The sequence below is a fragment of the Drosophila grimshawi genome, unplaced genomic scaffold, assembly GCF_018153295.1.
Source record: "Drosophila grimshawi isolate 15287-2541.00 unplaced genomic scaffold, ASM1815329v1 contig_848, whole genome shotgun sequence".
NCBI lineage: Eukaryota > Metazoa > Arthropoda > Insecta > Diptera > Drosophilidae > Drosophila > Drosophila grimshawi.
This window is the reverse complement of record NW_025063692.1, coordinates 17,212,659-17,456,451: the sequence shown is the minus strand read 5'-3', so window position 1 is coordinate 17,456,451 and position 243,793 is coordinate 17,212,659. Positions and strand designations below refer to the sequence as shown.

At 38.6% G+C, this 243,793-nt stretch overlaps 21 protein-coding genes across 34 annotated transcripts; 10 read left to right on the top strand and 11 right to left on the bottom strand.

Moving 5' to 3' along the window:
• Positions 1 to 5,493: 5,493 nt before the first annotated feature.
• LOC116805581 lies at positions 5,494 to 6,864 on the top strand. Of its 2 annotated transcripts, XR_004365262.1 has the most exons (3): positions 5,496 to 5,687; positions 5,749 to 5,990; positions 6,061 to 6,864. XR_004365262.1 is itself a non-coding variant. In XM_032738298.1 (2 exons), the coding sequence occupies exons 1-2, from the start codon at positions 5,602 to 5,604 to the stop codon at positions 5,969 to 5,971; spliced, it is 309 nt and encodes a 102-aa protein (XP_032594189.1). In that variant the 5' UTR covers positions 5,494 to 5,601; the 3' UTR covers positions 5,972 to 6,021. The 2 variants fall into 2 exon arrangements, 1 of the variants encoding a protein (XP_032594189.1); XM_032738298.1 differs by lacking the exon at positions 6,061 to 6,864 and having other exon boundaries at positions 5,494 to 5,687; positions 5,749 to 6,021.
• A 56-nt stretch (positions 6,865 to 6,920) lies between these two features.
• On the bottom strand, positions 6,921 to 8,913 carry LOC6564486 (UDP-galactose translocator). Its single transcript, XM_001991618.3, has 3 exons — positions 8,664 to 8,913; positions 8,472 to 8,591; positions 6,921 to 8,166 (listed from the first exon to the last, which is right to left on the bottom strand). The coding sequence occupies exons 1-3, from the start codon at positions 8,674 to 8,676 to the stop codon at positions 7,232 to 7,234; spliced, it is 1,068 nt and encodes a 355-aa protein (XP_001991654.2). The 5' UTR covers positions 8,677 to 8,913; the 3' UTR covers positions 6,921 to 7,231.
• Positions 8,914 to 9,013: 100 nt separating this feature from the next.
• LOC6565364 (translation initiation factor eIF-2B subunit beta) lies at positions 9,014 to 10,802 on the top strand. The gene is made up of 5 exons (XM_001991619.2): positions 9,014 to 9,179; positions 9,253 to 9,339; positions 9,400 to 9,856; positions 10,178 to 10,563; positions 10,631 to 10,802. The coding sequence occupies exons 1-5, from the start codon at positions 9,124 to 9,126 to the stop codon at positions 10,701 to 10,703; spliced, it is 1,059 nt and encodes a 352-aa protein (XP_001991655.1). The 5' UTR covers positions 9,014 to 9,123; the 3' UTR covers positions 10,704 to 10,802.
• LOC6565365 (phosphoglycolate phosphatase 2) lies at positions 10,715 to 11,946 on the bottom strand. The gene is made up of 2 exons (XM_001991620.3): positions 11,435 to 11,946; positions 10,715 to 11,361 (listed from the first exon to the last, which is right to left on the bottom strand). The coding sequence occupies exons 1-2, from the start codon at positions 11,825 to 11,827 to the stop codon at positions 10,837 to 10,839; spliced, it is 918 nt and encodes a 305-aa protein (XP_001991656.1). The 5' UTR covers positions 11,828 to 11,946; the 3' UTR covers positions 10,715 to 10,836.
• Positions 11,947 to 13,959: 2,013 nt separating this feature from the next.
• Positions 13,960 to 17,357, top strand: LOC6565366. The gene is made up of 3 exons (XM_001991621.3): positions 13,960 to 14,906; positions 15,796 to 16,377; positions 16,442 to 17,357. Exons 1-3 carry the CDS (start codon positions 14,073 to 14,075, stop codon positions 17,024 to 17,026), a joined length of 2,001 nt encoding a protein of 666 aa, XP_001991657.1. The 5' UTR covers positions 13,960 to 14,072; the 3' UTR covers positions 17,027 to 17,357.
• Positions 17,348 to 20,189, bottom strand: LOC6565367 (WW domain-binding protein 11). Its single transcript, XM_001991622.2, has 5 exons — positions 20,056 to 20,189; positions 19,868 to 19,993; positions 19,685 to 19,782; positions 18,375 to 19,615; positions 17,348 to 18,313 (listed from the first exon to the last, which is right to left on the bottom strand). The coding sequence occupies exons 1-5, from the start codon at positions 20,117 to 20,119 to the stop codon at positions 18,100 to 18,102; spliced, it is 1,743 nt and encodes a 580-aa protein (XP_001991658.1). The 5' UTR covers positions 20,120 to 20,189; the 3' UTR covers positions 17,348 to 18,099.
• Positions 20,190 to 20,323: 134 nt separating this feature from the next.
• Positions 20,324 to 23,681, top strand: LOC6565368 (acidic repeat-containing protein). The gene is made up of 6 exons (XM_001991623.2): positions 20,324 to 20,461; positions 20,540 to 20,804; positions 20,924 to 21,013; positions 21,067 to 21,945; positions 22,447 to 22,789; positions 23,243 to 23,681. Exons 1-6 carry the CDS (start codon positions 20,357 to 20,359, stop codon positions 23,586 to 23,588), a joined length of 2,028 nt encoding a protein of 675 aa, XP_001991659.2. The 5' UTR covers positions 20,324 to 20,356; the 3' UTR covers positions 23,589 to 23,681.
• A 439-nt stretch (positions 23,682 to 24,120) lies between these two features.
• Positions 24,121 to 27,980, top strand: LOC6565369 (putative ATP-dependent RNA helicase SoYb). 2 transcript variants are annotated; one of them, XM_043216204.1, is made up of 4 exons: positions 24,121 to 24,213; positions 24,366 to 24,749; positions 25,052 to 26,872; positions 27,159 to 27,980. In XM_043216204.1, exons 2-4 carry the CDS (start codon positions 24,435 to 24,437, stop codon positions 27,840 to 27,842), a joined length of 2,820 nt encoding a protein of 939 aa, XP_043072139.1. In that variant the 5' UTR covers positions 24,121 to 24,213; positions 24,366 to 24,434; the 3' UTR covers positions 27,843 to 27,980. The 2 variants fall into 2 exon arrangements, with proteins under 2 accessions (XP_043072139.1, XP_001991660.1); XM_001991624.3 differs by lacking the exon at positions 24,121 to 24,213 and having other exon boundaries at positions 24,359 to 24,749.
• Positions 27,981 to 28,347: 367 nt separating this feature from the next.
• LOC6565370 (activating signal cointegrator 1 complex subunit 2) lies at positions 28,348 to 31,054 on the bottom strand. The gene is made up of 5 exons (XM_001991625.3): positions 30,909 to 31,054; positions 30,671 to 30,831; positions 29,996 to 30,613; positions 29,640 to 29,918; positions 28,348 to 29,575 (listed from the first exon to the last, which is right to left on the bottom strand). The coding sequence occupies exons 1-5, from the start codon at positions 31,026 to 31,028 to the stop codon at positions 28,513 to 28,515; spliced, it is 2,241 nt and encodes a 746-aa protein (XP_001991661.1). The 5' UTR covers positions 31,029 to 31,054; the 3' UTR covers positions 28,348 to 28,512.
• Positions 31,055 to 32,199: 1,145 nt separating this feature from the next.
• On the top strand, positions 32,200 to 37,184 carry LOC6565371 (von Willebrand factor A domain-containing protein 8). The gene is made up of 7 exons (XM_001991626.3): positions 32,200 to 32,519; positions 32,611 to 33,038; positions 33,119 to 33,439; positions 33,501 to 34,072; positions 34,169 to 36,280; positions 36,346 to 36,780; positions 36,847 to 37,184. Exons 1-7 carry the CDS (start codon positions 32,327 to 32,329, stop codon positions 36,944 to 36,946), a joined length of 4,161 nt encoding a protein of 1,386 aa, XP_001991662.1. The 5' UTR covers positions 32,200 to 32,326; the 3' UTR covers positions 36,947 to 37,184.
• A 322-nt stretch (positions 37,185 to 37,506) lies between these two features.
• Positions 37,507 to 42,380, bottom strand: LOC6565043 (kinesin-associated protein 3). The gene is made up of 9 exons (XM_032738349.1): positions 42,030 to 42,380; positions 41,154 to 41,271; positions 40,903 to 41,068; positions 40,545 to 40,838; positions 40,335 to 40,471; positions 40,085 to 40,270; positions 38,526 to 40,013; positions 38,186 to 38,442; positions 37,507 to 38,113 (listed from the first exon to the last, which is right to left on the bottom strand). Exons 1-9 carry the CDS (start codon positions 42,341 to 42,343, stop codon positions 37,963 to 37,965), a joined length of 3,111 nt encoding a protein of 1,036 aa, XP_032594240.1. The 5' UTR covers positions 42,344 to 42,380; the 3' UTR covers positions 37,507 to 37,962.
• A 90-nt stretch (positions 42,381 to 42,470) lies between these two features.
• On the bottom strand, positions 42,471 to 44,646 carry LOC6565044 (pyrimidine-specific ribonucleoside hydrolase RihA). Its single transcript, XM_001991628.2, has 3 exons — positions 43,966 to 44,646; positions 43,109 to 43,555; positions 42,471 to 43,013 (listed from the first exon to the last, which is right to left on the bottom strand). Exons 1-3 carry the CDS (start codon positions 44,176 to 44,178, stop codon positions 42,642 to 42,644), a joined length of 1,032 nt encoding a protein of 343 aa, XP_001991664.1. The 5' UTR covers positions 44,179 to 44,646; the 3' UTR covers positions 42,471 to 42,641.
• Positions 44,647 to 45,257: 611 nt separating this feature from the next.
• Positions 45,258 to 73,391, bottom strand: LOC6565045 (glutamine-dependent NAD(+) synthetase). Of its 3 annotated transcripts, XM_032738345.2 has the most exons (7): positions 73,252 to 73,339; positions 60,888 to 61,007; positions 57,196 to 57,429; positions 48,092 to 48,336; positions 47,933 to 48,022; positions 46,434 to 47,867; positions 45,258 to 46,371 (listed from the first exon to the last, which is right to left on the bottom strand). In XM_032738345.2, the coding sequence occupies exons 4-7, from the start codon at positions 48,235 to 48,237 to the stop codon at positions 45,684 to 45,686; spliced, it is 2,358 nt and encodes a 785-aa protein (XP_032594236.1). In that variant the 5' UTR covers positions 48,238 to 48,336; positions 57,196 to 57,429; positions 60,888 to 61,007; positions 73,252 to 73,339; the 3' UTR covers positions 45,258 to 45,683. The 3 variants fall into 3 exon arrangements, with proteins under 3 accessions (XP_032594236.1, XP_001991665.1, XP_032594237.1); XM_001991629.3 differs by lacking the exon at positions 60,888 to 61,007 and having other exon boundaries at positions 73,252 to 73,391; XM_032738346.2 differs by lacking the exon at positions 60,888 to 61,007 and having other exon boundaries at positions 57,196 to 57,424; positions 73,252 to 73,391.
• On the top strand, positions 49,803 to 72,927 carry LOC6565046 (cytosolic carboxypeptidase Nna1). Of its 7 annotated transcripts, XM_032738344.2 has the most exons (17): positions 54,152 to 54,584; positions 61,366 to 61,547; positions 62,505 to 62,657; positions 62,834 to 63,638; positions 64,210 to 64,885; positions 64,951 to 65,083; positions 65,147 to 65,284; positions 66,230 to 66,510; positions 66,603 to 66,762; positions 66,847 to 67,005; positions 67,063 to 67,257; positions 68,169 to 68,284; positions 69,038 to 69,173; positions 69,266 to 69,772; positions 70,414 to 70,931; positions 71,000 to 71,404; positions 71,593 to 72,927. In XM_032738344.2, the coding sequence occupies exons 1-17, from the start codon at positions 54,167 to 54,169 to the stop codon at positions 72,431 to 72,433; spliced, it is 5,823 nt and encodes a 1,940-aa protein (XP_032594235.1). In that variant the 5' UTR covers positions 54,152 to 54,166; the 3' UTR covers positions 72,434 to 72,927. The 7 variants fall into 7 exon arrangements, with proteins under 7 accessions (XP_032594234.1, XP_032594233.1, XP_032594235.1 ...); XM_032738343.2 differs by lacking the exons at positions 54,152 to 54,584; positions 68,169 to 68,284; positions 69,038 to 69,173; ... (2 more) ...; positions 71,000 to 71,404; positions 71,593 to 72,927 and adding an exon at positions 49,803 to 49,992 and having other exon boundaries at positions 61,369 to 61,547; positions 67,063 to 67,748; XM_032738342.2 differs by lacking the exons at positions 54,152 to 54,584; positions 68,169 to 68,284; positions 69,038 to 69,173; ... (2 more) ...; positions 71,000 to 71,404; positions 71,593 to 72,927 and adding an exon at positions 49,803 to 49,992 and having other exon boundaries at positions 67,063 to 67,748.
• Positions 73,392 to 74,236: 845 nt separating the features above from the next.
• On the bottom strand, positions 74,237 to 78,201 carry LOC6565048 (E3 ubiquitin ligase Rnf157). Its single transcript, XM_001991632.2, has 3 exons — positions 76,819 to 78,201; positions 74,766 to 75,754; positions 74,237 to 74,687 (listed from the first exon to the last, which is right to left on the bottom strand). The coding sequence occupies exons 1-3, from the start codon at positions 78,066 to 78,068 to the stop codon at positions 74,518 to 74,520; spliced, it is 2,409 nt and encodes an 802-aa protein (XP_001991668.1). The 5' UTR covers positions 78,069 to 78,201; the 3' UTR covers positions 74,237 to 74,517.
• Positions 78,202 to 81,381: 3,180 nt separating this feature from the next.
• On the top strand, positions 81,382 to 100,301 carry LOC6565132 (b(0,+)-type amino acid transporter 1). 3 transcript variants are annotated; one of them, XM_001991633.2, is made up of 9 exons: positions 81,382 to 81,484; positions 93,125 to 93,296; positions 93,522 to 93,568; positions 95,555 to 95,656; positions 96,582 to 96,824; positions 96,993 to 97,491; positions 97,658 to 97,754; positions 98,474 to 98,792; positions 98,896 to 100,301. In XM_001991633.2, exons 1-9 carry the CDS (start codon positions 81,436 to 81,438, stop codon positions 98,964 to 98,966), a joined length of 1,599 nt encoding a protein of 532 aa, XP_001991669.1. In that variant the 5' UTR covers positions 81,382 to 81,435; the 3' UTR covers positions 98,967 to 100,301. The 3 variants fall into 3 exon arrangements, with proteins under 3 accessions (XP_001991669.1, XP_043071863.1, XP_032593765.1); XM_032737874.2 differs by lacking the exon at positions 81,382 to 81,484 and adding an exon at positions 92,078 to 92,614; XM_043215928.1 differs by lacking the exons at positions 81,382 to 81,484; positions 98,474 to 98,792; positions 98,896 to 100,301 and adding an exon at positions 92,072 to 92,614 and having other exon boundaries at positions 97,672 to 97,726.
• Positions 100,302 to 101,231: 930 nt separating this feature from the next.
• LOC6565133 (nucleoside diphosphate kinase 6) lies at positions 101,232 to 102,096 on the bottom strand. Its single transcript, XM_001991634.2, has 2 exons — positions 101,616 to 102,096; positions 101,232 to 101,549 (listed from the first exon to the last, which is right to left on the bottom strand). The coding sequence occupies exons 1-2, from the start codon at positions 101,813 to 101,815 to the stop codon at positions 101,288 to 101,290; spliced, it is 462 nt and encodes a 153-aa protein (XP_001991670.1). The 5' UTR covers positions 101,816 to 102,096; the 3' UTR covers positions 101,232 to 101,287.
• A 105-nt stretch (positions 102,097 to 102,201) lies between these two features.
• On the top strand, positions 102,202 to 102,940 carry LOC6565134 (probable 28S ribosomal protein S25, mitochondrial). Its single transcript, XM_001991635.2, has 3 exons — positions 102,202 to 102,414; positions 102,488 to 102,682; positions 102,745 to 102,940. The coding sequence occupies exons 1-3, from the start codon at positions 102,278 to 102,280 to the stop codon at positions 102,914 to 102,916; spliced, it is 504 nt and encodes a 167-aa protein (XP_001991671.1). The 5' UTR covers positions 102,202 to 102,277; the 3' UTR covers positions 102,917 to 102,940.
• On the bottom strand, positions 102,940 to 103,861 carry LOC6565135 (probable RNA-binding protein 18). Of its 2 annotated transcripts, none has more exons than XM_001991636.2 (3): positions 103,730 to 103,861; positions 103,415 to 103,628; positions 102,940 to 103,342 (listed from the first exon to the last, which is right to left on the bottom strand). In XM_001991636.2, the coding sequence occupies exons 2-3, from the start codon at positions 103,607 to 103,609 to the stop codon at positions 103,037 to 103,039; spliced, it is 501 nt and encodes a 166-aa protein (XP_001991672.1). In that variant the 5' UTR covers positions 103,610 to 103,628; positions 103,730 to 103,861; the 3' UTR covers positions 102,940 to 103,036. The 2 variants fall into 2 exon arrangements, with proteins under 2 accessions (XP_001991672.1, XP_032593839.1); XM_032737948.1 differs by having other exon boundaries at positions 103,415 to 103,582; positions 103,730 to 103,791.
• Positions 103,862 to 160,144: 56,283 nt separating this feature from the next.
• Positions 160,145 to 169,658, top strand: LOC6565138 (trithorax group protein osa). Its single transcript, XM_043216071.1, has 3 exons — positions 160,145 to 160,330; positions 166,497 to 167,765; positions 167,908 to 169,658. The coding sequence occupies exons 1-3, from the start codon at positions 160,145 to 160,147 to the stop codon at positions 169,597 to 169,599; spliced, it is 3,147 nt and encodes a 1,048-aa protein (XP_043072006.1). The 3' UTR covers positions 169,600 to 169,658.
• Positions 169,659 to 180,496: 10,838 nt separating this feature from the next.
• LOC6565139 (zwei Ig domain protein zig-8) lies at positions 180,497 to 222,756 on the bottom strand. Its single transcript, XM_032738220.2, has 6 exons — positions 222,665 to 222,756; positions 213,172 to 213,341; positions 193,619 to 193,829; positions 186,769 to 186,896; positions 185,854 to 186,022; positions 180,497 to 181,528 (listed from the first exon to the last, which is right to left on the bottom strand). Exons 1-6 carry the CDS (start codon positions 222,711 to 222,713, stop codon positions 181,125 to 181,127), a joined length of 1,131 nt encoding a protein of 376 aa, XP_032594111.1. The 5' UTR covers positions 222,714 to 222,756; the 3' UTR covers positions 180,497 to 181,124.
• Positions 222,757 to 243,793: the final 21,037 nt, after the last annotated feature.

Sequence of the window (243,793 nt, the reverse complement as noted above, 5' to 3'; positions counted from 1 at the left end):
ATATTTTGAGTGCTTCTGACTACTCTCTACTCTACTCTCTAGCTAGGCATTTTCATTAGAGTTTAGTTCAAGTGTGCGGAAATGTATCAGGTTGCAATATCTTAACTAAGCAACTGTGTATGAGGGAAACTGATTGAAATGAAAACTGCAAGTAAGGCTGCAGCTCGAAAATGGAAAGGGCAGGACATAATTGGAAGAATATTCATCACAGAGAATATTAAGACACAAACCCAGCATCCATACACTGCAAAAAAAAAACCTTGGAGTAACTATAGCCTTTGACCATATGAGTACAAAAGATGTGATTGTTGAATCGTCTGCAACATTAAACTCTTTACACGCATATTCTGAGAATCCAGTTTGTGGCTTTACATTGCTTAAAAGAAAAATCTTTGCCCTTTTCTTTGGTTTTTGGTTGTTTTTTTTTTGTTGCTTTGGAGCATAAAATGTATTGTATTCTAATACACAGACAAGTTCACGTCGACAGTAGCAGTAGCAATAACAATAAACGCAGCACTCGCTGTGTGCGCTTCTCGTTTAATCCGCATGCTGTTGCCTTGCAATTTCTGCCGACACACAGACACATTCATACATACATACATATATATAAATATTTATTAGTAGTAGTGGCAAAAGCGAAGTCCATTGTTGTCCAACGTCAAAGTGCGCTTGTGGCGCCATCTTGCGTGGAAAACAATTAAAAAGTTTGTGCGCTACACTTGAGGTGCGGCATTTAATTAGGTACATCAGCCGGCGAACTTAAAATGGCTAACAGGATTTTATTATGCACGAGTATTTACTTACTAATAGCTGGCAAAGTGCCCCATTTAATCGAAACAGAAAAACCGACTAAAGAAACAAAAAAAGGGCCAAATCATGGGTATGCGTGTTGACTGATACGCTTTCCATATACCCTTTATATAGTATAAGAGAATATATTATTAATATTTTTCTGTAGAAATACAACAGAAAATGTATATATATTTACCACTCTTAAGGCATCAAGTAGTATAGATATACAAATAACATTACAATGATATAATGCAGTCCAGAATTCTCAGCAGCTTATGTGGAAATACTAAAGAATTTGTCGAATACCTCCCTTAATAGAAACAATTTTCTTGTGTTTTCTTGGATTAGTATAGCTCTATACTTATTTTTTATTTATCTGTAGGGGATACTGAACAATTAATTGAGGAGTAATGTTTGGAATTATTTGACCAGAAACAGCATATGGTTCAGCTTTTTGGTCTGAATGCCAACGTCTGCTATTCGTTAGCCATTTTCCAATTTGGCTTATACAGCGGCGCAGCTGCAGCGATTAAATTGGCCATATTATTCGTATGTTTTACTTGAACTTTACTCTAACAACCCACTCCTCTCCGTTTCTCTCCCTCCCGCCCCCTCTCTCTCTCTCTCTCTCTCTTTTCTCCCCTTCCACTCAGAACAGCAGGAGCAGCGACCACAAACACCGCAACACAGCACAAAGCAGACAATCAGAGTGCAGAAATTATGAATTGCCAGCGGCCGTTGCTGGCCATTTAACTAGGCTATAACAGTGACGTCAACGGTGAAGATAACGGTAACGGTAGCCGCTTACAGTCAGGCTAAAATAAGAAATAAAATTCGTTTCATGTTTGCTTTTGAAGTTGGCAGACAAAAGAGATATACAAATAGCCAGAACAATATCAATGAAAACGAATAAGATATTATGAAAATGGTTGGAAATACGCACTTTATTAAAAACATTTTAACAGTTTTTTTTAAATTTAAAATATACTATAGCCGTAGTTACACTAAAGTCGTAGTAGTTCTAATTTCTTGAGTATTTTTTAATCTTTATTAATTGACAAATATTATTAAATCGACCATGATCCGAAATATAAATGTGCCTCTCTGTAAGTTAGTAAGCTGTTTATTTTTTTATAGGTAAAAATAAATACTTTTCGCACACTTTTCATGGGGTATAGGGTATTCAAGGGGTGTTGTTCTGTTATTCTTGGTTAACGTAAATAGCAATACCCACCTCAGCCCGCCTTATTTGTCGGTTTGTCGCGCCCACTTTCGCTTATAGCTAAAATATATGCAGTGTCACTCGCCCATCATTATTATTGTAGACAAAGCGTAAGCTCGTTAAAAGCTGCTCAAAAGCAAACCGGAAGCTCTCACTCAAATGCTCCTTTTCAGCAGTTACAAGTTGTAAGGCGATTCTGTGCTGAGCATGGAGTAGGGGCTGAACCTGGGAGTTGGGGAAGTTCTGGATTTTTCTGTTCAACCATATTTTTGTCTAAATCATGGTATGAACTCAGCTCGTGTATTTCTGTTTTATTTGTACAAACATTGCTTAAAATAACTTATTCAAATAATGTTTTGTGACCAATTTGACGTGCAACATTATTTTGCCTTTGAATTATACATTTGTACTAACGAATTAGCTATTATGTATCTGGCAACCTATTGAAAGCAGATCAAATGCAAGCAAAGCAATACTAGAATGTTCGCATAAATGCTTTGAAAACACCTGAAAGTGTAAAAGAGCGTTCTAAACCAATATTGGCCAAGTACTAAATACATCGAGTTCTTTAAGAATTTTCTTCTTCAAAATTCCTCCGCATTATGCTGAGGTCGATTTTATCATTACAAAATCGTTGAGCCATGTAAATGAAATTTATGCTTTCTGTTCTCGTCCCATTGTGTTTTAAATTGGACAAGGCGCATCTAGATTGAATACCAGGACCAGGACCATAACCAGGCAAGGGACCACAATGAATCCAGTGTACCACAAATCAAATGGAGTCTCCGACGAAACACAACTGTCCACAGATATGCACATTTGCGGGAAACCCGACATTATCAATCAGTTGTCGATGCAATTACGAATTGTTGTTGCTGTTGTTGCGGTTATTGTGGCTACGTTGCTACTGCTGTTTTTGCTGCTGCTACTGATATTGTTGTTGTCACGCATGTGGACACGCACGTAATACTGTTGCATTGTTGGGGCGTTAGCCAGACTCATGCGACAGAGTTTAATGGTGGCTTAATTAAGCGTTGCATGCTACGTGAGGTTGGGTGCAAAATAGCACAGAACAGCGAAAAACTTTCAACAGAGTTGAGCGACTCGCCAAAAGGGACAGACGAGGGACGCTGTCATGGCGCACGGACGCTGACATAGACACCCAGGTTGTCAATTGGAAGACATGCCAAGCCCTGCCATGCCAACCATTCACCCAGAAAAAAATCTACTTGATTATTAGAACTTCGCCATACTTCTGGCGCCGAAGGCAACTCACCCTATTATTCAGAAAATATATTTCTAAAATCGATGAATATTCTTTTCTCAATTTTAAGGTAAATTTTCCTAAAATGTATGTAAGCAAATGTATCTTATTTTCCGATTGTTTTTTTTTCCCATGTTTACAAGTAACTCTAAAATTATATTATTAATAAGCATTAGTACTTTAAGACTTCACATATACAACGATTTTAGGTAGATACTCAGTTACGGCGATTTCAACCCGATTCGAGTGATATCCAACTAAGCTACGTAGCGTCTAAATCAACAAATTTTATTAATAAGAGTCTGGATATACAATTCTTTTTTTTAGAAATGCATTTTTTGATAATAGAAAATATTTACAAAAGTAAAAAACACCGTCTTTTTTCTATTGTCAACGGATTTCCAAAATTTTATTTTCTTATATTTAGAAACTATTGCAAAAAACAAGAAAAACTTTGTAGTTTTCAGGACGATTTTCTAAAATTCATGGCGAGTTTTTTTCTGAGTGTGCCTACCCGCTGGCCAGTGCCAAAAAGAAAGAGACACACAGAGAAAGATAGAGAGGGATAGGAAGTGGGAATGGGAATGGAAAAGTGGGAGAGTGTGCGTGGGAGACTTTCGCTGATTTTCGCCTTGTGCCTTGGAGGTGTTAACGTGCGTGATTTGTTGGCACCGAGACGTGCGTAGGATACAAATCGTAATCCCTATGCGGCTGTCACTAAGAGAAGGCCAGGAATACGTTCCGGATACGGATACTCTGCGCCAGAGCCAGAGCTTCAGTTTGATTTTGAGTTTGAGTTGATGAGACGAAGATGGAAGATGCTGATGGCATTGGAGATTGAGATTGACATGGGCCATTAAGCAAACTAACAATGATCATAAATTCCACACTGTCTGTGCTCTAAGGACCACAACCCTAACTGGTCACCAAAATCAATTATTTATTAGGCAACATTCAGCCCAACTTCCTTTAATTCGGTTGCATATAACTTTTTTGTGGGTAGCTTGTGCTGTTCAGTGTGATCCCAAACTGGAGCTAAGCAGAATATACAAAAGTCAAGTAGGAACTTTTATGTCGTAAGCATTAGTCCGAATTATTAATACACTAAGCAATTTATAGTAAAAATACTATATATTCATGATATGCCTATTTATGTAATCTAAAAACATGTGCCACAGAACGGGGTAGGTGTAGCTAAGAAATACCGATCTTTGAAAAAGATTTTTAGTAATCTATCCTCCAAGTTTGTGTTTAAAATTGCGGTAGGTATAGGCTTTGTGTGCTGGAATGGACGTGGTCAATCTCTTAGAAAAGTTGTTATTAATATACTTTCTAAATTTTTTGGCATTAGCTTACAAATTGTGGAAGATATGCACATTTCAGATTTCTGGGTCCGAAGTTCCTGGGGGCGGAGGTTTGAAAAGATATGTGTTGATATTTGAAGGAGGTTACCAGCAAGTTACCTTAAAGGCGGCTACCAATAAAATACCTCCTAAATTTGACGACTCTAACTCAAAAAAAACTGCAAAACATAAACCACATTTCAAATTTTTGAGGGCAGGGGACCTGGTGCTGCGGATCTTTGAAGGACATCGCCAATAACCTACCAACCAAATTGAGTTTTCCCCAATCCATGCAATAAATGTTGGACCATTTTGCATTTAAATACGCCCAGAAATCTTTACCAATATATATTTTTATTTTTTTTTTAATTCAAATTTATTCTTACATTTGATTTTTTATTTAGTTTATTCAATTTTTTTCATTGTGTATTTTTTTTTTGTGTCTACTGACTTTAGTTGACAGTAACTAAATAAGTTCTTCGCACTTGGTTTGTTTACATTTTCGCAATGAATGTAAAATATTTGTATCGATTGGTATCGATACTTTTTGCATCTGCGTTACACACTGCCGTGATGAAAATCTGTAGGTTTGGTTTTATATTTTTTATACACATACATGTACATACATATGTTTACATGAGTGCCGATGCGCATTTGGTAGTGATTCAGGTAGAGCAATAATTGAATATTATGTTGCAAAGCAATACATCCAAATGTCTAACGCAATTTTCGCATTCGATGTCAACAATATCGAATATAGAAGTGTGAAGAATACATATTTATATTTATTTTAAATACATATGAATTTTACACTTACATTTTCCCACAAAATGTATGCTACAAGCGATAAGTAATCGATAACTTATCGGCGTCAAGTTTAAGCAATCGCCGAGCGCGCATTGCTGTTGACAACTTTGTTTGGTCTAAATGTAAACAAAAGAAAATAAATAAAACGCTCCACATGAAGTGCATCATGGAAGATGTTTCGAACAATAGAAAAACAAAGAATACAATTTCACCCCAAATCAGCACGCTCGGCAGTGTGCGGACAACGGGACGTGACAAGGTAAGTTTTCCGATTATGAGAACACCATATACACACTAATCTTATCTTCTTCTTGAAACAGAAACCGAAAGAACCTTACGATCCGTCCAACAGTTACATATCTCGAGGACCACGCAGCCACCATAACGTCAGCCTCGCAAAATTCGAATCGCATTGAAGGGATATGGATTGATAATGTTCCAGTACCAAGCGTGAAGCAGCGCCGATTTACCGATACATGCATGGGATGCGGCGGATGTGAGCCAAGGCGTGGCACTGGCTACAGAAGTAACTTTCTAAGCTGAAAGGCGTGCAATTTGAAATGTAAACACATTTTGGTCTTTTATACACGAGGGTTGGCTTAAATTTCAAGTGTACTTTTTGTTTTTTACAGGGCATTTTGAGTGCTTGCCGATGCAGTTTGCAGCTTTAATCAATTCACGCTAAAGATACAAGTGCGATTTATGCCGATATTGCCGCGTGACAAAGAAAATGGCGAGAATCAGCAGCCGATTACAACAGGATTACCCATGAAGGCCGTCTTTGCCTGGAGCACTAAAAAAGTATATGACTTTGTTGAGCAGTATTGTCCTCAGTACGCAGACATCTTTACGGATAACAAAATTGATGGCACTGCATTAATGGTGCTTTCACGCGGCGATATCATTAATCGTTTCGGTCTGGAGCTTGGAAAAGCCCTGGACATCTACGATATAGTCGTTGGCTTGCAGAATTCTACCAATGATTTTACCCTCGCTTGGTATGATTAGTTTCTGGCTTTCTTTTTTATTATGTTATCGTATCTTTATTATCATTCTGAAGAAGAAATGTTAGTTGAAGCTCATTAATTGGGACCAATGAAGATCCACACTATGCTTTCCCCATTCTTATTACACATCAAACATATATTTTAATGTTTATGTTTTACTAGTTGATGTACGTTAAGTAGAATCAATCTCGTTATTATTACAAATTATTCAAACGTTTAAGACCTGAACGGAAAAGAAGAGTGATAAACCTATAAGATAGGGATATGTACATATATAAATATAATTAATAAATAATTATTATGAAATAACGATGCAAGATCCCTTATGTCAATTACTAGGTGTAGTGAGAACCATAAAATACAAAATTTGTAGCTAGTTGATAATTGGTCTAATCATAATAATAAAACACTGCAAGCTGTTTTTAGCCTTATTCTACATTTTTTATATTTTATTCGACATTAGGAATTTCGTTTTTTTTTTTTCATTTGGACTGGCAGTCAACAATTTTATTTCCATGTTGTTGACCAGAGCCGAGGGGACTAAATATAATATATATATATATATATATATATATATATATGTAATATATACACAGTCATACATACTAGCGTATGTAGGAATGCAGACTGCTTCCAGTAGATATCAAAAGCAGTACAAATATCAAATTGAAGTACAGAAACAATCATCACACGGGCATCATCAAAAATAAAATAAAGAAAACACGAGCTATGACAATATAATACGATTGGCAAAATGAGCTTGCAGCGGATAACGAGCATGCAGGATGCGATTGTCTCAGACGCGCGGCAGTAGCTTCTCCTCATCGGTGGGAACAGTGTGTGTTGGCTTGGCGGCGGATCTTGAGGGATCGTAGCCGTAAAGGAATATTGATGCGATAACTAGCATTACGCCGGTACTGAACTGCAGCGTTAGATTAAAATTGAAAATATAGATGGATGCGATGCAGGAAATGATGATCGCCAGCGATGTGGCAAATCCCTTAAGTATATTGTCCGCATACTTGACAACGACGGCAACAATGAGGCCACCACCGGCTTGCAGCAGGACCAGATACCAAACGAACACATCGTAGCCATGGAAGAACCCATGGCTAGCGATGCTACTGGCATCGTTGATGAGGCAAGTCAACAGGCCGAACGGTATACTCAGCAGGCTCAGCTGTACGTTCCGCATCCACACAGAGATCTCGGCGCCCTTCAGTATCTTCTCGAAGTAGATGCCCGCGAAGCCAGATAGAAAACAGGCACCCAATGCCGCCCATAAGCCGAGCATACGATTCTGGGCGGGTGCCTGGCCAGCTATTGGTATTTTTTCTGTTGCCGCCATTGGAGCCGCAGCACTTCCACCACCACCCTCAGTCTGGGCCAGCTGCACCAGCACAATGCCCATGACGAGCAGCAATAGAGCGCCCCACTGTGTGTTGAAGAGCTTCCGCCGAAGAATGACAACGGCGAACATTGCTGTGGTCAGTATTTTGAGCTGATATGTCACCTGATAGGTGGCCGCATCCAAATGCGATGCAGACACGTACAGCAAATTATTTTGCACAATGTAGACCAGCGAGGGCACACACACTTTCAGTGTGTCCAGCGGATTGGCAATGATGGTCTTGTGCAACGAGCGTACAAATATCTGGGCATTCTTGCCCTCCTCATTAAAGACCAGCACCAGACACGTAATTAGCTTGACGAACTCAGCCATTAACACCGCTGAAACAACAACAACAACAAAATGTATGACAAATTGTTTAAACAATAAATCAGTTAACGCAAAATCATATATATACACACACACACACATATGCACGCACAGGAAGTACATCTGTACACACGTTGCTTATCAGCTGCGACTAATTTGTCGCAACTCTAATTGAAGTAAATTTTTTTTAAATTTTTATCAAAGTTATTACTAATTGCCCATTTGGTTGTGCCTCGATATGTGTGTGTGTATGTATTTGTTTACGAACAGCGCTTCTGCTTACGTTGCTGTCGCATCATTTGCGTTTATGCCTCACCTGTGGAGCTGAGAAAGATATCTCCGGGTCGGGTGCGAGCGTAGCGCATGCTGAGTCCCAAGATCGCATTCTGTAGGGTCAACGTTAACAGACTCACGTACTTGAGCGTATTGGCGTTCACTGTTTGTTTGGAAACTGACATTTTAGTAAGGTGGTCGTCAACATTGACTAATTATATTTATATGCACCTACCGTGTATATTCATTTTATGCTTGTTTATCAGAGAACCGGCAAAACGTGATTTAAACCAAATTTGTTTCACAGTTCAGTTCAAATAATAAAAAAACAAGAAGGGAATCGCCTCTTTTTGGCTGAGTAGCAATTGACATTAGCACTGTCCGCTGGCCTTTCGTGTGGCGTCTTCGTGGGCTTGCTGGCTATGAAGACTGCATTGGGACACGTAAACAAGCTTTCTAGCTCATATTGCGCGTACAGCTTTATCGTGCATGGTTATTTGCTGGCGTGACCAATCACTAACCATATGCTTTGAATATCGATAACGATTTCCCGACTGTGAAATCGAGTACAAATTATCTTACAACAAATTAGGCATCGATTGCATCTTGCTTCCGATAAAGCCAACGTTGCCTGTGCAATTTGTTATTTATATCGTTTATCTCGTCAATATTAACAAGAAAAAAACAGTCTTAAAATGAGAGAACAACCGTTAAGAGAAGTTACACAACTGATACATGCCATCGAAATGGGGTAAATATAAATGGACGGGCACATTTGCCCATTAATTTTTGTATTAACTACTAACAGGCAAATGTTATTGCAGCTTGGTGGAAGGCTCCTACAGCATCACAAACAAGACGCTGGACATTTTCAAATACATCATCATGAGCAAAAGCTGGCAAAGTGCCGAGTAAGTCGTGCCCAGTGCCACTAGCTTCAACATAATATCTCCGCATTCTTAATTCCGTAGAGCTCTCATGCAAATTGTGCGCGCCCAATCGCGCATCCTGCAGGCAGCACTGCCACAGGAGACCGTCACCTCCAACATAGCACGTCGCATACTGAAGATGACACGCGAGGAGTTTGATCTGTTGCAGGCAAAGGTACAGCACTTTGCGGACGATTCGCAAGCATCGCTATCGCTGCACAAGCTGGTCACGCAGACCAGCGAGAATTGCGTCAGCGTCGACTATTCATTGCCGCAACAGGGACTCCGGGAAGCACTGCTCGATCATTTACAGGAGGTCGAAACCGAGCTGGAGACCAGCTCTGAGAACATTAGTGTCCAAGCCGAGGAACACATTCACTCGTCCGAGATCATACTTACCCTAGGCCACTCGCGCAGTGTCGAAAACTTTCTGAAACGGGCCATCAAGAAACGACAGTATCTCACCATCATCGTAGCCGAGTGTGCACCATCCTGTCGGGTGAGTACGCAATACCGAATTTATATTAGTTTCAATTCGAATTTTACACATTCTCATTATATTATTATACGACAATTGCATTCATTCAATTAATAATTCATTCATACACATTTGGAGATTACATATCGAAATGATTTGACTTTCATTTTGAATGGCGTCTCTGATTGCTACTAGCTCAACCTTGCGGCCAACCTACAAATAACCTTTTCAACCTTTTCATCAACCCACAAGTTATACGCATGAGCGCAACCGAAATATATACATACATTCATACATATATGTTTATATCCGATGTTAATCAGTCTTTCTCTCTGCTGGCAGGGTCATAATCTGGCTGCCACTTTGGCCCAAGAGAAGAATGTGGAGATAATTGTAATCCCGGATGCGTCCATATTTGCAATGATGTCGCGCGTCAATAAGGTCATCATTGGCACACACAGCGTTCTGGCCAATGGTGGACTGCGTGCTGCATGTGGCGCCTATACAGTTGCCCTGGCTGCCAAGCACTACTCAGTGCCGGTCATTGTGTTGGCGCCCATGTACAAATTGTCGCCATTGCACTTGTGTGAGCAAGATGCATTTAATATGGTTGGCTGTGCAGAGGATGTCATTGCGTATGACTCGCTACCGGCACGGGATGCCAAAGTCTACAGTCCCATTTTTGACTATGTGCCACCAGAACTGGTTACACTCTTTATATCCAATACGTAGGTGCCTCCTAAATTGCTAGCTCTCAATCGTTTTTAATTTCATTTTGATTTTCATTCATTCTAGCGGCGGTCATGCTCCATCTTACGTTTATCGTCTGCTCTCCGAGCTCTATCATCCCGAGGATCTGGAGATCTAAAATAGTAAATGTGATGCAATAGAAAGTAAAATATATTTTGTGAATATTCAAAGGACTAGGCATCGATGACAACAACAATAAATTAGTCAATGTGCGCAATTCGGCCTTTAGTTTTGTTGCTTTCAATCATCGGCTACTGTATGTTTTTAAACAACTGAATGAAATCGGCCAGGCTGTCGGCATAGTAGTCTGGCTGCGCTTCAGGTGAAGCGGCAATCATCTGATCTTTGGTCTGGCTACCAGAGAGGACGAGCAATGACTGAAAGCCGCACATCTTGCCGAACTGTATATCCTGCACGAGCATGTCTCCCACAAAGAGGCATCGCTGAGGCGTATGTATATTGAACATTTCCTTGAGCATATCGCCCAGAATAGGTGCTGGTTTTCCAAGGAAGATTGCCTTGCGATTCGTATAGCGGCTGATGTGCTGCAAAAAGTCATAGAAGCCCGCCACATTGAGGTTCTCGGCCAGTGGCATAATAATATCGCTGCCACCGGCTATCAGCTTGCAGTTCTCATTCAACTGGAGATGACGTATAGCCTTGGCCAGTTCCACGTACGACATATCCAGGTTTATGTCAAAGAGAACAGCATCCACAGGTCTCTCAATGGCCAAATAGTTAACCAGTGTCGCTGTCGTCAAGTGCTCCTTGATTTGCTGCAATCACACATCGTTTCGATACACATTAACATCAAGCCAGGTATGTATTTTGAGTATATATCACACCCACCAGCGACTCATACTCTATGTTGTGCTTACGCAACATTTCATTGGCTTCCAGCGACATTAGCGAATAAACGCGTAATTCTGGCTGGTTCATATAGCTCAGATATCGCACAATACTTTTTGCCGGATGTACGATGTCATCGTCCTGCACATTGACGGCACCGATATGCTCAAATTTTTCCATATATTGTTCGCCCGTACGGAAACTATTGTTGGACACGAATTTGACACATTTGCCGGCGTTCTTAAGTGCATTAATTGCATCGCCGGTACCTGGTATCCAGCCAACAAGTAGCCAAATGACGCCATCACAATCGCTGATTACCGTATCGAAGGAGTCAACAAAGCTACGCTGCTCCGTCACGCTAAGATCGTGAAGTATATGCCGTGGAGCCATAACGTTAAACACCCGCTAGCAATGAAACTAAGACAGCAACTAACCGGCAACTGTTGTCCGTTAGCGTAAGACTGCCTATCGCCATGGACACGGTGGATGCTGCTGCGCGCGCACGCCAACATACGGACCTAACTGAAAGCCAACGCAGCCCTTTAACCTTCAGCGTAACATTGAAGCTCTACTTTTCAAGGGCGTAGCTAGCTTTTCGTTAAGGGGACCTGGCAGAATTACATTTTTTAAACAATTTTAATCTACCAATTGGATGGAAAATTTCGCGTAGGGACATGGCGAGCAGATACCGACCCCGCTTCTCTCTCCGGCTATGCGCCCTTTTCATTTACATAAGCAAACATATAAATAGATAAGATTTTGTGTGCACATTCCATGCATGAATAGGCTGGGGCATATCATGATAATCTCATCTCGACTTTGTTGAGTTGCGATTGTGTTATTGCATCTATAAACATGTTCGCGGAAGCTTTAAAATCTGCGTCAGCGTTATTAGTCTCGCAAAACAGCACATTTAAAGCAAGGTGCGGCCGAAACAAGCATGATTATTTTTATTTTGAATCTTGGTATGGTTCCACTGAAAACACTTGTTAACTCTACAAACTCACATCAGCATTTTTGAACATGTCCTTTGAATTTTCGTTTTCACCTGTTGCATATTCTATTTGTGTGCACGTGTGTGTTATGTGTCCATATTTTACCAGAGATGAGAACCTAAAAAGTCTATGAGGGAGTTGAGGTTGAAAACTTGTATCCTCCAAATTGTATAATCTGCACTATTGCCTTAAAATTGTAATTTCCAAAAAAAAAATGTAAATACCTTGTATGAAAGAAGTAATTTTATACCAAGGTTTCCTGAACAAGGATGATATTTAAGTTGTGGAATCCGGATAGGGTTAGACATACATGGCACCCTTTCTGGTACAATATAAGTGCACAAATTTAGAATATTCGTTTACAGCCAGCCGCCAAACAGAAAACACCTAAATAACATTTGACTAAAATGTGCAAAACTGTAAATTTCCGTCTACAAGCGATAGCCATTCTAACTTACTCTAATTTTAATTATATCATTTAAATAGTCATAGGCCAATGAATGTTCAGATTATAATTTATTCTGTTAGCAACTTCTTGAAGTAATTTATACTTTCAAAAGCTTCGAAAGTGTTCATTGCATTTCCTGAAAACTGTAAAATGTTGTTGGAATATATGTTCATTTGTTTATTTATCCTTCAAATTGTGGTTGCCAATTCAAATTTCTAGTGCCAATCAAACAAGTTGGTGGTGCATTGATTTGAATTATCTTATTATTTTGGTTGTTTGAAAAACTCATCTGAAGTTTTTAGTGTTATACTTCCAATCGAATGGTATGTCAAACCCAATGCCACCACCACCCCTCCCCTGTGTGCACCCTTTCCCACATATACCTACACCAACCTATACACGAATATGTATTCAGTCGTATGTGTTGTGTTAACCACGTAGACGGCAAGTAAGCCGTGCTAGACATCTTGACATTGACAATGATTTCAACGGTTCTTTTCAACTGGCCTTGTTTTGGGTCCGAACAAATGCAGCAATTGTAGGTGGGTGGATGGGTGGTTGGTTGGTTGGTTGGTCGGTTTGGTTGGTTGGTTGTGTTAAAAATGCGAGAGAGAACCGCTTTTGACGAAAGCGAAGGTAAACGTGGCAAATTGACAATGGCAATAATTGGAATTCAGTTTCACTGTAACACACATCTATCTGTACATATGTGGGGCAAATGTGTCGTAGTTGTGTCCGAAAGGTAATTGAAAAGAGAACGTAGTCGGAGCTGTTTGACTACATAGCATGAGCTACTAACTAAGCAAATCGACGTGCATTTCACACTGGACACGCAGAAAACTTATATATATATATATCTATATGTATATATAAATAAATAAATATATGTATATTTATTTATGTATGTACATGCATGTATATAGGTAGATATATATACAGGTATATATATATATATGCAGGTATATATATCAAAAATTCAAATCGATTGGCAGCCTAGTTAGGCGGTTCTGATAAGATAGAAGACGGCGCAACACACACACACACATACAACAAAAACAAGCGATACCTTTGTATATAAATATGTATATAGTAAAAACACACACTTAACCGGGGCTGTGGCATCGAGAGCTTTGCTGTGTCCCAAGAACTAGTCGCGATTACACAATTATTTGGCAGCAAGCAGGCAGGAAACATGAGCAGCGCCGACCAAGACACCACTGTTATCACTGCCAGCAATGGCCATGCGCAGGAGAACGGTAAAAGCAACACCAACAGCAGCAGCAACAGCTCCGCCAGCAACTCCGCCGCCTCCACAACGACGACAACAACAACAGAGACGACGACAACGACATCAAGCGGCATTCGCGACAATACCGAGCAGCTCCAAATTATGGGTCAGCTCAAGACCATTGAGCACATCAATGAGCAGCGACGCATCTTTTTGAAGAGCACCATCAACGAGATCAAAGAGGAGAACAGCAACGAAATGGAAGCGAATGCGGATGCGGATGCGGATGGGGAAACGGTAAAGCCGCTAGGAAAACTTGCGCCGCCCAAGAGTTTGCCGCTGAATGTGAAATATGCAACGTTGCCATCGATAATCACATCGGCAACGGTGACATCACCAACGTCGCCACCACCAAAACCACCAATGCTTAGCCGTACACGTAGCACTGGCTCCGGTGATGGACGTACACCACTAACGAACGGTGATTCAACACTGTTGCTGCGTTCCAACATTGTCACGGATACAAATAAAGCGCCAGCTACAACAACAACAACAACAGCAGCAGCAGCAGCCGACAAAGCAACTACAACAACAACTACAATAACAACAACAGAGTCAACGGATCAAGTACAGCAGCCAGCAGCGACCGTATCGGCCAAACACTATGAGAGCCTGATCGAGGAGCTGCGTTGTCCTGGCTGTGCTGGGCCCATGAAGGCACCAGTGCTGCTCTGCAAGAGCGGACACAGTATTTGTGAGCAGTGCACCCGCATTCTGCTCATGTGTCCGCTGTGTAAGGTATGTCATAAACACACACACACACACACACACAAATGCCGACACACAGAGACACACAAACACACACACATGCATACATTTGTAGATAAAGTTGTACATAGATATAGATCTAGATTCTCTAGACCGACGCCTCTCTCTTAGTTTAGTGTTGACGTCAGTGTTAGGTAAGCAATATCGAGCACGATCTTGCCATCGCTTCCTTATCGTCAGGCAATGACGTGCTGCCAGCAAGTACAGTGGAACCTCACTTACCTTTGACAGTGCTAAATGCTGCATCATTTTTTGTCACTACAAATTCTTTATGCAGTCGCTTTATTTAAAAATTATTTTACTATAATATTGAAATGAATTCTCCTTTGGCCACATTGAAAATGTTAATTTTTTGTATGAAATTAAAAATCTACAAAATTTAAAAAAAAAATAAAAAACATGTTTATGGTATACATTTAAATGTGGCAAAGTATTAACCAAAAATGCTAACCAAACATATAAGAAATAAATACATTACAAAGCCAACATTTTGTTGAAAAATACATGGCAATTTGTCATATATAAATTGTGGCTTCGAGAAGAACTAGAAAGACACTTTTTAATTTATTTGAAAATTCGCGCAAGACGAGTTCATACAAAACTTTTTTCTCTTTGGGACAACAACGAATTTCCCAAAGTTTATAGTTAGCTTTAACATATCAGCATCAAATTCTATATCGTGGTTTATGTTCCATTCATAGCGATTTCAGTAATCGAATTTCACTTGTAAATGTTTCTCCACTTTAAGCTATATTTTGTTGATTGCATTTCATATATATAATTATAATCCTTACATTGATTTCTGTTTTGTTTTTTTTTTTTTTATTGGTAAATAATAATACAATTCTATTAATTGCAGGAGGGATTCACTAATTCGCGTTCGTTGACTATTGAAGCATTGTGCGCCAAGGCGCATTTTGGATGCAGTCATGCGGCAGGCGGGTGTGCGGTGAGGATGCCGGTGGCGTTGTTGCCGTGGCACGAGCAGCAGTGCATCTATAAGCCGATGAAATGCTTCATGGGACGCGTCTGGGGTGATTGCAAATGGCACGGCCGCGAAGTGCAATGGAAGCAACATCTGGAGGAGGAGCACACGGACAAGCTATTTCAATCGAATACGGCGGATCTGGAATGGAATATGGGTGTGCGACGTAAGCCCCTCACTGGCTACTATGTGTTCGAGGCGCACGACGAATTGTTCAACTTTTATGAGATCTACGAAAAGCAACAGGTGCTATTCACCATGACGTGCACATCGAATCGACGCGAGAGCAAGTACAAGTATGCCTACGAGGTGACGCTACTGCAGCCGGACAACGAGGCGCTATTGTTGACCCAAAAGTTTCCCGTACATAGTGAATATGATAGGGATATACTGATGGACGGCACCTGTGTCAACATTAGCCTGTCCGAATTGGCACGATTCGTGACCGACGATAAGGTAAGTGTGAATGATGATGCAGTAATGTCAAGTCGAATCACTCTTGCCATCATTTAATCAACAGATGCTGCATTATCGGGTGACCGTTACGGCGGTTAACTCGCCACGCCGCTTGAAGCCGTCGCGGCAGAGTCTACCAGCACTGCCCCTCGATTATCAGCAGGTGAGGAATGTGCCAATGGGTACCAATGGCAAGAGTGTGCCCGCCAGCATGATTATAACGCGAACGTACAAGGAGGCGATCGGTGAGGTGTCTGCATCATCATCATCAGTGACGGCAACCACACCGGATTCCGAGGAGGGCAATGTCCTGGAGTTGGAACGGAAGTGGGGCACACCCCAGTTACACTTCAATCGCAAGTATTTACGAAATGCGCTTGGTGAGGATGCCAGCAGCAATGCTGAACTGAAGGTGGACGAACTGCGACCGCTGCACGAGACGCGCTCGAGCGCAAGTGCCAATGAGGATAAGCTATCTCTGTGCAGCAACAGCACCAGCTATACCAAAAAGGTATCCGACACGCTGCGTCGAAGTTTCCGCGCGCTCCGATCTGATCTAGTCGAGATGCGCCCATTTGCCAAAAAGAAGTCGACCGCGAAGAAGCCAGTAGCAACAGCAGCAGCAGAAACAACAAATACTGCATGCTAAAATATGTAAAGGATTTTCCACACATATAGGATATTTAACTTTGTCTTGAGGCCAAATTGTAGAATTGTGATCAAATCTTTTGTTTCGGACTAAAACCTACATTTTTTTTTTCTTTTCTAAATTTCACGTTTGCTGAATTTATCCAATCTGTACTTATGTGTATATAAAAAACACAAAACAAAATACTCCAATGAATACATAGAGTTTGTAATAAATTCCAAGTTCAGACTGATCCAAACTATTCGATCTTATGCTTTATAGCTGCATATGTTTGGCAATACTTTCAAGAGGACCACAATAAAATAAAGGGAGAAAAAATGGTACATTTCAATGAAATATATTCTTGTACATGCATTCATAAATATCTTCGGCACTGCAGTCTGAAGAGTTCTTACACACTAGGTTTTTTATACTTTGATACCGACGGTGTTTTTGTTTTGGGAAATGCCCGTCATGCTGACCGTCTGTCTGTCCGTCTCTATGAACGCATCTTTTTTCGACACCCTTAGAGATAGGGACTTGAAACAAAGTGTACAAATTTGACTGCTACGTCCATTAGGGGCTTGAAAATCGATAAAATCGATTTTCGCAAATCTATAAAGCCACATACATATCTCCCAGAACTTTAAGGCTAAAGTTACCAAATTTGGTTGGTAGGTTGTTGGCGATGTCCTTCAAGATCGGCATATGCCATGCCCACCACCGCCGACCCCAGGCCCCAACCCGTAAAAATTTTAAATGACCATATCACTTAAACTTCGGAGAAACATTACGTTATCGCAAACTTGGACAGTATTTATTGGGTACACCCGCCCTGTTCTTTGCCACCGGTTATCAGCTTCAATTACGTATGGTATCAAAGTATTTCGCAGTCGGTTACGCCCGACTGCAGCGTTCTCTCTTGTTTGGTAGTTTTTTATACTTTGAAGCCGACGCAAACTGTATGACTTTTGACCAGATCAATATTGGTTAATTTGCATTGGTGAATTTCTAATTTTAAGCTAACCGAATCTAAGCTATGCGATTAATGTACGATCATCAAATTAGGCCACAATTTGAAAGTAGCTTCTGTGCTACAACAGACCCTGCATTTCGTTCATGAACTGCAGGTAGGCATCGTCTTTAGTGGGTGGCTTGTGCGCTTCCGGCGGCGCATGGACGCCCCGGTCACCCCCATGAGCATCATGCGCGCCTGCCAAATGCTTGGTCCTCGCCGTTCGTCGCTGATCCTCGCGCTTTACCCTCAACGTAGAGGGTACAAATCGCGTAACGTCTGCGCTTAGATTCCTATAGAAAGATAAGACAATAAATGATCAGGTTCGCAAAAATGGATTCGAGTCGAGTGTACCTTATTTGTGGCTTTGCCGTAATTGTGGTGACACCTTTGCCCGGTTCTTTGAGTGGCGGCGCACTCACGTTGCCGTGCTTGACATGATGACCACCCATACGTGGCGGTAATCCAGGTGGCGGCCCAGGAGGCATCCGTATGCCCATACGCGGCATTGGCCCAAGAACATGTGGTGGTCGTGAGCCTGGCGGTGGACCAGGCGGCATACGCAGGCCAAAGCCAGGTAGACCCGGTCCAGGTGGTCGCATGGGTGGCGGTCTAAACATTACACTTGGCGGCGGCGCAATGCCTCGCATATGCGGCAATTGCGGCAGCTGCGGCGGCGCTGGCGCACTTGGCGGTAACGGTATGGCAGGCATTGTTGGCGCCGTCGGCGGTGCGGGCACCGATGTCGTTCCCGGCGGAACTGGCATTGCCTTAGCTGTTGTCTCTTTGGTTGTAATGATTGGTGACGGTTTTTCATCGCCATCGGAGCCCATGTCATCATCCGCATCGTCGTCATCGTCGTTGTCTTCGTCGTCACTGGTAATGCTGCTGCTACTGTGGCTGCTGGCACGACGGCGGCTTGGAGGTGATTTGCTGTCTGAGGCGCTATCATGTCTGTCATCTGGGTCATCCGATTGCTGTTCCTTGTCGTGCTCCGTGTCGCTCTGTAGTTTGCGATGCTTACGCTTGTGCACATGCTCCATTTCCTTCATGAAGTCGTCGATGTTCTGCATGCGCTGCTGCAGCTTGGGACTTGTGACCGTCGACTCATCGCCTTCGTAGTCGCTGTTGCCTTCGGCATCCGAGTTAAGCTCAGACATGGCAAACAGATCTGGTGGTGGACCTGGCGGCACACCCAGCCAATCCTTGTCATCATCATCCTTGGCTTTTTCCGTCTGTACATCACCGTTGCCGCCGCTACCTTCACTATTTTTGGTTACACCTGGCGGTGCACCAGGTGCAAATGGCAGCAAAGCTAGCGTTATGGGCGGCGGTGGCATACGGATGCCGCTAGATGGAAAGACGATGTTGCTGTTGCTGCTGGTACTATTGCTATTATTGGCACTATTGGCTGTATTTCCACCGGTTGAACTGGCATTCGCTGCTGTCACCGGCGCTGGCAGTGGTATCTCATCAATCTGTACGCTCTGGGCATGCTTCACGCTCTCATAATACTGCTGCTTTTTCAGGCGCTTCTTCTCGTAGTCAACCTCCTTGCGCTTCAGTTCTACCCAGTGTTCGGGCTCATCGTTATGCTATCCACAAAAAAATAAAATAAACAAATAAGACTCCGAATTACCCACTAATCTGTTATTCACACTTACATAGAGTCGCATGACGCGATCGAAGGTTTCTTTAAGCTTCTTGCGCTTGTCGCGCAGCACTTTTTCGTTAAGTGGCGATGGCTGCAGCACATTATACTCTGGGGAGGAGACAAAAGTGATGCACATCATCATCATGATTGGGTAGATTGTCAAAAATTAAATTAGAGTGGTGGTGCCACTTACCCATCTCGTCTATCTTCTCCATCTCTTCGAGAATCTGTGAGGGATCTTTGTTCTTCAATACGGCAGCCCGAACCATTTGGCGCTGTCGCTTGTTCTTTTTTAGCTCCTTTTTGCGCGCCTCCTTGCCTGGATGTAGGTGGATATATAGTGTATAGTGAATAGTTTACCTGGCGATAGGTGCTACTTACGGGCTTGGTCTGTTGGATTCATATATTTGCCACTTTTAGTGGTGTTTATGGAGCGTCGTCCCATCCTGATGGTTGTGTGTTGCTTGATTCAACGTTTATCAATGTTTATATGCTTGACTACAAAAATACAAGTACTGCAAGAAACACAACGCACAATGCGAAGCCGATAATATCGATAAGAAAGTCGATAATGAGTACAAAATAATACTCACGAGCGAACCAAAAAAACAAAACAGTCTGGCAGCACTGCAGTTAAATAGTGCCGGCATCTTTGTGAAGAGAGGACATTAAAAGCATAAAAATGTCTCAAGAAATTCCGCTTAACGATAGCTTTGTAGACGCATTTAACACTCTCAATTTAAGCAATCAACCGAAACTGAATTGCAGCAATTATGGCACGAGTACAGTGAGTATTTGAAAAGCAAGACGAAAGCAGTTCGTGTCGGCTCAAAAGCAACAGTTCAAACTATGTGCACACACACAGATCCAAGAGCCAAACGGCACTCACGATCTCACGTGCAGAATGCCCCAAACAGCAGGTGATACGGACAATAGTGACGACACGGATACGGACTCTGACGCGATTGTCGTTGTGGATTCTTCATGCGCCTCGTCAGATTTTAGCTTCGTGCGTGTATCAAGTGCAAGCATAATCTCCTCAACATCACTGATTGGATCGGAGTGTCTGAGTATCTCATATACTGATACTATACCAGAAACAGAAAGCGATATCGACATCAATGAAAATAGTAGGTTGAGTCTTACCAACACATCAATAACAATCTCAGTGTAAACAAAACATAATTAGATCATAAATAATTATTCCCGTAATACAAACTAATATATCCCAATATTCCATTATAAATAGCTGATAGCTCTGATAGCATCATGGATAATCTTGTAAATACTCCAATGAAGCGCAAGCATGACGGCTACCCAATCACCACGAGGAACCAATGTGAGTACCCCCTAATCATAAATTATAAACACCTTCATGACGTTCCTATATAGATTTGCGGACGGATGCGTCGCCGTTGCCAAGCTGTAATGTGATAACCACACGCAGCGGACGCGCTGTGCGCAAGCGAATCGACCATAAGTTTGACTATTCGTCGGAACAGCACGACGATGACACGGATGATTCGAATGATCCTGATTTTGCCGATCATGTGGATGCTAGTAATGATGATGACGATAATGACAATGATGATGATGAGGATTATGTCGAAGAAAATGACGACGACTACAGCCAGCAGGAGCAAAAAGAGTCAGGGCGCAGCCGGCGACGCATTTCCATGCACAGCAGCTGCTGTAGCAGCAGTGACGAAAGCAGCACCATGCTCGAAACAGACACAATCATATATCTGGATTTGATGCAACCAGTGGCCATTGTTAACACTGAGCCAATGGCTGATGCGGACGTCGAGCATGATACTGAGCTGAAGACGCGGCTGCAAAAATTTCTGGGTCTTGTTGCACCGCAACGCCGTCTTTACAATCCAATGGATAACTATGACCTTGATGACAATCAGATGGATGAGAAGGAGCGTTCGCCCGTGCAGCGCAGTCGCCTCTGGTCTTTAACTACCAGCAACGATCAGCTTCCCTCGCCACAGGCAAAATCGTTGGCGAGACCGTTGAGTCGTCATCCCAAATCTCCCAGATCGGAAATAACGAACGATATGAAAATGCTGCTAATTGACCATATGGTTCAGCGTGTCAATGCAAACTATTTCGAAAGTCAAACGCCTCAACATATCAAGGAGCCCATCGATCTGAGTGGTCTGCCCAGCGTGGAACATCGTGAACAAATTTGTCAAAAGCACAAGAAAATCTGTAGTTCAACTTTGCCCCATAGTGGATTATACGGCTTCGTCGATTCGCTGAAATGTGAGTACTTTTTACCAATTCAAATTTTAATCCCTTATTAAACTTGAATGAAGCAATTTAAGAAGCTAAACTTTTTAGCTGCTCGAAATAATGCTCCACGTTTGTTTAACTTGAACAGAATGTATAAAAATATTTAAAAGCTATAGACATGGATTATATTTCGTGGTATAAATAATAAATCAACACCTATAATATCACTATTAAGTAAGATGCAAGTATTCATCACTCAAATCCAAATCACACTCTTAAGTTATGTATGTAGCATATAGTAGGAGTAAAAGAGATAGAGCAATTGCATAAAAAAGAGCGAGAGATTCAAAAATAAATTGTAACGAAAATTGACCAATTGGGAAATGTGTATAAATGAATGAAACTTGTTCAAAATTAATATTAGACTATTAAATAGATATCCACAGATTTCATATCACTTACTTTTTTGTGGTTGCCGTATTCGCATCTTGAAAGTCTATAATGATCACAATTGTTATATTTCTGTTGCAGCAACAACGCCACTGAATATGTGTCATCCACTTGCATTAAACTTCCGGAAAAGTGAGTTCGAGACGTGCAAGGCGCAGCTAGCCAAGACCTTGTTCCACACGCTCAACCACACGATCTTCCATTGTGGCCTGCGTCTGAGGATTGCCTGGGAGTCCAGCATGAGCACGCCCAGCGCCCTTACGCATCGCATTGAAGCTGGTGGACAGCGTGTCTCCAGCATTGTTCTATCGCAGAACATCAAACAGTCAGGATTAATGGTTAAGGCCCTGCTGCACGAAATGTGCCATGCGGCTGCCTTTACCTACCACGGCGAGATAGGACACGGCGACAACTGTCGCAAGTGGTGAGTGTTCGCTGTTTAAACTACAGTTTTGTAATTGCCATAAAACACTATCAAATTCATTAAAGTAGCTATATAACAAACATATAGATATGTAATAAACAAATTGTCTGTGAATGTTGCACATTCTGATTGCGCCAATCAGTATATTATATATATCATGTAAAATGAGACATACAGTTAAATCATTTTGTACATAAATATAAAGATGCACATATAGATCAAAATGTGTACAAATTTCAGATATCTATTACTTTATATTTGTATTTAAATACATTCGTGTGTTATAATAGTTCATTAAACCAACTCTATTCTTTTACACCTTTTACGCAGACGTTTTTTTCCCCGTCAAGTAAATTGTTCTACAGCATTGCTTAAAACTAACTAACTGACTGACTGACGACACACAATATATGTTTATACTATACACTTGTGAACAATCATATTTTATTGCAGGGCTTATCGCGCCAAATCCGTGCTGCCTGAACTGCCTGAAATTGGTGACTGTAATGCTAGCTACAAGTACACTTGTCTTCTCTGCCGTGGACGCTCCTTTGGCAATATCAAGTTTGAACACGAGGCGTCACAGCTTCGCTGTCACTATTGCCAGTTTGAGGTGAATGTGGAACCATGCAGTGACGAAGATATCCATAACCTGTCTCTCACCGACCAGCTGATTACGCCCTATAAGCAGTTCATTCGCACGAACTACGTCAAGTGCGAGCAGGGCAGCCACAGCGCCAAGATGCGAGTCCTTAACGTGTTGTACAAGGAGCAGCAGCATCAGACGTCTACGAGCTAATCCTAAAGGAAGCAGCTTTATTCTATATAATCTATAAATACAATGTAATTTTAAATAAATATGCGTTAATAAGTCCAATTGTCACAAAACAAATCAACGTTTCTGCATAAGATTTTTTTTAAACAGCGGAGGGAGGAATTGAATACTATTACAAAACATCTAGATTGGCAAATTTCGTTGTAAACAAATTACAATAAGTTGAAAATGTGATGGAATGTTTTCTGTTAATCAAGATCGATTGTATAGCAAAAGTACGAATTAAGCACAGACTTTTGCTCCAGCAGAATATCATAATTCCATCACTTAAAGGTCTGTGGTAACATGGACTGAATATAAAATCAACACAAAACTGTAAGTCGAATGACTCTGAGATAAACAAAAAAAAAATAGAATTTGAGTTGAAATATCGAAGCAATTTCGATGAACGATGAACGATGAACGCTTGTTTTGTTTGTTATATGAATATAGACTTGGTTGATCTCGTTTGCAATCATTTGAAGCAATCGAGCATTTCGATTAGTGCTTTCAATGTGCATTCTTTCAATTGTTTATTTGACTTTCGTTTGATTCCAAAAGTAGTTTGTGCGTTTTATGTAGTTTAGTTGTACAATTTCTAGTTGTACAGGTATTTTATTTTCGTGTGCTGCAAATGAGTATTTATATATATAAAAAAAAACGGCAAAAAATCCAATTTTATTAATATTTTGTTTTTTAAATCGGCATACAAATTTTGCTCTGATATATGCTCATCTTTATTGTAATTCTCTTATTGTGCAGTTTTTTTAAACAAATTGTGGGACAAATTGTGCACATGGTAAAGATCTTTATCAGCATTCTGAGCAAGCCATGCATCAACCAGAGCAACAGCTGTTGTCAGAGCAAAAAGATGAGGATGCAAATGTAAAGATCACAACACACCATTTAGATGGTGTCACATATAAATATGTGACACCGACATCTGTAGATGCCGGTCTTGATTTCCTAGCCGCAAGCATTAAAACCAAAGATTTCAACACTGTCCGCATTGCAATCGCCTGCGAACAGTCGGATGAAGCAGCCCATCTAATGCAGCAGTTGGGGAAACGCAGCGTCGCCAGCCTTTTGGTCAACGAGTCCAATATAACAACGATAGGAACATGCGTCGGCCTATGGACAAGCGGCGTAAGTAGTCAAAATCTTGCTTTAATGTTTTTTTTTTTATTTAGTTTTATTTTTTTATAATTAATCACAAAACATAGATAGATTGATTCTCTTCGTTCTTTTTGAAATATTTTGTATTTTGAATGTATAATGATAATTTAATATTTGTACATTTGTATGCATATTTCATTTCATATAATCGCTCAGTGCTGGCTGAGATCACAATATTATATGTTGAATTCAATAACTATTTCTGCAAAAGTATTCATTTGCGTACACCCGGAAGATAACAATTCATACCTGCGTTCTTCTACCCCTGGCAGTTGATCAATCCCGTGCTGATTGTATACGATAATGTGCTGCAGCCACTAGCGGAGTTGGGTAAAATCAACTGTGTGAACTACTTGATACATTCTTCACAGACGTTGCCACACGTGTTCCAAAAGCGCATCCAAGCGCTTACTTCGTTCCCAGGTAACAATACACTGGTGCTGGTCATGATGTGCTCAATAGCGAACCAAACGACAAAAAATCCGACAAGAGCGGTACCATCTGAAGTAGCAACAAAAGCAACATTGTGTCCAATGCCGACTGGAAACCCCTTACCTGACCTGGGGCAAATAGCCAAAATCAAACCTACTGTTGTTAACGACATAAAGGAAACAAGAAAATTGGTCACAAGCGAACAGTTGGAGACGGGCGCTGACAATGTCCACACATATAATAACAACGGACTTCTTGCCTGCAGCCGGAAGGAACAATCACTCTGTCGTAAAATTGATGATGTGGTCGCCATTGAGCCACATATAAGGAATGCGATGAAGAAGTTGTCCATTGAGCACGCGAAAAACATACAGCGCTATGCTTGGTCACATACTGCTGCTGGTCGCTCCCTGTGCGTCATCGGCAATGAGATGATTGGCAAAACCTGGTGCTATTTGCCGTCGTTGTGCCAGCGGGTCTATAAGGAGGCGTTCCGGCTTAACACTGATGACAGCAGCAACTTTGCTCCCAGTAGCATAATCATCTGTGCAAATGCTAAACAAGGCGAGCAGATTCATCAGTGGTGCATGAAACTGTTGGACTGCTGCGTTATAAAGCTCTTCGATCGAAGCAATTTGAGCATGGTCGACGCGCGTCTGAGAAGTCCCAGCGACATCCTCATTACCAATGTTGAGGTGCTGTTGCAACTAATCAATTTGAAATCCATCCTTAACCCACTTGCATTACGATGTGTGGCCTTTGATAATTTTGATTTGATCTGGCGTTCTAGCCGAATGGATTGTGAAAAGGTAATGCTTTGGCTTTTGGATTTACTTCGCTTCGAGGCTGGCCATGCCCAGCTGTTCATCGTTGGGCGCCTATGGAGCGATAAACTGATGCGTCGTCTACTATCAAGATTGCCAGATTTGCTGCTCCTGTTCGAAGATGCATTGGAGGCGACGGCTTACAGTGGCATAAAGCTGGAACTGCTGTTGACCAGCCCGAAACATATTGAGCAGGATATGCTGAAATTGTTGCAGGCAAAGAACCTAAAAGAGGAGCGAGTGGTTCTCGTATGCTCCGGGAAAGCAGATGCACTCACACTACACAAACAACTCCTTGCCTCAAATATCGATACTTTAGCTGTAGCCCAGTTAGGTAGTGGTGCAGAGCTACTACTTAGCAAATGGTCAAAGGAACGCACGGCCAGTGTTCTACTTGTCGTCGATGATGTGCTACGCCTTTTGTGTGATGTGAAAGTTGATTGTTTGCTGCATTTCAAATTTCCAAGCTTTTGGCAACGGTTCAAGGCACGCTACACCATCTTTTATGGCAATAATCATTCGCAACCAAACTCCGGCAATGCCACATCTACAATACCCGTTTGCCTGCAGGATGTTGAACAAATTTGGCTAATCTGTGATTTTATGTTCAAGCACGAACGATTGCCACCCGACTTCTGGCTGTCAATGCTGACATCGTCTCGAAAGCAACTCGAAGATCGGACACCGCGGCTCAAGCAGGCAGCATGCCACCAGCTATTGCGCTACGGTAACTGCTACCGTCACACGTGCCAGTATCGGCATTTCCTCTGGGATAATGAGCCAAGACCGCTGGAAGACTATCCTAAAAAGAGCTTAATAAGTTTCCATTTGCTAATGGTAAGTTAATAATATCCATGCAGTGATCACTGATATTGATATACATATTTGTGATTAAGACATAGCCTAACCCTTCTGGCGCTTCCGGCTTCTGTTTTCCGTTTAATTAAAGAAAAAAGATCGTAAAATCGTTGTCTTTTTACAGCTGTTAGAGTTCTTTAAATAAAATATGTTCACAACTTATTACTGAAACTGAAACAAAGTATTCAAACTTTTAATAGATGCCTACAATTAGTTATAATTTCATCATTATACAAAATTAATGTAAATGTATTTATTTTTACAGAGCTTTTCGCCATCGCAACTTAGTGTACGGTCAACTAAATTCAAGGTCACCAAATATTTTCTTAATATACCTGTTACCGAGCTGGGCGAAAGAATTCAGTTGCACTATGAGCAGTCGAAGAACCAACGGCGGCATCTAGATCCCAAGCCTGGTGACTTGTGCGTGGTGAAACATAACAAGCTGTATCAACGTGTGGTGGTGTTAGAAGTGGGTGATCTAAATCGCGTTACAATCAAACAACTGGATGCGGGCTCTGATCTGGTGTTGATAGGTAAATCGGATTTGCTCGAATGCGAGGAGCAATTTACAAACACTGCCTGGGAGGCCAACGATCTGCGTATCACTGGACTGACACCCTTCAATTTGGAGCGCCTGTGGTCAGAGGAGGCAAAAAGACTGGTACGCAACCAATTCTTCTATCGTCAGTTGGGAAAGCCATGTCGTGTGTTTACTGCCATTGTCGATTTTGGCTTTAACTCGACGATTTTCGTGGATAATGTATACGACGAGAAAGGCAATGACTTAAAAAGTTTTGTACTTCAACACATTCTGTCGTACATGGATGAGCATGTGGAAATGCGCTTGAAAGAATTAATTAACACGTGCAAACCGTTTCCTGAAAGTGCCAAAGAGCCAAGCGATGAGGAAGAGGAGCAGCATTCCACATACTCGACTGCCAACTAATTAAGAAGATGCTCACGCATAGATAACATTTTATATTGTACTCCTCCAAAGATTAAGCCAAATATAATTTTACTTAAGGCGACGAGGAGATTTTTGTGAAATACACACGCATTAATTCGTTCATTGCTTTAATAATAATCATATTTTTTTATTATTTAATGTATTTAATGACTTTAAATCTTGGATGCGCAGGTACCACACTTATAATTATTATTCTGTTATTATTCCTGCAGCTTGTACAGCACAGATCACATACGTATATACATATAAAGAATGTTAGATTTGATATGAATACACATATGATATGCAATTAATTCATTACTGAATTCAGTTCTAATCATCGATTTCATCATTCGGAAAATGGACAATTTCCATTTTGAAGATTTTTTTCGATCACTTGATGTCCAATGAAGAAGCCGAACTAAATTCCACCAAAAAGATATCCATAGGATGTATCTTGCAGACTCGATGAATTAAACGCAAAATGTCACAAAAGAGATTAACATTTTATGTTTCTGCAAATTTTATTTAAATGTTTATAGTCGCGTGTGATTCTTCCAACCGCACATACAGTACATCTAGACAATTTAATTTGGTTTTAAACAAATTACAAAAAGTAGCAAATGTGATGGAACGTACATATGAATGGATTAAGCACAGATTGTTGCAATTACGACATCATGCCCTTGCTGCGCTTGAAGGCGGCACCAGCCTTGCGATTGTGATTGGCGCGCGACGATTTGTGCGCTTCCTTTTGGCTGCGATTGCGTGTGGTTTGCTGGGTCTGACCCTGTCCCTTGGGCGCGCCCTCCACATTGGCCTGGGCCCGCTGGCCGTACTTGGTCATTTGGCGTTGTTGATAGCGTGCGCGTGTTATTTCTGGATTCTCACAGAAGTCGTTGCGTTTGGTGTTTGTGTTTGCATTTTGGCTACCTTTGCGCTCATCATCGCCACCCGCCATCTCGTAATCATCATCCTGATCATCTTCGGATGCATCCTGCGCTTCGTACGCACTGCTAGCAGCCGATGCCTGCTGCAGCTTGGCACGCAGCAAGCTCTGAACCGGCGGCGCTTGTCCGTAATTCAATGCCTCATAGCTATCATCGTAGTCGTCATCGTATTCGGCGCCGGTTTCATGTGGCGTTTCCTCAACTAACGAATATTGCTCATAGCGCTTCTTCAATTGGCCAATATCGCGCTTGTCATCCAGCAACTGCTCGGCATTCCATGGTGCTCCGGGCAGGCCCTTACCCTGCTTGATAATGCACTGCGGATTATCCTGTGTGAGAACATCGTACTTGTCACCGTCATGCACATTGTAATGCCGCACGCCGGTTTCCCGTTGCAATTTGTCCTGCGGATCGGCTGGTATGAACGCCTCCTGGCGAGTCATGTGAACCAGGTCGGGCGGCAAATTGTCATCCAATATAGCAGCAATCGCTTGTTCGCTGTTGTCGTAGCGCGGCAATAGCCGGCGAATGAATCCCATGCCCAAATCGGGCAGTACATCCAGCACAGCAAACACTTCCAGATCAATGTCGCGAGCGCTATTACTATTTCCTGTTGCTGCAGCCGCTGGCAGCGCAGCTTGGACACGCAATGCCTTAGCCTCTCCACATTCATCATCAGATTTAAGACTGCAGGGTATTTGTTTTTCGGCAATGACGCCGCTGGTGCATGAGCCAAGTGTCTTCTGATAGCCAGCTATTATAAAATCCACCTTGTAGTTCTTGCTGTATTGTTTAGGAAGTAGCAAATAAGTATATAACGATTGTGGTATGGAGTTAAGTCGCTCACATGTTCGGACAGCGCTCCACCAGTATAGCAATGTCCTGCTCGACCGGATACTGGCGCTGATAATCGATCACAAAGGTCTGTGCTGAGAGGCATTCCTGTAACAGCTCCACCAGCTGTTTACCGTGTCCAGTCTGTAACTGTGCTTGGGTTATGCGCCGCACAACGTTTAGGAATTGCTGGCGTGCCTCATTTAGCCAGCACAATGAACTCGCCTGTGCATTAATAAGATAAATGTTTCTATACAGCAGTGGAATGGTCAGATCATAGAAGTTGGCAATGCTGAATATAAATGGAGAATGGAATCATGCATGATTAATATTATTGGTGTACAACCAATAACAAACACTCTCTCTTACATCTGTACAAGTTTGAGCTGCTCACAAGCTTCCAGCAGCTCCGGGCACAGCTGGATTAGCATGCGCAGCGTATAGGCGCAGTCCAAGGCAAATAGGACAACATCGTCGTAGGGTGTTTCCGCATCGGGATCCAAAAGTGTGCCGCCACCGGCGCCCTCACAGCCCTCGTTATCCACTTGAATTTGCATGCTTAGGAAGGCATTCTCATAGAATGCCAATCCCTCCTGCAAATCTTTTAAATAGTCTGGCTGAATTCGTATCACTGTCTCAAAGATCTGTTCGAGAATATTTAAATTATTCGCATCGGCATCGCCAACTGCAATAACCAGATCGCAAAGCACCGGCACGGACATTAAATAGTTGTCATACAATAAGGAACTGTGGTGCTCTGGTGTTATCCACTCTGTTGCCGATTCCTGTGCAGTTAGTAGGCGCATAATTATACGCACCGCCCGATTAAGCAATTCGGCGTAAAGTGTCATTGCATTAGTCAGGGCTGCATCATGTTCCCCTATTGTACTGCTTTCGACTTCCTTTCTATAGTAGGGATTGGCGCGCTGCAGAAATGTCACAACGGCAGTCATTGCCGCTTCGTCGTACAGCATATACGACCAAAATCTGCAGCAGGAAGAACACTTAATTTTGGCTGAAGTCTCGTTAGGAACTAGCACTTACTCGTGATGCCTCAGATGCAGTAGAAACTCGAAATCTTCCAGACAACTGGCGGCGATATGATGCCATTCTTCCAATGCGGCGCCAGATTTGGTGCGCCCATACGAACTAAGTATACAGACATATGAGTTAAATGGCTTGTCCCGCGTCAGCCAGTGCAGATCCTGTTTTAGATTTGTATTTCACAATTCGTAATCTTGGCAAAAATGCATGATATGGCTACTCTAAATAATATGCTTACAAGTGCAGGCACTTGCCGTCGGATGCCATCGGTGTCGATTAGCGTGAGCTTCAAGTCGCCCAACGGCAGCTTATCCGGATTGCAGATGCTATTACCGCTGTCCAAGTCCTTGTCTACCATCACAGCTGCGAAGCAATACAGATGTCAAAGAATCGATTAATGCTAATAATATATAAAATTAAGAATTGACATATCGATGCAATTTCGATATTTGTACTTTGTTGATATCGCTTGCAAACATTTTGGGTAATCGATTCATTTCGATAAGCGCTTATTTGTTCGTTCTGGAAACATTTAGTTTTTTGATATCGTTTGCAATAATTTGGGAAATCGAGCTTTTCGATAAATACATTCAATTGCGCGTACTTTCAATTGTTATTTATTTTTTTGACGTTCATTTGCAAAAGTATTTTGTGTATTGTAGGTACAATTTCGCAGCAGTTTTACATTTTTTTCCATTATAGTTTGAGTCTTCGCTCAGTTCCAAATTATTTGTTAAAAAATATATTTTTTATTCAGCATATTAAAAATATATGTTAAATTGTAATTTTAATAGACAGCTAGAACATAACATTTTAAACTTGAATGGCTCCTTCGAAGTTAGTTAGTATACCTTTTTATTATTTTTATTCGACGATTCCTTGTGTGATTCATTTTTGTTTTTCACAATTAAGTACATTTATATTGCAACTTTTATGATTTATAATTATTAAGTTCTATCAGCGACACAGATTATCTAACTATCTGGATATTTGATGTAAAAATATGAAATAGTTGGCATAACAATATATGTATGTTGGTAAGCAATAACAATCATCTTCTTTTTTCTACGTTCTCTGATATATTTCCATATGTAAATAATTTCTAACTTTCAGATGATATCAAGTGTTAACATGAAATCTTATTTAATTGGGTGCAAAGTTAGTGATTAATCTGGGTCGGAACCCATACAATTTTCACAGCATTTCGTTGAAACTGATAATAAAATCACAATCAACTATCAATCGTTTTATAAAGTTCTAGGGCAAAGAAATGAAGAACAGAATAACGAAGTACTCGGTTGTTAGTGGATCTGCATATACAATATATAGTGGACCGATAATGAGAATTTTTCCAATGTCAGCCTGATGGTATATACATATATGTACCTTATGGGATCGCAAATGTTGATTTGATGCCTTACTCTTTTTTCCCTACATCTAACGGAACAAAAATTTGATTTACAACACTGCAAGATACTATTTCTTATAAAGCAAACGCAGTGGCAACGCTGTTGTGGTGTTATCACTTGGTAATCATCTGTTAAGCGTATGTATTTTAAATATATTTAAATAAACAAAGTCAGACGTCTTGACTTATAATCGGCAACGATTGTTCTTCGCTCATTCGACATCTGCAATCCACTGTGAGGCACTGCCATGCTTTCAAATTTGCAATCTCGTAGTGGTAACCTGTTGCGTCACACAGGCTGCTGGAATGGCTGGACACGGGGCTGGGCCATATCAGGCAGCAGGGATGCCAAAGATCTGGATGGTAGTCAGATAACGATTGGTGATGTAACAATGCCCTTGGTAAAGCCCAAGGAGCCACATTTGGTGCCCCATAAATATGGTAAAGCTTAGTTGAGGTTGAGAGATCAAAGTTCGTTTAACTATCCAATATCCAATATGTATATATCTATACAATGAGTTGATATTCATAGTAAATTACGCACCGGATGGAACGCTACAGCTGACCCAGACGGCCCTTCACCATTTGCGATGGATGCTGCAGAAAGACTCACTGAAGCAGGACATGTTTTTGCTGGGCGCGCCAGGACCAATGAGGCGACATCTGGTCATGCAGTTCCTAGAAGTGACTGATCGTGAACTGGAATACGTGGCGCTCAGTCGCGACACCACCGAGAGCGATCTCAAGCAACGACGTGAGATTCACAATAAGACAGCCCTATACCATGATCAGGCCGCAGTTCGGGCAGCTCTACACGGACGAGTTCTGGTACTCGATGGCGTGGAGCATGCTGAACGCAATGTGCTGCCGGTATTGAACAATCTACTGGAGAATCGTGAAATGCATTTGGAAAGTGGTAAATTTCTCATGGCGCCGGAACGTTACGACAAATTGTTAGAGGTGTGTGCGTGTGTGTGTGTGTTTGTGTAAGCCAAGTTAACTGATAAACAATACTTTAATATACTGTTCACAACTGGCAGACGCACAGCCAACAACAGCTGGAAGACTGGGGATTGTTGCGTGTCTCCGAACACTTTCGCATAGTGGCACTTGGACTTCCCATACAGAAGTATAAGGGCACGCCGCTGGATCCACCGCTACGTTCACGTTTCCAATCGCGAAACATTCTGCACTGCAGTTTTCAGGAACTGTTCGAGGAACTGCAGCAGCTAGCGCCCGCTGTACCCGCCCCAAAGTTGAAACAACTGCTGACCTTTGCGTTGACCCTCCAAACAGCTGACGATGCACTCCAGCTCCCTGACTTTCCGTTACATAATCTTCGCCTAGGCGTTGGAATGATGGTAAAATCAGGTCGTCACTGCTAAATACTTCACTTATTTATTTTATACGTCCCTCATTTAGAAAGCAAATCCAACGCTTAGCCTGCAAGATGCCATATCCATTCTGTATCCCTATCAATCCATGCTAACGTCACAACAGCAGCAGCGTATTAATGAATTGTTTACGAGCCTGCACGTTAAGCGCGTACCCAGTCCTAAAGTGGAACGTATTACCAGCAAGCAACTGCCGGATGGCATCGTCCATGTGCAACTCGATGGTGTTCAACTACATTTGCCCAGTGGTTCGGCTGCGCCATCAAAGGGTAACTTTGTGGACTTGCCGCATCAGCGTCAAGTGCTCGCAACGCTGCTCCAATCCTATGCCGTTGGCGATGTCTGTCTACTTGGCGAGAAGGGCGTTGGCAAGATGACAATAATTAATCAGCTGCTGCGCTTATTGCATCAATCTCCTGAACCGATGATGCTATATGAGGACATGACCTCGCGCGATCTGGTGCAGCAGCGCATCACAAATGCCGAGGGCGACACCATCTGGCGGGACTCGCCATTAATACGCGCAGCGAAAACTGGTTCGGTGGCCATACTCAATGGCCTTCACAGACTCCACAAGAGCACGGCGTCAGTGCTGCAACGGTAATTGCCCTCTTGCAAAAATTCAAAAACCCACCAAACAAAAAAGTGTATAATTTCAAAATATATATATTTTTTTTATTCATGTACTACTTGCAGCATAATCCATGATCGCGAGATACAGTTATGTGATGGAACCACTTTACTTCGTGCGGATCGTTATCAGGCACTCTTGGATCAGGGACTTGATCAAAATGAGCTAACTCAACGTGGACTGCTTGCTATACCCGAGTCCTTTCGCATCATTGCATTGGGTGAGCCACCAAAGCGGGGTGCTGGTACGCCCAGCTGGCTGACACCGGAATTGCTGAGCATGTTTCTTTATCAGGAGCTGCGACCACTGCAGCAGAGTGAAGAGCATGAGCTACTTGTGCAACTGTGTGGTCATGTCCAGCCCGAGATGAAACAGCTGCTGGCGCTGGCACAAATATTACGCAGTTCGACCGATCCACTGCTTGAGGGTTTAGCTGGGACGCTATCAACGCGCCAGCTATTGAAAGTGGGTCGACGCCTGGCCGCATATCCCACAAGCAGTCTGAACAACGTCCACGAAATACTGCAGCACACGTTCCTGATGAAGTTTATGCCCTCGTTATCGCGTACAGCCTTGGAGCAGGCAATGCTCCAAGCAGGCATAGCTCCAAGTGTCCATAACGATGGCAAGCGCCGGGAAATCAGCGAGATGGACAACAAACTGCAAATTGGCGAAACCCAAATGCAATTGGTCGAGCTGTCACTAGCGCAGCAATCAAAGGTACCCAGCACACTGTTCTACGAGATGCCGCAGCATGTAATGCTGTTGGAGCGCCTGCTCCAAGACTATCTAATCGGCGAGCATTTACTGTTGGTGGGCAATCAGGGCGTTGGCAAGAACAAGCTCATCGATCGCCTGCTCGAGCTGATGCGCCGGCCGCGCGAATATTTGCAGCTACACAGGGATACCACAGTGCACAGCCTGACGGTGCAATCGTCGCTAAGCGATGGCAAAGTGGTCTACGGTGACAGCGCATTGGTCAAGGCGGTTAAAGCTGGCGATGTGCTCGTCATTGACGAAGCGGACAAGGCGCCCGTCAATGTTACTTGCATTCTGCGCACTCTGGTTGAGAGCGGTGAGATGGTGCTTTCAGATGGGCGACGCATTGTGCCACATGGAGCAGCTGCAACGACACCCAATTGCATTGAGACACACGCCGATTTTCGGCTTATTGTGCTGGCAAATCGGCCAGGCTTTCCATTTTTGGGTAACGATTTCTTTGCGGCGCTCGGCGACGTCTTCAGCTGCCATGCCATCGACAATCCCACTCCCGAATCGGAGATCTATCTCTTGCAACGATATGGACCGAATGTGCCCATCAATACACTTAGAATGCTTGTCAATGCATTTGGCGAGCTTCGCAGCCTGGCTGACGAGGGGCTACTCAACTATCCATACTCGACGCGGGAAGTTGTGAGCATTGTGAAACACTTGGAGCGTTATCCGGAAGAGAGCATGTCCGAGTTGGTGGGCAATGTGCTTGACTTTGATCGCTACCAGCCGGAGGCATTGCTGCAGGTCACTCAGGTGCTGGCCAAGCATGGCCTGCCAATTGAGGCATATGCAAAGAACGAACTGCAGTCACTGCGCCAGCAAAAGCAGCTCCAGTTAACTGTGAAGCGTCACAGCGGTCTGGGCGTCTCTGGACCCAAATTTGGCAAATTGGATCCCAAAAATGAACCTCATGTTGGCGGCAATACGTGGGCGGGCGGCAGCGGTGGTCGGGATACCGCGGGTCTCGGTGGAAAAGGTGGACCATTTCGCCTGGATAAGGGGCACAAGGTACACCAGTTGAGCGATGAGGAGAAAGCTGATATTCCCGAGGAAATCAAACGGGCGGCACGCGAAATGAACCGCAAAGCCTTCGAGCAAAAGCTGCAAGAGATCAAAATGTCTGCTCATGATCATAAATTGTATGCGCAGTTCAGCGAGCCCAACCACAGGCAAGTAAAACAGCTCAAGGCCATTTTGGAGGCGATGCAGACAAAGAGTAAGGAGCGCCAATGGGAAAAGTATCAAACTCATGGCGAACTTGATGATACACGCCTCATTGAGGGTATCACCGGCGAGAAGAACATTTACAGGCGACGCGCCGAGGCAAATCCCTGGGCAGATCACGTCCAGGAAAAGCCCAATCGGCTGAAACTTGTCGTTGATGTCTCGGGATCTATGTATAGGTAAGTACAGTAAACCATTTAGTTACCATTGACCGCTTATAGCTTCTACACCAACTCTTTCCCAGATTCAATGGCTATGATGGAAGACTAGATCGCCAATTGGAGGCTGTGGTGATGGTCATGGAAGCATTCGAGGGCTATGAGAAAAAAATTGTCTATGATATTATCGGCCACAGCGGCGAAGGCTGGGAGCTGCCCTTTGTCAATGTGGGTAGTCCACCCAAAAATGACAAGGAGCGTTTTGAGGTAATACGCATGATGCACGCTCACTCGCAATTTTGCTGGTCCGGTGACAGCACCGTGAAAGCGGCACGAGAGGCTTGCTCCACGCTGGGCGCTGAGCCTGACTGCGATAATGGCATCGTCGTTGTTCTAAGCGATGCTAACTTGGCGCGCTACGGCATTTCACCCAAGGATCTAGCGTCCGCCCTTAAGCGCGGTGAGCCCAAGATCAAGGGCTATGTCATATTCATTGGAAGTCTGGCTGAGGAGGCCGACGAGTAAGTACTAATAGCATATGTATATGTATATGTATATGATTTATCTAACTGAATTATTTCTTCAAGAATCAAAACCGATATGCCGGCTGGACAGAGTTACGTATGCATGGACCTGACCAAATTGCCGCAAATACTGCAGCAGATATTTACCTCGTCGCTTATCTAATTAGTTGAATATTTCATCGAAATGTTTCTTGTATAAACTTAACCCTGTACATATAAAAATGGGTAAACAATTGTAAATTTAAACTGTACAGAGGCTCCCATTTTAATGTGTGAATGTGTAATTTTTAAGGAGATAGATAACTATTAAAAAATTTGGTAAACGGTTCGATTGACCATGAAAAATCAATATTATTTAATTATACTTTAGACAAATTATGGTATGGCATAGCCATTATAATTTTTAAGCAGCGGTGTGTTTAATTAAATATTCAGATTAACTCAATTGCAGCAAACACACATAATAATGTCTTCCGATTTAGAACATATATATTTATATGTATATATATACTTTACGGTGGGTCGGAGATGTCTACTTCAATGACCTGCACATTGAAATCGGAAAGAAAACAATCACTGTCGGTCCGTCTGTAAGACAAATAGAGACAAATGAACAATCTACCTCCATATCAATTTAAATGTCATTAAGGTTATTATAATGATGATAGCTTGAAGCATTCAGGCGCCTTTTGTACTCTCGCAGCATTAGAATAAAAGACCAGATTGAATTTGTTGTATTCATATTTATTTGTTACAAATTAAATAAATAAAATAATAAAAAAATAATTCTAATACTTTTCGTACTATTATTGCACATTCAAACACAATAGAACAAACTAAACAATTAAAACAATAATACAAGGCATCTATAAGTAATACACATGTAGCCTGTGCGCAAATGTTTGCAAGTGACTTGAGTACAAAGCTGTCTCGTCGATATATGTAATTATGTAACATCTTTGACTAATAAGCGTGAAAATATATTATATATATATGTATGGTATGTATGTATGTATTTATGTATGCAAGAGAATAGGTCAGCATACATGTATTATACAACTACTACACATAATCGCCGTGAAACTAGAAGCTTAAATAACGTAACTCTTTCTAATTATCATGCTGTCGAATTTCGCGATGTAATTAAAGTCATTTACGGTGACATTAACATCTATCTGACTATGCCAGCTCATCATGTAAGCCCTCAGCGTCTAGCGACTTGTTGGACTTAAACCTATAACTGCTATCATTGCCGCCTTGGCTGGAGCCTTGTGACTTGGAGCTTGAGGTCATGTTGTATAGTTCATCAAGATCCTGACTGCGCCGGTAGCTGTGTGGAAAGATCAATTTTCGTCAATTTTCCATTTGAACAGACCGACTTTAATCGCACTGCATTACTTACGTGCTAACAGGCCGGCCGTAGGTGGACATGGCAGGACTGCCTGGATTGTTGCTATTGTTGCTGTTCGTGTCGTTGTCGGCCTCGTTGATGTTCGAGCTGTTGTAGAGATCGCAATTGTCTAAGTACTCAGATCGTATATACGTGTCTATATCATTATCGTTTTCACTATTGTCTACGTAGTCTTGTTCATTGTCGCGATCCTGCTGTGACTCAACCATGCACAGCCACTGGGAGTTGTGATTACGGAACTTTTCAAGCTGCATAGTATCAATCAACACAATAAGGAAAGTATTTAGTTACAATGTATTTATCAGAGATCGGAGATAAATGTAGAGCTCACCTTGATACGCTTGGCCCATTCGCTATCGCTAATTGCAATGATGTCGAGACAATAGTCGCATACCTTCCGAATCTCTTCATTCTTGTCATGCATAAGATCAATGAGATAGGCTGGCGATTCGGTTTCCTTGATCATATACTCGCGTGTGCTTTCGTGACGCAGAATTTGCTGGAATACATAAATGATCTGCAGAACAATCTCATCATCCTCCTGCTTGGCCTTTAGCAATTCAATCAGCGATATTACGACCTTGGCACGACAAAAGAGGAGCGCACAAAGCTCATCACAGGCGCAGGTGCCCAGATAGACGATAGTGTCGAGCACCAGATCGTCCATCCTAGCGCAGGGCACCAGCAGTTGTCGTATCCAGGGTATTAATTGAAAATTCTGTAGTATTTGCGAGTAGTCCAAGTCAGTCAACGCTAGATTGCCTAATATACCCAAACACTCCACAATGAATGACTCATCATCGCAGATGGCCAGAATGCGGGCCAGGTCGCCCACGTAGTCGATGAATTGTAGTTGAAGCGACTCGTGCTGTGATAGATTGCGCAGTAGTTTCATCAATAGTGCATCCTGATATTTGAAGGCGCGATCCATGAGACTGTGCAGCCGCTGGCCTTCAACCATAATCTGTGCATTGCGTCGATTCAATGATAAATTGATGCAGAGCGCTATGAGATCCAAATCGACTTTTACATTGAGATTCACTATAATGGCATCCGTGGCCATTTGTACGCACTCCGTGTGCGTGAACATCGACTTGACCTTGTCGTCGAGGCTCATGTGGTACAGTATTTTGACGGCAATGCCGTGATGCTTCTCATCGTTTATAAACATAACCAGCATTGGCAGATAGCCAGCACCAACCATTTTCCGTCGAAGCGTTGCATCGAACGACAAATTGAAGACTAGCTTAAGTGTAACCTGCACCAGATCTGTGTGCGCATTTTGAAAGAGACGCGGTAGCTTCGAGACAATGTTCAAGGCGTACATCTCATCCTTGTTGTCGCCAACAATGGACAGCTTTTTCAGAAACGTGCTGACCAACATAAGCAAATCAATGTTTTGGCGATCCAGCGCTTTAACCAGCATCTTAACAATATTCTTTCGCCGCATTTTCTCTTCTAGTTTGACGTTCTCGGCCATGTTCAACAATAGATAGAAGGCAACGCGAAGTAATTGCTCTTGTTTCTTGGCAAATATCTTAAGCTGTTTGTTCAGTCGATCAATTTCTTCTTTCTTCACTTTAGGATCGTTTTGATCGAGAGACTCGTTGCTTTGCGCTTTCAACTCAACCGGATATACGGGTTCCACAGCATTTGCATTAGAATTTGAATTAGTCCCGGCAGAGAGCGCCTCATGATAGCTGCTGTTGAGTATTTGACTTCTTATTAGCGAAGAGGACATGGTTCCATGAAAACTGCTCCAATTACCCGATTTGGGACGCTGTTTCAGTTCTGGTATACGGCGACGTGGTGGTTCCATCTGAGAGAAAATATCCAAATATTTGAATTATTTTGTGAGCACACTTCACATATACAGTTATCTTCACACACCTCCTTCGGTTTCTCTTCGTTCATAATATCGAGGGCGTCGTCAGTGCTACGATTCAGCTTCTCTTTGCTTGCCTTGGCCGACAATGGCGCCGATCCATTGGGCTGCTTGCGGATATCCAGTTCATTACGCATAGTTTCGTAACGACGTAGCTCATAGTCGATGACATCCATGCAAAGCGATCCTATCTGTTATCGGTGATCAGATGACAATTAGATTTGCGCAAAAACCTAACTTGCACTTCGCACTTACTTTATACTGCACAATAAGAGGATGGAACTTGGTGTATGTAGAGAAACAAAAGAATATATATATTATGTTCGTGGATAGATCCAAGCTTTTACGCCAATCTTCGCGCAGTACCCGGGACAAAGCGCTGAGGCAGGCCTCTACAAAAACACAAGAAGTTGACAGTCGATGAGTTTTCGATAAGTAAAAGAAGACAGAATTAAAAGTGCTTACCATTTTTCTCCAATTCTTCCAGATTATCGGGATTGCGAGCCATCTGCAGTATCATGGCTGAACCGCGTACTCGCTCACTTAGCTCCTCATAGAGCAGCTCCACATACTCGTCAATGTTGTTAATGGACACATCCGCCGTTGGTATGGGTACTGTTGTAGGCCCGTTTGAGCCCGTTCCCATGCCACTGCTTGGTATGGCCGCAACGCTGCTATGAGATCGTGCCGCAGAACGCGTTTGCGATGTGTGCAGCGCCGCCGATCTTCGGCTATTTGTATGTGGATTGTCTGCAATATCTGCATATAACGGATTCCGATTTTTTTTTGTTTTTTTGGTAAAAGCTGTCAATATGGCACTCACCATTGCTTGTATTATCTTTGCGGTTCTTTAGATAGAAAATAATTTGTTCCACGTCGTTTAACTGCGATTTGTGTATAAGTTCACATTTGTCCACCACTTCTCGAGCCAGGGCAGCTGGATCCGTTTTGGCAGTCAGCGAACGCAAGCGTATGATTTTCTGACAGTTCTGTAATTGATTTAAATATGAATATTCATAAAAATCTATTTATTACTATTCGGTTATAAATAGTAAAAAAAAAAACAAAACATGCCTTTTTCTCCTCAATCATGGGATTGTTGGGTTCTCCAAAGACGGTCGCCTCCAGCTGGTAATTGACAATTAGCGCCTTATCCGTGGGATGTGGTTCAATGCAGCCCCCTTTCCAGCGTCTGTAATATAAAGCGGTTTTACAATGACAACATCGTTTAGGCTTAGTGTGGGCAAATCTTTACTAATTTATATATGTAAGGTTTTTTCTTTTAAATTGTTGAAGGCTGCCTGAAAAATTGTTGCTCAATGAATATAGAAGTTTACTATATACATATATATATATTTTTATTTTTGTTCAAACTCTGCCCCAGTTTTCTTAATCAATACGTGAGTCACCGATTGTTGTAAAGTCTATCATTGTCGGAAAATGAGTGGAAAGCTGTTGAATGCAACTTCTTATTTATTTATTTATTTTTTTTCAGTTTGGTAACTGACAATAAGTTTTAATGCGAGAATGCATGATAAGTTTTCATCGTTCCAGCGATTCTAAGAGTTTATTGCGATAGGTATATTAAATATGGATCAAGAATGTTTGCTTATGTTTGAAGACTTTTAGTTGTATCCGCATACATACATACGTACATATGTTTGTATGTATGTACTTACGTAGGGCACCAACCGTTAAGGCAAGCGAAAAAATCGATAATAACAACAGTGGTAGCAAATATTTTAGTCATTCGACAAGGTGAGTGGGTTTCGATTTTGGTCTGCTTCTACTTTACTCTTAAGTTCATACATGCACAAACACACAAACATAATTATATATATATATCTACATATATATGTGTATATATATATATATATATATATAATGTCTATAAATATGTATGTACGCACATTGCGTTTAGTTTTTATTCTGAGTGGCAAGTGGACTCACTTTTTAATAAACTTTGCATCATCGTTTGTTTGCATTGCTTTTCCTGTCGAAAGAGTGTGGCAATATTTCCTTAGGGGATCTGAACCCTCTGTTATTCTGATCGCTTTTGTTGTTTCAATTGGGTCTGGGTCGACAAACGCTGCGCTGGGTCGTCTTATTGTGGGTGTTGTGCTCGTTCGTCTTCGTCGTGACACTGAATAATTTCGAAATTCGCCGGTAATTGCATTTATTATATAATAAATATAATGAATAACAATTATGAGCAGCACCAGGCCCGAAATCACTTGGAAAAATAATATAAAAACAAATTGCATGCGTCTTAACGACACGAAAACGACCACTATGACGGCCAGAATCAGGCATTAGAGATGGACGACATTTACTCACCACCATTACACGACCCACGTATTTACGAGTAACTAGTTACTGTTATCACTAGTGGTTGGAAGTCGATTCATTTATTATCGATATGTTCGATGCCCGCAAAATATCAAGAATTTGAAATAAACTCTATATCTTAATTTGATAAAACTACATAAGAATTAAAAAAACGCATGTGCAACACAAAGCTTAGTAGTAATTACTAATGGGTGCACATTTGCTATATTGAAATTATTTTGAGTCGAATGCGTTGTTCAAGCCAGCTACCCATTCGATAATATGCTTAAAGAATTCGTCATCGGCCAGTTCAATAATGCGCACATTTTCTGGAAACTTTTCACACTCTTTTAAATGATCGAGCACCATTTGGCCACGAGTGTGGGTGCCTGTAAGATCGACGGTGGCATGCCAAGTGCTGGACTTCTTCACAAATTCCTTTTCAAAGAGCCAGACAGCCACCAGCAAAGCATCACATGGATTCCAATTATCGAATCCATACTGCTGTAGGGGCATCCATTGTGCGTATTCTACCCGTGTGAGAATATCGATGGCATTGTGCTTGATAGCAGCCATTTGTTTACCAAATTCTTCCAGCCGCCAATTCTGAAAAATAGGATAGAACACACACACATACCCATATATACATATATCTATCTAAGTATATTAGCCAAAGAGTTCGTTTGAACTCGTTTACTCACAACAGATATGTTGAAACGCTCCTTGGTGCACGGTTCCCATGGAAGTATGGTGATTGGACAGCGACACTTTAACAGCACGGCATGTGCTGCCTCCGGATCGGAGTGAAAATTAAACTCGGCGGAGCGTGATGAATTCCCCACGCCCTGATAATTGCCGCCCATTATGTAAACATCTTTGATGTTCTGCCCAAACTGCTCACCATACATAGCGAAGCCCAATGCCAAATTGGTAAGTGGTCCCACTGCAATAATTGTGATCTGTTGCGGTCGTTTCTCGCACAGTTCCCGTATAGCTGTCACTGCATGCTGTGGCTGCACAAAACTGGACACATTTTCACAGTTATCAGCGTCTAGGCAGTCCCCGAATCCATCGCGCCCATGGAAATACTTCTTGTCCGCGTTGATGTTACCCACAAGCGGATCAACAGCGCCCAGATAAATGGGAATCTAACCGATAAAAGAGATCAAGTGATAGTTGTCACACTTACATATTGATTTTCGAAGGAATGATTGTTCAAAGTGATCAAATAGAGATGGATAGATTTATTACGGGAAAAGTATAGAAAACCATAGAATGTCGCATACCTTTACAGTTTTGGAATATGCACCGATTTTCATGAAATGATTATAAAAATTTAAATACCCTTTGCCAGAGGGCAATAGGCATTTTGTATACAATGAAATGTCTAATATCTGGTCAGCTGTAATTAATTGGAATTAATCGAATTGTAATTTCATTCACATTTTGTAATTAAAACGAACGCGCCTGTGTAAAGTTATGATTAAGGGATGGTGGCGGGTGGGGGGCAGCAGCAGCTGCTTACATCTGCTACCCCTCTATGTATGGATATACTCACATCTTCCCTGGAGCAAGCTGTCAGAATTCGTCTCATGTTGCGAGCGGCGTTATCACAGGTTGTATTGCCACAGCCGGTGGTTGTCACTGCCAGTACCTGAAGATGTCCAAACTTTTCAGCATGGAGGAGCAGGAGTAGTGCCCAAGCATCATCACTACCACCATCGCAGTCCAATATAGCGAATCGTTGACTTTGGTTAGCAGCGGTGCACATGATTATTGTTGCGGTATTCACGGAGTGCTCGCCTCCATATGATGTACGCAACTGACTGCGTTATAACTAACTAGACGACGCGCCGGCTGATAATCGTTTTTGATAAAGACTTGCAAAAGCGATGTAAGCCAACGCTTCTGAAATCGCTCTTGATATGTGGCAAAATGTTCAATGATTATATTAACTCGGGCATGTACATGTATTTGTGTACAAATCTACACACACTATTTGTACAAACATTAATACATAAATACACGTACAGCTGGGGTTATAAAGTGATACAAATTTGTAGCACAATATACACATGACACACATGCATACATACACACATCTGTGTATGTTTGTTTGTATTTATGTATGTGTGTGTGCACTCATGTTATATTATAACTGTAAACACGTATGCATCTACACCAATTGGAGCCCGTCTACTGTTTAGTGTTGCATTAAACTATTTGCTCTTATACGAATAATCGCATTTACACACATGTCTGTATGTATGTATGTATGCGCGATACGTTTGTACGCCCGTATATATTTTAAATTGTACACACATATCGCGACAGTTATCAAACGGCGTATTGCGGAACATGTGTATTTGTATGTACAGTGGCGAGCATAAGTCTACGTCGAGTGCGTGCACACACCTTCGGAGGTCTGGCGAACCGAGATAAGCCTAGAGAACATATTTATGATGTGTACTGAATATTATTTATTCAAACATTTCTTCAATTAAAATATTGATCATAAATAAAATACCTGACACAAGTAAAATAAAGCTGGCTTATTTACTATTGACGTTAGTATATTCTCTTGATAATCGTCGATTTTTTAAATAAAATGATTGGTTTAATAAAAAATTATAAAGAACATAAATAAAACTTATATTTTTAGAACACGTATTGCAGCGAATACGATTTTTCTAAAACGTTTTCGAGATATTTTGAAGATCGTGTATTTTTCGTAAGCTGGCAAAAACAAAAAACATAAAAGTCGAATTATAATCGCTTATCGTGCTTTATATTTGAACAATTCTCTGAAGTCTTATGCAACACCATTCCGCATAATTAAAACAAATAGAATATTCAGATAAAGTTTATTTCAAAATTTGGATTAAGCACATTAGTCATAATTCGTACAGTTTTTTTTATCAATCTTTTTGTATGAAAGCTTTTCTAATTGCTAATGAAATAAGGGCACTAGGTTTGCTTGCTTGTACTATGAATGCATGTAGACATTTCTATTAAAAATTTAATGAAGATGCACTACGACTATGACTAGAAATCTAATCTTATCCAATGGTCTTATATAAGCGGCGTTTACAACAGTATTTTGGTAAATATCCGCTTATATGGCAAATGTATCTAAAGTTTACAATTGTATATCTAATAATAAAAAAAAAACAAATAATATCTAACAGTTTTTAGACAAAAAAAAATGAACGATACGGATATAAGACACTTAATGTGCTAACCGGCACAGGAGTTATGCAACGATCGAAAACAATCTTAGACGGGTATACCAGTGCGATCCTTAATCTTGCCAAGCACATTCACATGCACCTTGGAGTAGCCGCTTGGCTTTTTGCCCAATGCAGGTGGCATATCCATATGGGGCAGTCCAGCCGTGCTAACACCAACATCGAGAGACGCACACGACAGCGGCGACGAGTGCTTGGAGTCATCCATATGCGAGGAACGCTGCGTACTGATGTCATGCGAGAGCAGCAGGTCGTCGCTGTTCGGCCTCAACTGTGTTGAGGAGGGCGTGTAGATGGGCTGCAACTTATCGATCTCATCATCGATGGCCTTGAACTGCCAACTCCAGTTGGCCCGATAGAGGAACGGGCGATGATCGAAACGATTGTCATCGGGACTATAGCTTTCGGCATGGACCGACGGTGTCAGTACGGTCATTTTATGCCGATTAATGGCGTAACAGCGAAAGAAATGCTTCACCTTATCGGCCACCTCCTTGGGCGTCAGATCGCCCTTCCAGGTGGCCATTAGTTTGCAGAACATGCTGTAGGGTCCGCAAAAGAATTGTTTACGCAATCGTCCATATTGACTCAATTCGGCATAGCTCATGCCCATATCTTGTTCATCGGTTTGCACCAGTTCTCCGTTCTCCTGCAACGGTTCCAGTTCGGCGGTGGGCGGTGCCTCGATAATTGACTCCAAAACTGGCAAATTATATCTGCAAAGTATTAATCAATTATAATAATCTCTCTATTGATTAATTTGATTTTGACTACTTACTTGTCCTTGGCATAGGCCAGGAAACGTCGCAGATCCGACTTGGAAATGCCACCAATGGGATTGATATCAGCCGATGAGCAGTCATACTTGGTCATATATCCACGCAGCGATTCATCCACATTTGCGGAACCGAGCACCAGCAGACCACCAGGTCGATTGCGCACCCACAACATCAATTGGGCAAAGATATAAGCGAGCACCATGCGTATGCGTGACTGAATATTTTGCAATGCCAGATTCTGCCTGGCACAGCCACCCTGGGTGCGAAAGACTGGCGTTAGGCCAGTAACTGCATTGAATATGCCCAGCAGTGCATTCACGGCCGAATCAATGCTGATCTCAATGTGATAGCTGCCTAGTTGGCTGGCCAATTGGGATGCACGACGTCTCGTCTCCTTGCTGCTGTTGACGCTGCCCATAAAACAAGTGACCAGCAGGCGATTGCACAAAGCTGCTGGATTATCTGGCGTATAGTCCGTGTCGGCGAGGATTTTACGTATATCATACAGAACCTGCGCATCGCCAAGCTGCACAGCGTGCACAATCTGACGACACATGGAGTGTACAATGGTCGCCGAGCTGCTGGAATCGACACCACCGCTGAGCGGCAGAAAATAGCCACCCTGGCCGGATCGACGCAGATAGTCCCACAACCAGCAGGCGGGTCCCAGTGCGATCTCCTCTTCGGGCGTATGACTCGGGACCTGTATCGGTGCCGTCGATGTCTTAAATATATCATTGTGCGTGGACATCTCAAAGTCGCAACGAATACGGGGATATGCCAGTGCACCAGCGGCTATCGAGCAACGCGAACGTAGACTCACACGATACGACCGAATCTCCTCCAGATCGATGGTGGCCAGCGTGACCTCAACGTCTTGCAATGCAAATTGTTTGCCACGCGCCAATATCTCACCGTTGAGCGCAATTGCTGAGCAACCATTGAAATACACTCGCTGGCCATCGCAGCCACGCAAATTGCTAAAGAGATATGCACCGCCGGCCTTGAAGCTTGCATTCCGGATCAGATCGTTGGTAATGTGGGCTTTGCGCAGTTCCATATAACTACCGGAGCCATTGACAATTATCTCAACGCCCGCTAGGGACATCTCAATGTGTTTGCTGCGCACATTCCACAGCTCCTCGCAGATTTCGTAGCCAATGCAAGTGTCACGTGTCGCGATTACAGCATCGCCAAATGGCACCGTCTCCTGACCCGTATGCTGTGTGACTAACCGCGGCAGATAGTAGTCTTCCACTTGTAGCGCTTTCGTCCAGGCAGTAAACCAGCGCGACTCCCGATAATTGCCATCGTCGCACATAGCCATCTTGGGCCGGATCAACAGCAGCTGCCGGTTGAAGAACACGACACGGCAATTGTAGGCGACATTCTGATGCATCACTGGCATGCCCACGTCGACGAGCATATTCTCGCTGTTCAAATCAATCAAAGATGTTAGCAGAACAACAGATGCATATTTTGTAGAGCTTAAACTAACCAAAATGGTGACATCATGATCTCCAAGAGCGTCTCCCATGAGTGCAGAAACGTATCGGGCTCCAGAAAGTGATCCTCACAGCTGTAGCCACTGTGGAGAGGCAGTCAAATATAAATAATAATGTTACGTAATAAGTATGTACATACAAGTGGCACTTACCACACCTCCAGCTCGGGACCAGTTCGGTAGCTGGCACCCATATCCTTGGCCTCCAATATGGACTGCATTATTCGGGCCATATTTCCCTCAAAGTCCAGAGCCCATTGGTTTAGCGTTGTTACCGCCACGGTTATTTTGCGGCCCATTTTTGCGCCTGTTCAGTTGTTGTATTGTCAGTTGATAATTGGCAGTGTTCTGTTGTCTTTTTTGTTTTGGGTTTTTTTTTATAGGCAGTTAGTTATCAACTGAAACAGGGTCGAAATGAGATTGATATTAATGCGGTATGCTTGAATACGGGAACAATTTAATTGATTGCTGTTCCACAGTTCGAAGACTTGTTTTAGTAACTGTGTCGTCAGCGCTAAGTCCGTAAGTATTTGCTAGTTGCTATTTATTGGACGGACGGTTGCTAATAGAGTAGTGTTATTGTTGCTATTGCTGTTGCTGTTGCTGTTGCTGCTATTGATCAAACATGGGAATCGGTTCAAAAGTTGGCCCGCTGACGTAGCCGACATCTATTAATAGGTTTACGCCTATTTCTGTACCCAATGACAACGAAACCACAAAAAGCCATATTGCCTGCAATATCAAATCTACTATATCGCCATGCGCTAACCCAACACGAGGACACACAAAAGACCAACTCATGCAATGAATCACTAAGTGGCAATTTTGGTCAATCCCATTCACAGTGTTGGGAAATACCTGAAAAACTATTTATCATTAACATATTGTATAATAATGTGTTACGTATTAAAGGATCTGTGCTTATTTCTTCGATGTGCCTTCATATGACAAACTAGTTGCTTTGCTTACAATTATTTTAGTCAACTCTATATAAATACTACTACTATGTGTTCCTCGCACTTCTACTATCTTATATAGACTATAGGAAAATCATTTATTTATTCCATCAAGTCTTATAATATAGCTTTTAAATTTCAAAGCAATTTAAAACCCAAAATCATGTCCAAAAAGTGACGTACTCGTAAACACACATATATATACATATATATATATATTGTTTAACACCAAGAGTTTAGGTGTGTGTGCCGAGTACGGATTTAGTTGGGTGCAGTTGCCTTTCATGCTTGGTGGACGAGTAGATGACAGGACTTCACTCAATAGGCAAAGAAGTTGCGTTTTGCTTTCTGAGTGAAGTGCTGTGCTGTGCGTGTCGTTAGCAAAGCATTGAACTTTGAACTTTAACTGAACAAATTTATTTGCACATACAAATGTATGTAATATATGCATGTACATACATACATATGTATATGAATACCTGATGGAGTTGTATGTAGAATTGGAATAAGATACAAATTACACGATAAGCACAAGCAGACTCTGTCGTCAGCTTTCGATTGGCAAGCAACAGGTTATTTGACAGAAAATCCTCCAGAAAATGAATCTGAGCAGGGTTTCATGGAATCCAAGTAGTCGATATGGTCCTGCTGCCTAACAAAATCATCTCTACATCGGCGAAACACTTAAATCTATACTAATTTAGGATGACATGTTAACATTTGTATTATTATTTCTATCTGTCATGTGTCATAATTGCTAAATAAATCATGAAGTGTGCCATGCATGTTCATTTGGTTGGCTTGTTAATATCGTTTTAGTACATATCAAGACATATAGCATATTTTTTTTGAAAATCGAATTGTTCTAAAGACGCATTTCAATATTGAACAAAATTTGTGCGGAAAGCGTTTCCAAAAACATTTTGCACTCGTCCAGCAACGAAATACAGGAGGTGTATTATCGGTAAGGTTAAGTTAGGTTGACATCGTGGACAACGAGCCGGATCAGCGCAACAATGCAGAAGTCCGTCAGGGACAATTGGGTGGCGAGTTCAGCGCATGCCAACATTGAGACGCAGCATCAGAAGCAGTGCGATGGTAAGTCGAAAGTGCCTAAAACTATCAATTATCTATCTATATATAGATACTCATTGGCCGTTGCTAAATTGAACCAATCTTGACTGTTTACACTGCGCTAATTGGGTTGCAGCCCAATCGCATTTATCTAAATATATCCATCAGGCAATGCCTATTTAATCCAGGCTTATGGTTCGTTTTGATTTGATTTTGACGGTTGACGTCGACTAATGCCAAAAGTTTGCCCAAAAATAACGCCAGCTCCATTATTTAATATTTTGTGTTGTATTTTGGGCACTGGTTCTAAATGCATATCAATAACAAATCACATGTTGTGGGTTGTTGGCCATCGCATGCCCGCCCCCTGTCATTGTCTTGACTTGGCTTGGCCTGGCTTGGCTTGGCTTGGCTTGGCTTGGGCGCGCCTCAATACAGCTGACAGGGTAAAGGAAGCGGGCCGCATCTATAAATACACAAAACCATTCAGCATAACAGCAAATGACAGGCACAAAAAGCACACAGAGAGACGTAGCCAATTTGTAAAGAAATATGACAACCAAACAACAACAAAGAACAGCATGCAAATAATTTTGTAGCCTAGCTAAATGTTGTTATCTGAAACTGAAACTGCAAGAGGATATTCGATATTCGAGAGTGTCTGACTGTGAGATGCCCTGCATCCAAACACACACAATGACAATTGTATTTCTTCCTCCCTTGAAATACAAACAGATTCTCGTAGCCACGCTTCAGATAAAGTGCTGAAATTTGGATCCAACGCCGGAAATCGATAGCATCGATAATTGCCGATCGATAGCACCACATATCGAACACATTTTTAAAGCTATAGTTACGTGCTTTAAAGATCTTAATATACACTTAACGGCAATGTTCAGCTCCGTTGCTTTTAGTCCCAAACCAAAATAAATGAAAGAGTTTATTACACACATTAAAAACCGGAAATTTGCCAGCCCATTAATTTTTTCTGGCTTTTATGATATCTCTAAATATTACAATTTTAAATTAATTTTAATGGATATCTTTTAAGTTGCATATATTTAAGTAATGTGACTGTACTTCATAGATAGATTGGTATTGGACAACTCCAAGTCGATTATGCTTACTGGAACATTTTTAAGTATTTAAAAATTTATATAGTTTAAAATTCGATTAATCTGATAACGTAGGGTCGGGAATGATATACAAATGTACAATGTATTTATCGCATATTGTTAAAAATTTGAAAATTCAACTTGTTACTGAAAGAAAAAGGCATCAACAAACTACGAGTAAAATGTACTTTTATTTCATTTCTTTGTCTTTGGCGCCAGATATATATATATATATATATATATATATACATATAGATATTTATATATATTATTAAGTAAAAATGACAATGTAAGCCAAATTAATTGAAGCGTGTTGGCTTAGTTTTTATTTCTTCGTCGTTTGCATAAATATGAATGTGGGCAACAATAATTTGCTGGTGGCATTTGGCTTGCATATGTTAATGAAATGTATACTGAAGGCGGGCACGCGCCAAAATTACCAAAATTACCTTAAATAATTTTCTGTAGAATTCGTTCTGAGCAACATTTTATTATTACATTTGTCGGTGTTAACTGATTGACTGATGAATGATAGAAATAATTCATGAGCTAAGCTGTTCGCAGAACTTTCGTTTTTATTTTCTGAGAAACTGGTATATAATTATTATTATTTATTGGTATGGGCTTATTGTAGCTACTTTTGATTGCAAATTGATCCAATCCCAAAACAAATTCCAATCACAGCTATAAATTTGTTGATTCTGGAATGTGTTCAGTTTCTTGAGAACGATCGATTTAAAACAATGTTTAGCATGATCTCTAGAAGCGGACATCGTACAATGGAAAACAAATACTAAATATTGCACTGACTTAGTCCTATCCGATATATATATATATATATATATATGTATATGCTTTATTAACGAATCTGCTGTGAACAATTCTGTTCGTTAGCTTTTACGGTTTTGGCTTTGCGTTTATCGCCAATCAGTCAGACAGTCAGTCAGTCGGCAAAACAAACGGTTATATGTAGAGATCATTTCATAATTGCAGAAAGTCATTTGTTAAATTGTATATGTATATATATATATATATTTTTTGGCTTAGCATATGATTTTCGTTCGAAATAAGCTGTTTAATTGGTCGACTGAATAATTAAAAGAACATTTTAGCATCGAAACGATATATATATATATGTATGTAAGCAATTTTGTTGAACGACGCCAAAGCAATTTGAACTATTTTTGTCTATAGCTTGTATTTCAATATTTCGCAAAACAAAGCGCGTATATGCCACTTGGACAGCAAAACAAATTACATACATAGTCCCTCGAAATAGTCTCAACCAGAAGAGAGATACGCTTTTAATCGATTCAACAGCTCGCCGTCTCGATCACATCTGCATATATTTATGGATACCTGATGGGGTCATAGATCATCCATCTGCATGTAATATTCCCGTATTTACCGCGTACAGGGTATTAAAATGTCATTTTTAAAATTGTTTCACTTAGAGCATTGACAAAGGGATGGCAAATGAAAGCAAAAACACGAAAATTTGAGGAATTTCGTAGCTTCAACATAAATGAAATAGCAAAAATATAATAACAAAACAGTAGAGATTTCATGCGTACTTTCACTTGCATTTCGAACCGAGTTTTTCTCTGTGTGCACCCATGGGCCAAACCCACCCAAGATGCCAAGCGGCTTCTGCAATTATTGAACCAGCGACTTAAACGGTAATTGCAGAGCGAGCAGTCGAGCTTACTGACGAGTACCACGAATTACGACGAATACAACTTTTCAAATTTCAAAAACAAAATGCTCAAAGTTCACAGAGAGTGTGGAGTAATGCTCTCTTTGCTCTATTCGCTCTTTTCATATTACACATACATGTTCACGCTGTGTTTGACTCATGTCGTGCGCAATTTATGTTAATCACAATAGCGACCAGGCGTCCTTCAATTTAGTTGAGGCTCCCTTTTGGGGGTGGTCTCCTTCGCATCTATGCGAAATGAAGAATGATCAAGTCAAAAGCTATTGAGCTGCTTGTTACCCTGGAACCTGAGCTCAAATATACTGAATACAGAATATAGACAAAAGAAATACTTGCAAATAAGTATCGCATATGGATGGAAAAATTAAATATCTTTCCGCACACCAAAAAAATTCTTCTTTTTTTTTTTCATTAATATTCTTGAAGTCGTTCCAAAGTGTCAAATACTCTGTGCATCTTATATTCAAAATTACCTTGTCAAGCTTTTAAATGTTTTCGGGTTTTAAAAAACGTTGGATACTGAGAATATCGATTTGGGGGTTATAATTCGGTTACAATAAGCAGATCGACTCAGTTTAGCTTCCTTTTGGGTTCGCAGATGTCTACTTCTGTCTGTTCCCTTTGTTGGGAACACGATGCACCAAAGTTATTTGTACGATTCATTTAAAACAGATTTGCTGGTAAGCAGAGCTTATAGTAATACTTTGAGCCAGCTTATACTTTTAATATACTTTTGCGTTCATCCCGTAAAGACTATAGGTTGTTAGGATACACATTTGTATATACATATCTAACGTATACATATAAATATATATATATTTTTTTTTGTGGCAAATTTTAGCTTCTGCCTGTTACATGCCAACATGTAACTCTACCCCATTTACCTGTTTTTTTGTTTTGGATATGTATAAATAGAGGGTATACAAATAAAGAAAAACAACCATTTTTTTTGCGGTGCCTTGCACAGAATCGGCAAAAGTTTGGGAGTAGGCAGGGCAGAGCAGGCAATAATTTTAATACCGTGGTTTTTACTTTGTAACTCTGCAACAGAAAGCCATCGCCACTAGGCCAAATTCAAGCAGTCTGTCAGTTGCTTCAGACACGAGTCTGTCGCTGGCAGCCAAGTGCTCCCTGACTGTCGGCGTTGGTGTTTCATAAAGCGACGCATGTGGCAGCCACAACCAACAATTTAGTTCGTCGTTTTTTTTTTTCCGTTTTTGTTTGTCGGTTTCTTCTTTCGATTGAAGCAAGTGCTAAATATCAGAAATATAAAACGCCAATAAATATTTGATATAAACACGAAATCAACAATATCAACAACGACGCGTTATAGTTTCTGTTTTCTGTATGCCCCAGCCTGTTGAGCATGCAGGTAACATCAGTATCCGTAACGCCAACGTCCACGACTCAGCCGCTGGCCCAGAGTCGAGCAGCAGCAGCAGCAGCAGGGTTTAGCTGCTTGTCGATGGCACAGATTGGACATGGAAACCGTCAGATTTGTCTCACAACAGTGGAAATTGCATCCATAGAAGCCACTAGACGCCGCCTGCTCTTGCACAATGCCCGAAATCCCAGATTGATGGCATTACCATCGTCCCCGTTACTTACTGACAACGTATCGCTCGGCTCAAGCTCTGCGTTTAGTGATTATGATGCTACGAGTAACAGTCCGAAAATCGTTGTTGCTGCCCCAGATGTCGACACCAGTTCCAACAATGCACTCAGCGCCAATTTCCAATGCAACGACTTGGAATGCTCGCTGAGGTTGGCTGACTACGCGAAGGGTGAGTCGAATTCTAGCATTTCTGTCTGGTATTTTTGTGATTTCTTGCGTAAGTCATTAACTTTTACAAAATGGTTGGACCTCTTACTAAAGATGGGGTTTTCATTCACGATTCACGTTTGCCAAGGCGCACAAAATATTAAAGACATTGTTCGAATAACAAAATCTATGTATGTATGTATACATTGTGGTTTTTGTTGTTCTTCTAATCTTTGGCATCGTGGCAAGTTTTGTGAATATAAATTGTAAATTGGTAAAATTTGACCAATTTGCATGGGGTAGCGAGTAGAAAATTCAGCCGCATTGTATAAAATATCGTGAACAAATGTTTTAATTGCAATTTACATTTATAAGTATTTTGTGTTAAAAATACGGTTGTATAGTCTGAATAAATGCATGGGGCAACATCTAATCAGTGTCGGGCCGGTTAGTGAATGAGTGAGGGAGGATAGTGGACGGGATTTTCGTGTTACCTTGAGAGTCACGGCGACTTGCCAAAATAGAAAACACATAAATATTGTGATCAAGATCATTGCCGCCTGCTCTTGGTGACATAATGCGATGCTGGGACGCTTGCCTGACGCTGACAAATTTCATGACACCTGTTTGGTATGTGTCCAACAAGAGCAACAGCAGCAACAACAAAAGAATCAACTGCGATAGCAGAAACAAGATAGATCTTGCTCGTTGTGGATAGATCGCGTCAGTGATTTACCCTTTATAACCCATGGGTTTGCAACATTTGCTGTCTTCATTCAAGTTCTGTTCATAATCAACATAATGCTAAGGTATATTTTCCCGTATAACAATACATATATCTTTTTGAAATTGTGGATATTTCATATGAAAATCGATTTTTTAGAAAGTAATCGCTGCTATCGATAAACATAATATGCGTTTGGCATTCAAGAACTGTTTTTAAACTGCACCCATTTAGAATATACAAATACATTTATTAATTGATAATTGGCTCCAGTTCGTTATACCCATTGTTGTACGGCGTACAGGGTATAACAAGCACCGCACAGTCGCACGTTCCATCATAAAAAATACAAAAACATTTGTGACTAATTAATTGATAGTATCAATTGACGCTGCTTTTTCTTTTGGCCTACTGATCGGGTCAGACAAATGTGAATTTTATTTGTTGATTTTTTTTTTATGTAGTTTTGTAGTCTTTGACACAACCCGTTGCCGTATCCAAGGGTGGTTGCATTTTATTTGGCATTGTTTGAATTTGAGCGTGAGTTGAATTCATGGCAGGACTACCTTGCAGCGTTCCTCTTGGCATTACGGACAGCGATAGCGACTAGCGACTAGTTTTGTTTATTTGTTTATAACAGTTTGGGCTCGAGTGCGACGTCAACGGCTCAGAGCGGCTCAGTTGATTTTGTACAACGCGACGAAACGCCGCATAAAATGTTGCTAATAAGCGCGCTGTGAAAATGAGTTAGAGGCTATTGCATAAGCCAAGCGGAGCCAAAACGGAGTTTAAACGGAGCTGCCTTTGCCACACTCAACTGCTCAAAATAATAATAATCATAATAATACAAATAATATTAATAATAATGATAATAATAATAATAATAATATGAATGAAGTGGCAACCGTGCAGCAGCATTCGACGTTTTATTTATTTATTTATTTTTTGTTGTACAGTGACTCACATTTAATATGATCTGACCAACAAAGTCAAAGAGAAGCACCACAAGTCGGAACAGGGTGTTTCAGGCGCAGCTAGTGTATGATGGACTTCAATGGATTCGGCGGTGGTCGCGTGCAGTTTCTGCAGGCCCAGCTGTTTCCCGTCTGCACACTAACAACTTCCAGTGGAGGTAAAATGTATCTAATAAACACATATTTACATACATGCACACATGCATATAAGTACTACATACGAGTAGCTTCGATGCTAATTAAGTGTGTGAACTTCAATAATTGTGTATGAATTACGTTTAATGACCAGGTTTTACTTTATTATTAGTTTAGTTTCCCCATCCATCGTTGAACCATGGTGATTTATTTTAAAAAATAAGTGAAGCACGTTTTTATTTATTCAACTCTATAATCAATTATTAATAGCTTTGAGAATAATCTTGTTGTGTTTTATCATTTTTATGGAAGATTTTTTAACACAAGTCATAGTTTGTCGCAAACAGTTTTAGGACCAAAGATATTGCTCATTTAAGGATTGTTTTCATATATCGTATCTGTAATGGTCTCTACTTTTATCGCATTTGTCGAGCGCAACAAGTGCAGTTGGGCTTTCTTTCCATTAATTAAACAGCATTTGTTTTGGCTGTGCGGGTTCTTTTGTGTGAAACCTTGATTAATGGTTGGATCTATAAGTGTCCAAGTAGATCGGAGCAAATTTCATTTCTCCAGATTTTTTTGCTTTGGGTAACATAATTAATCTTATTATTAAAAGTTTTTGAAAACTGTTAATTTTAAAAAATGGAATTTTAAAAATCATTTTTAGCAAATGAAAATTGTTGAGCAAAATTGCTGTTTTCATATTAACAGTTTACATTTTTTATTTTAGCCTTACAAAATATAATTCATAGACTAATAGAAAGAGAGAAATCTTAATATATATATATATATATACTCACATTTAATTATCTAATGGTTCTTTTGATTTTGGCTCTAGGAATTGATTGTCTAAGGGTACCACGATATAATTGCTGCTTTTGTTGGAAACTGTACCGGATAATAATCAATGTATTCCCAGTGTAGCAGTTTACAAAGTCGTTGTTCTAGGAAAACTGATTAGGCACCGTGCTCGATGTGGTTGGTTGATGATTCACATTTAGTCGTTGATTATGTCCTAGACGGCAAAAACTGCGCTAAAATAAAAAGATCAAGATAAAGATGCAGGGAATTAGGGTTAAGTCAAGTTGAGATATGTTTTCGACATTGCACCATTCTGTTCTCGCTGTTATGACAACGGCAAACAATGCTATTAACACAATTACTAAATTGATGTCGATTGTTATTTCGCTTAACTAAATGTCTGTCTGTATATTAAATATTCATTAGCCGACAAATGCTAAGCAGAATTGAGACCCATCTAGCTTGCTAGCAAGATAGGATAACCCAACTGACCCAAATTGTTTCATGTTCTTGAACTCTGTACCAATATTATTATATTAAAGCACTGCGGACGGCAAAGCCTTTTATTTGCCATTGTTGGGTTAGTCATTGAACATACAATGTATATGTGAATGGCATACAATATTCGATAAAGTTGATAGCCATTTAGAAATGGCTTGAAAATGCTTGAACAAACAAAGAACTTAAATGCGCCGTATTTCGAATCTATATATTTATTTGGAATTTGAACACCTTGCAAGGCATTGACCGAATGTTTCGCCAATTTTGTAAACAAAATGCTTTAAGTAATACGGATTGTTCAAGTATTTGATAGACACACCGACAAAAAAGATCATGTCATTGATTCTTGCATATGCCATTGCAATTAGTCGCCTGCGCATTTAAACATACAACAATTTAATTCATGAATTCAATGCATCCAAGATATATAGAGAGTGAGAGAGAGAGAGAGAGAGACAGAGTGAGTGAGATAGAGGGAGACAGACTGTGATTAAAAGATTTTCTCAATTAAAGCGTTGTCTCTTTGGTTTTACTTATTTCTTGGCGCTGTAACCAATCATATTTTATGGGAGCGTTTCAAAACCGTATACTTAATATTCGGATAGATATTTACAACTCCCAAAATAAAACACACAATTTTAAATGGGCTAATGCGGCACTGTGAGCAGCTCTATCTTTTGAAATGTAACTCATCCGAAATGCAATGTCTTTTCCCAAAATGATATAAATAAAATTGCCTATGTCGACTCTGCTCTTATGAATATGCAACTTTGTGAAAACGTTTTTATTTTTACAATTTTGAAATTTCCAAACACAGTGGCGGACAGAAGTCTACGCTCGACCTAGTTTCTGCATACCCTGTACCAATTTCCGTCGGTGTGTCTGTCTGTCTGTCTACCTCAGAGACTTCTTAATGGGGAGCACCAATATCCGAATAAATCTAAATTTTCAACATATATATTGACAGCGTTTTTCTTTTTTTACAATAGCGTCTCCAGAATACTAGATAAATATCGATATTTTATCGAAAGATTTTAAATAGTGAAAAAACTAGTAGAAAATTTGTATTTGAGTGGTGCTTAAAAGAGCAGGAGCGCAGCTGTTGCCTACAGGGTATCTCCCTGTCGGGGGACTCATTCGTTTGAATATGCTGTATTTATCTTTTGCTTGAGATCGACGCGGTCGTTCAGACGTCTGACTGACGGACAAACTGACATCTTTAGATCGACACAGTTTATTGTCCATGTGTTGTATTATTTTATATTCCGAACAGATGATTGCAGTTTAATGAATCTTTATACATATTTTTATGTTTTTGGCCAACATATATAAACATGCTATTTAACAAAGGCGAATAAATTCGTGTCAGTTGCAGTTGAATGTAATTATAATTTAAGTCAACGTGGTTTGTGTGTGAATTAAACAATTTGAATATTTTTCAGTCATATCCAAGCACAAAATGCGTATATAGTATTTACCAATATTTACGCGATATTTTTTTTGTTTTGCTTCTTTTATTTATTTTATTTTTTTTTTTAATATGATGATCAACCTGATGTTGTCTGCATTTTAGCTCCTCTTGAAATTGAAGCACACTTTCTCTGCATTCAGCTGAGATCTGTGCATCGCATTCTAGTTTCAATGCCTCTTTTTAAGTTCAAGTGCGAGCCAAAAGCTTCGCAATGTTTGCCGCGTTAGTGTCAAAGCTCGCCCACAACTAGCCAAATGTGCAAGTTTGGCAAGAGCAAGTGCGAAGTGAAAGCTTTGCAGTTGCGGTATTTCTATCTCTGTCATCGCCATAAATAATATTTGCTGCCACTGTCGTCGCCGACGCCTCTCGTTTTCTTAGCCCATGGCTGCGGCACGAACGAAGTGGTCAGGAAGGGGGAAGGCCGGGGCAGGAGCTGAGACGCCAAGTGGCAAGCGGTGAGCTGCATGTATTGACGTCGACGTCGACGTTGTGGCGTGAAAAGATTCAACATATTCATACATTCACATTCATTCACTCGATTTTCGGTTTTAGTCAACAACAAAACGCGCAACCAGCAACGTCGCCCGACGACAATAATAACAAATCAAATCAGCCGATATATAGCAACTCGATTTACGAAGTGCCACCTACGAAGTGTCTCTTTTTGTTCTGTTTCTTTTTAGTTGATTTTTGTTTTGAACAAAATTTAAAAACAACAAAAATCCGTTTCGCGTCTTTAACGTGGGCATAAAGACTTTCGGCCATACATATCGTTTCAAAATTGTAGCGGTTCTCGTCTCTTTTGTGTTTATCAGAATTTTGGGCAACAAACAGTTGCATTTGTTTTGCCGTTTGCCGTTTGCCGTTTGCCATTTGTTACATTTTTCAACTGCAAACGTTTTTTGTTTTTTGTGCTAGAATTCAGCTGGTAAGCCACTTGGGGATAACGAGAAAGAAAAATGAAAATTATTGTCGGGATGCCAAAGTAGAAATGCCCACGCAGATATATGCTGGCTAATGCTAATGATTTAGTAGATTTTGATCCAGTGTTTGTCAACATGTTAAGACCATAAACACACTCGCACTCGCACTCGCACTTGCCGCAATGGGATAATCAATCTTTTTATTTTTCGAAAACAACTAGTCTCTCATGTGTATGTACATTAGCCCAAATTTCGATAGATATTCCAATGACATACAGATATTTGTGTATATTATATAAATTTATATATGCATCCGTTTCGACCGGCTCCGCAATGTATACCAAAATTCGATAACTTCTAATCGAAAATCCAAAAAAATTTGGACCATTAACATGAATTTATCAATTTGTTTATTTATTTGCTAGAGCTCTTCGTGGCGACAGTCAAACTGCTTAATCCAATTAACCCATTAATCGAAGTATTTTTTTATTGCTTTCTAGCGCACAGCGCAACGTCAACATTCTGAAAAATACTTGGAATAGTACTATAAAGCTGAATATTGCAACTACATAAATTCTACTTTGTCTCAAGCTAGAAATATTTAATTAATTATTAAGAAAGACATGGCTAAATGTATTACACAGCTTCAAACCTTTAACTTTCGAAATGATCGCATCATTTTTCAGTCATAAGAAAGACCGTAGAATTTGAAAAATTTCCTATCCTCTGCCTTGGTTGTTAGCTCAGATAAATTATGTATTTCAGAAGGTTCAAATTTTGTATGTTGCATTCTTACTTGTTGATTATCTTTAGGCATTGGTTGTGCGGCGTCATTCGCATGAATTGTTTGAATAAATACGAAGTTACGTGAGTTTTGGGCGGTTATTCTTCCGTTTCAAATAGCACACATCTGGCTCTATATGAAATAGACAAAAATTCGTCGAAATACGCTACGTAAATAATTACGATATATATAAAAAATAAAAACTAACTTCAGTGAGTCAAGCTCAAGCGCAAAAATCGATGTCTCCTTCTGTTCCTTACCAGATATTTGCGCAATATTTTTTTAATACCCTTTTTATGATTTTTGTTGTTCAAAGGTACCAAGTCAGAGTACACTGAAAGAAATCAACCTAAACGAAGTTGAAAGTTGCAGATAAAATGCTTTGATGCATTTGGGCAATTTATGAGTTCGAGTGTACATTATTTATTCCTACGAGAATGCTTATTGTATATTTAAATACATGTAAGTTTAATTTTAATCTCTATTTTAGCAGGCTTCCTTGGCAGTTTCCTATCGAAGGGTCTGAAAACAAATCAATTGGTTGTTAACACGGATGAAAAAACATTAAGACCAATTGCACGATTAAAGGAACCACGCGATCTATTCGCACTGCCTAAGGACAAGGACAATGACTGCTCACAGCAGGCCCCCAGATGGCCGGTAGAATGCCAGGTGAGTTGCTCACAGTGTATGCCCATATGTTTGTGTACATTTGCATATTCGAAACGCTCTGAGTAGGTGGGAAGAGATAACTTTTCGATAAAGCAGCATTGTCCTCCCATTCGTTGTCTCTTGTCTCGGGGTAGGCATATCAAATTGCCCCAACGTGTCGGGTGTCGTTATTGGAAACTTTTGTTTCCTCTGATATGTATTTTTTTTTTGTTTTTTTTTTTTTTTTGGCTCTTAGCTTACAGGTTTTCTTAGAAAGTTTTTGCTTGGCGACTAAGTAAATAAATATTTAATATATATAGGTCACATGCAATATTCTATGCCGTTATATCAATTATAAGCATGAACGCTTCAGTCTCTTTAACCAGGATTGAAAAAGTCATTGACATATTGGTGATCACATTTATCCGCATACGTATATGCAAATATGTACCTAAATTGTACAGTTCTTTTAAATTTTAAAATAAAATAATAAATTTAAATTTGACGAAAGAAGTATTTTTAGTTGTAGTAGCAAGATGGTCGTCACCCTTTCTAAAACAATATATGTACACTATTGTGGAACATTCAGTTTAAAACTGAATTTGAATTCAATTTGAACTATAAACAATTTTGAGTGTAACGTAGAAAAGCGTAAGATAACAAACTTCGAATAAAATTCTTGATGTTAGCAGATAAAATCGATAAATGCTTATATATATCCGTTATAATCGTTCTTTCGTGATTTAAATCTCAGGAGATTATTAGGCATCTAATCTTCAAATGTGTGTTGGTAACTGGGTACAGGGTATCATCTACTAGTCAGTCCCTCCTCTCGTCATTCGATAAATATCGATTTCGAATCTCTTTTGGACATATGTAAATACATATGAAGATGAATGTTCTCTTAGTTCTTTATAACTGACATATGTACATACGTTCTGAGTGAACTGAATTCAAATTGTGTATTTCACTTTTTAGGTGATTGGGGATCGTATTATACACATTCCCTATGTGCCGGCGCAGCCTGAACCGCTAAATGTGCCAACGGGCAATGAGCTGAAGCCGCGTCCAGTTGGTGAGGAGAATGGCATCGTTGTCTTTACCTATTGTCCCATAAGTGCTGTTAACTATGTGAGTACTCATCATCATCATCGCAATCATCATCAATATTTCTTGTGATACTTTAAAGCATGCACTGTCGGCACAGTCACACACACACACACACAACAGAGTTGGGAGGGCAGCGATAAGGTTTTTGGGGCATTTGGGCGGCAAGCTAATTAAATTGACTTTCAACAACCTAACAGGAAAAGACAAATACCAAAGCCAAGACAGAGGACAAGTCCAGCGAGGATTCGGATGACTCTTCGGACTCTAGAAATGATATTGTACCCATCAATCGCAGGGTGAATCAACATGCTGGTGGAAAAGGCCAGATGAATAGAATTTCTAAGATCATAAATAGTCTGGATGATCGCTCCACGAGCAACTCTCAGGACGATGACGATGATGATGATGATGATGACGACGACGACGATGACTGCGATACGAGTGGGGAAGGAAAAGAGGCGATTGAGAGATTAGCCATCCAAAGTCTTATCGATGCCAAGAAGAAACGATTTGCAATTCCCATCAATGATTCGGACGGCAGCAAAGGAGACAGCAAGTCAACCAGTAAGGATGCCAGCGAAATTGATGATATTTGGAAGAACAATAGCACCGAGTACAAGCCGGCCTCGCCCCACTACGTGCTCAGTCAGTTTGGCAAGAAGGTATCGAAAGCAATAATTGAGAAGATTATCGAGCACGACGAGAAACCCTCAACATTCGCCGGCAGCTCCACCTCAAGCAAGGTACAAAATATAAAATATGCCGTTTCCCCAATCAAACTACCCAAAACGAACATAACGCGTTTGGAGGTGGCTCTAGAAAGTGGTCCACACCAATCCTACCATAAAAAGAGCAGTGTGGATGGTGACACGGCAACAAAGGGTGAACTACCAATTGATCGTCTGACCGGTGGCGCTGACAAGCGTCCAGCTACCAGCTCTGGGTCCGTATCAGATACGGATACGCTAGTGGGAGATGAGAGCCTGTTGAGGCTTGCCACATGTAATGAACAATGAAAGTGTTAATTAGAGATCAGCACGAGTCGAAATCACTGTGTGCATTTGCCATATTTTAGTTTCGGCCAATTACAATAGTGTGTATGTGTGCTGAGCAATAAAAAGCTCTCCATTCTAAATGCAAGCGTAGCGCATGAAAGCACAAAAAAGCTTTCTCGTGTACATGTGAAAGCTCGATCAAAAGCTTGGCTTGGCCGGCACTAATCTAGCTAGATGGTCAGACAAGTTAATAACATAACAAGAAGTCTACGCGACAAGCAATTTATGCTTATGTATACCCAATAAGGGCGTTTCCACATCAATATCTGCATTTCCGTTTTAATATTACACAAATGAAGTATGTTTCAGAAATGGAAACTCGAACTTACATTTTTTTATTATTTTTTTTTTTTTTTGTATTTGTAATCATTATTTTTTGCACACTCCTTACTTGTGACCAGTGATCAAGCTACAGATTCAGAAGATTTCGCTCGTGCAGACATCTAATTCCACATTGAGAAAGAGAATTTGTTTTACTTTTGTTTTTATATAAGTAGAATTAAATACAACCGTCACAGCAGCAACAAACGATGATAAAAAAACATTGGCATTGCCTTGTGTGAGCATGGCGGCAGCGGTGGCAGCTGTTGCAAGGAATCGCCGTCGAGGCACTGAAGCGTTGTTGCAAGCGTCAAGCTTTGAAGTTGGGGTTACTCATTCGGGTACCAGTAGCACCAATACGAGCACCAATACGGGCACCAATACGAGCACCTATGAAATGCCCAATGCGAGGCCCTGTCCAGAGATAATTATTAATGAGAAGACATCTTTTCAATCTCCATCTCTTCCCAATGATCCATCACAAATGCAGTTTAGTCGCTCGGCGGTGGGCGGTGCCAAATTTGTGACCAACTGCCATCCCATGAACGCCGAGGAGTACGATAGCCTGGAGTTTGAGTCGCGCTTTGAGTCCGGCAATCTGGCGAAGGCTGTGCAGATCACACCCACCTACTATGAGCTCTATTTGCGACCCGACCTCTACACCAGCCGTTCCAAGCAGTGGTTCTATTTTCGCGTTCGTCGCACTCGCCGCAACATGCTCTATCGTTTCTCCATTGTCAATCTGGTTAAGTCGGATAGTCTTTATAACGATGGCATGCGACCGGTCATGTACTCCACACTGGGTGCCAAAGAGAAGAACGAGGGCTGGCGGAGATGTGGCAATAACATATCATACTACCGCAACGATGACGAGTAAGTGTACACATTTATCAGCATGCGCTCAACATCATATATATCCCACATATACCATTTGAAAGCAGCAGCAACAATGCCAATGAAGAGGACGAGGATAACTCAAGCTACACACTGACTTTCACCATTGAGTTCGACCATGACGATGATACAGTGTATTTTGCCCATAGCTATCCGTACACCTACAGCGATTTGCAGGTAAAGATCAAAATTCGCTCATTCCATTGTCAACCATTATAATTATGATCCGTTTGATTGCAGGATTATCTCATGGAGATACAGCGTCATCCCGTCAAATCAAAATTTTGCAAACTTCGCCTTCTCTGCCGCACACTAGCTGGCAATAATGTCTATTATCTGACAGTCACGGCGCCATCCAGCAACGAGGACAACATGCGTGTAAGTTAAAGTCGTTTCACTCATAAAACAAGTAAATCTCAATCGGTTGAAACTCTAAACGAATTCTATATTCGCTTACAGAGTTCAAGTTTCAGTTAACGTTCTCGTTTTATAGCATTCTTGCAATTGAATTTAATTTATTAGCTTACCTTATATTTTTTGTTTTTAGTTTAACAATTTTAGCAGCGCGAGTTCTTTAAAAACTGCAAAAATTGCACAACAATTCTAAGTAACTTAAAAAAATAATATGATGATTAGATAAGATAAAAATCGTCTCACTTACACGTGTAAATACTTAAACACTGTCTGTGTTCAAGCTGGTATACGATAACCTATATTCCACATTTGATGTATTTAGTTCTCAGACATCAGATAAGATATTCATACAGACTGACATGGCTAGTTCAACTCATGTGTTAAAGCTAGTCAAGAATATATGCAGATTATGGGATCGAAGATGCGTCCTTCTGCCTGTTATATACTTTTGAACAACTTCATTGTTCGCCTTTTGCCAGTTTTTAGTTTGTTCAGGTTCAACGTAACATCATGGAAAGGCTTGTAGTCGACCCATTTGTATCTCTATATCTATCATTATAATTGCCAAGTTTTTATATATCTCTTTTGCTCAAATGCAAGATGTTTCTGGCCACCTGTAATTAGCTGATATTGCATTGATATCAGAGTATTTCGCATTGAGTTACGTCCGACTTGAATGTTCTCACATATTGTTTCAAACTTTTGTATTGTACCACTGTTCAAGGTAAATCAATACCTAACCGTACACAGTTAAAAAGTTTGACAAAACACTGGTAACATCGCTATAACCTTGCTTCTAATATATATCAGAATTTTTCTTTTAAAAATCGATCTAAGAGAATTTTTAAATATTACCAAACTTAAATCGATCTAATTTTATAATTGCATTTGTGCTCCATGAACTGACAGCGTAAGAAATCAATTGTGGTATCGGCACGCGTGCATCCCAGCGAAACGCCATCGTCGTGGATGATGAAGGGTCTGATGGACTTTATAACGGGCGATACGACAGTTGCGAAGCGACTGCGTCACAAATTTATCTTTAAACTGGTGCCGATGCTAAATCCGGATGGAGTCATTGTCGGCAACACACGCAACTCGCTAACTGGCAAGGACCTGAATCGTCAATATCGAACTGTCATACGAGAGACATATCCATCAATTTGGTATACAAAAGCCATGATTAGAAGGTAGGCCGCTCGATAAATATAGTCGTAGTCGTAGTCGTAGTCGTAGTCGTAGTCCCAATCAAGAGATCTACAAATTCAACTCAAAATTCCAGACTGATTGAAGAATGTGGTGTGGCCATGTATTGTGATATGCACGCACATTCACGCAAGCATAACATATTCATATATGGTTGTGAGAACAAGCGTAATCCGGAGAAGAGGCTCACGGAGCAGGTCTTCCCATTGATGCTGCACAAGAACAGTGCCGATCGGGTGTGTTTTGTCTATGTCCCACCACTATGCACTCATCTGTTTAATTGATTTTTATGCATATTTTTTTGTGACATTTTGTGATAGTTCTCCTTCGAAAGCTGTAAGTTTAAGATACAGAGGAGCAAGGAAGGCACTGGACGCATTGTTGTTTGGATGCTGGGCATCACGAATAGCTACACGATTGAGGCATCCTTTGGCGGATCTGTGCTCGGCTCGCGCAAAGGCACCCACTTCAACACACAGGTAATATTTTCAACATTTAGATGGCACGAGAGCAGTGTTTTAACTGGGATTTTGCAGGATTATGAGCACATGGGACGCGCATTTTGTGAGACGTTATTGGACTATTGTGATGAAAACCCGAACAAAGTAAAGCGACATGCTAAACTATTTAAGCAAATTAAAAAGATAAGAAAACGCGAGAAACGCGAACAGAAAGCATTAAAATTACAAAAAATGGCCGATCAGGGATGTATACTAAGCGATAAATTGAAAGTGAAACGTTCTGTGGAGAAAAGTGTATCCTAAGAATTGTGTTCCTTCACTCACATAACACACATAAACACACATTTGCAAATACACGCTCGCATACAAACGGACAGACAGACAGACAGACAGACAGACAGACAGACAGACAGGCAACCATCCCTACACAAAAACCGCCAGCAAATCGCTTTTTACTGAATGTTTGGGTATATTTGTAAATTGTTGTTGTGTGCTGCTGTTGTGCCGATTACTCCCCATATAAAATACATAATACAAAATTAAGAATGGTGAATGGAGACTACGCTAAGCAGAGATTTCAAATATACATCTATATATCATATGTGTATTGTTGCCAAAGTTCTGAATTTAAATGCTCTCTATCGCTAATCGCTGGTTTTCTCATTTTTTTTCTTCTTTCTAAAACGTCCTAGTTTAATAGTCATCAGCACTAAATGTATTAAATCGATATATCTAAATTCTAACAAATTTGTTTCACTACAAAAATACATGTGTATATTTGTATATACATACATACATGCGATATATGTATGTATATATGTTTAATATATAATGTATGTTTAGCAATAAGCACAGGCAACAGAGCACCGTAAGGCACATGAGTAATTGTCGTTAATATTCTTTTTATTATTTTATTATTATTATTATTATTATTATTACTTAAGTAGTACGTTTTGTAGCTCGCCTTTGACAACATGCAGTACACTGTATAATATTTGACTGAATAAAAACAATTGTCGTAGTTAGTGGCTATTATTGTTTACATGATTTTTATATGTTTTCAACCAGCTTTGCCAACTTTTATATATTAACACACTTAATTCATTTCAATAATAATATTCTTTTTGTTCGGCATAATTTGTTAAAGTTCACTAATCCTAATGCATTAACATTAAAAATAGATTTTAAATTTACTCAAACAACAGGAAAGACTACGCTCCAAAATAATCGAAAGACTGATGCGCGAAGGATCTAGCGCTGATGAACCATTAAACATACCGCTTTCGGATTACTCCAGGTAGGATTTATCCAACTAACCCGACAACCATCCATTCCATTACAGTACATAACATAAATTAAGACATATGACATATGTATGTATGTATGTATGTATGTGTGTGTGTGTGTGTATGTATTTGTCTGTGTGTGCCTGTATTTTCAAATATATATAGATTTTATTTTTAGTTGTTTAGTTTTAATGCATATACAATTATTAATTTGTTGTGAGCATCTGTTCGACAAATAAGATGTTTGTCATAAATTCTGCCGTATGTATAAACTGGACGTTGTTATTTTTATATATATTATATAAGCCAAGAACATTATTATAATGATTAATATGTCAATAACATTTAATTGGTATATAACATAGCATTTAATGGGAATGGATCGACGTTGTTTAGAAATTTCTTGGTGCATACTTTAAAGCTTAAAGATATTTGTTCTTTTAAGTTAGATATAAAAAGGAATGCTAAAAACTTTGCACGTTTCGAGTGTTTTTTCTTCAAATTGCACACATTTCTTTTTATTTTCTTGCTTGATCGAAAAACATCTTACAGATAAATTAATACACATTTTTAGGTTGGCTGAAATGTTGAACAATTGGATTAACTCACTTTCACTTAGACCATAAATGGAAAGTACAGTGAGCAATGTTTTGAAGCTTTCGACTTTCTGACTGTTACTACCCACTACTACATTAACACCACTTCTCTCCAAATTGTTCACCCAAAATAACTCATAATATGCTTGTAATACTTTTGCAACGTAGCGACGAAGGCAACTGCAGTTCCAGTTCCGATAACGAGGGCAAACATTCGATTACTGCCTCAGATCTGGAAGGTCCTTGCTGTGCGCCAATACGTGCACCGCCCAGTTCGCCCGAGGTCATGCACGAGATTCGGAAGGTAAGTGGTCAAGTGGTCAATGTAGATATTATTTGTAGTCCGTCCAGCAAAAGCGCACCCCAAACCACCCACCTCATACACTTCACCTGTAGTTTCGAGTGCGTCGCATGCACAAGGTGATGCATGTCTTGGACCAAATCTACTTTTCACCGGTGCTCCAGCGTAAGTTCAAGGCACTGGCGCGCCTGAAGCGTCGTCGTCATGATTTGGATGGCAAGGTGACCGGTACAAAGCGTACGACTGCCGGTGCCACTGGACCCCGTTCACCCAGCGACAGTCTCAATGCGAAGCTAGCAAGTAGCGAGACACGCCAATACACACAGATCACAACAAAGTTGCCGGCCTCAGATTGTTCCAATGGCAGCAATGGATCCCAGTCTTCGGATGTATTGACAGATGCCAGCACGACGGAGACCAATCAGTCCACCAAACCAAAGAAGCAGCATGCAACCCAAACCCGCAAGCGTCAAAGGCCAAAAAAGAAGCACATGCCCACAGAAAATAGCAAAACGCGTGCATTCAACCGCAAGACGCGCATCAATCGCAATTTGCGACTTTGGCTGGCCAATCGACGCATTTTTATTTTTCGCAGCAAGAAGGTAGCTAGACACAAGATGCACAGTGCACCACACACACACACAAAACACAATCGAAGAGTGCTCTTCGGCTTGCATGGATTAGACACTTAGAATACAGTTCCAATCCACAACTTTTAAGCAACAGCAACCTGCTCTTGCAAACAAGTGAGTGGGTTGGAGTCGGGCATTATTGACTACGGAATACTCTGATTATTACAGGTAGCAAGTAACTTTCTTGTGGCTGTGTCTCGGCCATTGAATAGTCTTAAATATGTTTTTCAAATTGGATAGCCCAATTTCTAAAATTGCGGCAGACTTTGGCCTTTGGCGACCAAGAAATTTTCCTACCACTCCCAGGGGAAGTAGCGTGGTCGATGCCGATAGTCGAATGACGTCGTAAATCAGAAATAATAACCAAATTCGCTGATTCTAGCTTTAAGATTTTATAGTTTATCGTTGTGCGATTATCGCAATAAGCCAAAATGCTTTCATACCTTCCATAAAAGAGTATAAAAATAGTACAGAAATTCGTAATTAGTTTAACCTGCCAATAAATGGGTAAGGTTCTGGTCTGATAGCAAAGTCTGAAGAGTTATATATATATATTTATATATATATTTAAAATATTTGTAAAATATTTTGAAATCCTTTCTCTTGTTTAGAATCGGCGTCAACGGGTTCGCAGTAAGCCACTGAAGAAGCGTGGCGAAGTGGTGCGCACCGCACTTGATTTGCCCACGACAGATCCGGGCTCTGATTTGCATTTCTCCACAGACGACGAGGAGCTGCTGCCCACAGGCAACGTGGCGTTTGGAGCGGTGGCTCCACTGCGTCACACCTTGCTCCAGAGTGAGCTGCAGCGGCGATATATCGAGGAAATTGGCGATATGGTGGTGCAGAAGCCCAAGCAGGCACATATGCCGCCCGAATTGATTGTGACCACGCCCTCGAAGAGTAGCGCTGGCGGCGGTGTTAAAAAGCTGGAAGTTTACAAGCTGACGCCACGGACAGCGCCCGAGCAGCAGGGAGGCCTTCAGCTGCATAGCCAGAGCAATGCCACTGGCGCCCGACGTACTTACTCCTGGCATAATCTCAACCAGGATAGCGGACATGCCAGGCCCAATTTCTATATTAACGATGCCAAGCCGTCCGTGAAGATCCAGAAGGCGCCACCACGACGGTAAGTCATGCCCACAACTATAGACTATAGATTAGTTTGACTAATTTTGGCTAATGACTACCCTGCAGCAGTGTGCCGAGCAACTTTATACCACTTGGCCAGCAGCGATATGCCAATGCCGATGATCTGCATCTGAAATTGTCGCTGAAGAAAAAGATTTGGACGGGTGCCAACGGTGACAATGATGGCAGACCGCTTGCTTGGTACAAGGGTCATCAATCCCAGACCCATGCCCATGTGGCAAGCGTAATGGCAACTGCAGCGGCGGCAGCAGCGCTTCGCAACGCTGGCGGTGCACAAACTCGCAACATGTTTGCCGGCAGCAACAAGGATCCGTTAGCAACAACGGCAGCAGGTGTTGGTATCGGTGCAGGTGCAGGAGCAACAACGTCGACAGTTTCAGCCACATTGCCACCCGCCTATATGGGTGCGCCACGCAGGTCACGCAAATTGGAGCAGGTGGATTTGTTCAAGTAGGTCAACGTCAACGTCAAACTTCTCCAACTCAAACACGGCCAAAAGTCGAAATTATCAAATATAAAACTGCTGACAAGTCAGCTCAGAACGATTGTTCATATGGGAACATATATATATATATATGTGCTTCGATCGAATTGGATTAGCTCGACTTTAATTCTTTTCTTCATTTCTCTTTCTTTAGTGCCTGCTCGCAAAAGCTGCTAATGTGGCAGCAGGAGCACAAGAGCAAAATGCAGACATCGAATGCACGACTGATGGGCGGCAACAGCGGTAAGCTGGATGCACAGGAGCCGCCGCAGATTCTGATGCGTGGCTGTAAGCCAAAAAAAAATGTGAAAACCGTTGGCGGCGGCGGCGGCAACGATGTCGTCCACGTGAATATATCTAGTGTGAGCGGCAAGGGTAAGCGCAAGTCGAGCATGATTAAGATTGCCGAGACGACTCAGCTGGTGACGCGATTCTCTCGGACGCATGCCAGCGCTGGTGGTGGTGCCACACTAGCCAATGCCAATACAAATACAACAAATGCCAATGCCAATGCCAATCATCAGATGACACAGATGCAGCGCTTGATCTACAAGAGCAGCGACCATCATCAGCAGCATCATCATGCTGGCTCCGTCTCTGCCACGGCAAGTGGCATGCAACGCACAACTAGCAAGTTTAAGACTGGTGGCATTGTCGTCACAGCCGTACAGCAATCAACGGTTAATCATGCGGCACCCGTTGGCGCTGCTGGCGTCTCCAGGCGAATACGACATGCCCACGCCCACACCCACAGCCACACCCATGGTCATATGGGGCACACACACACGCACAATGCCGGACTGATTATCAAGGGCAGCTGCAACGGTGCCGCCGACAACATTCTGCAATATCGCAATGCGAACGCGCTGCAGGCGAACAAATCAACGACAGGCTTCTCCCTGGACACGGTCAGCCTGGTGCGCAAGGTGAAGACCAAGTTGAAAAAGCGCAAATCTCGAACGCTGGCAAATGCTGCTGCTGCGAAGGCCAAGTGAATTCACTTCTTGGAGTGTCCTCCATAGACAGCGTAGAGATTTAGGATTAGTATACCCGGACATTCCCCCGACTTCCTTGACCGACCGTTTTGCTCCCTGATATTGGAAAATAAGTTCATGTACTTTCGTTTGGATATACATATATACATATATATAATTTTTTTTTTTTTTTTGCCTTTAAGCCAAATTTTAGTCAAATATAAATTTGTTATACAGTCGAACGTTGCTATAGAATTGTGTTCAATCAAGTACAAAGAAAGTTGCAAATGATTTGCATGTTCTGTGCGACTTCACTGTAGCGAGGTTCGACTGTACTGCGCCAAAATAGCGTTAGCGTTAGCGAATAATGAGCGCGATTAGCAAAATGTGCTTAGCTAAATTTCCATTACGTGTAATGTACAGTAATAATATGTTTGAATGTATTGAATATTTCATAATTTAGCGCAATCATTTGGCCCACAATTTTTCTATACAAATTCGCAATAAAAAATTAATTTGTTTTGAGTTAGTTCTTGGCTTATCGGGACCCGGGATTTCATTTGAAGCAAGACGGTGCGATTTATGTATTTATGGAATATCAAAGAAATTATTCATTACCCTCACAAAAATCAATGGCACAATAAGTGGCGCAGTCAACAAACAAACAACGCTACAGTTATATGAATTTATGACAATGCCCTCAGGAAACTGAACTTCAACCCACGGGACTCAGAACACTCTCGTAAGTTGGAGCGGGAACGGGAACGAGAACGAGAACGGAAATGGCAACGGGTACAAAGTTGAGTTTAAGGAAATATGGGTTTGGTCGTTTTACATACCCCTTTTCGTTGCGGGTGTCCTTAACACTCGATTGTGGTTGAAATGTCACTTAAACATATATGTTTCAATCTAGGTGAATATTATTATTGCGAAAGTAAACAAAACGTTGTCTAAATGTGACCTCTAAAGATGGCAGTGTGCGGAAATAAGTCGATATAATTGCAATGTTTCTAACTTATCGATATATTTCGATATTCGCAGGCACAGAGCAATTCTACGCATATGCTTTTAAACGGTCAAAAACTCGACCGATTACATTAACGTAATATATGCTTGATCTATTTATTAACTTAAAAAAGTACATGAAACGAATAATATATTAATTAAGCAATTGCGATAAAGGAATATTTTTCCAAATTTATAAATTAGACCACGGCAACCATGCAATGGCAATGAAACTTTGGAGCTTTCGATAAATAGAACGTCGCGCGGTCGATGATTTTTGTCAGTGTGACCAGACTTTTTCAATATTGTGCGGCAAGCTTAAAGGTCAAATGGCGAACGGATAAAAATAAAATCACGAGAATGATAATAAAATCATTTGATAAAAATAATGAAAAGAAATTAGTAGAGATAGATAACGTATACTAAAGTAGACTCGATATAAATGTATCTCCTGTATTACAAAAATGACCAATAAATATTTGTCCGTGATTTGCATGTGGATAAATTGAATATGTTGTGCAGTTGTTTTAAATGTTTTCTTTCTTTCAAGTTTACTTTATTTTACCAGACTTATATATAGTATATATATATGCGACAATATCGTAGCCAATGTGGTTCCACTGAGCTGTGATTATTGCTGTTTGAATACTTTATTAATGTGTAGAAGCCCTTGAAAATCTCATTGTTTCTTACTTTGTTTTTTGTTTATATTTTGTTTATTTAATTATATGCATATAATAGCTGAAGTCATGTGTAAGCCGCATGCATTTGGAATGTTGTATACCATTCGCATTGTTTATATTATACTTAAACCGTTGCTTATGCTTACCGAAAATAAAATGCGTATTTATTTTATAATAATTAAGATTGTATACTTGAAATTGGGTAAATATGCGTACGTATTTGCTCCTCCCTAGTTTATAGCACAATAGGAGGAGGCGTTCATTCATTTAACTAATATTAGGCGCGTCCACACACACTGATAACCCATTATATATATATATATGCATTTTAAATACATACATATATATTTACATGTACGTAGATGTAAATATATACATACGCACACCGCTTAGAGTATTCACGGTTTTTGTTTTGATTTAAACATTAACTGCATTCTGAAGTGCAGTCTTGTCATCTACAATAATGTTGGCAGCGGCTGTGGTTGTATTGGAGCTGAGCAACTGTTTGGTCGATGAACTGGATGAGTAGCTGTCACTGGAGCTGCGTGTGGACGCCGAATTGCCGCTAACGGGACTGTCCAGCATATCTGCGAAATCAAAGAGATGCACAACTATGTACTCTATTTAATGGAAATGAGCGAGATGTGTGCGAGTGTGTGGCTTACCCGGCAGTGAGCTGACATTGTTGCTCTTTAGTTCGACAACGCCGCTGCAAACAGGCGCTGCTCCACTTGGTCCAACAATATTGCCCACTGATGTGGATTTCTTTTGCAGATTCTGATTCTTTTTCATGGCTGTGCTATAACTCACACCAGCAGCGCTGAGCATGCTCATCTCGCTGTTGGCGTGGCTAGCGACTCCGCAAGTGCCACATAAGGGATCGCCGCTCTTTGCCCGCTCAGCGGGGCACAATGGACTAAGTATGGTGTTTTGTGTGTCTTCGGGTGTATAGTAGTCCGAGTCTTCGGCACTTAAGTTGGCCGCCAATAAACCGGGCTCGTTGGCCGGTGAACCGGCATCCGATAGCTCCGGCCGATGTGATGATCGCTTTAATGAGCTACTCTTTCTGGAGCTTTTGTCTTCCTGTTGGTTAACATCGCCGCTGCCAATGCTGCCGCTGACAGCGGCATCGATGTCATCTCTGTTGGTTACCATATTGTCCTCGTCACCGCTACCGCTAAGGCTCTCCACAACTTGCTTAAGTGATTTGGTGGATGTATGCTTGACACGGCTACCCGGCGATAGCAGCGGTGACAATTTCTCATTCTCGCTATCCTCATCGTCGTCATGATTGCCAGTGCTACGTTTCTGGTACTTGAGCCCATTGTGGCGTTCATTAACAATGTGCATCTCCTGCTTCTCCGGCGAACAGCTGAGTGTTGGCGTTGGCGTTGACGGTGATTTGGGTGAGGTGCAGGTGCTTGGGGTCTTCTTGGGATCATTTTCAATTTCAACAACGGACTGTGTGGAACCAGCGCCAGTTTGGTTGGTCAAAGTGCCCACCTCATTGGTGGTGGTGCAAGTCGAGGCGTTCTTCTTGATCTTGGGCCGGCGTTGGCTACTCGATTTGATTGGTGACGTTGTCTTAATGTCTTCAGTGGTCATCGTTGAGGCGGCTACCGTAGCGCTCTCCGGCGCATCATTCTCACTGGACCTAAGGGATACAAATTTAACATTTGGCTTAGACAAATAACTAACAATTCTTCAATTTGTAACTTAATTGTTATTGTAATTTAATATAAATCAGTGAGCAAAGACAGGTGTTTCCCCTAACTTCAGCATAGCCATAAACTAGCCATAACTTCAAATAGCCATAAATTGATAACAAACCCAATAAGCTATAAGTGGATTTTGGATTACATTAGAAGTGAATCATAAAGTTGCACAAACAAGTGCATCATTATAACAAGTGCACATAATTTATTGGCCAATCTGACGACATTAAGAACACCAGTGATTCCCTAGTGCTGAATTGGATATTCACCATTAAGTCTTAAGTCTACTATTGATTGACTTGGATTAGATCATAAGAGCTTTGTGGTCTAAGGCTTCCGAGATGGGATCAAAAAATGGATCCAGGTTGAAAGGATGAAACAATAATTTATGTTTTTATGTTACCTAAATTGTTATATGTTTAGCTGATTAAAGAAAATTATGATTTCAGTAAGTAAGTTAATCAATTCTATAATAGACAAGATAGAAGATACCCTGAGAGCAGTACTCCTGCTGAAATTAGTTTGTTCAGTATGAAAATACGTACTGGCTAATCAATTCAGCGTTTTTTTTTTCCGATCTTAATGAAATTTTATCAATCGTATATCGGGATATATGGTATATGAGTGTTTGCTTTATCTCCACTATTGCGTCATTTACTGCTTTCCGCAATCATCAAATAAACTTGATTTGCGTATTGCCATTAAGCAGACATTACTATATATAGCCTATTATGGCTTACGAGAACTTATATTCCACATTTTGGATTTCTAGCTAGTTCATACAGACAGACAGATCAAGAATATATATAAATGTGTATATAACTGTTGAAAATGGAGTTCTTGAGCGAAAACCGTGTTTGCTTTCCACATATTTTGACTGCCTTCCAATGAACCTTTTCTTTATAATAAATTAATAAGGGGATAAAATGATTGGCATGGTTGAATATGAATCTTTGGCAATCCGCAGATGGCCGCACATTTTTGTTGGTTTTTCGAATCATACCTGGCACGAGCCACATACTGTGGCGGTCCGTTGAGTGCCTCAATGAGCGAGACGGGTATATAGCCGGGTGGGACATCGAGGGGAGTGTGCTCGCCAGCGGCCGAGGTTGGCGTATTCTGGTGGAGCACATGGGTGCTGATGCCCTTTTGAACGGCACGTATTTGCAAGAGGGCACGGAACGGAGCACGGCAGATGGGGCAGTTGTTGGCCTGGTAGCGTAGAGAGTCGGCACACGAGTTGCAGAGACAGAGATGGCGGCATGGCAGTATGAGTGTGTCCCTTGTCTCGCTCATGCAGATGACACACTCACTGCCATGATCGTCGATATCCTCGTCCAGCGAGGTCTTGTTTACCGCCTTGTTCTCAATGCCATAGATCTCCTGCAGCAGATAGCATAGGCCGTCGACATATATCTTCTGCTTGAGCGCACGCAGCACATAGCTGTTTGTCTCCGGATGATGATCGATAACGCAAATGGTTGTATGCGACTGGCGACACTCGTCGTTGCCCTCATCGACGACACAGTGTATGGCGACCGGGAATTGCTCGCGGCCGGAACTGTAGAGGAGATCATCCTCGGGTATCATCATCGGATTGAATACGTGGCTGGGCTGCGAGAAGAACTGATTGATCCCCTTCTCGTAGTGGTACGTGTCCGATGTGATCGAGTAGCCTTCGCGTGGCGTCATCGTAACACCGCTGGGACTCACATCTTCCGCACAAAAATAGTAAATGGTTATCGAACACTTGGCATCCGAATCGAATATGAATTCAACATTGTAGCAATAATTTGGTAGCGCCGACTCTGAATCATCATCGAGGCTGACCATATTGCAGAGTACATTGCCATCGACCTGCTCGATGGATGCACTGCTGATTTCCTTAGCCTTCTTCTTACGGTTTTCCTTTAACAATTCAACATCTGCGTAGGCTGCCATCTTTTCAAATGGAATGCGGACAAAGCGCACGGATTCCTTACGTATGTTGACCAGACTCTTGAGCGTTTTGGTTGGCTCATTCGCCTGCGGCGGTGGGTAGGGAAAGGCCGTCGGTCGCGTGCCCAGAAAATTGAGATCGACATTTTCGCCAAACAAATAGGATTCGGGCTGGGGCGTGTCAAAGCGCTCACCGCCCATTATAAAATGGGTGCCAAAGAAGCTGCCCATGCGAGGCGGATATTTGTAGGCATTGTTGATGATGTGGTCGGCTTCCTCGACGTCTGCGTTTTGTCTGCTCACAAAGTTACCCATTTATGCACCGTTGGTTGCTGCTGGTTTTTGTTTGCTTTCACCTTGCACTGGCTCCTGTTTTGTTCTATTCTTTTTCTTGCTATTACAACATTCACATATATGTATTTACATTTACATAGGCAGCGACATCGATAACAAATTGCGAAAGCGATGGCGATAACGATTACTAATACTGATACTACTCTTTGCAAGCAAATGCAACCATCACCAACAGTGTGGCAGTCATCTTTAGTAGTACTTGGTATTTTTCTTAATCTTTCATATATTGGTTAATTACTATTCCGCATAATTTGAAGTTGAGCAGAAATAATTGTTTTGCTTTATAATTTCTTTTATTGAGAAATAAAATGCATTTGTAAGGCCTTATTAAGTTGACTGTGATTTATGTCTAGTAATTCCGATGAAGTTTGCAGGCAGAGCTGAAAATAATTTACGGTCACACTTTACAACCGATATGATGAATTCAAAAAACACCTTAGAATTTAAATGTATCATGGAAAATATTACACGATTCATTTGATTTCAACATTTCATTCAAGTTATTAGTTTCTTCAATTTTTTATTTATACTGTCACCAAAATTTTGTTGGTAGGTTGTCGCCCACCTCCGCCGCCCTGCCCTTAAACATTTTTAATGGCTATTTCTTCTTCCCTTTTGAAATTAGAGCCATCAAATTTGGAATGGGCATATTACCACCTCCCCAAATCGATACACTTGTTAGTGTAAATCGATAAGACCACACATCTCATACAATTTGAAAGCTAGAGTCATAAAATTGAGAGGTATATTGGTACACCCTTAAGAAATCCGGAAAAGACGTTGGGACCACGCCCACTGAATGCACTAGCAGTTAGTGCGCTTAAAATTAAGCAGTAGGTTACGGTTTAATTTATTAACATTCTCGTTACTAAATTCAATTAAATATTTGGAAAACTAAACATTAAAATTTATATTACAAATTTAAGTATATCGAATTAAGAAAAATAAAAAAATAAGAATTTATCATGCAAAATATGACTACCCCTTTACAGGTTTTCATTGGGTGAAGAGCTGAATACAGATTTGTGTGAAAATTAATGTCTAAGTTTGAAAAATATCGTCAGCTTTATCCCTCTCAGTAAACACTTTTATATACATACAATACATTTTCATAAAATCAGAAAGTCCTAAATCGACAATCCCATTTCTAAAAAGTATAAATTCGTGCCGAAATCTGAAAATACAAAGGTATTATTAAAATAATAGAAGCAAAAAAAATATAATGTTATATTTTCTGTGTGTAACACATGTAAAAAAAACATTTTGGAAGTTAGATATTTTTTTCTACATTTTAGAAAAATATACACTGAAAAGAAAAACGCTGATTTTTTAGTATATACGCAGGCACCAAAAAGTTAGCGAATTTACACTTGTATTCAGGGCAATTTAATTTCTGAGCTTATATATGAATATTTCGTTTTATTTTTACACAAAATTCCAGTTGAATTCAATGACTTTTTGAGTAAGCCAATAATGCAACCAAAGACTTCTCACATTCGCGGTTGCCAAGCACCGCGTTTGATTGACACTGCAAATATTCCGCGCCATTGTACATTCACACATTCATACATTCATACATTCAAACATACAAATATACATGTTCACTCTGCACAGATATATTCTTATATCAAACGGCTGCCCACTCAAATATGATACGAGGTATTTAATGGCTTTTCACGAGCTCAATTTTGAATTCTTGTCAATCGAATGGGGGCTTCACAAAAAAAAAAATGCTGTACAGTCTTCAATGAATTTTCATTTGCAAAACTCTAGAATGAATCGGCTGAACAACAAAATAGTTGGGTGCAATCATTTGTCGGACATTTTTTGACCTTTGCCACGAAAATGTCAAATTTACTGCACTACACTATTGGTAAGTATTTTTTTGGAAAACGAAAAAAACTTGTTCACACAAAAACTCATAGTTTGCCTCATTGCTTCTCTGAAAGCTAAAGGATATTTTGAGTTCAATCAGGCTGACTTTGTCACTGTGCGGGCCTTTTACTATTTCCAAAGTCGTCCATAATTCATCTGTTTCATTAATATAAATTTGAAGTTGAGTTATTATACAAATAACGTTACAACTTGTTGTCCTACTGTGGAGAGAGAACGACTCCTGCTAGGCCTGATTTAAGTCCAAGCATCGTTTGTGAAAAGTATTTATGAGTTGCATCCATGCATATTGTTCAGATACATATATACATTCGTATTGAGTTATGTATGTAAAAGTGTTCTGTCGATCAGCTAGCAAAAGCTAAAATGGTGTTCAGAACCGAGATGCAACACGCCTCCAGCTACTTGAATGTGCATATTATCAACCCCATTGTAGCTGGCTTACGATACGACTCCTCTCTCTCTCTCTCACACTCACACTCTCTCTCTCTCTCTCCCTCTCCATATCTCTCTCTATCTCTCTCTCTCTCTGACTATGTGTGTGTGTCTTTTTTACGCACCTTTTTCGCTCGCTATTTGCCTCTCTCAGTTTGGCAGTTCGATTTGAAGGGCAGGCGAAAGCTCGCCGAGGAAAAGAGCAATAAGTAACTGGGAAAAGCTGCTCAGAAGCAAGTGCCCAACACTGTGCAGCAAAATCGATACTGATAATAGCATAAAACAATATATGCACTTAATTCAATATATATGTTCAAGTAGAAGTATATAAAATTTAGCATACTTATAAGCATAAAATGCAGACACCAATCAATTTAAAAATATATATTTATTTATACATGAGATTTATAAGACGTTTATAAACTGTACAGTTTGATTTGTTTGTGCCGAAATTGGTATCTGGAATATGTGAAAAGAGTCTTTTTTTAGTTACATTCATATTTAACTTTAATGTTAACACATTTCATTTAATCTATTTATAAAATTTACAATGAAAGCTTTTTCATGAATGCTTTGAGTCAATTATAGTTAAGCAAATGGATTTTACGGTTCTAATGGTGATTGTATTATTGATTAATAGATACGGTCTAAGTGCACAAACTGAACAACTACAATTAAAGTAGATGACTTCAGAATTCGATGTGCATTCATAAATGTGATGCAACTTGAACGTTTCAAAACGTAATTTGCGCAGTTACATTACAGTGTAGGCGTTAATTTTGTCGTTGAGTGTAAACATCGTTTATTCGTAGTACGACGTGGCGACACAACAGTGTGGCAACAGAGGCAGCAGAGGCAGCAGAGGCAACGGAGGCAACAGAGGCAGAAGAGGCAACCGACGCAGCGACGCCTAATGTATAAATACTGAGAGCCAGACGCGTCCGCTTTCATTCTCTTGTAGTGTTTAAAGTGACATGAAAGTGGTGCACTGCAACAAGTCATGTATCAGCATGTCCAACCAAGCAACACAAATCATATTTATGCCGACGGTGAGTGTGGGTGGAACTCTTACTACTACAACTACTGCTTCTGCTACAACTACTTCGACTACTTCAACTACCACTACTGATATGATGTCACTGTAGTCAAGTTCGGCTTTGGCTCTCAATTATCTTCTTTTTTTTTGTTTGCTTGCTTGCAAATTAGTGTGCATATTTTTTTTAGTCGCGTGCTAAGTGCAGTTACAGTTACAGTTACAGTTTACAGTTTACAGTGCAGTTGCAAAAGAGAGTAGAAAATAAATGAGTAAAAATAAATGAAGTCAAACAGTGCGTATGAGCTATATTTGTTTGAGTTGATCCATTGTTAAGCTGTTAAGCTGTTGTCTGGGCAAAGGCGTGCACAAACAAATTATAATATAAATATAACGAAAATACAAGTAAATAAGTAAGTAAAGTAAAAACCCTAAATGGGCTGAGATAATCACAAAACGCCCGAGTCAAAGTGCTAATCGAGCGCATGCGCGAAATACGCCACAAAAAATACCGGGTAAATATTTGGCGGACGAATGTTCGTGCATTGACTGTCTGACAATGTATGTGTGTGAACTCTGTGTGTGTGTGTGTGTGTACTACATAAAATAATGCACATGTACATAAGCCGAATGGTGTGTGTGTGTGTGTGTGTGCCTGTGGAACAGCTGTTTGGTTAAGCCTAATGCAATTGCAAGCGACACGCGATGCGTGCAACAGTGGCAACAACACCCAAAAAACGGGGTCACTGTTTCCGTGCCCTTGCCACAATATATATATTACCACACACACACACACACACACACATACACACATACACACATACACAGAAACTGCTATAAGTACCAGCATCAAAGGCGACAACATGAATTTAAAATTGCACATAAGCTAATGTGTACTTATGTACGTATATATGTATGTATGTATGTGTATGTATGTATGTATGTATGTTATGTACAAATGTGCACATTTATATATGTACAACAAATATGTATGTGTGTGTATGTCTTTCGCAATGTTAATTGTAATGCATTGTGCTTATACATTGCTTTAGCTTCTACGCCGGAATGTTTGTGTGTTCATATGCACAAACATACATACAGACATACGTACAGAGGTGCACAGATGCATGTACATTTAGCCGTGATTTCAGAGCCAACCACTTGCTGTGCAACGTGTTACGCAACAGTTCACAGCAACATTGTTGGCGGCATCAGTCTCAGTGTTTGGCTTCAACTGTACCCCAAAAAGGCAACGAAGGAATTTGTCAACTGCGCAGCGAATATCAAATTGTTCTCGCTCGACTGATTGGCTGACTGACTGACTGATTGACTGACTGATTGACTGGTTGGTTGACTGGTTGACTGATTGATTGGTGTTCGTTGTTAAGTCTGCGCAACTAAATATTTAAACAGTATTTTTATGGCATTTAAATGTTTGCCACGTGCCTGCCACAAGATCGAAAAGTCGATCGTTTTAAAATTTATTTTCAAAAATCTCTGAAAATGCGCCGCCCTGTTTGGCAAATGGCTGTTCAAGATCATCTTCTATTCCAGACAATCTTCAAAGGCGTAATTTGTCCAAATGTGTGCAATTTTAAGATAACGTTGATAGCTGTTTTCATTGCTCCTTAACTATTTTTATATAAATAAATTGTGAAAGGGGCTAAAAAATATTGATTGGCTTTACTTTTTACTTGTGACTTTTTTTATATTATAAGTACGATTTTTTTTTAAAATTATTTATGTATTAATTTTTGACAGCAGCGTAGAGATAAAATAACTTGACTTATCTCTATTAGAGATATGTGTTTGATGAACAGCTTTAACAGTTCAACTCAAAATTGATAAACTTCACGTTGTATATATATGCATGTCTCCATACATACACACACATACATATATATATATATAGAATATTTGGATGGTTGTCACTTGTTATTGCGTTTTGCGCTTGTTTTGAAAAACTTTTGCAATTAGTGGCTTGTGGCTTGCGGTCTGTTTACTGTCGCCTGCTTTTAATCACAGGCATCGTATTACCAGAGTAGAGTAAGCCAATATGCGCATTATATAAGCCACAACTATTTGCCGTTCATTGTTTTCAACTAAGCCAACCAACTGAATGAAAATAAGCAGGTGCCACAGCAGCCAACAACAAGCCAAGGTCGATGTCAGAAAACCACAAAGAGAAATATAATCAAATGGATAGCTCTGAGTATCCTTCAGCCAACCCTTCCATAAAAATATGGAAATTAATGCAAAGGTTTAAAGGAAGCTCCTCCGATTTCATAGAGTGGATTGAAATATAATACATTTAAATGTGGGTTGTTGGTTGCATTTTTGAATCGAAGTTTCGGCTTGAACCAACCCTTAAGTTGGGAACAGAAGAGAAAGGAACCAATATTTTAAATTAGGAACGTAGGTTCAAAGTTTAAACACAAAAATGATCAAATGCGCATCTAATAAATAGATAAATAGTTAGGGTATAGAATATTGAATGCCAAGCACTTTATCATTTTGTGTTTGTTTGTCAAACAAATAATAATAGTTAGTTTATTTTAGTTTATGTATTTGAACGCTCCTCAAATCAGTTTGATTTATGAGCATATTTATCGTAATATTATTTCTTAAATGACTTGCAATAATTTGAAACAACAAGCGAGAAAAAAAAACAACAACCATTCAGCTAATTGTTTTTCCAAATAATACTTTCCTCTTTAATGAGTTGTTTGCATGTTCATATAAGGCAAGCTTAAGTTTTGAAGTCTGTCTGTTTTGAAGTACTCTGCTCATCAGTGGAGCACTCAGGCAGCTCGAGGACCTTGGAGCGACCCTTTATTTTTTGTTGTCTAGGGTTAACTGGTAGCAGCAACAACGCAGTGCAAAACAAAAGCCGGAGATAGAGGAGGAGAGGAGAGGAGGAGGAGGCAATAGGGCAGCAGCCGGCAAGTATATTGTTTAGGCAATGTGGCATCCTTTCGGGCTGGCATCGCATTGCTCTGCTCTGCTCTGCTCTGCTCTGCTCTGCTCTGCTCGGCTGATAGCAGCTCGGCTACACTTTGGGGTGGCTTCTGCTCCTGGTCGTCGGCGGCAATGTGACAGTGAAAGTGCGCAGCACTAAAGCAGCCTGCGACGTGCTATTAGCCATGCTTACGACTACTCAACTCAGACTCAGTCTCAGTTTCAGTCAGGATGTCATGGCAAGGACATCCAATTAGGCGCATGCGCCAAGCGAAAGCTTTTTAGCTTAATCTCTGCCCATGCTGTCACTCTGTACGTGTGTGTGTGTGTGTCTGAGTGTGTGTATGTGTGGAATATATTTTTATTCATTATTTGTGTGTGTGTGTGTGTGTGTATTGCTGGTAGCCGGTTTTAATGCCTTTTTGTGTGTGCAGAGAACAGGTGGCCAGGAGTCCTTACCCTGATTAAAAGTGTCTATATATATATATATATATATATATATATGTATATAGGCTTTTGTGTGTGTGCCACGTGTAGCAACTGTAGCCAGAAAATTAAATGTTTATTATCAAGTGAAAAGAAGACCTTAAACAACTTTGTTCTCAATGAATGAAAAGTCACAACAAAAGACACAAATTACAACTAAAGCATTGATGTACTTAGCCATGGAACAAAATAGAAATAAATATAATATATATAAATATAATATATAAAAATATAATATGTACACACAAATTTAAATTGCCTAAGATAAATATTGAAAGTGTCATTTTTCACTAACTATTTTGTGGTCTGATTAGGTTTTTAATTTTTATTAATTTGTTTTTTAATTTTTAAGAATTCCTACATAATTTAATCAACTTGTTTTTTAACTTGTTGTATTTTTTTTTGTGTCCACTGACGTTAGTTGACATTAAATAAATATGTATATAAATAAATGCATTCGTATATATTTGTATGGATTTATATATGTATGCATCAACATGTTGTTCGTGTGCTCGATGCTGTCAGCAGTGCGATAGGACCACAAATCGTAGGGTGTTCGCCTTGCCATGTCTGACCTAAGCCAAAAGTGTGCATGCTGCGGCAATATGTCCCTCGGACAAGGGCACAAAGTCGAGGCTGTTGCGACGAGCCCCTAAAATTTATGCCCCCAACAACCTCGACGCTTTTATACACGCACACACACACACACACACACACACACGCACACACACACACACACACACACACACACACACACACACACACACACATACACTGCCTATTTAAGTATCTGCTGTGCTGTTGCTGTACCGCAACCAAGAATTGAGTTGAACATCCTGCCGACAGATGGCTCAACCCCAATTCTGTTAACCCTCCACCCAGCACCCCATCTCTCAATCTCGTTCTCTCTCGTTCTCTCTCTGACTCTCTCGCTGTCTTATTTTTTCGGTTGATTCGTGTCAGACTTGTGTATTCTATTCATAGCTGGGCAGCACAGAAACAACAGCAACAACGAAGAAACAATTTCACAAAAATATTCGCGTGCGTCCCGAAATACGAAATATAAAATACAAATTTGTTTAATTCACTCGAGTTAGGCAAACGATAACTTTTCTTAGCTGCTGTTGGACAAAAAAAAAAAAAAAAACATTACCAGTTCTCTTTTTCTTCTTTTTTTTTTTTGCTGAGGGATAACAGGTTATGTGTTGCTTTTCAAATGTAAATTTCTTAATAAATTAAGCGACGAAATTGGCTTTTCTATTTTTTTTTTCTTTTCTCTGTTTTCTGTATTTTGCAGTCACACAGCTAGAATTTTCAATTTACGAGTGTCTTTGGATCTCAGCAGCTGGACTGTGAATTGCTCAGCAAATGAATTTATCGCTTTGTAATTATTATGGCTGATCATTAGCGTCAACGTCATCATCATCATCATCAGCATCATTATCATCATCATCAATTAGTGGAGGGGGGGGGGGGGGGGGACAGTGTGGGCACCGGCGAGCTTGCTATGAAGTTGGTGCGTCACGAGCCAAATAAAAATCAATTGAGTTAAATTGAAAGGCGCACCGACACGTCGGCAAAAACATTAAAAAAAAAAAGAATATAAAACAAAGAAAAGTGTATATATATAAATAATGACGACCAGACCGATAGCGATGGCGATAACGATAACGATAACGATATGAAATGTGTCAAACAGACAAAATGCAAGATTTGCAGAACAGGATGCAAAAGAAGACGAAAAGTGCCCAAAGCTGACAATCCGACAAGATTACGGTAAACGAAATAAGCTTTGAATCGAGCAAATCCGTCCGTCTATCGACAGCACTACAAATACCAATACACAAATAAATATTCGAGCCTGGGTATGCAAATACAGCTGCACAGACAGACATATGTATGTATATGTAAAATGTCGAGTCTTTGTTATGACTATATATGTATATAACTGTAAGTGGATGTACAGTTAATTATTGATGATTGTTAAAATTAAATGGGACGAAAAAAAAAACTAGCGACCTTTAAAAGTTCTCTATAGAAATTGTGCACCTGGAATTTAACACGTGTTCTTTGGTGAGTTGGTGAACAAGTGAAAAATAAATCCTGTTTATAAATCGCATATTAATATTTAATTGACACAGACTTGTAGATATTCATTGAATATTGATATTTATCGATTTTCTCGTGGAACTGTGGAAAAAATGCCATTTATCTGAGAATGCCAAATCTATAAATTTGAATCTCAAAAATCGATGCAAAATCAAATCGGGTTCAACTAGAAGAGCTCCAATCAAAATAAAAGCAGGGTGACATACGAAGAAAGGCAATAAGACAATAAGACAATAAAAAATAACAAAAGAAACACGCAACTGCAGTTTATTGCCAGTAAGCAATTTGCATTTCTCATATAACAGCCACACCAATAAGCCACCCCCCGCCCCCACCTCCCCCCCCACTCGACATCCTGCTGAGCAAACTTGACATTGACTTTGCAATTGCTGCACTAGCGGTACACACACACACACACACATGCATGTACAGTTGCGGTCAAAATAATTGAAATGCTGCTATATTATATGGCTCATATAAAAATATGGCTTCTTTTTTTGCAATATAAAGAAAAATTCAATTCAAGCTGTAAGGCAACAACTGATTGGTTTCTCATCTGGCAATGATTTCAAATACTATTATTTTTTCACATACGAAACGTAGTTTTGCTGAGAATGCGTCACTATTATTCCACTACTGTAATTTTGATTGGCTCATTTGTGATACATTTAAAGTCTTTAATATTTTTGTTCTTTTCACCTTTTAATGCTTACGTATGTATTCAGTATTTATTGCTTGTGTTCAAACACAGTTTTCAACATTTTTTAACTACATTCTTTTTAACTACGTTTTTGTTTTTTATTTAGCAATTTCCAAGACATACTAATATTTTGAGCGCAGCTGTGTGTGCAAGTTTGTTACAATGCCGAGTTCTCGTTAATTGCGAGAGGCAAATGCAAAATAAACAGAAAACGATACATTTCAATTAAGGAACAAATTATTTCGACAGTATCCAATATCAAAAAGCGGAGCCAAGGGCTATTCGAGACGAAGGCATAGAAACCGACCGAGTAACAAATACAAATTTATACTTGTACTCAAATATCGTTTATCTGTATGTGGTATAGGATTTCTGTAATAATACAACAGCCCGATAATATCCTAATAAATACTTACGCTCAGTCTGAGTGAGGCTCCAAGGATCGACTAGAAAGCAATAATATTTCATATCATATTCCCTACAGGCCACTCAGAACTCTATAGGCTATTCAAATCAATAGTTTTCATCGTTTCCTTTGCGATATCAATTTAAATGTGATAAAGAGGCGTGCTTAAAACCAGCTTAAAACTTTTCCGTTTCCCGTTTCCGTTTCCGTTTCCGTTTTTACATGCATAAATTAGTGATGCCAATTTAGCTTTTTCTAGCGAATGATCAAATGTTTTAATGCGTAATGCGACAAACAGAAAATAAACAATCAAGCAAAGCGTGGCATAAACCTTGTTTTTAGTCAATATTAAAATCAGTTGAGATTGTTTTTGTTATTGTTTTCTTTATTATGCTATTTGTTTTGATACAAATATCAATTAACAGCTATTTTCGCTCATTAAAGTTTGTCAACACTGATGTACAAACAAGCACACGTGCACATACATCATGACTGACACATTTGCACATACATTGTATATTAAATTGACACGCTTGTGCATGCAACCATGATGTACACATACATACTCAAATGTACATACATACATGCATACGGTTTGTCTTCTTCTTTTTGTTTTTGTTTTTAAGTACATACTTTGTGCCACAGATAAAGGTAATTTTCACCCTCTCTGCGCTCTCGACTTGAAGTTTAATGGGCCACCAACACATAGTAAATCTAAAAAATGTAGAAACAATTACACAAAAAAAAAAAAGCATTTATTTTAATTTGGACACATGCCAATAATAGTGCCCCGCGTCCGCTTAGCAGTCCTAACCCATCTCACAATGCCTTTCATATTTGAAATTTTCATTTGCATTAGAAAAACACAAATAAAAACCAAAAAAAAAAAAAAAGAAGAAGATAAAAGCAGCGGTCAGCGCGTGATTATTAGTCATTTGATGAAGACGCCGTTCCGTTCGTTTTTGTCGCTGTCGCTGTCACTGCCGACGTCGCGACGTTGGCGTTGACGCTAACGCTCGCAGTCGACGCCAAGTGCGATTTTTTGCGTCACAGCATGGAAAGTGGAGGGGAACTGGAGGTAGGCAGAGAGAAAGAGAGAGGGAAAGCGAGAGGGAGAGAGAGAGAGAGAGGAGCTCAGTTTCGCATAAATATTAGGTTTGTTAATACCAGTACTTAATGACAAGCACCAAACACCAAAACAAAGTCAGCCGCTGTCCAATGTCCAGTAAAAACTGTTATGTATGTATGTGTGTCTGTGTGTGTGTACATCTGCATAACTCCAGCAGTTTACTTGCCAAATGTGAATAAAGGGTATATGCACTCACCTGTAAATTCGAACAAAAAACAAAAATCTTTGCTAAAAAAGGATATGTGTGTAAATATATATTTATATATATATATATATTTCAGTTTAAGGATCACGCAAACATCTCAACGTTTTCAGACTCAGTACAGAGCATTGCGCAGTCGGAAAATTACTTATTTCGCTAGTTGAGTTGCTTAAATAATTAACGAAAGAACAAAAAACAACCGATCGTGTGACCGACTAACCAGCGTCACACATACACACACTCGTAGCTATACATCTATGCATGCACATATATACACACATACACACACACACACACACATACCTCTCCCACTGTCTATTTGTCTTTATGTCTACGTGCGAATCAGATCGTCTGCCACTGTGCCGCTCGTTGATGAAGTTGTGCTGATTTTAGATAGGATCACCTATCTGGCAATGCCATTGGAAAAAAACGTCAATTTTTATGAAAGAAAAAGACGAAAGCCAATTTGAAATCAACTCTTTTCACATAAAAAAATTGCTTTATTTCGAGAATTAAAAAAAAAATCTGACTTAGGTGCTAAAAGAAAATTTCCTTTTAAAATTAGTTTAAAAAAAGATCGGCTTTCTTCTCTTCATTCGTGACAGTTTTTGTCTTAGGGATCATTCGCTAAATTCTAGCATGTTTAGGTGCTAAAAGAACATTTCTTATAAAAATGAAAAAAAAAGTCGTCGTTTTTCTTCCCAGTTTTTTATTATTTTGTTTTTGTTTTCAATCCCGTAGATAAAACTGCGTGAATTTAGTATTTCTATTAATATTCATATTTGTTTACTGTTTATCTCATCGAGATTGTCTCCATCAATGCAGCCGACTTAAATAAATATATATTTTTTTAATTTCGACGTAGTCTTCGGCTTTTCCCATCCTTTTCGCGTTGAAGCCAATATCTAACACTGTATAAGTAACACTTGGGAAAAGTATTAGTGTTGTTCATACGTCAAAAGAGTGTTGTATAAATTCCGCGTGACTTTTATGACAGAAACATTGACAATGAATATCGACAGAGAAATAAGACGAGAGGACGCGACTATGAGCTACCCTGTACTGTATTGAGGTCAGCGGCTATGCTGATTCATCTCTAAGCTGATCAGTTTGAAAAAAAACTGAAAAAAAACCTGAAAAAAGTGCAACTTAAACATGAAGAAAAAGTCATTAATATATTTCCATTTAAGTTAATCAAAGATTCACCAAAGATATATATTAATAATCGATTCTCTCAGGATTGGGTGGGAGCTTATATAACGGAGCGAAAGTAAATATATAAAAATTCCGCCATTTTGTACACGCAGGATAAGGGATCCATAAAAAGAAAAAAAAATGAATCTTTATTGACAGTTTATATGTAATATCTCGTAGATAGATGGCTAAGTTGATTATCCGTAGATATTTAATTGCTCGTTGACAGTTTATATGTACTATGGCTAAGTTGATTATCCGTAGATATTTAATTGCTCGTTAAGTACACTTGCAGAATTGAATTGTTTGCCTTGCTTATATTCAGCTTGTATAGAAGGTATATAATAATATTTACAATAATACACAAAAATTCGCTTTCCTATGCTTATATTTGAATTAGTTGCTGCGCATATATTATGTATGTCTGTGTACATAAATACATATATATATATGTTTGTAAACTTTTGTTATTTATTATATATATATATATATATATACATGTGAGGGAGTATAGATATACTCTCGTCCGTAGCTACACAGAGGAGTGAGACAGATTCAGTAATTTTCTGTTCTGTTGTTGAGCAAAATACGGTCCAAAGCTACAATTGGGTCATCATCAATAGAAGAACATTGATCTGTGAAGCACATCTCTCAGTAGAACATGCCACATTGTTGGCAACTAGCAAGCGAGGTGCAAAGTTCAAGATACTTTATCGAGTGCTCAAATTCTGTGACGTATCAACGATAATCGATGGACTAAGTAACGGCAACACATGACCATTAACTGGGGGAATGTCTCTATTAATATGCAGACAATTGGGATACACATAAGATGAAAATCATTTAAGGTACTTGATGCCCCATTCATTGGACAGAGTGAGAGAGAGAGAGAGAGAGAGAGAGATAGTGGGAGAGAGAGTGGGAAATTTGCTAATTGGAAAACTCAGAGTTCGGGTCCATGCTTTACATGCCACTGCCTGCTGCCTGCTGCTGCAGTTTTGATTGAGCGACGAACTAGGCGAGGCGACTATAGAAACTCTAACATCGTAGACAGACAAAGGAAACAACAATAAAATGGACACATGACGATAAGGCCACCAACTAAAAAAAATACATTTAATTCCGATGGTGTTCAACATATTTACATAGATACTCATACATGTACATATTGCCAAAAAACAACTGTTATAAATAGAGGCGGCATACAGAGGCAGAGACAGAGAATTAAATAAATATATTGTGAGAAATATGTTCACCTTCGCTTCACTAAATTTCATTAAATTTGTGTCTGCATAATATTCTACAGTAGCGGCAGCCAAGCAGCAGCAGCGCTATAAAAATCTATAACAAGTTGCAAAGGCGAACGGCAAAGTCAAGAAAAGCCGAAAATCTCAAAACATTTTCTGATTTTAGCCGAAAAATGAAATAAATTAACGAACGAGGACTCGGAATTCACGAGTCGTAAATATAGCGCGACGAAAACTACACACACACACACACACATACATATACCAAATTTTAGCCGGCATTCGTATCACGTACACAGGGCCCGACGGCGCACAGCACCAGCTCGGCGAGCCCGACCGACAAAGAGAGAGCGAGAGAGAGAGAGAGAGCCTAGATCTTTGCTCAGCAGCATCTTGCCATTCGGCATTCGGACTTTTTGCCTTCGGCTCGCATCGTTAGCTTATCAACGGTATTTGATGGGGCGCCAGCAAGCTGTTCCAACAGTTGCCATCGATTAATCGCCCATTGAGCACGCGCTTTTGCCGCTTCAGCAGCATTCAACTTCTGATACAGATTCGCTTTTCGTTCCGTTGTATTCGTTCTTCGCTGGGAGTTGAAATTCGCGGCGAAATAATTTTGGCTATTTTTTATCCGTCCATGCCATGCGCGATAAAATATCACAACTATTTTGCTTGCAAAAAAACGCATGCAAAAATAATACAGCAGATAATAGAGGTGGGTTAATGTATCTCTCTCTCTCTCTCTCTCTGTGTGTGTGGGTATCTTCTGTGTGTGTGTGTGTGTGTGCGTTTGTGTCTATGCCTGCGTGTGTGTGTGTGTGTGTGTATATATATGTTAGTGGGTGCCGCTATTGATGATGATACCGCCCAATGCGTAAGGCATTCGTTAGCCAAGGCTAAAAACCAAAAATGTGCCTAATACATGTCTATGTACATATGTATGTATGTACGTGTGTGTGTACATATGTATGTACGTATGTGTATCGAAAATAGCCACACTGTGCAGAAATTTTGTTTATCTGTTTGAAAAAGACACTAATTTAGCTAGTCGCCGATGATATCCCTATCTTTAAACAGTGTGTGTGCTTTTTTTTTTTTTTTTTTTTTTTTTTGATAATTTTTGTTGTAACGAGAATTTTTTTGATTTTGTTATTGTTTGAACTAATCTGTGATTGCATTTTGTTCTGTGATTTGCCACGTGCGACTCTTAAATGATACCGTGTAGGACATAATGTGCCAACAAAAGCAACGAGCAATGGGACAATGTGTGCCAATGGGTCTCTTGGGACAGAAGGGCCCGAAGCGACAGAGACCGACTCATCAGGGACCGGGCGGATGCGGAAGCCGTTGGAGAGGAATGGCTCAACGCAGAACGACACTGTTCACCTCGAGAGAAGGTAAGAATCGGAGTTATATATACATTTACCACAATCCTGCTAAAAATCCTTATAAAAATGTTTTGATTATTGATATTTATCAATATGGTCCTTATCGAAAATAACTGTCATATAACCGAAACGCTCTAATCGATCTATAAATATTGCTTTTAATAGACCTTAGCAAATTACCCTTTCTTTATCAAACTATTAAATCTTTTCTTTCTCTTTGTTTTTGTTCTTTAGGTTGGGCCTCTTCAGTGGGGTGGCTTTAATTGTCGGAACTATGATAGGTAAGTACAATTTTTTTTATAGGTATATCAATTTAATATATCAACGACTAAGCACTGAATACTCCTTGCAAAGTACCACAAATTTTACAGGGTATGTTGGGTGTGCATATGCGAAAAAGCAACGAGCGACGAGTGTGACACACAAATCGCATTTCGGCCATCTAGAATTGCGTCAAGAAATTGTTTTTGTAATTCCCGATTGCGCTGAGCAAAATCATCGTCACATTTTCTTTCTTGAGCTTTCTGGAGGCACGTTTGCCCCAAAAAAAGGAAAAAATACATATATCAGTGCATAAATTTAGAAACATTTGTACCGTATATTTCTCTATATATTTCTGTATATGTCGGCAGTTGTCGCATATATCCGAACATGCGAAATTTCTGAACGTTGCTTCAACTTCTATAATCCAATATAATCTTACAAATATTGATGTGAAAGCCAACAAAATTAGGTCCATGTTTATGTCAAAAATAGTCTGCAGTCGGCTGATAGTATTTACGACCAGTAAATACCCTAAGCTAAGCTTTTTTGGCAATGCTTGTGCTTCATCTTAACTGCGTCCCACTTTCTATGGACAAAAGCGGATATAAAAATATGTTTTGAATGATCTTTAGAAAAGCATTTAGCACAGTGTACGTGACGTATACTTAATATATGTATGTAGCCTATCTGAGAGCCTAACAAGATCTCACACATCGACTAACTTAAACAAGTTTTTAAGTACTCAAAAGATTGAATATACATATATATATATATATATATATATATATATATATATTTGTTTCGTCTCGTTGATCTCATGGAATAAATGATCCACAGTTAAATTCACAGAAAGGAAAATGTTAACTAAGGCCAACTGTAAATATTTGTAATTTGTTAACAATATTTATCACACAAATATATATCTCACAGCACAAAAGAGATAAGTTAATGTATACATATAGATAATATTTCACGAAAAATTGTGTTAATTTATCACCCAAAATAGTGACAACTTAAATTATTTTGTTTTCGATGGAACACAAAAATTTCTTTATGGGTTGGCTTAGGCCTTGTTAGCACCTTCCAATAATTGAATAATCCACACATTATTTTCGAAGAAAAACCAGTTTTTAGTTTATCTGCAAAATTGCAAAGCTTCGACTTTAGAAAGTACCTAAATGGTATATGTATGTGTGTTAGATCTATTCAGAAGTTGGACAGAGTATCTTTAAGTCGAATATCTTTCTGCTAGAGTATTCTTACGTGTTTTTTTTTTTTTTTATATCAATAAACTTATTTCTGATGAACACTTGCCGCAATCTTTATTTGTTTGGATAGCAATCAAACTCAAATATTATATGACCCGTGCATACACGTCACATGTATATAAGTATGTATGTATGTATATATACAGCATGAGTTTTAAACTAAATATGAATCCATCTGCACATTTGACCTTAGACGTTGTCGTTGTTTGGCTCACGCAATCTTGAAGTTCAGCACGCAATCCTTAAACTTAACCAGACGCACCCAGCTCTCCCCCGCTCAGACCACGCAACTGAATGTATGTATGTATATATATATATACATATATATTTATGTACGCAAGTACGTATCTTATTGGTACTATTATTCAGCTTTTAAGTGAAAGCGGCTGTGAAGCTTTTAATGGACACACTCGTGTGGCCTGTGCAAAAAAGCTTTCAGCTGATGACGTTTCACGCTGATGCGTGGGTTCAAAGCTTCCGGACAGCCGGAAGTCTGCGACGAATCAATACATATACATATGTATATATATATACACACACACACACACATATATATGTATAAATACATATTGCTGACGCAAAAGGGCAACCACAGCAGCGCAAAGCGATGAAAAGCAAAGCAGCTGCTGTCTTTTAAAAATGCCTATGCCACTTACTCATCTCATCTCATTCACATTCATATTGGTAATGGTTTTCAATGGATTTGATCAAGTGTGGATCTTGCACTATTTTCAGGGTCTGGAATATTTGTGTCACCCTCTGGTTTACTGGTTCGCACCGGTTCCGTTGGAGTTAGCTTCGTAATTTGGCTTGCCTGTGGCGTCCTCTCATTGTTGGGTAAGTACATCATCACTCATTGTCATCATTAACATATTACAGTTATCAAGAACTAAATGCATTCCGATCAAGTTTATCAGGCGCACGAATAAATCAAGTCAGAGGGTTCTAGACGAGACAAAGACAGTCATTATTTCCACCTTCATAGTTTATATCTCTGTATAATCCGGTAAACAAAACAATAAACAAGATATTTATGACGCGTATTTCGAATTGCTGATTATATCATAAAAAAATGAATCAAGTTCAAGGGCTTTAGTCGGGAGTGCTCGACTTGGCCACAGCCTATTTACGCATTTTAACGAGCTTCTCGAATAATTTTCATATTTTTTTAGCAGATCAAGAAAATTATTATTATTATTATTGCTATTGTGTCTACCTCTGAGCTAACAGCTCTTCAAGCACGAATTCAAGAACTTTTCTCGGATTGATTAAGACATGTTTCCCTAGGATAATACATCTTATTTTTCGCAAGTTAGCATTTAGAATTCGGGCAGATTCCGTCACTGATGAGTCTTCTAAGTCTGTTATTATTATTTGCCCAAATCATTGTCCAAAACCTGGTGCCTCTATCCAGCTATCATCCTAAATATGTTCGGGGAATATGAAATAAAATAACGACATTTCCAGTGCATTGACTATGACTCACTTCAAAGCATATGAAGTTATGGTATTTATTATATATGTAGGTCAGCAAACACAAAACAAAACAAACATTAAAAATGTAAATTAATACGATTACGAGTGAATGGGGTAAATCTTATAATCTCAAAGTGTTTAGTTCTAGAAAAGTCGGATATGTTCACTTCGGACTATTGCTCATCTTTGTGATACCCATTAAGAATCCCATTAAAACAAAATATATTCATTTTTTTATTTTTATTAATTTTGTATAAATAATTTAAAATGTTGTGTTCAATTGTAGGCGCTCTGGCATACGCTGAACTTGGCACAATGAACACCTCGTCTGGTGCGGAATGGGCGTACTTTATGGACGCTTATGGACCGGCGCCGGCGTTTCTATTCTCATGGGTATCGACATTGGTGTTGAAGCCATCTCAAATGGCTATAATATGCTTATCATTTGCACAGTATGCGGTTGAGGCCTTTGTGACGGAATGCGATCCACCCAGGGGTGTTGTCAAAATGGTTGCACTGGTCGCAATTGGTAAGCGATACCCATTCAATTCTTGCCCAGCACGAAAACAAAACTAATTTTGGTTCATTTTTTTCTATCCTTTCTATCCTTTTGTTTTTTCGTTTTTCGTTTTTTCTTTTTTCTTTTTTTTCTTTTTATTTTTTTTCTTTTTTACTGTTTTTGTTTCTGTTTTCACAGTAATGATATTGTTTGTGAATTGCTACAGCGTCAATTTGGGCATGGCCGTGCAGAATATATTCACGGCGGCCAAATTGGTTGCCGTCGTCATTGTTATATGCGGCGGCATTTGGAAGCTCTGCCAGGGAAGTACGCAGCATCTGTCGAATGCATTTACTGGGCCGATGCCAAGCATTGGCGCGATTGCGACAGCATTTTACACTGGCCTCTGGGCATACGATGGCTGGAACAATCTCAACTATGTCACCGAGGAGATTAAGAATCCCAGCAAGAATTTGCCGCGCTCAATTATGATTGGCATACCGCTGGTGACGCTGTGCTATGCACTCATCAATATATCGTATCTGGCGGCAATGTCCGCGCAGGAGATGATTGAGTCTGAGGCGGTCGCTGTCACCTTTGGCAATCGCATCCTGGGCGTCCTCGCCTGGCTAATGCCACTGAGCGTCACTATCAGTACATTTGGTAGTGCTAACGGTACGCTCTTTGCCGCAGGACGGTACGTTACATATTCCAGCCTTCTATATCTCTTTCCTTTCTCCCTCTCCCTTTCTCTCTCTCTCTCTCACACACTTTCTCCCTCTCTCTTTCTCCCCAACTTTACCTTCTTCCCTCTTCGTCATTTTTATGTGTGTATTATTTCTAAACCTTTCTGTCTACTGTAGTCTTTGCTTTGCAGCTAGTCGAGAGGGACATCTGCTCGACATTTTGTCCTATGTACATGTGCGTCGCCTGACTCCGGCTCCTGGCCTCATATTCCACGTAAGTGCTCAGAATACAATAGACACACACACACACCTACAGTCATGGCCATATAAATAGTGCAAGTACACATAATATAAGTTCAAGTTGGTGCTAACTGAAAATGCTGTATAAGTCCATATCCATGATCAAAAAAGTTATTTAAAGCAGGCAACAGCTAAAGTCAAACATAGCAGCCGAGAAAGCCAATTTCATTATTATTTTCTGCATTTTGCATTTCTATTTTTATGAAATATTGTCAGTTTCTGCTATAAAAAAAAACAATGAATTTACACTCAGAAAAAAATCGCCTTGCTATTTAGAAAATCATCTTAAAGTGAAAATCGCCTTAAAAATTAGAATTATGTTCATTATAGAAAGAATTTCGAAATATTCAAAATAAATGTCTTAAAAATGCAGAAGTGTTTGTTTTTCTATTTTTTAGAAATGTTTTCAATATTAAGAAATATGTTTTTAAAAAGACGAAACTAATAAGAAAAAAACTAATGTGGAACTTCTGTAAAAAAGAATTCAGTGAGAATTATACCTATTTTACAGGGTATCTGCTTGACTAGATGATTCATATTTTGTTCACTATAACCTATTTGAAAGGATCATTTTGAAAACGCATAGTCGCTGTTGACGAGCAACGAGCAGCTTCAAAATGTTGAAGAATTTTGATTTGAAACCTTACTAACTAATTGTATCCAATTAATTATGCCCCATTTGTCTTTCAACAGTCGCTAATTGCCTCAGCAATGGTGCTGCATGGCACAATTGATTCGCTGATTGATTTCTTCAGCTTCACCGCGTGGATATTCTATGGTGGCGCGATGCTGGCACTTATCGTGATGCGCTACACCAAACCCAACCATCCACGGCCATACAAAGTGCCAATTATCATTCCCGTTGTGGTCTTGGTCATATCCGTGTATCTCGTTGCAGCGCCCATCATTGAGACGCCTCGCATTGAATACTTGTATGCATTGCTCTTCATCTTTGCGGGCCTCATATTTTATGTGCCCTTCGTCAAACTGGGGATGACGCCTCGCTTTATGAGTGAGTAGACTGAATTGCAACAGATACTTCATATACATATATATATATATATATATATATAGATACTATATTTTTCTTTTTTCCTTCTTTTGTGTTTTTGCAGATAAGGTGACACTGTTCTTTCAGCTGCTGCTGGAAGTGGTGCCAACTTCATCGATGAGCATGTTTGAGTAAAATTACTTTCTCTATGCTCAACAATGTATGTTAGACACCAAATCAATCTTATTCGGATGCAGAGAGATAGCTAGAGAGAGAGAGAGAGAGAGAGAGAGAGAGAGAGAGAGAGAGAGAGAGAGAGAGAGAGAATATGTACTTAGTTCTGCGGAATCTAAATAGCAAAACAAATCCAGAATACTGAAAACAAAAAGCAAAGCAAACATTCACAGATATTTAAAGTTACAAAAAAAAAGAAGAAAATTATATGTATGTCGTTGATTGACAACTATTCCAAATAGTTGGCGCCCACAATTATACAGATGGAGTTTTTGTGCCACGTGCAGGTTACATTCAAAATATAACCTAAATGTACATTTATATGTACAAATATGCTTATCTTCATTAACAAGGCAATGACAAAGTGTTAACTCTTGCAAACTACTAGTGAATTATGTTGACTAGACAGAGTGCAGTCAGTTAAGTGACAATGCAATACAAAAAAAAAAACAAAAAAAAAAATCCAAAGAATAAATAAAATAATACACAAAAACATCAGCAACAAAAAAATTGTGCATTCAAGCAAAGACACTAGAAGTTAAACAATTTGCATTTTATTTATACTTTATAAGAACTAAACGAGCAAATGTTTGACTGGTTAAAAAATACTATTTGAACTATAAGGTCTTCTTCTTCTTCTTCTTCATCTGTTTTTTCAGTTTTTTTTTTAAGCTTATTGCTATTGATTATTGTGAAAATTCCTTATATACGGTACGATTGTTAAAATACTTACTTATAGTGTAATATAAATGAATATTTTGGCTAACGATGCAGAATTCATCTAGTGTCTTTGATTGAGCTCATGAATTAAGCTGCTGCAAATATGGCAAACAGTTCCCATTGTGTGTGTACTTAAGTGCATAGATAAGGTGAAGTCAGCTCAGATCCCAACCACAGGATTAACTTATTTTCGACAAGAAGACGACCCCACCAAAAAACACAAAAACAAAAGACCAAAACAAGTATTTTAAAGTCTCGCTGGAAACCATTGTTGCATTGTTGCACACTGCTGTCATGTCTTCAATTGCATTGTTCTGTATTTAATTGAATTAAGTGAATACGAATCCATGGAGATCAGCTTAAATAGCAATATAAATGTTGACATTGAACGATGAAAACATTGACTAGGTATAGCATAACTACAGTTAAAATGTTTCTAACTTTGGCGCTCGGTTCAAATGTTTGTTGCGCGCGACTTTGTGAAAATCGTAGGACTGCAAATAGGCATAATGCTTTTAATTGATACCAAAGGTTACAAATCGAACAAAAACAAAAAAAAAACAAAAAACAAACAAAAAAAAAAAAAAAACAATAACAGTTAGATTTATACATGCAAATGTGTATGTATTTATTACGTTTGGTAGTGCTTATCGAAATGTTGTAAACTATTCTACAACAAATACACATAGCGTAAGATTTGCGATCATTGAGATGCATACACATTATAATTTCAAATCAGTGCGAATCGCCTTTAAATGCTTAAGTTTGAAAAAGACAGCGTATATCGTGTCGTCTCGCTCGAGTTGTGCTCCATCACATTCTACCTAACATCCATGTGCCAGGCGTCCATGGGTGCACCAAGATTTTGGTTTTCTTTTTTTTTTTTTTTTTCTTTTACTGATGATATGGTCAACCAAAAGAAAGGACATACGTATTGGTGTTGTTCGACGCTAAATAGAACATAAATATAGCATATATTATTACAATTATGCCTTGAGGGGAGGACGTACATACATATACACATAAATACGATACGCATACATATAATTTGTTAAGTTTATAAATTTTATAATTTTATTACAAACTATATATTTACAAGAACTTAAAAGAAATACACGAAAAACAAACAAATCTCTTTCTCTATTTACATACGCATACATACATATGTATGTATTTATGTATTTATATGTACACACGTATGTACTTGCAACGGAGTATAAGTTGTATTATATAACAAACATTTATGAAATAAAGTTTTTAAAACAAATGCCCGTCCACTTTATTGTAATCTGAATGAATGATCACTAGGACAATAAATATATATATATATGTTTATATTACATTATATAGAATGTGACTAGCACGATACTTGCTGTGATTGTGAAAAGCTTTCCAATATAATTGAGGTACAAAAGATTATTTGTGCACATGTGAAAGCTTGCACAGAGTGCATCTGGTTTAAAGTCTAGTTCCTAATGGTAACACAATTTACAAGTTGCAATGTACTTTCGACTCACAAACAATTCATATATTGTTTCTCTGAGAATATTGATTGGCTTGGATCACGCACTTTTACTGTTATTGGCTTGACTGCTGCGGATGCGAGTCACATCGAATTCCGGAAAGAGTATGCCAATCTCCCGCATTGCGGAGGCTTCACTGTCCGAGCCGTGACAGGCATTCCGCGTGTCGGAGAGTCCATAGAGAGCACGAATGGAATCCGGTTCGGTGTAGACCGCCCTAAACACCTTGGTGGGCCCCATGAGTTGGCGCCACTTTTGGATGCATGACTCCGACTGCAGTATGAGGGCGTAACAGGGTCCGCTGCAAGCAAATCAAAATGCATTAGATGAATACAAATTTGCATTTCAATTCTTCATTGTCACGTACCTCTGCATAAAGCTTGTTAGACGCTGGTAGAAGAATTTACCCTTGTGTTCCGCGTAAAAGCACTCGGATATTTCTTTTGTTATGCGCACCTCCTTGGCTTGCAGGACATCAAAGTTGCTGGCAATCAGCGCCTTCAATTGCCGCAGTGCATAAGTGTTACGCAGCACGTGCGGCTTCAGCAGTGCTAGCGTTATTTCCATAACCAAATTGCGATGTTTGCCTGTTTGTCGTTGTGTCCTTCACGCGACTAGCTCAAGGTTGTTATTTACTAAACAGCAGCTGCTGCAACTAATAATAACTAAAATTCCATAATGGATAAATATCACTAGATCGACAAGAACATGGTATTGAAAATACATTCATTTTTTCATATCGATATTTTCGTGCATATATTTTGAACTATTGTTATTTAATATAGCTGAGCATACAATTTGTCAAAGCATTATAACAAAAATAATACAATTTTAATAACTTATTGTCGATTCTTGTGCCTTGCGCTTATAATTTAAATAACTATAGCAGTGAGTTAAAGTGCAACTATCGATACGCATCAGCTGTTTCTTCGGTTATCGATATCCGCCTTTTTGCCGGAATTACACAAGCGGCCAAAGTTGCCTTAAAATTATTTGTTTTAACTTAAGCTGAATTAATCAATCTTCAAAATGCCGTTCATGAAGGGGCGAGAGCCAATACGGCGCACACTTAAATATCTGAACGCTGGAAAACTGGTGTTAAAGGATAAGGTGCGGATATTCAGCGTCAACTACAACACATACGGCAATCATCATGCTGGCGCCAGGTGATTTGATGAGAAAACATCTATTAGCGTTATTGCTTAACTAACAAATCCAATTCGTATGTGCCCCATTCAGGGACTTTGTCTTTTGGAATATACCACAGATACAATTTCGGAATCCTGATGTTCAGGTTATCACACTGAAAAACATGACACCGTCGCCGTTTGTGCGCTGCTATTTTGACGATGGTCGGGATATACTCATTGACATTGATACTCGGAATCGGGATGAGATCATTGAGCACTTGGTCAAGGTGGTTGGCAAGACACGGTAAGCAGAGAAAATAGCAACCATCTGCGACTCGATTCTGATTTCTTTTTTTTCGGTTCCAGAGAGCAACTGGTCGCGGAGGCACGTTTGGCGGAGAGTAAAGATAATCCGGCCAATTTTGGGTATGGCTGTGAACGGCACTGCATCTGCGAAATACCCGGGCAAGTGTCCTGCCCGGGCACCGTGCCGCTGCCGGAGCAAATGCGTGGCAAATTCAAGTTTGCTCCCAAATAAAACCATTACTTTATTTTTTTTTTATTTGCTGTTTTAATTTTATGTTAATAAATTAAATGAATAGAGTGATTTTTTGCAAGTGCTCGAGAGAATGTTGAGTTTCTTCAGATGAGTTTCAGTTCAGCGTCGCTTGGGCTGCTGCTGTCGATGGTATGGTGCCGATGACTTATTTTTCATGTATTTGCCATGTGGGCCAGTCCGTTGCTGAGTATCACGATCTTTGTTAAATTGGTAGCGCTGAATAAATGGCACGTTTGGCTCACGTCCGATGGGATTCAGTTCCAAATTGTCATCGGTCTGTCGCTCCAGAGTCTTAAGTTTCGCCTCAATGGCACGAATCGCCTCCGCTTTGCTGATCTTCTCCTCCCGCTTGCCGCTGCCTAGCGCTGGAATCTCAATGCGAGGCTTCGGCCTTTGCAGATCATCCTAAACGTTTGATTCATAATAACATAATTATTTTGATTTGATTTTGTGTCGATTTTCATTTTGTTCACTTACGTATTTAATGTTCTTTGCCAAGCGCACAGCTATTGAACGGCTTCCCACATGGGTGCCATCCAGTTTCATCAGCGCATTTGTGGCGCCCTCGTTCTGGGCGAATGTGACGAAGGCGTAACCCCGCGACTGACCGACCATGGGACCGCCCTTGTGGAATAGCATGTCAAACTTGTCGATGGCACCGCATTTTTGCATTAGTTTGAGAAGTTGAAACCGATAGTTGTCAAATGGCAATGTATATATATATATATTAGCACGATTCGGGAACAATTCAAATATCAAACATGTGTGAGCCAATCATAGTTCACAACTCACTCGGTGATGCGCGAGTCCAAATTTCCCACCCAAATGCGTCTGTGCTCCTCGGATATGGCATTGGCCTGTGCGGATGCATTAATGCTGTTGCTGCTACTGCTACTGCTACTGCTGGGCGCAGCGTTTGTTGTGTTTTCCTATAATTAAGTAAAAACATTAGGTTTTTTGTATATTAAACAATATTCTAGTCCACTTTTTACATACAGCATTTGACATTTTTGTTGCAAACTGCATATCGATGTATCTATTTTGCGAGCAAGCGATTTGTCATCGATGATTTTTTCTTTCGATACCTCGTGCTTCTTTCACAATAATCGGCTGTGCGATAATTTGGTATATTTGAATATTTGTTTAATAAAAGTGCTGACATTTCTTGTCAGCATATTACTGGCATGCATCATTTGATTAGATTGGTATACAATTCTAATTAGTTAGCTAATACAATGTGTTGTGCAGCAGACTTTTTACTTGAGTTTATGCATTTTAATTTACTTGAGAAAATGATTTTAAACGACCATCTCTTCAGTTTTTAAAAAAACTTAATTGAAAATCAAAAATCAAAAAACTATGTTTTTCTGAGGCGATGCTTCGATACCTAGAGATTTCCCCTGTATAACCACCCCAATGGGTGGTCGGGCCTGCGTATACAGAGATATTTAAATTCCATGAGCATGCCCAGTATCCGCTTTGGTGTTCACTTAATCCGTGACCTGAAGCACATGTATGTATGTTGTGAGCATTCCCAATGGTTTCACAATGTGAAAACATAAACAATCTTCGATGGGACAATGCAACTGAAGGCAGCCAGACGCTTGTGGCCCTGGGTGGGTGATGCCACAGTCCGCAGCCCGCAACACACAAGTCCCTTTGATGTTGCCTTCGCTGCTGTCGTTGTGGCCTGATGCTGAAATTTAATACTTTGCACATTTTCTAAACTGTCGTTGGCTATGCGTCCGTTGGCACTGCCGTTGCCTTCGCCACAGTCCCAGGGCGAGCAGGATGCAGAATATGTGCAACCGCAGCAGCCTCACTGCATTTTTCTATTCCCGTTTTCATTTATGCAACAGCAGTCGGAAGAGAACAAAATGACTGCGCTATTAAAATTAAAATATAAAAAAAACGACTAGAAATAAAATTATCGTCGGTATGCCAAAGATGAAATACCCTTGCTGATGTATCTTCTATGTTATAAATTTATCGGCAATAATCATATTCTTTATAGCGTTCGACTTGACAGATAGCTAAACTTTAACACAACAAATTACATTTTCAGAAGGGATTTGTTTTTTGTAAAAATAGCTGTTTGCATTTATACTGTTTAGAAATGTATTTATTTGTTAAGAAATATATTGAAAAATAATTAAAAAAAAACATTTCTAATTAAAAGACTTTTGTTTTATATTTAGTAATTAATTAAAAAATATCAGCATTTTTCTTGTTTCTTATATTTCTAGCCCGATTTTCTAAAATGCAAGACAAAAACATGAATTTATCTAAAGTTATATGAAACTTAGTTAACTAGACTTTTGATGTGGATCAAAAATATATTTTCTTAACTTGAGAGCTTTGCATCAATCAAGACGTTACATATTTGATGAGTAAATTATAATACCGCCTGTTAAATATGCGCTTGCAGCGTTAGTTATAGTTTTGGTTGTAGTTGTTTCTGTAGATGTAGTTGCAGTTGCATCTGTAGTTGTAGTTTTAGTTGTAGCTGCAACATTGATGTTGCCATCAGCGACGGTACTTCGTGGCGCGTTGCAATTTTTATGACATTTCATTTGCATGCGGTGCAAGGCAGCAAAAATAAATTAAACGGAACAACGACGAGTAGCAAGCGGCAAGTGGCAAGTGGCAAGTGGCAAATGGCGAGTGGCGAGCAGAGAGCAGCGATGTCGGGTTGCAGTTGAGGATGAGGCATGGAATGCCCATCTGGCTTGCAAAATGTTAACAATATGGCGTCCACAGCTGATATTGCTGCTTTGAAAGCGCCTTGTCTGCATTTGGAAGAAGACGAGGCGTCTGTGCCATTTGGGCGTCATTTTAATTAATTCAGCTTGCGCTATTGCTACGATGTTTTGCATTTAAATTAGTTGCATTTGCATTAATTGGCTGAAAAATCTGTTTGCAATATATATATATATATATATATATATATAAAGAATGAAAAATAACCAAACAATGGCATTTCTACAAACATTTCAAAAATCACATGTCTGTATTATATCGCTTCAAAACTAATATGATTACTGAGATGAAAGCTTTGCTGCGAATACAAATTCGGAATGGAAAATTTCTATTTACGTATATGTCTTTGTTATGTTAATAACGAAAACATTCTTAGTTTACATTGAAATTCAAATAAAATATAATGTTTTCAATCAAATCAAGTAATGTAATGTAAATTCGTTGTACTCTTGCTTAGAGTAGGCAAAATTAACTAAATATTTTAAATTAAATTCCATAAATTTGATGAATAATAATAACTTTATTTTTAAATATTTGTAAACCTAACTTAGGAACAGTTGGTCGAAAGTTTTAAGTTGTAAGATTAAGATATCCATAGATATCCATGTCAGCATTTCTGGTACGTAAGAAACACAATACTATCTAGAACTTCGGACTAAAATTAGGATGTCGGCCAGTTAACTTTGGTCTACAATTCGCGTCGTGCTTTCTTTTCTTTCTTATTATTTTTAGCTTCGATATTTTGGGACTTGTTGAAAAAAGTAGCACAGAAAGAATGGGTTAGGTAATATTTGTTTATTTGTTAATTAAAATATTAGAACGTCTTACAAAATGAAAGAACCAACTATTAAATATTATATATTAAGTAGTAAAAATGTGCGGATTCTGACACAGTAAATGGTGAACTGTGTATTCTAACACAGGAACTGGTGCAGCGGCCATGACAGTTTTTGGCTTTTCCGGTTGATCGTGGTTGCGGCAACTGCCGGGTTGCCGGGGATGTAAAGCCTGTTTTCAGAGTGGCATTGTGGACTGCGGTGACTGAGTTGCATTGTGAGGCTGTGCTGGCGATAGATACTACAGGGCGACTTTGTGACGCTGGACGTGGCGCGTTGTTCGACCGGCTTATGAAGCAGTGCTTCTGCCACAGATCCAAAAAACAGTCAAAGGAGGGTTGAATAAATTACTAAAAGGTATAGAAAAAGTAAATACTTCCCTAGCTTAATAACAAGAAATATGAAAATCGTCTTCTTCTGTGTCATTTACATTCCTATGCATATGAGGCTTAACTAATTGTCGGGCAGCAATAGAAAATCGCTTACAACTTGGCTGAAATGTTTTGTGCAATTTTATATTTTTGGCACAAAATATTGTATTGCACAAATCGGCAATTGAAGAGTTCGCACATTTTTACTACTAAAAAATATATATTTAAGTAAAAGAAATGCAAGAGTAAAAAACAAAATGACTGCTGTGAATGTGTGTTCTTTTGGTGTATATGTATATAATCCAAAAGGTTTCGGATTATTTTTAAGCACTCGATTATATTAAGTGCATCCTCATTGATTCAACTTATTTACATTAAATATAAATACATTTGAAGAATAAGCTTGTTGATTTTTTGTTTCGCAATCCGCAAAACATTAACCAGCCAGGGGATGTGGTGATGGCGATGGGATATGAGTATGGGCAAGGGGGAGGTAAAAAAGATTTCTTTCATCAGCCAGTTGCTTGGATATTTGCGTGTATTTTTCCGAGTCACTTATTTGCGTTAGTCATTTGTATAGGCCTTTTGCAGCTGCGACGCATCGTCAGGGCCTTGATTGATAGGTGGCCTCAGTTGCCACCCACTGTCAGTTGCCTCGTTGGGACCTTGCCAGCAATTGTAAGCTGCATTTGTTTGCTGCCACAAATGGTAAGTGGTGGGGCACGTAAGGCTGTGGCAAAACATATGAGCTTTATTTTGCCAGCTACTCATGGCATAATCATCAGGATGAAGTGGCCGATTGCGATTCGCTTAATTAGCTCATTTCAAGTTGCTGGCATTAAAATAACATTCTGTGTATGTTGCTTTTGCATTGATTCGAATTAATTCACAGCCAGCAGACATCAGTAACTGGATACTGAGATGCATGCAAAAGTCGTGCCAATTCTAAAAATACCTTCCTAGTTGAAGTTTGACAATTTTTGACGAAGATATGGCCATTTATTTAGAGGTTGACCCTATTTAAATGTTTTAATTTATTTTCGATTTTTTAAAGGATATCCCCTAATATCTTTCTTAGATGAGTCTGAAGTCAATTTTTTTAAATGCAGTTTTGTTTCAAAAGTCGTGCCAATTCTAAAAATACATTAATATTTGAAATTTGACAATAAGGTATTTTCGATTAAAAATAAATTAATATAAATAATTAGTCTAAGCATAATACAACACATTGAGGGCATTGTGTCCACCCAGAAGACAGACTTTCGTCGCTTTGAATATACAAATATTAATATGCATATGCATAAGTATGTGTGCACATTTTCATTGTTTCTGTGTGTGTGTTTGTGTGTGTGTGTGTGTGTGTGTGTGTGTTAGCATACAAGTGGTTTGTTTGTTAAACTTGTTATTTGATTGCGTGCATGACCGCTGAGTTGGCTTTAAACGAAGGGAATGGTAGTGGTACTGTCTCATTATGTACGTAAGTACTTTATCATTATGGATACGTGTAAGCCAGTTGTGTGAATCATTCGTTGTCATGGATATAAATTCGCCGACCAAAAGTCAATGATTTACCCAAAAAGTAAATATTGCCTTTTGTTAATGGGTAAATTCGATTATCTGTTAACGTATAAATGTATTTTCAGGCGGATGATAGCTTGTGTGACTCGTTTCCTTCACGTAAATGATTACAAAAATTTGCCAATGCAAAAACTATATTTGTTGCAGATTTCTTATATGTGATGATGATTTTAATCAATCAGAATTAGGTAAAACATATTTAGAACAAATCAAGATTAAATATGTATACAATAATTATCATAAATTACATAACTAAACTTATAAAATTTTCGATTATATTTTATTATTATTATTTTTCTTATTTATGAAAGCTTTGTTGTGATAAAAATGCTATGTTTTTCATTAAAATTATTGATAACCGAAAATCTTTTTAGAATATTAAATATATGAAATATTCGGTTACACAATTTGTTTATTTTTAAAATTAAACGAGAGTTATTAATAGCTAACATTATTAAATATTCGATGGTATTTAATTTATCTATTTTTCAAATGAATTTCTTTCATTTATGCAAGGTTGTCTGATACATAAAAAACTCGAATAAATGATGGGGTCTTAACAGCCTCGTGTACCTTTAAAGCGACTGCAATATGCTTGTTAAGCATTTTTATCGGTTAGAAGGTATTGAAAAAAAAATGTACATAAGAAAAAGCGTTACGGATACGTTGTTTGTTGGCAGTATTATGAAAATATATGTGCGATCAGTGTAATTTCAGGTGAATTTGGACCCTTGACAAACAAGAAGCACCAAGAGATTTAATGCCAATCATAAAAGCATAGCTCCTATTGATTTACGGCAATGCATTTTTTAGTGTAACCCCAGGCAGCTTGGCACGCAAACACTAAGACTGAGAGCATGTGGGGGGGGGAGGGAGGTACGGGCGCTGGGAACTTCTCGAGGAGCAGTCCTAACAAGGTATGCATAAGAGTTATGAGCTGTTAAGCGCACGCAAACATAGAGACAGCGATGCCAACACTGAAACACAAGCCCAACTGCCAGACAGGATGCTTTAAGCCACCTAAGTGCGTATAAATCAGTAAATTGCTACGCCAGCCGATGTTCCCAGCGGTAAACGAATGGCGGCGGGCGAGGAAAACACATTATAAGCTAAAATTATTATAATCGTTGCATACTTGCAGGCGCTCGAAGTTCATAAATAACAGCCATCCGCATAGTTAACCCGTAGAACTCACTCCCCCAGAGGCCCCGCGACTTCTGCATCGTTGCCACCAAGAGTGAAATCAAATGAGAAATGCACTAAGCCCGAATGCGAAAGAATATATATATATATTTATACATTCATATATACGAGTATATAGGAAAGATAGTGGAATCGGTCTACCTAAAGTTTAATGCACTTTCATATTATGGAAACTTTTATCGCATTACGATTTAGTGCCGATTTTTAATTTATATACAGTTAGTTGTCAACAGTTAGGTTTTTGTTTAAAACTTTTATTGCGGACAATAGAAATGTAGAGCAGCATTTAGAGCAAAATTTGTATTTTTCATTAAATTCAGTTTGTTTTTTTTGTTGCACATTTTGTTAATTATGCAAATTAGATTAAATGTACAATAGTAACCGCCTGCTAAATACCCTAATACAAGTACAACAGTTTCAAATGAGTAAAGTCAATCACACAAAACCAATATACTCGTATGTGTTCAGCAAGAACAGGGTATGCAAATTACGTATAGGTCAAAATATAAATAACAATTGGAGCGTAAACATGAATTGATAAAAATCAAAAAATCTTCAAGGGCATCGATAAAATGAAAATATTTTGAGTTAGTAAGAATTGAAGCGGCCAGAAGCATTTTTATTTTATTTTTTCTTATTTTTTTTTTGTTTTGCATCAATTTCGAAACCGAAATGTTGCTATTTTTGTTTTCCGTCACTAATTCCCACAAAATGTATTTTCTTTTTTCATGCTCGTCAGAATCAGTCAGCTGAATGGGCTAGGATTATATTCGCTGGACCACAAACCTGCACTTTGAAAAGCTGGCAGCAAAACTGTGAATTCTAAATAATACAAAAGTACTATAAAAAGGTTTTAATACGTCAAAATGCAAAGTGCAATACGTTCAGTCTAAATAAAACACATTTATACACACATTCATATTTCTAATATTTGCCGCGCTGCATATGCCAGTTATATCTGCCTTTTTACTTTTGTGTGCAGAACGTTATTAGTTACATTCATTTAAAGGACTAAAATTACAAAATTTAAAATAAAATTAACCAAAATTAAAAAAAAAATTGGCTTAAACTTTATTGGAATAGTTAAACTAATGGGACAAATTTTCAAAATAAATGGAAATCTAAAATAAAAATATAAATATAAAATAGAGAAGAAATTCAAAATTATTCCAATTGAAAATTGAATTAAAGAAAGAACTAGTTATCCATTATAAGATTTACACAGCGTATTCAGTCGAGTTTGAAGGTTATTAATAAGGATTCAAGTTCCTAGTAGGTTTACTAGGGACAGGCAAATTAAGACATTTATCAACCTATGTAGGAAATCAACACCGAGAAGTCTTCTTCGGATTGGTCTTGAAAGGGTTCTTAAGCCAATGCTTTATGAAGCCTAGTGCACCCTTGAACTCATCAACAATTGTGGCAATATGAAGATTAAAGTTTGATTTGGTATCAAAGATACCTTTAAGATCCTTAACTGTAAGTATACGTTGCAATGGAACATTGTTGATCGTACAAGGTATTGGGTCTTGGCATATATTTTCAATGGTAAAAATGCAACTAGTTCCCTGAGATTGATGTTAGATCATTAATGAAAAGGGCGAAAATAAGGTTCCAAGCTGACTATCTCGAGATACCCTCGAAATAACGTGCACTTTTTTGAGGTAGTCGACCTTAGTAATAATCGTTGAGTTCGCCCTTTTAAATAATAAGATATCCCGGACAAAAATTGGGGAGAATCGCTAAGAAATCCAGCTTATGCCTTACGGCAGTTAATGTAAATAACATCAGTTTTACGAGCTAATTAGTAAAGGTAGATCGATAATGGTGCAAAGTTGAAGTAAGAAATATTCCAAATGACCCTTCTGGCAATTCGAAGGCAGTACGGGGTATGCGATGCGGTCGTTGAATGACGCTCCAATCAGAGGAGTGGCACTCTTTGGGCAGGCCAAATCATTTCCTTGGTCTAATGTGGCAGTCCCTCCATGATGCCATTTCGCACAACAGCCACAGACAGCAAATGGACAGGCCAGTATCTCGCTTCTACCTGTCAGTCAGCACTCTAGTCTACCCCACACAACCCATTCCACACGGCATGCCCGATTTGTAAGCGTTGTTGGAGCATTATACCACCAACCATTCGGTTCTTCTCACACGTACGCATACCTCAACACGTACGCATTGCGATATTTACAATTTGTCCATGGTTTTACTGTGTTTTGCTTTCAACTCTCTTTGTAGCCGAAGTTGCACAATTCCCGTTTGCTACTACAGATATATATTTATATATAAACATATATATATATGTATATATATACTTATATACATCTATGTATATGGAGGTACATATATGGCACTTGCTCAGCATGGACGGACCACATGCGAAGGACTACGTGCGAAAAGTGTTGCATATGGCATCGCCGGTTGAGGCATGAGGGATGAGGTTGTAATTTTAATTAAATTGGTTTTGCTTTGCATTAGTCGGAGTCAGCGTCGCTCACGACTTTTACGACAGACACGGTTATCAGAGATAATGGCTGTAAAGAAAGAAAACAGCGCACAAGAGTCAAGAGCAACCCACTTACTATCCTATCATATAAAATCCTGTCCTTCAGCTCAAATCCCGAGCTTCTGCTCACTCATGCGTGACTATGTATGTCGAGGGAATCTCTCGGACTGTGTATTTAAAAGTACATAAATATTTCATGACACCCGCGTGCCAGCATCCAAATCACACGTCCAGCTAGCCGCCCGCTGCCCTGTGAAACTAGGAAACTAGGTTCCTTCAGTTCAACTGCCCATGCCCAAAACTACTCTACATATATAGTATATCTATCGTATATTTATAGTATGTGTATATAGTATATATATATATATATATATATTTGGCGTTACGCACTTTATGCAGCCACCCGCCCAATTCTGTTGCTGACCAACAGTTAAAAAATAAAAAAAAACACAAAACACAAAACAAAAAAATGCTTTTGTTTTTTTTTTATGGTGGGGATTTTCTTGACTATTGAATTGAAAAGTTTATTTACTTTTTGCCCAGCTCACCTTTATCCAGCTTACCCTATTCATGGCAACAGACAGCAACAACGCACACAAGTTGAGTCTCCAATCCACCTTTACCCCGGCCAGTTTGACTCCGTGAAGCGACATTGTAAAATTTTTTGGCATAAAGTTAATAGCATTTTTGATTACTATCTAAATAGGTTTTTGTGCCATTGAGCACAAAAATGTTTTGCTCTGCCTATTGTTGTCGTTCTTGTCGTAGTTACAGTCAATGCATGTCCCATGTCTCCTATGGCCTATGTCCTATGTCCTATGTCCTATGTCCTATGTGCTGCTATTCTTATTTCTGCCAACTCAGTGAGCCGATCCGAATTGTCATTCATCTTGTTACAAAACAAAATAAAAACTAGCAAATCAAATATTTATGCTACGAATGCACACTAATTAATCCCGAATAAAAAATACTCGAATGTATATAGGATGTAAGTCTCTGCAGTTGACTCAATTTGCATTTACATTGTATTGTTTTTTTTGTTTTTTTGTTGCGTCAATCAACGAGGGTATAATACAAGACCAGTTTATTGACTTACAAGGATAAGACACACTATCAAGCGACTTCCAGCAGGTTATTCAAAAGGAAAAGTGGAAACAACTTAATGCAAAATCTCAGCCTGAGCCTAGATTTGCCTTCGTTATTTTCTCCCCCTTTTTAACTGTTTTGCTTTCCTTATTACTAATAGCCTTATTGCACAATCCACATTTCGTACATTCTTGAATGTCTACAGTATGGAATGTTATAAATTCGTCCTGAGTATTATGTGGATTTTGCGATGACTTATCGAAGTTCGAATCGGTGTTTTGAAAAGTTTGAAATTATCAATGTCACAAACAGCTTATATATCAATAAAGAAGAATTAAAATATAATTATACTTTAATTTGTTTTTATAACATTTTTTGAATGAATAAATAAATAAAATAAATAATAAAAAAGTAAAATTGAAAGTCTTTTTTTTTTTTTAATTTTAAATTGGTTTCCTATTGCGCCCTGAAGTATACTTTAATTATTTGTTTTATTGTTAATTGCACAAAGACAAATAAAATTAAGCTTATCAGCTATTTTATTTAAATCAAGCGGTAATTTTGGCACTCTTTTGTTAATGACAAATGAGACTTACATAAGAATTTGAGCTGAAGAAGTGTTGAGCAAAATTTAATCGGATTATATGATAATATACATATATATCTGGGGGTATTCAAACTATGTACAGTGGTCCAACATTTATTATATTACTAAAAGTCTGATTCAATGTTTTGACTGTTTTTAGTCTAAGCTAAATAAATAAATCTATTTTATTTTATTTCTTTTTTATTCAATTACTTTCTTAAATTTGGCATACATCACCTTCTTATATTCAAAAATATCTCGATGTGTTTTAAAATAATGCAATACAAGAGTATTAATACAAGGGTATTCAGCATACTTCATTCAGTAGCTGCTTTATTATGTTGTTATGTTCTGAATGAGTACGGTTTGTTCACATAGGTTCAAAAGAGTTTAATTTAAATGTGAGCTATAGCACTTTTAAATGTTAATAATATTGCTATTTAATATGCATTTGTTTTATTCTAATCAATTATGAAACAAATTATTCTAAAATGCATGAACTTTTAATGAAGCATCAACAAAATGCAAATGAATTATAAATATAAAATATTATCAACTTCATTTCCTCATTCCTCAACATTTTAATTTGATTATTGTGGATTTTCCATATGCCAGACTGCACACATTTTGTCTTTGTTTTTTTTTTTTTGTTGGCCAATTTGTTGCCATGGCCACTGGGGAGGCGAATAATTAACGGAAATGCGTGACCATCTCTCCAATTTGAATGTCATCGGAAATTTGAGTACTGACGAATTTTAAAATATCTGTTTAAAAAAAATGGAGAAAATCGTTTAAGAGTAGAATGCTCAACCGAAATAAACTTAAGTTCCAATTCTGGTACTAAAAGTATAATAATTTCGGGAGAGAACGCCGTATTAGTTCAAACTCGTTTGCGATATCCTTTTGCGTATTGGTAACTTGAGGTGGTAAGGATCTTTGATATGTCTGCAGGTGCACTCCACGTGATGACTCCAAGGTTGTGTTATCTTCGGCGTGTTTTCTTGTTATGCCCTGAACCCATTATAAATGGGTAAAAAGGGTATAATGAAAATTGTGCAAATTTATATAAAAGACAGAAGAAAGCATCTCCAATCCTATAGGGTATATATTATCACTGGCCATCACTATCCATATATGTCTGTCTGTCTGTAAGTTTGACACCCGATATGAAAGACATAATTTTCATTATGAAGAGGTTTCATAATGTCATAATGTTTTCCAACTATTATTACCAGAGTATTGTGTAGTCGCTTCAATTGGCTATTCAAGCTCAAAATGTTTGTTGCCCATTATTATTGTGATATTAGAGGAATGTGAGTGCTCGTATGTTTTGCAATGTTAAAATAATTATACCATTTATCCATGCAAGGAGTGAATGGTAATATTTTTCATAGCCCCAAAAACAATAATGTGGGCAAATGTTGAAAGTTGTATAAAATATAGTGAGGCATTCAAATTCCGAATAGCTCGGTTTTTGCAGTTAAAGAATTCCGACGCATTTACATACACGCGCACACACACACTCACACACTCACACACACACACTCACACACCCACACATACGTTTGTTTATACTTTTACTCCTATGTGGCAAAATTGTCAATGTCGACCCTGTGGAAGGAAAACAATTCCATTAAAATGCAAAGAAATTCTACCGCATATAAAATTTTGGAATGAATGCATATAAACTTGCAATGCTTGATAGGCACAGGCCATAGACATAGGACACACAGGACACACAGGACACAGAGGACATAGAGGACAACCCATGCTGCCGGGGCAACCACAAATGAACAATTGCCGCAAAAAACATGGAAAATTAATAAAATTCTTGAAACGTGGCAAATGTCCAGTAAGGCAATGAAGACGTTTTCCTGAGCTCCGAGACCGCAGTCCTTTGTTTTTTGGCCTCTGTCTTAAGCGTAAGCAAGGCATACCGACCAAACCCTCTGGCCAAATTACTGAGCTCTAAATTTGCCGAAAAGTTCATTAGAGTAAGACGTAAATGGTTGGATGGCTGTTTTCCTTTATCTCTGTGGTCTTTAACAGTTTTTCTTTATTCTGTGACCAACGACGCCACCATCAAATTGTTCTTCTCTTATGTTGGTTGTTTTAATTAAAAGCCCATAGACGAGCCGGGTAAGGTCCGTCCAGGTCAAGTCAGGTCAGGTCAGGTCAGTTTTTGGGCCGGACCGAGCTGGCCTATTCGATGCGGTCATCAGATAATTACATATTTCCGGAAATGTTCTACGAATGTCGCCTCATTTTACAGATGTTTGTTTTTAAATTTAAAACTTTCTTAACAAGTACGAAAGCAACTTGAGACTTGGCAAGTTATCCAAGACTAAAACACTACTTTTTATCTTATCTGTGCTTCCATTGGAATATCTCATCAGCTCACTGTTCATAAATTTGTAATTAAAGTTTAATGTAAGTATAGTTTTTTCTTTTATGATTTTTCTGCTGTGCATAAACTAATTTTTAGCACGGAGAGCTACTTAAGACCGTGTTATATTTTTTTTTTGCAATCTGCCCTGCGCTGGCTGTGTGAGGAAAGGGAAGCCGTTTTGTTTGTGCTCTTAGAAAGACTAGAGTAGTTGTAGTTATTAATTTTATGACTTTCAGATGCACTCAATACCTACTGAAGTGCAAGTCGACTAACACGCTTTTAGTGAATGCTATGCGTTAATTGACCTTTTGTTACAAAATGTTGCTGACTGCAGTTCGAGGAGATCTTTAAGCTTAAGTCTTTTAAATAATTATTCACACCATAATCAACAGAATGTCAGGTCTGTGACCAGTTAGGACATTTGCCTTCTCTGAATTGGATTCTGTTTTGGATTCGCTTTTGGGTTTTCTCATTCTGCGTATGAGCTTGCAACTTAATTGAGTAATTGTGGCATTGAAGGCAACAGTCGCACCCCGTAATGGCCCAAGGTTGCTCTCTGGGTGAATAACGGAAATGACAACGACCAGTTGCCGCTAAGCTGCTTAGCCAAAACAGCAGCAGACCCACCGGAAAACCCACTGCCCTCGACAAAGGCATTTGCAAGTTTGCGGAGCCGCTTAAGTCCGAACTTTGTGGCCTGACCAGGCTCATTTTGTCCTGGCTCTGGCTCTGGCTCTTTTCGCATCAACTCGGACACCTCCTTGTGGTTGGTCCGTTGCAGTAAGGCAAATGTCCGAGTATGTTGCAAGTAGCATATATCGTGTAGCATGTTGCGTGTAGAAAGTGGCTGGTGAATGGGGCTTAGTTGTTTCGGGTCATGGTCGCTACAGCGGCATCAGCACAAATTTCACCATTGCTATTTTCAATGTGTCAGTTGAACATTAAAGCTCATCAAGGTCCAAGCCCAGCTTTTCTACAGAAACAAAACTTTATCATTTTGGTTTCGGGCTGGCAAATATTGTTAAGGTTTACTGTTTGAGTAGTTGGGTTCGGTTTTGCTAATTTTTGTTGCACACTCGACCGATTTGAGCTTCTCTGTTCTTACTTAAAAATGTATATAAATTATATTATTCTAAATATTCTAATTATAATCTTTATCGGACTGCCCATTATCAATGCAGGCAATTCTTATTTCAATTATTTGTTAATCACCAAAAGTATGTAATTTTGAGTTTGTGAAATTTTTCCCAGAGGGCATCAGAGACGACTGGCAGTTCATTTTTTACAGCTTTCAATACCAATTGGCTTATTTCACAAACTTCTGCGTGGCACCAGGTATTTGAAATTTGTTTGCAGTCGAAATTACGTCGAGAGGCAATGCCATCATTAGTCACAAAGTCACTCACTACGTGTGAGTTTAATGCTATCTGATATGAATAGCATTGTAAGACTGGAGTATTGTAGCATTGTAGGATTGATATTTGTATGTTGGTTGCTTTCGGTACAAGAAACGTATGTGTCGAGGCAGATGGCAGCAGCCCACAAGCTCTCAGTCTTTTTGGTTGTCAAATGCGCTCTTGGGGTATCTTTGTGCTTTTATCTTCTATCTTTTACCCTTTTGCTATCAAGTACATCTGGGCTTCAAAGTACGCTACGCAAAGTTCTTGGGAGTTGAGGTGCTATTTGGCGTCTTCTCCAAGTCGTGACAGCCACTTGACTGAACGCTATCAACCACATGAGTAGCTCTTGCCAGCTGACTGCAAGCTCCAGGCTCAAGGCTCCTGTTATTCTGGAGCTTGCCCTTTGTTGGCTGATTGATTGATTGCCGTCGCATGAAAAACAAACGGTGGCCTCTGGGCAGCAACTGTTGGTGAGTGAGTAAACACAATGCTGCCATCGGGCAAGCACCTCATCTGCCATCCGACCTCATCTCATCTTGAACCCACACGTCCGCAGCCACTTGAAGTAACAGTCTATGAGTACAAGCATGCATTCACACCATGTACATATATATATATATCTATATATATATATATATACGTAATACGTATATTTTATATGTATATGTGTATGGCTTTTCTAAATACGTGCTTGTTAACTTGGGCTAACCATTCAATTATTATACTTTGTTCCCAAGGGGACAAGCGTATATTAAACAAGCAAGACAGCAAGCTATCGTTGGCATACCGAAGATTGCATACCCTTATAGACCGAACATTATACCTTAATCAATTAATATTTACCAAACTTAATGAACAACCTATATTAGATTAAATATAAAATGCCGATTTTAATCATTTTTAGCCAAAATACTATGAACTGTGAAAAGAAAACTGTTTTTTTTTTTTTGTTGAACTTGATAAAAATGTCGTTGAACACCAAATGTTTTCCATGTTCGCAAGATGTGTAGAGTATGTAATGCATGAAGTAGAAATACAAATGCCGTCAAGGAGTCATCAAGATTGGCTTAAGCCTGAGAGAGCAAATCCTGAAGAAACGGGCAGACAACTTTGGTTGATGGTTGATGACCTTGAATATGAATACTCAGGGACCGCAATAAGTATGAGATATATTATAAAAATTACATGAAACATTAAATTATTATTTATTCAATTTTATCTAATTGCTCCTACAATATTGATTCGTTTTTCCGTTTTACTAAACTGTTCAATCCAATTTGAATATGTAAATAAATATTTGTGTTTTATTTTTATTTTGCTTATATTATTATTTTTATATTTTTTTGCCCTTTGCCTAAGTCTTAAGCTGCTAGTTAGCTTCACGGATTTGACTTCTTAAATATCCCGTCCAGTCTATCCATTATATCGCCAAGCACAAATTCAGGTTCGAAGCTTTACTCCAGTACATGTATAGAGGAATTGTAAGGCTGGATTGCAATCCTTGATGTTGCAATCAAAAAGGATTACATTCCTGTTGTTCTTTTGTTGAATTTGCTGCTGTGCGCTTTGTGTAGTATTGCAAAGGCAGTGGGCAAAGACCTGCCACAGAATGAATACAACCCGCTTCTGGTTGGCTCGGATCGGTTTACTTGCCGATGGCCGCTGGCACATTTTGTTTTAATTGAAAGCAATTAATAATATTGATGCTGAATGCATGGCAACACCTCCATGCATCCCACATACTCTGCATAAATATACTTACATACACATACACATACATGTATATGAATGCATTCGCGACTCTGTGTGTGTGTGTGTGTATGTAAACAGGTGTATTTGCATATTTGCAGTTTGTATGTATGTAAAATAGCACATACGTTGCATTTGTGCCTTGCGCATTGACAAATGGTGTTTTTAATTAAAGGTAATATATTTGTGCTGCTGCGAGAGAGAAATAAAGAAAATCTCTGCTCTACACGCATAAATCAAAACTGTAGTTGGGTCAGACATATTATAGTATAAATCGATTAAAAAAACAATTGAGCACGACTTGCTGATACCCTGAAGCCCCTGGTCCTCACCTACACTAATTTGTACACGTTTAATATCCAATACTTTGAAAAATGCATTTACACTCATTCTGTGTGCACGTATTCTTAAGTTCTCGGATCAAGACATTGACACCCTTTCTTATTCTAAACAAATACACAAATGTGGAATATTTATTTTATTTCACTGTCAGTTTGCTTGATTCGTATTTTGTACAACTGTATTATACCCTATTAACCATTTTTAACGAGCTCAGGATATTTTTCGCGAGAAAATAATACAAATGAAAAACAGTAAATGCAATCATTGCTTCAATAACAAATAATAATAAAAATTATAACGTGTTTTATAACGAAAAATCAAATTTAATTTAGCTAAATTCAGTTGATTGGGAAAACGCTTCAACTAATAATTGGAGGGTACTTTAGCAGGCAACTTGAATAAAAATTGATGTGCTTAACAATTGGCCGCATTATCCACAAATTCAAGAATATTTCTCGATTTTTTTTTTAGAAATCAATGTTATCAAACACCTGAAGTGAAACGTGAAACTTAAGTCAGATGTGTTATCGTCGTTCGATCTTTTTGATTCTTTATTGGATGCATCTTTTTGATGCAGCCACTAGTCGAAAGTTTTGACATGAGTACGTTTCTTGCCAACCAAATTATCCGGGCTAAACTTAATAGTTAGCAGCAGGTGGAAACATTGGTAATCTTTGGCGGATCCCAGATAGGTCGCCTCTTTGATAGCAGTTGTAAGGTTGTGCAGCATGGGGCTACTTGGCCCCTAAAATCATTAGGCAAATACATGGGTTGTGGTTGCTTTCTAATGGCAGTCAGCTAAATCGTTAGTGGTGCACCGGTGGAGCCTAGCCAGAGGGTATGTACATACAAATGTTAGTACCTTTTGTGCACACACACAATGCCAATAGAACTGTTGCCAAAATGCAATGCACGTTTTCTGAGATGACGCTTTCACTGGCAGCACTGCCAGCAGCAAATGCGGCCAAGACCACGGGCAACGCAAAACGTGGCTAAAGAAAAAATAAATATATATATATATATATATATATACACATACCTAAATGTTTTTACAAACGTAATTGTGCCGTCAAAACAATTTCCGAGATTTGGCGTCCAATGGCTACTGGTGCTGCTTTTGTAAGTGCTGTGAATGTGGTCGAAACATCGTCTGTATCAAAAGTTCTCCTGACTTACTCTCCAATATTTGTGTTAGTCTCCCATAGAGTTTTGGTTTGAAAATACCTTACACTTATCTTGCAGTCACCAGCTATGGCCAATATCCGCAAATACCACGCGTTGGCTGTTGATTTGCTTATAAATATATTTGTGTGTTTGCTTTAACTAAATAAATAAAAATAGTTTCAATATCTAAAATTACAATAGAAATAATCAGTGTTTTTGTCTTTTTAATTCTCTGTGACCATTGGTAGTAATTTACTAAAACCGATTATAATTTTGAAATAGCAGTTTGAAAAAGTTATTTAATCGACAAATTAGTCACTTTCGAGTTGCATTTCTCGATTGGCGTGTTGTCCAGAATGAATGGAGATTTTCCTTATTATATTTATTACTGTGCGACATCTAGCTTTCAGATTCCCGGACTCTGGAAGTCGAATAGTTTGACTTAAGCTTCAAACCACTACCCAATTGTGTTTTCGTGATAGCTATTATTAATCCAACTTCGCCTTGGGTCGTCAGTTTTATGTTAATGATTTTTTTGTTTGTAGTTTTCCCTTTCTTCAATTCGTGTTTCCGTAAGTTTTCATAGAATTTAGTCTTTGTTTCTGATGAGTCTAGTTGTCCATTTCAAATCGCGATTAGTCTTTGTTCCCATTTTGAATATTGTTTCGGAAAACAATGTTCCAATTTGCCGAATGATGAACTCACAATCAGTAACGAATTAATTACATATCAGATGTATATTCATATAATATCATAAATCATATCATATACATTTCAATTGGTTAATTGCGCAGTTCTGTTAGGCTCAACGGGAGAGAAAATAATTGTAGTGATGTCAATTCGGCAGCCAAGAATGAATTAAATAATGCATACTCTCTGTGGATTCAGATAAATGTATAATCAGTGGTGTAAAGTGCTGCTGCATGAATAATATTAAAACAATAAATATAAATGTAAATTGAATGTTTCAATATCGGTCAACTTTGCTAAAAATCTAGAAGCTACTCATTTTTTCAGTTTGTATTTGTGAAGGAAAACAAAAACCAAAATTAATTCTTAAAGAAATCGCCGGTATATTAATATAACATGACATCTGTATCTAACATGCAACTTTGTACTTAACTTATGATATCGATATCGATCGGTCGACGCCAGGTCGCCAGGTCTCCCGCAAGTGACCATGACAGCTCGCCAGGGTTGGATGCATCCGAGAGCGAGGGGCGATCGAGCGCCGGTTAGACATCTCAGCGCAACATTTTGTAAATTCAACATAATGAAATTTTCAGCGGACAACGACGACAGTGGAGTCGACAGCTGCCGGCATTTTGTCGCCAGCAAAAACGGCCGGTGTGAAATTCAACAGGCAGAGTCAGGATTTCTGCGTGAGTTATAATTAAATATTCACGGTATCCCATAAAATGGTAAGCTATGAGCTATGCTATGAGCCCATTAAAAATGGGTCAACAATTTTAAATGAAGTTTTGTAAAAATATCCAACAGACATAAGGAAGCATCGGCTGAGCCAATCTAGCCAAATCCATGCATCCGTGTTCGGAGACTAGTAGAGCTAGATACATAAAAAAAAATGGATATATTTTTTAAAAATGTTTTAAAAATTTCGGGAATTTTGTCTTGAATTATGGTATATGTAAATTAAAATAAGTGATCCCATTGCTTTATATTAACGCAGGTATAACAAAATCGTGTGGGATTTGGATTGACTGCCAATGTGTATGCTAGCTACGATTTAGCAATGACGTGCCAAAGTTATTATACTCTGCAGGAGCATGCACATATTCGTACATACACAAATACACATGTCGACGCATTCACATTGTGTATAGAAAACAGCAGCGGCAAAATTGTTGTTCGGAACTGCCATTAGCTTCCGTTGCCGTTGTCGCTGGGTTGCTTTGTGTGAAAATGCAATCGGAAGTTTGTGGTTAACACTGTTGCAATCTGAATGACTTACAGCTCACATATGCACACACCCACACACACACACACACACACAGAGAAACACACACACAGCGACAGCATAGACGAATGCGAATGAACGCGCACATGAAAGTTTGTTGTTAAACTATTGCAACATACATTTTTCTGTTGCTGCTCTTACAGTCTGTCGTTGTCAGGCAGTGTCAGCAGCAGATTTTGGCTTTGAATTATTCGCGTGGCACGCACAACAAACCGCAGGCACGCACCGTACCCTAAGCCCAACACCAACCCGAATCCCATCCACACACCACATATCAACGCACTCACCCTCCACCCCCACATCACTTGTATTCCCATCTGAATTTGCACCCCCACAAATTCAATTAAATAAAGCATTTTTTCCATCCACCAAATCGAAAAAAAAAATAAATAAAATAAATCCTTAACAATTTTAGTAACATCAAAAGTGAGAGGGTATTTCATTCAACTCATAAACAAATATGTTAAAAGTGAGCTCAGATAGGATTATTGAGTAAATGTGCTCTACACAAATCGCGCGTCTTTTAATGTTAACAAACACCATCCACAAAACAAAAAGCAAAAAAAACGACAAACATCCAAATTTTGGCAATTTAAAGTTTGTAACGCTGATAATCTCTGGCATCGTCGCACTTAAGAAAGTAGTATTTTAATTACATTCACAAGCCATATGATCCACTAGGGGTTTTTAAAATGACTTCTAGAAGTATTGTTTGCAACTTTTCCAGGTTGCTTTACTTAATTAACACAAGCATTGAATTTTTACATAAAAAGGTGATAATGAGCTTATTGCCTCAGATTTCACTCATTTTCAATTATTCACATTTGTGAAAGTATTGCGGTGGAAAAACGGAGAGAATAGTTTTTATTTGTATGAGTGATGTTAGTTAAATATTTCACATGTAAAGTATTATAAGTCTAAGCTTCTTATATTACCTACCGACGACATACACAGTTACCATTTGTGATGTATGCCAAATTTGCCAGAACTACAGAAAATGAATTACACAAGCAACTTTGCAAAAAGCATGCGACTTGTAAACGTGTTTTCCTATTCACAAAGGGGCAATCACAACTACATAAATATGTACATATATGTATGTGTTGCATGTATTTACATACATATAGCAAGTTGCACTTTGCGCTGCGAAAGGCACCGAAGTGGAAAATTGAGATCCTAGGCTGGTATGGGCAAAAGTTTAATGTTCGTTTGCAAAACATTATTGCCCCTCTTGGCGCAATTGAAAGAATGCGAGAAAAACGCGTTGAGAGTTTATTTCATATTTTCTGTTTAAAGCTAAATAGAACAGATTCACTCTTTACAATTGGTAACGTTCGCCTATAAGCAAACTGTTCAATATTGATTAATTGCGGATTCTTATTAATTATATTTGTTGACTTGGATGTGCGGTAAGTACTACACTCAGAAAAATTTAGCTTGAAATTTATTTTTTCAAATTTCTTAAAACCAGAGTTTTTCTTCTCTTCATTCCTGGGACCATTTTATAGGAATATATGACAACATATGTTTACGCAGAACTCTTAAATTCGATTTTTGGTTGCTTATATTACTATTAATCATTATATTTTTGTTTTTAAGATTTCACATACATAACCATTTTAAATAGTTTATAAATTCGTGTGCGAGTTGAGTGACTTCCCCCACTGAGTTACGCTGCCTCAAAGGCAGACAACAGCTAAGCTCGAATCTTGCAGTGGAAAGTGCTTATTTCACTGCTATTTTCTGAATTTACATTTCCACTTTTTATATACATATATTTGCTGTTATTTAGGAATGTATTTCTGGAAAATAGAGAACAAGTCTTTCTGGTTAGAAATTATTTCTAAAAATCATTTTTCTTCGGCACTCCATTGTGGTCCATCTTCGACATTCATTAAGATAGCCTCCAAGCTCTGTGAGCTCTGAGCATATAATACTACAAAATGTTGACAGATGGACACGGCTATATCGACTCGGCTGGTGATGCTTGTGAAGAATATTTAGTCAATTGGTTGAATACAAAATCAAGAAAATTATTATAGTTTTTAGTACAATTTTCATTGTATGGCGACGGCTATAAATTTACAAATTTCATAACCTTTTTTTTTGCTGGGTGTACTGAGGTAAGTTGTAGTCGAGTACTCTCACCATCGTTTCCATCTCACTAACTAGCTGACTGTAGTGCTCCATGTTTTTGTTTCGGCATTTGTGAATTGCGTTCTGCGTACGTCAGCAAGACGTAAACTAAACAATAAATTCAAGTTGGCGTGTCTAATTCAGTTGTGAACGTTGGCAACTGAATTAAAAGAGGGAGCGCGAGAATAGGATGCTGTCGTTGCCGTTAGTCTTGAATGCTGGCTGCCAACGACTCTTAATTCCCGTCGCTGGTCTCAACTCTCTCTCTCTCTCTCTCTCTCTCTCTCTCTCTCTCTCTCTCTCTATCTGTCTCTATCTCTGTCTCTCGTCCAACTTTCTTAGATGATGCACTTAATTAGTTTGCTGTTGCCAGCGAAGCGTCGTTGGGATGCCGACCGCATGCTGCGTGCTGCATGTTACATGTTGCAACATGTAGCATGTTGCTGCCTTGCTGCTTTGCTGCAAGTCTAGTTCGCTTGCTGGTAAGTCCTTGCATAAGCAAAGGCGCGCCGCTGCTCAGATCACTTGCGGTCGGCTATCCAATATGCCGACCTTGGAGGAAGAGGACGAAGCAGTAGGACCAGCATGCTGTGAAACAAGGGCTAATTTGTGATTCAGTTTGTTTTTAGCGACTTGTCAGCGAAATGTGAATGAAAAGGATAACAATGCTGGATATTCATCCTTCACCGTTTCAATGTCGTTGAATGGCTCTTTTTTTGTTTCTGTTTCTGTTTTTGTTTTGGTTTTGGTTTTGGTTTTTTCTCTTTTTGACGTCCATTCTTATTGAAATTTGACTGCCAGACAAATGCACATTAATTGCTGGCGCTGCCTGGGATAAAGTTTGTTAAGAGATAGCAATGAAAGCAATTATAGAAAATTCTGTTTTCTCTGTATTATTTATAACGCAATCCCCGCAGCTTCAGGCCGTGAATGCGGCAAACCGCAAAATAACTTTGTCTTTGGCTTTTGCTGCTTTGGAATTAATAATAAAATGATGTGGCCACTTTTCCTCTATCGCAGCGTGACTGCGTTGCCAATTATATTCGAGAGATTGCAGCACGAATCAGAAGTCCTGCAGGAGATTGTGTAGTCGCCGAACTTAAATCGAACTATTTACTTTTCGCTTAAACACTTCTTATTTTACAATTGATGTTGCTACAATTACGGCTTATACTCTAATTCCGAAAGTATCAAGAGCATATTGGTTTTATGCAATGTCCGCCATTCTATCTCTTCGTCAATGGTCTGTGCCCGCATCAAAATTGGAGTGCTATGTCTAGGAAATCGATAAAAATCGACAAGGTCACCTATCTCCAATAATTTTAAAGTTAAAATCACAAAATTAGGTTGGTAGTTTGCTAGCAATATGGCACTCTTGACGCGGGTGCCAGTAAGCCAGTAAGCCAGTAAACAGAGTAAGTTTCAAGGCTCTTGATTTAAGGGTGTCGACAAAACGTGCGTTCATAGCGACGGACAGACACCATGATGGACATTGCACAAAACCAATATACTCGAAGTATAAAAATTACAATCCACTCAGTATGTTGTGTACAAGTTTTTGCCAGGCTGTTCCAAATGCTGCCTACTTGGCTCAGCTTTATAGGCAACACAAAGTGTAGCCAAATAGAAGATGCGACCTCATTGGACAATTTGACGGCTTTTGGCGACGTGAGCTGAAAGCCAACCAGAAATTAACATAATAAGAACGCGGTCATCGCGCTGATGCAGCGTTCAGGTGGAGATGCGCCTGGATGTTGATATGGATGTGGAATGGGCATGTGAACGTGGTCAGTGGTAAATTTGCAAATTTGTCACACTTCAAGCATCAATCAATTTGTGGACTAGAAATATTTACGATGTACTTGAATTTCCCTTAACTTGACGAAAATCACAATTGCTTGGAAACAGAACTAAAGCATGTCGGACTTTAGTTAAGAACTTGATTTTATTATTTTTAGCGGTAAGTAGTTCTTCATCCACTACCGATAAAATTAACCTAATAAAACCTAAAAATAATAAAATAAATAAAACAGAAAACGACTATTTATTCGTTGTGCGTAATGCTAAATAGGTATTTTTTGAGAAAATATTTCTTATAGTTGGAGATTTTGCCGAATGAAATGTATCTTGTTCTTGTAAAATGAAAGTGTAAAATCCATGAAAGAGAAAACTAAGTGCATATCGAAGCACTTAATTTATTTGCAAAGTACATCGGCCTCACACGACTATTTATAAATCGGCAGCTGCTAAAATGCACCACAAATGATCCACGAGCTGACACCTGAATATTGTGCTTCGATTTGGCTTAGATGGATGTTCTACAATGACTAAAAAAGTTCAGGCTGGCACAATATTTCCATTGCTTTAGCCACAACCCAAATATAAAATATGAATGACTTTAACTCGATGCCAGGAATTAGAGATACTAGCTGGATTAGATGTAATCAACTCTTTCGTGAGTTTCGTGCGCGTTCAGTTGAACTATTACGTCAATTTTTGATAAAACTGTATAAGAATTGGTTTTCGTCTTGGTTCCATGAATCCAGTTGTATCCCAAGCTCATATATTTCTACCCTTTTTCAACTTGTTTGAATCTGTCTCAGTCATTTAACGGTTTGTTATGGCAAACATTTGCTTGCCAACGCTTGCCAAAATATCATCCATATTTCTTATTTTACACATTTTGAATGAATTTCTGACCCTCTCAGTTCAGATCCCGGGTGTCCATTTCGGTCATTTAGCGTGGCAATATTGACTCGGCTGTTGATGATATATATATATATGTATGTACGAAGTGATTTTCTTCAATTTGAAATACATATATACAATTTGAAATGAACATCATGAACTGCAGTTGTCCAGCGCCAGGGGATTCCCAAAATAGACCTGCAAGCTGCTTACACAAACTGCTGCATGGCATTGGCGCTAGCAGTGGCAAAGTTTGCGGGTTATTAAATGCATGCAACGCGCAATTAGCGTTAGTGCAAGGGGATGCAATTTGTGAAATCGTGCATACTCATTGACCGCTATAATTATTGCTATTGTTGTCCGGATTGTTCAATTGGTGGTCTGGTCTGTTCAGGTTGGGTATTATTAGTGCCGCCGCTAGCGGGGTAAGGCTTGTGGCAGGACGGCAGCCGTGCCTGTCCCGGCCGTGGTAAATGTGGTGCTTTATTCACGGTGTACGTGGCATTAATGCCTATACATGTTCGATATGTAGCTTATCGAATCAAATCATAACACATCGGTTCATGAAAGCGTAATTCATTCATTTACGATTTTAATTAAATTTTCAATTTTTTGTACAATTTGCTATGATTTGTTAATAAATTATTAAACTGGCATTTTGTAAATCGGATTAGAACATTTACGATCAAATTATCCAAACCACTATTTATTATTAATATTGTTGAGTTGAGTTATACATATACATATACATATTGCCATATATATCTATCTTTCATTCAAGAATTAAGTATCCTCAATAATCCAAAAAAAAAATAGTGCAAATAATAATACAAATAAATAATAATAGTATGCATTAATGCAATTTTAGAATTTTCAAATTGTGGTTTTATACTTAATATTCCTTATTTGTTTAGATTAAATTTGCTTTTCTCGATTGAAAATTTAATGGTACAGCAAAATATTATCGATTTGCCAGCCCTCCAATGGGCATGTCACAAAAATCGTTTACCATTAGTTTCATTGGATTCAGCATTGAAAAAGTTTTGGCAGACCCAGCATTTGTACAATTCACATATGTGTATGTTTATGGGAATAAATATGAGAGACATTGGGAAGTTAATCGTATATCTTAATTGTCTCATTTTTATACTTTATCAGAGACTGCCAAGAGTTTCAAGGTCTCCGAAAACTCACAAACACTCTGAATGGCCTGCAAAACACACAGTGAACACCGACATACACTGTGCGGAAATAGGAACGATTTCGTTCGTTTAACTTTGCCACTTTATTTATTTTCTTTTTATTTTGCCGCTCTCTTTGTAGTCGATTCTACACTGAAACCGTTCAAAATGGCTAAATATATAATAAAGTTGTGCAAAGTACTCGTTTACCATAAGTTTTTCATTATTTACATATATCATTTCATCGATAACACAATTTTAAAAGTGTATCCTTTTAGTGCGACTTGTACAAATTTCGGTCGAACGATGAGTTTTAAGTGACATGTTGACAATTTTGAGTGCTTTCCAAATGAACTTTGACCCATATTTTACCATTCACCACTTGCTTACTTGGGAGCCACCTGTAATTGGAAGCTTCATTTCACCAATCACTTGGTTACTCAAGTCAAAAGGTTTATTTACATAGATTGATATCAAAACAAATTAGCTAACATTGTGATCAAGGGTTTATTTGGTATGGACACTCGTGATTATTATTTGACAAACCTGCCACAATCTGTGCCCCACAATATGATGGAATTAAACAATTACAGCCGCACAGAGTGTTTTACAAACAATAAAAGCACAATTGATTAATAAACGAGAAACAGAATTCATAAATTTACCCAACATTTGTTGGAGGGGGAAGGCAGATTATGGCAGCAGGGGATCAGAATCACACCATGCTTATCGATTTAATTTGGCAGGAATTTGAATACTTACAACGATGACGGCAGCTGCTCGCATATTTGCGGCAAAATGCCCCAATGGCACAGGTCCGTGTCGGGCCCTCGACGGTCCCTGGTACCGCCCAGTGGCCACTTGACGGGCACCGCATGTTTGAAATTTTCAAATACACAAATTGTTGGTAAATTAAACGCAAATATTTTAGCGCCTCGCTTTTGATTGAAGCAAGGGGGTAGTAGTAAGGGAAACCAATGTGCTGCAGAGTGAATGCCGATTAAAGTATTTTAAGGACAAAATTGCTGCTTGGTCGCAGCTTGACGCCCAATTTTCAGTAGCCAATTATTTCCAGGATTTCCCATAAAAGAAAACCACCTTAATTCCACCTCAAAGAAATGCAATTTGATTGTTCCAGTGCTGTTCACATTTTCTGTGCGTATTTCGCTAGTGTTGATCGATTAAGTGCCGAAAAATGAATCCATATATAATTGAAATTGGATTGAATAGAGATTGCTACATTCCCTGCGTTCCGTTCAGTCACTTTTGCCGAGAATTTAATGAAGAAAAGAAAAAGGAAGTGTTTTATATATTCCATTACTCGATGGACTATAAGTGCAATTTCATATATACCAGCTTATGAGGCATTATTCCACTTGAAATCGCAACAATATAAGCCAAATGGATAAAAAGGTATAGCCGAGAAAATGAACATATTTTTTGTTTCGCAATTTTTGGCAACGCTTGTCAAAAGTGGGCGTTGTGGATGTAAGCGAGTTGCTGCCAAAAATACGCCCATTTCCACATATATATATATATATGTATGTATGTATGTGTGTGGCTATATATATATATACATACATATTGGCGGAATCAATACACTTGTCTGGTTTGTGGCCAAGAAAACCGCGCGTCAGCACTGACTGCAACGGGCATAGATATCTCTGAATGTTATTTAAATGGTATTATCTAAATATAAAAATTGCATTTAGTGCAATTTGTCTGAGGCAAAGCACTAAGAGGAGAAATGGCTTCGTCAGCGAAAAAAATAAATCTATCAATTATTCAACACAACCCAAATGGCGACCAAAAGTGGCGCCTTGTTGACTTGTTGAGTCACAATTCAATTCACAACTCCGAGCTCCGAGCGATGGCCTACAAAAACTTTACCGAATTAAGTTGCGTGTTAAGCCAGCATAGTTAAATCTTAGAACTGAATACACAAAACTACAGAAAGGAAAGAAATCTTTTTTTGAGCACATGGCATTAAATACACAAAATCCATTTGCAGTTTTAATCGGCTTTACTTCAATTTGCATTCTTCTGATTGTTTTCAGCCAAAGAAGTCACGGGCCAATGTGACTTAAACTATGCCTGTGTGTGTTGGTTGGGTGTATTTTAAAGGGGAAAGGACGGTGGGTGGTGTGTGGAGGTGTGTGGTGGTGTGTGGAGGTGTATGGAGGCGTTGGGTTAGCTGGTTGTACGAAATCTGCGAACTTTCAATCGTTTTCGTAGCGAATTGATGAATTCGCAATTGTTAAAAGAAAATACGTAAGTGCAAAGTGCAGACGCCAACACTTAATCTACCTTTATACACACACACACATTCAAAATGCACACATCGATTTTGTTGTTGGCAACAACAGCAAGGATAACGGAACGATGGCAGGTTTGTTCATTCTGAAGCACTAGGATGTGATAGCTTCATTAGCAGTTCAAATGTCAATCACAAAGCCTTTTGCACATTTGCATTTTGTTCTTTGGGTGGCTGCCGTTGCTTATTCTGCTGCTGTTGCTGTTGCTGTTGTAGTTGCTGCTTACACGTTGCTTGTTTTTCATGCCAATGCAACTCTTTGAATCTGTTGTGCATCCAATAAGTACTATTGTACTACAGGTCTGTGTGTCTGTATGTGGCTGGGGCGCTGACTTGAAGTTCAAGTTGGGCGTTCTGGAATTGCATAACATTGCAAGTTTGACAGCCATGGGAATTGCAAGTGCCGTTACATTCACATTTACAGCTGCATTTATCTGTTGCGTTTATCGGGCCAGATGCAACAACAGAAATTCTTCGTGCAATCGGTGCTTGTGTCGCTTAAGCGTCTGCCACATTGCACACACAATATGTACATCTATGTATCTATGTATGTATGTATCTATGTATGTATGTATGTATGTATGTATGTATATCAGATCTAGGTTCCCAATTGGAGCGTGCTTCAACCATCAGACAAGCAATTTACCTGCAATATTCAGTCAAATTGCAATACAGATAACTTCAACAAAATTGCATTAAGTAATAGTTGCAAATATGAGCTGCGTACTATTTTCTGATTTGATTTCTTCTCTTCTTATAAGAACGGAGTATTTGATTGGGCAAGTAAAAAGTCGACTCTATAGAAGTTGATTGATCACCATATCAATATTCTTGATCTGCATCCACTCTGATGTTTAATCTTGAATTGAAAGTGACAAAGACAAGCTTACGCATCAAACAAACCCTTTTCACTGAACCCATTAAAAATGGGTAAGCTACGTATGATTGTTTTGTAACAAGTAGAAAGAAGCATATCCGATTCCATAAAGGAATAAAGGAAATTAGAAAAAGAGTATTAGAATTAGCTAAACAGTTGGGCTCTGTATTTTTTTCATAGTCGACTTTGACTTGTTATACACAGTACTAAATAAGAGAAGGTAGTACAGCTGTCTCCGGCACACGAAAGCTCACACAAAGTATAGAAATTTATTTTATTTTTTTTTTTATAAGAAGGTTCCTTTGGGAGCTACATAATTTATATATATTAACATTTCGTGTCAATATTTTAGCCTGCTTATTTGCATAGCAAAAATTGAGATTTTCCTAACTAACAAAATAAAAGTAAACACCTAATCAGATGTGAGAATTACTTATTGTTCATCTAAGTAGTCAATATGGTAAAGAGAACTTTTTCACAACAAGCGATGTACATTTTTGTGTACTATGAACAGACAAATTGTACATAAAATTTTAGTTAAAAACCTCCGAAACTGAAACGGGTCCCCACGGGAAACATCGCAAAATTGCTCAATCAATGCAAACCGCTGACATGTACAACCAGGTAGTTTAAACAACAGGCATATCTGTGCACAAACATACATACATGCATACATACATATATACATGCATTCGAGTTTGTATTTACGAGTATGTATGTGTGCAAGCGACGCTGACAACAATGCTTTACAAATGGTAATTCATTATCTTGATGACACTGTGGCAGAAGCGCTCGGCAAGCAAGCAGTCAGGCAGGTGTGTTTTTTTACTAACAAACTAAACAGTTCTAAAAAATTTGCATACGAGCATAGCGCACGCTTTGCGTCTCCGCTTGAGGTTAAGGCTGAAGTTGAGGTTGAGGTTGACGTTGGATGATTGTCATAGCTTCGGCGAAATTCAACAGAATTTTACGCATGCTAAATACTTGTCGCATAGCGCCATTCAAATACACACAGATACCAGTGTTGGCAAAAGTATTTTGACAAACAGAATTTGCGACATTTTGGTTAATAACATTTAATGAATCTAAATAAAAAGTTTTAATTAATTTTTCCAAATAGTTATACGTAGTAATTTGCGATAATTAGCGTTAGCGGTTATAAATGCATCGTTGATCAAACGAAAATTTTGTTTTTACAAATTAGCATTTTGACAATTCAAAAAAACTTGCATAACTTTTTACAAATAAAAATTGATGTGTCAACTAGCAGCTCATGACGAGCCAATAAAAACTATATTCTAATTTAGCTTCTATTTTTTTTTTTCAGTCGCATAGACTGTTCCCAGTTATGGATATAGTCCCAGCAAATATATTTCCAGTGTGCTTGCACCTCTGATATCGTGATTTCGCGGCTTCAAATCAAGTTTGCACACCTTTTTGGTTTTAATATATAAAACGAGAGATTTCCGTTTGTATTATAAGTCTGGGTTAAATCCCTAAGTCCTGTAGAAATTGTTTTTAAAAGATTGTCCATATTGCACGGGGTATTGTTCCATTAGAAAATAAATGCCTCTCATTTGGGATATTTCAATTAAATTCAAAACTTTATGTACGCTTTTATTTTGGACTATTTGCCGAACTATTTACCGATATTCGGAAATACGTGTTGTCCAAATACTTTTGCAGCCTAGTGTGCATGCATTAATGCAAAGACTCGCGCTTGCAGGCAAAGATGGGGCAAACAGGCAAAGCAAAGCAAAGCTTAGCATTATAATAACCTGGACCGAGTGCGTCGTCTCCACATTCTCCTTCCCGTTCTCCTTCTGCTTCTCGTTCGCGTTCTCATTCTCACTCTCATTCTCATTCTCATTCTTATGCGCATTCTCACACCAATATTAAAATCCCCCCCACCCCCATACACATGCCCACACTCATAGTGATTCTCATTTATATTCTTATTCACCGGGTTGTCGTTGTCAACGACGCGCGTCGTTGACTGTTCCTGTTTAAATAATAAACTAAGAAAGCTTATCGAACAAATGCAAAGTTAAATATGCAAATACACACGTTCGGATAAACAGCGGTGGTGCAGGAGCTTTTGCTTAAATGAGCGCATAACCACCATCCAACCAAAGCAGGATCATAAGCCGCTCAGCACATTTTTTGAATGTATTTAACCATATACACACACACACACACACACACCTATACATACATACGAACACACATGTATTTCAATTATGCACATTATACTGACAAAGACAGGACGAAAACGAGAGAAAGAGAGAAAATTGTATGTATTCATTTAGATACAGTTTTATGAATTTTCGCTGCTTTAAGCTCATGTGATAAAAGCCAGTAAGTAACAGAATGAGGCTTAAAAGAAATTTCATATTCTTTTTTTTTTTTTTTTTTTTTTTTTTTTTGCTGCAGTGCTTTACTTATTTTTTTTTTTAAGCCTGCAAATGGAAATGTGTGTGGCATCCAAAAGCAGCGAATACGCGAAATAGGATAGACGACAGCGGCTATGATGTTCATTGGGAGAGGGGGGTTTGGGAAGGAGGTGTCCTTGACATTTAACCATTTGCTTGGATTTAATGCGTAGATTTTTACTTCAAGTGAGTGTGACTTTGCATATTCTCCCCCTTCCATGACTTTGAGCAATTCTCATACTGAAACTAAGTATGCAAACACAATTTTGTGTACAAATTCAGATTGGAATTGCAGGTATTTGCTAAGGTTCTAATTTTGAAATTTTGAAAATGCTTTAAAACATTTTATACTTGATTGTAGAAAAGCTAGCATGAAATTCGACTTAAAATTGTAAAAAACAAAAAAAAAAATCTTCATTGAAGATAAGTTGAAAAACATAATTTTTCCCAGACATTTATTTCCTTGTGTAGTGATAGCATTTACGGAAGCAAGTGGAACTCTAGCGTTATCATTTGCGTGATTGCCGTTGTCGTTGTCGACCGTTGTTGACAACGGTGGTAATGCAATAAAGTTGGTAATTTTATTATAGTCTCCAGTTACACGGACTGACATACACAGGCGTATACTTACAAACGAAAGTGTTAATGATGCTTTACATTTTGCGCTTCAAGTTTTTTTTTTTTTTATATATAAGCTTAATTGAATTTTGGTAGAGAACCGAGGACAGCCGCCCAAAGATGCTGGCTTCAAAGCTTCCGTTAAATTAATTGAAATCGTGCACGAATAAGCTCGATATATTTACTTTAAGTATAAATTTGTGAAATTATGTAACCACATACATACATACATACAGATATGGTCATACGTATAGCACAAATTTAATTAATTCAAACCACATTGATCCTTGTAATTCAAATAGGAAGTTAGAACAAATTTGATTTGAATTTTGGCAAGCACGTTGATTAAGCCAGCAAACGAATTTGATGGAAAATTTTGTCAGCCAGAGAGCAAAGTTCGCTTAATCTTTTCGTGATTTGTCGTTTCGACACATTGAGACAATGGCTGTTAAATATATCCAGCCAAAGTTTTATCAGCATATTTGGCTTCATGTGCGCTGTTCGTATGACTATAGCTGTACTTATATATGTATATATGTATACATAGATGTACATATGTATATGTATATGTATATGTATAGTACGTATGTACAGTTGTGCGCGTGAATGGAAATGCTTCTCCAGCACGTAACACAAAATGCAATTGAAAAAGTTTTTAATTTATTTCCCGAATATGAAGAACAGACAGAGCACATGCAAGCTAGCAAGCAAGCACCAATATAGAAACATTCTCTGTTCTGGTGTGACTCCATTTTACTAGGCCTATTGGCGCATCGATTATTTATTACTCATTCGCCTCGTGCTACGCATTTTGTTTCATAGCCAGCACTCAACAGGGCCATATAACATGGTCGATACGAAAGCGCGACTACTTCCACCATCGACACCATCGACACCATCCCACCTGCCCCTCGCTACCCCTCCTCCTCATCCATCCTCACCGTGTCCGCCATTCCGACCAATTCTCTTATCATGCTGTTTACTACTGTGACCTGCAGAGCATTGGCTTATTATGCATTCAAGCCGAGTTTGGCAACTGATAAACAAAAACAAAACTAAAGTGATTTCAATAATACGTATATATTAAGTTCCTAAACACGCGGACAAGAAATACTGTTTCAGATTCTCATATTAGTGTTAATCATCATTTGCAGTCTTTTGGGAAATAAAGCATAAAAGGAAACATTTTCTTTAAATAAAATAAATCTTTAGCACTTCACCGCCACAGTTTGGCAGGATGGATCCTTTTCATGACCGACGTTTTCATGGTCGTATTGTCCAATGCCTTTAGGGCTGAAATATCAGGCTGACTTTTATCCGAGTCGATCTCTATGCATATTTATTTATTGTGAAATAACCGTTTGAGACCCATCGGTCTGTGATTGTTGAATTACATCCTAATTACAAACAGCAATTACCTGGGTGTGTTAGAGCGCCCATAGCGGAAGCAGCCTCAGCAGAAATAGGATATTCAAGAATCACAAAAGTTTTTAGTGCATCAGCAATGAAGTGATGAACTGAAGTGATTTCTTAGCAAATACCTTAACCTATTCGATGACATCACTATTCCTATTTTTACTAATTATTATCAATAATTTCAACATTTTCAATTGAATTTATAACTATTTAACCAACAAAAGTAATTGAAATTGTTAGACATATATGCCAATATTTCCAGAACATTACCGTAAATTTCACAGCAGAATAATGCCCCAATTTGCACATGTAAAAAACTGAATTCAGTATAGCAATCGAAATTTAATGGAGGTATCCTCCTATTATCCTCATCTTAATACAATCGAGAGTGTAAGGAGATTAAATAACATGAAAGGATATGAGTCAGGGAGGCAATTTCAAAGCATGCAGTCATTAACAGGTGCCTTCAATGCGGCCTGGAGCAAGATATCAATAAATTATTTGATATAATTATCGAGTATATATTGAATACAGGCGGTTTCACAAGTTATTAAATGATATTAAATATTCGAAAAATTAATGAAAATTTAAATAAAACCAAAGCTATGAAAGTGCACCCCAGTTATATTAGTTTTCAGTTGCTGTTCGAATTTATTTATTTATTTTATATATAAAAAACACTGAATACGGAAAAAAATATGTATCTTCTGATATCGATTGACTTTTTTAAAAATCAAATTACAAATGGAAATCTTCAGAAATCGTCCTGATATCTGAGTTGTCTTAGTGACCCAGTAATTTGGGCAACTGAGCAAATAGGATTCGTATTCGAATTCCAGGCCATAGGATGGATGTTCTTACATTTTAGACGAAGTCGTCAGTGCTATTTGAAAGAAACCTTTGTAAATACTATGAAGATTAAGTCATTTTTATTAGCAATTAAATTAAACACGGAAAGCTAGTTTGACTTAGTAGTTTCCCAAATATCCCGATTATGCGATTCAAGCATATAAAACAACAGCTAATTACTCTGTGTACCTGTTGTGAGTTTGCGTCTGTTTGTTTGTGTGTGTGTGTGTGTGTTTGTCTGTGTGTGTGTGTGTGTCTGTGTTCAAATGTGTGTGACATTTATTAAAATGATGGAACAGCTGCCAGGTACAGCGGTGCCATCAATTTCCGCCTATATGTTGTCTGCATTTATTGCCAACTATTACAAGGACATTTATGGATATTGCTGTGTGTATGTATGCATGTGTGCTATGTGTGTGTGTGTGTGTGTGTGCTTCATGTGTCATGCTTGTTGATATTACATTTGCCGCTGTTCGTGCCTCGTGTGTTATTGTATTCGCTACGTGCTGCAAACTGCAATTGCATATTTGTCAATAGACGAGTCGAGTTTCGAGTCGAAAGCTCGCCTTAAGGATAACAAGTAGCCATACAGACAGGCATGTACACAATACAGCTGTCACTGTATTAGTGTTGTAGTTTGTGTTGTTGCTGTTTCCTGTGCTGCCCTCTATGCCTTTGTCTCCCGCTAGTTAACAACTTTCACGGATACAGACACAGACAGACATACATCGACAAGCGTAAATATGACAAGCAGATTAGCATGAATATGATTTGCCAACAACAATCGCCGCACTCCGCACATTGTGTCGCATACTAATGAATTGCTTGAAACAAATATGGTTGTAAATGACAAACAAAAAACAAATATCATCAAAATGAACATTGTTGTAAGCTAAAAAGAAAACAATTTTAATTGAAACGATGGTCAAACCAATGTACAAGAATAATATTTCATAAAACAATAAATACTCGTATATTTAATATGTCGCTGAGATCTGAAATGCTCAAAACAAAAATATTTAGGGCATATCTTTAGAGTAAAGACATACACATTAAATTGAAATGAATCGCTTTAAGTGAATTATTAGCATTTCTTATGCTTATAAATTGATAAACATTCCGTTATTTTTCATCAACATAAGCAAACATTAAAGGTGAAATGACTGCAAACGACTTTGACTATTTCTGTTAAAGTGCACAACAATTGATTCAATGCAATTGTTTTTGTGTCACAAACTTTCACAGTTCTACACAAACTTTACACCTTTAAATTCCCGTAGGACTCAATGTGCTCTTCTCTCTTCTCTTCCTGTTCGCTTGAGTCGCTCAGGCAACAGTGCTCTGAGGGCTTAAGGGGCAAAGCGGAAATGGCAATGGCAGACTGGCAGGTGGATATACATATACATACAGACAAACATACAAACACAGAAACATACAAACAGACATGCATATGTAAATGGCTTCCAGACCCCCTTTCTAAGCAGCACATTCTCTTCTAGAGTTGAATCGCACTCTCTCTCTCTCTCTCTCTCTCGCTCTTTCGCTCTCTTTTCTGTGTCTGTCTGTTCCTCTTGGGAAAGGCAATTTCCCAATCGTTTTCCCGCTTTCGCTGCCTATCTTTTGTGCTTTGGCATGTCTTTTGTTTTAAACATGGCCAGCCAAACACTTGTGCGGGAGGAGCTGTAATCCTTCTCGCGTCCTCAATCTTGCCAACTTGCTAACTCTCTCTCTCTCTCTCTCTCTCTCTCTCTCTCTCTCTGGATATAACTATATCTATCTTTATCTCTTTCTCGTTCTCTTTTTCTGTGTCGCAGAACTCTCCCATTCAAGAATAATGGCTCTTGATATTGTTGCTCTAAGTGGTGGTGTCAATTTCGAGTGAAATGAATAATATGTCATGCAAGTCGCCAGTGTTGTCGGCTTTTATCTTCCTTATTTACACTCGCTCTGTGTCTATCCAAGTGTGGCCAAGTGTCTATACACAATACATTCTTGCATACCTCCACAGTTCATTGTACATACCAATGTACATATGTGGATGTGGATGTGTGCTGTCTGTATATATATGCAAACATATAGACAAACATAGGTACATATGTGCATATGTGTATGTATATATGTATGTATGTATGTATGAGCTTGAGAGTGTGTTATATATCATAAGACAACACTTGGATAAATTGCAGATACTACAGTATGCACTCGCTTAAGACTACCCGACCACAATCTCAACAGCCGAAACTCATAGAAACGCAGAGTGAAAGACGACAGAGGGGATGAGTGAACCAGCACTCTCGACACTAGCATAATTTAATTAATTGGCATTCTGCTTCACTTGTTTTCTCTTCAATAAAGTCTTATACGCGTTGCCGGATGATTAATTGCTGCCTCTGACCCGTTCATCCTTGCACATCCTTTGCTTGTCTAGGCCTTTCTGTCGTCAACCTGGTACCATTTTGATAAAGAATGCCTCGTTAACGCTAGGCGTCCATTGTCCAGCCATGTTATCCTGCCTGGGTTGCAGAGCTCGTGTAACATCCCCTTCCAACATCTGTATGTTTTAAATTCCTTTAAAATGTGCCTTGGCATTTAAAGCACTTCAGGCCTTATCCCAATTAAGTCAATTAAGTCAATCGCATCCAAATGCATCATGTATTTACTTCTGCATCATGTATTTACTACTCGCACTTATAGCTAAGCAACATGAAAGTTGCCAAGTTGCCAAGTTTCAAGTTTCGGATACGTCCCCGCTTGATATAGGAGTCTCTTCCTCTTGCCTTGCAGCCAATACGACGTTGAGGTTAAACATAGTATTTTGTACACTCGCACATTTGTTTTGGCATAGGGCAACTTTTTGATTCGCCTGTGTCACCTCCACTTGTAGGGTGGCCACTTTGTGCTCAAGTTCTTTTTTTGTCTGCGCATGCATGCGTCTTGCTTGTACCAAATCTTTGATATGTTTTGTAATTTTCCGTCTCTGCATAAAGCGATCCCTTTTTAAATAAGTGTTTATTCTTGTCGCATTTCCCAAGGATTTCTTTAGCCTTGCGATTTTTTGGTTTTGTTTTTCAATTGTCCTATTTGCAATTTGTTCATTTTCTACAAATTCGTTGACCATCTGTTCTATTGCAGCATTGACGGACAGTTGACGAAAGTTAATGCGGCTGACCGCAGCTACGGAATTTGTTGTTGTGGTATTCTCCATTTTGCAGACGATTTACGTGCATGTCTCTATTTCACAATATTTCCGAATGAAATATAAATGTTCGTTGTTGACAGAGATGAAGTGTCAGATTTTTATGGTTGCCAGATTTGTCTTCGATGCGTTGATCTGGCAAGGTTTGCGTTTCGGCCGTTTGTTTTAAATATACAATATAGATCAAATAATTGGCAGCCTGTCAAACAATAATATCAATCAACGCTGTATGTAAATATATATTTATTAGGATGTCAAAAATGAACCACATGCTACCGATAAAAATTCGAATTCGAAATCGAAATCGGATCGAATCGGACCAAAGTAATGATGTATCAATCACAATTGTATTTGACTTCTTGATTAAAGTTTGCATTCTCTGATCTTAGCGCAATTAAATTTAATCACTAAAGAATTATTAGCTACTCTAAACTCAAATAAAGCTAATATAAATTTGATTATGCTATCAATCAATAAATTAAATTTGAAATCAATAATCAATTGATCCTGTCAATAAGCCTGTCTAAACTTAAATAAAGCTGGGTAGAAAGTATTACTCAGTCGGTTATGTTTGGGTGCAGTGTTCTTTCGTACCTGGTTTTTAATTGGGGATTTTGTTCGGTCGTCAAGTAGCCGTTGCGAGGCTTCGCCGCGATAAACTTGCAATCGCTGCTTGATTGGAATCGCCACGCAGCCATAATTTCTGAAACAAGCTACCATCCCACCATCAACACTTAACCGATTCCTGCATGTCTATGCATAAATGTATAACGAACAATAAAAAACATCTCTGCAATTTTGTTGCAGTAGAAGTGTTATCACAATTGTTGAATTGTTATTCAACAATCCGTTAACTTATTAAATACAGATTTTAAGGCAAACATTCTAGCTGCATGTTATGAAGGCATAAGGATACGTATTCGAGCTTAGTTATAATTAACAATAAATTGATTATGCGTCGACAGTAAAGTCCACTTAAGGCATTCGGGCAAGAATCAGTTACCGGATCCAGCCAGATAGCTTCTTGCTGTTACTGAGCTGAACTACTTGTAAAGGAATAGAGGCAATATTTTTTTCGGTTTCGATTTCGGTTTCGTGCTGCAAACGATGTGTTAACAACCATAAAATCTAAATCAAACCGCAAACATTCAACACACTCGCTCAACGAAATATGTCAGCTTCTTCTATCGCACCTTAGTCGGGTCGGGCAGGGATCGGGACAGAGTGGGGCAGGCAATGCAAAATGCTACAATTCATGATTGAAATTTAAATTGAATCTGTAATCTGAAACAAAATCTAATCGAATTATAGCAACAACCAGTGCCGGCAGCAGCCAGCTAAAGGGGAGAGGTAGAGGTAGAGAGAGAGAGAGAGAGAGAGAGAGAGAGAGAGAGAGAGAGTTGGGTTGTGGCAACAAATTTACCACATGCAGCAGAGCCAATTTGGAAGGACTCACGCTTCGGTACATTGAAAGTGAGAGCAGCGCAAAAATCAGCAACTTTCAAATCAATGCTAACAAGAGCATTGCTAGTGACATATCAAAATTCAAATACCTTTTCTAAAACATTTAATCGATGGAAGACAAAGTATAAAAATAAATATGAAGAAAATTGAATAATAGCTTTCATCGGCTTAGCATACTCGTACACAAACAAAATGATGCTGGCGAAATAACTAGTTTAGTAGCAGCATGTTGACCAATAATAAATTTGAGATCTAACCAAAAATGATCAACTAACGGCCCCACACACATAAGCGAACAAAGATACCAGCAACTCTATGTTCGGGTAGAGTAAACAGTGCCAGTAATACTCGAAATTTAAAACCTATTTCTGGGGGTAGGGTAAAAGAGCGCAAATGCTTATGGACTGACTGCGACAGGAAGAGTTTCACTCTAAACTGAGGCTAGATGCGTACGTTTGTGTCTCAAATAAGTATGACAACAACAACAACAATAAGAATAACACTAGAATACGTACACACACACACACACACACTTACATACATACATATACACAAATAACAACAACGACAATGTCTGTGACCCGTTTTTCCAACAAACAAGCCCCAAAAATGGCAACATCATCAGTGCCATCTACGAGCAGATAAAAACTCTTGTCCATGTGAACTACTATGAATGTGTGTGTATGTGTGTGTACGTGTGTTTGTGTGTTTGCGTATTTGCATGTGTGTGTGTGTGTGCGGGTGCGTGAGTGTGGCCCTAGCCATATTTAAGTCAATTTACATGCAACAATCAATATTTTTTGTGCAAATAGTCAACGTTTGGCCCTAGTCAAAAGCCTCGAAATTTGTACAAAATTTTCAATCTCAGCAGAGAAAACACATTAGGGCAACAAGGGAGGACTGGTCAGGAGGGGAGAAAAGGACTGAGGAAGGGCAAAGCGAACACTTTTGATGGCCTAGGCACATGCTGCCTGCCTGCCTGCCTGCCTGTGTTTAGCCCCAAAAACTTAACTAATAACTTCTCGGTGTATTGGCTGGTATTTTAGAGTGGAGGGGTGTCAGCCGTACCAGACTCGGATATATGCTCGGATATGGATGGCAAGTTTTTTGGGTATTTCAGCTTATGACCATGGCTGGTTGAGGTTGCCTGCCATGAGAAATTTGAGGTGTTTGCCTTGCCCAAAGCCGAAAGCCGGTGGCGCAATGAAAACCTGTTAATACTATTTTTGGGAAATGGTAAGTGTTTGGAACAAAGCTGTAAACTTGGAACAAAATTAAAAACAAGTTTATCGCATGGTTTAACAATATTCTCGTCGGGAGTGCCCAAGCTAGCAAACATTACGTACGATCAGTCGATAAACATTTTTTTTATCAGGGACCGTAATCTTTAAATCTGATATGATAAAAATCACAGTTTAATGTGAATTTATTAATTGTATTTTGATGTGAGACTCAGAAATACTTGCAACTCACTTTGAATATTTAATGCTTAATTTATTTTTAATTAAGTACAGGCTTAAAAAGTCCGGAAAAAATTGTGGATCACGCCCACTCCCGCCCCAAAAAAACGATAAAAGCCTATATCTCCCGCAATTGAAGAGCAACAGTTACCAAACTTGGAAGGACGATTACTAAGATCGTACTCCAAAATTATTTTTTGGCCTCGCTCACTCTCGCCTCCCAGAAGCCTGTATCTCCCTCAATTTCAGAGCCACAGTTACCAAGCTGATTAGTATGAACCTTTTCTATAATTTTTTTCTGTCACGCCCACTCCCACCCGCCAAAATTTCCAATCCAATCCTATATCTCCCATAATTTAAGAGCTACAGTTTGCAAACTTCGATAGAACCTTATTAGCTTATATCTACCGCAATTTGAAATGCAAACTTGAACATTTCTTGGCTTGCCTTTCTGTTATCAGCTTTTAATACGAATGGTATCAAAGTATTTCGCAGTCGGTTACGACTACAACGTTCTCTCTTGTTGATGCTTTATTTTTGTTAATCGTGAAGCAATTACAATTGCTTGGTTGAGCAAATTTACTAATTCTTCAAAGGGAGTTTGAAGTATTTTTTTCCTAAAAGAATAATTAAATCTTAGTTTCATTTTCTGGCAAAAAAATAAAGTTTACAGAATAGTAAGCTTTTTTGATATTTAAAAGTTGCAATACCTTTTAAAGGGCCAGTGAATTGTCGTCCAAAATGAGATACGCACGTAATTTATGAACTATTCGCAATTAGGAAAGAGTTGGCGAAGACACATTGGTCGAAGGATGCTAAAGTGGGCTAAATGCCACCCCACTGCATGCTGTGCGGACCACATTCAGCAATTAAGTGCAACAACGTGACCAGCAAGCACAAAATTGACACAAAGAGACTAAATGCCATTCGGCTACAATGCACTCCTACATCATGGTCTTGTTGATGTTTTTGTTACTGTTGTTGTTGTTGGTTTTGGTGTTGGTGTTGGTGTTTTTGTAAGTGCCAGCAATTTTATGCCTATGGTTGAGGCTGAGATGGGGCGGGAGCCCGCAGGAGAGTAGCCACGTCATAAATACATACATTCCAAACAAATAGTGTAGAAATCAGTATTTAAATTAATATTTATTTATAATTTGATACTACTTTCCAGCTATTCTAACCCTACTTTTAAAACTAAATTTATTTTGGAAGCCATACATTTTTTAAAATTGATTCTTGTTCGCCACACATTTAATTTGTTTGATATTTGTCTTATTTATATCTTTAAATTTATTAAAAAAAAAATGGCATGAATAATTAAATCTCATTTTACTTTGCACGTTTTTTTCCCTGTGTATATATGGAATGCCAATAAAAGCCAGTCAGCAATTTTGGACGCTCTAAGGTTGGTTCGCCACCGTATTTGCAGCTCGCATAACTTTCTGGTCTAATTAGTTTCGCAACAACAAAGAACATTTATTGCCAAACAGTAACTACAATATATACACATATACTAAAGTGTATAGTATGTGTGCTGACAGACTTAAGTGACTGGTGACGTACATTAAATACAATAGATACACTCATTGCATGATTTAATAATATAGTCAATATTTTAGATACTTTAAAGAAGTGGCTTCACTTCACGTTAGAAAAGTGTCGTTTTTCCCAATGATCTGTTAAGTATTTAAGGCAAATCTTTTATCCCTTCGATGACAAAAGTATTTTCCACACGGAAACGCTCTTTTTATCCCCTTTTTTTTTTCTCGCATTCCTTAAGCTAGCCACCTTTCGACCCACCTAGAAAATACAGCTTAGCTCCAATCCGTTTGTCATTTTCGGTGAGTTTTTCACATTCGTGTTGTTATTTTAATGCCAGGCCAAGAGAATATCCCAGTGACCGTCCTAACCCAACCACATACATATTTTATTTGGTTCTGCTTTTGGCATACCCTGTTTCCACAGAAATGTATTAAGGGGTGTTACAAATCCTGTCGAATATGTGTGCATGTGTAACCGGCCAGAGGATAATCATAAACAGTTAAGGAAAACATAAGAAATTCATCCTATCCGCATATCGAACAAACGTAGTTGCATATGATATATTTATTCTGGGGCAAAACATGGGGCACAACGTGAAGCGACTGTATCATTTTTGGAAAAAAAAAAGATTTAGCATTAGACTCGTTTGTTGCGTTCACGGGATTTGTTTTTCACATAGCTCCATCGTCACATTCTCGACAGCCAAATTCCGATGCTAATTCTAATTAAGCGTATTTTATGAAGTAAACGTGCTCCGAGTTTTTACTTCATAAAGAAAAGCGAAGGGGTGGGTCGGGTGTTTGGGGGAGGGGAACTGTCGACGAGCGTCGACATGGCTCAACGCTCAGATAAAATTTCAACGCGGGCCCATTAAAAACTTTTGCAGCAGCAATAAAGCTACAAAAAAGACGAAATATAATAGTTAACTTCTGGTTACCGAAGATTGAAATACCCTTGTAGATGTGTAAATATGTATATGGCAGAAGTATATTAAGTTTAAGAGTGTAAGAGGTCGTTCTATTTAACTATTTTGAGGAACACAGGAACTGACTGCACCAATAGGATAGATTTCAGATACAGTTCTCGAAAGCTCAGTTTGGCCAAAACAAAAACAGATAAAAAACAGTTCTTCAAATTAGATTATTGACTAATTTTATCAACGACAGTCATAAAATAAATGCTTATATACAATGCGGAAATACTTTGCTATATCAACTTAATTCGGGGTTTGCGTTGACTCCTTTATTGATGAAATTGAAATACCCCCGGCAAGGGTATGAGAATAAATATACGCATAAACAACACTAATACAGGCAGGAGAGATGAATAAATAAAATAAAATGTGTTAGCGTCGAGGGCTACGCGGGAGGGCAAAAAAATTCATTGTCATTGTCAAAATAAATATTCCTTTTGAAATCCATTAAAGATTTCATTTGAAGCGAAGTTGTTAGAAAAGTGCAAACGGCGACCAAAAAAAAAAAAAAAAAAAACAAGAAAAAATAATACAACAACAACAACAAAAATGAAATAAAGACACGAAAAGGAAAGTATGAGAATAGCTGAACAGAAGCAGAACAGGAAAAAAGAAATGAAAATATTACAAAACTTTTGCGATTATCCCGTTTTCCTTCATTGTTGCCGCTTCTGGTCGGCACTCATCTGTTCCCAAAATGCTATGTGCCTCTTTTCCCTGACCCACCACAGTTGCTAACTCTCCAATCGGCAATTATTACAAGGCAGCAAAAAAGTTGAATCTTCTCTCATCCAACATCTATCGATACGACAAGCGCTTGGTCGTCAACATACAAGTAAATACTTGACAACTTGGACAATTGTTGCGCCAACAAAAACCACTTAAGTATGGACGGAAACCATGTGTAAGCCATCAAAGATGTCTTATACATCAATGTATGTACCTCAAAATATATCAATGAATCGTGCATTTGTAGTTAGGACTTTCCCATAAGTAGTTTGTACTCTCAAGTCGACTTATAATTTGTTTATCGCATTTGAATACGCAGAAAAAACTTTTTTATGAAGTAAAATCATTAGTGAAACGGGTTTGTTATTCGCAACTAACTAAGATTGTATACATCTTATAACATTTTATTTCTCGCTTATCTGCTTCAAAATTTCCGTTTTATTGAGTCTTTTTTCTTTTTATCTAACTTGGATAATACTAAAAATTGATTTTATGGCGCTACATTCATGTGACGTTCATAATTGGTGAAATGAGCAAAAAAAAAAAAAAAAATTGTTTTTCTTATATCCAAATTTTAAAATAATAAAAAACATATAGAAATGGTTTGCAGGAAATAAGTATTATTGTCTTGAAAACACAAACAAAATTGTTTACGACATTTTGTAGAACTCTCAATCGCGAAAATAAACTTAGGGCGCCTTAAGCCGGGCTTGGCCCTTGAGGGTTAAAAAGTATTTCATACTCCAAGGCAGCAGAAATGAATGTGAACTTTGACGTGAAACGTTATCGAATTGGTCATACTCGGATACCAGTTCAATACCAGCTGAAAGCAGGTGGCAAATAACATACTTTTGGGGGTAGGGCTCGAATAACAGTGGTTGGGTGTGAACATTCATAAATTCATCTTTTAAATTTAGTCATTCTACAATGGTGGGAGTAAGCTTCAAGGGTGACAAGATCGAAATTTGTACTTTCTTGCTTGCTCAAATACTTAAGTTCAACAATTCACATGATTTGCACTGTGGGCCAGATCGATAATTTTATTTTTGAAATAACCAAAAAATGTAGTTGCACAATTGTTACTTATCGCATATGAAAGACGCCAAATGTATGATAATTAACCACTCTTTCCGATAATGCGACCACTCCCACGATTACCACATATATCAAATTAAATGAAGATTACAAAAATATTTGTTTGATAAAGATATTCTCACCAAACGTTTTACATTTATACAAAAAATCTTCGTACCTGGTCATTGTATTCATTCATCAGCAGACTTTGACCTCGACAATAATCGGTTCTCCAGAGTGAAAATACTCCGATTGGGCTCTCCACGGAGAGCTTCGCTCCTCTCTACTTAGCAGCGACATGGCTAATTTATTTTTTCTTTGTATGCAGATGTATTTTCGAATATCTTATAAAACAGTAATAATTTAAATCTGCGTTAATAATACAAAAGTTAATAATAATTAATTGTTTGCAGGAATAACTTAAATGTTATTTACAAGATTTGTGAGACGCTGTTGCATGGATGAATTTGAAAACTGGTCATGTTCGCCAGTGACTGAAGCCACTTAATATTGTAATTTACATATGCTAATCAAACCAAAAGTATTTGGCAGCGTTAAAGGGGTTTTACGGCCTCAAAGTGGCTGCCAAATTTGCAGTATTAAATGAAAGTAAAAATTCGTATATAATATGCTGATATTTTGTGCCGCGCCTTGAAATTTGAATTTATGTCTGTTTGGATTATGAAAGACCTTTTGTGTATGATTTTCAAATGTGAAAGCTAAGAAGGAGACGGAGAAGCTGTTACGCCACTCTAACTACTGTTGTTGTTTGTGACTCAGAAATTGCAATGATTATGCGTCAATTCGTTTGCATTTCTGCGCAGACACAAAGTATTACGTATTGTTTACAAAATGGAACCCGAAACCTTATGGGCTTATCCAATTCGGATTAATAATTTATAAGCCCAGCTCGAATACATGGCTAAAAAATACACCAAAGTAACAAATTTCTTATGTACTTATCTATATAAAGTTTTTACTTTGTGTTGATCTTTAAGACTATTACAGCTGAAGATATTCAATTTCAAACATTATGCAAACATTCAAATTCTAGTTATAATATATAAATTGTAATATTATTACTGAAATTGTATTTTTTAAATAATTAAGCTATAAAAATAAATAAATATTAGAGGAAAACAGCTTGACCTTGCTGGCTAGTAGGGATTGTTGCAGCAGCAGTTCTTAATCAGGGCGTGTTCGTAGCAAGATTTGGCATACAGCAGCGAGCAGTCGAAGTAAACGCATTGCGACGGACGGGGCTGATGCACTGCAGCGGCAAGTTGCAAGTTGCAAGAACCAAGTGTAAATCAGTTGTACGTGCCGTGTAAAATATTAAAATGTTCAGTCATTAGAAATTAGGCATACATGTGGAATCGTAGTAATTACCTGGAAAATCACAGCAGCAAGCGTCGTGCACCATTTTATGGGAGCAGTAGGTATACACGGAAGAATCGCACAGTGGGCAGACCTGCCCTGCTCCTGATGAGGGGTAACCAAGGCCTAATCCCGGATTCGATGAGATGCCCAGACCATTACCAAAGCTCGGGCTCCCAAATTGACGACCTTGAAAATAATTGCGAGTAATTCGTTTTTTCATTTCATATTTAATTAGAATGTCGTGCATTTCTGCGATTGTTAATATGATTAAAACGACTACAGGCTTAAATTCATTGCAGAAGAGTTCTCTCTCTTAAATATTTACTTCGTAATAAAGTTGTAAAATCATCCATCATTGATTTTAAATTGAAGCGAACACTCAACCAGCTGAGTGCCCTTAGATGTTATTGCTCTTTAATATAAGTTTGCTTAAAATGTTTAACTAAAACTTAAGATTAATCGATCGATTAACTATCATTTTCATGGTTCATTATTGGCAAATGGTAGCAAAATGATCTAAGCTTTTTCTTTTCCCATTAAGTATCAGTTAAAAAATTAGGCAGCTGTGCACTAAATAGAGATTATATGTGAATTTGAAATCGAATAAACGCATAATGCTGCCGCTTATCAACTTTCGACTTACCCGGGTTTGATTGCTGCTTGGCTGAAACCGAGTAGCTCAGCCAAAGTATTAAAAAGATGCCCACTGTGCGGTTGCGCAATAGTTCTGGTCCTGGTAGGCGTGGCATGACTTAAGAGGCTTGCTGTTTGCTGAATGCCGCTGCTCTTGCTGCTGTTATTGCCGGCTGCTGTGCGTCGACTGCAGTAGTTACAATTTAAACACAGAGCAACGGTGACAGTGACGGTGACGATGGCAACGATGGCAACGATGGCGATGTCGATGTCGATGTCGAAATCGTTAACGATTTTGGTATTAATCTCGAGACGTTAGCTTTCGCTCTCAAGTGACTGGAGATTGGGACCAATTTGAATCGACGCGTCGGAAGGTGCCATAAATAATGTGCTGGCTCTCGAAACCATGGCAAACAAATGCTTTTGAAATCTACAAGTGTGTGCCGCAAAAGTAACAGACAATCAATTGGCGAAATTTATCATGTATGTATTTGGGTCTCCCACACTTTATTGGAATAGAAATTGAGTGTTAGTTGTACGTTAAAATGTTGCACCTGTTAATGGAGCCCTGGTATTTATTGATGACAGCGCAGCGGGCCAAGTAATGCAGATGACTACCATTCAGTGGAGATGCGAGGAAACCTCTTTAACTTTTACTTTCGTTATTTATTGTTTCATCTTTCAACATTTCGGAATTCGGAATTTAACCCAGTGCTGCGTCATAAAGATCGGACATCCATTCGACACAAATATACATATACAAATTTGTTTCCCACACTCGCGGAAACACGAGCTTAAGCAGCTGTAACAGAAACAACAATAGCAACAGTAACAACAACAACAACAACAACAACAATACTCGACGCTTATGTAAAATTAATAAGACATAAAATAAATTTCTGGCGATGCGCATTAGACAAGCGAAGAAGAAATGATTTTTGTTTATTATTAAAGCGAAACTCGAAATTCTCCATGACCAAATACCCAAATACAAAGTAAAAGTATTTTAATTTCATCTCGGCTGGCTTCGCTGCCAACCAACTCAGATTTACATTGATACATTGATGAATGCCTCAAGTGCGCTATGGGCTGGGCTTGGGACAGTTAATTGTCTTTGAACGCTGATCTGAGGTATAGTATCTTAATAAAGCAATCTCAGAGATACATCAACATAAAGAGAGAGGGAGAGAGATAGATACATAGAGAGATTGAGAGATTGAGAGAGAGGTGAATAGAGTAATGGATAAATGGTTACTTGATTTCATTTCTATTGTTACTTGTCGCCAGCAGCCACTGACCAGTCTTAATCTGTGTGTGTGTGTGTGTGTGTGTTTGGTGTGTGTGTGTGTGTGTGTGTGTGCGTGTGCGTGCGTGTGTGTGTAACTGAATGTATATTCATAGTTTGTATGTTATGTGTTCTGATTTGTTTTGAGCGCTGTGCTCATTGTGTCTGTTATCTTGACAAATCGGCCCACGTCCAACGAAATTATGTGATGTACATACATAGGTACATATGTAGATGCTCGTACATTATAAGTATGTTTGCACATGCATACATAATGTGACCCTGTCGTTGTGATGCATCTGCCTATACAACTCTCTCTCTCGCTCTAGTACTATAGTATCCATTCACCTTACAAATATCTACCTTGTCACGCACAATGTCATAATTTCAGATACATAAGAGTGATCCCAGCTTGAAATTACCCTGTATTCAGCTGTTGAGATTGAGATAGAAGTTGCTAGCTGTTGTGCTTATCTAACTGACTCCGCTTTGTCAAGCAACATCATGCAAAATAATAGCAGTGCAGCTATTATGTTTCGATACATTTAAATAAGAAATGCAGAAATACACTTCAAATCAAATTTCACCTTTTTTGTATTTTTCGTCTCACAAATCTGTTACAGAAAATATTTAACAATTAATAAGTGAGATAATCATAGAAATATTACCAAAAATCGAAAGTCGCAAAATGTATGAAAAATGAGCCGGTTAAAATAATAATAGTCGTAAAGTTTTCTTAGCTCTCTTTGGGATTAGATAATTATATTGTAAAAAATATCAACTAAATATTATGTGCTGTTTGGATCATAAATAACCGTACATAGATAGACTTCTGCTCGCCCTGACCAAGAATAATTGATAACTTCTGCTGATTTCATACCGTTTGATAACATTATGATACAATTTTACTGGGTATTTAAAGTGAATCTAGGACGCCTAAGTTGAGCCGCGTCGATCGCTACGTGGTCGGGTATTTTGAAGAAACAAGTGATGCAACAACCGCTGCCGCAACCACACGTTGCACTCATTTCAACTATGCGCTGTCGTCTCTTTAACTTTTTCTGCTCCTTTCGCTTTTTTTGCCGATGCTGCCGATGCTGCCGATGCTTAAGCTCCTCTGCTTTTACATAGGGAGCTAATAACCATGTCGCAGAACCTGTGCCACATTAAATGAGGCAAATCCAACTTTTCCCATTGAGCTTAAGCACAAATATTCTTGATCAGAACGAAAAGCTGACTTTCAAAGGTAATCTAGAATATTGTGTACACAAATTTTGTTTTGGTAAGTGCAAGGCATCTGATAGTCTATCACACTCGACTCGAAAGCACTTTTACTTGATTTCCATGCATTGCCTCGTTAATCTCTCCGCACTTCGCTCTCCAATATTGTTTACGACTCTGACACTCATGTAAATAGGTCACTCGTATCATCCGCTGGCGCAGCCACATTCAACACAGAAGGAAGCAACATTATGTATTCCACGGAGCATCATCGTTGTCACCGACTGAGCCCACACACACACACACACACACACACGTATTCACACACATACGTCACACAAGCACACTCACAGGTGGTGTCAGTCTGAGTGTCTGTCGCATCCCATCGCATTCCTTTCTTTCACATTTCAAAAGATAAGAAAGAGGCGAGATCAGTCAAGTGGTTTTTATACCCTTGCAAAGGGTTTCATAATTTTGTCACGAAATGAGTAATGCACTTGAGCAAGTTATTGGACTTACTGCCTACTTTAATGCAAATTTGTCGCTTAGTTAGACACAATTTTGGTACCAGTTTTTAGTCTAACAATACAACATTCTTGGTCTTTTCAGACATCTCGTCCATAAGGAGCCTCCGCAGGATCCTACAACGTGATAAATAAATAAATTGATCAACATAGGATTGATATAAAAATATATATATCTATAAACCTTATACAGTTGGATATGTCTCCTGCTGTCCGAATTTATTATGTGCTCTTTAATGGGTACACAATATGCAAATGGGCTTTGTTATTTTTAATGTTTCTATAAAATACTAAAAAGTCACAAGCCAAAAAACAACAGAAGCTCGGCAAAAAACTTCATCAATGTCGAACAAAACTTGTCGTCCATGTCGCTAAGATTTTGTGGTTGTTCTTGTTGTTGTTGCTGTTGTTGTTGTTGTTGTTGGTGTTGTTGTTGTTGCTGTTGGTGTTGGTCTTGTGATGAGGCGTCTGAGGGATGTCATGGATTATGAACTTCTGTGGGACCGTAAACTTGTCCATTTCGTAAGTTTATAACGATGTAGCACAAACAATGTATGTGTGTGCAAGCGTTTGTATGTTTGTCAAGCTAAGGTGCAATAAACAAGTTGGCAACGTTGACAATTTTGATAAGAGAAACATGTTAAATGCGCAAAATTATATGACGAGTGACAACGAGCCGAAAAGAAGAGACGCTCAGGATTATGAAGGGCCAACAAAAATGAGAAAATACAAGAAAAAATAGAACGGTACAGAGAATAAAGAATAAGCATGCAAATGTCTCAGAGATGGCTGAACTACTTGCAATCTCTTGGATAGCAAAATGATTTAGCTGGACGCACTCGGCTTAATTGCTTATAGGACACGGAATGACGAAAAAGATGGGAAAAGCGAAGGGTGTTGTCCAAGCTAAAGAAGGGTGAAAGATCCAGCAAAATCACAAAATGACAAAATAGCAAATGTCAAATGGAAACTGGATAACTCTAAATGGAAGGTCTTTCAGTGCCATATATCGTATGTGTGTAGATGCTGTGGTGCGAAACTATGAAAAAGTATGCAGAAACTCGAGAAAAGCATTCAACAAGTTTTTTTTTTTCTTTCCGCAAATGTACAACTCGTTTGATTGCAGTGATGGCTATCTAACCTTCAACAAGAATATTGCAATGTGAGCAACTTTAGACATGCGATTGCAGAATTTTGATATATGTTATAGTAATTGTGAAGCACCCGGCAATAAAACGAGAACTTGAGCAAATTGCGACCACACACCCAGATGAGGATTGCCACTTATTTGAAAATGATGAAGTTATTTATTTTCATACTGGCATTCGGTCGATGAAAAGTTGAACGCACAGCAATTTTAAAGAGTATCTGAGATGTGTGTGTGTTTGGCAACCGTCTTTCATCTCCTGCATTTGAATTACCATACAGATTTACATATTCAAATATATATACACATGTAGTTGCCTGTCTGCTGATTACGTTCAACTTGTGCCCCACAACAGCAGCTACAATCTATGATGTATAGGTGTGTGTGTATGTACGAGTATATATGTATGTACATATATATGTACATATGTATGCAGTATGCTGTATGAGCACGCGCTAGGTTCTCTTTGAGCATTTGCACATCACTTGGGTGTTTTTACTGTCACCGATAACAAAGAAGTTTTGGATTTGTTACAGCTTTGTGTGGGTGTTGCTTATGCAGCACCAGGAACAGGACCAGGAGCAGCAGTGTCAGCCTTTGGTTTTTATGGGCCTTCCACATACATAGGTTGCCTCTGGCACTATGCCAAAATATTTATTTGCAACTTGGGTAAAATTGATTTGCAAATTTACGAGCTATGTCGCTCATTCTGGCAGATAGCTGCTTTAATGAGCAACAGCATCCATTGTTCCTACCTACACACACACACACACACACACACACACACACACACACACACACACACACACACATACACTATATTCAAACGTATTCTCAAAAAATTATTAATCTGCCTTCCAGAATGACAGAAAAATACAAAACCAACTCAAACATTTTGTGGCTTGATAACGCCTGCTGCGTACTTCCTGATTCTATCCTCAGAGGCACGGCTGGATTACAAGTTTATCATTGTTACTTGATTACCTCTCTTCGAATGAGAGTTGCATGAGGATGTCCTGTGCGGCCAACAAAATTGCATGAAAGAATATTGCACATAAACCTGTAAATTAATTACGAAGAACAAAAACGGAAGCCAAAATATAACTTGGCACGGACAGCCCAAAAGCCCAAAAACAATTTACACGAAAAACTACGAAGCCACTTAAATGTATTTTTCAGCATGACATTTGCTTGTGGTAAATGTTTTTGTGTGTGGCACTCAACAAATAAGATCGACGCACACAAGCAACTTTTGCACATTTTTGAAGCCATCAATTTAATTGGAGCTTTGAGAAATACCGGAACGGCCAATGTCGGATAACAGCACCTAATTTGACCAACAACTCACATATATATGTATATGTACAGTGAAACTTTTATAAGGGCAAACAAGATAACTTTTAGCATTCGAATTTCGAATTATTGAGTGTTGAACAAAGCTTATAAGTACTAATTGAATCCGCACGCATGGTATGGCCAGATGAGGGAAGGTGGATTTATAGGGGATATGGGCAGGTCGATCGGATTGATTGGTATTAACCCAATTCGACAATGCTATACACATACGAGTACATGCAGATTTCAATACGATTTGTATATCGGAGTAGGTATTTGGGCATCGTGCGTACGTACTAGCATCCAATTAAAATAGTTTTGAATCGAGACAAAGTCAGCTAGAGGCGTTGGCTGGATTAGAGAAAGTTAATTAAACACAATAAACACAAAGCGAAACTCCAAGACAGATAGAAAGAGAGATAATTTCGACCTGACTCTGGGAAGCCCTCGATTAGTAAGGTCGAGCATTTTAACTGATTAACGATTGTGATTTACTTAAATGCTGCTGCGGGTTTTGGGACGATGACGATGACGATGACGATGACATAAGGCGGATCGTGCAACAAGTGCGCGTCGAAACAGCATTTTCGCCATTCCTTTTTGTGTGTGTAATTTTTGTTTTGTTTAGTTTTTTGTATTTTGTTTTTTTTTTGTGTATGTACCCGCCTTTATTTAGTTTTGTTCGATTTGAAGCGTCACTTCTAAGCTCATTTTGCGCAATGAGTGAAAGTTGAGGTGCTTCGCGACTGGGACCTAACAAACTTGTTGCTGCCTGCTGAACAAATCGTTTATCTTGCTACACAGTCAAACAGGCGCGAAAAATTATGAAGATGGTCGTTGCTAGATGAAATGCGGAAGATGCCAAATGGATGGCTGGATGGGGTAAGGGGACGGTCGACGGTGGAAGATGGCGGTGGTGGAGAGAGAGAGAGAGAGAGAGAGAGAGAGAGAGAGAGAGAGAGAGAGAGAGAGAGAGAGAGAGCAGGCAGTGCCCAGAGGCAGTGTATAATTCAAGGCATCGTTGTTCGACTCGCTTCCGACTCGCACTGAGAAGCAGAGTTTAACACCTTTTAACGATTAATATGATAATTTATGGCCGCCCGCAACGCATCATAAATTTGCTGCAGCTCCATTGCTGTTGTCTTCTTCTTTCGCTGCCAAAATTGTTCACGCAACGTAAGCATGAACAATTTTTGGCAGACTTGCGGTGAGGCTGGAATGGTGGTCGCCTCGCATTCTAAGTGCCATTGGGGGCGGTGTTGGATACGACGCGTAAGCCAAAAACAGATCCTCACGCATTTGACAATGCAAATGAGATGCTGGCACCCAAATTGAAATGGCAAATGTTGGTTGACTTTCAGGCAGTAAGTCGTGGAAATTCAGAGTTAATCAGCATAATATTTATGTGGGAATCCTTGCAAAATACCTATATATATTTATATGCGGATATTTCGAGTATTAACTTTGACTGCCTCACCTCAGAGCACTAGGTGTGCTACTGGCTGAAGGTGCCTGCCTCGTTCAGTGTCTCGTGTTTAACCTATTTAATTCGTACATATGTATGTAGGATTGTATGTTGATAGATGCAACATTTCCACTTGTTATTGCCATTGAATTGATCAAGTCGATTAGAAAATGGGATATTTGTGAATATATGATTTATTTACCAACTTGTGTGTCTTATAACCAATCTTGATAAGATTATTTCAGTTGATTAAGATTTTGACAATATATATTCAAATTGAGAGGGCATTTTTGAAATTGTGATTATATTTCATTTGGTTGTCGATGAATACCGATTTCTAAGCTTTTCAGGCCGAATTGATTTTGGGTGACTTAAATAATATATTAGGTCATAATAAGACTAAAAATTACATATCATATTCATTAGAATTATTATTATTATTTTTTTTTTAATTTAAAGATTTAAATTAGAATTGCAAGCGTAATATATAAGATAACTGGAATTATTTAAATTAATAAAAGTCGAACACACATTTTGCATAATTGTTTAGTTTTTACATTTTTCTATTCTTTATTCCTTATGTATTTTCTCTGAGATGCGAGGGAGATGATAAGGTTCACTGATTAGTTGAAAGAAAGACGTTTAATAGGAATGCAGGGCAAGTCTGCATTTAATTAACATTAATTAAAACGACTTGGCAATAACAACAATACACAAAGGTCTCCACTCGACGCAGACTGCCAGTTCGGCATTGTGAAAGTGAGGTAATGCGTATTGGAGCAATTGTGCTCGAAATCAATGCTTTCTGGAGCATTCGGCATGACAAATTGCAAATCGCTTTTGGGCTGGCCAAAAGACGGACCCAGAAGCGGATGCAAAGCCACCATCGAAACCGAAACCGAAACCGAAACCATTGCCTAAAGCACCAACAACAGCAGCAGCACCAACAACATCAACACCAACAACAGCAACAGCAGCAGCAGCAGCAGCAGCAGCGGCAGCAGCAGCAACAACGTCAAGTGTCATAGAAACGATGGCCAGAGAATGAAAGACGGCAAGAAGAAAGCGGATTGCGCAATATTTGCGTCATCGCATTAAGCGAGACGCAGGCAGCAGAGTGGGCAACAGTGGAACGCGGCAACTGGGTGGGGCGAGTGGGAGAGGGGGAGACTGTGTGCTGCCACAGCATATGAGACGGCGGCTGGACCCGCATAATTGTGGCTACACCTGAAATTTGGGGCCCTGCAACCGAAATCAACTGAAATGTGGGCGAGGCCTACGCGCAGCAGCCAGCGACGAAAGCGAACACAACAACAACCACAACAATGACAACAACAACGGCAACGGCAGCAACAATAGCAACAGCAACACCTTCGACAACAATGTCTCACAGCATTGGAATGCAATTTCACTTCTTTAAATATTTTCTCAATAATTGTGCGTTTCGCGTTGACATTGGATAGAGTATTATCTCTATTTGGCATGCATATGCACACACACACACACACACACACACACACATATATATAGATACAGATGTGGCACAAATTCGAATGCTACGGCTTTAAGGTTGCTTAAAGTTGACTTGGGAAATACAAATTGTTTCATTAATGAGTTTACGTTCGCTAATCAAAAAACAACAAACAAAAAAACAAAATTTAAAATCACTTAAATATTCAATATTTGTGTTCATAGTTTGCTGTGACCTAGAGATACCCTGCACTACATATTATGTATCCCAAATGTTATGCAACTGGTTCACAGAAAATGCTATTATCCCCAGTATCCCGAACGCTGCTTTTCATAAGACTTAGAAACGTTTCGATTCAGTTACAAGTATTAGGTAATCGAACTTGATTAAAAATGTAAGTGAAACATAAGTATCAAATAGATTTGGGGATAAATAATCTTATTATTTGAAGAGTTTAGCTTTTGGAATATTTATTTTTTAATTATGGCTTTACCATATTATGTTAACTTATAATATTATTGCAATGGTTTGCTTATGTTTACATTTGAAAATAATATTTTTCATAAATTCCGAGTATTCCTATATGGACCTATGGATATGGTATGGAATATTATATAAGTGCCATTCAAATCTCGGCAATTCCATATCAGTTAAGGAATGCATACTTTTTAATTATCGGCTCGTATATACCTGTTCGTGAATAATATATATGCATATAATTAAAAAACCTTTTTTCCTGTTAACATATACATATATATGTAATAAAAGAAAGTTTCCTCAACTTTAAACTCGACAAAGTAAAAGCGCAAAAAATTGCAAAGCAATCCTACAGCAAGCATGACAACCCAAAGGGAACAGATGGGGACAAAATGTTTGCAGATACTTAAGTTGATGCTGTTGTTAAGTTGTTGTTGTTGCTGTTGTTGCTGTTGTTGCTGTTGTTGTCGCTGCATTTGCTGTTATTGTTGTTATTGGTTAGGTGGCTGATGCTGGTAAACCAGTGGCCCCGACCCGATCCGATCCGACCTGACACCGACCGCAGCCCCAGGCCGAGTCCCAGTCTCAGTCCCAGTCCCAGTCCCAGTCCCAGCCCCAATTCCGACCCCGAAAACGAAACCAAACCGTAAATGTTATAACTTCAGTAGTAGCAGGAAGTCTAAAAGTCTGCCTGAGGCAGCAGTAGCGGTGTTGATGCAAGCACAACGACAGTCCACATACATATTTATGTAATATGTCTACGTGCATGTGTGTGTGTGTGTGTGTGTGTGTGTGTGTGTGTGTGTGTGTGTGGAGAGTCAGCTGCTTACAAAACTGGATAAATATCAGCGCTAAAGTCCGAGTCATCACCTGAAAACTAAGACTGCAATGTTAAATGTAGGTTTATTTTATTTATTTACTTTTTTTTTTTTTGTGTATTTATTTTTCTTATTTTTTATTTTTATTTTTTTGTTGTTGATTGTGTGTGAGGAAATTGCTTATGAGATGAAAACAAATTTGACCATTCATAACATGCAATATTTACTCGCATTAAAAGCTAATTTTGAAATCTTATTGGGATTACACTCTAACCAAGTTTTGCATGTAAGGGTGAAAGCCAAAGTAAACGAGTTTCAAGGGGTATCATTTAAAAAATGCAGAAAACAAAATCTTTAAAGCCAGCAAAGGTTGAGGCTTATGCCAAAACTCTGTCTTCTATATGCATGAGTTGTTGTATGTGTGTATGTGTGTATGTGTGTACGTGTGTATGTGTAAGTGTTTAAGTGTGTATGTGTATAGGCAGCAAAAGATAACGAAGATGATGACAACCATAAATCTGTTGCCAGAGGCAAAAGGCAAAGCCAAAATCATGCTCGCCTTCGATGTTACCGTCGGCAACGGTGATAGCAAGAGTGGCGACCTCCAACCACCCACCGCCCAATATGGAAATGAAAGCGAAATCGAATCGAAGCACGCAAATTGTGCCTACGCCTGCCACACCTCCAACCCAAACAAAACAGAAGGCAAAACTTGCTCTGCGCTACTTGTTGGCTCGGTGCGCCAAGATGATGAAGTCATATGACTTAACCAGCAGATGCCTCGGGCAACTTAAGTGGATGACATTAATTCAAAGAATTTAACACGACACCAGTATTTACATACATACATACATACACATACATTCATAAAGTTTCAATTGCAACTGGTTAAAGTGTGTGCGGCTCCGGAAAGGTTTTCTCACTTAGCCACAAAGCTGACCATCGCGTAAGGGCGCATTGCTATTATGTCACTCTATATAGGTGTTTGCAATTTGATGCTTGCCACATACACTTGATACTCTGCTCGTAGGTCTTAGATATAAATGCATTAATAATCGGAATCTAGTTATTGATACTGGTATCGATGCGAAAATGTACTAAATATGGAATGCAAATGTATAACTTGAAGTATGACTTAATACAAGCTTTTATGCTTTTAGAGGTTAATGTTAAAAGAAATGGAAAGTGGACAATGAAAGACAAATTAATCGCTTTTGTATACTGAGCCCTTTTTTTCTATTTACTAAACAACACACATAATTCCTTGTAATCCCAAAAGTGGACAATCACACGCTTTAACACTCTTTACAATGCATAAGCGGATATGCAACGAGGCTTTTCTCCATCCATACAAATCATAAAAATAGAGCAGTGTGGCACATGCAACACCTTTTCAGACACTATTATACATTAAGCTTATGGTAAGCCCTCAAAGTGAGTGCAAGGTGAGTGCATATAAATAAAAAATCACTTTTTTTTCTAATCATTTTTCACTATGTGAGATATGTTTTTGGGTAATGCAGTTCAAAATGGATAGGAAAATACAAGAAGCTAATTCCAAATGGGTATGTATAAGAGTTGGACTTAATCCAATTAGCTTTAATATACTGTGTTGCCAATTTAACTACAGAGTCTTCAAATCACAAAAGGAAAATGTCTTAGTGCATTTGCTGAATGAGTCTTTAGAATCTTTTACTTGGTTACTATGTGACACAAACATCTTTATGGGTGCCGTGGCACAGTCTCTTGACTGGTAAAGCTGCAGTTGTGGCTGCAGCCAATTTGCATTCAGCATGTGGCAAAAGCCACAAAGTCTGTGTGAAATTGTTGCAAAACTGGTCGCGTACAAAAGACTCTTTCCCTTTCGCTCACTCCCTCAAACTCTCTTTCTCTCTCTCTCTCTCTCTCTCTCTCCCTCTCTCTCTCTCTCTTTCTCTCTATCCTCCTCTATCTCTCACTATCTCTCTTTTCTCGCTCGCTGCGACTGTCACTCTGTGCCTGCCCCTGGCCCAGAGTCGGATGCCGGTCCCTTCAGCGTGCACCTTGTGCCGACTCCAAAGTCGTCAGTTTGTCTTCTTTTTTTTTATTTTTATTTATTTTAGTGTCTTGTGTGTGTGTGTGTGTGTCTGTGTGCGTGTTTTTTTGTTGTTGTTGTTTTTTTTTTTACGCTTACAAAATTTCTTCACTTTCGGTTTCGAGTTTTCGACTCTACGGCCGTGGCTGCGGTGGCTGCGGCGCCGGCGCCGACGACGCCGACGTTCGCTATTACCTATATGAGCTGGCGTTATCATCTGTGCGGCAGCATTTTCAATTCGAGAGTGACAAGTAACGGACGATCCGTTGCCGAAACCTTGTCGATTCGCGTTCCGTGCAGTATTGTGTGTCTCGAGGCGGCGCCAAACACATTTATTTTCTTCCTACACAAATATATATATATATATATATATATATATATGTATACACAAATATATATATAATAATATATATACTCGAACATACGTCGCGTCCTCGTGCAGTGAACAGCCAGCAAAGTATCTGCTAATTGTTTGTTTCTGGCTTTGGCTTTTGTTTTTGTTATTTTTTTTCTGTTGCTGTTTGAAAAGTGGCAAGACGAAACTCACGAAAAGCGGAATAAGTAACGCATAAGGTTGGCGGATCGGCTGCGAAGCATAATAAGTTTTGCTAACGGCTTTGGGAAGCATCTTTGGCGCTGCCGCAATGGTAAAGAATTTATTCTAAGTTCCTAAGTGGCAATAAAAATATCTTGCTTAATTTTAATTAATTACCAAGATTGCCGAACGGCTGCTAATACAAAAGTTAAACACAGCTTTTCGATGAGCAAGCCAGCTGGTACAACATTTTAAGAATCATCACTAATTAGGATCAGACAAAATATGCAAAGGGGTCGGGTCGTCGGTTGGTTGTCGGTTGGTTGGATATGCTCACAACTAAGCCAAAATAAAGAAAGTGGCTAATTGAAGCTGTCACTGTCACTGTCACAGTCTCACCATCACTAATTGTCATGGTGATGACGAACCGCTTAGGAGTGAAAAAAACCAAAAACAAAAACAAAAACAAAAATCAAATAAGGAGAAAAAAAAAAAAATCCAAACAGATTGAATGTAGAAATTAAAAAGTTTCTATCACTTGGTAAATGATTGCGATATGATTTCGCTATGACTGACCTATGCAATCAATTAATAAGGGGTTTTCGGTTTTCGTGTACACAAATGAAAATTGATGCGGAATTGTGAACCATCCTTGCCAGTGGCAGATTACTCATTTCGACAACACGATGCCTGAAGGCTTCTGCCTTTTATGGGTCCACATAATTAATTTATGATCGAAATTGATTCATAAATATTTCGTATTTGCTATTCAATGAGTTTGCTATCGTTGTTGTTGTTGTTGTTGTTGCCACTTCTGGTGCTGCTGCTGCGGCTGCTGCTGCTAGCAAGGAATTAACACAGATTACGAGCCTTACTTTTGAGCAAATGCCTGAAAGACAGAAAGACAGACAGACGGCAGCAGCTGTGCCCAGGCAATCCAAACGAAAATATGAATTGTAATTGGAAATGAGAATGAGAATGAAAATGGTAGGGAGATTGGGGTGGGGTTGCTGGAGAAAGGGGTTGGATGTGGGTGGACCAATGCGAGTGTTTCGGGGTATGATTATAGAATGAGATAAGCAATCCTTTCGGGATTCTGTTGCTGCTTCCTTTTCGAATTTAGTGGGCATCCGTCTTCATTTACATTTAATATATGTAAATGTTGTTGTATGTTAAGTTTTGTTGTTGTTGTTATTATTCGTTTGGTTTGTTTGTTCATCTTCGAACTAAATTATCGTTTTCTCAACGAGAGTGAAAGTTCGCAGCTTGCTTTTTTTTTCTACATATTTTTGCTTATTTTGTTTTTGAGTGTTTTGTTGTTACTGCTGCGACTGCTCGTTTGTTTGTGTCTGTTGTTGCTGTTGTTTTGTCAATTGTTTAGCATCAATAACAAATATTTGTGGGCTATGCTAATGAACAGAAATCGAACGAAAGCTGCTCAAAGTAATGGCCAAGTAAACAGTCGACAGCCGTATTAGAAGTGGTAGAAATAGTAGTAAGTGAAGTCAAGTTTGTGCTCATTTTCTCATTTGCTGATTCTATCACTTAATCAATATGACAAACAACCGACAGACCGACTGACTGACTGACTGACTGACTGACTGACTGACTGACTGACTGGCTGCCTGACTGACTGACTGACTGGCTGGCTGCCTGACTGACTGACTCTCTCGCAATAGATTACTACAAAAACAATTGGGTTAGTTACTTTTCGTTATTATTAACTATCTGCTGGCAGCATGCGGGTCACTTCACACGCTTCACAGACAATGGGCGGCTCTACAGGTTAACTCCCCACCCTGCCACCCTGCCACCCTGCCAGCCAGCCACCTGCCATCTGCCATCTGCCACCTGCCCCTTTCAGCCAGCACTCTTTGCTAACCGCATCTCACATGATTTTATGCTTGCTGGCACTCTTAATTGTTTGCTATTTCTTGTATAATGTATTTTCATTATGAGCAGCGTAATTTCACTGCCTGCATTTGTGACACCTACTCATCCTCCTCACAACAGATGGATTGAGGCGCAGAGGGTGGGATGGTTGGATGGATGGACGACAGACAGAAAGAGAGAGAGAGAGACAGAGACAGAGACAAAGACAGAGAGAGGGAGAGAGAGAGAGAGAGAGAGAGAGCCATTGATGTACATACATATATTTGCGGCAGTCTTCAGTTTTTTGTTATTGTGGCTAACGGGAAGTGAAAGTTTTTACCTCGGACGAGGCATTTCTTTTTGGCTTCTTCGCTTTTGGCCACTTGGGGCGCTTATAACATTTAAATGCTGGCCAAATTGTTGTTCGCTTTGCTTATTGTTATTGCTTTTGCCTCTGGCTTCATCTTTTGATATTCAATGCACAGTGGCTGAGGCCATCGAGCTGCACTCTAAGTAGATGATTGCCCATAGTGCGTCTTACGTAATTGTTGCCGTAATTGGAGAAAGGGGCATCATCACTCAAGCAAGTTTATCAATACGTGTATGTGTGTGTTTATCTTTTAGTTACACAATAGTGCAGACGACCTCATATCTGACATACTGACTGATTTGACCATTGGAATTGGCTTTGAAGTCGGAACTATCGAATCGCTCAGCATCCTCAGCAACCTGTTAACGCTACCAATTTTACTTGTCACCTGCCTGCTCTCTTTTGTGATTGTTGTTGTTACTTACTCAACTCATTTGCATTCGATCGTTATTTGTTATTTGTAGCCTAAAACCCACTCATGGATGGCCCATCAGAAACAGCCGAAATGCTTTATTGACCTCATGTAATCACATCCAATTAGTATTATATGCCATATATATATATATATATATATACATATATACAAACATGTATTTGCACTTGTACGTGCAGCTGTAATCGTGCTTTTTGAGCCCGGTCACTCGCTTTCAACGGTTAATTCACACGCTGTGTTTCGAATGTGGAATGAGTAATCATATAATGCTTGTTGCCTGCCGCATTTTTTATTGAATTAACACAATAAAAGCTTGGAGTGCCGGCGATGATATACCCTAGTCTTCATACACCCATTAGATAACAAATTATCAGCAGTAACACGTTCTTTGTTCATTTGATTCGGTTTCCAAACAAAAGTTACAATGACAGCTGCATATAAATGTATTTTAAGTTTGGCATGTTTGTTTCATTAAAAGCTGATAGTGACAGATTGAAGTGAATGGAATAGATTATTTTCAATTAGAGTTATGATAAACAATACAGAAAATTATATGTTATCTCATTTACTAGAAACATTTCAATATTCCTGTTAGCTTTGATAAATGGGAATTATACTAATCGAAAATAATATTTATTGTTATTCAAATTTTATATATATTTACACCGATTTTACAAATTAAGTGCATCAAACTTGTCGCATGCAACAAATGCAATCAACAATTAATTTTCAAGATAATACCGAAGACAATCTGTAGCTTTAAGATGTAAAATTCATGTTTACTTTGAATTTAATTTGTACCCAAGTCGTTTGGTCAATTATTTTTCAAACTGTATGCGGACTTTCAGTGTATAAGCCTAGTCGGGCATTCGGCTTATTATATATAATTTGTTTGTTGGTCTTCTTGTTTTGTTTGTGGCACGCTCTGCTGTTGTTCAGTTATTGACGATGATGCGTAAGGGGCATGGGAATCATGACGATTACGATATGATTGCCATGGGGTCTTTGACGATGAAGACAGTACCTCAATTAAGTTTTAATTAGAGCGCCAGACTCAGCTAGCAGTAGTGTGATTGGCCAACCGCTGACTAATTACTGCTAAGAGAGAAGGGAGAGAGAAATGACGGCTGCAATTAGAGCAAGTTATGGTCACACGTAAGCCATGTTTGCAACCGTGGACACAGCGAGAGTGTGCGAATGGTGTGAAACCCAGAACTGCGTTATTGCAAATGGGATTCGGATTGTTTGACAATCGAAATAGCAAAATGTACGTTTTGCCTAAAAATGTAAATCTTATTTAAGTCATGGTTAATATCGCAGTAAGCTGCTATCGTAGACGAATTAAATATCGCTAGCAAAAAGGCATCAAAATATAATTATTACCACTCAGGAAAATCAATTAACAGCAAATCATTGCGTATACTTATTTATTTTAACGTATATTCCAAGTGAATGATTTACTTGATTACACAATTAAAAAAATAATCATTATTTACACTCGCTGATTTATACACGGTATATAAAATGATTTAAATTGTGATTTATAAATAGAAATTGAATCAATCTCCTTCATTTCTCTCATTCGTTGCATCTCTTTCTTTTTGTTCGTTCTCCTTCAGATGCTGCTCCGGCTCGCATTGCTGATGGCATTAAGCTTTGGCCTTGGCCAAGCTGTGCTCAGTGGCAAAGATTTGAAGCGACGAGAGGCCGGCTTTGACAGTTACGGACCGCCACCAAGGCCAGCACCACAGTATGGCCCACCGCCACCACACCATATACCACACCGGGAGTATGGCGTACCACAGCAGATTCCATTCCGCGAGTACGGCCCACCAGCCTTAAAGTATGGCCCACCTAAACTTAACTTTTTGGGCGGTGGAGGTGGTGGTGGTGGTGGTGGTGGTGGTGGTGGGGGTGGCTCATCGTTCTCGGGTGGCTTGTATGAGCAGATCAAGACACACTTTGGAGTTCCTAAGCCATTTTATGGACCACCTCATATACACCATAAGCCAGCACCGGAATATGGGCCACCACCACCGAAGCCAGTGTATGGCCCACCTGCACCACAGTATGGACCACCGCCACAGCCTGCACCGCAGTACGGTCCACCACCTGAAAAGTATGGACCGCCGCCACCACTGAAGCTACAGCATCGTCCGTCACCACAGTACGGACCGCCACCACATTACGGACCGCCACCACAGAAACCACATTTTCCTCAGCCACTGCCTGCACCACATCCTGCCCAACTATTCAAGCCAGCCCATCAGCCAGCCACTTCCTACGGCCCACCCGCCTCGGGACCCTTGAACCTGCCACCTAAGCCTGTCTACGATACCCCACCCAACTATGGCCCACCACCTCTGCCCATTAATCTGCCCGGCCCGCATCCGGCGAACTTCAACCGGGCGCCCGAGACTACCATCATATTGTCTGGTCCCGGTGGTCAGCAGCTACCCAGTGGTCCGGGTGGACCGCCGCCCTTCAAGCAAGTGCAGATCCAGATCGATGCCTCTGGACACACACACAGCGTGAGTGGCTCCCAGGCACCATTCCACACAGCCTGCGATGGCTGGAAACCGATTCCAGCTCCGATCGGTGCCTACATTGAACAGAACCACATCGAGACCCAGGGCGGCTACAGCAACGTCAATCAGGGTCAGGGCCACAGTCACAGTCAGGCACACAGTCAGAGTCATGGTCAGATCCTCGGCACCCAGTACAATGTGGGTGGAGGCGGCACGGGCGGTGGCAGCATTGTTGATGGACTCACCGACGAACAGCTGGTTGCCGTTGCTCTGCAGAGTGATGGTGGAAACTTGATCACTGGTCCCGGCGGCGATGCTCATTTCAACAACAACAACCACATTGACTCCGACGCTTTACAGGTACGTAATCAATGCCACACTCAAAAATAAAGTTTGGAGAATCGCATTTGTTTTAAATTCAAAAAGCAAGAGAGTCAAACTATAAGAAATGCATTTTCTCAGTTGAACTTATGACAAGTATAACATTCTTTTCGACGAACAGATCTCCGTCGGTGCCATTGAAGACAGCTATTCCAAGCCGCCAGCTGATTCGTTTGCGCCTGGTTCCGTGCATGCTCACAAATACCAGACTATTGGTGGTGGTGGTCAGCCACCACTGCAGGCACCACCCGGACCCAACTATGGTCCACCACCGCCACCGCAGCCACATTTTGCCGCTTTGACAAGTAGCCATGCCCAGTCGCAGGCGCATTCGCAGTCGCATTCCAACGTTAACATCCAATATGGACCACCCTCTGGAAATCCACCGCCATTCGCACGTCCTGGTGCTGGACATCCCAGCAAGCCCGTCGCTTATCGTCCGCCCGTGCCAAACGGTCTGTTGGAGTCGATTGGCGCCACCGTTCAGCATCTGGATCAATTTGGCGTTAAGCCAGCGCAACAACCACCCACTTACATTCCACCAGCCGCCCATGAAATTGCCTTGAGTGGTCCACCCACTGCTCCGCAAGCTATCTACGGAACGCCTCTAAATCGTCCAGGTCCGCCGCCGCCACAGATCATTGTCCAGCAGCAACTGCCGCAGCCGCAGCACGGACCAGCGTTCATTCATCAGAAGCCTGGACAAGGGCAGCAGTTCGGTCCTCCAGGTCCTGGTCCACAGCCTAACTACTTACCACCACCACCACCATCACCACAGCAGCAATATCTCCTACCTCGACCACCACCACACATTCAACTGCAGCAGCAACAGCACCAGCAACATCATCAACAACACTTGGAGAACAGTTTCAGTTCGTCGCAGTACACGCAACAGTTTGTCCACTCGCAGGGACTTCCTTTGGCACACCAGGCACCGAGATTTAATCAACAACCAGGCCTGGCACCACCACCGCAACCCCACCAGCAGCAACAGACGATTGTTGTGCACGATTGCGGCCATGGTCCCAATTTGGTAAGCAGCACTGGCTACCAAGTGCAACATCAACAACACCAGCAGCAGCAGCAACAACAATTTGGCAGCATCTCGGCGTCATCTCCGGGCGCATACAATGCCATCGCACAGAGCATTCCAGTCGCTGAGCAGCATACACAGTTTGTGACCAGGCCCAGTGACAGTTATGGTCCACCACCCTCGGGCAACGAAATTGATTTCGATCACTCCGGCTACGCCTCACAGAAGTCGTCAGTGTCTGCACTACCCGACGGAACCGATCCGCATGAGCTGCCGGGACTGGATGGTTTGAATGTGATCTCGGCACAAAAATCTCAGAGCATTCAGTTGGGAGCAACCGATGGCCAGCCGATGCAGAACTTTCAGGTACAGTTTGGTAGCTCGCTAAACAATGCGGGTGTTGGCGGTGCTGGCAGCAATCTACACAGTGGTGCAGCCAGCGGTGAGCCAGTTGCCAATCACGAGGAGATCTTGTCACAGGGTCTATTGCAATCCATACTAACGGCCATTGAGCAGCCACAGTCATCGTCGTCATCTCTGCCACAGAATCATAAGGCGCAGAGTCGTTCCGATGACACGCAACATGACGATCAGAAGGTGGACCCGCAGCAAGTGGACGATGAAGACGTGCATGAAGAGCATGAACAGGAACATGGCGCCTCCAATCGTGTGGAGGTGCGCGTCTTACCCGATGCGGAAGGCAAGGGGGAGGAGCAGTCCGGCAAGCAGCTGGAGCCCATTGTCGCTGCCGAGGTGGAGGAGGAGGAGGCCAAGCATTAAGTTCAGTCACTACTCATATAAGTAGCCATCGCTTGCAATTTAAAACTAAACAGTCCATTTAACCCTCATTCGCGAATGCGTTGCTTCTCCTTATTTATTGCTACTTCATTTTCATCGTAGACTCTTCCTATTTCGTATTCTGTATTTAACTTTATTATTTCGTGAGCTCTGGTCGCTTTAATTGCCATTAAAAACAAAAAAAAAAAATACAAAAATTAATAAAAGATGATCAAGACACGAGGTGAAATCAGAAGAAACGACAACGACAACAATAGAAGCTAATTACAAGAGTCGTGGTTGGAGTCAGTTACTCGCCAAGTCATCAAATGTGACGCGAGATACATATTAAAACAAAAAACTGCATTTTCATGTATAAGCTTATGTGTAAAATATATTATAAATAAATAATTTATTTATTATTATAATTATTTGTATTTTATATTTTAAACAATAAATATGTATGTATGTACTTATGAATATTTGTTTGGATTTTTATCGCGATTCATTTGCATTTGTTTTCAGAAGAGTTGATTCAATACTTCACTGAATCAAAAATAAACGCTAAGTTTTAAATAATAGAAAATTTCAAAATCAACAGTTAATAATGGATCACTTCTCAGGCCAGCGCCAAAACATTATTTTTTTTTCTGCATTTAACACTTAATGAATTTTTTTTCTTCACATTATATTCTAAAACTTCGTAATAAATTGCGGAGTTTGTTAAGTTACTTAACTTGATTAGTAATAATCACAACACAACGAAATTAGAAAATTGCAGTCAGGCGTAAGCGACTGCAAAATACTCTGATGCCAACAAGCATCTGACAACAAATGAAACGGAACAGGATGATTGTAGCCAAGAATTACCAATCTTTGAGGAAGGTTCCTGGTAATCTGCATTCCAAGTTTGACTTTAAAATTGCGGAAGAGATAAATGCAAAATATATTTTGATTTAGATGTCGAGTAATCTACGTAATTTATCTCTTAAATAAACCTTTCTCTTATTGATTCTCAAATGGAGTTATCAGGAACATACTAAACATTTGTTGACTTCAACATACAAATTGTGAACGGACATTGAAATATATAGTATAAAAATCAAGCGATTTAAAAATATACTTTGCGGTCAAAGTATGCGGAAAATGGATACTGTAACTGCAATGGTTAATTGAGGACTTACTTACATATTCATATATTTTTCTACACAACTATTCAAAATTAAGAGATTAGTTTACAAGAAAGAAGCAATTTGCAAACCCTCCAATCAAATAATATATATATATATATATATATATAAGTGATGGTTACGTTTTACATTTTGTATGCATGAATGATTGCTTGGTGGCCGTTTTCCACTTGGATTTGCTGTGTTGTGTAAAGTGGAAATGGTTTGTTGCATACGGCTACTTGAAAAGCATAATGAAGGATAATGAGTTCTTGATTAGTACAAAGTGGAAAATTGTGTATGTTTTCGGTGTCGCGCTTTGTGTGTGCTTGACCATGTTTTCTCACTGGCCCGTCTTATATTGTATTCTCCCTTCATTCCACTTATTCTGTGGCATCAATTAACTGTAATTAGGGGCGCCGCATTCTGCGTAACCAGTGCAAACAACGATGTGCTTTGGCGACAGGACGCCTGTTGGCCACCCCTGCTGTTGCTGGAAAACATAAATGCATGTAAACTAAGCAAGCGCCATCTAATGCACCCTGAATGCGGCAGAAATGCCGACTGCGCACAACAGATGAAATGGGAAAACTACGTTGAGTGAATAACTAATGGCAAATCGCGAGTAACATCAACAGCAATAAGCCAACTAAGTAGACATGGCTACAAGTGATCATCATCTTAAGCGCTATCGTCTAGTGTACTTTAGTATTATTTGTTCACTCACGAAGTAATCAGTATGGCATGGGTTGATTGGTAAAACCAAACAATAGTTACTATTATCTTAGCAGATGAGTAATTTAAGAAATAATCATTAAATTGTGATTTTTATAATATAATTTATACACTGATTGCGGTCCAAAGTACTTCTAGAGAAGCTAATTGTTTTTTTAGAAATGATTTAACTAGTTTTAATAAAGTTTAAGTTTCAAACTTTGAACTTTGCACTTCACATGCAATAGTAACAATCTTTGTGGGTGGTTTGGCTAACAACCCCACATTTTTACCCGTAATAAGCATGTTTCATTGCCCATGTCAATGCCGTTGGCTCTCCTCATTTCGACTGTTTTTATAAAATTAATTAAAAGCGTGCTCACGAAATGAAATGCCAATGCCAGAGCTGGACCCGGCGCCGGAGCCGGAGCCGGAGCTCGAGTCAAAACCAGTTGCCAGTGCCGGGCGTCATGGGCAGAGAATCGCGGCAATGTCCACCGCGCCTCAACAAACAATAGTCGCAATGGACAAGTAACCAAATCAAAAGCACCAAGTACCAGTTAGGAGGACGACTAAGCAACGAAATAATAATGAATGGGCAAATAAGGCGCAAAATGTAGCCTCATTGGCGGAAACTCTTACACACATACACACAGGCAACGCTGCCCCATCGCACAGAGAATTCGCAACCCATTTATGGCCAAACTGGCGTAATGCCATTCCGCACTGCTCCGCATGGCTCCGCACACTTGGCACTCGGCACTCGGCAGTCGACAGTCGACAGTTGGGAGTCAATGGGAGTTGGCACCCCTTCCCTTTAGCGTCATCCGTCCACCTTTTAGTTGAACACCCGGACGCGGCTCCTCGGGGCCAAGCACGTCTTTTATGCCAGTTGCTGGTGAATGTAACGGTATAAATTTCTAGTTAATTAATCACCTTTTGCTTTGTTTATGCCTAATTTAATTAATTTTATGTCTTTTATTGTTTCGCCTGCCCGCCACTGCACCAGGGATCGGGACAAAATGTGGCCTGGCCCCAACATTGAGTTGAATTGATGGCGCTGCTAAATTTGATGCAGACACTTAAACCGGAATTCTAACTTGGGCCAAAGTATAAAAATTATTCATAAGCCACATTGATGGAGAAAATAGGCAAAAGAAAACAAATGAGACCCAGTCAGGAGTCTGCATTACATCTGCACATGTGTAATACATACTATATATGTATGTATGTATGTATTTGTATATATATGTATGTATGTATGTTTGCATCTACATTCAGACAATTTATAGCTAAGCGCTTGCTGACGTCTATGAATATGGATGTTAATCGAGACTTATCGATTGTTTAAGACTGACGCAAGTTACCGGGAAGCTCAAATGAGTTTTATTAATGAGTGTTCTTATATAGGAACAACAGAGACAAGAACAAAGTCAAAGACATTGTATACTGCATTACTTTACATAACATGCGTCATATTAATTGGCTAAGCATTTCTTTTTGAATATCCACTAATAGAAGTCGACACGAGAAATACAGAAATAAATTGAACTTAAATGTAATATTTCAATAAAACATATAAGAAAAGTTAATAAAATAATAAATTCTTAATTATATTTATATACTTTATACTTTATTATATACTATAATTAGTTGTACTACATTTAAGAGCAAGTGAGGAGAACGAAGAAGTACCGAAATGGTGTAGAAGATACATGAAAATATAATGGCTGATCAACGCAATATCAATTTCAACATTTTGTAATTTAGCAACAAATATGACACTCAACGACTAGCTAGGGAGGAAAGGTCAATAAGAATAACTCTATCGATGTATGGAGGTTATTCATGTTTAGTATTTTTAAACATTTTCTTCTTGTTCAAAACAGGAAAAATGTTAGTTTTTCTTCATTTGAATTGGGAACAAAACTAAAAATGAAAATATAAATATTTTATATATAATTATTATAATTGACTACATCTGTGCAGTGGATGAAAATCATTAAATTGTTTGCCATTCCCATACATGTTCAATTATATTAAGATCGAATGAATACGTGCGTTTTTTGATTCCATAATCAGGTAAAAAGCGAATGATTTCTTGAGGATGCACTTCGATGGCACAATCTGAAGCTCGAAAAATTAGTTTATTATTAATCAACTTTTTAGCTTTAGTCGCTTTAACATCAGAACATCACAAATGTAAGATATGTTTATATTGCAATTGACAAATTGTGGGATTCTCTTTAGTTCAAAAATGTATCTGTGAAATCTATATGATAACAGCTTGATGTTGATATATGTTTGTTCCAAATGATAGTAGCATAAAAACACTTTATATACATATTCTGTAATATAGTTGTATATATATATATATATGGTCGGTTGCTGATGCTGATCGATAATATACATATGTAGTTAATATTTATTTAATTAATATGGGGAATGAAATCATTGTACATTTTTGTCACTGTGTTTGTATGCGTGAAATTGCAGTTCGTCGCTCACTGTGCACCATGTCAATGTGCTTTTAATGATCGCGTTTATGCCAAAAGGCGAACACGCGGCACCGGCTCGAGAAGGAGGCCGGCCACACAGTGAGTCCATATCCTCGTACTCGTCCTCGGCCAAGGCTGCGGCAAATGAGAAAGCGCTAATAAAGTGCACTTGTCGCTTCGGCAACAACAGCAGCAGCAGGAAGTAATGTTCTACGGCCAACAACAACAACAGCAACAACAGCAACAACAACAGCAGCAACTACGACGGCGATGGTTGTTCCTTCTCATCCTTAGTGGGCCATGTTTATTGCGTTCATAACATGGATATAGTGTTGAAAAAAGCGCAACAAGAAAAACGTTTCTAATTTAAGTCTGTCGCGCATAAATTATTGGCCAGCACCGTGGGACTTGAAAGTGGCACAGTGGGTGGTACAAGACTCCCCATCAAATTCTGCCCAAACATACATACAGACATACATATGTTTGTATATGTATGCAATTACTTCTTATGCAGCTGTGCCCCCTTGTGTCTCTTTGTGTAAACTGATAAAATTATTGTTATTGCTCCGAGTGTTTGTTAAAATTTCGCAATTAAGTTTCAATCCTGGCGGCCAGAGCGTCCATTATAAAGCGTTTAGTTGGCCATTCGGTTGGCATTAGTGCCCAACCCCATCCCCATCCACATCCCCACAAAGTGCTGCTTCCCCACCACTCCCCATCCCTGTACAGATGCCTATGCAAAGCTCTCATACATTTATTCATTTCATTTTGCTTGAGTGACCTTTTTGGTTGAAGCCAGCGCGTGACCTTAGCGCACAGGTTATCAGGTTGCTGCCTCAACCGTGGTGAGGGCGTGGTCCTTCCTGTTTAATGACTGCACGTAGTCACATGTGTGAAGTATCTGCCTGTGTGTGTGTGTGTGTGTATATATGCTTTGTATGCGTGGCACAGTTCATTAAATGCTCGTATAATTTGTGAGCCGAACTGAACTTTGAACCCGCTTTTAATTGCCTCACAACGTGCCTACAGTGGTTCCACAGTCTGCAAATATGATATCAAATGCGGAAAAAAACTTTCTTGACCGCGAATACAATTATTGAATTGCCGCGGAATTCGATTGTCAAGATAAAATAGTATTTTCATGTAGATTTTTCTGATGAACACACATACATAGAATTCTGATTGCTAATGATAATAACAAAACTTTTATATTGAGCGCACATTTCATAAGAAGCTTGATGACTTTTATTATTTTGTTATTAAACCTACCTGATGAAGTTGCAACATAAATGTAAATTAATTCTTGACTAAATAAAAGATATTTGAGAAAGTAGCCGACTTACTAGTAACACAGCCATATACATATAAAAAGTAAAGTTTTAATAGCTATTAGACTTTACTCTTCGATTTTATTTGTATAACTATGAATCTGTACGGACTGTAAAACTCGATTTGGATCTCAGTAATAAACATTTAGCGACAGCTCACCAATTGATGTAATAATGTGTGTACAGACAATCTTGTGTGATCTTGTCATTCGTCAGTTCATCTTAGATATTGATTTATTTCTGCGAGCCCCGATCGATTGCAGATGAACAATAGCAATAAGTTATGTTGAGGCGGCGGTCAGAGGGGGTGTAAGCCCGCATCGACCCATGTACAGGCTCATTGTGCCACCGCAATGGACATAATCCTTTTTAATTTTCTTACACCTGCACTATAATCCATCCCGCACACCAAGCGTTAAGTTAATTGTCTGTGAGATGTATATGAACTCTTGAAATACTTAAAAGAATATGTCCAACACAATGCAGCAGTGTATTTAATCTTTTATAGAAATGTGTCCTTTTATAGTCTTTGAGCAAAATAAATGTGTGCTTATACAATATATAGATGAATACACATACATTTATTTGTGTTTGCATTCAACTATCGAGTCACCTGACAAACTTTCCTTTGTTGTATTGGGTTCCTTTATAATTCGTTTCAGTTTATTTGGGAGTGCAGCTTCTCTTTCTCTATCCCCCTCTCTCTCTCTCTCTCTCTCTCTCTCTCTCTCTCTCTCTCTCTCTCTCTCGGTGTGTATCCCCAGCTATTGTTGTTGGTTTGCTTGAATGTGGCCAGCCACCCCTAGCCGGTCCTTTGCGCCCGGAATTCTTGTCGACCCATTTGTCGGTGCTTCTTTTATTATTTACGCTTGTTTAATTTTTTGCATGCTTACTAATTTTTAGCACCGTCCAAGTATTTTAACATATTTTACAACTTTTTAAGCGAGCCTAAGCGCATACAGCCTCACCGCCCCATCGTGCCATGACCGCTGCCACCCAACCACCTCCAACCGCCACCTCATCTTCGAGCACTAGGCCTTGGCAGCTTGTGACCCTTGTAGGCAGCGTTCTTTGGTCGCCTCCACTTTACGTTTGCCAAACATATTTGTTGGCCATAAATTAACACGCCCCTTGCTTACTTAATATTTTTATGGCCTAGTCGCACGCCTTTTCTCCCCCGCTGCGTGCGCTCTGCAATTTAATAATTTGCTCAACATTAACCACTTGGCGGCCTGTCTGTTATCCTTGGTCGCTTGCCCGCACACCCTTTGCTGCTACAGTTGTTGCTGTTGTTGCTGCTGCTGCTGCCGCTGCTGTTGTTGTTGTAGTTGTCAACTTGGAACGTTTTCTCTTTACATTTCTCCCTCTTTTTTTACTGCTAATTATAAGTGGATTATTTGCTTATCCGTAAAGGATTGCCGCTTGGGCGTTGCCACAAAAGGTCCACTGTAACTAAAAACTAAAAGAAAAACTCTTTTATTTGCTGTCACTTCGGCATACCCATTTAAATGTATTTAATTTAACGCATTGACAGATAGCATCCATGCTCGTTTCCCGGTACAATAATAGTTGGTTGGGTTTTAAGGTTTTGAGGTCTTGAAGTCTTTGAGATATAGATTTTTTCATTTTATTTATTCTCGCTTTATTTGTTTAGGAAACGAATAAAAAACGTCGTATATTAATGTATGCATATATAAGTATATGTTATTTTCAGATAATAAGAATGCAAATTTGGTTTCGGCACATTAAAAAAGCACACTTTCCCTCTGCACTGCCATGAATATGAACACATTCATGTATTTAATTGCTTGTCTTTAAATTTGGGCTTCTCACTAATTGACAGCTAATGTCCTCCTCGTCAGCACATTATTAATTCTGCTTCCTTCTATGTGCGTAACGTATATGTATGTGTATTTGATGGTATTCAACACCTAAGCCAAAAATGTTAATGCCCAGTTGACAGTCTCATTATTTGCAGGCGAAACGTGTATACATTAAATACATGCACACATATACACATATACATACACATTAGTGTACTTACATGTACTTAAATATAAGTCCCGTCGTCTAAATAATGGGATGTGCGGTAGAATTTGCAGTTGATTTGATACCCGAAGTTGATAAGCCATCGTAGAGACCATCTGGAACATATTTTCAAACATATTCGACGTATCATTCACACCTACTCGATTATAAACATATAATTTCCATTTCCATTTATTAAAACAAGACGCACATTTTTTTACATTTATCTGTAATTTTACACTTTTATTGAAATTGTATTTTAAATCTTCTTTGTTTTGTTCTCATTCATTTTCATGTTATATTTTTGCCCGAACCTAAGTACTAATAATATTCTCCGAATACTTCACTTAATTTAAATTGAAAAAAAAAACATAAGTTTCTTTCAAATTTTACTTTTTTCTTAAATTTCTTTCAAATTTAACTTTTTTGTTTTATGAATCGGCAAGCCATCTGAATATGTGTATGTATTTATGAATTATTATTATTATTTTTTTTTTTTTTGTATTTTAAATTTTTTCTGTTTTGCAAACATTTATGAATTCTGTATTTATTCTTATTTAACCACATTTAAATTGTTTATCATTTATGCAATTTTTATGCTTATTTTAAACATACATATTTATTTTTTAAACTTTTTTTCTGCATTTTCTAGCAATTTTATACTTTTTGAGTTTAATTCTACCAAAAAAAATATGGTGTTCAACATATATGAAATTATGGCTTATAGATTATATATTAATGCCAGTATTATTTAATTGTGTTTTAGTTTATACTTAAAGTTTTTAGCTTTCTCAACATGGACTTTATTTTCACCTTATTTATACATACAATAAAAAGTTGTGTCATTTATTTCATTCTATATATACTCTATTCCCAATGGGAAAAAATAGCAAATTGGTTTTATCTCACTGTCTGTCCTTCTGTCCGTATGAAAGCGGGTTTTTCAGTATTCTAGTAGCTAGAGACCTTAAGATTGGTTTAAATAGAATTATGCTCTTTTTTATCCGCTTCTGAGAAAATGCACAGATATTTCCCTGACTGTTCCGCTCCTCTTCACAGATAGTGAGAATCTAAGTCGCCCAAATTTTTTGGAAGAAGAGTCACCAATATTCTTGGTCACATATGCAGCAGAAAATTTGGGCAAAAATATTGATTCCCACTTATAGATGAAAATTTTTCAACTGTGCTTAGCTGTTTTATCACTGGGAACAGAGTATTGCGGAGTCGTGAGAATCAATTTGTCTGCACTTTTTTTGGTCATATTTTTGAAAACAACTTATTCAAAGATACTCAATGCTAAGCATATAGTAATTTAGATTTTGAATATTGTCCAAAACGCTGCTTTGAACTGAAAACATTGGATGCAAATAATTCGAAATGCGTTTGGTAAGTCAAGGTTATCTTTGGGGTTGACCGTATTTACTACCCAGTAATTTTTGACTAGAATTCTTAAATCTTTTTACTTATGGAGAGAGCATTTAAGGATATTCCTTATTCAACACTGAAATGCATCGAAACTTATACATACATATACATAAATGGTATTTGTGTCTGTGTGTGCTATAATTTATCGCCGTGCTTATCTCGCGCGCGCTTATCATTGATGTTTTGGTCATCGGTTTTTTGTTTAGTGTTTTATTGAATAAGCTTGAAATTTGCTAGACGTTCATCACATTTATTAAATATACTTTCGAGCTTTGAATATTTTTTATTTGATTTGGTTTTGCTTATATATGTTGTATTTATGTACTAAATTTATGCATTATTTTATTATAGTATGTAGTACTTTCTGTAGAGTGAACATTTTTTTTTGCGATTGGGCGAATTTTTTAAAATATTATAAATTGGGCTTGTTGGCTATTGTGGCTAGGACTTGGTTTGGGTTAAACCCAAATTTGGGGTGGGACTATCCATCGTTTCTTTTTTTTTGTTTTTTAGCTTGGCCAAATTCCCATAAGTTAACACTTAATAAACGAGCAAGTGTGTTTTTACGTGACATAGATTGAAAGTGATATAAAACACGTTGCTCCTTTGCAAAGTGCTCCGAATGACATAGAGAAGTAGAAAGCCACAAAAGGGAGAGAGAGTGGAAGAGAGGTTTGAGAGGGAGAGTTAGAGAGAAAGAGTGAGAGATAAATGCTTACATAAGTACTTATAAATTGCTGTATTTAGTATGGGTAGTTGCTTATCCTGACAATAATCATGTTTCTCATGTGTGTGTGTGTGTGTGTTGAATTCTCTTTGCTTACAAGCGAACATTAATACATTAATACATTTACACACTCAAATACATATGTAAACGTCCTACATATGAAAACGCGCGCCAAACTTACGGTATTTAAATTACCTACGATAAGTGCATAAAAAAAAGTAAATGATAAAATTAATCACTTACATTTTATACATACTTGGCCATTCAGGAGTGCACTATATTCATACCCTTGCAGTGGTTATTATAACTAATAGCAGCCATTGATTGCATTTCGAAAATCCAAATCCATAAAGTATATACAAATATAAATATAAATAGTGCCTCAGCCAAAATAAACAATCTAGAAAAAAGTTACATGTACATACATATATACATATATATGTGTTGAAACCGGCCGGGTCTGATCACAAAGTTGTCATTGCCGTAGTAGGAACAATCGGTCGGATACAAAGCTTTTTATCTCGTACGAGTTTGGTCGATTTCATTAAAATATACCAATAGCGGACAACTTTCCTTTTTTCTTTAGCTGCAACAAGAACGATGGGTTGAAAACTGAATTACTCGCAAGGTTTTGTTGTATAAGAAAAAACCTGTTTGGTAATTTTGTCTGCAAGGGTATTTAATCTTTGGCAAGCCGAAGAGCAATTTTAAGATTCTACAGCATGCAATTTCAAACATTTTCAATGTATGTACATATACACATATGCCTATACATATGTATGAGCTATATGTATGTATGTTGCTTGCATATTATGTATGTATGTGATGTAAGCTGCATAGTTATTGCAGCAACTCTTTTCTTAAATATTACTATAGTCTTGGGCTTAGCCTAGATAAAACAACGACAAAAAAAAAGTCGATTCCCTTTGGGGTCTTTATATTACATACATATACTATGTCTGTATGTATTTATATTTAGACATCTATAGCTTAACTTGTATGTGTGTGCGTGTGTGTAAGTGTGTGTGTGTGTGTGTGTGAGAGTGTGTGTAGGTGTGTGTTGCTAGTTGCTTGCTTATCGTACGTTACCTGTTGAGAGTTCAAAGTAGACAAGACGAATAAACAAACACTAACTAACACAAATTACTTTAGACAATTATTTAAAGTTATGGCAAATAGTAAAATTACATTTAGTAGCCCTTATGTAAGCTGACAATTTGTGTGTATTCATGTGTGGGTGTGCCTGTGTGTGTGTGTGTGATTGGGTATGTTTTGGGTGTGGGTCTGTGTGGATTTCAGTGTAGTTGGCTTTACTTGCGTCATTGCCACAAAGCAACATTTTCACTACTTTTTATTTTTATTTTTTTAATTCCTGTTATTTGATAATAGTATTTTTAGAAAATTGATAAAAGTGTCTGCGTTTCAGTGTTTTTCGCCTGATGCAAACCGGCCTCTTAATTTAGTGATAACGAGATTAACCAACGATACACTAGTATAGTATTAGGTTCGAATCATAAACATATCTTAAAGTCGAAATAACAAAATACAAACTTAGGTCCTTAGCTTCTTAGAAAGTCCTTCCCATGGGGTCTCTGCATTTTTAGACTGCAACTGTGGCAGCTGTGCCAGCGCCTGTCAGCTATGTCGCCGACGGCAACATGCCGTACTCCAACTGATTTCCAGATAGCTGCAACTCAGCGCAGCTAACCGGAGCGATAACGTTGGCAATGGCGATGACGGCGAAGATGTCGTTGGCATTGGCATTAGTTTTGTTGCTGGTGCTGGTCTTGTTTCGTTGCTCGAGTTCAGTTGTTATTGTTGCTGTTGTTGTTGTTGTCATATTAGCTGTGGTGGTGGTAGTAGTGGGTGAGGAATGGTCGGTGGACGGGAGACGAGAGATGTACGACTCGGTCCCGGACCCGGACCCATTCCCGTTCAACTCCAGAAAGAGCAGTAATCCGCACGAGAGCAGCAGCAATAGCAGCAGTTCCGGTGGCTCCAGAGAACCGGAGCTGCCATGATGCATAGCTGCTGGATGCTCGCCTGCAAAATTGGTATAGTTAGTGAGGGCAAAGATACGGTGCAGGAATAATAATAACGTTGAGTGGACAAAAGATAGAATGAAAATGAAAACATAAGCCAGCAACGTTGGCGAGCGCGTGCTGGCGGCAAATGCAAAAGCTTTATTGTCTATTAATTTAATTGCCGGCAATAAAAGAAAACCTAAATACCCAGTGCCCTCCAAAACCGAGCTCATATACATATTTCTTACTTCCTATTCACACAGAGACAACAAAACACATACCGATGCGCACTTCACGCGAATTCACTTTGAAAAATTAATTCTAAAATAACTTCTGCGCTCGCTATAAAATTTGGCGGGCAACAAAATGCCACATTGTGCCAACAGTAAGCGCTTTGGCTTTAAGTTCAAACAGCTTGGCTATATTTGCGTCCTTACTCTGTAAATACTGATGCACCACTTGGCTACTTGCTATTTACCATTTACTATTTTTAAATTTTTCTTTTTATGTCTAGATCCCGAAGGTAGATTACTGGTTTATTTTTACCAAGATTGATAAAAATTGTCGAAGAAGTGGATAAGCCCATAAACTCCATAGTGTTGAAGCTAGTTTGGATGATAAAAGGTCTCGACTGTAAAAATAAGGAGAACTACCGGGAAAATATGTACATTTATTGCAAAGCATGTTAGAATGCTGTAGTCAAACGAGAACTCGAGTACGAGATTCCCTGAAGCCAGCTATTAAATACGTTGAGCGCCGTTTGTTATCGGAATTAAAGTTATGTCGATATTCACGAGTCAGACGAATTATCGATTAAAATGAAAGAAACTTGATCTGTGCGTTGTATACGTGAATTTCTATGCTAAATCTGAAGTCTCTAGCTCTTATAGTCCCTGAAATCGGATATTGCCAAAGTTAAATAAATTAATTAAAAAATTAGTAATGAATGGAAAAATGTTATTGTTAACAATGGATCCTATATAAAAAGTTATAATATTGAGAGTTATTTTAGATGAAACATACTTTTAACAGCTAAAACAAATATAAAGGTATCTAATTGATTAACATTTAAAGTATGAACGTCTTCATGATAATCCACAATTTAAATCCCTGTTTCTCAGAGATTGTTCCTCCAGTAGGAAAAAAACTAAAACTTTATCGATTAGGTTGTTGAATGACAAAAGATACTTTAGCAGAGTTGGATTCACTTGAAGAATATGATATCCCAGATTCACATAATTCCTATAGTGAAATTGAAGACATAGAAGCACATAAATTATTAATAATCAGGCTCCTGTTGGTATGTATGGATGATAAAGCACAAACATAATTGTCCAATTGGTTAATACAATGATATGAAAACATTACAAAAACATTCTTCGTCGGGTTTATAATCAAAAGTATATACTTTCTTAGAATTATTGCTGTATTGTCTTATTGCTGAAATTCCAGTGGTACTCTTATTATTATCCCAATTACTCGTATGTTATAATTTCGATAGTTGAGATCCATCGACGTATTTAAATATTGTTTTATACAATGCATATGTGCAAAGTGGCAACACTTCTATTTTAACTTAAAGTATATTTATATTGAGCTATTAATTGTATTTATATAAATATTTATTGTCGTTTAGCTTGCTTTACTTTTTTTTAAAACAACTTAAGGACGCTTGTCAAATTTATTTCTGTCTTACACAATATAAAAAAGTTAATAACATATATAAAAAAAATTTTAAAAAAGACTGGTCGAATGAAATCAATAGAAACACATATTTCCGGCTCTGCCTGCTTTCTAAGGGTGCAGTTGGGTATGTCAATAGATTTTGAGCTTAACCCGCTGTGGGAATTGCAAATAACAAAATAGTAGAGATTACATTTGCCTGTCATCTTTTTTTATGTGTGTGTTTGTAGCAGTTCAGCTGCGAATACATGAGAAATTAAAAAGAAAAAAGCGAAAAGTTGGATTGTAAAAATATTTAATGAAAAGCCATTTAAATATTTAAATTGCATTTGGGGTGAAACTCTAATTGGAAGTGTGGTGTTTGTTTAATAGTAAGCAGCTTTCAATTGAAAACATATCAATGTTTAACAATTATCAGTCAGATTAGACTGAAAACCTCATAAATTGTAAATGTTAAGCCAATTAACAGAAATTCAAGCCATACCTTAGCATTAGCTGATTTATATTGACCGATTAGGATAGATTTTCGGAGGGAGCAAACGCTATTTCGGCTAATTCAAGTGAAAGGAGAAATCTGTACGGAAAAATGCTAAAATGACAGCACTGCCGCCGACAATTTAATCTGAGTAAAAATATCAGACTATTTAATTAAATAAATAAAACACCATTCAATTTCGAAAAAAGTAATTCTAAATTCTACGAAAACCCTTGTAAAAATACCAAATTATTCAGTTAAAAATCAACAATATTAAATAATATATATATTATTCAAGTATGTAAGTATGACAATAAAAATAAAGACGAGATAATGGCATGGGGATTTATTAGACAATAAAGTGCAAAGATCACAACCAAATAAGCATATTGTATGCTTATTAATGAAATCCGCACGAAGCACGCTTGTAGGAAACTTAATTATGTTTTTATTGACATCAGGTCATTTAATAATTGGGCAATGGGCATGTGTATGCTAGAACTAGGTATTGGTATCAAGCACTGGCGATTGAAGTATTCTTTTTATGATATGAACTGCTGAGAAATGTAGTAAAATGCGTCCTGCAGACACGTCCCTGGATTTGCCTCCCTGCTTAGTCAGTTACATTGAGTGCAAACAACTTGTGTTAATTACTTAAGTTTCAGCAGTTGCTCCACTTAAGAAGTTGATATTGTTGTCTTTCATACCCTGTATCCCGGAGTGCGTACAGAGACTTCAAATTTGACATGCTAAATGCTCAGATCGAACTGAGTACAAATTTATTCATTTTTTCTTCATTAAATCGATACATATCAGAATTAAGGGCAGCACATATTCATGAGAACATTTGCAGAAATGAATGATTCAGATCTGTGTACAGGGTATGTGCTGGATGACACTTTAGTTGCTGCTGAGGGTTGCTGAGGTTCTTTTCTGCTTGTTGTTGCTATTATTATTTTAGTCTAATTCCGTGGTGTATTTGTTGTAGCGAGCCGCTTACAAGCCAAAGTCATTTGCGCTCAAGTTGTTAAACTTTTTGCTTTGTAAGCTCTTTTTTCCGGCCACGGCGGAAGTGGGGAAGAACAGATGAGAGGACGATGGGGGCTTGGAGAGTATAATGTGGAGAGCGTAACGCAAAGCGACGAACTGTTGGAGAGATGTGACGTAAGTGAGTCAAAACTTACGAAAATGTTGATGCCCAAAGTTGCTAAAAACTAATTTTTTACGACTTTGGCAAATGTGTGAATATCTCTGCCACTAATCAACACAGTGTCACAAAGTTGGGCATCAGAATGACTGCTTTAATTGAAACTATTGAAATGCCAGTGGCGGAATTTCCGTGAATTAACCGCTTTTATGCCCTAATATTAAGTACACAGGGTATATTACGTTTGCACAAAGCAACTAGCATTAACAAACAACTCTACTTATGGCTATATGTATTTATGAATCTTGCTTTGCATGAGTTGGTCGAATAAAATCACTAATCGTCGTAATTCAAATTAATTAATGGGTCAAAAAAGTCTTCTTTGAAATTGTGAAGTGAAAACAAATATTGTTAGATATACATGTATATAAATTCATTATCTACTATGTCCAAGCTCAGATCAATATTTTTCTGATATATGTTTACAAATAAGTATTGTGCTGCCATAGAAATAACGATCAATTAAAGTATATATTTAAATAGCAAGTTCGATTGCACTAGATTTCTTTTGATTTGTCAAAAATCAATGTGAAGTACAAAAATAAATATATCTATATATAGACGTATATGTATATTTATATATATGGATGTATATATATGCCACGCAAGTCCTAGGAAATGCCACACAAGTGATAGGGATATTGCGCATACGCCCAGCTGTCCGTCCGTTAATTTTTGGTCAAGCTTGAATTAAATGGGTAGCATTTGGATTTGAGAGCAGAGCACCGCAGTAAGCAAGTTGTCGTCAATCACAGCCGCGGTCGTCTGTCAAAGTAAGTCAAATAAGCTTAGTTGGCTTTTGGGCGTCGCACATTTGTCTTGCCACTGACCACGCCGATGACGACTTCTCAGCCAGCCAGCCAGCTATCCCACACCACCCACGATTAAAGCGCTCTCTGCTCGCACAACGTTCCAAGCTCCGGCAATATGAAGGAAGGTTGAATATGGAAACGAGGGTTTTGCATACCGGGCTACTCACCATCGACGATGTGCACGCGCACCGACGTCGGGTTGGCATTGGATGGTGAACATGTATAGAGTCCGGAGTCCTGTTGGATGGCCTTTTGTACCAGGAGCCGACTGCTGGTCAGCACACCTTTCTCAGTGACTAATGATATGCCGCCGCGAGGTGAATCGAAATTTATGAGCTGAAATGAATAACAGAACCAGCGTTAGACAAAAGTAAACAAACAGCTAACAGCTTAGTGCCAGAGCCAATGCCAAAGCAGATTCTCTGCTATTTCCCAGCGAACTGTTTTCGTCCATACATAAAAAAAAATATACATATACTTATATATATCTAGTGTCTCTATCCCTGCGGCGGCAGCTTACGGCCCCATGAGTTTGTTAGTTAAATTTTTATTAATGATACTATTTGAGTCCAGCTAGTCTAGCTAGCTGTTTTTTTCTTCTTTTTTTTGTTGTTTTTTTCATCAGTACCAATAAACATTGGCCAGACCCAACATGTTATTTACGTACACTATTTAAGAGCGCACATATTATGAGCAGGATTTACTAATTTTGACATGTAGGGATACCCTTATTGAAACGACCATATCAAAATTAATTCCCAAGTGTCGTAACTTTCGCATAATGTTACAATTTACTGAAGTGGTTGCCCATTACGAGAGCAAAAATAAATACTTATACTGTAGGTCGTATTATGTTTTAAATAATTCTAAGCTTGAAATTCGGTTCAGCTATGACAAAGTTATTTAAACTTCAACCTTCCCTTGATCTAAAAAGAAACTGGCGGACAAACTATGCCCTATAAATACCTAAGCATGATAAGCGGGTTGGCCTTAATAAAGTTATGCAATCTAGAAACCTTCATTGATTTCTCAGGATAAAACAGAAGAATGCTTTGGTTGTGTGTAGATAACAAAGTACTCACCTCTCGATTGTGCGACCAGACGACGGCTGGTGGTGGTTCCGGTGCAAATTTAACAGTACAAGTCAAATTGATGGTGGATCCCATATTGATGTGCAGCTCAGGACCGCCAATGATGTCAGTGATGGGCTCTGCATTGGGAGAGAGGTGATAGGTGACAGATAAGTATAAAAACGTTAGTCTGTGTAAAATATTGAGAGATGCAAGGTGTCCTTTGCCCACGACAAACCCCTACTTTCGTCGTATTTGAGGAATACTCCTAGCCACGAAAGAAAATGAGGATTTTCAAGCGTTTCGTTAAGGGATTTAAACGGAAAAAAAGAATCTAACAAAGTATCATCAATGAAACACTACACTTTAAATAATGTCAACAGCATGATTTGTTATAAGCGTGTTCAAAATATGTATCGCTTTCCCATTCTATGTGTCTGTAATTATGTATTCCGAGTACTGCTTTCGTTTTCATCTTAGGCAAATTGAAAGTTTACCACAATTTAATTTATTGATTTCAATGTTCGGTCTTTGTAAGCTTCCGCTACATTTGCCAGCAAAAGAGCAAGGAGGCGTGGTGATGTGTGGGGGAGGGGCTTGAAAGAGAAGTCTCGTTTGCCCAGGCAAAATATAAAACAAAAGGCAAAGGCAGCAAACGGTGGGATGGTGGCTGAAACGCACACGGCCTAAGCGAAAAACCAATGGGAAAACAAACCCAAAGTCTAAGCCAAAGTCAAATAGGAATGGTTTATCCTGCGGGCTCTCGAGTGATAGTACACACACAAACACTCGCAGGCGCACACACACACACTCAAAGCAACGCCCGAAATGTCAGGGAGTTAATATCAAACAAGCATTGCGCATACCACACGTGGGACCAGTTGCCAACCATCAAACGCGCTTCGATTATGTCTGTGTGTGTGTGTGCGTATCTCTCCTGATGGAGTAGCATGCATCAGGTTTATTATTTATGCCATTCATGCGGCGCCGCACCAAAAATTCACAATTCTACATACGCACATTCATAGAGGAAATACCCGCATTCATCTTTGGGCCCAGCAACTGTTTGTATCCCATGAATAGCTGAATTGATGACCCCTTTTCTCTTAATTTGGTTGCGTCAGCGTGGGGCTTATTGTCATTACCCGAAAATAAGCTGATTGCTTATGCATTTGTTGCTTAGATCATCCTTTTGTTCCAGTAAAAATATTTCCGATAATCATCAATATCAATCTGGCTTTCGATTTCAGAGCTAAATACATTAAATATGATATCAAATGTATGTTTATATTGCATAAATCCCAGATCTATCAATAAATTTCTGGATGACACATTAAGACCAGCTAGAAGGCGAAGGAACTGTTAAGGAAGAGTATATACTTTGGCTTTTGCTTGTTTGCCTCTTAAATTAATTAACTTTGATGGTATTTGGCTTACCGTCACATATGTAAAATATTTGGACGACATGCATATGAGAAAACTGCATAATTATCCAAGACTTGGCACCGGACAATTAATTAGAGTAGTTTCTTTGATGGCGTGCAGAAATATGCTTTCAAATTAAAAAATGCTTGACAAAGAATGGGGGTTCGTCAATCCACTGATGAAATCTTTTGACTGCAAGACAAGATTAATGCTAAAAATACACATTTTTCATTCAGCTGAAAAGTAAACCGGAGTAAAAACCATCAAAATTTTAATTTAATTAATAAACTATAAAAAGTCATGAGTACGTCAACCGAGGTACGATTTAGTTGTGAAATAAATTAAGGCTGACCAATGAGCTGTCAAATTTCTTATTCCAATTATAGCTAGAAATTCAGGATTTCTAAAGCGCAATCTTGTGGAAGCAGGAGCGCGGGTGTTTCGCGTGCTTTAATTCAAATGTTGCAAACAGACAACCGGACGGATATTGTAAATATTACATACTCTCTTACTCGACTGCCTTTGGCAACCTTTGCAATTGACAAGGCAAACGATGTGTAATGTGTCTTTGTGGAGGGAAAATTGTCTCCTAAAGAGATTATTGGTCGCTGTCAGACTTTGAACCATCGATTCATTTGTGCCACAAATTTCTGCATGTCAACTGTAAAATGGTCCTGATTATCTGATGGAGCAAAGAGCAGTACAACAACCGAACAACTCGCATTTCAGCAGTCGCATATATTGATGAACTTTAGCTTTGATATTGACTGAGAGCAAAAAATACCACTTCAGCTGCTCCCGACTATGAAATACTCTACTTCGTTACCTTAGCTCTAAAATCGAGAGCGATTCAATTGAAAACACTTTTTTTTCGTTTCAAACTAGAGCGTAAAAGCCCATCGACTATGTGGAATCTGTAATTGACAACGATTCGAAAAGCATTAAAAATGCATTAATTTTTTTTATTGGCAAACACAATGCATTCACATACAAATGCTTGCGTACATTAATAAATATTTGTATATATGCACGCATAAATTAAATAAATAGTAATTGAATTAAAAGTTCACTCTAGCATTCAAATATGAATATGAGGTGAAGAACAAATTTCCATTATCATGTTTAAATTGATTATGTAAATTGCATTGCCAATTGAGCTTTGTGTGGCAGCTTGCAAATATGTACTCTGATGCATTTTTGTCTCAAAGCCCCAACAAGTAGAAAAACTGGTGGTGGCAATGGACAGTGTGAAGTGGGCAGTTCATGTGGCAATCATAATTTGCTTTTATTATTCGTGTGACATTATCTACTATCAAAAGAAAGAAAATTTGTTATGTTCGGGTGCACTTAAAAAATAATAAACAAGTTATTTACAAATTAAATTGCAATATTGACAAACAACTAAGAGTGCTGAAGTAAAGAGTGCTTGACTACGCGACACCCTAAGCCTATCTATTAAATATATTAAGTTATTAACTATTAACACGTTATAGTTTTACTGCCAAATTTCAACTGGAAGACCTTAAGAGTGGGGTTTATATCGATCTGCATACGCGAAACTGGACAAGCGTAGTTTATACCGGAGATGCTTCCTTCTGCCTGTTACATACTTTTTGCAGAAAACCATTATACCTCTGATACCCATTTTTAATGGGTATAAAACTTTTTATTATATTAATTTGTTAATTTATTGCTGAAAAATAATATTAAAAAAAAAAATAGTTTGTAAAATGATTTAAATGAAGTTGTTAAAGACTTGTTATTAAGTCCAAATTATGTTATTCCTGTGAAATGTGTTACAGCCTTTATAAATAGAAAATGATGAAAAAAAAAAAAAATGATGTAGGCAACATTTTGTCGACATTGACGTGCCCTTTCATCAAGCTCCGGTGGTTTTAATTTTGGCTGTGCCCTGAGAGTTGAGAAGCACCCTTGGCTTAGATTTGGTATGAGCACTTTAGATGTCTGCGATGTCTGCGATGTCTGCAGCAGAAATGTGATATATGTGCATATGTATATGAGTATGTTGTTTCTCGTTAGAGTAATCAACGCACTCTGCTCTTTTTTTTTTTTTTGGACTCAAGCCACAGAGATGTGTTTCGTTTATATTTTGTTTTTGTGCTTTTTTGTTTGTTCTTTGCGCCTAAGCGCCTTTCACGCACAACTACATAAAGTAATATGTTTATGTGTGTTGTATGTTGTTGTGCGGTAATGTGTGTAGTGTGCGAGTATAACTCCCGCACTAGCCTTCATCTGCATATTCGTTATGTAACTGGGTAACTGTCCTAACTAGTTTCTAGCATCTCTTTCATGTGCCACGTCACTTGTCCCATTTCGCTTAAGACCTTTGGGAATCTTCGCTTATTTTGGTATCTGTTTCGCCTTTGGTTTCAGTTTCAGTTTCAGTTTCGATTTCTGTTTCTTTTTTCTCTGTTTCGGTGGAGTGGCCATGAAATTGTCTAGATTTGCACAGCGTCGGCATATCCCTTTTGCTACTCCCCAAACCCCCCGATACCCTCCCCCCCCCCACCGCACACCAAGTGGTTCTGTGAGCCTGCTCCTTGCCGCTTGCCCCCATCGTCCGTAATGTTTCTTATCAATGTCGCGACGAGCCTGACAAAAGCTGAAAACACCCATGTCCCTACTGGGACATTCCACTCCACTCCACGCCGCTGCCCGATAAGTCAACGAACATCGCATTTGTTGTTGCTATTGTGCGCGACAAAGTCGGGCAGACGAGCGGACGAGCGGACGAACAGACGAACAGACGAGTTCACAGACAGCGTGAACCATGCAGTTACTAATACAAACAAAGACACACAATCCCACCGACCATATGTACAGTATTCATATACATACACATATGCATGCTTAAGCTGCAATGTACTCCTCTTGCTTGTTGAACAGTTATGCCACACACACACACACACACACACACACACATACACACACACAAACTAGCAGTACACTAAGAAAGTAGCCCTAAAATGCCGTATTTTTGGCAGCAATTTCTACAATTTACGTTTGTGGTCTTCTAAAAACTACGGTTTGCATTTCTAAATTTCGGTGTGGATTTTTCTGAAATGTGGAAAAATGATGTATAATTTCCAGGATGTTGTTTACAATTTATTCTATTATACATGTATATATTATTAATAATAAGCACTTGTATGTTCATAATAATTTGAAAAAAAAACGGGAAAAATTTCACGGGTATTTGGACCCGTTACACGCCTGGATCGCGAGTTGAGATAATTCACACTGAGCTATTCTGGAATGCAGACGACTGCTAAATACTAATATAAAACCCTAGCCAGTAAATATCATTGCTTGTTTCTGTATTTTAGAAAGGATTTTTCTAAAAACTAGGTTGCATTGCTATTATTTAAAAATGTTTTCCTTAATAATAGAAAATATATCTAAGAAATAGAAAAATACGTTATAATTTTGATATTGTCGATTTGGGGCAAGCCCTTCTAAATTTTTAAAATATTTTTCCAAATATTTTAAAATTATTTCTAAAAACATATGTTTTATATTTTATGGCGATTGTCATTGTCATTTTTTTTTTTTTTTTTTTTTTGAGTGTATGGATATGCACACACACAACACATGACAGCAGCAGCTTCCATTTTGCAGACGGGGAACCAACATGCAAACAACCGCAAATGTGTTTGTACGTGATTTGAGGCAAGACCACGCCCCTTCTAGTTTCATGTCAGCCTGCCAAACGCCTCAGCGAAGTGTTAAAAGTTGAATTATGTGTGTGTTTGTGTTGACATTATAATAATGGTTTGGTTTATGTTTATAGTCTGTTTCACTCTCGACAGCTGGCTCGACTTTCCTCGCCTCGTCCTTGTTAACTTACAATTCTGTACTTCTCTAGATGTACATACATACATACATGCAAGCATACAAATGTATTTGCCAAGTGCATATAAATTTGAGCATAACATCCATGTATGTGTGTATGTTAGTATGTTAGTATGTTAGTATTTCTGTGTTGATTACTACTCAAATATTGGTACAGTGGAAAATACAAATAAACATCTTTGCATTATTTGTGTTGCCAATTCTTCTCAATTGCTCTTTCTTTATCTCGCTCTCGCTCTCTCTCTCTCTCTCTCTCTCTCTCTCTCTCTCTCTATAAATATATATACATTTCTCTCTGTCTCTCTCCCACTCCCTCTTAAAAAAAAAACTGTTGAAAAATGCATTTAATTGACTTTACCTCTCTGAATATACAAAAAAAAAAATGAGTGAATAACTATTGTGAAAACTTTTTGTTATTCATCAACTATGTAAAAATGTTATGGTTACCAAGAATTAAGACTGAGTCGGACAATGAACAGAGAGAAAGACAATGCATTGGAGGCTCTAGAGAGAAAGGGCATTTAAATAAATGTTTTGCTGTTCATTAAAAAGATGAAAAGACGAAAAGAAATAAACGCACTTTTAAAACTGTGAGTGAAAATATTTAAACAGCAATTTGGGCATCAACCACAAAATAAAATGTAAAATAAAATGAAATAAAATTATACGCAGCACCATGAAGCATTAAAATGATACTATTTTCGAATTAAGTAGAATTCATTTAAGACGGACATGCCACAGTGTGTAGCAACACTCTTGACTTGACTTGACTCGACTCGAATCGACTTGAGTTGACTTGAGTAGAGCATAAGTACGTGTTGTTTTGGTTTTTATAGCCACAAAATGCACAACTTGTAATTTATGATACGGGGCATCTACCGCTAGCAGCCGCCGACCCGGCAGCGACACCTCAAGCTTAAAAGGCACAGCATCCAAGAGCGCCCCAAGTTGAAAACGCTAAAAAAAAATCCCAAGACTCACGCTCCTTCGTGGGTGTCGTCAAAAGGAGGAGGCGACGGCGACGACGGCATCGTTGTCGGTCTGTGAAAAGCCATAAAGTGCAAATGGTGCCCAGGGGAATCATCAAACAGCAAAAAGCTGCCATAAAACGACACAAACATTGCAACAACAACAACAGCAACAACACTTTAGAGGTAGGTTGAGGTCCACGCACACACACACACACACACCCAGATACCCAGAGACACCCAGAGACACCCAGAGATACTCACTGGCACACACAGTGAGCTAGATCCAAGATATAGATACGGTCAAGTGGTCAGCTTTTTTTTGCGGATGCTCCTTTCGAGCAACACTTCCTGCTTTCGACTTCTGCCAGATTGGATGTCAGACAGAGTCCACACACAGAAAAGTGCCTGGCAAATCAGTCACACGTAGCCGTAGCCAAATAGTAAAAGCGTCCAGATGGGAAATGACAGCAACCCCCAGCTAAGAGGCTTTACCCGACCTATATATATACATATATATATATATATATATATATATATATATAAATATATATATGTGTGTGTGTTGCCACACCCGCAGGTTAATTGATACTCACCCACAATATTCAAGTAGACAGGGTGACCAATTGGCGGAGTCGTAGAGATCTGACACTCATAAATACCCGAATCCTTGCGCTGAGCATAACGGATGCGCAGTGTCCAATCCTCGGCATGAGGCGAGTGCATTGCCTCAAAACGCTGATCTGATGTATACGTATAGCGACCCACAGTCAGAAGATGTATATCTCGATGGCGCACCCAAGAGACCTGAAACAAAGCAAAGTCAGCAAATCAATGTTAAATTAATAAAGGTCCTTTATACAATAAATATATATCCAAACAAATAGGCGGAAATCTGCGAAAAAACATTCATGTTCTTTCTGCAAATTGAACTTGAGTCGTCTATAATATGTATTTATTCCAAGCCTCGTTTAAGAACTCGGCGGAAAAGTGTTGAAAACAGATTTATTGATTTCGAAAATTCCATTGAGGAATTAACTTATCTGTTTCGAGGTTCGTTCGATCGGTTCAATGCATATTCATTTCTTAAGAACTGTTGATAGATTGAAAAATTCGACATAAGCAACATTAATTAACTCTTAATATATGAGTTTTTTTTTTACTCTTTCAAATTCTCTTACCAAACATTAATAGCCGCAACTGCAAAAAGGTTAGCTGTACTCGAACAATTTATCATTTTGGCTTGCTGCCGAGTCGCAGACTCCGCTGCCAATTTCTTAGTGCTTGTATCTGTGTGTGTGTGTGTGTCCGTTTGTGTGTGTGTGTGTGTCGGCTTTGTGGGCGCCAATTAAACGATGATGAGTGACTTAAGCGCGCGTAAAAGCGTTAATAATACATCAGCAGCAGTTTGGCAGCAGTTGCCGCAAAAGCTAATAACAACTTAAGGAGTCAATTTTACTTAAAACGCTTACATCGATATTATAGCAAACAGCAACCTGCGTTCATAAAATCGTAATCATTATCTTCTTTAGAGACTTTAGAGACGAGGGGTGCCGGGAATCTGCTCTGATCAAGTTTGATTACAAATTGTGATATGAACACGCACAATCTTCTTCAAGCTTAATATCTTGGCATGCTTCACAAAGGGGAAGTTTAACTTACTCCTTTTGAGAAAAAGTTACGTACTAAGAATAATTACAATCCACGTAGCTAGCAAGATTGATTTGGCCACATTGTGCGGCATGACGGCGCCAAAGGAGCACTGGCAGTGTGCCACAGTAGCGCCATTCTTGGCGTAGGCAATCGCCCAGCTAGCGGCAAGTTTTGCCAGACTTTACAGCTATCGGACAATCAGAGCAGAGTGCCACCGAACATTTATCCGCAAACTCGTCTCCGAAAGCATTACTCAGCCGATGGCTCAAGGCCAATGCAGTGTAGATAGTGAATGTGCTGCATTCCATTGAGCACTTGGCATTTGAGTGGGATATGCTCGCAAATGACTTGATCCTGAAATGTTTTGGTAAATCTGCTATAGTTTATGTACTTGTCGAGGGGATTATGATTTGTTTTCAAATTTGCAACGCCTTCGAGTAGACGTCATCGACATATGTCAGCCAAAGTGTAAAAATTGGAATGCTACGTCCACGAAGGGGCTAGAATCGATAATCCCGTTAATCGTTAAGGTCTCATATCTCTCACAAAAAATAGAAAAGCCGCAAAAAATGTTGGACCACGCTGGCTACCGCTTCCAAAAACGATAAAAGCCTACATCTCCGACAATTTAAGAACTATGGTTAGCAAACTTAGAAAGTAGATTACTAAGATCGTTCCCCAAGGCGGTATGAAACTCTTTCCACATTTTTTTAAAGTCACGCTTACTCACGCCCCCAAAATTCACAGTCACAGTTACCAAACTAGGAAGGAGGGAGGAAACTTCCAACTCTTGGCAACACTCAACTTGTTCTGTGCCACCTGTTACCAGGTGATATTACTTATGGTATCAACGTTCTCACTTGTTTTTCACTATTTCATAAAATGTTTTCTGTTTTTAAGATATTTAACAGAAATGCAAACCCATTTTTTTGTTTGTAACACACTTTCTAATATTTTCCCTTTCGACTTTCGTCTCAAATGTTTTATTTTTATTTTTTTAAAGGACTTAATTAAGACAAAAGTTAACACCCTAGAACTTATAATAATAAAAGCAAATGCTGTGTAATTTAAGAAAAAAGTAAAAATATTTTAATTTATTGAAGAATTTTATCTTGGAATTAAGAAGGGATAAGCAAAACCTTTCGCTTTAATAATTCGCCAAAAGAAAGCGGAATTAATTTCGTATAGAGTCAGCTCTTTTATTTGTCATCAGCTGTGACCACTCCTCCGCTGATATTATGACCTCGTTGTGCTGACCAGGCACGCCTTACAAGCTTAGCTCTGTATCCACCATTGTGAACCAGAATCTCAAGGATAACCCAGATCTAAAGTACATTCATAGATTGTTTGAGATAAGTTGAATCTTTTATTGATTTTAATTTCATTGCCTGAAGCTGGCTCTGAAAGTTGTTTAATATATTACCGTTAGCAGAAATGCTAAGTGTTTCGAACTATTTGCTAAAATGTACATCTAGTTTTAAATAAAATCTTATTTAATTCGAATTGACGTGCTCGAACCTGGATACTCAGCATTCATTAAAAATACTCAAGTAGAGGAAAGAGCAATTGCCAAAAATATAATACCCCTGCAGATAAAGGTGTATGCACAGTATATGTATGTGTGTGACAGTGTAAGGGGGCTGGGGGATGGGGTATGGTGGATGGGTACAGGGTGTCTGATAGTTGAGCAGCCACTTCCCGGGCACACTTGCTTGTTAAGTTCACCTTACTACTTTTTAGATAAATAAAGGCGCGTTCAGCTGGAATAAATTGCTGGTCGCTTTATATTACTTTTTAAGGTGTTCTTTTCTTTTCTTTTCTTTTCTTTTATATTTTTATGTGTTTTTGGCCAACCAGGCCTTTTGTGTCTTGCTTTTGGCTCAATTGGCAACAACTTTTTTCACCCGAGGTCTTCACACACGCCACCCACAACCTCAGCCGGAGCAGCAGCAGCAGTAGCAGCAGCAGCAGCAGCAGCAACAGCAGCAGAAGCAAAGTGTTTATTTATTTTTATTCAGTCGCCCTGTTTTATCCTTGTCGTGCATCGTCACGACTCGCCCCGCCCTGCCCTGCCCTGCCACGCCCCGCCCCTACCATTCCGCCCAACAGACAAATGCTTATATTTTGCTTAAGTTCCTTTTTTTTGTTTCTTTCTTCATTTACTCGATGCGGCTGCGGCTGCGGCTGCGGTTGGAACTGCGGCTGCTACTGCGACTAATGTTGTTGCTGGGTTTTTGTCACCGCAGGAAAAACTACGTAGCCAAGTTAAAAGTTGCTGGCATGCCTTTAGTGTCAGTCAGGCTGCTTGCTGCTTATATTGGGTAGTCATTTAAGCCAAAAAGTAAACCAATTGTTAGTTTTAATGGAATTTATTGGGTAAATATTTGCTTAGCACAAGAAATTGCTTGTGAACATTTGCTGTCGTCTGGTTGATTTAAGATTAAAACTTTTTACACTTAATCCCCACGTATATTTCTGCGGCTTAGAATCGCTGACTGGAATGCCAATCAAGGGGCTCTCACTGAGACCGGCAGTGTTACTTGCCAATTATTTTGCATACATCAGCCTCTCTCTCTCTCTCTCTCTCTCTCTCTTTGTGTATCTATCTAGGGTCTTCATTAGCAAAGTGCTCCCCGTTAGGCTGACGAGGATATCGCTTATATTGTAGTTTGCCTGTCAATGTCTGGATGCGTATATTTTGCTTTGTATTTTGTGTTGTTGGCAGGCTTAAGGAGATGATGTGGCCTTTTATGATTTATACACGTCCAAGTTAAACGCCAACGCCAGCAGCTATCGCAAAGCCATTGTTATGCATCTTATATATGTCGGTCAATAAATGTCCTGCAAGTGGTATGTATGGCGAAGTAAGGGATAGATGGGACAGGGGGCTTCTTATCTGCTGCGGGCATCATCAATTTGTTCAGAGTATGTCCCTCATTAGCTTATATCAGGAAGTTTAAGTTTTTTAGTTGGTCAGTTCGACTAGCAGATACCCTGCACCTGTATACCCTAAATAAACCGAACATATAACGTATATCGTATCTTAACTATCAGTTATACTCGGTGGATCAAAGTCGTTGTCTAAATATGGTGGGATATTTTCTCCAACAAGAAATGTTGCATAGAATCGGCATCGAATTTACTCAACTATTTATGCTCAACATAAGTTCATAAATAAGTTCATCTTTTAAAGCTCTTTGTACCATTAACCCATTAAAAATGGGTGAGGTTGTAGAAGCTGATTTGCAATTGTGCCAAATTATGTACAGGCCCTTCTCGTATAACACATTAATTATTATATCATTTTGTCGATAATTTCACCCGTTTCGCTATTATCGATATAGATTGATTTCCGAAAGCAATAAGCAAAAATAATAATAATAATAATAACAATAAAATGAGCTCTTAAATTGTAATTAAGATAAATAAATAACCCAAATTTAGTCAACAAAAACGTAGTTGCATATTAAACAAACTAATTTTAACAATACTGTGTTTTAAAAACTGGCTTCAGGGTATCTACTATTCGAGTTTTGTTTGATCTTTTTACTTTTATCAATTTTGTATAAAATGTGTCATTTAACGTATTTTGTTGTCATCACGGACTTGGCAGCCTCTGTCTACATTTACATTTCACTTTGGGCATGTCAGGTTAATAGTGCATATAAACATCTGTAGTTCAATTTGAATAATATAGAGTATTAAGCAATTACATTCCATCAGTGCAAAGATTACTATATACCCGAGGCCTGTTAGCACTTTCTGCTTGGTTACTCCAAGTGGACTACTTTGCCTACTCTTTCACTAATGCAAATATATGATTAGTTGGAAGTGTTTGTTGCCTGCAGCTGAATTACAGTTGCTGATTAAATAATGAAATATATTAATAAATTTAGCGTCTGATAGATAATGCAAATTGTCTTTCAAATTAATTTTATGATACGTTTTTGATTAAGGGATGATCTTTAGTTAGTTTAAGCCAAGTCTGATTGTATCAAGGCATTGAAAATTGGTCTGTAACAAATTTATTAAATAACAAGTAAAATTGCAATATATTGCTTAACTCTTTGGAGTAATATCAATTCTATCATATTTCTCTATATCTATAAAACAGATTGTGAAGGTAAATAAAAGTAAATAAATACATTAAAACGTATAATTGAGATGCAAAGCACGTCAGAATAAAAAAAGTGCAGAAAAAAGACCTCATCAGACAAAGACAATGATAAAATAACATAATGTGAGTTGCGGCTCCAAACCCCAAACATAATTCAAAGAAAACACAATATTATTTGTTTGTAAATTGTCTTAAGACTGAATGTGAAACTCTCCGAATGTTACCGACCCAGTTTGCCATAACGATTGTCTGTAGTGCAAATATTATACATGTTGCTCATATTTTATTTAATGTTGTTACACAAAGTGCGATATTGACTCTTACGTTGCACCAGGCGTTAACAATTGGTCTGTAATTGGCCACTTTCTGCGCTTATTTGTTAGCCTGCCAACATCGATGCAGTCACGTGACAGCCAGTTGGCTACCATTTGCAACTAGCAAATAGATATTTAATTGCATGCGAAGAAGTGCAGGACGGTGCTGAAGTATACTTATGTGCACGCATACACACATACACACACCTGCACACACACACACCTGCACACACACACACACACACACAGAGAGAGAGACATATATACCGTAAATTGCTCACTTTCGGGTTTTCCTCATGCTTTACACCTTGGAAAATTGACTCTTGCGAGTTTATTATCCAATTGTAATAAAATTTGCAGGTCATAAAAACAAGCATTCCAATTCGTAATAACAAAATGTTGTCTGACTCCAGGAAAAAGGGAAAAAAAAGTGTTTTAAAATTTAGACGACAGACGACAGGCAAGCGCACAAACAATCAGGTCAATTTTTGTCCTGTTCTGCTATATTTTCACAAACTAAGAATTGGCTCATAAAAGATTAGGTTATGGTGTAAGATCCGGGATACTTTGAAAATTATCCAAAAACATTTGTCCAATTCCTATTCGTTCTAGGCAGATTAGCTCAGTTCATTTACAAATCATAACGTCCCTTGAAACTCATAAGAAAAAGAAACCAGCAAACTGATTAACTTTAAAATTAGTTATTCAAAAACAATACACTCCGAAAAAACTGCCTGTATTTTTTTTCGGACTGTATACTCCTTAATATATTGCCTTTTTCCAACCGCATAATATGGCAATAACTATTCAAGTGCTTAAGGAAACTTTATCTTGAAAGCACCTGATAACATCACCGATACATGTACTTAATTGTTTGCGTTCTTTTTATTTTCAACCGGCTCAGTTACCTTCAGTTGTCCTTATCTACAAATAACTTAAATTTCTTTAAATATCAGAATGCTCTTTAGAGCAGCAAACGGCAAAGGAATTCCCACCGCTTGGCAATTTCATTGTAGTTTCATTGTACTGCTATTTTTCCCGTCTCCCCTTGCCGCCCCACAGCGCCCATTAATACTCTGTACGCAAAATGCATGGTTAGAGAGGGTATAGTAAGGTAGTTCCAAAGTATGTAACACACAGAACTAAACATCAATGAAACATCATCCAGACGCACTAAGTCCGATTTATAGCCGGGTTCCGTTGATGCAATGACTAATAAAACAATTAATTCAAATGTAATCACTTTTCTCCAAGCAACACATAAAGTGAGAAACAAATTCAAAAGGATTTTATTTATATTTGAAAATAAATACAAAAATAAAAAGAAAAGTCTGCAGGACATCTTCTCGTCGTGCAACATTGACTTGAGCATTCTTACCCGTGGCAATTTGATTTTTTGCCCACCTCAGTGACAGTTGTTATTGTCGTGCCAAAGAAGCTATCCGTTTTTTTCGCGTTTGACGACGCGATGACTATATTGAGGATGCGAATGGTTATGGAGTGGAGTTGGGAGGTGGGGCTGGAGGTTTATTGACGTTGATTTTATCGAGCCGCTTGCTCTGGGTGGGCTTAACTTCGCATTTGCTCCACTTATTCCACTTGAACGCTTCGCTAAGAGCAAACTTTGGCTCTAATGCTCTTCAGCAGGTTTCTTTTCGTCAGCATCAGCTCCTGGTGCAGCTTCAGCTACAGCTACAGCTTCAGCTTCAGCTTCAGCTTGAGCTTGAGTGTCAGCTATTGTGGCTGCTGCTACTGCTTCTGCTGCTGCGCTTGTCTAGCAAGTGTGGCACAGCTTAACAAGGTTGATCCAACTACGACTTCGTCTTAGTGCTGCCACGTTGCTAAAAGTTCGTCTTGGCAATTTTTGAGTGTGCGCCAAACGAACAAAAGAGACGGAGATGGAGATGGAGATGGAGATGGTTTGCAACTGAACACTCGTCCACGTCAAGCCTATCGAGTCTGGGCAAGGACACAACTACAGCGGAACGGGACGCAACGAGCCAGACTTCACACACCGGCCTTGGGTGTCTCCGTTTGTGTCTATGACTCTCTCTCTCTCTGTGTCTTTCTCTCTCTCTCTCTCTCTCTATCTCTCTCTGTGTCTGTGAGTGTGTATGGGCCGCGTACATGTTTCGTTGAATATTTGCAAAAGGGCCACGTGCACTGGTCCAGGCCTTAACTGTTGTTGTTCAAGCTCAACCAAGCACCGAGAACCGAACTGAGCACTGTTCAGATTAGCCAATATGACATTAAAGAGGAGCCACATTCAAAGCGACATCGCACAAAGTTTTTACATTGGCAAAGTTGCGTCTGGCAGCGTCAAGCGGAAAACATCAGCATAGAATGGTCGCATCCCTAACTTCAGGTGCTTGGATCACCAACTGCTCCAACTGTTTCAGCTGCTCATCTAACTCTGACAATGAGCCCCAAAGTATCATGTCAATGGAACGGACCCCACAAACTGGAATGCAACAAATGCCCATTGTGTGCTTAACTTTTATGGAAGTTCTTTTTTTTTTGCCTTTTTTTTTTTGTATGTTTTTCATTTTTGAAATGTGCGCTTACTTGGGAGAGAAATGTGAATGGATGCTCTGGGCTCTGGGCTTGAGCTTAGTTTGTTGTTGGCTGGGTTTTAGTTTCAACACGGCAGCAATTTGTGTTTATACAATTTTTGTAAATGTTTTATGACGGCCGCATTAAAACGAGCAGCAGCAGCAGCAACAGCAGCAGCAACAGCAGCAGCAGCAGCAGCAGCAGCAAAAGAAAGAGATGGACAATGGGCAAACAGCAACTGTCGCTGACAAGCTCGTGTAATATATGATTTATGCCATAAGAATGACAGTTGCCAGCCCCAGTTGGCAATATACAATGTAATTGGCGGACACGCCCACACACACACACACACACACACACACACACATACGCACTGTCGTCCCATGACATCGTCCCCATGCAAGCAGTTAATGCTGCTTTGACAGTTTCTTGCTTTCTGTTCGCTGCTGGCTTGCTGGATTTGTCTGCTTTATTTATTCATAATTAAAATGACTGCAATTTTGGTGACATGTTGCGGCATGTGATGACTTGTGGTTGCGTCTCACTTACAGCTCATGCACTTCAAATGTCATCAGAATGACGAGTGGCAACTGATATGAATGACTGACATAGTATATTTATAATAAATTTCGTTGATTCACAATCGATTCCCTAGAAATTTGTCCGGTTCAATATGTGCATTATTTATGTGTTGATACAATGACCACTTTCAACTGATTCGCCCATTCAATTTATCTATTATAAAGTCCCATATATATTTATGTCATAAATTGGCGCAATTAAGGTATAATGACTTCTGGTTCAATTTTATAAATCGGATGCATTTGAAATTCTATGAAATTGGCATGTGGCATCGAGTTTAATGACTGTTGTGTTGTGTGGAAGTAGCACATATAAATTAATGACGCACGATCGATTGGAGCTTAATTTGTTAGCTAGACGAAAGACTCGATTTGTGATTTGACTTGTTATGCTCGGTTAAGAAACTCTACCATTATATACACTTTAGGATGTAAACATTTAACTTTGTTTCACATTAATTTCAAATTTGAACTAACTACGAAAAAAAGTAAGTAATATAACGAAAAATAAAAATATGTCAACGACTACTCTTATTGTCGGATTATTTAAACCTTTAAACATAAGAAACTTTTTTGCACATCAACTGATATACTATTAATAAGTTTATTGACTTGACTGGTTGATTTAGTTTTAGTTTTCGAGCTTAAGCAAAAAAAGAAATAAAAATTAATTAATTAATAAAAGTCAAAGATTACCATTTCTGTCTGGTTAGTAATTGATATTAAGAATGAACACTATTTTAAGACCCTTAAGTGGCAATAAATTAACACATTTTATATTACATATAATCACATTATTAGAAAAGGCAATACATAAATTGTAATCATATCTATAATAGTTGATCAGTAGCTAGTATCGATTCGGCTGTTCAGCCAGACCAAGAATATTAGGTGTTCTATTCACTATAAGGCAAGTGAAGCAAGTAGGAGCTCTCTGGGCGCGAGATACCCCTTCTTAGCTATTTTTAATGGGTACAGGGTATGAGAAGAGGACTCTTGCAGATGCACGGTCCCCAATTGTTTCGCATGGTTGCTTAGCGTCTTTTGTTTGCATGTATTCTCTTAAGTGCCAGCCACTTGAAAAGGTAGTACAATGACGGCGACCATTATTCAACACTTTTAAGAATTCGGGTAATACGTATCTCTTCAGGTGGAAACAATCTGCGCAGCTTGCAGTGTGTTTCATTGTTAATATATGCATATGAATATATGTATGTAGAGGATGTTATTAACTTAAGCGAGTATGTTAAAGAAGTTTAAGTCATAGATGTATTGATGCAAGTCGATCCGCGCTTTTAATGTGCAATTTATATAAATAACTAAGATATTTAATGCGATTAGCTTTCTTATGTAACAGATTTCTTATCATGTAACAGTCCACGTAAATAGACTAAGGATTGTTTGTCTAGTCATAGGACACATATGATAAGGCAAAATAAAGAACCAACCAAAGGCAGGGATCTGAATCGCCTTAAAAAAGTCGTATTTTGTATTTTAGTTTCCGAACCAACGGTGACAAAAACAAAATAATTGGTACTTTTTTGCATTGCGGTGAGTGCATAATTTCTTGTGTTTTGTCAAAATACAGATTGTCAAGTCAAAAAACACAATATGCACTTCAGTGTGCAATTACTTTTTTGCTTGTTTGTTCTCAAACAGTGGGCCAAAGCTCGACGGCGGGCAACGCACATGAACAATAACAATAACAATAACAATAACAGCATCATAATTAACACATATTTTTTAGCACCGTGCATCCCTAATTAAAATGGCAGCATTAAAGGGAGCGGAGATCCATACATCATTAGAGGACAACACACACACACATGTGTTTGTGCGTGTATATATATATATATATATATATATATATATATATATATATGTATATATACATTAAAAAGCAACCTCATTACTGTTTGCGCATAAAAAAATGCTGTTTGCCGGAAATAAACTGAATGTGTGTATTAAAAATGAATACAATGCAATTGGCAGCTTATCGGCTTTTGTCATTGATAATGTGTTTTTGCTACCGCAAGTTTATTATTATAGTGAACAGCAGGCAAAAAAATATGTAAAAGACGGAAGACCTTGTTTAATTGTGTTATGCCTTGCCTGTCGAAAGCACCAATATATCGCTCAGCCGGCTAGCTATCGGCTCAGGGATAATTCGACCGCGATATATTGGGCGGCAAGTTAACAAACAATTTTTATTCTTCTGTAAACAAAAAAAAAAAACTAATATTTCCATCAAACCAGTCCGCTCGCTGCTGTGTTGGCTGTGTGGATGTTGTACAGCCTGCGTGTCCCTCCCTTCCTTGTGATTCCTCCTCTAAATTTCCTGGAGAAATTCCCTTTCACAATTATTCCTTTCTCGTTTGTTTCTTATGCCCTCATCTCACCCAATCACATTAATTTACCACCTCATGTTCATTTTTAAGGACTATTTAATTTACAACTCATGAGATACATGCGACATCGTGATCCCTAACATTTTGTTTGTGCGCGGATTTCAGAGACTAGAAGATCTAGATTCTTCAAATTTCGATTATATATGAGATAGAGGCTTCACATTTGGAATATAACTTCTCGTATACCGCAGGCAGATCAGTTTTTTTAACTTCATCAATAACTGTCCTCGATTCACGGATACCGATACATCGATTTCCGATTCCGATTTCCGATAGCCATAAATGTTAATATTATAAAATCTTATTGATCAATTACAAAAATTGCATTAAATTGCGGTCAGGAAACTATCACAACGTCTTCTCATATGGATCTCATTACTTTAATTAATGAGGCTTTCAGTATCTGAGATCGTCCTTGCTGATCAAGAATATAGAGGGTATTGTCTACCAATGCCTGTTGCATACATCTGCATTGTTTAATTACATTCTTTTGGCCCTTCAGTGTATACATGATTATTTGATCAGGCTTTATGTTATATCATTATTTATACGGCCTCTCAAAATGAAGAACAATTTGTTGTCTTCATAAAATATGCACAAATATTATATTGTATGCGAACTCTTTCGGGCTGATTTGAATAAGACACTGGGGCCTGCAAATGGGAGTTTTTATGTTTATTGCCGGTGCAGCAGTGTCATAAAACAATTTTGCAATATCGTGCGGATTAGCATAAGAGGCACATCAGGCAAAGATGTTACCCACATCGAACATATCCAAATTTATGGCTGGCTAATAAGCTGTCGAAATGGCCAAGTGTTTGTTCGATTCGAAACGCTCGCTAATGACACACACAGGGAATGGCAATGGGAATGGGAATGGCAATGGGAATGGGTAGCGGAAAAGGGCCAGTGGCGAATGCTAAATGGTAGCAGATGGGGGATGGGATGTATATCGCCTTTTGACTTACCGTTAACCCAAATAGCTATGCTAACGAGGCCAGACGGTGGAGTTTCTTCCCGCAAGGTGCGGGAGGGGGGGAGTGAGGCGCCTTTTGCGTCGGCGTTTCCTGCAGCGCGAAATATTCATAACGAAATTGAATGAAATTGCCTACCAAACAACAACAACGGCAACAACAAAAACAACAAAAACAACGACAACAACAGCGAGGACAACAACAACAGCTACAGCAACAATAACAACAGCAAGGAGAAAGGGCAGCAAGATGAAATAATAATAAGCACGGCCGTAAAACTCCCGCCAACACACCCCCCAACGGCCCCGCCCCTATGCTCGCTCAAGTCACCGCCCACCCCGCTTGTCGCCACCAGGAGCACCCACAGACTCCATCACACGCTTAACACGAAGCACGTAACGCAATTTTTGTTTAAAAACAAGCCGAAGCACAGGAGCTGGAAGGAAGAGTACACGTCAGGGAAATTGTATTTAAATGGCTGGGTGGTCTCGCCCGCAGCCTTTGACCTGGCACATTAGTTTCTGGGTCTGGCTTACACAGTGGAAGGAAAGAAGCAATGGAAACGGCCATGGAAATGGGATTTGCCGCCAAGAAGGTGACGGAGACGGAGACGGAGGAGCGGGCGGAGCAATCACTGAGCACGTAAATCAAAAAAATGTTGACGAAAATAAACGATGCCACGGCACAAAGCATAGCATATAGTATACGTACAAATATATGTACATATTCATACACAAATTCATTTATATACCTACACAAACATGATGGTAGAGTATAGATATATATATATATATATATATATATATATATGTATGTCCTTTATTTGTATACACTGCACCCATCAAAAATGAATAAAAAGCAAATAATAAGGCCGGGCAGATTTATGTAACAGGCAGCATCAAACAGACAACTCCACACCCATCAAGTATATTCATTTCTGTTTAGGACAATATCCAGTCGATCCAATATCCATATCTATCCCTCTCTCTCTCTATCTCTTTCTCTCTGAATTACGTTTCAATTTAGATTTGAAATGTAGAAATTTATTTACCATCGTATGGTGTGGTATGATGGTGCTTTAATTCACTGTTTAACTTCCACCTCATAAGTTAAGACTAGATTTGGCTAAAGGTTAATTTGGCGCATTAATTCAACACACTACGATATAAATCATTTAAAATTAAAATTAAAAGCACTGGGCTTAAAAAAAGATTCCACAAAATTAAATTCTGAAAAACTGTAGATCTGAGAATTATCTTTGGTTAATTTGTATTCAATTATTTCAAGACTTTTTTATAACAGTTAGTTATTAAAGGCAGCTCAGTAAAATAATCTATTATCCCAGTTTTTTGGTAGGCAGCTGTTTTTGGCGCCCCAACGCTCGTTAGTTATGACAATGATTTAGGGAGCTGCACCGAGCCAGTGGGGTTATGCACCCGTTGATCCGGATCCTAGCAAGAAACAGCCGTTTCAGAAGTATCTCATATGTTAGCCAGCAGCCAATAGAAGACACTCGTCCTACAAGTATGTTTCACTTGTTTATGTGACTACATCTATCAGTGTTTATCTGCCAGGCTTAAGCACAGCCTCCCAGCCTTTCAGACGTTCTGCAATCTGACACACTCACAACACACACACACACACAAAGGTTTATGGCAATGAACTAACTAGTGTAGACAGCCGTTTGGGGTCTATGTGTGTGTGTGTGTGTGTTTGTGTGTGTTTGTGTGTGTTTGTGTGTGTTTGTCTGTGTTTGTTTGCATTCAAGTCAATAAGAGACGCACTGCCATTTAGCACTTACTGGCAAATGTTGGCAGCAAAACCAATCTGTAAGTTATACCCGAAAGCGCGACTGGCTTGTAAGCAGACAAATAACCCAAGAGATAACAATAATGAAAGAGGGTGCAAAGGAAATAGGAAAATGGGAACGATGTTCCGCAAAGTACTACTTCGCTGAGCGTGTAATGGCCAAGGTTGAGGAGTGCCACAAATTGTCCTTTGCTTCCCTTGTTATTTTTGACCCATCGATTGGATAACTATGTTATCCGGAGTCATGAGGCTCACGACGACAACACAGTTTCTTCTTTCTTTTTTTTTTTAAATATATATAAAAATTAATTGATTAATTAACAATTTTCAACGCACTCCTATTTTCCCATTCAACTAAATTATTTATTTTTTGTTTGAAAATATAATAGTACAATATATACAAAATTAAGAAATAATTTAAATAAATAAAAGAAGATAAATTTAAAGATTTCAAATTAGCAACGAGTAATTCGATTTGTATTTAAAATATAAAATATCAAAACCAAATAAAAATGTTCTAAATATCTCTGTATATTAATTCCATAAGGGTATGCAACCAGATTTGATTTGACATTTCCATTATAAAGTTGAACATTTCTGTCACAAACGTAAGCAGCACGTTTTGATGGACGAGTTCTATTTGTCAACTACTTGGACTACCTCGACAACTACTTCAACACTTGAGCTTGGAAGTTCATAATATTATAGCCACGCCCGGCTTCGGGCTCGTAATCAAGAAGGGTCATTGCTAACAGCTTTGAGCAGTCATTTGACTGGGAACAGAGAATTGCGCAGCCGCCAGATTGGCGGCCAACTTAATGAAAAATCACCTGGCTTGTGGGCATGGCAGTGGGAATTGGCAGGAAACAAACCAAATAAAAGTAATTGCCGATTATTTTAACAGCGTTTTTTAAATGAGCCACTCAACATGAGCCGAAAAGGCGGAAAATCAGAGGGAAAATGGGCGTGTCAGCGTATTAAAAGTTATTTAACGAATGCACTAAGTATTCCATTTAGTGCACTAAGTGAGCCAGCACTCATTGAGCAATATTTAAACTTGTGAGAAATGGTTTCTGCTTTTGCTATTGATTTAGCTTTTCTGCTGCTCTTAGCTCCCTTTTGGGTAGGCAACCAAATCTAGTGGAAGTGGCAGCTGTTGCGCTGTGCGCCGCATTCACAGTGCAAATGCAAAGCTCACAAATTTAAATAAATGTTTGAAATTGGGGACAAAGGGGCAAAAAACACAAAATTGCCCGAAAAGTTGAGTGACTGCAAGCGGCCAGGGGTCAGGGGAGAGGGGCAGAGGGGCAGAGGGGCAGAAGTGGGGCAGGGACCAGGGAATTCTGCACAAAAAACATCGAAAAACGCACACAAAAAACACATACTCTGGGATTAGTAAGAGTCAAAGCGGAAATCGACTCGACAGTCCTCGTGTGTGTGTGTGTGTGTGTGTGTGTGTCTATGTAAGTGTGGTGAACGTGCCCTGCGGCAGCCACGAATTGTGACAAAACAAAAGGGCAATCCAGAGCTAGAGGGGGAGAGGCAGAGGTTGCGAAAAGAAACGTTTACAGGACCATGCGGCTCACACGCCAAATTGCACTTTCAATTGGTGTTGGCCAATAGGATATGTGTGTGTGTACATATGTATGTATGATTGACCCACACATATCAATTTACTTGCAGCATCAACCACAACAATTTCAATTCCAATCGACAGTCGACATCACATCACATCGCATCGCATCCCATCGGATGCCTCATCGCCCCATCGCCTAGTGGAGGTAGCTTCTGTGACGTACATGGCACTGGGGGCATTGGCAATCCAATTGACGACACCACTTCAATTACACACTAATGAAGTGCATGCAATGAGATTAGACGTCTCGCTCCCCACCTGACCAAACCTTTGCGGCGTGAAAGCCTTCGAATGTGCGGTCGCCTGGTAAAGCGGCCAGTTGCATACATAACCACAATTGACAGGCAAGAAGCGGCTAAAGCCCAAAACCTCTAGCAGCTTGTCTTTCTTATTTCATTTTCATCACCGCAACTACACTCAAAGAAAAGAAAAATCGTACTAAAATTGTAAAATCACAGTTTAGCTGTTCCGTTGACAAGGGAGACATTTTTATGCAAAAACCAGTAGTCGAGTGAGCTGGACTACCCTAAACCCATTATTTTAATATATTATTATAATTTTATTGCCAAGTATCACTTTTAAAAGCTTTGCACTCTCAAACGTAAGTAGGCGTGGAAGTGCTCAAATGTAAGTAGGCGTGGCCTATACATACTTTCGCATTAAACCAAGTGGATACTTTTTTACACAGTTTTAATGGGCTCTAGGTGAAAAGAAAAACTCTTGAATCTTATAAGGAATCATAAAAAGATATTAAAATATTAAAAAATAATATATTGAATCTTAAAATAAAATATTAGAGAAAATTTAGATTTTTTTTCTAAAAGAAATTAAATTTCCATTTTATGAAAGAGCCAACCATCGTCTGAGAAATTAACTTTTTGAGCACTCACACTCCAAATCATTATGATTTTTATACTTTTTTATAGCGAAGGTATCTCAAAAGCCCATATCTCCCGCAATTTAAGAGCTACAGTTTCCAAACTAGGAATATATTAATATGCGATGGATTACTAAAACTCTCCTTAAAAGATCGATATTTCTTGGCTAAACCCACGCTGTTTTGTAGCACCTGTTATCAGATGGTATTACTTATGGTATCAGAGTCTTTCGCAGTTGGGTTCGCCCGACTGCAACGTTCTCGCTTGTTTTTTTTTTTTTTTTTCTAATGTATGTAATTTTTTTTTTATTGCCAACAACAAAGCAAAAGGACACTAACATGACTTTAGCGTATCGCAACCATTGATGGCGGCTGCTACGAATGTGATTTTAATAAGCTTTCCTGACGACGCGTCGATTTGATTGTATTGAAATCAATTTAGCCTTAGCAACAGCATCTGCAACAACAACAACAAAAGTCGTAACTATGTATATGAGTATCGGAGAGTGCAACAAATGTTGCTATCATAATGGTCAGATGTCATTTCCCATTTTCCATTCTCAATTTGCTTTATTGTGCCAGATGAATATTGACATCTGCTGTTCTTCTTTTTCGGCTTCAGAAAAAGCGACATCAAAAATGATTTTATCAGAATTGACATTGACGTCCTCCTCCACAAATATACAAACATACAAATATATTTTGAATTGTCTGCTTTAAATGGCAGCCCACTAATTGTGCCATTTATTGCTTCGCATTCAAAAATATGTTAAAATATGGCAAGGCAATTGGAACATGACACTCGAGACATGAGCAAAGTGCAAATTGCTGTCTTAGCATAAACCAAGCCACTTAATTCCACACACTTCACTCCCCTGTCGACCACCATGTTAATTGTTATTTATGAGCTTGCATCTTGCGAATAGTTCGACATCTGGAGCATTATAATTGACAAACTGTTGGCCATGTGATTAATTACTCTTCTCTAGGCAGCTAATTAACATCAATGGATGCCGCTTAACACCAATAAATATACTGTACTGAATTGGGGAAGCCAATGTACTAGTTAACATCAGACATCACGAAGCTAAATATGCAAAAGGTATAATTTAGCCACCTGGGATCAATGTTGTTTATTAGTCGAATGGAAAAATATGTTTGTTTTTTTGTACAGCTCAACTTAAATAACGAATGCTCTTTGTGAGCTTTTACATAAATGATAGATTAGTCCGATGTTAATAATATTTTGTAAAACAAAAAAAGATTGTCATTTAAAAAATAATTTTGTGAAGAATAGCTTCTAAGGCAGTCTAAACATAAACTAGCCCTTTTTGATAGTATTTTACCCAAGTTGTGTTCTTCAATTCTACAATTCATTTCTCATAGAAAGAGACAAGCGTTTGCTTTTATTTTATTATTTATTATTTATATATACAGTCAGAACAATATTTATTCGTACACTTTGCTTAAATATTATTTAAAAAAAATACATATTTACAAAATACTAACGAAAAAATCGTGGAATGGTTGCTTTTAATTCAACTTACATTCTTATTTGGCCTTTAATTTGTCTTTACACCCAGATATTGGTGTCAATACCACTTATTTCATTCCATACAACTAACTGTGTCTTTTTAAGAATTCCGTTGAAATACTAATGAAAAACAGCCTCGAGTATAGTTCATAACATTTAGTAGGGCCTTCTTTTGCCCTTAATTACGTCCTTGCACCAAGTTATTGGTGCTATTAACACCTATTTTATTCCATTCAACTAACTATGCCGTTTTTGAGGACTCCTTTCATGGAACCATGTGTTTCCTTATTATCTTCTGTAATCCGATTTTTGGAATAGCATTCTTAGATGTTTGCAGTGTCGAGTGAGGAGTCCCTTCGGTCATTTTCGGGCTCAAAGACGAGTGTCTTTCGATCAAGCCCAAGCTTCAGGTCATTTCGGCCTGATGATCAAATAGCTGTGCTTGTCCACTTTCTCATCCATAAGCACAGCTCGAACAGCTCCAGCTGCAACTTTGCAACTACCACATATTCGCCGTTATGCTTGATTCGCCTAGGCCTAACTTTGGGAGGGCCATCGAGTCCATATATAGCCAGATTCCTTTTTAATTTTTAATTCTTTTCATTATTAGTGACTACTCAAAATGTAAAATATTTAAATTTGCTGGAATTGCAGATGGGAGAAACTTAAAAAGTGCAATGTTAACTGTTTGACTTGGCCTGAATGTTATTTGGTACAGTGACTTCTGAGTAAAAATTAAATTTCTAATTGTTTAACAGCTGGCGCTATAGCAAACTCAACAACTTCAACTGGTCGCATTTCGAATGAATTTTCAAGTAGACAAAGCCATAGTGAGATGCACAGAGAAATGTTGAAGCCGGCTCACAACTTTTGCCCGAGTGAACGTCAGTGGAAAGTCGACAGTCGACTGTCGACCGTCGACCGTCGACAGACGACAGCTGCCATCAGTTAAAGCCCTGCCCTTACTATACTCTTCCTCTTCTAATAACAAGCAACTCTTTGCAGTCGCCTTCCGTGAAGCGTAAAGCCTTTCGACAACTTTTCGCTGTACAACTTTTATATTTAAATACCCACATTCCAAAAAGAAAAATGAGCATATTGGTTTTGCTAATGCAACACCCATTTGGCCGTCTGACTTCTGTGTATATATTTTTCGCCCACTCCCAGCAAGGAACACGAAATTCGTGAATAACTTCATCGAAGGCAGCTTAGAATCTTAGACTTTTTACATTTTTTCAGCTCTTTCCCAGAGTTCAATCTAAAAAATGCATTTTATGAATACATTTATGCTTTGGTACAGTGATATATATACTATACTTGCATTGAGAACAGAACATGGCTCTGGCGGTTAAAATACTTATGTCATCTTGCGTTACGGCGTAAGCGGAAACAAATTCGACCAGTAAAGCATATATCGATAGCAAATCCAAAAAATATTGTCTAAAAATATCATAATAAGACTTTTGCCTATCTATATCATATATATCTTTCACAGTTACATAGTTGAATTTCCATATTATAGAGCTATTATATAAAAATCTTAATTCAAAAATTTCTTAAAGGTATTTGTTATTCGGCACCATCAAAACTTGTATACCTCGTCACGCTTTGAGTTGGCGCTTCGTACATATGCACGAATACTTCAGATTAAATTAACTGCATTTCGAACAGCTAGCTGCTTTTTAGTACTTACCGTGCGATTTCCGAGATTTTTGACGCGACAGGTCAACTTGATTGTTTTTCCCACGAGACCGGTTACGTTGGTGGCAATGTTTGTATCAAATGTGGGTCCCCCTGTGCCGGGTGTGGGTAGGTCCTGCAGGAAGTCGGTAAAGAATCGCTTCGAGGCACCCTGCGAACCCCCTGCAAAATATGATAACAGTTGCGAAGATTTTGTTATTTACGAATATGGTTAATTTATGCAGAAAAAAAATGTAGAAAAAAACCCCGTAAAAAGACAATCGAATCTAACCTGGAAAGTTTTTATTTTGTTTTTAGAAAAATATTTTTAAATAATCTAAAATATCTGTAAAATGTAAAAATGCAAAACCCAAATTTTTAGAAAATGTCTCTTCTGATAAATTGTAAATTAAATTAAATGAGTTTGTGAAATCGTCACGTTCACAGATAAACAAGAACACCCTGAAAGTTAGATATATTTTTTAAACTGTACAGCGATTTTCTAAAATTCAGCGAGATTTTCTATCAGAGTTTATTTATATATATTTCTTAATAAAAGGCAAGTACCGTTCAATTATTTTAACGATATAACTTAAAATTAACATTAAATATTAAATATTTCGTGTTTTTTGTAAGTATTTTCAGAAAATTATTCTCAGCTAGCTGGAAAGAAACAAAATAACAACAAACAAAAACTAACTGTTATTATTGTACGGTTTTTCTATGTATTCCCAGAAAAATCTCCTTTAGGTAGAAGTTCAATGTGGAATTTTGATTTATTGGTAAAAACAAAAATACATTAAGCCAACACAGAAGATTGATAATTTCTCATAATGCAATTACTGAATTGTTTTCATCAAATAAGAATATGTAACCAAGATTAAATTGAATTATAAAATAAGCTCTTACATTTTTGTCAATTGTGTGCAAACTGAGCAGTGCAAAAATCTGTTTAAAAAAACACATTCCTTCCCCATGGAACACACCATTTAAATTGAAAAAAAAAAAAAAAAACAATACGAAACTTGGGGGATGGTACAACTTGGGTGGTATAGATAACAGATGCACGCTGCACGATGCCATGATAGCGAATGCTGTCTGGCTGCATCTGCCTTCCACTCGCCCTCTTCTGGTGTCACAGTTTAAATACCGCTTAACACCTTGCGATTCCATCGCCTGTTGCCCGTTGTCGTTGTCGTTGCAAACGCTTTCATTTCGCTTTCCCTCTTTTGAATTGTTTGCGCTGCAGCTGGTCGAACACGTGAGATTCCCTCTTTTTTTCCAACAACTTGCTTCGTGGCAGCTTGCCACGTTGCAGCTGTAATGTTTTAACGTTTTCCCCCAAGCTACAACAATTTCCCTTGCCAACAGCCGTAATCGGCCTTGACACATTTGCTTGCGCCCACAGTATCAAGCGTATGCGCGTGATCTTATATATGTATGTATGTGCAGAATGTACTGGGGGGCAATTCAGAGATGTGTAAGACTTTAGACTAAGCTTTCGATTGTCCTGGTGGCTCAGGCCAATATATGGAAGTGCTTTCCATATTGGGAGAATGGGCGTCTCTTCTGCTCGGCTGCTCAGCTGCTCGGCTGCTAGGATGGCGAATCACATCCAGCGGATTTCAAGCGCCACTTTAAGTATATGTGTGACTTTACTTATCAGCCAGTAAGCATATAAAATAGACTCGCCTATATGTGAGTCGCATTGCGGTGGGCTTTCCCTTAGTTGAACACGAAATGTAGCAAATAAAATTGTCATCGATATTACACTGCTTACCATAGTCATGGCCAATTTCTGACTGAGCTGGCTGGTTTGCAGAGATGAAAGTTTGACGCTATATGGCAGGATGCCACCCACATCTCCCACCTGAATAAGTTTTACGTGACCACAGATACGAACCAGATACATACATATACTCATGGTTACGTATTTTCTCTTTACACATACACCCTTAAGGAGAGGGTTTTTTTTGTATTGTTTTTTTATAAAAGTTGTAATGCAGGCCATGTTTTATCTTTTTTTGTTGATAGTTCATAGCCCAAAAAATATATATATATATTTATCGATTTTGTGTCGAAGATTGCTTCTTATTCTTGCTTTAAACATGGTTTTGCTTTGACTTTAACTCTCCTTTGGCTTGCATTCAAACTGTGAAAGTCAAACTTAATTATAAAGAATATTTGTGCTAGCCATCAAAGAAATTATGCCAAATTATATCGATGGCTGACTTTTGGTAGATGAATTATATTATACTTTAAATTTTATATACGAGTATATGTATGTACATGAAACTTAAATTAAAGGCCAAACAAAATATGCACTCTCAACTTATGTTGCGAACAGCTCTCCTTATTTTATTTTTTTTTTTTGTCATCCATTTCAAATGCCAGCATTTAATGGCAATGTGGTAAGCCAAAAACTCACTTATTCACTCACAGACAGGCATGAGTTTTTGGTCAATAATTTACGCACAGGCAGCAAATTCCGTATTTAACACTGTCCCCGCATAGATTTTCAATTTATGCGACGTTCACTATTATTATTCACTGAGTTGCCAATTTTTAGCATGCTGTAGCATGCTGTAATGGCCTCAGAGTTGGTCAGGAATTAAGCTTATTTGCATACATGTATATGTATGTGAATGTATTATGTTGAGCTCCCACAGTTGGTCGAGAAGAGCTGCCTAATGGCCATGGCAGCCAATCAAGTCGGCAGACATTTGTAAATGACAAACACTCACCGTCGCACTCGTAATGATGGCGAGAAGAAAGAGAAGAAAACGATGATGGAGTAGAAGCAGTAGAAGCAGTGGAAGCAATAGAAGAAGCAGAGGAAGGATAAGGCACTCTCAACGAATTCGATGCGCTTGTGCCATTTAAATTTCAAATGAGTTTTGTGTCAAGTTCAGCAATTTTTTATATTCAATTGGCCTTTTTTTCACCATTTCTGTTAAAGTTGTTTTTTGCTCCTATTTTGCTTTTACCCACGCTGTTATAAATCTGTGTTAGTCATCGTTGACCCCGCAAAGTACATACGCATATTCCTAATCAGATCAGTGAGATGTGTCGAAATTGTCAAAGCTATTAATATATTCGTATTTCGTCACCAAACAGTATCTACCACAGATTATTAACAAAGTCTGGCAAGGGTATCAAAGTTTTCTCTCATGATTGAGTTATTTTTTTGGCATAAGTGGGAATCTTTGCAATTCATGGGTATACGATTTAGACTTTTGAGTAGCGAATTCTTTGACTATGAATATTATGATTCTATGTCATGGACTTTCTCGAAATTTGTCCAAATCGAATCAACTTACAAATGCATATAATTTCTCTTTTCGAACTTAGTTGTTATTCAAGCCGTAGTTTTGCTGCACTTGCTGGCTCGTGAGTGCTCCAAGTTCCACTCCGAAAAGTCTTCAGCGAATGCCGAATGAGGCCAATATTTAAGTTTTCTTTAACTTGAGAAATGCTGCACAAGTTAAAGTATGCCACAAAGACTGTCTAGTGTGCAAGTCAAGACTGAAGGACGAAGCGAAAATGTTTCACGACAGTCAATTGATGACAGCAGCTCAACGTAGTAATTGTCTGTTTTGAACATATCAAGTACTTTGTCAGTGGCTGCCATAAATAGACCAAAAAAAAAAAAAAAAAATAACAAGCTGTCGGCTCGGGCGGGCAAGTTTCAGTTATAACTCACTCACACTCCACAGCTGTTGTAAGTTACGTAAGCTATGGCAGCAATTTGCTTCGCACATGTTTTGACAATAAACAACAAAAACAACACGACCACCAACAACAATGCTAGATTTCTGTTGGCCGCCTAATGAAAGCCGGCAACTGCAACGGGTTATCTTTTCGGCACCACCCCCTCACTGTTCCACTACCTATTTCCTGTTGGACGTTTTCCCTTTGATATTAACAAAACAGCTTAGCGCCGGCCTGGAGGCGTGTCAACAGAACAGAATACAACTTGACACTGCTGTCGCTGTCAGTGACAGATAATCGGCCATCGTCCAGCCACGCCCACAACGCATGCGCAAGAGACTAATTGGAGTCTGCAGCGCAAGCTGCACAAATGGGCAATCAAATGCAGTTGCAGCTGCAGTTGAACTTGCAGTTGCAGCTGCAGTTCAAGCTTCAGTCCTTGCCAGCATCAATTCATTGTCACAATACTCTGAGAGTGCCCAAGTACTCGACGCGATTTGTTGTCCTGTTTTCAATTTCAATTTAAACGACAAATGGGCAGGCATTTCACCCTTTGCCTACTCTGTCGTTGCCGTTGCCCTTTGCAGTTGCAGTTGCAGTTTTGATAACAAGTCGCTTATCATGATTCTGTGTGTGCCCAGTGTATCCACTGAAAGTGGATCAAAAGGGTATAATAGGGCAGAGGTAGAGGTAGAGACAAGGATTATGGTTGGATATCTATGTATATGTATCAAATCTCAATGAAAACATTTATCAAATTGTGTTCTTTATGATACTGAGGATTATCAGCTTATTGCCATCGGAATGAAAGCAAATTTTCGGAAGCCATTGAGTGAAAAAAATGTGCACAATTTTCTTTGTTACACTTGTGCCATTTGTATAAACATTTTTGCGTATACGAACGAATCTTTCGTTCAGATTTTCATCAAAAAATCGGTAAACATTGAGGTGAGATATTAGCTAGGGACACCAATATTGGTATGTTGACTGCCCTTTGTCGTAACCATTATAAATAATAACATTTGAATCCAGGAGAACAGTTGTGCTGCCTCTGCTCAAGGCGCAATAGGAATTTGCTTAAATTCGACAAACTACAACGTCAACATCAAGTCAAGTCAAGTCAAGTCAAGTGTTTAACTGTTCTGAAACTCTGACAAAAGAAAGGGCAGACAACATGAATAGCAAGATCTGATTACAAAAGGTTAGATGTCTTGCGGCTGTTTGGCATTCCGTCAAATAGTCAAAACAAATGTGGGTACATTTTTATGTAAATAAATACAATTTAATCATAGGGAAAATGTGTTTAAATAATATGTTCATAATGTTGACAGTGGGTTGACGCTGTTGTTGTTCATATATCCGATACTTATGCAGGTCTGGTCATATGCCACTGGGTAACTTATAGTCGAGTACACTCGAGTGGAGACCTACTGCTGGCTTTTGATAGGCGCTTCGCATATTGCTGACCGCAGCATGCTCCAGCATTTATGCTTAGTTATCCTTAGTGAAGTCCCCGAGTGTCACTCCACTTTTCCGGATGCTTGTCCTTTGCGGTTCTGCGGCTCTGGACACCGGAGCTTGCGTCAAATTTTGATTTCAAAAATGAGTTTTTTTTTTTTTTTATATTTTTGCCTTCTTTGCCTTTTTTGTCTGTGCATGTCAGCGTTGTCATTGTTGTCAGTGGCATCCAACCATCTCTCGGCCGTGCTGCCTCTGGAGCTGCCGCTGCTTGCCAACCGAAGGCATTGAGGCCGCCATCCTCATCATCATCCTCATCATCATCATCATCATCGTCGTCGTCGTCGTCGTCGTCGTCGTCGTCGTCGTTCTCCTCATCGTCATCGTCATCTGGTTGTCATTAGGTTTATGTCATTGTTCAGCCAAGTGCGCCGCCACGACGCAGTTGCAACTATTGTACCATTTTTACACAGCCAGCCTGGCTGCAACATGTTGAGCTGCTGCTGCTGCTGCTGCTCCCGCTGCTACATCAACGCCCACACCCACACCCACATTTACACACAGAGTGTCTGCTGCTGCTGCTGCTGCTGCTGCTGCGGGTTGACTCTAGCTGTGTCGCTTTGTGTTCACTTTCACGTGCGCGCATCTAAACTGACATTCCAATTATTCTTATCGCAACCCCAACCCCGCAACAAGCCCGAACCTTGAAATCCCATGCCCCATTGTTAATGGCGCGGCGTCTTTTCATTTCAACTAAGTTACTCAGTCAGTCAGCCAGTTTGTCAGTGAGTCAGTCAAACAGGCAGTCACTCAGTCAGTAAGTTGTCCCTGACTCAAGTCCACTTGGCGGTTTTGGTGGCATCTTTCATTTTTTAAATAAAAAAAATAAAAAAAACAATTTAACTCATTGGCTGGATGTTGAGCTGAAACTGAACGGCATGAAATATGGCGTTTTCCTTTCTAACTCTTGACTCCCAGGACATTTGAGGCATTACTAGACGGCTGATTTATGTTGTGGCAGTCAAATTAAATGAACCAAACATGCTGCAGGCTACTGCCACTGCCGGAACTACTGTGCGCTTTTGATATTGGCAAATTGGTAAAACATGTATTCAATTAACTTATTATTTTTCATAGCTGATATAAATCCCAACAGCAAAGCAATAGAAGTGCATACAACCGTTATTTACCCATTATCTGGTCGTCAAATGGACTCTGCATAATCGATGCCTTTTCTGCTAATTTAAATTTAAAATAGAACGACATTTGCCAAAATGTGATAATAATATTAATGTGCTAATCCCTATCCTACAATAATAGCAAATTAATTGCGCATGAAGAGAAAAAATACATATCTGCTATAAAATGGATCTTCCATATTTCATTGGGTTTGGGCTTCGACTGGGCCTCTTAGCCAACATATGTATACTACGAAGTTTGACTACGAAGGCCGTTGATTTCAGTTAGGATTCACATACTAGCATAGTTACATATTTATATTAAAAAATAGAAAAGAATAAGCTCATTAGCTATATTGATGATTTTATAAACTTTACCTAATGGCAAAATGGGTAAATTCTTATTGTTCAATGTTCGTCTATGTGTATGAACACCTGATTTAAATATTGTTTCAAATTGAAGTTCTTCAAGTTCTGCAGCTAAAACCATCCTATTAATGCTGCAGATGTTATTGCACTTGCCGTCTGCGGCTTGCATGTTAATTTATTGATTTTCTAGTTTTGCATATACAATTAAGGACTGGATTATGCAGGAATTATAAAATGACTGCTTGAATTGATTTTAAAGTAATCTGGGTAGGCTATTTGTAACTGGTTAATGGCTTTAAAACACATTTCGCTGCTCTGGAGTGTCAATTTAAAGTTAGTAGCAATTGGTGCTTGTATTCTCTCGACCAACTTTTTAATATAATGCTGCAAACTGGGTAAAGCATACGCGTATATGGTATATGTTAAACTGAAAACTGAACTTTGCCATAAAATAAGAAAATTCATATTGTTCCAAGTCAAGTTTATCTGTATAGAAAATGTACTCCGGCACAAACAAAACTCCGCGACGTTTTTATCAATATGTTTTGGTTTCGGTTTTTGTTTGACTTTGTCACGAACTTTTCTGCCTTATTTTCGACACTGAAGGCACTTTGCAACATTCGCTATATGCTCAGTCTGCTCCAGAAATTGTGCTCCGGCAACAAAATTTAAAGCAATTTCTCACTCAACCAAATCAGATATTGTAAAAATCAAATAAAACACTTTGTTGTTGTCTAAAACAATACGCGTACACTTGCTACATACATACATTTACACACACACATTTTGCACAGATAGCAGAGAAGGCTGTAAAAAATTGTATATTTACTTAAATTAAATTCACAAGTGAGCGACAAATTTTGCACTTTCATGCAACAGTGACTATGTAGAATCTGCGCATTGCTGCATTTTAATTAAAAATTATAAAAAAAAAAAATAAAAAAAACAAAATATGTTGCTCTGAATTGAAATTCTAAGGACAACCATGTCAAATTGATAGCATTGATTTCAGTGCACAATTTGCAGCCAAGCGACACGCAAATGATTCAATGCCTAAATAGCAATTATATTGGTATTTCCATAAAGGGCTGTCGTTTTATCTTTTGCTCCATCAGGCACATTAAATTAAAGTCAAATGTCGCCCTGGCAACCTTAACTGAGTTTAATCAGGAAGCGAATTTTTTTCTCTTTTGTTTTTTGTTCCTTGACATTTTATTGATTGCCAGCAGTTAAGTTGTACATTAACTTGGCCAAAGTGCGCAGCCACAACACAGCTCACACACACACACACACACACACACCCAAACAGCGAAGGAACTAGATTGTGGTTCAGCCAGAAGCCATTAGGACTACCAGACACACTCACACTCACACTCACACACACACACACACACACACGCGCGCGCGCCGTGCTTTGGCGTTGGTTGGTAAAGAGCTATTAATGAGCGCTTGTAGATGCCAAATGAGCACAGCGACTGTAACGGTAATTTGCCATTTGGCGCATAGATGCAAATGGAAGACAAAGTCAGTCTACGAGTTGTTGTAAGCCCAAACTTATTAAAATTTGCATTATATTCCAGTTAATTGCATTCTTTATTATTGTTTAATATTGTGCAACTTTTTAGAACTTTATTATTTTTTTAACATTTGTATACTTTTCAATGTTGAGGAACTTGCTATATATCCGCCTTTTTGATAAAGAGAGTACATAGGTCGGAGAATACCGGATGGGACCACTATTATATATAGTTGCCATGGGATCAATTAGTCGCTTGTTAACGTCGAATGCGATCAAGAAACAGCGGTTATCTTAAGCTCATTATAGATTTTATACCCTTGTAGAGCGGAGCTTATCTGCTGACATCGGATCTAAAAATTGTTTGCAAAATAATCTGTTCAAAGTCTGACATCAAACTAGAAGCACAAGAAATATATTTGTATAAAACAAAAAAGGTATTTGAAAAATATTTGTGTAAAACGACCATTTTTTTTTTTTGTCTTATTTTATTTTATTTTTTTTTGTCTTATTTATTACCAACAAAAATTGTATTCATAAAACGAATAAAAAGGAAACAGAAAAAAGCTCCACAAGTTTCGGCATAGAGCAGTAGATTAACTACCGTCTACAAGGGTATGTAATCATCGACATGCATATCCTGCTCGTTTCTTTTTTATTTTATTTTTAAATTTATATTGCAATATTATCAATTACTCTCAATAATATTTTAAATAAATAAATAATTATACATGTGTTTATATTTGTTTATAAGTAGCGGCATATGGGACTTTAAAGTATGCCATCATTTCTAAACAGCACAATCAGGACCCAATAATCAATGCACGCTCTCAGCTTGTTATTTTAAATGTCAGCGGAAGTGTAGATGATATAAAACAATTTCAGCATGGCCAGGCGACAGTTGCGGGGAAATAGGTTAAATAACAACCGTTAGGTTAAAGGCCAGTCACAGCCTTAAACCCAGATTTAGCTCCAGCTTCATTCTACTTTAGCCGCGAGAACAAACGAAATTGTTTTTACGTGACGCGCATGCAAAGGCTGAGTGGCAAGAGTACGAGTAACTCTGCTGACTTTGGGCACAGCGGCTCCAGTGCCAGGTTTCGGGCTGCTGCTGCAATTTCAAATCCCCCCATGAAGCGTGTCTGCAGCATTATTGACTTGTACTATCGTATGCCCCTAACACCCCTTGCCCCACATTGGCAGTATCAGCCAATGATTACGGCAAGCGACGTTTTCCCATTTCGACTCCTGCAGATTGTAAAAAAAAAACTTACCTGTCAATAGAATTAGCATGCCTAGCAGCAGAATCCAATTTGACGACATTGTTGCTGCGAATCTGTTCAAAGGAACTCTTCAGCTGTTGTTTGTAGATCCGAAGCTGCAAAAAAAAGTAGCGAAATCGAAATTCATTAGAAAGTCTCGCTGAAAACCCTTTCGAAGAAGCGTTAATTGGCTTTTCGGCCATTGCATAATTGCAGTCGAATACGCATACATAGACTACATGCATATAAGAATGTTGCAGTACTCATCATCATATAAACGAAATAATTTTTAAGAATAACAGAAAAAGAGGAAACAACTTCGTGACTGGTTAGACATATTCTAGTCTCCAAAGATTTAAATCAAACTGTTTCATACATTTTTGCCAAAAAGCACAGTTGTCAAATTCTCAACCAACGCCATTTAGTTGTCTGTTTTCTTCCTATCGCTACACATTCAATAAAGTTATAAATATGTATTTATATATAGAAACAAAAAAATAAAAATAAATAAATAAATGAACATTGACATTGCTTTAAAAATGTGAAATTTATCGATTTGTGCTACCGATTTAAAACGCAAACTTTATTTTACTGGTCAACTATTGTACATAGTAGTGTAAGCCACAGGACCTGTTCTGCAAATTGCATAACGACCGGATGCTTAGCCCAAAAACCGTGTACCCATTAAAAATGTACAAAAAAGGGTATGCACATAACTTTCAGCCATTTCTGACCCTAAAAAGATTATACATTTTTTATCACCCTGCCTCATGCTGGCCGGTTAGTAATGTGTGTAGGTGTTGTATACTAAAAATGCTCTTATGTGATATACGAATGTGAGTTTGGGTCGCACTAGACTTGGATACGAGACATCTTCCAGCTAAGCTGTCTATACTCCCCATATTCTTATTTGTTTAACTAAACGGTTTTCACTGAGAAAGCCAAGGAATAGCAAAACTTCTTAAATGTATTAAGCTTCTTTGTGCAAATGCCATTTGTGTTTTTTCGACATACGAGATGAACCAACAAAGCACAAGCGCTTTAAGGACCTGTTTCATAGGCATCTGGGGCCCAGCGTATTACAGAATTCCTTCAGTTTTAACGACCTGAGCAAATTGGCATCTTTTATAGATTCAATGATCAATATACTTATGTATTTTCACTACTGACAAGTGCACTTCTTGTTAGAAAGTGTAATTCACCGTATCCATTGCAAACTGATACAAAAAGTATTCATCAAATTCACATTTAAAAGCTCTACGTAACAAATCAATGATAAAGTGCTTTACCGATGTGGGGAAAAATTCCCAACCGCCTACCCCACGTTCGAAAGATGGTTGGGCAACTGTTGTATAAACTTTTTCGTTTTCAACCGATTGACTCCAAACTCATTTTTAATGACCTGCTCGAAAATTTATTTGAGCCGTGTTTAACAGTTTTTGCCAAATCGAACTGATATGGTAAAAAAGAGTTCTGCAATTGATAACGAGTCGAAATGAATGCGTCGCGTTTTAAGTAATATCAAATTATGATAACTCTCACCAGATACTCATTTAATTGTAGATTTATTTGATTGGTTTACAACCAGCTAACACATAATTAAATTTAAAGGCAATGGCTATAAGTCCCTTAGGCTCATGATGAAATAAATGTACTCATTTTATTTATTCGCCACGTGCTATTATTTGTTTATTCTGTGTACATGTATATCTGAAATTAAAGCCAACCCATTCGCCTATTTTTCGTCTATTTTTGAACAATACCTGGTTATTGCCAAATATGTGCGTTCTAAAAGCAAAATAAAATAAAAAAAAAAAAAAAGTTTTCTCTCGAAGCCCCCAACAGATTGCAATTAAAAACAGGCATGACCTCAACAAACAGGCAAACTTTATAACCATTACACAAAACTACTATCAGCACTGCAGTCGGATGTAGCCAACTGCGCAATACCCTTCATGATTGATAAGCTCAGCGCAAATAGTAAGCTTTAAGGCCTAAGGTCCGCAATATCTATCGTTGTATATGTGTTAAGGCATTGCAAGGTATGGGGTACAATTGCTGATGGTATTTTGGAGTCGGTTGCTTATGCCAACAGAATGTCTGAAGGATGTTGCAAAACGCCTATGAGTATATACACAATTACCTTTTGGAAAGAGGGTATGACATGGAGCTGGACCGAAATAGCTCCGAAAGCAAGCGGAAAAACAAACAAATCAACTGACAAAGATACGCGGGCGGTAGACCGCAAAATGTAACTAAAACCAAAATCTGACATAAAAATTCACTAAGGAAAATTTGTTTGTTAAGAGGACAATGGAAATATTAACAGCAGCCGCAGCCGCAGCCGCAGCCGCAGCTGCAGCAACAGTTAAAGGATATTTGCACATCCATATCCTGCAGGCATTGTCCAAGCCATAAAATGAACAAGGATATTGTGCTTGCAGCGACATATGGCAATTGCCAGGGAGCATCACAATTACATATTTAATTAAAATTAATATATTGCCACATGCAAGTAACGAAAATTAATGAGCTCAAATCGCAGAACTCGCTACTTTGCAACTTGGCAACTCCCAACATGAACTCTCTTTGTGGACAGTCAAAAGCAGCAGTTTTGAATAGCTTTTGCTCATTACACGGCTTGATTTCATTCAGTTTGGTTGCCGTCCAGTGTCGAGCCATGGGAAGACCATAAAATAAATGAGATAATAAGCTGCAAGCCACTGGGAATCACTGGGCAAATAGAGCAGCCTCTGCATCACCACCCTGATCCTGGCTTTCTGCACTCTGCTTTCTGCTTTGTTTTCATCATCATAGTTGGTAATTGGACGCCAAAAAGCAGCTGCCGCATGCAAATTGGGGTTAACCTAAAGGCAGCTGATAAATCAAATTCTAATTAAATATAAGTATGAGAACTACAATTGGAAAATTTGCAAAATAAAAAACAACTTTTGAATGAGTCCTACTTTATTGGCCTATACAACTTTCACTTGGCGTCCATAAGAACAAAAAATATAAATAAAATAAAACAATAATACAGTATTTCTTCTTTTTTTTTGGAAATGAAATGGAAAAAAACGAACACTTTCTTGGCATAGTGGATGTGTGTATAAGTTAAATGTGCCCTAGTCTGACCCACTGTAGTCGTCAATGGACCATGTTACTGATTGTCCCACTGTCAATCAAATAATGTTCACCTCCGATCTAACCGGTTTTCAATAGACGTGTGTAAGCAGCTTATACATTTAAGGACTCGAGCAGACTTCTAATAAATCCAGAGGCGGCCCACTTGTCTAAGATGAGAGTTGGGCGTTTGTCGGTCTGTGTCTGTTAGAAGCGCACACAAACATATTTATTGTGTTACATTTTTGTGAGTTCGTAATGCTCAAAGTTCTATTTTTTATTTCACTTTATCATTTGTTGTCTGGCCATCTGTTGTGTGTGCATGTGTATGTGCATGTGTACATGTGATGATATTAAAAAAACATTAAAATCACATTTTGAAATCAAGAACACAGAATCAATGATAAACTCCAGCTAGTTCGTGTGTCAAGGTGTAGCCCCAGTTGCCGTGTTCAAGCTTAAAATTTAAACTCGAGACGAACTTTTCGACCTGCTATTCAATTGCCGTGTGCATGTAGCAAAGACAAACAATTAGACAATCAATCAATGGCTGAGCAACTGACAGCCAATTGAAGCGCAACGAGGCGTATACGCAACATGGCTTCTACAACATCACTACAAAATACTACATATAAGCGCACTGAACCTAATTGAAATCAATACAAAATGCAATTTAAATTGTTTGCAGCCAACTAAGCAAGCAAGTATATATTTAGTATATATACGATATATGTACATACATTGGCAGGTTGTGATTGTAAGACCGATATCAGAGGAGGCACTTGAGCAAGATCTGAAATGGGCTGCAGGCACTGCAACTGCAACTGCAATAACTGTTGTACCACTTCGATTAAATATCTTCATTTTTTTTATACATATATAAGCGTAATCTGTATATTAAGGTGAAGCATATTTAGCCAAGTCATATTCAATGCGCATAGTTATATAAACAATTTTAGTTTTGCTTGCAAAACGAACTATCAATTAGTTGTTCATACACTTTTCGCGAGTTTTGCCAAGTCCGGCAAAGCTTTGACTATAAGTTTGAAGGACAAAAATTAAACTTGTGCCAAACAACTTCGTATCTTTAGGGTGGACTTTCCCTAAAAAACGGTGAAACAATTTGCATTTAACTGTTCTACGTCCATTTTCGAACTACTTAAGTCTGCGAAACTTGTCTTGTATTATATGCAATTTAAAAAATAAAATTCAATCGGAAGAAACTTGAACTTGAGTGGACTTTACTAGTTGTTTACTTAACTCTGGTCCCCTGATTATCAATAATTAAACTTATAAGTCCGCCTGCCCTAAACCTATTATATATTCTTTGAATGCACGTATTTGTCAATTAAAATTATTATACACAAATTGTTTTATTCTCTTTTTAATTTGCCCACAAATATTGTCATAGTCTGGAAATTACTTATACGTCCGCTTGTTCAAATAGAATAACATTGCTTTTGTGTTTTTTTTGTTATTGTTAACATACGAACAAAAGTTTGCTGGCTATTTTAGCCAGAGATTTGTATATATGCCGAGACCTTTGTTGCATGTGCTTATTATGTGTTGTCAACCACACAACAAGGTGTTTACGTCTGTGCCAGCAAGTAGATACATACAAACATATGTGTACATATGTACTGTCGGGCAGCCGGGTTACTTGCTGTTTCTATTTGCAGTTTGCAGTTTGCAGTTCGCTTGTTCCCGCCAGCATCCGTTCGGTTTACTCAAAGCCTGGATGTGCAGCTCTTTGCGTTTATGTGTTTCCATGTGTGCGTGTGTGTGTGTGCGAGTGTGTGTGTATGTGGCATACTCACTTATTTAAGTCAAGTGCTCGGAGCAGGTGAATTTGTATTCTTTCAATTGCTTGGGGACATCATGTTTTCCACTGAGATAACATGAAACATCCCCAAAATGCAGATTTATCCATATAGTATATGGGGTATATATGGAAAAATCGTGAAGCTTCTTATATATAGTGGAAAGTTGGAGCATAAATCTGACTGTCTGTGACTGTTTTCTGTTACTGCATAACTAAAGAGATGCATAAGCTTTAAAAGCCAATGTGCAATGTGCACTGCAGCACAAGAACGCATATTCTGACCCCAAACAAGGAAGCTTTATTACAAGCGCATATTATGGCATTCAAATCATTATGACTTTAGCATTTGCTCATTTTCTCGTAACAATTTCCACAAATGTGCCACGAAACGGGCCAGAAAATTGCACTCGCTGCGATTCGAGAAAGCACTGCAAATGGGTCTCTGTGTGTGTGTGTGTGTGTGTGTGTGTATGTGTCTATATGAATGTGTGTGTATGCGTGATTGCAGCACTGGGTGGTTATTTGTCGATAACGGTGGTGGCAGCCTAGATAAGTGCCCATCAAGCAGTTCTAAAGCGAACCATCTGCTGACTAAACGGCTGACTGAGTAACTGATTGACTGACAAAAAGCTCAGAATGATTCACTGATTGATTTACACTGACCATGCCCAAGTATTTAAGTTGTGGCCCAAGCTTTAGAGCTATATACAATAACAAAATGTTTCCAGTGTGGACACCGTGAAATTCCTAAAATATCAATGCAAATGGATACGGTGAAAATTTACAATAGAGAAAACCCATTGACTGACAAAATTGTGTGTCTGTGTGTTGGTTTTGGTAACGTTTTGTGTGTGGACGTTGAAAGAAAGATGGAGGCGAAAGAAATAGGGAAAATCAATGGAATTCAACTACCCAAAAATGTGCAACTTAATCTGAACATGTCACAATGGAATTGATTGCAAACCTTTTCATTGACTTAAACTTAACGTGTTTTTATTTTTTCAAAATATTGTTGTATTTATAGTTTTATTTTCAGTTGTACAGCAAGAAAAGTGCACTTAATACTGTTAATGTTTTCAACTAAACAAACCACAAAAACGAATGCATTGGTCTAAGCACACTCATGTAATACGAAAGTTACAAGTCGTGGTAAACAAAAATTTCAGCTTGTCCGACAGATGGAGTGTTGAAAAACAATAGAAAAAAAGTTATCCCGTTAAACCGTCACTTTCCAGCACTTGTATGCGTTGCATTTCACAGTTTCATTTCGATTGTTTTATGTTCTGCGCAAGGCTGTGATAAGTGTTAGAATATACCTTCTTTTTTTTTTTATTACAAACGCGTATTGTAATGAAATTGAATATCCACAAAACACAATATCAATAGAGTTTTAACAATGCAATATAAATTGAATTTTGAAAATAGAACCCATGTACACATACATATGTACATATGTATATACTTGTACATGTTTGTTCTGGTGCATTCGACTCACTCAAAATGATTGGGATTGTTTCGTGCCTTTGCTCAATATGAATTTACTCTGAATGTATACAAAATCCGCGAAGTTCGATTGAAGGCACTCGTCTTTATGGTACTAAAAACTGTACCAAGCCTAACGGGCTTACACTATTATCAAGCATTAAAATGCAATTTCCTCTAGTTTTTTCGAAGATTTTTTAGTTTTTCCCTTTTTATGGATAGTTTGCGTGCGAAATTCGAATAAAGCAAAAGTAAATAGGGAATGCGATAATTAAATATACATATTTATTTAATATGTTATGGGCAAAAACAGATTAGTTGCTTACAAAAATATAGAATGAGGATGGAAAAGACACTCTATCATGGAGAGATAGCCAAGATCCTTGCTTACAAGGATACTGGAATGCACAACAGGCAAATATCAATTAAATTAAGTCGATCTGCATCAGCAGTTGTTAGCATAAATCGCTTTATTTGAAGTCAAATAAATACAGTCAAATTGTACAGAAGTTGAAGGAAGCTTCAATTAAATACATTAGAAAAAAGATATATATAAAAACTCATATGAAACTTAAATTTGTATTATAGTTACCTCAATATAAATGTAAAATTCATCATATTAGTCAGTCAATCAAGTTTGTAGCAAATCATAAATATTGTAATGAAAGTGCAAGAAGAACATATAAATAATATAAATTATTTGATGGACACGAATAAAAGGGTAAATGGGGTAAAGGGTAATAAGATTAATCACATATATTTCAAATTTGAACACAACATTTGTTGAAATAAAAGGCGCATTAAAATGTGAACTTTTTAAAGGAATCCGATTACTAATTTAATTTTCAGTCAAGACTATCAATCTCTCGCAGAGTCTACTTTCTATCGTTGTACCCCGGGACCTCTGCTCTGCTTATATACAGACAAACATATGCTCAAGATACAGTATAAATAACACAAAATACTGTTTACAAAGGATTCTTGTGGAAATATTGTATTTATTTTGTTTAAAGCGTCGCTGAATGTTTTCCTCTGCAAATAAAATAAACAGAAAATATTAGTTGATGGCTTCTCGCAGCCGGAGTTGTGGGCATCAACCGCAGTAAAATGTAAATAAATTCGAAACCAACTCAAACGACAAATCACTTATAAAACACAAGTATTATATGCAAAATATTACGTATACGTAACACAACAATTTGTTGCTAGACTCACAGTCTAACTAGAAACAATCAATCAATCAGGTATTGACAGAAGTGGAAAATTAAACAAGCAATTTCAAGTTCGATTAAACATAGGCTGTATTTAACACAAATATGCTTATTTCGATCCACTCAATGTGTGAACGAAGTCAACATTCTGCAAAGTACTCCAAAAAGATTTAATAAAAAAAATACCATTAGCAATGATGGTGACTTTGGTCCACTCTACTCCAGGCAGTGCATCCTTTTAAGAGTCTAAGTGTGTGCGTGTGGTGCTTATGCAAATTGCTTTTGCTATGCTGCTTCACATCGCTCTGCATTCATAAAATGTCATTTTTGCAAATGATGAAACCGGGCTTAATGTGAAAATCAAAGCAGCAGCAACAGAATTGCTAACACCGCGCGTCGAGCAAATGGCGACTTGGCCCGGCAAGGACAGTGATTCTCAGAAACACCAGATGGTTCTGTGTATACGTTTGGAATGTGAATGATGAGTGTGTGAGTGTGTAAGTGTGCGAGTGTGTAAGTGTGTGTGTGTGTGTGGGGGCATGAGGTATGCGGAAATTAGAGAGGTTTGGTTGTGGTGTCGATGGTGGCGTAAAAGGTGCTACCAAGTCGTTGTTCGCTGCGTTGTCGACCGCATAAAAGTTTTTCAATTAAGTGCCATGCCCTACTTTGGACTTTGTGCGAATACACACAGATACCCACATATACACTTGCACAGTCGCACACACACACACATAGACACACAATCGCACTGAGTATCGCCGATTACATAGTGCGACAGCGTCACTGCGTATGTGGAGCGTTCCGTTCGTCTGCTCCCCACACTTCTGCCCTTCGCACTGATGCAGTTTGCTCTTTTTATGCATACCACACATACATATATATATATATACATATGTATGTATGTGTGTGTGTGTCTATATGTCTGTATGTCTCTGTGTATGTGAAGCTGTTTATATTGAAATTTGTCGCAGTAATGCGAAAAATTTGCAACTTCAGTTCAAAATGGGGCACGTGAATAAGACAAAAGTGGTCTGAACTCTGCTTTTTTCCTTTTTTTCTTTTTTTTTTTTGCTAGACCACAATCGGCAGTCTGCAATCCACAATTTTCATTTAACTTTCAAATTGCAGAGCATGGGTTTTAACAATTAGCATCGTCAACGACACAAATCACAAAATATATTTATATATCCGAGTAAAAATGTTCTTCATTGTTTGCATAGCCCTTAGCAATTGGCTTTCGTGCCCTTTTTGGCGATACATATATGTGGCAGCTATTATTCATATTATATAGCTTTCGTATATATGTTACCTTGACAATATTTCCATTATTATTTTAAAGAATTACTGAAAATAAAAAGTGAGCTTTACAATTTTGCTCTAAATAAATATATTCATTTTTTAGTACTTTTTTTGACGAAAATATTTGCCTGAATGCCTGATTAAATAAATGAATAGTAATAGAAGTGAATATGTAACGTATTTTTAATGGAAGTTAGCAGCCATTTGTTAAATTTACCTAATTTAATTTATTTGCTGGATCTCAACAAGTCATCAAAAAAACCCCATTCAAAACATTAATAAAAAAAATAACAATGATGAAGCAAAGAGAGCAAAATTGTTCATTATCATATCCACATGTCCAACTCGTGCGGTTCCAAGAATGTGGTCTCTTCTTGTTTCTAATACGCCCCACAGGGCAGTCAAAATTGTAGCTGGGCAGCTGCCCCTTCAACGTGTGGCAGCAGAAATGATGAGCGATACTGTCGTACACCGAGTGCAGGATGCAAACATGCACACCAAAGCCAAAGCCAAAGGGGAGTGAAGTGTCGTCGTTAGTGCTGCATTTAGCGTAACAACAAAAAATATGTCGAGGCCAATAGTACACATAATAAAATGAGGGAAAAAAGCCACACACTCTAAAAAGCTGCTTTGAAATCGGAGATGCTTTTTTCGGAGCGTACACAAACTTTCGACAATTTCATGATACGCTTTTTGTAAACCATTTTCTGGTAGAAACATGAACACTTCACTGTTTTAATGAGGTTGAGTCACCTTCTTGGATATCCTCTGTCACATCTATTCTTTCCGCTGTATGAGTAAGTAGTAATGTATGTATCTAGATCAGTGCGGTAGTTGTTAAATTTGCTTTAATTGGTTGCTGTATCTTGGTCTCGCTGTTATCTTGTTCCCATTCTGCGAGCCGTTCAGCTCAGTCATTTACATATTTGCTGTACATACATACATACGCACACATTTGTGTAAGAGTGTCTTTGTGTGCGTATTTTAGTTCACTGGGAAACTTCAATCAACACGCATAACGTGCACGTAGCTTGTGGTTTTGCCTCCAGTGTCCTGACGAGCAACATCAACTTTAACAACTTCAACTACAACTACAAATACAACAGCAACAGCAACAGCCACAATCAACTTCAATAACTTAGAAATACACACACACACTCGCTCACACACACTCGCTCACACACACTCGCTCACACACACTCGCTCACACACACTTCTTATCAGAACAAGAAGGAGTACTTTGAGGAGCCCGCCGGCTTGCATGTGTTTATATACGTATTTTACACATAGATAGAGCAAATTTCTCCCAGCTGAAAACATGGCTTAAATTCTTGGCTGCAGTTCATTTGATCGCTCGCCATATACCATAAAATTCAAAATAAGAAGACTTAACTATAATCCATATAAAGCAGTTATGCAATTCACGTATTTAAATCAAACAACAACAAAAAAAAAAAAAACATTTATCTTTTTTGACAGATGGTTCCTGTTGAAGCAACTTATATCATAAAGTGGTTTGGTGTCAAGGGAATATTATGCCAAAGTGTCAAAAAAGTACGTGTTTTTCAGTCGCTTCAATACATTCAAAGTTATTCACAGATGTGCGTGAGAATTAACTAGCGAAAACCAGGTGTAAATGAATTAAATGATGATGAAAATGAAACTAAAGAGGCAATCAATTTAAATTCATTAAAACAAGTCGGCTTATCTGAAAGGGTATATCTTTTGGGCTTAGTTAGGCATAAAGCCATGAATAATATGCATGTTACTCATTGAAATATGGTTAATTATAAAAATTAAAAATAATTTGATAAAAAATGTGCAGGGCTATTTTGAATAAGCTTCCGGTAAAAATAGCTTACGTATGTTGTGACAGCAATTTTGACAGCAAAAGGCTCTAGTAACGCCAAAATCAACATCGTCCATTAATTAAAAAAATGTGTGCAGAGCGTGTTTTTGTTTTCGTGGCCCAAATGTTTGCACCGTAATTAACTTGTATGCCTGCGGCATGCAACTGTCCCTTTCTTGGTTTTGGTTATTTTTCCATATGTGGACCGACGTCCACTAAATTCCCAAAAATCTACAATTTTGCATTTCACAGGTCCAGTTTTTATTGCCACCTGTTCTTAGCTACTGATAGAACAGTCAATAGAGAGTATTTCAATGCAGATACCCTGAAAACAATTGGCGTTTTTTGCAGTAAGTGCAAGTGACGCGTGCCAATCGAAATTACAATTAAAAATGCAAAAGCATATCGAAGCGCAAAAACTATGCTAAATCACAAAAAAAAAAAAAAAGAAAGAAAAAAAAGGAATTCATTTGGTTTTCTATACTCACAAATGTGAATGTGGCTTTTGGCTGGTTCTAGGCATAAGTACAGCTGACAAATGCTGATGATAAGTTATCCGACTGTGAAATCTTGTGCCACAAAGTAACGCCACAAGTGCCATTTCAATAATTTGTCTATCAGTCAATGGGACTAGGACTGGCAGTGGAATAGATGCGAATTATTTGGGGTTGAATTGGAAAAATCGCTGAGCTAAACAGAAGATATTTAAGCCCTTAGCAGGATGGCATGAGCGACCATTGTTTTTATTATTTAAGCGATGACAATAAAACTAGCCTCAATAATTTTTATGTGTCAGCAAAAAAGTTGTTTTTCGCCACAAATTTAATATATAACAGCAAAGAGTGCTCTACTCAAGAGTTCACAACTGGGAACTACTCTGCACTCAGTATCGGTATAAATAAATAAATAGCTCTACAAAATTCATAATATGTATGTCTCTGGCTCATATAATTATTATTCTCCAAAAAGTACATCAACTTGTACGATAACATAATTCATTGTTTTAATCAGAAATAATAGACTATATTTATAACACACTTTTCATTGAGAGAGTGTGCGGAGAACATTGCCTAAGATCGGCAATCCGCAGCATTAATAGCAGATCGATGACGAAGACCCTAATGAAGAGGGGTGGAGGTGTATGTATCTTTTTGACATTATGGCTGCCTGCCACATGCTAATTAGCATTTGAGTGGGTTTGCTTTTACATAAGCTGCCTCCAATCTATCACATGTGTGTGTGTGAGTATGTGTGTGTGTGTGTGTGTGTGTGTGTGTGTGTGTATATGTGTGTGTGTATTTGTCTGTTTGCTTATGTATGCAGTCAGCACACATACTTATATTGAAAACTAATTAGAAACAGCAATCACGCGCGATGAGGCTCAAAAGTGTCTCTGCAGCATCAACTCATACACACTCATACACAATCACACACACACACACATACACACACACACACATACACACACATACACAAGCACATTCGTACAAGGTAAGGGGGCTCATTAGACAGGCAGACGGGCCAATGTAGAGTGAGGCAAACAATTTAATAACTTAAATGACCCACTTATACATATATATATATATATACTCGTATATATATTACAAAAGAATTTTTCCTGGCTACGATTAAATTATGGCAATGTAAAATACATTTTGAATTGAAATTAAATTAATTGATTCAACTTATATCCTTTTTGCCATTTTGCCGCAATCGCAGTGACCCATAAAAAACGACTTCGTGTGTCGAAATCCAAATTTACGGAAAGTGAAGGAATTAAGATATCCTTTTGCAAGAGTTTTTTGACAGGACTGTCTACTGTCGGCTCACTTGTGTTGTGATATTCCTATCAGGTTTTTAGCAATGTTGTCGCTGAATTCTCATGTGACCAGCCTTAAAAGTTAAGTACTTAATCTTTCTGGCATTTTGAACTGCAGTGGCTCTGGGATGTTAGTATTTCTAGTCCAGTTATCTTATATGCATGTCAAAGTCAACTCTCGTAAACCATACATTTAAATTTAATACTATTGGAAACATGAAAAGGGTAAACAAAAAAAAAATTAATTCTTTATCGCATTTTTAAAGTGTTTTATTTTTCAACGAAGTGCATTCGACTTGGGAATCTCTTTGCAACAAACTTAGACTAGTTTAAATTCAATAAAAATAATCAAGTATTCTAGAAATGGCCACCTACAATAATAGTAGTGTATTTCTCATTTGCCTATCAAAATGAACGAGAATGCTTTGAAAATATAAAAATTTGGTAAATAAACTACACCAAATCACAATCAAATATTCTTAAATCAATTTTAATTGTATTTTTTGTGTGTCCACGTATCAGAATCGAAAATCTGCAAGGGTATTTAATGTTCGGTATTGCAATGATAAGTTTTTTGTTGTATTCTTGGCGCCATCTCCATCCTTTTGGCCATATTTTAACTTAATTAACTTAAAACTATTTAATTGGACAGCACAAATTGCTCGTTTTTTGTTGTTGTTTTCGTTAGCCCGTCGAATCTGTTTTCGGCTGGAGGCCTTAACGGGCAGCCTTGGAACACTCAATGACTGCAAATAGTGGTCATCAAGGGTGGCATTCGTTTGTCACGTCCGTATGTTCAAGGAAGTGGAACCAGCAACCGAAAACGAAAACGAAGGCGATGCAGAAGTAGAAGCACCAGCAAGAACAGAAGGCGTGGCACGAGTCGAATTGGAACGTAAGGAGAAAACTACAAAAATCAAGCACGTAGTTTTGCATCAGAGACTGCTTCACCGGCTCACCTTCAGTTTCTTTTTAGTTCTGTAAAGCTTTTGGTGGCTGTGGAGAATTTGTATAAAATGAAGGGTACATTGACCGCCGAATTAGTAACGAATTGAGGTCGAGAGGTTTACCTGTAGTTGCAGTTGCAGCTGCAACTGGAAAGTGGAAGTGGAAGTGGAAAGTGGAGCCGTGCTGGCAACTAATGCACAGACCCATTTTCAGAGCACATTTTGATATTAACGTTGCCTCAGCTGTCGATGGCAACACTCTTAATTAGTTTCTGATGTTTTTTGTGAGTTGTTCCAACTGTTGTTGTTGGTGGTGGTGTTGTTGTTGTTGTTGTTGTTGTTCTTGCCCTACAATCACTGATGTAATTTTCTGCTTGTTATTCTCTCTGTGCCATTTCGTCCTTCTGCGACTTTCTCCTAATTGGAATTTAATTGAAATGTTTGTCATTCGAAGACAACCAGACGACATCTTGACATGTTCACTCCATTCCTTGTATTGCAAAAAAATGCTACCATCCTTGGCATTCATTTAATTTGTTTCGATTCGGTGCGGATCAGGGTGTCAAACCAAAATGAATATATATATGTATATATATATATATAATAAAGTCGAAAAATTCGGTTAAATATTCCGAAATTTGGCCAACCTACTTTACGCATGGAAACCAGTTGACTTTATCTATCAGGTATATTTTTAACTATATATATATATATATATATTTATAGTTATTAAGTAAATCTACCTGTATATTTATGTCGTGGATTTTACTCTGTAAGAAGAGATACCAAAGAACCGTCTTGCATTTGAGCAACAAAATTTTCAACATTTGGAAATTTCTGATGAAATTGATTTAAAATAATTGATCTTTTGTTTGCTGTGTTTATTTTCCTTGCCTCTGGCATTTTCAACGCATTCGACTATTACGAAAGTCTAAAAAGCCATTTTCTACGTAATTGCTTTTCTGTTTACATTTCGCACTGGGCACAGATTTGTGCGGGAGTGATTTTAAACAATATAAATTCAACCCCTTTGTGACATAGTTTTATGTCTCTTTGCATTTTGTACAAAGTATTCATTATTTTTTATTAGACTCACATTCAAATATTAAACTTAGAAACTCACTGTCACCACTTCTTTAGTTCTCCCATAAATCAACGCAAATTGCGCTTTAGGGAACATAAATGTAAGACTCTCACCTAGAGCACTCTTATTTTCTACTTAAATCAAACATGTATGCATTTATTAACAACTTAACAACTTAAAAAAGGAAAAAACTTATCCTGAGCTTGCTGGTATTCTCAGATACAATGCACGAAAACATATACATAAGTAGTTCTGTGGTAAATAAGTTGTGGCAGCCAAATAAGTTGACCGCAGGATTGGGCCAGGGTAACAGCTAGCCAATCTTAGAAGCTAGGCACGTTCCCAGAGTCATGAGTCATTGGCACGGCTCGTTTACCTACCACAGTGGGCCAATCCAAGTTCGTGCAACACGTTTACTATTCTTTCAAATTCGCAGTTGGCATCGACCCTTCATCGCTGGCTCTGTCCAGAAATCATGCTCCTCCTCGTACTATGATATTGTCATTTGTGTCACACACACACACACACACACACACACACACACACACACACAGAACTACAATTACAATAAAACGTACGCCCAAAATCTAATTTCATCTGTGTATGCTCAAGCAGAGTATAATAAATAAATCTAATCAAGTTATGTAGGAACTGTTGTCAAAAATAAAACGCTCTTGTGTAAATTACACAACACGTCCGCTTAATTCATAGTCCTACCTCAAAATTCAATTTAACATTTTTCTATTCTGATAAATGTGAACACTCACAAAATTCTTATCTGTATTTTACGCTCCGCTATCGATAATATTCAACTTAAATTCTTTGCAATTCCACATTGTAAGAAATTCAATTAAATTTAATTTTTCTTCTGAATTGTTTTATTATTTTTAAATTTGATTTAATTTCAGTTAAGAACTACTTACTTACTATGGCTAATATAATATAGTTTAACTAATTATGACAAAAAAAATGTTTCAATTAGAAATTGTATATCATTATTATTATTTTTGTATTCCCACTTTTGCCTCTCATATATTTTATTTGTCAACCTGACATGTTTGAGTTACACTGCTGCAAGGCACACAAAACCGTAGCAAAAAAAAAGGAAGCAACCGCAATTTCTACGATTTTGTGGCTTACAATTCATAAACGGCTTTAGCTCAAAATCTATTGACATCTCCGATTTCAGCCTTGTTGAGCAACTCAGCAAAACTGGGCGGTGTTGAAGAAGAAGTGGCATCTTTTTCTACACTCAATTTGACAAGTGGATTTTTTTCTTAATCCACTGCACAATATGTTCCTGGCTGGAAAACTATCGGTCACACTAGATATATCTTGAGTAAGGTGTTATGAAATATCAAACAGTGCTTCTGGTTAGATATTTCATAACACCTTGTTCAAGATGATGCTAGCTGTAGGAACTAAAGTTTTTGATATACGAACTATATTTGAAGTCTGGTTCTTTATGCTTTCGGTTTCATAGCAAACTATAGTCAGTCGATTCCTTGCCACCTCGACCACTTAAATATGGAAGATATTGGCTTTATTTGCTTTTGCGCGGATTGTGGGGGTGGCATATAAATTTTCTTAGCAATTTTATGAAGAGATTCATTATAATCTAATAACTAATATATTTTTTCCCTTTTCCGGGTGTTACAGCCTTCTCAAATTCGGGCATTGTGGTCTTTAGTGAGCAGTCCTTCCCTCGCATCTTTTTCCAGATTATCGTTCTGTAAATTAAATTATCTTCACCAGTCATGTAGCCATACATGCAGATTAAACCTATTTTAAGATGATCGCTTCACTTTTTTTTTCCATAACAAAAATAAATATAAGCCCTATGCATGTGAACGTATAAAGTACTTACATATCATACATATATACATATATATATATGTGTGTGTGTGTGTGTGTCCAGGTGAGCAAGCAGTGCGCTGAAGGTGGTTTTGCATCCGCTACAGTGAACATTTTAAATGAAATTATCATAGACCATGGCCCCTGACCCCATCCGCTTGTCCTTGTCCAGCCCCCGCCACTCCACCCCACCCCCACTCTACCTCTCCCTCCCCCTCCCTGACCCCTGTCTGCTTGTATGCGCGCATCAATTTCCACAGCATTAAGTTTCTATTTCCTTAAAAAAATAAAAAATGAGAAAAAAAAATATATATGGAGTAAAATGGGAGAGCTGCTTATGGTGAATCTTTAGTGACTTGACTGACTAAGTTCCACTCTCAGTCAATATTCAATTTATAAGAAAGAAAAAAAACCAAAAATTAAAAACAAAATGAAACTCGCCGCAAAAAGAATCGTTTTGCGGCGGAAAGAAGTTTTCCTTGCGTGCTGAGCACCTAGCAAATCAGTCATTTGTGAAAGGGTATTTGGAAATCAACTAGCCAGAGTCCACTGGGTCTGCTTGGGTTGTCTCTTTTTGCTTAACTAAACTAAACTAAGTGGTTTAACTGAAGCGATTCTGAAGTGTGCAGCAGTTTGTAAGGCTGAGCGCTTGAGGCTTAGAGGGCAGACTCTGCCACGCCCAGGCACGCAACCACATCCACACCCACTTACACACACACAGACACATCTAAGCCAAGCTCTACCTGTGAGTGTCCTTATACCACGCACTATATATATACATATATTGAAGGGACATTTTTCTTTCGAGTTAATATATGTAGTTTTATGTACTGCCAACTTGCCCCGAGTTATTTTGCTACTTACAAAAGACGGGGCTTGCCAATTAAGTACAAACTTTATTTAGAGACAGCGCCAACTGACACACAAGCAAAAATATTGAAGTAAATTAGCATAATAACAAAAAATAATTTTAAAAATAATTAATATCCCAGAAACGAATTCCAAAAATAAAAGCACATTGGCTTACACCATTTAAAACTTAAACCTTGATAAGAGGAAAATGGAATAGTAGTGGAAAGTTTAAACCTCAACTAATTTTGTCACAAAAACAATAATGGACGTTTTTTGTTTTCCTTAGTTATTAACCTAAATAATACGACATCCGATAAAAAGAAATGTTTACATTTGCTTGCCCAGTGGGTACAAGAACAAGAAAGAAAAATATTATGTATATATATGAGTATGTGTGCAGATGCCATGAACACATTCTGTGTGAATCACAAAAGTCGCGTTATGCTTTTTGGCAGTCGTTATAGATATATGTATGTATGTATGTATGTCTGAAGTATATAAAAGAGCAGTGTATATAATCTATCCACGATGCGCAGGGGAAAAGCTCTGGCAAAAAGAGCTGCAACTGAGTCGTTCTGTAGGCTTAGCCAATAATGCGAACACAGACACACAAACACACACACACACACACATGTATATATATGCTATATATATATATATATGTATATATATATATATAGATCTTCTTGCACTGAAGTGCACAGGGAATGTCTTGATTTTAAATTGCTTTTCTATTAGAAAACAAGTAATACAATTGCTATCGGTATTATCCGAAAAGGGCATACACTGTTCATGATTAATACATATAATGCGAGTTATATAGATGTTCAGACTATATGGCACAATCCAGTTTCCAGAGCGTGGCCAACAAATTGCACTCATGCCGACAAACAAATAATGTACTCTTTTGTTCTGTAAAAGCAGAGTATCACAAAAAAAAAAAAAAAAAACCTTGCGACGCGCAACTTATAAATTTTGCTTGAAAATCTAGTGAGGAAAAAGATGCAGCGGCATGGAGAGGGTTTCTGTATATATGTAGAACTGCAGAGGTATCAAATCTGGTGCAGCCAACAGTGTACTTTTCAAAAACAGCCAAAGCAGAATACTTTCCTGGAGAAAGAGAGAGAGATAGAGAGAGAGAGAGACTGACTTGGTGACACCCTGTAAAACCTTAAGCTGTCGTTTTTTAAAGCTTTATTTACACTTTACTTTACTTACTTGAATTTTATTTATGTTGCAAACTTGTAGCGGCGGGATAAAAACTGACAAAAAAAATCAGGTCCTCATGTGATGATCGACTGAATCGATAATGATACACTTTTATTGCAATTATTTTAATGGGTACAATGGGTAGGAAAAAAGAGAAACAAGTCTGAAAAGAAGAGTGCTGAATCGAAGCGAGCGGGAAACGCGAAAGAAAACGTGCAAAACAATCTTGAAATGTGTGCCGAGGTGGCCTAAAAGGGTATCTTGGCTAGCGGAGCAGTGTAATAAATTAAACTTTTTGCATTGAGTGTGCGTGTGTGTGTGTGTGTGTGTGTGTGTTTTTTTTTTGTGTGCGTTTGTGTGCGTGTGTGTGTGCGCGCTACAGACGTACAATCATTCCTACATAAAAACAGTCCAAGTCCAAGTCATGTGACCATAAATAGCAATGCAGCAAAGGAGCGAACGCAACTGCAAACTGCAAACTGCAACTGGCCAATTTTCAAGATGTGCTTTTGCCCGACAGCACTTTATATATATGTAGCATTTATGAGCAATGCATTGCTCTGTGGCATGACCACACTTGTGCCTCGATTCCCAGTAATAGCCAATAAAGTGCAATGTTCTTGTGACGGAGCAAATGGCTTCTTTTTATTTTGAAATCATTCACCTACCTACCAAAAACAATGTAATTGTACTCTGGCCAGTGTGCCCGACTACCAGATACTCTCGATAAATAAAGCAATTGCAACTATTCAACTTATACTTTCATCCACTCTATCAATCACTATCAAAACATGATATCCTTATTATCTAATAAATTAATTTCCGGAAGGTTTTCATGGGTTTTTAGACAGTCGATTTAAATCTCTTTGAGATGATTTGCTTGAGATGATTGCTTACAATGTTGCTTACATTCAACGATCACCTGTACTACTTCTTAGCATAATATTCTGGTATCTTTAAAGTATTTCGATATTGGGAGCTGTATTGCATACATCCTCACTGGCTTGGCGACTGTCATAATTTGCTTTCAAGGCTGAGCTGCCAGTAGATTTTTTTTGGTATTTATTAATTTTTTTAATTTAAGCTGCATGCGTTTTTCCGTTATATGAGTCGACCAGGTCAGTCATCTTTCGGAATGATCCAACTAAAAAAAGGAACAGTTTCAAGCATTGTGTTCTGCTTGTGGACAGCAGCTCCTATCGCACATTTATTGAAATAAGTTAATAAATACTGTCTGCAAGTCGGGATAAGAAATTCGCACTCCAAAAGTAACCGTTAACCGTTCTATGTGGCCCACAGTCATCGGCATAACCCACATTTCAAGTTGTGTGTTTATCTATTTTAATGGCGCCCTCTGTTGGCAGCTATTGACACACACAGTACTCCTCATACCTTTATATGCATGTGTGTGTGTGTGTGTGTATGTGTGTATGTGTGTATGCATTCAAGCACTGACAAATGAGCAGCGCAGCGCCGCTAGCGATTAATGCTGGCGCAGTAGCGAATTGCAGCAACTTTGAATTCGCTGCCTGCAACATTAACGAATCATTCTATATGTACGTATGTGTGTGTGTGTGAGTGTGTGTGTGTGTAATTATGGCGACGCTGATGTGAACTTTAACGGCAAAGTTGACGCTGGCGAATTTAATGGTGAAAAATGCCGGCGGCAAATTTTGGGCAACCGAGCATCGCATTAAAACAAATTACATAAATTGAAAATTAAATAAAACAGTGCACAACAAAGTCAGATTAAATTAGCAGCTTCAAAGCGACCAATAACCCACACAATCAAAATGATGGTTCTTTGTGTATTTTGGCCACAATTACTATTAATTATTACAGAGCTGGGTTCTGTTTTATATGTTTAGGCATCAGTTAGCGCATGGCCAATCAACGTTAGAGGTTAATCCTATAGATGACAGTCTGAATTGTTTGTTATACACATCTCAAGTATATTTCTGATATCAGCTAACTTCCCTTGCTTCATCACAATTCGAATGTTGTAGAGATGCGACCACATTTGTGGCAAGGCACGAAGAACATTCTAAAATTGTGGTTAGCTAGAGAATTTATCTCTTTGACAAGGGCCCTTGCACATGAATGTGATTTCACATTTCTCTTTCGTTGTCAAGGTAAATTCATTGTCTATTCCATGTGGAAAAACAAAAAAAAAAATAGAAATAAAAAAAAATGCAATAGAAAATGTAAACATAAGTGCAGATTTGAAGTTTGTGCATTTCCAACAACCTGCACACAAAATAAATATCCAAATATTTGTTGACGACACCAAAATACAAAAATCAACAATTTTTTGCATGTTGCTTGGTAAGTCACAAATCCGTTTATGACAAACAAACCAGCAGTGCCTCTTTTGCCTACCACAGCAAATTGATGATAGCTGAAAGGACATCGATTACATAAGCGATTGGCAAGTAGTCAATTTGACACGAGGAGCTTATCAGTTGTGCTTGGTCTTTAGTTATACCTCTTATATTAAGCCAAATTGTCTTTCTCTCTGCCTCTTCCATTTAGCATTCAGAATTATTACGTATTCTTTGTTTTCTTTTCATTTTTTTCAAGCCTTGGCCCA

Coding starts and splice junctions, on each gene's coding strand:
- LOC116805581 (XM_032738298.1), top strand. CDS start 5,602: ATGTTTCGAACAATAGAAAAACAAAGAATACAATTTCACCCCAAATCA. Junction 5,688..5,748: donor GGACAACGGGACGTGACAAG/GTAAGTTTTCCG, acceptor TTCTTGAAACAG/AAACCGAAAGAACCTTACGA.
- LOC6564486 (XM_001991618.3), bottom strand. Junction 8,167..8,471: donor TATCTTTCTCAGCTCCACAG/GTGAGGCATAAA, acceptor TTGTTGTTTCAG/CGGTGTTAATGGCTGAGTTC.
- LOC6565364 (XM_001991619.2), top strand. CDS start 9,124: ATGAGAGAACAACCGTTAAGAGAAGTTACACAACTGATACATGCCATC. Junction 9,180..9,252: donor ATACATGCCATCGAAATGGG/GTAAATATAAAT, acceptor ATGTTATTGCAG/CTTGGTGGAAGGCTCCTACA. Junction 10,564..10,630: donor ACACTCTTTATATCCAATAC/GTAGGTGCCTCC, acceptor CATTCATTCTAG/CGGCGGTCATGCTCCATCTT.
- LOC6565365 (XM_001991620.3), bottom strand. CDS start 11,827: ATGGCTCCACGGCATATACTTCACGATCTTAGCGTGACGGAGCAGCGT. Junction 11,362..11,434: donor ACATAGAGTATGAGTCGCTG/GTGGGTGTGATA, acceptor GTGTGATTGCAG/CAAATCAAGGAGCACTTGAC.
- LOC6565366 (XM_001991621.3), top strand. CDS start 14,073: ATGAGCAGCGCCGACCAAGACACCACTGTTATCACTGCCAGCAATGGC. Junction 14,907..15,795: donor TCATGTGTCCGCTGTGTAAG/GTATGTCATAAA, acceptor TATTAATTGCAG/GAGGGATTCACTAATTCGCG. Junction 16,378..16,441: donor GATTCGTGACCGACGATAAG/GTAAGTGTGAAT, acceptor TTTAATCAACAG/ATGCTGCATTATCGGGTGAC.
- LOC6565367 (XM_001991622.2), bottom strand. CDS start 20,119: ATGGGACGACGCTCCATAAACACCACTAAAAGTGGCAAATATATGAAT. Junction 19,783..19,867: donor GGAGAAGATAGACGAGATGG/GTAAGTGGCACC, acceptor TCTCCTCCCCAG/AGTATAATGTGCTGCAGCCA. Junction 19,616..19,684: donor ATCGCGTCATGCGACTCTAT/GTAAGTGTGAAT, acceptor TTTTGTGGATAG/CATAACGATGAGCCCGAACA.
- LOC6565368 (XM_001991623.2), top strand. CDS start 20,357: ATGTCTCAAGAAATTCCGCTTAACGATAGCTTTGTAGACGCATTTAAC. Junction 20,462..20,539: donor GCAATTATGGCACGAGTACA/GTGAGTATTTGA, acceptor GCACACACACAG/ATCCAAGAGCCAAACGGCAC. Junction 21,014..21,066: donor AATCACCACGAGGAACCAAT/GTGAGTACCCCC, acceptor GTTCCTATATAG/ATTTGCGGACGGATGCGTCG.
- LOC6565369 (XM_043216204.1), top strand. CDS start 24,435: ATGCATCAACCAGAGCAACAGCTGTTGTCAGAGCAAAAAGATGAGGAT. Junction 24,750..25,051: donor TCGGCCTATGGACAAGCGGC/GTAAGTAGTCAA, acceptor TACCCCTGGCAG/TTGATCAATCCCGTGCTGAT. Junction 26,873..27,158: donor TAAGTTTCCATTTGCTAATG/GTAAGTTAATAA, acceptor TTATTTTTACAG/AGCTTTTCGCCATCGCAACT.
- LOC6565370 (XM_001991625.3), bottom strand. CDS start 31,028: ATGGTAGACAAGGACTTGGACAGCGGTAATAGCATCTGCAATCCGGAT. Junction 29,919..29,995: donor CAGCTCAAACTTGTACAGAT/GTAAGAGAGAGT, acceptor ATTTATATTCAG/CATTGCCAACTTCTATGATC. Junction 29,576..29,639: donor GTGGAGCGCTGTCCGAACAT/GTGAGCGACTTA, acceptor TAAACAATACAG/CAAGAACTACAAGGTGGATT.
- LOC6565371 (XM_001991626.3), top strand. CDS start 32,327: ATGCTTTCAAATTTGCAATCTCGTAGTGGTAACCTGTTGCGTCACACA. Junction 34,073..34,168: donor ACGGCGTCAGTGCTGCAACG/GTAATTGCCCTC, acceptor TACTACTTGCAG/CATAATCCATGATCGCGAGA. Junction 36,281..36,345: donor GTCTCGGGATCTATGTATAG/GTAAGTACAGTA, acceptor ACTCTTTCCCAG/ATTCAATGGCTATGATGGAA.
- LOC6565043 (XM_032738349.1), bottom strand. CDS start 42,343: ATGCAATTTGTTTTTATATTATTTTTCCAAGTGATTTCGGGCCTGGTG. Junction 41,272..42,029: donor GATGCAAAGTTTATTAAAAA/GTGAGTCCACTT, acceptor TTTATATTACAG/ACGCTGGAAAGGGGGCTGCA. Junction 38,443..38,525: donor AATGGGCCAAGCGTATCAAG/GTGAGCTCTACA, acceptor GATACTATGCAG/CTTGAAAAGTTCCGTAATCA.
- LOC6565044 (XM_001991628.2), bottom strand. CDS start 44,178: ATGTGCACCGCTGCTAACCAAAGTCAACGATTCGCTATATTGGACTGC. Junction 43,556..43,965: donor CAGCTTGCTCCAGGGAAGAT/GTGAGTATATCC, acceptor TTTATCGGTTAG/ATTCCCATTTATCTGGGCGC. Junction 43,014..43,108: donor AGCGTTTCAACATATCTGTT/GTGAGTAAACGA, acceptor CCTATTTTTCAG/AATTGGCGGCTGGAAGAATT.
- LOC6565045 (XM_001991629.3), bottom strand. CDS start 48,237: ATGGGCCGCAAAATAACCGTGGCGGTAACAACGCTAAACCAATGGGCT. Junction 47,868..47,932: donor ATCATGATGTCACCATTTTG/GTTAGTTTAAGC, acceptor TGATTTGAACAG/CGAGAATATGCTCGTCGACG. Junction 46,372..46,433: donor CTGGCCTATGCCAAGGACAA/GTAAGTAGTCAA, acceptor AATACTTTGCAG/ATATAATTTGCCAGTTTTGG.
- LOC6565046 (XM_032738344.2), top strand. CDS start 54,167: ATGCAGGTAACATCAGTATCCGTAACGCCAACGTCCACGACTCAGCCG. Junction 66,763..66,846: donor ACAAGAACAGTGCCGATCGG/GTGTGTTTTGTC, acceptor ATTTTGTGATAG/TTCTCCTTCGAAAGCTGTAA. Junction 67,006..67,062: donor GCACCCACTTCAACACACAG/GTAATATTTTCA, acceptor GGGATTTTGCAG/GATTATGAGCACATGGGACG.
- LOC6565048 (XM_001991632.2), bottom strand. CDS start 78,068: ATGGGTAACTTTGTGAGCAGACAAAACGCAGACGTCGAGGAAGCCGAC. Junction 75,755..76,818: donor CAGTATGTGGCTCGTGCCAG/GTATGATTCGAA, acceptor TGTATCCCTTAG/GTCCAGTGAGAATGATGCGC. Junction 74,688..74,765: donor CAATGTCAGCTCACTGCCGG/GTAAGCCACACA, acceptor TTGATTTCGCAG/ATATGCTGGACAGTCCCGTT.
- LOC6565132 (XM_032737874.2), top strand. CDS start 92,542: ATGCGCGATAAAATATCACAACTATTTTGCTTGCAAAAAAACGCATGC. Junction 92,615..93,124: donor TAATACAGCAGATAATAGAG/GTGGGTTAATGT, acceptor GATACCGTGTAG/GACATAATGTGCCAACAAAA. Junction 93,569..95,554: donor AATTGTCGGAACTATGATAG/GTAAGTACAATT, acceptor CACTATTTTCAG/GGTCTGGAATATTTGTGTCA.
- LOC6565133 (XM_001991634.2), bottom strand. CDS start 101,815: ATGGAAATAACGCTAGCACTGCTGAAGCCGCACGTGCTGCGTAACACT. Junction 101,550..101,615: donor CTAACAAGCTTTATGCAGAG/GTACGTGACAAT, acceptor ATTTGCTTGCAG/CGGACCCTGTTACGCCCTCA.
- LOC6565134 (XM_001991635.2), top strand. CDS start 102,278: ATGCCGTTCATGAAGGGGCGAGAGCCAATACGGCGCACACTTAAATAT. Junction 102,415..102,487: donor AATCATCATGCTGGCGCCAG/GTGATTTGATGA, acceptor TGCCCCATTCAG/GGACTTTGTCTTTTGGAATA. Junction 102,683..102,744: donor AAGGTGGTTGGCAAGACACG/GTAAGCAGAGAA, acceptor TTTCGGTTCCAG/AGAGCAACTGGTCGCGGAGG.
- LOC6565135 (XM_001991636.2), bottom strand. CDS start 103,609: ATGCAAAAATGCGGTGCCATCGACAAGTTTGACATGCTATTCCACAAG. Junction 103,343..103,414: donor TGGCAAAGAACATTAAATAC/GTAAGTGAACAA, acceptor TCAAACGTTTAG/GATGATCTGCAAAGGCCGAA.
- LOC6565138 (XM_043216071.1), top strand. CDS start 160,145: ATGCTCGCCTTCGATGTTACCGTCGGCAACGGTGATAGCAAGAGTGGC. Junction 160,331..166,496: donor CTGCGCTACTTGTTGGCTCG/GTGCGCCAAGAT, acceptor GTTCTCCTTCAG/ATGCTGCTCCGGCTCGCATT. Junction 167,766..167,907: donor TTGACTCCGACGCTTTACAG/GTACGTAATCAA, acceptor TTCGACGAACAG/ATCTCCGTCGGTGCCATTGA.
- LOC6565139 (XM_032738220.2), bottom strand. CDS start 222,713: ATGTCGTCAAATTGGATTCTGCTGCTAGGCATGCTAATTCTATTGACA. Junction 193,830..213,171: donor AAAATCTCGGAAATCGCACG/GTAAGTACTAAA, acceptor GCTTTGTTTCAG/GTCTCTTGGGTGCGCCATCG. Junction 186,023..186,768: donor TCTGGTCGCACAATCGAGAG/GTGAGTACTTTG, acceptor TATTCATTTCAG/CTCATAAATTTCGATTCACC.